The sequence below is a fragment of the Chlorocebus sabaeus genome, chromosome 25 (assembly GCF_047675955.1).
Source record: "Chlorocebus sabaeus isolate Y175 chromosome 25, mChlSab1.0.hap1, whole genome shotgun sequence".
NCBI classification, from domain to species: domain Eukaryota; kingdom Metazoa; phylum Chordata; class Mammalia; order Primates; family Cercopithecidae; genus Chlorocebus; species Chlorocebus sabaeus.
The window spans coordinates 74,117,559-74,359,626 of record NC_132928.1 but is presented as its reverse complement, the minus strand read 5'-3'; the positions used below and the strand labels follow the sequence as shown (position 1 = coordinate 74,359,626).

Sequence of the window (242,068 nt, the reverse complement as noted above, 5' to 3'; positions counted from 1 at the left end):
ACATACATAAAATTATCTGGAAAGTTATATTCCAAAATGTCAACAGAGGGACAGAAGCTTAAAAATAAGTAAAATATTACCTTTGTGCTGATTTGATTTCTGTTTGTCAGAGGCACAGTATTCCAGTGCATGTATTTAAGCATGAATAATTCTTTATTTTTTATTTTATTTTATTTTTTGAGACGGAGTCTTGCTCTGTCGCCCAGGCTGGAGTGCAGTGGTGCAATCTCGGCTCACTGCAAGCTCCACCTCCCGGGTTCATGCCATTCTCCTGCCTCAGCCTCCCAAGCAGCTAGGACCACAGGCGCCCGCCACCACGCCCGGCTAATTTTTTGTATTTTTAGTAGAGATGGGGTTTCACCGTGTTAGCCAGGATGGTCTCGATCTCCTGACCTTGTGATCTGCCCACCTTAGCCTCCCAAAGTGCTGGGATTACAGGCGTGAGCCACTGCGCCCGGCCAAGCATGAATAATTCTTAAAGTTTCCTCTCTTCACTTATGCAACACCCTTCCTCACACAGGAGATTAAATCTCTCTTGTCTACTTGCAATTTACTTTGAATTGTTTACTCACTAGAAGCATGAGCAATGTTTGGTTTCCCACAAAGAGAATGGCAAAGTGTGGGTGATTCTTAGTATGGTGTGTTGCTGAACACACTTTGAATGCCCTGGGTGGGGAGTGGCAGGTGCAGAGCAGAGAGGAGGGACAGGATGGGATAAAAAAGTGTGGCTGGGCAGAGGGCACTTTTATTCTACATATCCTCCTGCAGTCTCGGGATCCTCACTCACCACCTCGCAGGTGTTCCTGGTGCCTTGATCATGGGTACTCCTACACCCTGCATCATTTCCAGCTACTTTTTTAGTGAATGCCTTCATACATAGCAATTGATTTCTTGCTTCAGATTTTGAGGTAAAATCTGTTCCGAGAGATGAACTTCATATATTAAAACCTGAAACCCAAGTAACGAAATTCAGCTAGAGAAGTTTTTTGGGGGATGTTTGCTTTGGTTATTGCTGTTGCAAGAAAAGGACAAATGGAAAAACAATCTAGTGTTATCAGTGACCGTAGCTAGCGCTCAGTTTCCTGTGCTTTCTACCCCCAGAATGGAGAACACAGGCTCAGACTGGTAACTCAGGAATCTACAGAATCATCAATCACTTTAAAATTCATTTAACAAATTGTCATTTAAAACTTATTCTGAGCTAAGACAAGAAGGTGGACTTGGATCCAAGTGAGTCACCTGAGAAACTATTAGAAGTAATAAGTGAATATAGCTTGGTGGGGAGTTATCAAACACCAAGAGCTTTCTTATATGCCAACAATACCCAACTGGGTGTGGGGGGGAAGGTCCCATTTAAACCAACAAATAAAACTATAAAGTAACTAGAAATAAATTCAATATAACTTTGTGAGAGCATTATTGCAAATACTACAAAGCTTTAGTGAAAAACATAAAAAGAAATCTGACTAAATAGCAAGCTATACCATGTTAATGGATAAAATGTCTCAATATTGTAAAGATAATCATGATTCCTTAATTAATCTATAGATTCAATGCTAACTCAACCAAATTAACAAGATTTTCTTGGAACATAAAACTGATTGCAAAATTCATATGGGAGAGTAAATTCAAGATCACTTTGAGAAAGAATAACAAGGATTTGGCTTATAATATAGCAAGATATGATAAAACAACAGTAGTTAAAACACTGAATATTGGTACAAGAAAAGTGAAAAAAAGATTAATGGAACAGAACAAAAATTCAAGACATAGACTCATGTATGCATTTGGAATATGATAAATGATAAACACATTTAAACGGTAAAAAGACAGTTCAAAAAATGGTGTTGGGAGGATACACACACACACACACACACAATGCAATTTATATTTCTGTCTCACCCTATACACAAAAGTAAGCTTTGGATAGATTAAAGATCTAATTGTAAAACATTAATTTTCAAATTATTAAGAGAGAATGCAAGAAAATCTTTTAACAATTTGGTAAAAGAAAGAGCTTTCTTTTTTTTTTGAGATGGAGTTTCACTCTTGTCGCCCAAGCTGGAGTGCAATGGCACAATCTCTGCTCACTGAAGCCTCTGCCTCCCAGGCTCAAGCGATTCTCCTGCCTCAGTCTCTCAAGTAGCTGGGATTACGGGCACCTGTCACCACATCCATCTAATTTTTGTATTTTTAGTAGAGACAGGGTTTCACCATGTTGGCCAGGCTGGTTTCAAACTCCTGACCTCAGATGATCCACCCGCCTCAGCCTCCCAAAGTGCTGAGATTATAGGCGCGAGCCACCGGGCCCAGCCTGGAAGAGCTTTCTTAAGGCAAAAAAAAAAAAATCAAAAGGCACAGAAGAAAAATCTGATAAACCGAATCAGATACAAATTTAAATTCTCTGCAGCAAGACAAGAGAGGTTCTAAAGTAGGGGATAGACTTGGATAAATTAATTTATATTAATTATTAATCTTCAATATATAACAAAGGTGAGTATCCAAATTTTAAAGCATTTCTTCAAGTTAAAATATAATAAAAATAATTCAATATAAATGTAAACAAAGACTAAACAGAAAATTTCTAGAAGAAATAAAAATAGGCAATAAAATTATTGTCTGAAAATGGGCCAGGAGCTTTGGAAGGTCCAGGAATTCCTTGAGGCCAGGAGTTTGAGATTAGACCAGCTTTGGCAGCATAGTGAGACCCTGTCTCTACAAAAAAAATATTAGCCAGATGCAGTGGCACAGACCTGTAATCTAGCTATTCAGGAGGCTGAGGTGGGAGGATCACTTGAGCCCAGGAGTTTGAGACCAGCCTAGGCAATACACAAGATCCTGTCTCTACAAAAAATTTAAAAATTAGCCAAGTATGGTGGCATGCACCTGTAGCCATGCTAATTGGGAGGCTGAGGTGGGAGGATCCCTTGAGCTCAAGAGTTTGAGACTACAGTGACCTATGACTGCAATACTGTACTCCAGAGCAAGACCCATCTCTTAAAAATAAAAAAATCAGAAAAGGTACTTAACCCACTAAAAGTAAGACAAAGGCAAATTAAAATACTAATGAGTTAACCGATTGGCAAGAATTTTAAAGCTTGTTCATATCAAATATTGGTAGGATTGCAGAGACATAGACCCTTCTACATTGTAGGAATGTAAATTGACATGATCACATTGTAGAGGAATTTGACTGATGTATTTTCCCTAAGCAAACTCTTACATGTGGGCACAAGGAGACATGCATAAGAACACTGGTTGCAGCGTGGTTTGTAATAACAAAGATTGGAAATAACCTAAGTGTTCATCAATGGGGTATGGGTAAATATGATGCAACACATTCATGTAACAGAATATTTTACAGAAGTTACACGATATAAACTCAAAAACATTATTTTATATTGTTTTATTTTTTTGAGACAAGGTGTTACTCTGTCACCCAGGCTAGAGACAGTGGCATAATCACAGGTCACTGCAGCCTCGACCTACCAGTCTCAAGCGATCCTCCCACTTCAGCCTCCCGAGTAGCTGGGACCACAAACATGTGCCACTGCCTGGCTAATTCTTAAACTTTTTGTAGAGATATGGTATCACTACGTTCCCCAGGCTGGTCAGTTTTGACCCCAAATAACCCTCCCACCTCAGCCTCCCAAAGTGCTGGGATTACAGGCACGAGCCACCATGCTCAGCCAAAAACATTTTTAAATAACCAAATAAATTGCAGATTAATACCAGAGGTAGAAAAAAATCCAGTCTGTATATTTTCTGTAACTACATGTAATTCTTTTGTAAATGGATACATGTCAACTTTGTCTTGCAACCAAGATAGAGTAACAGGAACAAGATTTGCCCTTCTGCCTGACACAACACAACAAAAAACCCAGATAAAATGTATGAAACAACAGGTTTTAAGACATAGAACACCAGGTGAAGAAGGATGGTGCTCTCTGGGAGCTGGAATACAAACAAGGGGATTCCTATGATTGCACCCAGCTTATTGCCTTGAGAGATTTTTTTTTTTTTTTTTTTAGACGGAGTCTCACCCAGGCTGGAGTACATTGGTGTAATTTTGGCTCACCGCAACCTCCACCTCCTAGGTTCAAGCTCTTCTCCCACATCAGCCTCCCGAGTAGCTGGGACTACAGGCATGCACCACCATGCCTGGCTGATTTTTGTATTTTTAGTGGAAACAGGGTTTCTCTCTGTTGGCCAGGCCAGGCTTGAACTCCTGACCTCAGGTGACATGCCCACCTCGGCCTCCTAAAGTGCTGAAATTACAGGTGTGAGCCACATTGCAATGCAGGGAAAGGACACTCAGACAGAGGCTGGTGGACTCCTTGGCTTGAGAAGCTAGAACTGAGAGTCCGAGGAAATCAAAACATCTAGAAATCTCAGGACAGAATACTATAGGGCAAAGACTTCCCAGAAAGATCCTAAGAGACCTAAAGAATGTCCCCCTTGAGGACCCAGTAGAATACTTATTGATCTGTGCATGCATCCTGGAAATTATCTAAGGCTGGGGAAAGAACCATGTGGGAACATTAGAGGGAACCATGCCTGGTGCTTACTCAGGGCCAGTAATGGTGTCTGTTCCTACCAACCAGACTGGAAAACAACCTCATAATTCATGAGCATTTGGTAGAGTACACAAAAGGGTCTTGCCTGAATAGTGGAGAATAATTAGTCCTAGACTGAGCACACCCTGCCCCAGTTCCACCTAACAAACCTTAAAAGTGAGACCCGAAAGTTTCAAATTCTTTCCAACCAACTTAACTGCACCCAGGACAAAGCTCAAGAAGAGGTATAGGAATACAAAAATATCCAGTATCCAAACATCTGGAATACAATGATTGCCAGACTTGCAGGAAGTAAAAAAATGTAGCTTACAATGAGGAGAAAAATTGGTTGATTGAAACAGACCCAGAATGGACACAGATGATAAGTTAGTAAGAAGGACATTAAAACTTTCATTATAACTGTATTCCATGGGTTCAACAAGCTAAGTAGAGACACAAAAAATATAAAAAGGCCCAAACTACAACTTTTAGAAATTAAAACAATAATCCCTGAGATTAAAGATACACTGGGTGGAATTAATGGCAGATAAGATACTGCAAAAGAAAATATTAGTGACTTGGAGACACAGATATTGAAGGGAAAAAGTAATTTTAGACAATGAAAAGGACTATGAGTAACTTCAAATCTCGTAATATACATGTAATTGGAATCCCAGAAATGTAAAGAAGAAGGAGGACAAAAATGTTTGAAGAAATAATGGTCAAAAATTTTTTTTAATTTGAAGAAAACCCTAAACTCACAGACTCCAACAGCTCAATGAATACCAAGCACAAGACATATGAAAAAAAAATCACCAAAGCCCAGCATAATCACATTGCTCAAAGCCATGGATAAAGATAGAATTTGAACAGACTAAGCCAGGTATAGTGGCATGTGCCTGTAGTCCCAGTTACTCTGGAGGCTGTGACAGTAGGATGACTTGAGCCCAAGAGTTTGAGGCCAGCCTGAGCAACATAAAGATCCCATCCATCTCTGAAAAAACAAATTAAAGCAACCACAGGAAGAAAAAAAAAGAAAGACACATTACAGAAGCATAAAAACAAGGATGACAGCAGATTTTTCATCAGAAACCATGTAAGGCAGGAGGCAGTGGAGCTATTTCTTTAAAGAATTGACAGAAAAATATGTCAGCCTAGAATTGTACACCCAGTAGAAGTCTCTTTCAAAAATGAACATCAAATAAAGACTTTTTCAAATATATGAGAGTTGACAGAGCTAACGCCAGGAGACCTGAACCACAAAAAAATGTTAATGAAAGTCCTTCGGGCCAACAGAAAATGACACTAGATGGAAATTTAGATCTATGCAAGAGAATGAAGGGCACGGAAATGAACAATATGTGGGTAAATAGAAAAGGATTTTTCTATTTTTTTATTTAAAAAATAGGTCTTTGTTTTGTTTTGTTTTGTTGAGACAGGGCCTCCCTCCATCACCCAGGAGGGGGTGCAGTGACATGATTCCAGCCACTGCAGCCTCAAATTTCCAGACTCAAGCAATCCCCCCAGTTTAGCCTCCTAAGTAGCTAGGACTACAGGTGCATGTCACCACACCTAGCTAACTTTTTAAAATTTTTTGTAGAGACAGGATAGCACTTTGTTGCCCAGGCTGGTCTTGAACTCCTGGCCTCAAGCCATCCTCCCACCTAGGCCTCCCAAAAGTCTGGGATTACAGGGATGAGCCACCATGCCCAGCTTAAAAAATATATTTTAAATCAAAATGTAAGAATGTATTTGGGGCTTATGATATATGCAGAGATAAAACTGATGACCATAATTGTTCAAAAGCCTAGAGGGGAGATATGGAAGCTAAGGTTTTCATGCACAAATTGTTGTAATATCACTTAAAAATATACTCTGACATGTTAAAGAGTTATACAATAAATGCTAAAGTAAGCACTAAAATAGCACAAACAAGAGTTATAGCTAATAGCCAATAAAGGAAATAAAATCAAAATAACATTTTGGCAGTTTATTTAAAAATTTAAATGTACACCTATTATATGACCCACTCATTCCACTCCTATTCACCCAAGAGCAATTAAAGCACATGTGTGTTCAAAGACTTATACATGAATATAAAAGTTGAAATGACAAAACTTCTAGAATAAAACATAGTAGAAATTTTTATAACTGTGGGTTAGGCCAAGATTTCTTAGGCAAAACACCAAAAAGATGATCCTAAGGGAAAATATTTAAAAACTGGATCTCATCATTTTTTTTAAAACATTTGCTTTTCTAGAGAAACTCTTAAGACACTGGAAAGACCAGCCACTGCTAGGGGGAACTATTTGCAAAGCTTATATCTGACAAAGGACTTTTATCTAGAGTATTTAAATACAAAACCCTCAATACTTAATTATAAGAAACCAACTAACCAACTCATTAAAAATAACGGACAAAACATTCAGAGAGACACTTTACCAAAGAAGATGGCAAGTCAACACATGAATAGATGCTCACATTACTGGTCTTTTGGGAAATTCTAATTAAAACCATAATGAGGGCTGCGTCCAGTGGCTTGCGCCTATAATCCCAGCACTTTGGGAGGCCGAGGCGGGCCAATCATGAGGTCAGGAGTTCAAGATCAGCCTGGCCAACATGGTGAAACCCTGTCTGTATTAAAAATACAAAAATTAGCCAGATGTGGTGGCTTGTGATTCCAGCTACTCGGGAGGCTGAGACAGGAGAATTGCTGGAACCCAGAAGGCAGAGGTTGCAGTGACTGGAGATCTTGCCACTGCACTCCAGCCTGGGAGACAGAGTGAGACTCCATCTCAAAATAAATAAAATAAAATAAAATAAAATAAAATAAAATAAAATAAAATAAAACCATAATGAGTGAACTGGGCATGGTGGCTCATGCTGTAATCCCAGCTACTTGGGAGGCTGAGGCAGGAGAACTTCTTGAGGCCAGGAATTCAAGACCAGCCTGGGCAATATAGTGAGACCCCATCTCTAAAAAAAAAAAAAAAAAAAAAAAATTTAAACCATAATGAGATACTTATGAACACCTATTAGAATGGCTAAACTTGAAACTACTGATCACACCAAGCATTGGCAAGGATATGGAGGAACTGATATCCTCATACCCAGGAAGTTGGAATGTGAAAGGGTACAACTATTTGGAAAACCATTTGACAGTTTCATAAAAAATTACATATACACAAACCGTATGATTTTGCTATTCTACTTTTATGTATTAACCCAAGTTTTTAAAAAACTTATATACATACAGAGACCTGTACACAAATGTTCACTGCAGCTTTATTTGTAATCGTTCCAAACAGGAAAGAACACAAATGTTCATCATCAGATGAATGGATTAAAAAAATATTGGCTAGGCACGGTGGCTCAAGCCTGTAATTCAGCATTTTGGGAGGCCAAGATGGGTGGATCACTCGAGGTCAGGAGTTTGAGACTAGCCTGGCCGACATAGTGAAACCCCGTCTTCACTAAAAATACGAAAATTAGCCGGGCATGGTAGTGCATGCCTGTAATCCTAGCTACTCGGGAGACTGAGACAGGAGAATCACTTGAACCTAAGAGGTGGAGGTTGCAGTGAGCTGAGATCATGCCACTGCACTCCAGTCTGGGCAACAGAGCAAGACTCCATCTAAAAATAAATAAATAAATAAAAATAAAAAACAAACAAAAAATGGTATCTCTTTAGAATGGAATACTACTTAGCAATAAAAGGAACAAACTATTGACACACATAACGACGTAAATGAATATCAAAATAGTTATGCTGAGTGAAAGACGCCAGAAAAAAACAAAAGCATGCATATTGTATGACTCCACTGATAATAAATCTATTGCAACACAAGCCAATTTATAATAACAGAAAGCTGATTAATGGGTGCCCAGGATTGAGGGTGGGGAGGGAAGGATGGATTACAAAGGCAGATTGAGTAAACTTTGGGGGCTAATGGACATGTTCATTCTTCTGCTCATGATGATAGGTTCATGGGCCTATATGTATGTCAAACGGATCAAGCTGTGCATTTGACATACGTGCAGTTGACTGTATGACAATTAGACCCCAATAAAGCTACTTGAAAAAAATAGCCAGGCACTGATGTCACAAGCCTGTGGTCCCACATACTGGGGAGGCTGAGTCAAGAAGATTGCTTGAAGCCAGGAGTTCAAAGCTGCAGTGCACTATGATGGCACCGTGAATAGCCATTGCATTCTGCCTGGGCAACATAGCTAAACCCCATTTCTACCACAAACAGATACATGCCAAGCTCATAACAACAGCTAAAAAGCTATTTCTGGGCAATTGGGAAAGGACTAGGATTGGGCGAAAGTAATGCTTAAAGGGGACTTTAGCTTTGTCTATAATATTCTTTATTAAAAAATCAATAACTTATCTATGTATTTTTATGTAATTAAAAAATTTTAATAGCAAATTTAGAAATGACTTTTACCAAGGCACCTGCTTAGCAAGATAAGTCTTGACCTTCCCTGTCCCCCAACGAACCATGTTTCACACAGTAATCTGTTCCAAATATTTAGTCACCTAAAAAATTTCCCTTCAGTCTTCTCATTTTCCAGACTATGAGCTGTTCAAATAAAAACGAAAGTAATATTAACTTGCACTTGCTTCCTTTAAAAAAAAATGAAAGTAAAATGGATTTTTCCTCCATTTTACAGAGTTGTGGTTAGCACATGTGAAGTGACTTATGACTTTTTCTATCTGAACTTATACCTTTAGCATTTTATTCCTTAGTGTCACACTACTTTAATCCTTTTCAAGATGCAAATAGTCATATGCTATTATCGATAATTTTTATCCAACCAGGTTTTCTCTAGGAAGCATGGGAGCATTATGAAGGAAGGAAATAATGAAAGCAACAAGGAAATGGAAGTACACTGAGAGGGCAGGTAGGGGCACCAAAGGCAAACAGTAGTTCAGAGGACCTGCACATCAGCAACCTCCAACCAACACTGCTGTTGTGTTATTAACAGCTGTAACACAGCAATTTTAGTGGCAGAAACACCTACTTCTTAAAATAAGCAAGTTATACCTGGCACCTTTAGCACAGAGATAAATTTAGTTCAATTGTATTTGGAATATAATTTATCACAGGTTAACAAATTATTGATGTTTCTCTTGTGATCATTAAGAATTTGCATTTAATTTTTAATTATTAATTTTACTTATTATTTTTTTTTTTTGCAACAGAGTCTCACTCTGTTGCCCAGGCTGGAGTGCAGTGGCATCATCTCAGCTCACTGCAGCCTCCACCCCCCGGGCTCAAGCAATTCTCCTGCCTCAGCCTCCCAAGTAGCTGGGTTTACAGGCGCCCGCCACCATGCCTGGCTAATTTTTGTATTTTTAGTAGAGATGTGGTTTTGCCATGTGGGCCAGGCTAGTCTCGAACTCCTGACCTCAGGTGATCTGCCTGCCTTGGCCTCCCAAAGTGCTGGGATTACAGGCGTGAGCCACTGCACCGGGCCCCAACCCTGAATTTTAGAACTGCCTATCACCAGTATTTCAATAGACACTTTCTCAGTTTCAAGGGTATCTCTTTTGTTGAGAAGGCAGAGATTGTGACTTTAGTTGTTTGTTTATTTATTTATTTATTTATTTTTGAGATGGAGTCTCGATCTGGCACCAGGCTAGAGTGCAGTGGCATGATCTGGGCTCACTGCAACCTCTGCCTCCCAGGTTCAAGCGATCCTCCTGCCTCAGCCTCCCAAGTAGCTGGGATTACAGACATGCGACAGCACACCCAGTTGATTTTTGTATTTTTAGTAGAGACAGGGTTTCACCATGTTGGCCAGGCTGGTCTCGAACTGCTGACCTCAGGTGATCCTCCCGCCTTGGCCTCTCAAAGTGCTGGGATTACAGGCGTGAGCCACCACACCCGGCTGACTTTAGTTGTTTAAACAGGTAACCTCCAATAATGCTGAGTTTTCCTCAGAATTTTTTTACTTCAAAGTGCAAAGACTTGTAGCTCTAGAAAGAATAATTTTTATCCCTCTCTCCTCATCCCCTCTCTGCATCTAGTGATCTAATCAATTACAAACACTGTAGTCTTTTTTTAAAAAATAGAGTTTGGGATTGAGGATTATGGATCTAAATGTTGAATATAAAAAGAAAATAATGCAAAAGAAGAAGAATTTTAAGTACACAAGATGATCATTTTAGCTGAAGTATAAGTGCTTCAGAGATAAATAAGGAAAAGGTGTATCTAAAAGTTCAGTAAGTGGTTGAAGTAGTAGAGTGGTTGAATCATGCTACATTAATGAACATTGCAAAATATATCAATTCAACAATAAAATAGTTATTTTGCTCTCAAATACTTAAAACTTTATAAAGACCAGCACGCAGGGAGCTTGGAAGTCACCACTCTGTCCTAACAAGTACAGAGCTCCACACACTGAAACATCTAACAATCTTCTTACATTTATCAGAGAAGTAAGGTCATAGGGCAAATTCCTGCCCCCCAGAATTGGAGGCACAGACAGGTGGATATAGAGACCCACAACTTATGGGCATAGAAACCTCCCCAGGAACCAGCTCTGGGGTAGGAAAACCTGAACTGTAACTGAAGAATTGCTGAGTTGCCAGCAACTCTCTGAGCAATAAAAACTTCAGGCTCCCTTACCACACTTTTGTATTCACCTTAGAAGTTCCCCCAGGTTCACACGGTGACTACTGGAGAAAAATCCCCTTGTGCTTGCAGAAGAGGGAGGCGAAAGAACCATTTTGAAATATACCAGAGCATTCTATTCTTCTTAACAAGGCCTGATCTTAGGGGAAACTACTTCATGAGAGCCTAACTGACCAGGAGGAAGGAAAATACCCAACTCCAGCCCACTCTAACCATCAGATTCCACCTAAAGGAGGGTGAGTGGGACTGAGAAACACTTGTGAAGTTCACAATTCAGAGTCATAGGCTGACAAAAAGACTGAGATGTAATCACAGGACTAGGGAAAGCTTCCCTCCCCCGACATCTTAATACCACATTGCTGAAGACCTGTGAGTATCAGTTCCTCTTATCCAGTATATCACGCCCAGCAGGTTAAGAAAAAATCATAAGACATACTAAAAGGCAAAAAATTACAGGTTTTTTTTTTTTTTAATGGAGTCACGCTCTGTCATGAGGTTGGAGTGCAGTGGTACAATCTCGGCTCACTGCAACCTCCGCCTCCCGGGTTCAAGCCATTCTCCTGCCTCAGCCTCCTGAGTAGCTGGGACTACAGGTGCCCGCCACCACGCCCAGCTAATTTTTGTATTTTTAGTAGAGACAGGGTTTTACCATGTTTGCCAGGATGGTCTCGATTTCTTGACTTCGTGATCTGCCCACCTTGGCCTCCCAAAGTACTGGGATTACAGGCTCAGCCAAAAAAATACAGTTTGAAGAGACAAGGCAAGCATCAGAATCTGACTCATATATATATGGCAGGAATGTTGGAATTATCAGACTGGGAATTTACAATAACTATTATTAATTTGTTAAGAGCTGGGCTGGGCGTGGTGGCTCACGCCTGTAATCCCAGCACTTTGGGAGGCCAAGACGGGCAGATAACTTGAGGTCAGGAGTTTGAGACCAGCCTGGCCAACATGGCAAAAACCCATCTCTACTAAAAATAGAAAAATTAGCTGGGTGTGGTGGCGGCACCTATAATCCCAACTACTCAGGAGGCTAAGGCAGGAGAATGGTGTGAACCCAGGAGGTGGAGGTTGCAGTGAACCAAGATCATGCCACTGTACTCCAGCCTGGGTGACAGAGCAAGACTCTGTCTCAAAATAAATAAATAAATAAACAAAATATATAACATACATATATATATATATGCATGTATATTAAGGGCTGTAATGGATAGAGTAGGTAGCATGAAAGAACAAATGGGCAATGTAAACAGAGAGACAGAAATTCTAAGAAAAAAATCAAAAAAGAAATGCTAGAGATAAAAATACTGTAACAGAAATGAAGGAATGTCTTTCATGGACTCATTAGTAGACTGGACATTAGTAGACTGGACATGGCAGAGGAAAAAAAATCTCCTCTGAGCTTGAGGATATGTCAATAGAAACTTCCAAGATGGAAACGCAAAGAGAAAAGAGACTGGAAAAAAACTGGAATGAATATCTAAGAACTGTAAGACAACTACTAAAGGTTTAACGTACACGTAATGAGAATATCAGAAGGAAAAGAGAGGAAGGAACAGAAAAACTATTTGAACAATGACTGTGTATTTCCCCCCATATTAATAATGTCAGACACCAAACCACATATCCAGGAAGCTCAGAATATGCAAAGCAGGATAAATGCCAAAAGATTACATGTAGGTATATCATGTTCAAACTGTAGGAAATCAAATATAAAGAAAAAAAGTTTGAAAGAAGACAGAGAGAAAAAAACACCTTATAGAGGACCAAAAGTAAGAATTGCACCCAACTTCTCTTCAGAAATGTAAGCAAGATGAAAGTGAAGTGAAATTTTTTTAAGTGTTGTTGAGAGAGAGAAAAAAAGGCACCAATCTGAAATTCTATATCCTGCAAAATTATCCTGCAGAAATGATGGAGAGAGAAAAAGCTTCTTGGATAAACAGAAATTGAGAGAATGCCTTGCCTGCAGTCATGCTTGGAAGAAATGTTAAAAGAAGTTCTTTAAAGTAAAAGAAAATGACATAGGTCAGAAACTCAGATTACAAGAAAAAAGGAAGATCTTTAGAAAAAAGTGAAAGTAGGCTGGGCGTGGTGGCTCACGCCTGTAATCCCAGCACTTTGGAAGGCCATGGCAGGTGGATCACCTTTGGTGAGGAGTTCAAGACCAGCCTGACCAACATGGTGAAACCCCGTCTCTACTAAAAATACAAAAATCAGTTGGGCATGGTGGTGCATGCCTGTAATCCTAGCTCCTTGGGAGGCTGAGGCAGGAGAATCGCTCGAACCTCAAAAGCAGAGATTACAGTGAGCCAAGATTGCACCATTGCACTCCAGCCTGGGTAAGAGAGTGAGACTCTGTCTCAAAAAAAAAAAAAAAAAAAAAAAATGAAAGTAAAACAAAAACATTCTTTTTTTTTCTTAGAGACAGGGGCTCAATCTGTTACCCAGGCTGGAGTGCAGTGGCACAGTCATATCTCATGGTCCCTGACCTCCTGGACTCAAACAATCCTACTGCCTCAGCCTCCCAAGTAGCTGGGACTACAGGCATGCAACACCAATCTTGGCTAATTTTAAATTTCTTTTGTAGAAACAGGGTCTTGCAATGTTGCCCAGGCTGGTTATTTTTCTTTTTTCTTTTTTTTTTTTTTTTTTTTTTGAGACCGAGTCTTACTCTGTTGCCCAGGCTGGAATGCAGTGGCGTGATCTCAGCTCATTTCAACCTCCACTTCCTGGGTTCAAGTGATTCTCATGCCTCAGCTTCCCGAGTAGCTGGGATTACAGGCATGAGCCACCACACCTGGCTAATATTTGTATTTTTAGTAGAGATGGGGTTTCGCCATGTTGGCCAGGATGGTCTTGAACTCCTGACCTCAGGTGATTCGCCCACCCCGGCCTCCCAAAGTGCTGGGATTACAGGCGTGAGCCACCGCGCCTGGCCTGGTTATTTTTCTTATTGTTAATTTAACTAACAATAACAGTTTGTTCAAAATAATAACAACAATGTACTCAATTATGTATGCTTATATACATATATATTTATGTATGCTTATGTATCTGTGAAATGAATTACAATAATGATATAAGAAATAGGAGGGAAGAATTAGGATTATTTTGTTATTATAGGTACCTGCACTGCCTGTGTAATGGTATAATGCTACTTGAAAGTGGATTTGTATTAGCTGTAAATGTATATTGCAAACTGTAGGACAGCAACTAAAGAAAAAGAAAGTTTAAAAATAGTAGTATAACTGATACACTAAGAAAGGAGAGAAAATAGAATTATATGAAATACTTCATTAAAATCACAAAAAGCAGAAAAACTGTAGAAGACAAAAATAGGAACAAAGAATAAAGACAATGAATAGAAAACAGTAACAAATATGGTAGATACTCAATTATATCAATAATCACTCTAAACATGAATGATCTAAGTAAACCAATTAAAAGAGATTGTCAGAGTTCAGAGTAGATCAAAAAAAGACCCAACTATATGTTGTTCACAAGAGACCCACTTTAAATATAAAGGCACATGGACATTAAATGTAAAAATTAGAGAGATACATACCATGATAACATTAATCAAAAGAAAGTGAAAATAGCTATATTAATATTGAAAGAGCAGACTTCAGAGCAAGGAAGTTATCAGAGCTAAAGAGGGGGCATTATATAATAATAAAGGGGTCAATTATTCAAGAAGGCATAACAATCCTTAATCTGTATGCACCTAACAACAAAGCATCAAAATGTACAAGGCAAAAACAGAAGTGCAAGGAGAACTAAATGAATCTACTATTATGGTTGGAAATAGCTTGAGTCCAGGAGTTCGAAACAAGCCTGGGCAACAGGGTGAGACTTTGTCTCTACTAAAATAAAAAAATTAGCTGGGTGTGGTGATGCATACCTGTAGTTACTTGGGAGGCTGAGGTGGGGAAGATCTCTTGAGCCCAGGAGGTTCATGTCACTGCACTCCAGCCTGGGAAACAGAGCAAGACCCTGTCTCAAAGAAGGAAGGACGGAAGGAAGGAAGGAAGGAAGGAAGGAAGGAAGGAAGGAAGGAAGGAAGGAAGGAAGGAAGGGAGGGAGGGAGGGAGGGAGGGAGGGAACAAATCTAGCAGGCAGAAAATGAGTAGGAACGGAACATAGTGGAATTCAATAGCACCATCAGTCAACTTGATATTACTGATGTCTATTGACTATTTCGTCTAACAACAGTACAACACACAATCTTTCCAAGCTCACATGAACATTCATCAAGATAGACAACAGACTTGGTCATAAACACACCACAACAAATTTAAAAGAATAGAAATTACACAATATCTGCTCTTAGACCACAGTGGAAAACTAGAAATCAATAATAAAAATATATCTGGAAAATCTCAAAATATTATACTTGTAGATCAAACAACACACTTCTGAATAACACATGGGTCAAGGAAGAAATTGCAAGATAAATTTTAAAAATACTTTGAACTAAATGAAAATGAAACTACAACTTATCAAAATTTGTGGGATTCAGCAAAAGCAGTACTTAGAGGGAAATTTATAGTTCGAATGTGTATATTAGAAAATAAGTAAGATTTTAAATCAATAGTCTATGTTTCCACCTTAGGAAAACAGAAAAAAGAGATCAAATCAAATCCAAAGAAAGGAGAAGAAAAGAAATTATAAAAATTAGAGCCCAAGACAATAAAATTGGAAACAGAAAATCAATAAAGAAAAACCAACAAAACCAAAAGCTGGCTCTTTAAAAAGATCAGTAAAATCAACAAGCTTCTAGAAAAGCTAACCTAGAAAAAGAAAGAAGACACAAATCATTAATATCAGAAATGTAAGAAGGGGTTGGGCACGGTGGCTCATGCCTGTAATCCCAGCACTTTGGGAGGCCAAGGCAGCTGATTTATTTGAGGTCAGGAGTTCAAGACCAGCCTGGCCAGCATAGTGAAACCCTGTCTCTACTAAAAATACAAAAAAATTAGCTGGGTATGGTGGCAGGCGCCTGTAATCCCAGCTACTTGGGAGGCTGAGGCAGGAGAATCGCTTGAACCTGGGAGGCAGAGCTTGCAGTGAGCTGAGATCGTGCCACTGTACTCCAGTCTGGGCGACAAGAGCAAAACTTCATCTCAAAGAAAAACATCTAAAAAAACCTACAGCCAACATCCATGAATAGTGAGAAACTAGAAGTTTTCTGATATGATCAGTAACAAGTCAAGGATATCTTCTCTTGCCACTCCTTTTCAACATCATACTGGAATTCTGAGCTAAGGCAATAAGACAAAAAAAAAAAAAAAAAAAAAAAAGGAAATAAAATATATTGATTGAGAAGGAAGAATTAACACTGTCTTTGCAGATAACATGATTGTCTATGTAGAAAATCTGAAATATTCAATGACAACAACAAAAAGCTCCTGAAACTAATAAATAACTACAGCAAGGTTGCAGAATCCAACATTAATATACAAAAGCCAAATCACTTTTTCATATGCCAGCAATGAAAAAGTAGAATTTGAAATTAAAAACATAGTACCATTTATATTAGCACCTCTAAAAATGCAATACTTAGATATAAATCTAACAAAATATGTACAAGATCTATGTTTCATGGGGGGTACCTTTGCAAACCTACCCCTAAAGTCCAAGGAAGCTGAGAGGCTGAAGAAAGAGGCTGCCAAAGTTGGACTGAAACTGCCTTTGCAAAATTATGACTGAGATAGCAAAAGAGATTTAACTTAACCGACTCTATCTTGCTTCTAACCTCCAAGCTGTCCTTATTTATTCCTGGGTGTAGGCTGAACTAACTTTCAAAGAAACTTATAGTTGACAGTTTAAACAAAGACCTCCTTCTTGTCTAGGGACTAGACTGCCATTGTAGGACTAATATTAGCCACAAGATTACAAATTATGGTTTAGGAGTCACATAGCTGGAGGCTACAAGCTTCTGACTCTCCCTTAACTGCTCCTAAGATTAGTGCTTTGGATATTTTGCAGACCCTGCACTTGATGGATTACGGGGCACCACCCTGATCAATAAACTGGCTCATCTGGTCTTGTGGCCCCCACCCAGGAACTGACTCAGTGCAAGAAGACAGCTTTGACTCCCTATGATTTCATCTCCGACTGATCAGCACTCCTGGCTCACTGGCCTCCCCCAGTCCACCAAGTTATCCTTAAAAACTCTGTTCCCCAAATGCTGAGGGGGACTGATTTGAGTAATAACAAAATTCTGGTCTCCCACACAGCCAGCTCTGCGTGAATTACCCTTTCTCTATTGCAATTCCCCTGCCTTTTTTTTTGGAGACAGAGTTTCGCTTTGTCACCCAGGCTGGAGTGCAGTGGCATGATATTGGCTCACTGCAACCTCTGCCTCCCGGGTTTAAGCAATTCTCATGTCTCAGCCTCCTGAGTAGCTGGGACTACAGGCACACACCACCACACCTGGCTGATTTTTTTGTATTTTAGTAGAGACGGGGTTTCACCATATTGCCCAGGCTAGTCTTGAACTCCTGAGCTCAGGCAGTTTGCCCGCTTGCACCTCCCAAAGTGCTAGGATTACAGGTGTGAGCCACGGTGCCTGGCCAATTCCTCCATCTTGATGAACAGGCTCTGTCTAGGCAGCAGGCAAGGTGAACCCCTTGGGTGGTTACAAGTTTCTTAGAAAGAAATAGTTAATAGGGACTTCTGAACAGAAGCCATGACTGTGTCTTGGGTGGCAGCGAGACAAGATGGTGGATCCCTGCACCCTTATCCCTTAGACCCAGCACTTACATAGCAAAGAGAAGTTGTGGTTCAGAAGGGATGTGTAGGACAATTGAAGTATGATAACATCAAGGATAGTTGAAGTATGATAACAATTTTATGGTAAGTACTGGCTCTTATACAAAAAACAAAGGATAAACTGGAAATCTTAGATGGCTTCCTGGAACAGGGGGTAATCAGAAGCCAAAATGGCAAATTAGGATCCAAATGAAGTCGCTTTAGCCTCTGCAATCTGTATAAGGAAAATAATAAAAGAAAAGATGAAAGAACTCGAAGAAGAACTAAATAAATGAAAAGATATTTGATGCTCATGGGTAAGGGGACTCAATATCATCAAGGTGACAGTTCTTCCCACCTTGATCTATAGATTTAACACAATTTCAGTCAAAGTCCCAGCAAGTTACTTTGTGGATATCAACAAACTGATGTTAAAGTGTACATGAAGAGTCAAAAGACCTAGTAGAGCCAATTCAATATTGAAAAACAATAGCAAATTTGGAGGATTGACAACACTTTGCTTCAAGACTTACTAGAAACTAGCTATAGGCTGGGCACAGTGGCTCACAACTGTAATCCCAGCACTTTAGGGGGCTGAGGCAGGCAGATCACTTGACTCAGGAGTTCAAGACCAGCCTGGGCAACATAGCAAGACTCTGTCTCTAAAAACTTGTTTCAAAAAGGCATATTCCTTACCTCAAAAATTTACATATTCTTGGGAAGACATATACAGATAGTAAAAGAAAAATACATAGCTGGATCATGGACTGTCAAATGATTGATACAGAAAGTAAGTACTATAAAGCTTAAAAGAAATAGAAATATAAGAGAAAGATTTTTTAGAGTTGAAAGTTCACATGACTAACAAGAGGTAAGAGTGTTGTAAGAATGACAGGATGAAAGCTGGGCATGGTGGCTCACGCCTATAATCCCAACACTTTGGGAGGCCGAGGTGGATGGATCACTCGAGGTCAGGAGTTGGAGACCAGCCTGACCAACATGGAGCAAACCCTATCTCTACTAAAAATACAAAATTAGCCAGGTGTGGTGGCGCCTGCCTGTAATCCCACCTACCAGGGAGGCTGAGGCAGGAGAATCGCTTGAACCCGAGAGGCGGAGGTTGCAGTGAGCCGAGATCGCACCATTGCACTCCAGCCTGGGCAGCAAGAGCAAAACTCTGTCTAAAAAAAAAAAAACAGAAAGAAAGACTGGATGAGGGCTGGGGTAAGAGGAGGTGAGAACAAAGATTATGAAGAGAAGACAATAACATGAATGGTTATACAATGAGAAATCGAACAATAGCTAAATAACACTTGGCTGAAGTAAAGATTTCTATGGGACATAAGGTTGGAAAGAGGTGGAAAAGCCCGACTGAAGACTTTAAATGCCAGCCAGAGGCTTGCTTGTGATGTTGACGGTGGTAAATATTATGAGTTATATGATGAAAGTTTTATGACCTTTTGGAGATACAGAAATTAATTTTGACTGGATTCCCAATATTTTATATTACTTATTGGGATTGGATTTTTTCTTTTTATTTGAGACAGGGTCTCACTCTGTCACCCAGGGTGCAGTCCAGCATCTCACTATGTTGCCCAGGCTGGTCTCAAACTCCTGGGCTCAAGTGATCCTCCTGCCTCAGTCTCCCGAGTAGCTGGTACTACAGGTGTACACCACCACAAACGGATAATTTTTTAAGTTTTTGTAGAGACTAGGTCTCGCTATGCTGCTCAGGCTGGTCTTGAATTCCTGGGCTCAAGTGATCCTCCAGCATCTGCCTCCCTAAGTGCTAGGATTACAGGCATAAGCCACAGTGCCCAATCAATAGTATACTCTGACTATGTTTTTCCTCTTTATTTTTCATTAGAGTCAGTTATGAAATGAATATTGACAGTAGCCTATGTCTGAGTAGGTCCCTTTTTATAAATAAATAAGCCAAAACATCTTAGCCCAAATGTCTCATTTTAGAGTATGAAAAATATTGTGGCTGGGCGTGGTGACTCACGCCGATAATCCCAGCCCTTTGGGAGGCCAAGGCTGGAGGACTGCTTGAGCCCACGAGTTTGAGACCAGCCTGAGCAACATAGTGAGAACTCATCTCCACAAAAATGAAATAAAATGGGCTGGGTGCGGTGGCCCATGCCTGTAATCTCAGCACTTTGGGAGGCTGAGGTCAGGAGTTTGAGACCAGCCTGGCCACCTTGGTGAAACCCGTCTCTAGAAAAAATAGCTGGGCATGGTGGCGGGCACCTGTAATCCCAGCTACTGGAGAGGCGGAGGCAGGGGAATCGATTGAACCTGGGAGGCGGAGGTCTCAGTGAGCCAAGATCATGCCACTGCACTTCGGCCTGGGTGACAGAGTGAGACTCTGTCTAAAATAAAATAAAATAAATAAAACCCTTAGTTTCTGCTTTAAGCCAAGATGAGATAACAGGAACTGGAGATATTGTCTAGCCTGAAACAACCCAAAAAACAGGCAAGATATGTGAAAATGTAGTTTTCAAGACATTCTGCTTTTTTTTTTTTTTTTTTTTTTTGGAGATGGAGTCTCACTCTGTCGCCCAGGTTGGAGTGCAGTGGTGCAATCTTGGCTCACTGCAACCTCCATCTCCTGAGTTCAAGCAATTCTCCTGCCTCCTGCATGAATCACCTGAGTAGCTGGGACTACTGGTGCATGCCACCACCCCTGGCTAATTTTTGTATTTTTAGTAGTGATGGGGTTTCACCATGTTGCCAGGTTGGTCTCGGACTCCTGACCTCAGGTGATCCACCCACCTCGGGCTCCCAAAGTGCTGGATTTACAGGCATGAGGCACTGCACCTGGCCAGATACTCTACATTAAGCAAAGGTGAACAATGATCCCTGAAAGACCAAAAAAAAAAAAAAAAAAAAAAAGAGAGAGAGAGAGACAGATGAGCTCTCTGAGTCAGGTTACTGCCTGGAGAAAGCTTCCAGGCCAAGATGCAGGGAAGAAGAAACTGAGGCCAAATCTGGCCAACTTCCTGCACTGAAGAAATAGAGCTAAGAGTTTAGGGAGACTGAAGCAGTTGGTGTTAGTAGGTCAGAATACCAGGCAGGAAAGGGCTGCACAAAGATCTGGACAGGGTTTCCCTCAGTACTCAGTGGAGTGCCAATCAACACAAGTGTGGACAGAATCTACACAAGGCCAAGGATAGAACCATCAGAAAAGATTAGAGGTGCCCAGTGTACACAGAGGAGAGGACCAAAAGGACACAGTGCCTGTTCCCACCAGGTTGACTGGAAAAACCCATAATTCACAGGGCATTGAGTAACATGCTCAAAAAGGTCTCAGCTCAGTGGTGGGGAGTCATTAGCTTCTGTCAGAGCACTGCTCCACACCCACCTAACAAATCTTAAAAGCAAGACACGAGAAGCTCCAACTGTTTTCAAAAAACAAAGCTCAAGAAGATTTATAGGAATATAAAAATATCCAGCACCCAGCAAGATAAAGTCACAATGTCTGGCAGTCGACCAAAGATTTCCAGGCATGCAAAGAGGCAGAAAAACATGACCCACAATGAGAGAGTCATCAATCGTAACTGTCCCAGAACTGACACAGATGTCAGTGTTAGATCTGTTACATTTAGAATTACGTTTAGATGTTATTAAAATTGCATTTCATGTGTTCAAGAAGTTAAAGTAGAAATATGGGAGGTATTTTTAAGATACCTAAATCAAAGTTCTATTGAAGAAATGACAAATTATAAGAAGACAAATACACTGGATGGAATTAAAGGCAGATTAAACATCGCAGAAAAAAGGTTAGTGAATTTGAAGACATAGCAGTAGACGTTAAACCAAATGACATACTGTGAGAAAAATAAGAATAACAAAGGATGATGAGAGCCCTAGTTAACTGTGGGACAACTTAGAGCTGCTTAGCATGTAGATAAAAAGAGCCTCCAAAGGAGGGAGGCCAACTGAAAAATGTATTTGGAGGAAGAACAGACAAAAGTTTTCGAAACTTTATTAAAACTATGCACTTACAAATCTAAGAAATCAGACACGAGATTCATGAAGTAAAGTAAACCAAGCAGGCACAGTGCCTCATTCCTGTAATCTCAGCACTTTGGGAGGCCAAGGTGGGAGGGTTGCTTGGGGCCAGGAGTTCAAGACCAGCCTGGGCAACATAGTGAGAGCAACTCCGTCTCTACAAAATATAAAAAAATTTAAAAATTAGTTGGGTGCAGTGGTTCATGCCTGTAATGCTAGAACTTTGGGAGGCCAAGGCTGGAGGATCACTTAAGCCTAGGAGTCTGAGATCATCCTGGGAAACATAGTGAGACCTTGTCTCTACAAAAGATAAACAAAATTAGCTAGGTGTGGTGGCACACACCTGTGATCCCAGCTACTTGGGAGGCTGAGGTGGGAGGATCGCTTGAGCCTGGGAGGTTGAGGCTGCACTGAGCCCTGACTGTGCCACTGCATTCCAGCATGAGTGACAGAGAAAGACCCTGTCTCAAAAAGACAGAGAGAGAGAAAGAGAGAGAAAGAGAAAAGAAAAGCTATGTGATCACCTCAATAGATGCAGAAAAACTTTTGACTAAATCCAACACCTATTCCTGATAGTCTCAGTAAACTTGGAATAAAAGGGAATTTCCTCAAACTGCTATAGAAAATCAAGAAAACTACATCTAACATTATACTCAATGGTGAAAATCGAGTATTTTTCTCCTAAGATCAGGAACAATGCAAGGATGTCTGCTTTCACCAACTCTATTCCGCATTCCACTAGAGGTTCTTGCCAGTGGAATCAAGCCAAGAAAAAGAAATAAAAAGCATCAGATTGGAAAGAAATTAAAACTCTTATTTATAGATGACATGATGTCTATGTAGAAAATGTGATAGACTATACAAAAGAGCTATTAGAACTAATAAGTGAGTTTAGCAAGTTTGCAGAGCACAAAATCAACACACTCAAATGAATTATATTTCTGTTAACCAGCAACAAACAATCAGAAATGGAAATGAAGAACTACGATTTACAATAGAATTCTAAAAGATGATGAAATATTTAAGGATTAATCTGAGGATGTGAAAGACCTGTATGCTGGTAACTAAAAACATTGCTGAGCTAGATTAAGGAAGATATGAATAAATGGAGAAGTATACCTTGTTCATGGGTTGGAAGACTCAATACTGTTAAGATATCAGTTTCCTCCAAGTTGATCTATCTATTCAAAGTAATTATGATCAAAATCCCAGCTAGTTTTTTTGTGGAAATTGAGAAGCTATTTTAAAAGTGACGTGGCAATGCAGAGTTTACAGAGGGGGCAAACAACTCTGCTAAAGGACAAAGGTGGAGGGCTGACCCGCCCTGATTTCAAGACAAGACTATGATAGACCAAATAGCTTCATACTAGCAGTAAGATAGACATGTATCTGGGATAATGTATTAGTTCATTCTTGCATTGCTATAAAATGAAGACTGTTGTTAATTCTTTTAACTATAGGAATTAAGTTAAATATTATAAATACTATCAAGACTGGGGAATTCATTTTTTTATTTTTTATTTTTTTGAGATGGGCAGTAGTGCAATCTTGGCTCACTTCAACCTCCACCTCTTGGGTTCAAGTGATTCTCCTGCCTCAGCCTCCCAAGTAACTGGAATTACAGGTGCATATCACCACACCCAGCTAATTTTTTGTAGTGACAGAGTCTTGCTATGTTGTCCAGGCTGGTCTCGAACTCCTGACCTCAAGTGATCTGCCCACCTCGGCCTCCCAAAGTGCTGGGATTGCGGGTGTGAGCCACTGAGCCTGGCCAAGACTGGTAATTTATAAAGAAAAGAGGTTCACTTGGCTCACGGTTCCACAGGCTGTATAGGAAGCATGATGCTGGCATCTGCTGGGCTTCTAGGGAGGTCTCAGAAACAACTGTGGCAGAAGGCAAAAGGGGAGTTGGATGTACTTATTTTAAAGTGGATGTACTTCTTTTTAAAAATTATTTGTGGAGTGGTTGTGGTGGCTCATGCCTGTAATCCCAGCACCTTGGGAAGCTGAGGTGGGAGAATTGCTTGAGACCAGGAGTTCAAGATAACTATCTTATTTTTTTAAGTAAAAATACATACATACATACATACATATATACAAACAAATCATTTGTGTAGAGATGGAATCTTGCTATGTTGTCCAGGCTGGTCTCAAACTCCTGGCCTCAAGTGGTCCTCCTGCATTGGCCTTCCAAAGTGCTGGGATTATAGGCATGAACCATGGCTGAAGAAGGAACATGTGGGGGATGTGACACACTTTTCAACAACCAGATCTCACAAGAACTCACTGACTACCAGAATAGCACCAAGAGGGACACCTGCCCCTATGATCCAATCACTCCCACCAGGCCTCACCCCCAACGTTGACATGAGATTTGGGCGGGGACACAGATCCAAACCATATCAGATGATAAAACAAACAAACAAAAATTGACACATGGATCAATGAAAGAGAGTAGAGATGTCAGAAATAGATCTGGGCCAGGCATAGTGGTTTATGCCTATAATCCCAGCACTTTGGGAGGCCAAGGCAGGAGGATCACTTGAGGCCAGGAGTTTGAGACCAGCCTGGAGAACATAGCAAGATCTGTCTCTACACAAATTTCATATATATTTTTATATATATAATTGTGTGTATATATATGTTATATATATATAATTATATATATTTATATATTATATATTATTAAATATATAATTATTTAATATATCATCATATTATATATCATTAATATATATTATATATCATTAACATATAATATATATAATATATATTTAATATATTATTAAATATATATAAAATATAAAATATATAAAAATATGTATAAAATTATATATAAATATAAAAATTATATATTTAAATTTATACATTATATATTTATATAATATAAATATATAATATATTTATATAATATAAAATATATTATATTTTATATAATATAAATATATTATATATTTATATAATATATTTATATAAATATAAATTATATAATATATAATATATAATATATTTATATAATATATTTATATAAATATAAATTATATATAATATATAATATATTTATATAATATATAAATTATATATATAATATATAATATATTTATATAATATATTATATATTATATAAATTTTAATATTATATAAATATATTATATATTTACATATATTTTTATATGTTTATATACATTTTTTTTTTTACTTAAAAAAATAAGATGGGGTCTTGAACTCCTGGGCTCAAGTGATTCTCCCACCTCAGCTTTCCAAAATGCTGGGATTATAGGCACGAGCCACTGCAACCAGCCCATAAATAATATTTAAGAAGTAGATCCACACATAAATCGACAATAAGTGTTTGGTAAGGGCACAAGGCAAGGCAGTGGAGATAAGATGACCTTTACAACAAATATTGCTGGAACAACTGAATATTGATGAGGAAGAAAAAAAGAATTTGAATACTTCACAGTATACAAAAATTAACTCAAAATTGATTCTAGATCTAATAAAACTTCTAGAAGCAGCAAAGGAGAAAACCCTTGGTGACATTGGGTTAGGCATTTCTTAGGCACAACACCAAAAGTGGAATCCATAGAATAATAACATCAAATGAAAACTTGGACTTCATCAAAAATGAAAACTTCTGCTCTACAAAAGACACTGCTAAAAGAGCAGAAAGACAAGCCACCAGCTGGGGAAGTGTTTTGCAAAGCATCTACCTGATAAAGGATTTGTATCCATCATAAATAAGCATCTCGCAAAACTTGACAATAAGGAAACAAACAGCACAATTAAAACTAGGCTAAAGATCTAGATTCACCAGAAAGATATATGGGTGGCAAAGAGGCACACAAATAGATGCCCAACATCATCAGTTGTTCCATCCGTGCAAATTAAAGCCACAACAAGATGCCACTGCAGACTCTTTAGATGGCAGAGATTTAAAAAGATGACAAGTAATCCCAATACTTTGGGAGGCCAAAGTGCGAGGATCACTGAGCCCAGGAGCTTGAGGTTACAGTGAGCTCTGATCGTGCCACTGCACTCCAGCCTGGATGACAAAGCGAAACCCTGTCTCAAAAAAGAAACAGATGACAATACCAATTGTGGGTAAATATGGAAGCAACTGGGACTCTCCTATTCTGCTTGTGAGACCATAAAGTGACAAAGCCCCTTTAGAAACCATTAGACAATTTCCTAAAATGTTAAACATACGTCTACCACATAATCCAGGCATTCCACGCCTAAATATTTCCCTAAGATAAAAGAACGCATAAAATTAAACAAAACCTTGTACATGGATGTTCAGAAAAGTATTATTTGTAATAGCCCCAAACTGGAAACAACCCAAATGACCATATTCATTCATCAGTAGGTGATGAATAATATGAATAAACACATTGTAGTATAGCCACACAAAAGCCATAATATTATGGAACAATAAAAAGGGACCACTGATACTAACAACAAAGATGAATCTGAAAATAATTATTCTGAATGCAAGAAGCTGGACAAAGTCGAATACCTATGGTATGAATGAATATATTTATATAAAATTTGGCCATGCGTGGTGGCTCATGCCTGTAATCCTAGCACTTTGGGAGGCCGAGGTGGGCAGATCACTGAAGGTCAGGAGTTCAAGACCAGCCTGGCCAACATGGTGAAATCCCGCCTCTATTAAAAATACAAAAATTAGCTGGGCGTGGTGGTGGGCGGCTGTAATTCCAGCTACTCGGGAGGTTGAGGGAGGAGAATCGCTTGAACCCAGGAGGTGGAGGTTGCAGTGAGCTGAGATCATGCCACTGCACTCCAGCCTGGGTAACAAAGCAAGATTCCATCTCAATAAAATTAAATAAAATATAAAACAAAACCAAGGAATCAATAGTGGTATAAAGTAGATCATTGTTGCTTAAGGACTAGTGGCGTAGGGGGAAGGAATTACACAGGGTTATGAGGAAACTATTGGAGATGATAGGCTTGTTCACTGTATTGACTGCGGTAATGTTTTCACGGGTATATACATATGTCAACGATTTGTCAAATTTTGTACCTCAGATATGTGCACTTTGTTGTGTGTCAACTGTATGTCAGTATAGCAGGGTTCTTTGTTTTTGTTTTTGTTTTTTACAAAAACCTTAAAATGAGACTCTTTTGGGTGTTTCCAGGCCCTGGCAATGCTGCCTCTTTCCTTGTGTCCTTAATGTTGGCTGCCTTCCTACTCTGGCTGATCTCTGATTCACCTCACCGTCCAGTTTGGCTTCTCAGTTCTTCATCACTGGTGTAAAAAAGTAGCCCTGGCTGGGCGTGGTGGCTCGTACCTATAATCCCAGCACTTTGGGAGGCCAAGGTGGGCAAATCACTTGAGCTTAGGAGTCTGAGACCACCCTGGGCAACATGGAAAAACCCTGTCTCTACAAAAAAGTATAAAAATTAGCTGGGCACAGTGGCTCACACCTGTGGTCCCAGCTGCTTGAGACGCTGAGGTGGAAGGTCACTTGAGCATGGGAGGTGGAGGTTGCAGTGAACCAAGATGGCACCACTGCACTCCTGCCTGGGTGACAGAGCGAGATTCTGTCTCAAAAAAAAAAAAAAAAATCCCTGAATTAAAATCCCTCTGTCCTGAATATTTGAAGTTGCTTCTGTTTACCTAACAGATCCTGTCTGATATATTTGGTCACCACACAGTAATAATTTATCCAGGCCAGTAGACGAATCTCTGTGTGATCTTGGATGGATGTCATAAGGCTACCTCTTTTCTCCTTTTAGTCTCCTAAGTACCTGAAATCTCCACTTCTTTTTTCTTTTTTTTATAAGACAGGATCTAGCTCTGTTGTCCAGACTGGAGTGCAATGGCTCAATCACAGCTAACTTCAGCCTTGACCTCCTGAGTTCAATTCACCCTTGCCTTTGCCTCCCAAGTAGCTGGAACTACAGGTGTGCACCACCACATCTAATTAATTTTTTTTATTTTTCTTTTGTAGAGACAAGTCTCTGTCCAATTGGAGCTGTAGTGGTCTGGATTGTACATCGGACTTAGGAAGTATCTGACAATTTGTCTGATAATTCCTACCGTTAGGGAGTTTAACAAGAGTGTGGTTTTTCTTGTAGCCACAGGAATTTAGGAAATTGCCATGCCAGCTGAGCCCTGAACCCTTGACTCACCAGTAACTTTTGTTTCCTTAACCTTAAGGTTTGTCTTTGTTGATAAAGGGATGCCAACTTGGCTCTCCCAGATCACAGATATTATCTATCATCTTATGGCTGGGGAACCTGAAGCTCAGAGAGTTTAATTAATTTGTCCAAGGTCACGGAGTCAAGAAGGGAGAATGCTGGATTCCAACCCAAGTATATCTGACATTCTATATTCTAGCCTTTTCCCTCATTCTGATATTTTCTCTGAAAACCCCTGGGTTTATCCTGGCACTTTCACGTGTTAAAGTCATTTGTGCAGAAGCCAAGGTTTGTTTCCTGGGTAGGCGCTGCAATACCTCCTTGGTATTTGAGGTCAGTACATTATAGGAATAAATTGTGCTGTGTCTAGGCTTTTAAGTATCTAAATGATCAAGAGTTAGTCTTCAAAGGAGAAAACAGCGTTATAAAACAGGATTACAAAGGCAAGGCTTAGTGTCTTAGAATCTCTCAGCCTCATAACCCAAAGAGCAGAAGAGAAAAAATGTCTCCAGCTCCAAGAGAACTAATGAGCTTTAAACGAAAGAGCTAGAGTCACATTTTCCCCTGAACTCCCACACATACATGAATATAAATCCGTCTTTTCTCTTGCAAAAAAAAAAAAAAAAAAATTTTTTTTTTAAGGAAAGAGCTGTCATTTTGCTAAGCAACACCAAAAGCTGATTATCTGGTGCCTGCTCTCGGTAAAAGGCAGAAAAGCCAAATGATGAAAAGATGCCACCTCATTTAACAACTAAAATATTACTACGTAGTCGAGTAACTACCAAATACGGTCCATTTAAACACCAACCTTGGTCCAATATCTTTTTTTTTTTTTTTGAGATGGAGTTTCACTCTGTTGCCCAGGCTGGAGTGCAGTCATGCGATCTTGGCTCACTGCAACCTCTGCCTCCCGGGTTCAAGTAATTATTTGCCTCAGCCTCCTGAGTAGCTAGGATTACAGGTGTCCACCACCACGCCCGGCTAATTTTTGTATTTTTAGTAGAGACAAGGTTTCACCATGTTGACCAGGCTGGTCTTGAACTCCTGACCTCGTCATCCACCTGCCCTGGCCTCCCCAAGTGCTAGGATTACAGGTGTGAGCCACCACGCCTGACTGTCCAATATCTTAATGTAACATCTCCTTGTGTAAGCAGTCGCCTCATGCACAGTGGGTGTCCATTAATCCTGCAAACTCAGAGCTAGAACGATTTTTACCACCACTTACCATAGCTGTGCACAGATACAGATAAGGGAGGCCAGGAGGGGAAGAGTTTGCCCAAGGTCACACAGTTCTCTCCTGCAGAGCTGAAACAAATCCCAGTTACGTGGGGGCTGAGAGGTAACAATCCTGGTCTGTGAAGTGAGGCGGCCTCAGTTCAAGGCTGGAGTCTTGTGACAATCCCAAGAAAGGATAAGCCATGAGGCATGTGGTGTGCTTGCCCTAAATTCACTACTGTTAGTACCATTATTACTGTTAGATAATTGGTTTTTTTAGAGACAGAGTCTTGCTCTGTTGCCCAGGCTCAAGTGCCAAGGCATGGTCATAGCTCACTGCAGCCTTGAACTCCTGGACTGAAGTGATCCTTCTGCCTCAGCCTCCCGAGTAGCTGGGACTACATGCACACACCACTGGACCTGGCCTATTTATTTATTTATGAGATGGAGTTTTGCTCTGTCACCCAGGCTGGGGTACAGTGGCACAATCTTGGCTCACTGCAACCTCCACCTTCCGGGTTCAAGTGATTCTCCTGCCTCAGCCTCTTGAGTAGCTGGGATTATAGGCGCCCACCACCACACCCGGCTAATTTTTGTATTTTTAGTAGAAACAGGGTTTCACCATGTTGGCCAGGCTGGTCTTGAACTCCTGACCTCAAGTGATCCACCCGCCTCGGCCTCCCAGAGTGCTGGGATTACAGGCGTGAGCCATCGTGCCCGGCCCTGACTAACTTATTTTATTTATTGTAGAGATGGGCTAGAGTGCAGTGGTGCAATCATGGCTCACCACAGCCTTCAATTCCTGGGCTCCAGCAATCCTCCTGCCTCAGCCTCCCAAGTACTTGGGAATGCAGGGACTCACTACCTCGAGGTTTTTAAAGGAAAAGAAGAGGCAGTTCCTAAATTGTTTGCCAAGATTTCACAATTAAATAATATAAGCTATGTATTGGCTATACATTCTTTGTATCACAAATTCCAGGAACAGGAAGACACTGGGTGAGGCAGCTAGTCAGGAACAAAATTACCTTAAACAATTGACCCCCAGGTATGGGGCAGGGGGAGGGCTGGAGGCAGGCATGACTGAAGTCTCACACTCCTGTCTCTCTGGTCCGGAGTACTTTACAGAGCTCAGAATGCTTGGAGCTATTTTTCTTCTCTCAAACCTGTGGGAGGAAAATAACTTTGAAAGGACCAATCTGCTTTTTGTTCTCAGCTTCCCCTAACACTTTCCTCAGCCTTTTTCTGTCTACCAAGCCAACCGCCTCTGCTCAGCTCAGCAGAACCCTCATTCTGTCCCAGCCTGGTGGCTCACGCCTGTAATCCCAGCACTTTGGGAGGCCGAGGTGGGAGGATCACCTGAGGTCAGGAGTGTGAGACCAGCCTAGCAAACATGGTAAAACCCTGTCTCTACTAAAAATACAAAAAAAAAAAAAAAAAAAAAAAAAAAAAAAAATTAGCTGGGTGTGGTGGTACACACCTGAGAGGACTAAGCCCAGATTTTTTTTTTTTTTAATCTTGCCTAAATTTCTATCTAAGAGATCTGGGGAGTCATGCCCTACAAACCATAAATTCTCATCAGATGGGTTTTATTTAACCCTGTATATCATGACTTACTTTCCAATCTGACCCTGGCATGACAAGGAAGAATATCAAAATATTTTACCCCAAAACATGTTTCTCTGCCACATCTTGAAATGGCCCTGCAAAGCCATCCCTTGTGGGAAAAATCCACATTCTATAGAGAATCCTCTTTCCCCCTTTCTTTCGTTGTTCTTTTTTGTTTTTGTTTTTTTGAGACAGTGTCTCACTCTGTCGCCAGGCTGGAGTACAGTGGCAAGATCTTGGCTCACTGCAACCTCTGCCTCCTGGGTTCAAGCAATCCTCCTGCCTCAGCCTCCTGAGTATCTGGGACTACAGGTGTGCACCACCTCACCCGTCTAGTTTTTGTATTTTTAGTAGAGACAGGGTTTCCCCATGTTGACCAGGCTGGTCTTGAACTCCCGACCTCAGGCGATCTGCTGGGAATACAGGCGTGAGCCACCGCGCCTGCCACCACCCCAACCCCCCGCCCTTTTTTTTCCTTCCTTCCTTTCCAGATTCAGGAGATAATCAACTAAGAGCCAGACACCCTTTTAGGTCCGATAAGAAACATTTTACAACCTGCTCTCTCTGGTCTGCTATCGGAGCGCTTCCTCTGCACAATAAAACTTGGTCTCCACAATCCTTTATCTTAACCTGAACATTTCCTTTCTCTTGATCCCAGGATAAACTCAACCGCCAACCAGAAAATGTTTAAATTTACCTATAGCCTGGAAGCACCCCCCCCCCCCGCACCCCGCTTTGAGTTGTCCCGCCTTTCTGAACGGAACCAATGTATTTCGTAAATGTATTTGATTGATGTCTCATGCCTCCCTAAAATGTATAAAACCAAGCCCTACCGGGACCACCTTGGGCACGTGTTCTCAGGACCGCCAGAGGGCTGTGTCACGGGACATGGCCACTCACATTTGGCCGTCTCATACTTAAGAGAATAAATCTCTCAAAATATTTTACAGAGTTTGACTCTTTCGTCAACATGCCTGTAGTCCCAGCTACTGGGGAGGCTGAGGCAGGATAATCGCTTTGAACCCGGGAGGTGGAGTTGCAGTGAGCCAAGATCCCATCACTACAGTCCAGCCTGGGTGACAGAGCAAGACTCCCTCTCAAAAAAAAAAAAAAAAAAAAAAAGGCGAGTACACCGTGGTGCCTGCCTGTAGTCCCAGCTCCTTGGGAGGCTGAGGCAGGAGGATCACTTGAGCCCAGGAGTTTGAATCTAGTCTGGGCAATATAGCAAGACCCTGTCTCTAAAAAAAAAAAAAGGAAAGAAAAGAAAATCAACTATTTACTGGGCTAACACAGGAGACATTTCTGGTCCTTGTTTTTATCTTATTTAGGGGGTATATTCGTTTTAGACACCAGCCAAAATCAGTAGGAAGTTGTAGGCAACCAACACTTGAGATTGCAATATTTTACCACAATTCAAACTTGAAATGGCTTCATTCAGGGATTCTTCCATTTTGATAGGGCACTCATTGAGAGAAGGACTGGAGAAAAGGTGGGCGCCTTCCACCGAGGTTCACGTGTTGCTTCATTGGGCAGCACATCGATGGCAGCCTGGAAGTAGGTCTTCGTGTTTGCAACTGTGGACCGTGCAGGGTACCAGATTTCCGAAAGCAGCTTCTGTTTACTCCGGAATCCTACAAGTCACTGGTGTAATTTCTAACAGCCTGTAGGTATGAGGCTACAGAAAGACTCATGAAGGAGGAGAGCCCCCTGTTTGCAAAAGTCCAGGCCTATCTTTGGACAATCAAGGCTGTGCAGGGTGAGGGCGTAAATGCTGCCTGTGGAGGCTGTAACCGGGGATGTGGGAGGGCCCAGGGAGGAGCGCTGCGACTGCCGGCGGGGCGGAGAAGAGCGCGCCCAGCAGCCCCGCCCGCACCTCACGGTGTTTTGGATGCTCACGTGATTCCGCCTCATTGGCCATCAGGGAGCTCCAGCCCCGAGGAGGCGGAGCCGCCACCGCCGTTGTAGTTCCCGAGTTTCCTCATCCCGCTCCCCCGTCGGACTGTAGCGCCCTCCGGGCGTCTGGGATCAGAACTCCCAGAAGGCCTCACGCTCGTGGGCGTGACACTGCAGGGTGGGCGTTGCAGAGATGCAAATGAAGTCTCTGCGCCCAGCATCTGCGCGCCCTCACTGGGCTTCCAGGGGGCAGGGAAAAGCTTTCTCACCGCCGGAGGGATTCCTCCTCCTCTGATCTCTGGACTCTCTCACCGCCCCGAACGTCACCTCGGACACTGCTCGAAGGGCAGCACTTTCCAGAGCGGCTGAGGAGGCGCAGGGCTGGAGACTGGGTTGCGTTGAAGCTGCTGGTCCTCCGGCCTGCCTGGGCAGCATGTTTGGCGCCCGGGAAGTTACGGTGCTAAGAGGGGAACCATGGGGGAACAGCGGGGGTCCCCACCCAGGACCCCCAAGTCCAAACCAGCACCACGGGGTGGAAGCCGACTGTAACTGGGAAAAAGCAGAGCCGCTAAGGTGCTTTAATTTTGGCTAAGAAAATGAGCAGGAAAGACTACAGCCATATCAGTGGGATGAATGTCTGTGGATTATGCTGCGGCGTTTAAATCTGGCCTCCATAATTCTTTGTCTTTCATAAAGCTTTGATCGTTTTATCCCTTAAGTTACCTTCTGGGAGAATTACTTGGCTTCGTATTTATTCCAGCTCTCTTGTTTGCTTTTCAGCAGTGCCCGTCCTGCTGTTTTGCCCACCTCTTGAAGGTTTCTTTTTCTTTCAGTAGCTGTTTCCGTGTCCAAGATCTCTGGTTAATTCTTACTCTTATTTTTAGATGGAGTCTTGCTCTGTTGCCCAGGCTGGAATGCAGTGGCGAGATCTCGGCTCACTGCAACCTCCACCTCCTGGGTTCAAGCGATTCTCCTGCCTCAACCTCCGGAGTAGCTGGGATTACAGGCGTGCGTCACCACACCTGGCTAATTTTTGTGTTTTTAGTAGAGACGGGGTTTCACCATGTTAGCCAGGCTGGTCTCAAACTCCTGACCTCAGGTGAGGCCTGCTTCAGCCTCCCACAGTGCTGGGATTACAGGCGTGAGCCACCTTGCCTGGCCTGGCTTTCTTTTCATAACTGCCTGCTCTCATTTCATGCTGTGATATTCTTGTTTTTCCCTATACGTATTTTAGTTACACTGATTTTCACTCTTTTAAACTTTTTTCCAAGTGCAGGTTCTCCTTTAGAAAAAAAAACTGAGGCCAGGCACAGTGGCTCACACCTGTAATCCCAGCACTTTGGGAGGCCGCGACGGGCGGATCACCTGAGGCTGGGAGTTCGAGACCAGCCTGACCAACATGGAGAAACCCCGTCTCTACTAAAAATATAAAATTGGCGGGGCATGGTGGTGCATGCCTGTAATCCCAGCTACTCGGCAGGCTGAGGCAGGAGAATCGCTTGAACCTGGGAGGCGGAGGTTGCGGTGAGCCCAGATAGTGCCATTGCACTTCAGCCTGGGCAACAAGAGTGAAACTGTCAAAAAAAGAAAAGAAAAGAAAAGAAAAATATATACGGTTATTCTTTCCATGTGTGGTTTTCCTCAAATGTTTGTGACTGGTTATGTCCCATTTCTGTACCTGAGATTCCTTGTTGGCCTGTTTTCCACTCTTTGCACAGATTTGCCCCTCCCCCAAGTATGTGCAAAAAGAAGTGGGTGCTACAGGATTTAATTAATTTTTTTTTTTTTTTCCTTTTTGAGATGGAGTCTCACTGTTGTTGGCCTGGACTGGAGTTCAATGGTGCAATCTCAGCTCACTGCAACCTCTGCCACCTGGGTTCAAGAGAGTCTCCTGCCTCAGCCTCCTGAGTAGCTAAGATTACAGGCGCCTGCCACCATCCCTGGCTAATTTTTGTATTTTTAGTGGAGATGGGATTTCACCATGTTGGCCAGGATGGTCTCAAACTCCTGATCTCAGGTGATCCACCAGCCTTGGCCTCCCAAAGTGCTGGGATTACAGGTGTGGGCCACTAAGCCCGGCCAATTTGTTTGTTTTTTATTTTATTTGAAGAGACAGGGTCTCACTCTGTCACCCAGGTTGAAGTGCAGTGGCATAATCATAGCTCACTGCAGCCTCAAACTCCTGGGCTCAAGGGATCTTCCCACCTCAGCTTCCCAAGTAGTTGGGACTACAGGCATGTGCCATCACACCTGGCTAATGTTTTAATTTTTTTTGTGGAGATGGGGTCTGGCTTTGTTTACCAGGCTAGTCTTCAACTCCTGGCCTCAAGTGATGCTCCTACCTGAGCTTCTGAAAATGTTGGGATTCCAAGCACTGTAATCCCACAGTGAGCCACTGTGCCTGGCCCTATTTTTTTTTTTTTTTTTTTTTTTTTAATGAGAGAAGAGGTAGTATTTGTAGCCTAGTGGCCAGCTGGGGGCTCCCCGTTCCCCTTAGTGTGATAATCATTGGCATTTGTACCCATACTCCCAGATGGAAGCAGAGACCCCATTTTCTGTTTCCTGGAAGGTTGTATTTTGGTGAAACTTTTTGTTGTAGTGTCTCAGTTACCCTGTCACTCACTGGTCAGGTGTCTTATTGCTTCAGATATTTGCACAATAGACTGATGAAAATCCATCTCCGGCTACTTACAAACTATTACAGGCAGTGGAGCTTTGAAGGCTTTTGCTACAAGTCAAAGCCCTGGTTGTTAAAATTGTAGGAGAGGCTATTATGTAGCGTAGGCAGTGTGACAAATTGGCACCAATTGTTTGCAGGGGTGACAAACATCTGGAAGGTTCCCAGGAAGTGGTGGGTTTTGGGGGGAAAGAAAATGAGGGTGGGATTACCAGATTTAGGAGGTAATGAATAAAGCTTGAGACGTAGGACTGGAGTCATGAATTTTTGTTGTTGGCTTGGCAGGAGTTGAGGTATGAGGGTGTCCTGGTGCAATACTGAAGTGGATGGCATGCAGGGAGGTGGTCAAGTTGCTACTCCAAAATGAAGCCGGCATTCGAATTTGGGTATCAAGACACCACCAATACAATTCAGCTGAATTATCATATTTGTAGTTTTGTGTGTGTGTGCGCGCATGTGTGTGTCTCATGTGGGTGTGTTATGGTAGCATGTGTCCCAAGCCCCACAGTGAGTTTATTTTATCCATAACCAGACCCAGGTCCTTTGGCTCCAGGTCTGCTAGTTGGGCTGACCATCCTATATGTCAGGTGCAAGACAACCACTGGTGAGAGGTAGATACTTTTCATTTCCCCTTGCGGACAGTGGACCAGCTCTATCAACTTTGACCAATAAGAGAAACCCGGCAAGCCCCTGGGACCGCATGCCCAGGGCAGAGTGTGCTGGTAGGAGACTCACAGGAGGCGGGCAGGAGGTGCCTCCACTTGTTCTCCTTCCATCACAGAAGGCACTTTGAGGTGGAGCAGGGAGCAGCATGGAGATGGAGCAGCAACAGGCCTAGAGAAGACGGGAGCCATTGGAACAGGAGGGTTTGGTTGTTTTGGATTTTGCGTGTGTGTGCATGTGTATGTGTGTGCATGAGAGAAAATGCACTACATTTTTTTTTTTTTTTTTTTTTGAGAAGAGTCTCTGTCACCAAGGCTGGAGTGGGGTGGCACAATTATGGCTCACTGCAACCTCCACCTCCCAGGCTCAGGGGATCCTCCCACCTCAGCCTCCTGAGTAGCTGGGATTACAGACATGTGCCAATTTTTTCCATATATATGTGTATACAAATATTTTTTATATATATGTATATATATTGTATATATGTGTGTGTGTATATATTCTTTAGAGGCCAGCTTTCGCCATGTTGCTGTTGCCCAGGCTGGTCTCGAACTCAAGCTATCTGCCTGCCTCTGCCTCCCAAAGTGCTGGGATTACAGGCATGAGCCACCATGCCCAGCCTAAATTTTTAAATCAGGAAATAGCATTTGCTTTTTGTCTGATGAGGTTTTTTTTTCTGTGATACCAAGAAATTCTATATGATTGTAAATGGAGTGCCAGTGCTGGAACCAAAAATTTGGAGAGGCAGATCCAAAGAGCTGTCTTCTTCTTTTTGTTGTTGTTGTTTTTGTTTGTTTGTTTTTAGATGGAGTTTCACTCTTGCCACCCAGGCTGGAGTGCAGTGACACGATCTGGGCTCACTGCAACCTCCGCCTCCTGGGTTCAATTGATTCTCCTGCCTCAACTTCCTGAGTAACTGGGATTATAGGCATGTGCCACCATGCCCAGCTAACTTTTTTTTTATTTTTAGTAGAGACAGGATTTCACCATGTTGGCCAGGCTGGTCTCGAACTGTTGACCTCAAGTGATCCGTCCGCCTCGGCCTCCCAACGTGCTGGGATTACAGGTGTGAGCCACCGCTCCTGGAGTAGGAGCTATCTTCTTAAGTGATGTAAATGCCTAGCCATTGGCAAGACTGCAATTCTAACAATACACTATGCCTGATGTAGTATTGGACCTGCTAAACTTGCCTCACTGTTTTTAACCTAATGGAATGAATCTTCATGGCATTAAGTGAAAAGGGCCCTGCTGCAATGCAGTGTGAGGAAGTTGTGGGCAGCTATGCCCTTTGGGGCCTTTGTGGGTGGTGCTCTCCTGGCCTCCCGCTCAGGCCCACTGACTTGCCGCTTCAGCAGCATTTAGCATGTACTTGCTGTGCAACCTACAGCAGTAAAAATAGCAACAGAAGTCAGTTACGGGCACTTACTCTATTCTGTTCCAGGCACTGTGCTGTCACCTGGGTCTAGAATGGTGAGATAAAAATAAAAAAAAAAAGAGATTTGGTCTCTATTTCCATGAAACTGAAGCCCCTCTGTTCTCTTTCCCATTCTGTCTTCTTGAATCACTGTGCAAGTGCTTACAGGGTTCCAAGTGTCTGATTCTGTGAAGTGACGGCAGTGTCCTCAGTGTGCTCCTAAGTTTGGCTCCGCCTTGAAAAGGCAAGGCATTTCTCTTCTTTCCGTTCACCATCTATTTTGTACTCTGGGGGCGGTTCCTAGTTGCTGAAAGGTGTAATTAATCTGCAATGTCCAAGGTGTTATTTGTGAGAGAAGAGTGGGGAACCGTGGAAGAAGAGCAAGTCCCCAGTGGTCCCTCTTACTCTTGGGGGTCGAGCATATTCCAAGAATGTGGCTAGTTCGCAAAGGTTAGTAGGCGTGCTGTGCGGGAGTGGTCTGGCGTTTAAAAGCAATGCTAACAGCCCAGTTATGTTAACTGACTTCCTGATGTTTCAGTTCTGCAAAGCATCTTGTGCTGAATAAGATGGTTTGTGGAACAAAAGGGAGAATAGTGAAAGAAGTTTTCCAGTCATCGAGTTTATTAAGTTTTTTTATTCTGAACAGCACTCACTAATCTCTAGCCTAGTCGATATGTTAGTTATAAAAATGGGCTTTCTTTAAACTGACAATTCTCGTTTTGTGTCCTCTTTTGAGAATGCAAATCATTCTAACTTTATCCCAAATTTATCTAACCCTGTCTAGTAAAGCCAACTTGAGAGTTTTATAGTTCTATAAACATTGAAGAAAAACAGTGGACTCATTCTAGTTACTTTTTATCCTGTGTACTTGCCAAAGAAAGGAGAAAGTAAATATCAGAAATCTTACCACCAAGTACAAATTGCAATTTATGCCCAAGTCAAAATCATCAGGCTCTTCAGAAGCCTTATTTCTTATCATATCTCTATTATACCATACAGATTAAGGTAGTTACCAGAACCCAGTTGGTTCACTTATCAGAGTTCAGCTTACTCCTGGAAGTACAAATAGTTTGTTACGCTCTTTTTTTTTTTTTTTTTTTGAGATGGAGTCTCACTCTGTCACCCAGGCTGGAGCACAGTGGTGCAATATTGGGCTCACTGCGACCTCTGCCTCCTGGATTCAAGTGATTATCCTGCCTCAGCCTCCTGAGTAGCTGGGACTACAGGCACACACCACCATGCCCAGCTAATTTTTTTTGTATTTTTAGTAGAGATGGGGTTTCTCCATGTTGGCCAGGCTGGTCTCGAACTCCTGACCTCAAGTGATCCTCCAGCCTTGGCCTCCCAAAGTGCTGGGATTACAGGCATGAGCCATCATGCCCGGCGGTTTTGTTTTTGTTTTTGTTTTTGTTTTTTGAGATGGAGTCTCACCCTGTTGCGGGGGCTGAAGTGCAATAGTGCAATCTTGGCTCACTGCAGTTTCCGCCTCCCAGGTTCAGGCGATTCTCTGCTTCACCCTCCCTTAGCTGGGATTAGAGGCGCACACTACCACACTCAGCTAATTTTTGTATTTTTAGTAGAGATGGGGTTTCACCATTTTGGCCAGGCTGATCTCGAACTCCTGACCTCAAGTGATCCACCCACCTTGGCCTCCCAAAGTGCTGGGATTACAGGCGTGAGCCACTGCACCCGGCCGTTTGTTACACTTTCTTCTCATTACCTTGACACTAATATAGAATTAGCTGATTCATTAGCTGATTCCTAAATCAGGAACCCACAAAATTTTAATAGCAAACAATACCCTTGATTGTATCATGAAACTGTAAGTGCCCGGAGCAAGCTTCTTAATTTGTACAATTACTTAACCACTATAATAAATGAACCAAGGCCATTGTCAAGCATATGTCAAGGAGAGTCATTAACTAGAGGAATTTCCCATTGCTTTTGGGGATGATAGCCTCCCCTCCTCCTTGAGCTGAAGTTTCCATTAGTTGGCTACACATCTGGCTGCCTTGTGGACTTTTTGACAGCTGAATAGCAGACCTGTATTTAAGGCTTTGTAATCCTTTTTCTTGATGCAAGAATGCTAGTTTTATCACCTTTCAGGTTGCTGCCCTCTTCAGGAAAGGTACTGACTCAGAGAGTATGAACCAGCTCTCCAAGGGAATTTTCAAAAGAACCAGCTCCAAGGTATCCACCTGAGATATCCTCCAAGACCATAAGTCTATAATATTTATAAGACAAGGATTTCCCCCTGCATACCGTAGTGTCATACACACCCATATATGGAAGGATAACTCAAAAAAACAGAGCAGCCCAATAAATGGAAGGAAGAATAGGCCAGGCACAGTGACTCACGCTGGTAATCCCAGCATTTTGGGAGGCCAAGGCGGGCAGATTACTTGAGGTCAGGAGTTCGAGACCAGCCTGGCCAACATGGTGAAACCCCATCTCTACCAAAAATACAAAAAATTAGCTGGGCATGGTGGCACGCACCTATAGTCCCAGCTACTGGGGAGGCTGAGTGGGAGAATCGCTTGAACCTGGGAGGTGGAGGTTGCAGTGAGCCAAGATCATGCCATTGCACTCCAGCCTGGGTGACAACAGTGAGACCTCATCTCAAAAAAAACCCACAAACAAACAAATGGAAGGAAGAGTAAACATGAAAATTCCAAGGAGTAAGCCTGCTAATATATGGACTCCGTGAAAGCAAGATCTTGGCCCATTTCATTCACTGCTGTGTTACCAGCACCTAGAACAGCACCCGGCACTTTGTAACCACTCAAAATCAAATAGCTTTGAATGAATCACTTTGGTCTTTGACAGTGAAGTTGTTGGTTAGCTTATGAGACTCAGGTAAGGGGTGAGATTTGTGTTGGGATTTCAAGAATGGAAGGAGCCAAACAGCAAAATTGAGAGGCTAAGACTCTAAAGGACACACTTTGGAGTGGGTATACATTCATTAAAGCAATTTTATTGGTGTATAATAGAGGTATGTAGTTTCAGGATACATGTGATAATTTAATGCAGTCATATAATTTGTGAAGATCAAATTAACATACTTGGGGTATCTATCACCTTAAATATTTGTCTTTTGTTTATGCTCAAACCACTTGAATTCTTCTAGCTATTTTGAAATATACAATAGATTATTGTAGACTGTTTATTTCTTTGATCAAACTGTATATTTGTAGCCATTAATAAACTTTTCTTCACTCCCCATCGTTATTGGTCTCTGGTAACCACTAATCTATCGTTCCCGGTCTCTGGTAACCACTAATCTACTCTCTACCTCCATGAGATTCACTTTGTTAGCTCACACATATGAGTAAGAACATGTGATATTTGTCTTTCTGTGCTTGGCTTATTTCACTTAGCATAATGACCTCCAGTTCCATCCATGTTGCTGCAAATGACAGGATAGGGCTGAATAATATTCCATCGTGTAAATATACTATGTTATCTTTATCCAGTCATCCATTGATGGGCACTTAGGTTGAGTCCATGTTTTTGCTATTGTGAATAGTGCCTCCGTAAACATGGGAGTGCTAATGTCTTTTTGATATATTGATTTTCTTTCTTTTAGGTATATACTCAAGAGTGAAATTGCTGGATCAATCATATAGTGGTTCTATTTTCAGTATTTTTTTTTTTTTTTGACACAGAGTTTTGCTGTTGCCCAGGCTGGCATGCAGTGGTGGGTTCAGCCTCCCAGGTTACAGTGATTTTCCTGCCTCGGCCTCCTCAGTAACTGGGATTACAGGTGCACGCCACCACACCCAGCTAATTTGTATTTTTAGTAGAGACAGGATTTCACCATGTTGGCCAGGCTGGTCTCGAACTCCTGACCTCAGGTGATCCACCTACCTTGGCTTCCCAAAGTGCTGGGATTGCAGGAATGAGCCACCGTGCCCAGCCTATTTTCAGTGTTTTGAGGACTATCCATACTGTTCTGCATAGTGGCTGTACTAATTTACATTCCCACCAACAGTGTATGAGGATTTCCCTTTCTCTGCATCCTCATCAGCTTCTGTTATTCCATTTTTGACAAAAGCCCATTTAAACTGAGGTGAGATTATATCTCATTGTAGTTTTGATTTGCATTTTTCTGATGATATGAATGCAGTATTGCCTGACTTGGTCATACGAAGTGTTTGAAAGCCACTGTGTGTTTTAAATTGAAGTTTATAGCATATCTCAGTTTAGACTAGTTGTGGGCAGCTATGCCCTTTGGGGCCTTTGTGGGTGGTGCTCTCCTGGCCTCCCACTCAGGCCCACTGACTTGCCACTTCAGCAGCATTCAGCCACTTTTCAGGTGTTCACTAGCCACGTGTGGCTACTGGCCACAGTATGGGATGGTACAGGTCTAGATAGTCCACATATTCTTCTATTCAAAAGATGTTGTTCTGAGTTATTCTTCATCTTAATTTCAATTAAGTCAATTAATTAAGTGGTGGGAATAACTCAATCATGGAATCATGGGGGTTTTTTTGTTTGTTTGTTTTTTTGAGAGAAAATCTTGTGCTGTCACTCAGGCTGGAGAGCAGTGGCCTAATCACAGCTCATTGTAACCTCCAACTCCTGAGCTCAAGTGATCCTCCTGCCCCAGCTGCCAGAGTAGCTGAGACTACAGGTGCCTGCCACCATGCCTGGCTAATTAATTTTTTTTTTTTTTTTTGTAGAGACAGGGTCTTGCTATATTGATCAAGCTGGTCTTAAACTCCTGACCTCAAGCTGTCCTCCTGCCTTGGCCTCCTAGAGTGTTGGTATTATAGGCATAAACCACTGAGCCCAGGCCTGGAATCATGTATTCTAAACCTAACAAGGCAGGTTGTTGCTCTGCCCGTGTCGCTGCCAGAGTGCTTGCATGTTGTTGTTTTTACTGTTTTAATACTCCTCACTTACTGTGTGTTTGATAAAAGAATTAATGAAATGTGTGGCTGCAAAAAACAGGATGAGTCATGACAAAGACTCTCTCCTTTAACCAAACTAGAGTCATGCTCCTCTGAGTTCTGACCAATCACCAACTTTGGGCTCTGTCCTTCGTCCAGTGACTCTGCCCACTTAATCCAGTGTTAGCAAGAATCCTGCCATGTCAGTTTAGTGAAAATCCTTCACCCTTGCTATCTGATCATTCTTTTTTGTTTGTTTTTGTTTTTGAAACAAGACTCCGTTTTTAGTAGAGACGGGGTTTCTCCATGTTGTCCAGGCTGGTCTCCAACTTCTGACCTAAAGTGATCCGCCCCACTGGGCCTCCCAAAGTGCTGGGACCACAAGTGTGCACCACCTTGCCCAGCCTATCTGATCCTCCTTGATAGCTGATCAAATTCCTTATCCCCCACCCTCAATATCTTGTCACCCTTGCCTGCCTTACACAATAATCCTGCCAAGTGGTTTAGCCAGAATCCCAACTTATCCCTGGTGTTTTCTCTCAGTAATTTTCGATCCACTGACACTTACCATACTCCTTGGCTATAAATGTCCACTGGTTCTTGTATTCAGGGTTGAGCCCAGTTACTCTCCCTTACTACAAAACCCCACTGTCAAAGCCCACCTTGAATAAAATCTCCCTTATCACCTTTAACGAGAGTTGTGACTCATTCTTTCTTTACAAGTCAAAAGGTCAAAAGGTTGTTAATGGAAAAACGTGACTGAAACATGACCTCCTATAATGGATATTTGTTGAGTTTGCTAAACCAATATACTTTTCCTGTCCCTCTGGGGTACTGCCATCCCCAGTTGCAGGCGGTCTTAGTGGAACTAAGTGAATGTGGACAAGTGAATCAGAGTAGGCCAGAATAAAAAATCCTGAAATTGAACCTTGAGAATTCAAACTAAGAATGAAAAGGGACTGTTGGTGTTCCATTATTCTGATGACCCATTGATTCTTGCTTTCTTGGTCCCTAGATCTACCAAACTTCCTTTCTTTTTTATGTTTTTTTTTTTTTAGAGACAGAGTCTTGTTCTGTTGCCCACACTGGAGTACAGTGGCTCCATCATAGTTCACTGCTGCCTCACCTGCCCAGACTCAAGTGATTCTCCCCGCTCAGCCTCCTGAGTAGCTGGGAGTACCGGTACATGCCACCTCATCCAGCTAATTAAAAAAAAAAAATTATAGAGACGGGGTTTCACTATGTTGCCCAGGCTGGTCTCAAACTCTTGGGCTCAAGGGATCCTCCTACCTTGGCCTCCTAAAGTGTTGAGACTACAGGTGTGAGTCACCTGGCCCAGCCACTTCCTGCCTTTCTGAAGATAATGACCACTTGTTTGAGTCTATTGTTTGCAGAATGTCTCTATAATGACCTATGTGGGCCAAGGTGTGGAGCATATGGTAAACCTCTGTAAGTCTTAAAAAGATGCCTTTGTCCCTGCTGTACTTGACCATTCAAGATAGAAGGTCTGGGTGTGGGTGGGAGTTGATTGTAAAAAGGTGAAGTTCTAGCTACTGGGTAGGCTCACCCAGCGTGCGACGGTGGGGGAAGAGGAACACTCAGGTACCTGGGGAGGGAACACCCTTGACCCCAAGTGGTGTCAGGGAGGGATTAACATTAATGATCTTTTGCCTTTCAGAAATGTACCTGAAGCCATCCTCACATAGGAAAATGCCCTGGTGCGGGTCTCCTAAACCCTGACAAGCCCTTTACATTTAACTGACTGTTGTATCTACCATCCCCTGCCAGATAGCTCTAACCATGGTTTGATTGTCATGCCTCTTCATCTGACCAAAAAGGCCACTGCAGGGGATGGCCCAACTCCTGCACCTCCCACACAAAACACCTGTCAACACCTGTGGTCATCTTCCCCACCCCTATTTCTGTAGATGTTGCTTGGCCATCCCTTGGGTAGATGAACGCTGCCTGGTTGGTGACGTGGGCCTACTGGATAAACTGGACTTGAAGCAAAACAAGGACTCAATTACTCAAACTAAGCTGGGAACTCTAGGATTTTCCAGCCTGCCAGGAAGCCATATTGGAGGCAGTCAACCTGTGCCCTTCAACTGATATGGGTCTTACTTGGGGGATGCCAACAATTGTTACTTTTTGGTCCCTGACACTGCACTTCTGGTGTGGAAGCCATGCATTCATTTGCCTTCCTTCCAAAATACATGGATTTGCATTTTAGGGGTCGGCCTAAGAGACCTTAAGAATATTTAAGAAAATACCACGAGGAAATTAAGTAGCCCTAAGATAACTGCAGAGATCTCTCCAAAATGAGGCTATTCTTGGTGTCTTGAGGGAACTTCCAGGGGAATAACTGACCCATTTTATTTATTTATTTATTTATTTATTTATTTTTAATTTTTTTTTGAGACAGAGTCTCACTCTGCTACCCAGGCTGGAGTGCAGTGGCGCGATCTCAGCTCACTGCAACCTCTGCCTCCCAGGTTCAAGTGATTCTCCTGCCTCAACCTCCTGAGTTGCTGGGATTACAGGCGTGCGCCACCACACCCAGCTAATTTTTGTATTTTTAGTAGAGACAGGGTTTCACCACGTTGGCCAGGCTGGTCTTGAACTCCTTACCTCAGGTGGTCTGCCTGCCTCGACCTCCCAAAATGCTGGGATTACAGGCGTGAACCACCGTGCCTGGCCAACCGACCTCTTTTAATGCATACGTTACAGGCTGTTTTCTCTACCATGGGAGTCATCTAGTTAGAAAAAAAGGTACAAATTTGTCCCTGACTTTAATTATCACCACTTTGGACCTGTCAGGTCAACCTCGACCCATCAGCCGGGTGTCAGAATTGCTCCCAATTTCTTCCTTGTGGGCCAAGGCGGAGACTGTGCTTCACTAATCCATCCTGCTGCACCTGGGCTAATGCCTCAAACCTCGTGGAGAGGTCAGTGCAGAACTTTAGTGATAATGATGGTTTACGAGATTTGTTTAGCTGGGTCGGTCCAGGATCTTGGGGGAAATGGTTGAGGTCAACTGCAAGTTGGCCTCATCCTGCTGCTTGGGTCCTGTGGATACTGGTTTTAAATGCTGTGTCAGATAAAATGACCAGCTTTTATTGGTCAGAGCAATCAAGGTGGCTGACAAAGTGACTCACTTGTAACGAAATTCACCAGAAGCCAAGAGTATAGAAATAAGAAGTGGATACTGTTTGGAGACAATTCTCCATCAGTTGCTCCATTTCTGCACATTCTGTAAGCAGAGGCACTGAAAGCCTTTGTTCTAGACTATATTTGCAGTGATGTTAACATAGTAAACATTCCTGGACTGCAGAGGGAATGTCTCTTTCCAAAGCAGAGGGCAGATTTGTTTACTGCCTAGTGCAATAAAGATCAAGTCACCCTCTAAGGAAAGATCAGACAGGTTTACTGTCAAAAAAATTTTTTTTCTTTTTTTTTTTGAGATGGAGTCTCACTCTGTTGCCCAGGCTGTAGTGCAGTGGCATGATCTCGGCTCACTTCAACCTCCATCTCCCAGGTTCAAGTGATCCTCCTGTCTCAGCCTCCCAAGTAGCTGGGATTACATGTACATGCCGCCACGTCCTGCTGATTTTTTATTTTATTTTATTTTATTTTTGTATTTTTAGTAGAGACAGGATTTTACCATGTTGGCCAGACTGGTCTCGAATTCTTGACCTCAAATGATCCACCCACTTCAGCCTCTGAAAGTGCTGGGATTACAGGCATGAGCCGCCGCACTGGCCTGCTACCAGTTTTAAAAGGCTTGGGTTCCCAGGGCTCAGAGTTCCTCACTGTGATGCAGACCTACTGCGTGTGCAGCTTCCACCTGAGCTGCTCTCTGTTATTTGGGGAGCCAGGGGAACTGACATGAACAGGAAGCTCATGCTGCCTGCTGTGCTATGAGGAATAAAGTTCTTTATTTCTGACTTCAACACTTTGTGCTTTCTGTCAGCATCCAAGAAACTATGGCAGGCTAGCTTCTTTGCCAGCAGGTTGGGCAAAGTCTCAGACCCTTTACAGTTCCTGATATAAGGTCACGTAAGTAGTTGAATTTCCAAAATGGAGTTCACAGGAATGGCCTGGGAATCAAATGTCCTGGAACATCCCTAATTTGCAAAGAGCCTGAACCTTAGGCATAAGCAGCCTATCCAACATTATGGCAAGGTTATAGCCGAGCTGAAGCTAGAACTAGGTCTATATGTTTATTGGTTAAGACTGAATGTGAAGTCAGACATTCTGGATTCAAATCTTGGTTCTTCTTTTTGCTACTTCTTGTTCCATGTCCCTGTTTCACAATTGATGAAATCGAAATAATAATAGTACCTGCTTTAGGCTGGGCATGGTGGCTCACACCTGTAATCCCAGCACTTTGGGAGGCTGAGGCGGGTGGATCATTTGAGGTCAGGAGTTCGAGACCAGCTTGGCCAACACAGTGAAACCTGATCTCTATTAAAAATACAAAACTTAATTGGGCTTGGTGGCGGGCGCCTGTAATCCCAGCTACTCAGGAGGCTGAGGCAGGAGAATCGCTTGAACCTGGGAGGCAGAGGTTGCAGTGAGCTGAGATCACACCACTGCACTCTAGCCTGGGCAACAGAGCAAGACTCCATCTCAAAAAAAAAAAAATAGTACCTGTTTCAAAGGGTTATTCTGAGATTTTTGTCAGGCATTTATCACAATACTTGGTGTGTGCACACACACAGAAATGCCTGGCACCCAAAAACTGTTCCCTCATATTAGGATAACTTATCCTAGGCAACAGAGCAAGACTCCATCTCAAAAAAAAAAAAAAAAAAAGTACTTGTTTCAAAGGGTTATTCTGAGATTTTTGTCAAGCATTTATCACAATACTTGGTGTGTGCGCACACACAGAAATGCCTGGCACCCAAAAACTGTTCCCTCATATTAGGATAACTTATCACTGCACTTTGCACCCAATATCGATGGACTCTTTTATCAAGAGCTCATTAAAACAGAGTTGTCCTAAGAACTGGCACCTGGAGCCCTATGAGAAACTGGCACATGGGAGGGTTTATCTTGGCTGTGCCTCCTGATTAGAAGGTGGCAAAACAAGCCTCAGAGAAGTGGCTAACCCCTTCCTGGCCCAGTCTATCAGGAAATTTCTCAGAGGTATTAAAGCCGAGTCTTCCAAAGACCACCAGAGACAGGCCTGCAGCCTGATCAAATCGAACTTTTTAACTCAGTGCAGTGAGCGGGACATTCCATAGGAACCATGGCATCCTGCTCAAAATGAGGGAGAAGAAATGCATCTTTAGCAAGGTTTAGGATCCCACTGTAGGAGTCTGAGGCAGATCTAAGGGAAGCAGAGATCAGTTCTGGATTGGTTGTGGTATCTAAAGTGGGGTTCATAGAAGCAGGGATTAATCACGATGTGGGTGCTGTCGTAAACCCTTTCCAGTTGGGTATCCCCAGTAATAGACAAGATTCGCAAAGCAGGTCTGGGGGCATCATTGGTGAAAAACCAGTAGTCAGTCAAAGAGGGGATCTTTGTGATCCTTATGGCATTTCAAACTGCAGCATGACCTTAGAGCAGCAGTCCCCAACTTTTTTGGCACCAGGGGCCGGTTTCGTGGAAGACAATGTTTCCACGGACAGTGTGTGGGGTGGCGGGGCGTTGGTTTCCAGATGAAACTGTTCCACCTGAGATCATTGGGAATTCGATTCTCATAAGGAGCAGGCAACCTAGATCCCTAGCATGTACAGTTCACAATAGGGTCTGTACTCCTATGAGAATGGAATGTGGCTGCTGATCGGACGGGAGGCAGAGCTCGGGTGGAAATGCGTGCTCACCTCCGGCTGTGCAGCCCAGCTCCTAACAGGCCACAGACTGGTACCAGTCGGCAGCCCGGGAGTTTGGGGACCCCTGCCTTAGAGAAATGATGATTCTTGTGACCTTTGCAGCTGGTCTCTCTGCCTGTCCTCTGAGCCTGATTCACAGCAGAGCCACTTTTTCCTTTTTCAGTTCAAACTGATTTCCACTTTCAGTGCTGACAGATTGTGACCCTCTCAGAGTTAGCCTGTTGTCCACTGGAATTTAGCAAGTTTGTTTGCACAATTGTGGAAACTGCCAAAGGTCCAGAGTCACTGGTTTCTGAACCCAGCCTCTGTCGGTGTTCACGAGTTAGGGAACTCTAGTCTTGTTCACATCCTGGGCTGCCACCAATGGATTCATATACATTGGCTTGTTTTTATTTTTTAAATTTAATTGCTTATATGTGTGTTTTTATGTGTGTGCTGTGTGTGTGTGTATGTGTGTGTGTGTATTTTTGTTGTAGAAATGGGTCTTGTCAAGTAGCCCAGGCTGGTCTTGAATCCTGGCTTAAAGCGATCCTCCCACCTTGGCCTCTCAAAATGCTGAGATTGTAGGTGGGACCCACCATGCCTGCCCTTATGTGTGTGTTTAAATGGTAGTGATAGTGAGAGCCCTTAGTTGGGCTTTCAGTGAAAATGAGGCAGAAGCTGCACCTAGAAGTTACTAATGAAACTTTTAAGAACTTCCAGTTGATATGAGGCTAAAGAGTGAAAGAGAGAGAAGCACTTCTGTCTCTATTTTTTGAAAGTCTGGGCCAAGTGCCAGAGCTCTGTGTGGTCCCAGGACAGGCTAAATTTTAGTTAAAGAACTTTGGAGACTCCATGCAGGGAAGTCCTCCTCAGCCTCATTTACTTGGGCTGTTCCAGGAGCAAACCTTAGTTTAAGGCTGAGGCTTGGAAAGGAGGAGCAGCAGGCCAGGGTACAAAGAGCAGGACCACACCTCAGACCATGTGGCACAAGAGGGCAAGGCCGGGTGTGGTGGCTCAGGCCTGTAATCCCAGCACTTTGGGAGGCCAAGGCAGGCAGATCACTTGAGCCCAGGAGTTCAAGACCAGCCTGGCCAACATGGTGAAACCCCATCTCTACTAAATATACAAAAATTAGCTGATGTGGTGGTGCACAGCTCTAATCCCAGCTACTTGGGGGGCTGAGGCAGGAGAATCACTTGAACCTGGGAGGCAGAGGCTTCATTGAGCCAAGACTACACCACTGCACTCCAGCCCGGGCAACAGAGCAAGACTCCATCTCAAAAAAGGAAAAAAAAAAAAAAGAGGGCATACTCTGGCCAGGCTGGTACCTCCCCCAGTGGTCTCAGCTCTTCAGGTGTGGTGGTGCCTTTGGCCCCTATAATGGGCTGTGCAGTACGTCAAATCTACGGAAGAGAAAAGGCTGGTTCACATAACTTATTTTGGGCTAAGAAGAAAAGCAAGAAGCCAGCCTTTACTTATGACAGTCACATAAGCTAAGCAACTTGGGAATGATGGAACTCGAGGATCTGTCCCTCCTATCTTTTAACTTTTCTCTCATAACTTGCCTCTCATTGTGTGTTGTATTCTCGAAGAAGTCCTTCGCTTGATATTCTATCTAGTTCACTGATTTGCTCTTGGACTGTGTCTTATCTGCTGTTCAGCCCATCTGTTGAATTTTTTACCTTTAAAAGCTATTTTTCTCATGTAAAACCTTTTCTTAACATTCAGTCTCCATTCTGCAGGTGTTATTGACTCTTAGCCCTCCGAAAATATTAACTATAGTTATTTTAGAACCCCCCTCTGCTTTGTTAAAGTCTCCTCATGTATAGAGATTACTGTCTCTCAGGACGTTGGTTTTTCTCAGATGTTTGTGATTGTTGATTATTAACAAATCTAAGTTTGAGAGTTCCTAATAACTTGGTATCTTACTGGCCACATCATTGTGGGAAAAACTGTTGTCTAAAGGCAGACCCTCCATGTGCTGCTACCTAGCTCAAAGAGAGGCATGAAGCATTCTGGCTGCACTTTCCTCATCTCTATGATGTGATGAGAGGATGATTTAATATGTCAAAACATTGAATTTTTATAGTCTCTTCATAACTGAGACTTAAACAGGCATATATTCTGGGAATGTCAAAGAACATAAAAAATATTAAGCATTACATTTTTTACAGAAACCACTGTTTTGCATAGTGGTTTTTAGTGGCAAATCTTATCATAAAATAAGATTTTTTATGTTGTCAAAGATAGGAATAATTAAAAATATATATTTTTAAAAATTAGCTGCGTGTGGTGGCATATGTCTATAGTCCCAGCTACTCGGGAGGCTTAGGTAAGAGGATGACTTGAGCCCAGGAGGTGGAGGTTGCAATGAGCCAAGATTGCACCACTGTACTCCTGCCTGGGTGACAGAGCAAGACCCTGCCTTGAAAAAAAATCTATATATATTTAGGTAAATAGATATAGATAGATATAAATAATTAATTTTTTAAAACTTATGTTTTAGATATGAGAGTAGGTTGCAGATAATCATATCGCATATTCTTTCTCATTTCCAAACCCATACTTAAAATAGCAACAAAAGGACCACCTCTCATTCTAGCTTCTCCTCAAAGTTTTTGTAGTATTGACCCTTAAAACACATTATCTGAAAACTGGCAAAATGCAATTAATAGTTTAAATCCTATTAGTACCATCAATCCCTGGAGTAATGGGTCCACATAAAACTGAATTTTTTTTTTAAGTGGAGAAAGTTGAGGTCAAATGTCTTTAGTTTATTCAATTTTGACTTCTCAGCATTCTTCAGGTAAATAACCAAGGGCACATAGAGTTATCCAAAGCTCAAATGTGTTCTTATGGAAAAGTATGATATGAAGGTGTATAAGACTTGAACTAACAGAATTAGAATATTATATTCCTATTTTATATTACTGAACTTTAGATGAATTAATCTTTTCTTTTCTTTTCTTCTCTCTCTTTTTTTTTTTTAAGATAAAGTCTTGCTCTGTCACCCAGGCTAGTGTGCAGTGGTGCGATCTTGGCTCACTGCAACCTCCACCTCCAGGTTCAAGCGATTCTACTATCTCAGCCTCTTGAGTAGCTGGGATTACAGGCGCCTGCCACCACGCCTGGCTAATTTTTGTGTTTTTAGTGGAGACAGGGTTTCACCATCTTGGCCAGGCTGGTCTCAAACTCCTGACCTCGTTATCCACCTGCCTCAGCCTCCCAAAGTGCTTGGATTACAGGTGTGAGCCACCGCACCCTGCCTGTTTTCTTTTATAATATCCCCAGGATGATAGTAAGTTTATTTCAAAGACAGACTATGATAGTATCAGACCTTACCACACTTTAAAATATAATATTTCCCTTTATAAAAATTTCCATTTTCCTCTTTCCTTAAGACAAGAAGAAATTCTTTTTTTTTTCAGGTAGAGTCTCACTCTGTTGCCCAGGTTGGAGTGCCGTGGTGCCATCTCAGCTCACTGCAACCTCCCAGGTTCAGGCGATCCTCCCACCTCAGCCTCCCAAGTAGCTGGCATTACAGGCCCATGCCACCATGCTTGGCTAATTTTTTTTATTTTTAGTAGAGACAGGGTATCATTGTGTTGGCCAGGCTAGTCTTGAACTCCTGACCTCAAGTGGTCCACCTGCCTTGGACTCCCAAAGTGTTGGGATTACAGGCTTGAGCCACTGTGCCTGGCCAACAACAGGAAATTCTGTAAAACTAGACAAAATATATAGGGCAATGGTTTCAAGGCACTAGGCAAAAGCAACATAGACTGCAATCCCTGAGAGAAGGGAAACTCAGACAAAGACTTCTACAGTTGTCCAGCATTCTCTCTAGGAACAATTTCCTGACTGCATTGCAGGAACCTGGAACCCAATCATAGGCTGGTGGTCCCGTGGAGCTGAGGAGGGACTTTAGAGTTTGGGGCTATTGATATGGCTGAATTCTGCAGAGCAGGACACTAGAAAAGAAGGAACTGCACAGTGAACAAAGGCAGAATTGTGTGTGGGAGTTTTCTGAAAATCCTTGCCAGGCAGAAATCTGAATGGGTTTCCTGCAAATCTTTGGCAGAGGGATGGGATTTATATGCACATGGAAAGACAAATCAAGGATTATCTGATAGTGGTTGCTATGGGGTTCAGAGTGGAACAGAGATATTAGAGGTTAAGAGTTGCTGGAAGACCAAGTTCTGGCCCTGTTAGTTAATGACTTTTACAACACCTGATGCATCAATATAAAACAACAGAAATCCCATACCTTAGGAATAAAGGCCATGCTCTAGAACACGGATTGGCAACCTTTTGCTGTAAGAGGCAAGATAATAAATGCTTTAGGCTCATGGGACTAGAAAATATGATCACTAGATGGCCCAGATGTCAGATTTCATCAAAGATATTAAAAGAGCTAGTATAAATGTCCAATGACTTAAAGGAAAATATGGTTTTATAAATAAACAGATTAGATTTAAAAAACTGCAGAGAAATTAAAATTACAAAACATAAACAAACAAAAAAGTTAAAGCTAAAAAGTATAACTGAGCTGAGAACAGAGGTTCTGTTTTATAAAGTCATTTTTTTTTTAACTTCCCCCTCCATTCTTCTAATTCTCTCTCTCTTCTAGCCTCATCTAGTGCAGGTGGTATATATGCAAGCACATGGAGGGATGCATGGCTAGAATTTAGGTGCCCCTGGATTCTCTGCAGCAAAGGGCTACTTCCTCTTTGGTTGCTCTGTTCTCATTGTGCTGGAGCTCTTCACGCTATTAAAATAACTTAAAAAAAAAAAAATCCCAAGCTGGGCACAGTGGTGCATGTCTGTAGTCCCAGCTATGCAGGAGGACTGAGGCAGGAGCATCCTTTGGGCCCAGCAGCTCAAGGCCAGGCTGGGTGAAATAGCAAGACCCATCTCAAAAATTAGAAAACATCCTCTTGAGTGCAATAGATTTTGTAACGTTTAATTACAAATCTGATATAATAACCTCTTGTGAAAAGAATAAAGAAGGAAGCGTCTCCCTTTCTCAACTTCCAATACTCAGAAAATGCAATGTTAAACTGACTCAAAGTTTTAAATGACCCATACTATAGTTGCCTCACCTTCAAAAGCTTTATAACTTTGGCGAGGCCTCATGTGTTCTGCCTATTTCTCCTTACTTTAGTGAGCTTCAATTCAGGAAAGGCATCTTCCCCTAAGTGAAAACGTGTTGAAAATAGTTAATATCATTACTAAAAGCTTTATGTAAATTGCACTAAAATTATTTATTTATTTATTTATGTTTTGAGATGGAGTTTCACTCTTGTTGCCCAGGCTGGAGTGCAATGGCACGATCTCGGCTCACCACAACTTCCACCTACGAGATTCAAGCAATTCTCCTGCCTCAGCCTCCCAAGTAGCTGAGATTACAGGCACACACCACCACGCCTGGCTAATTTTTGTATTTTTAGTAGAGACGGGGTTTCTCCATGTTGGTTAGGCTGGTTTCAAACTCCCGACCTCAGGTGATCTGCCTGCCTTGGCCTCCCAAAGTGCTGGGATTACAGGCGTGAGCCACCGTGCCCAGTCTTGCACTAAAATTATTTCACTTAAATATGTTTATAAACTATAGATCTTCATGGAAATGACTTTTGAAAATTACAGACACACATAGCATTTGCATCAATGTTTTCAGTGTAAAAGAAAATATACATGAAAATAAAAGTAATAAGGTAATAATAAATCCTATAATGTTACATTTGAATTGGGACTAGCAATATGAATTCACGTGCACTGAAAGGATCTAAAAGTAGTGATATCCTTTAGCAATATCAAATAGCAAGCAGATTGGTATTTCTAAATACCATTTTTACCTATAAAGAAATGGCAAATTCAAGATCTAGATCAACAAATACTGTATTGCCGATAAGCCTGCAACTTTTGTGCCAGAAAGCAAGGAAGCTATAAAATACTGTGAACACAGCTGACTTAAAGGGACTCTCACTGGTGTAAGAGTCAAGTTGAGCATCAAAAAGAATAATGACTACAATTCCTGAATGATATTCCATTGTATGTATCTACGACATTTTTTTTATTCATTCAACTATTGATGGAGAATTGGGCTGCTTCCACTTTTTTTTTTTTTAATGAAATCTAGCTCTGCTGCCCAGGCTGGAGTGCAACGGAATGATCTCGGCTCACTGCAACCTCTGCCTCCCGGGTTCAAGCGATTCTCCTGCCTCAGCCTCCTGAGTAGCTGGGATTATAGGCACATGCCACCAGGCCCAGCTAATTTTTGTATTTTTAGTAGAGATGGGGTCTCACTATGTTGGCTAGGTTGATCTCAAACTCCTAACCTCAAGTGATCCACCTGCCTCGGCCTCCCAAAGTGCTGGTATTACAGGTGTGAGCCACTGCACGCAGCCTGCTTCCACTTTATGACTATTGTGTGTAATGTTCCCATGCGTGGACAAATATCTGCTTGAATCCCTGCATTCAGTTATTGGGAGGTGTGTTTCACAATGGGCAGGTCTATGCAAACCTACCCCAAAGTCCAAGGAAGCTGAGAGGCTCAAGAGGAGGACAAATCCAGTTTCTTAGAAAGAAACATTTAATAGAGATTTGTGAGAAGCAGCTATGTTTGTGTCTCCCGCAGCAGTGAGACAAGATGGTAGATCCCTTCCTGGTTACCCCTAGACCCCCAGACCAGAGGGGAGGGGCATCTGTGCTTCAGAGGGAATGGGTAGGAATTTGCCCTGATTAATGGTGAGTAGGTGGTCTTACACAAGGAGCAATAGACAAATTGGAAGTCTCAGAGGCCTTCCCAGATTTGGAGTTAATCAGAAGCTAATGTGGCATATGAGCATCTAAGATGGAGTTGCTTCAGCCTGCACAGGGTATATATTCAGAAGTGAAATTGCTGAATCATGTGGTGAAATTGCCGAATCATGTGGTAAGTCACTTTTTAATTGATTGATTTTCATATGCTGCACCATCCTTGTATTCCAGAAAAAAAAGAATCCCATTTTCTCAAGGGGTATGATCCTTTCGGTATGCTGGTGAATTTGGTTTGCTAGTATTTTGTTGAGTGTTTTTTACATTAATATTCCTAAGGATTATTGGTCAGTAGTTTTCTTGTATTGTCTTTGTCTGGCTTTGACATTAAGGGTAATGCTAGTCTCACAGAATGAGTTAGAAAGCGTTCCTTCATCTTCAATTTTTAGGTTATCCAGTTTGTTGGGATAACAGTAGTTCATAGTACTCTCCTGTAAATCATCAGTACTTACATTCGCACTTTCATTTCTGGTAGTAGTAATTTGAATCTTGTCTCTTTTCTGAGTGTATCTAAAGGCTTATAATTTTGTTCATACTTTCAAAGAAAGAACTCTTGGTTTTTTATTTTTTAAATTGTTTTTCTATTCTCTATTTTATTTATTGCTGTTCTAATATTTATTTTTTCCTTCCTTTTGCTAGCTTTGGATTTAGTTTGTTCTTCTTTTTCTAGCTGATTAAGGTGTAAACTTAGGTTTTTGTTGATTTGACAGTTTTTCTTTTTTAATGTAAGCATTTCCAGCTACATATTTTCCTCTTAGCACCGCTTTCACTGCATTTTATAAGTTTTGATATGCTGTATTTTGATTTTCGCTTTCATTAGTCTCAAGATGTTTTCTAATTCCTGTTGTGATTTCTTCTTTGACCTTTGGTTCCTTAAGATGGTGTTAATTGATTTCCACATATTTATAAATTTTCCAGTTTTACTTCTGCTATTGATTTCTAGTTTAATTCCATTGTGATCAGAAAAGATGCTTTGTATGATTTCATTCTTTTCAAATTTTTAGGACTTGTTTTGTGACCTAATCTATTAACCTATACTGGAGAATGTTCTATGTGCACTTGAGTAGAATATATATTCTGCTGTTGTTTGGTGGAATGTTCTATGGATGTTTTTTAGAACCAATTGGCCTGTAGTGTTGTTCAAGTCTTCTATTTTCTTATTGACCATCTGTCTGGTTGTTCTATCCATTATTGAAAGTGATGTACTGACGTATTTTACTATTATTGTAGAGCTGTCTATTTCTCCCTTTAATTCTATCAATGTTTGCTTCATATATAGGAAATTTGATATTTATTGCATACATATTTATAATTGTTATGTTTTCTTGGTGAATTGAAACCTTTATTATTATTCAATATTCTTCTTTGTCTCTTGTGACAGTTTTCTACTTAAAGTCTATTTGTCTATGTTTTTTTAGTATAACCACCCCTACCGTCTTTTGGTTACTATTTGCATGGAATCTTTTTATCCTTTCATTTTCTGTCTATGTGTGCCCTTAAATCTAAAGTGAATCTTCTGTAGAGACCAGATAGCTGGATCCTGTTTTGTTTATTTGTTTTAAATCCATTTTGCCAATCTCTGTCTATTCACGTGCAGCAGGATAATTAAGGAATCAGAGAGATCAAGGGGTTGATATTTAATTATTTAGGTGTACCAACTCAGTCAGATTAACATCCAAAGGACTGAGCCTCGAACAAAGAGTCTGGTTACCTCCTCTTAAGCATTTTGTGGGGCGGGAGGAGATCTGTGCAGGGGGAAGCATATTACAGAAGTGAGAAACAAAGACAGTTATTTAATTGAGACATGCATTACATCATTTCTTACTTTTCAAGGAACATGTTTTATGACCAGCGATTCTCCTGCCTCAGCCTCCCAAGTAGCTGGGATTACAGGTGCGCGCCACCCACCATATCCAGCTAATTTTTGTATTTTTAGTAGAGACAGGGTTTCACCATGTTGGCCAGGCTGGTCTTGAACTCCTAGCTTCAAGTGGTCCACCCACCTCAGCCTCCCGAAGTGTTGGGATTACGGGCATGAGCCACCGTGCCCAGCCCAGCTTTCTCCATTTCTTGATATTGCTAATGCGAGTGACTGTCACAGCAAACCGTATAGCTGGGACAATTGTATCCCCCATCAGCCATTTATGGAATCTCCTTTCGTTTTAGGTTCTCACCAAACATCAGCTAGCCTGCATAGTCAGTGGATGAACCCTTTTTTAAAATCAAATTTTTAATTTTGTTTTAGTAGAGACAGGGTCTTGCTATGTTGCCCAGGCTGGTCTTGAACTCCTGGGCTCAAGCAATCCTCCCACTTTGACACCTCCCAAAGTGCTGGCATTACAGGCATGAGCCACTGCACCTGGCCAGTCAGTGGATGATTTCTAGTTTTATTGTCTAACTTACGTAACATATTTAAAGTATGGAGTTTTAAAATGAATTTTTTAGTTATTTAATAAAATTGTGTGGAAAACAAAGTATCATCATAAAATACAAGTTATACTCATTAAATAGGAATTCTCTATGATGCTTGGTGACAGAAATAGCCTCCTGGAAAGTGAGCATAGGATGAGACAGTAGAGATAAGTTATTTTCAAGATATTTCTTTTGTTGTTGTTGTTGTTTTGAGACGGAGTTTCTCTCTTATTGCCCAGGCTGGAGTGCAGTGGTGCGATCTCAGCTCACTGCAACCTCCACCTCCAGGGTTCAAGCAATTCTCCTGCCTCAGCCTCCCAAGTAGCTGGGATTACAGGCGCCCGCCACCACACCCAGTTGGAGTGCAGTGGCACTATTGAGGCTTAGTGCAGTCTCGACTTCCCATGCTCAGACAATCCTCCCATCTCAGCCCTCCAAGTAGCCAAAACTACAGGTGCACACCACCAACCCCGGCTAATATTTTAAATTTCTGTATAGTCGAGGTCTTGTTATACTGCCCAAGTTAGTCTCAAACTCCCGGGCTCAAGTGATCCTCCCACCTCGACCTCCCAATGTGCTAGGATTACAGGCATGAGCCACCACAACCCAACCTCCAAATATTTTTGATCCATGGGTGGTTCAATCAACAGATGCCATATGGAAGGCCAATTGCATATGTTAAAACTTAGGTGGGTAAACTAAATTTTTATAATAAATGAGTTAAAAAGTTGTATTTCCCTATAATAAACATATAATAAATACAGCATCCTGCAACAAACTTGTAACCTTAGACTCCAAGTTAAGGGCTAAATTCCATAGGAGTGGGCAAAAAAATTTGCACTTAAAAATTGATTATTATAAGAGGATGTTTTGCCCTTCATTAAAAAAAATTAGCCAGAAACATAACTTCATGATACTAAAAATCAGAATAAGTTCAGAGCTTTACCCCACTTGGCTAATGCTCTTTTCTCCTTGTGTCGTTATGGTGACTGACAAGTAAGTATTTTTCAGCCTTCTCCCTCTTCCCTGTCCAAGGGTAACAAGTTCAGAGCTTCCTTCTCAAAAGCATTTGCCTCATGGGTCATCTTACCCTCTCAAAGAAATACTATCCTGGTTTTTCTCCCCCTATGGCTTCACTTTTAATAAGAGCTAAATCAAAGTCTGAGGTTTATAATTTTCTGTTTGCACAAAGGGCACCAATTCTAAAAGGGTCATCTGAGATATCCTTTGACATCAAATGGAACATTGAAACACTATCAATGATTCAAGCAAATAATGATTACTGGCAACTGTGGGGGGTGCTGTGAGAAATAGAGAGCTATTGCACGGATGAGGAATTCTCTCCTCAAGGATGTTACATTCTGGATAGGCTATGACACAAACATACATATAAGACAGCTCATAATACAGAGCAGCTAATGGTGAGCGGTAAATAGATGGTGATGGACTACAGTTGCCAATGAACTTCAAAGAAGAGAGATTGCTTTAGCCTGTGGCCGTGAGGTTGGCTGCACTGCAGGGTAAAGATAAGAAACCCCTTGGGATGGTGTAGAGCAGTGGTTCTTACAACTGGGCAGTGTCCACATACAGTTTAGACTGTCACAACTGGCAGGGAGCTACAGTCTTCTAGTGGGTAGGGTCAGAAGTGCTGTGAAACACTCTACGATGGCCCAAAATGACCACAGTGCCAAGGCTGAGAATCCCTGATGTCGGGGAAGGAATGCCAAGACTTGGAACAGTAGAAATACTGGCTCTGAGCCACAGGTATGTCAGACTCATCCATGTCCCATCACTACATCCCAACAAGGCCAAGAAGATTATTTACATCCCATTGCAAAGGAAGTTTTAAAATAAGGAAGCAAGACCACCTGAAGTCTAAATGTTAGTCTCCTTTTCCCCTTGCCAACCCAGTGTGTTCATAAATAAATATCTTTTTTTTTTTTGAGATGAAGTCTAGCTCTGTTGCCCAGGCTGGAGTGCGGTGGCATGACCTTGGCTCACTGCAATCTCTGCCTCTCAGGTGCAAGTGATTCTACTGCCTCAGTCTCCCGAGTAGCTGGGATTACAGGCGGCCACCACGCCCAGCTAATTTTTGTATGTTTAGTAGAGATGGGATTTCGCCATGTTGGCCCTGCTGGTCTCGAACTCCTGACCTAGGGTGCCCCTCCCACCTTGGCCTCTTAAAGTGCTGAGATTACACGTGTGAGCCACCATGCCCGGCCATGAATATATTATTCTTAGTGGCAAGGCTTCAAGTTATGTGAAAGCTCATTAATATGGACTTTCCATCATCAAAGCTTTCACTGCTGAGTGACTAATTTTTCTATTTTTTCTGGCTACCATAGTTCACACTGGACACCTACTCTGGCACCGTGTCTCAAGGTGACCAACCAGCTACGTGGTGGTCTGCCAGTGACTTTGGACTCCTTTCTTCTTGGAAAGGGCAGCAATTTTTCCTTCCCCAGGACATACCCACTTTGCATTTGGATTTGCCTCCTCTGTCTGCCTTGACTCTGTCAACATTGTTATCTGTGAATTCTCTCCTGCAATCGGCAATGATCAAGAATGAAGCAGTGGGCCAATAAGTTATGTGGGGCTGTAAAACATGGTGGAACACATTAGTAAGAATAATCAAAAGACTTTTAAAGATCTCAAACCTGATCAAACTTGTTCTGTGACAGCTAAAACTTGGTTACCTACGGAAAGAGAAATATTATGAAATTGTAAGAGATCTGTTACATTGCTTAACCAGTGTTTGATTAGCAGTTGAAATATCATGTAACAAAGAAATTTATTTCTTTTTAGTAATTTAGAAAAACAGAATTCTTCTTTGAGCAGTGTGCTTTTACAATAAATTAGGGCCAGGTGCAGTGGCTCATGCCTGTAATCCCAGCACTTTGGGAAGCCAAGGTGGGCAGATCACGAGGTAAGAAGATGGAGACCATCCTGGCCAACATGGTGAAACCTTGTCTCTACTAAAAATACAAAAATTAGTTGAGTGTGGTGTTGGGCACCTGTAGTCCCAGCTACTGAGGAGGCTGAGACAGGAGAATCACTTGAACCCGGGAGACGGAGGTTGCAGTGAGCCGAAATCATGCCATTGCACTCCAGCCTAGGCAACAGAGCGAGACTCTGTCTCAAAAAAATTTAAAAAAAGATTAAAACAAATTAGAAATGATTTGGTTAAATATAGGGATAAGGATCTAGTAACCCTGATTAAACATTTAAGCAATGTGGCAGAGAAGACTGCAGACTCCCTTCCCTCCAGGTCACAAGATGGCTGCTAGTAGCTTTTAGAACAAGACACTTCCTCACTGACTTCTATTCTAGCCATAAAATGAAAGCCCTTCCCATATGTCTCACTGGACCAACTTTGATCACTTATCCTGCGTCTGAACCAATAATATTGCCAGGGGTTGTAATGAGGACAACCTGGAGTTGAGATTTTTTTCTAAAAAAAGTAAAATTAGATGTGACCAAGATTGCAATCCAGGTAGATTTGCAGACATGGTATCGTGAATTCAAATGATGCCAAGATAAGAGAGGTTGCAGATTTTTTGGCAGCATTGTGTGTCACCAACAGCTGTGATTTCAGAGGTTGTCAAAGCCTATTGATGTTGAATGGCAGAGAACTTTGGGTGCCCTATAAAATATAGTAAGTACATGGCCACCTTTTTTCTTTCCAGGGGAATTGTGGTTAAAATATTTTATAAAAATTAAAAGTAAACAAAATATGAGTTGTCCTATAAATATTTAAAAAGACGTAAAGACTGGGCGTGGTGGCTTACGCCTGTAATCCCAACACTTTGGGAGGCCGAGGCAGGCAGATTACCTGAAGTCAGGAGTTCGAGACCAGTCTGGCCAACATGGTGAAACTCTGTCTCTACTAAAAATACAAAAAATAGCCAGGTGTGGTGGCACACGCCTGTAGTCCCAGCTGCTCTGGAGGCTGAGGCAGGAGAATTGCTTGAGCCTGGAAAACGGAGGTTGCAGTGAGCCAAGATGGTGCTGCTGCACTCCAGCCTGGCCAACAGAGCGAGACTCTGTCTCAAAAAAAAAAAAAAAATAAGTAAATGAAAATAAACATAAAAAGACATAAAGTAATTTTAATTGTGTCATAATTAAAGTTCAACAAGGACTAGGCTTGCAAATATAAGACTTCAAACTACTATGTACACTCCTTGTTCTTTCTGGATAGCACATCTATTGTCAGCAATGTTTTTGCATTCCTAGTTGAGAAATGATATAATATGATGCTTTTTATACTGTACAGTACCTGCTGTAAGAGATGCTAAATATAACATAAATCTATAATTACTGATTACTTATGGGAGAGGTGATATTCTCAATTATGGCTTTGATGATACTGCTATCTTGGTTCGTATCCACTTAAATCTGAATGGACTTTCATTATATATGGGACATAGCTCTAGATTTTCCAGAGATCTTGATTAAATATGGTTTAACTATTGTCAAAAATAATGAGTTGTGTAGTAGATCTATTACAAAAGGTTCCATAGGAAGATACTGTCTTAGAAAGTATCAAATTAGGAAAAACATATCTAAGACTGCAATTGGAGGCCGAAAAGGTTTTCCTGAAGAATTATCATCAGGAAAATTCTCTCTATAAAGGATTTTGTTTTATTCACTTATGTACATATTACTTTAGGAGTTTTTAAGAAATAATCCCTTAATAAGTTAGCAATAAGTGGATCATCACTATAGATTTCTTTAGACATGACATTTGGAGTACATTATCCATAAAATTCTGGATCTTGACTTATCCATTTCTCAAAATGAGTCACTTCTCAAAAGTGACTACTGGTAAAATAAAAACTTTATAAAGAAACTATAGCCTTAAAATGTCTCTAATATGTGCCCTGAAGATGATTTATTATCAAGCAAATCCTGCTGAAAGGCCATTTATAACATGGGTCTTCTGGACGCCTGAAATCCTATTAATCCTATTCCCTTAATGGCCTCTAGGGAGATGTTTGCATTTTAGCAAGGCTATGTTTCCAGATTTTTTAAAACCTGGAAAAAGTCTCTAATTGAGTTAATGAAGCAGACAGACTTCAAACAGAAAAGTGCTAGGCATTTGGTGAAAAGGGCTGATGTCAGGGAAAAGCCCCAAGAGTCAGGAGTCGTGATGGCCATTTCAGCTGCTATTAGGAGCCAGGAGGTAGGGACATTAGTGAAATGGGACATGAATGAAAGGGGCATTGGTGAGGGGCTATGGAGAAGTGCGGTACATGCCCATTCCAGTAGCAGCAGCGTCTGCTAAACTCCAGACGATGATTGACACGTCTGACTGTTGTCCAATATTCTGATTTTTCTTTCTTTTTAAAAATCTTTCCATTTTTACTTATTTATTTATAGAGACAGGGTCTCACTGTGTTGCTCAGGCTGGTCTCAAGCTCCTGGCCTCAAGTGATCCTCCCACCTTGGCCTCCCAACATGCTGGAAATACAGGCTAGAGTCACTGTGCCTGGCTCCTTCAGGTTTTTCAATGGAACAGCAGCTTGAATATAAATGTGAACTACCCTTCTTGTTAAATGTTAATGACTAATTCAATTTAAGCAAAATCTGTACGTTAACACTTTGCAAGCCAAAAGGGATAGTTTTGCATCATATGGCGCCACTAACTTCAGACCACTAGTTTGAAACCCCAAGGGTAGGACACTTCCCAAAGGAAGTTGAAGAATCTTGAAGATGAAAGTTGCTCTCTTCTGGCCTGGTGCAGTGGCTCAATCCTCTAATCCCAGCACTTTGGGAGGCCGAGGTGGGTGGATCACCTGAGGTCAGAAGTTTGAGATCAGACGGGCCAACATGTGAAAACCCGTCTCCACTAAAAATACAAAAATTAGCCGGGCGTGGTGGTGGGCGCCTGTAATCTCAGCTACTCAGGAGGCTGAGGCAGGAGAATCACTTGAACCCTGGAGGCCGAGGTTGTAGTGAGCCGAGATGGTGTCACTGCACTCCAGCCTGGGCAACAGAGTGAGACTTCGTCTCAAAACAAAGCAAAACAAAACAAAAAACAGTTGCCCTCTTCTCAGCTGAAACTAGAGCTAATGACACAAGGAATTCTCACCTTTATTCTTTGTGAACTATCCATGATCAAGCTTTGCCTAAGAAATGTTTCTATGAACTAGGCCTGAAGATGAAGTTCAAAGCCAATATTCAGCTCTGTCAACATTTTCAGCACAAGCAGAGGCCTTATCCTTGCCCAGAAGTCAAAAGTCAATCTTCTGAGTTAATAAAATCATGGGGAATCCTGCTGCTACTTCTTCCAGGGATTTAAGAGCATAAAAGTTGTGATATACTTAGCTTACTCAGCTCTCCTTCCATATATTGTATATATAGTACAGTACTTGGTTTCTTTAATGACACATTACTAGGAGCTTGGAACATGAACATCAGGACCAGGAGTTGGTATTATAAACACTGCTAAGTTAGTTAGGGCCCTGCTGTGTTTAGGAACATGACTCCTGGAGCCAACTGCCTGGCTCAGATTCTGTCTCCACCACTTAGTAACTGAACTTAGGCAAGTTGCATAACTGTCTATAAAATTGGGGATAATGAAATATCTACCTAGGTGGTTGGTCTAAGGATTGAACAAGTTAATACTTAGAACAGAGCATCATATAGTTGTTTGTTATTATGGGGAAAATATTACTTTGAAGATCTGAGGAAAGTAGTGCTCAGAGAAGCTAATTGGCTTATCTAAAGTCACACTAACTAAAAAAAAAAAAAAAAAGTAGGTGCTGACATTTGAACTCCAGTTTGTCTAATTTTAAACATAGTATTATAGTATTCTGGTCCTTTCACTGCACCCAAAATGTTCTTATATGATGTTAGGTTTATCTGATTGTTCTATGTTAGGTTTGTCTGATTGTTCAATATAACTTTTTTTTTTTTTTTTTTTTGAGATGGAATCACGCTCTGTCGCCCAGGCTGGAGTGCAATGGCACAATCTCTGCTCACTGCAACCTCCACCTCCTGGGCTCAAGCAATTCTCCTGCCTCAGCCTCCTGAGTAGCTGGCACTACAGGCACCTACGATGACGCCCAACTAATTTTTGTGTTTTTGGTAGAGACGGGTTTTCACCATGCTGGCCAGACTGGTTTCGAACTCCTGGCCTCAAATGATCCGCCTGCCTTGGCCTCCGAAAGTGCTGGGATTACAAGAGTGAGCCACTGCACCCAGCCTGTTCAATGTAACTTATAAGTTCAATATAAGTTTATATATAACTGTGTTTCACTGCAAATTCTGGTTGCATCTGAATCCAGTATATTATAGAAATCAATGGAGGTAATTCTAGGTCAATAGCCTTCTAAATGATCAAGACTGATTCTCTAAAGAGGAAAGCAGGTTCAAGTCAATAGATGAATGTTAATAAGGCAAAGCTGGTATAGGTCCCATAACCCAGATGGCAGAGGGAAGAGTCTCTCCAGAGACAGTGGATTCGAAATGTTAATAAAAAGTTTTGTTCTTTTAGTGGAGAAAATGAAAAGCTTTTCACTTGGTGCTTGTTTGGGGATGTGGTAGAATAAATTCAAGACTGGATAATAAACTAGTCAGTAAAGCCTAGAGACTGAAAGAGGCCTCCTGAGCTAAATGACCTTGCAAAATTAATGTACAGCAAAAAGTTCACCCCAAAACACTTACAGCAGTTCGACATCTCTCTATCAGCAAAGGCCTTCTAAACAGCAGGTACTCAATAATAGTCATAAAACCTCGGCTAAAAGCGGCTTAATGTGATAATTTATTTACAGATAAGGAAACCAAGGCCGTGACACATGAATGACTTGCACAATGTCACCCAGTGAGCTAGCAACAGAATGAAAACTAGACTCCAAGCCCATATACATCAGTGGATGGGCCCAGGTCCCTGGAATCAAATTCTGTGGAGCCAAATCCTACATTGCTTGTTGTTACCTCTGTTAGTTTAGGGTATTATGAACTATTTCTAAGCTTCAGTTTTCTCCTGTCTAAAATAAAAGGGAGAGCAGCCCTTGCTTCATCACACTGTTGTTCTGAGGATGTGATCCATGAAAAGCCTTCGCCATAAAGCCTGGCACAGAGGAAGCACTCAGACATTAGCTCTTACTGAGATGACTGCTCGCACAGTGCACCTTCAACTGCACAGTTGCATTTAATAAATAAAGCAGGAAAACGGAATAAAAGGATCGCTTTATTGGGTTGATACAGAAAGGTACTTCTCTCCCAAATCAGTTCAAAGCAGTAAAAGCTGTGGACAACCTGCGCTTGCTAGGTTTAACCAGGCCTGAGACTAGGCTTCTTTTTTTTTTTTTTTTGAGACGGAGTCTCGCTCTGTCACCCAGCCTGGAGTGCAGTGGCCGGATCTCAGCTCACTGCAAGCTCTGCCTCCTGGGTTTACGCCATTCTCCTGCCTCAGCCTCCTGAGTAGCTGGGACTACAGGAGCCCCCCACCTCGCCCGGCTAGTTTTTTGTATATTTTAGTAGAGACGGGGTTTCACCGGGTTAGCCAGGATGGTCTCGATCTCCTGACCTCGTGATCCGCCCATCTCGGCCTCCCAAAGTGCTGGGATTACAGGCTTGAGCCACCGTGCCCGGCCGGGACTAGGCTTCTTATGAAGCAGGTTCACTCAGGCCTCTGGAGTCCATTAACAACAGGTGGTAACTAGGGTTTCAGTGGGGCAGTCAGACTCTGTGGACAGGTAAATCTGGGCACGTTTAGGTGAGTACGCTGTGACTGCTTTCACAGGCTGAGGGGAGAGTCACATTCGGCCTGCCTCTTCCTCTTGCTTTGCTTTAAAGGCTGCTTGGTTCTCACCCTTTTTGAGCCCCAAGGTCATGGGCTCCCCTGGAGGCTAAGCTCATGCCCCTGCTTAGTACCCAGGGCTGCTTCCTCTGGTTGCTACATTGCATACTCCACTGGGGGACCTGGAGACCCAAGACAAGACTCCAAACACCACAATGCAAGACAAGCCACTGCAGGGCCCTGGCCCAGGGCAAAGGAGCAGGTTTAGGCATGAAGGAGGAAGTAAGGGCATTGAGCTTTGGGGCCTTTGCTGAGGGCTACTAGCATTTGGAGGGGGGTTTTTCATGTGCTTTGGAGTAATCGATTAATTCTGGTCTTTCATTTTCTGAGACCTGTACTCTAGATGGGGACAGTCTGAGCCATGCAGATGTCCACATCTAGGGAGGCACCTTGCTGGAGATGGAAGGGGGTGCTGAGGGGCTGCTGTTGGGTCTGGGCTTCTTAGAGTGCTCCTTGGAGGCACATGTCTTGGCCAAGCCACAAGCCCAGGCTCCAGACCAGGCACCCAGCAGGTCCAGTGCTGCTGGCTGGAACCTATTGCTGGGTGGAAGTTGGGATGGGGGTGGGACTGAATTAGGCCCCTTTAGGTAATTTCTCTGGGGGAGAAGTTGATGAGGCATGAGGACAATGAAGTCAATGAAATGCATGAACGCCAATATTAGAACTTTTAGTTGTATCCACTCTGCCTCTTAACTTTGGGGTGAAATTCTTCAGCTGCTATTCTCATTCTTCTGTGTAAAACAAAGTGGTTTTTCTCTTTTCTTCTCCTCCTCCTCCTCCTTTCTTCTTCTTCTTCTTCTTCCCTTTTTTTTTTTTTTTTTTTTAATAGAAATGGGGTCTTACTATTTGCCCAGGCTGGTCCTGAACTCCTGGCCTCAAGGGATCTTCCCGTCTCATCCTCCCAAGGTACTGGGATTACAGGTGTGAACCACTATGCTGGCCCCAAGGTGATTTTTTAAAAATTGTGGTAAAATATGCATAATATAAAATGTATCATTTTAACTGTTTTAAGTGTACAATTCAGTGGCATTAAGTACATTCATACTATTGTGCAACCATCACCACTATTCCTTCCCAGAACCTTTCATCATCTCAAACAGAAACTCCACACCCAAAACAGTAACTCCCCATTCCTTTCTCTTCCCAGCCACAGCTAATCTTTGTTACACTTTCTGTCTCTATGTATTTGCCTATTCTAGGTACCTCATATAAGTGGAATCATACAATATTTGTCCCTTTGTGTCCGCCTTATTTAACTTAGCATAACGTCCTCCAGGTTTATCCATGTTGTGGCATACTTCAGAATCTCTTTCCTTGGCCCGGTGCAGTGGCTTGCCTGTAATCCCAGCACTTTGGGAGGCCAAGGCAGGAGGATTACTTGAGCCCAGGAGTTGGAGACCAGCCTGGGAAATACAGCAATCCTGTCTCTACAAAAAATTTTTAAAAAATTACCTGGGAGTTGCAGCACCACTGCACTCTAGCCTGGGTGATAGAGTAAGACCGTGTCTCCAAAAAAAAAAAAAAAGAAGAAGAAAAAAAGAAAGTCCTTTTTAAGGCTGAAAAATATTCTATTGTATGTCTATATCACATTTAGTTGACCTATTCATCTGTTGTTGGCTGAAAATGATTTTTGAACAACGAGGCATTTCATTTCCAAGATCCCTAAATGTTTTAAAAATATATAATAGCCTTTCCTGTAAGTAATGTCTTCTCTTAAATTTGGAGACTATATACTTTTTAAATATATAAAACTCTGCCTTGTTTGCTCTATGAACTCTGCTTTCTCCTGAGTAAGAAATTCCCTTTATTTTCTGTTCTCTAGTGTCGGCTTGCCCCAGGTATTCAGTAAGTTTAGACCATGGGCTTATCTTTTGGGATCAGAGTCCGTATAGAGTGTCTGTTGCGCTTATTTGTATACCTTCTTGGGAGAGGGGCGGTGAGAGTCTACAGAGGCAACAGAGACTTATGTCCTGGCCGATTTCTGGTTGGAATGAGGGGGAAGCAGAATGTGCTGCCCACCCTTACAACTCCAGCCTAGAGGTAGATCCCCTCCCACTTCTCACTCCAGGCCCAGAAGAGAGGGAAGAACCCAGGTGCCAGGACTACCTTTGCTTCAGTTTCCCAACTAATTGGCTTGGCTGTTGTCCCAGGGCCGCCTCCTGCGATGTTTCCTCCCACCTCTGTTTCCACAGGTGTAAAAATGGGCATGAAAGCAGAAAGAATGTTTCCAACAGATTAACGTTAAATTCTTATCATGTTTTCTTCAGTATATATATGTTTTAATCAGGTGGGTAATGTGCTGACGTAGTAACAAAGTTTTGAATCAAGAAGTTTCCCTGACCCCTTAGTGAGCAGGAACTGGAGTGCAGCTGCTGGAACTAGCTGGCTGCTTCCATGCAGGCGGGAGTGAACTCCACTCACTTGAACCCACTGCACTCCACCTCTCCCAGGAGGGAGCATGCGGGTGAGCAGGTGCAGGAGCCAGGGTGACTGCTTTTGGGCGCTGGCAGGAATGAACTTTATACCACCCCCATGGCAGCCTCTAGGGGTGCGCCCACAACCCCTGAAGCCCCAGAAGGAGTGTTACAGTCAGTGCTCTTTTAGCCTTGCTCTCCACAGACAGCTTAAGTGTTAACAGCTCAGTGGAGGGTCAGTGTGACAGCCTTTCACACCCGTACCGAGTTCTTGTCCAGCATCCAGAAGGAATGAGGTCACACAAACAAGTTGGAGATGGTAAATGCAGGGGATTTTATTGTCGATGAAAACAGCTCTCAGCAGGAAGAGGAGCTGAAAAGGGGATGGAGCAGGAAGGTAATCTTCCCCCAGAGTCTGGCCGCCCTCAGCTAGACTCCTCTCCAGAGCGACACGGTCAAGCTGTCCCTCTGAAGTCAAGCCACTTCTCTCTGATGTCCAGCTGTAATCTCCGACATCCAGCTGCTTCTCCTCTTCTCTGCCCGCAGAGTCTGGGGTTCTTATAGGCACAGGATCGGGGGTGGAACGGGCCATGGGGGTTTTGGAAAAGGCAACATTTGAGTGGGAAAACAGGGATGTCAGTTCTCACTTTGGGCTGCGGTTCCAGGCTTGGGTCCCTGGCAAGGGCCCCACCCTCTTCTGCCCAGAATTTCCCTACCTCCTGTCCCTATCAGTTTGAGGGAGGCACATTTCATACATGTGTGTGAAACCTCAATCATCATGCTTATGAGTTACAAAAGGATCTAGTATTTCCATTAGAGAGAATCTTTTCTAGGAATATCAAAGAAACCACATGTATCCATGTACACATGGGAACTATAATGTATCCATGGTGCATATATGTGCCTGTATGATTTTCAGAAATGCTATATAAAAAGGAGTAGTGATTTTAAAATTATGGGTTTTTGTTTTTGTTTTTGTTCTGAGACAGAGTCTTGCTCTGTTGCCCAGGCTGGAGTGCAGTGGCGTGATCTCGGCTCACTGCAACCCCCACCTCCCGGGTTCATGTGACTCTCCTGCCTCAACCTCCTGAATAACTGGGACTACAGGCATGTGCCACCACATCCAGCTAATTTTTTGTATTTTTAGTAGAGACAGAGTTTCACCATGGTGACCAGGCTGGTCTTGACCTCCTGGCCTCAAATGATCCACCTACCTTGGCCTCCCAAAGTGCTGGGATTACAGGTATGAGCCACTGCAGCCAGCCTGAAATTGTGTTCTAAATGTGAAATTATTTGGATGTATTTATTTGGAAAATGAGGCACTAAAAAGTAATTTCTGTGTTGCCAGGAACTGAAGGGTCATACTGCAACTTAAACTAAGAATAAAATGATAATCCATTCTTATGTAAAACAAATTCTCTTAAAGCTGTATAAATAACACGAGCTACTTCAACAAATAAAGAACATCGGTCCAATATAATTATTAAATTAGTTCTTATCTAGGCAACAATTACAATTTTAAAATTGAACCAGTGTTTTTTAATGGAGAACTTCTTTGTGGGTGAAAATTTGTTAACCCTCCGCAAATATTGGTTAGGAAAAAAAGACAAATATGAAATTTCTAAACCTCATAGATGAACTTATGAAAAATAAGAGTAAATGATGAGGGAACAGAAGGCTTCAAACTAACAAAGTTTTTGTGGTACAGTATCCCTATGTTATTATTTATTTATTTATTGAGATGAAGACTCACTCTGTCACCCAGGCTGGAATGCAGTGGCACGACCTCCGTTCACTGAAACCTCCAGCTCCCAGGTTCAAGCAATTCTCCTGCCTCAGCCTCCCGAGTAGCTGGGATTACAGGCATGCACCACGATGCCCAGCTAATTTTTGTATTTTTTGTACAGATGAGGTTTCGCCATGTTGGCCAGGCTGGTCTTGAACTCCTGACCTCAAGTGATCCGCCCGCCTCGGCCTTCCAAAGTGCTGGGATTACAGGTGTGAGCCACTGCGCCCGTCCTCTATTTTAAATTACCGTAATTTTTGGTTGAATAAATTGTCGTAAGCCATTATAAAGTCTAGCTGTTTGTAAGCCTGCATTCAAGACAGCAGCGGGTAGTAGAGTTCCCAGGCTTTCTGGTGAGGCTCAGTTCAGAACTACCAATGCCAGGATCAGATTTTGTTCAGATTATGAAGTGTAATCACTCCTTTTCCTTATTCCCACTTTTCCCTTTTCTTCTCGGGTGGAGGGAATATTTGCTTCAAGGGTACTACATATTTGTGTCTGGCTTCTGAGAGAGGGAAAGAACTTTTTACAAAATGACCCAGAAATGAAAAATTTTAAATCATTATAAGGAGGTTCATTCAGCCCATCTTTTATGATGTAGCTATATAATCTATTAAAGAGGTAGAATAGTCTTGAGGACCTATAACCAGAACTGAATGAACCAAGAACTGTGATCTATCAAAGGAACCAAGGTGATCTATCAAGTCAACCAAGGTGACTTGGGTCTGAGTCTTCTAGGGAGCTGTTCTCACTACAAACACACCAACAAAGACCACAGTGCATCCAGCAAACACTTTAACTGGCATTACTGTTAGTGCTGTCTGTGAACTACCTACCTGCAACATTGGAAGAGACAATGATTTCCTTAACTCTATATAACAAATCAAATAACATATTGCTGTTTTGAATAATCTCTACCCACATTCATATCCACATTTATGGATATGTAGACTTCAAAGACAACATAGAATACTGCTTAACACGCAAGTAGAGAGCCATTAGTATATACTTTCCAAATCCCTCCCTGTCTGGCTGCCTTCTACATCCGGTAGAATATTGAGCACTGTGCAGGTGCAGTGGCTCATGCCTGTAATTCCAACATTTTGGGAGGCCGAGTCAGGCAGATCACAAGGTCAAGAGATCAAGACCATCCTGGCCAACATGGTGAAACCCCATCTCTACTAAAAATACAAAAATTAGCTGGGCATGGTGGTGCGTGCCTGTAATCCCACCTACTCGGGAGGCTGGAGCAGGAGAATCACTTGAACCTGGGAGGTAGAGGTTGCAGTGAGCTGAGATGGCGCCCAAAAAAAACCAAAAGGAAAAGAACAAACAACTTTCCGGCCATGTGGGGTGGCTCATGCCTGTCATCCCAGCACTTTGCGAGGCCGAAGCAGGCGGATCACGAGGTTAGGAGTTCAAGACCAGTCTGGCCAACATGGTGAAAATCCATCTGTACTAAAAATACAAAAAATTAGCCAGGTGTGGTGGTGTCACCTGTAATCCTAGCTACTCAGGAGGCTGGGGGAGGAGAATCACATGAACCCAGGAGGCGGAGGTTGCAGTGAGCTGAGTTCGTGCCATTGTACTCCAGCCCGAGGGACAGTGCAAGACTGTGTCTCAAAAAAACCAAAAAAGAATATTGAGCACTGCATTCAAACCCTAAGTATGGATTACTTTCTCAGAGCTAGTTTCTCCATAGAGATAACCATGAAGGCCAATCTGCATGTCCATTTGACAAATATCTGTAGACCGACTACTTATTTGTTAGTCTCCTGACCTGGGGCTGGGCATTCAGTTGTGACCAAACAGACCCTGTCCTTGCCTTCGTGGACGTTAAGGTTTCGTCATCTGGGTTTATTTTTGCAATTCACAATCCAAACTGTGGTTCCATTTATAGTCCTGTTCTTTTATTATGAAGTTGGATCCTCCAACAAAGCTTGGATGAGCCTTGAAATGAAAAGTACGTGGAAATAGCAAGGAGTCAGCACCACCAAATGCTGTTATTTCGCTTTACTTGTACATCAGCTTTATAAGGCTTGGGGAAGGCAAGAATTATCGCACTTACTTTACAGATGAGGATATCTAAAAAGAAAGGTTAGATGACCTGACTCAAGTCACTTGGTGGTAGAAAAAGGACCGGAAGTTTGGTTTCCTATAGACGGGTTACCAGTAAGTAGCATCACTGTTCTTTTCTCTTACTGAACAAAGTCTTCTTTCTACTTTCCCCAAAGGGCCCAACTTCCCACGAAAACAAAAATTCTAGTGCGTCCCAGTGGACACTAAGCATTATCAGGACTAGTGTTCCTTAAGTCCCTTTAGTAAGTCTTATCAAATTGCTACTTCAATAAATTTTTTTTAGAGACTTCCCAAGTTCTGAAAATCTGAACTTAGGGCTGTTTCCTAGAGAGCTGGTAGTAAACTTTTAAGAACAAGCAAAGGGCCTATAGATATAATACTTAAAAGATTAACTCAGTTTGAAAATATGCATATATACATGCACATCTGTTCCCATCCTATCTTTATCTCTCGCTGTAGATATTCAGTGTCATCGCTAACTTTATTTCACAGATAAGGTAGCTATATAAATGTATGTGGCTGACTGCCACTACTACTACTTGAGACCGTCACTACAGCAGTTACTACCACTACTTTTGAGACCATCATTATGACTGAACGAAGGGATGAACTAGAAAAAACAATTTAAAACAAAAGTAACTATTTTAAGGAAGGACTAGCATGGGGAAGAAGAGAGCCCCCTGCTTCTAGTGAGTAAAGGCAGTCCCCCAAACTTCTACAGCTCTTCCTATTTATTGGGTAACAAGAACAGGGAGGAGGAGGTAATGATTGATCAGCTGCTTAATTGTTCATATTGTTACTGACAGGCTTCAATTATGCCTAATCATAAGAAACATTTGTGCCTCCAACAAATGTACATTTCAATAAACATTTAAAACGTACCTACATTTTTGCAAGCATATCACACTGATTTCATTTGTCCATGTTTTCTAACCGGATCTTATCCACATGCATACAAACGCCATATGTAGTTTTTAATCATCGTTCAACTTTTAACAATTTTGTATTGATTTTCTGAGACAGGGTTTTACTCTGTCACGCAGGTTGGAGTGCAGTGGTGTGATCATGGCTCACTGCAGCCATGAACCCCTGGGCTCAAGCAGTCCTCTCACTTCAGCTTGGCTGAAGTGGCCTGGCTAAAGGGACACACCACCACACGTGACTAATTTTCAAAATTTTGTAGAGACGCAGTCTTGCTCTGTTGCCCAGGCTGGTCTCTAGCTCCTGGGCTCAAGCGATCTTCCCTGCCTCAGCCTCCCACAGCACTGAGCGTACAGGTATTAGCCACTATGCCCAGCCTCGACTTTTATTTTTTAAAAAAGTATGTAAATAATATTACCCTAATTGCCTTATGGTCATTTTATTCACTTTAAAATTTTTGATTGATCTAAAGGAAGGAAAATCAAAGACCATTGCTTCATACTTGAACCCTCAACTGAAGGATTACATCTTCATAAAACATTCTTTCCTGACTGGGCGCGGTGGCTCACATCTGTAATCCCAACATTTTGGGAGGCCAAGGCAGGCGGATCACCTGAGGTCGGGAGTTCGAGATCAGCCTGACTAAAATGGAGAAATCCCGTCTCTACTAAAAATACAAAAAATTAGCCGGGCATGGTGGTGCATGCCTGTAATTCCAGCTACTCGGGAGGCTGAGGCAGGAGAATCGCTTGAACTCAAGAGGCGGAGGCTGCGGTGAGCCGAGATAGCGCCATTGCACTCCAGCCTGGGCAACAAGAGTGAAACTCCATCTCAAAAACAACAAAAACAACAACAACTTCTTTCCTTCATAGGTCATAGGAAGTCGAAGAGAGACGCGCACCAGTTTTGCCTTTCAGCATGGGAAGTACTTACAGATGAGAATCATGTGGAAGAACAAGAAAAAAATTTGGGGGGGATGGGAAGGACTCATTTAAAACAAGTCTCAGCTTAAGTTTATTATTTTTTTAATTTAAAAAGGAAAAATTGATTCAAATTCTCATTCACAACACAGAAAATCCTATAAAAGTGGTAAATACAGTAGAGCATATTATTTTCTTTTTCCTTTTTTTTTTTTTGATACAGAGTTTCGCTCTTGTAGGCCAGGCTGGAGTGCAATGGCACGGTCTCGGCCCATTACAACCTCCAACTTCAGGGTTCAAGTGATTCTCCTGCCTCAGCCTCCCGAGTAGCTGGGATTACAGGCGTCTGCCACCACACCTGGCTAATTTTTGTAATTTTAGTAGAGATGGGTTTCACCATGTTGGCCAGGCTGGTCTCAAGGTCCTGAACTCAGGTGATCTGCCCTCCTTGGCCTCCCAAAGTGCTGGGATTACAGGCATGAGCCACTGCGCCCAGCCAACATAATTATATTTTAAATATAATGACAGTGATGGATGAGACACTCACTCTGGGATGAGAAGATTGTCTTCAAAATCTGCAAAGTCCAAATGTTGCTAATGCTGGTGCTATGAATGTTGGAAGAAATGGTATACTGATATCCCAAGACGGTCCAATGACTTTTCTCCCAAATAGTTATTTATGACACTAATATTCAGATGCTTTAAAATATTTCTTTAGTAAACAATTATATTAAAATAACCCCACAATAACTAGTTCCCTTCATCTCAACACCAGCTTTTGTTAGTTTCAAGTTTCAATCTTTGAGTCAGAAAGTTTTTCTCACTTTTTTTTTTTTTTTTTTTTTTTTTGAGACAGTATCACTCTGTCACCCAGACTGGAGTGCAGTGATGTGATCTCAGCTCACTGCAATCTCTGCCTGCCAGGTTCAGGCAACTCTCCTGCCTCAGCCTCCCAAGTAGCTGGGATTACAGGCACGCACCACCATGCCCAGCTAATTTTTTATATTTTTAGTAGAGAGGAGGTTTTGCTATGTTGGCCAGGCTGGTCTCACACTCCTGAATCGCTCGCCTCAGCCTCCCAAAGTGCTGGGATTACTGGCTTGAGCCATAACGCCCATTCACTTGCTATATATATATATATTTTTTAAAGTATACTACATTCATGTTTCTTGGGCATTATTATATGTAGTCTAGTCTAGTTTATTTCATGAGTATGAGGACTGTGACTTCTGATGGTTCCGTTCACTCAATCCAGTTCAAACTATTGAATGTGGGAGGACAGGACAATGGGCCACTCACTGAGTTGCTGACACTGATGTTCATACTAAAAATAGAACGGGACTGTTCTAAAATGTTTCAAATAGGTCAGAAAAAGTGTTTTTCGTTTGTTGGTTGGTTGAAAAAAAGCTCAGTACAGCTCTGTTTTTTAGGTGGAATCATGAAAGTCAAGGTTGAAAAACTCTTAAAACCCACATGGCCCAATCATTCATTTTGATGCCTAAACCCCCTATAACATCCCTGAGAAGTGGCTGTCTACCCTTTACTTATCTGTAGTGGCAGGGGAGGGTCTATTTCTCCACATCATAGAAATTAACAAACAAGAACACATTAGTAGGTTTCCATTAAAAAATGATTAAGAAAGGGCCAGGCGCGGTGGCTCATGCCTGTTATCCCAGCATTTTGGGAGGCTGAAGCAGGCAGATCATGAGGTCAGGAGTTCGAGACCAGCCTGACCAACATGGTGAAACCCCGTCTCTACTAAAAATACAAAAATTAGCCAGGCGTGATGGTGCGTGCCTGTAATCCCAGCTACTCAGGAGGCTGAGGCAGGAGAATTGCTTGAACCCGGGAGGTGGAGGTTGCAGTGAGCCAAGATTGCGCCACTGCACTCCAGCTGGGTGACAGAGCGAGACTCTGTCTAAAAAAAAAAAAAAAAAAAAAAAAGATTAAGAATTGAATGCAACTTTTCAGGACAGTACAGGGATTTTTTAGTTGTCACTCAAAACATATCAGAGCTGTTTTTTACATGCGGAAATGCAGGTGGCATAGACACCTTGTGCAGCAGGCTGAGGTGTAGAGAATTCTAAGCCAATTCTGGTCTGAAGCACTTCAGAGGTGACCGTACAGAATGATGTGGGAGGTCATGGCTGTAGGGTGCTATTCCAAAGACACCTAAGGAAAATCATTGTCTCTCTGTCTGGGCTGCTATAACAGAAATACCATAGACTACATAGCTTAAACAGCAAATATTTATTTCTCACAGTTCTGGAGGCTGGGAGTCCAAGATCAACGTGCCAGATTCAGTGTCTGGTGAAGGCCCACTTCCTAGTTCATAGACCACCATCTTCTCTCTGGGTCCTCATACAGAAAAGAGACGAAGGAGCTCTCTGCATTCTCTTTTATAAGGACACTAATCCCATTCATGAAAGCTCAACTCTCATGACTTAATTACCCTCCCAAAGGCCCCACTTCTAAATACCATCATTTTAGTGTGCATACATTTTGGGAGGCTACACAAGTAGTCTACAGCAGTCATTGTATCTTAATTTTCTTCCATAACCTTGACAGTGCTACAGAGATTTTTCTTATCTCTGATTTCACTTAAGCCATCTGGCTTGCTGCAAGATTTAAAATCCCACTTTCCTGGTTCATAGTTTTGGTCAGAATATTGAGTTGATGATCATTAATGTTTTGTAAGATAACTCGGCGCCACTACCCAGCAGTTCTTTTTCTCTTGAAAGCACATCATGCAGACAGAATGAAGAGAAACCATTTTAAGCTAATGAATTTGATGTTTTGTTTTAATCTACAAGGTTAGAATGAATTCCAGCTCATACAGACTTTTCCATTTGTGAGATAAACCTCTAGGTAGGAAGGTTTCTTTTAAAATTATTTCACTGGGGCAAAGAGGAATGAAAAGGTAGAGTGCAGGGGATTTTTAAGGCAGTGAAAACTATTCTGTGTGATTCTACAACAGTAGATACACATTATTAAACACTTGTCAAAACCCACAGGATGGGCCGGGCGCAGTGGCTCACGCCTGTAATCTCAGCACTTTGGGAGGCCGAGGTGAGTGGATCATTTGAGGTCAGGAGTTCAAGACCAGCCTGGCCAACATGGTGAAACCCTGTCTCTACTAAAAATGCAAAAATTAGGTGTGGTGGTGCCCTCCTGTAATCCCAGCTACTCGAGAGGCTGAGGCAGGAGAATCGCTGGAATCAGGGATGTGGAGGTTGCAGTGAGCCGAGATCCCGCCATTGCACTCCAGCCTAGCTTACAGAGCCAGACTCCATCTCAAAACAAAACAAAACAAAACAAAAAAACTCCACAGGATATATAATACAAAGAGTTAACCCGAACGTAAACTATGAACTTGATAATGATGTGTCAATGCTGCTTAATTGATTGTAACAAATGTACCAGGGTGGTGGTGAAGTTGACTGTAGGGAGGCAGCGTGTGCAGGGTAGGGTTATAGGGAAACTCTCTGTACTTTCCACTTAACTTTGCTATGAGACTAAAACTGCTCTAAAAGATAAAGTCTATTTTTAAAAAATGACTACACAAAGCTTTCAGATATAAACATATGGTTTCGAATAAGCACACCTTCTGAGTTTCAAAAATGTTTTATTAAAAGTCTTAGAGCCTGTTTTTTGATAAATCAGTAAATTTTTATGTATGGTGATTTCAGAAGTACAGTGAAGTCAGTTGGTAGGAAAACCTCTTTGGTAAGTTATTTCATATGGTGAAGAATCGCTCTAATGTGGTTGTATGATAAATCCAGGGATCCCTTTTAAAAGCACCACCAGGAACATCAGACTTTAAAACATCATTAAAACAGTGTCTGGGCCAGGCGCGGTGGCTCAGGCCTGTAATCCCAGCACTTTGGGAGGCTGCGGTGGGTAGATCACGAAGTCAGGAGTTCAAGATCGGCCTGGCCAAGATGGTGAAACCCCGTCTCTACTAAAAATACAAAAATTAGCCCGGTGTGTTGGCGGGCACCTGTAATCCCAGCTACTTGGGAGTCTGAAGCAGAGAATGGCTTGAACCTGGGAGGCAGAGGTTGCAGTGAGCCAAGATTGTGCCACTGCACTCCAGCCTGGGCAACAGAGTGAGACTGTCTCAAAAACAAAACAAAAAAACAAAACTAAAAAAAAAAAAACAGTATCTGAAAATTGGGGAGAAGATACTCCCAAATAATTACTGAATTAGTTGGACATTTTCTCTCTGTTTTCTGATTGTTTTATAACTTGGTGGCAATGCAGACTGTTGAAAATATTCCTAAGAAATAGCGAGATGATTTCATTGGATAACAGAATAGAAAGCAAATCCCTGGAATCACGGGAAAAAGGAGACACATAAAATGGACTTTTTCATTCTTGGGGACTAGAACGATTCTCTCATGTAAGTTTACTATGGTGGCTCATCCTGCTCCTGTGGGTGACTGTGGGTGATAACAAACAAGAATTCCACTAGGATTCCAACCTTGAGAAGTATTAGGTAAGAGGCACTTGTAATGCCTTGCAGATTATATCATAAGCTTGTCTTTTCCAGAAAAAGAGCACAGTATGTTTAAATACAGTTCTAAACGCAAGGCCATCCTGCTCAAGTAGAAGAAAAAGATCCTTGAAGAATGTGTATCTCTGAGAGACCATCAAAAGTCCCTAAATGGAACAATGGAAATTATATAAAATAAAACCGGCAAGCAGGTGATTCTGTTAAGGCCAAGTGGAATCCAAATCTGAGTCCAGAAAGAATAACACACAGGAGGTCAGGATCTTGCCTCACTGAGGCTGCACAATAAAAACCAGACTCTAGCCTGGGCGTGGTAGCTCATGCCTGTAATCCCAGCACTTTGGGAGGCCGAGGTGGGTGGATCATGACGTCAAGAGATCAAGAGCATCCTGGCCAACATGGTGAAACCTCATCCCTACTAAAAATCCAAAAATTAGCTGGGCATGGTGGTGCGCGCCTGTAATCCCAGCTACTTGGGAGGCTGAGGCAGGAGAATTGCTTGAACCTGGGAGGCGGAGTTTGCAGTGAGCCAAGATCACGCCACTGCACTCCAGCCTGGTGACAGAGTGAGACTCCATTTCAAACAACAACAACAACAACAACAACAGACTTTCTTTGCAGGTGGGTGGGAAAGGGGGACAGTAAGGCAGCGGAGGCAGAGAAGCAGGAGCAGCACAAGGCATGGACGACGCATCTGACTGTAATCCATATACACACTCAACTGAACTCACGAAAAAGGAGCTGAATGTAGAGAAACTAAACTTATTGAGGCTTCCAATGACATGGCGTACAGACCAACAGGAGGGAAGAACTTAGTACCAGCATAGAACCACCCACTGACCACCATGTCCAGCTGGGCTGTGCAGTCAGCCTTTTCCTATTTGCTGTCACCATCTCTATGACCTTGGTCCTTTCTACTTCCTATGATGTCTGTGGTATTAGCTGTCACTGTGATTTACCCTGGATCCTATGTGGAACGGAGTGGGTAAGGAGAGTGGGTAAAAGTCAAATGGTCCCAATGTACCTCACAATTCTGTGATTATGTGAAGGCATTTTTTTTTTCGTTATAGAAGTTATGTGGAGGGTGGAAATTGGTAGAATTATGTTTCTAGTTTTTCCAATTATTTAGATTCCTTATCACATCTTATATTAACTTCTAGCATAGTATCGTGTTTGTTATAGAAAAGGTTTTATCCAAACTATATCACCATGTCAACTCCTTTAGAAATAGAACAAATTCTAACTGATTCAAGTTTATCAGCTTTAATGCTCTTAAGTGAAAATACTTGAGAATGACACAGCTGAGTAAATATTAAAGAAAAACAAGGAATACTTAAGGTAGGGTAACTAATAACAAGCCGCAGGCCAGACAAGTTCTTTGATTTTAACAACTTTTAATCCCTATTAATTATCAAAAGACAAGGCGAAGAAATCCCCTCAGTAAAATTCAGAAATCCAATCACCAAGCCAAAATTCCCCTATAACTATGTCACAGATGGAAATCCAGTTTTAAGAAACTGGCATGGTCAGTTGTTAACACACCAGTACTATCTGCAAACACAGTTGTTTAAACACAACAGATTGCCATTACTCAGCACGTTCATTAATCACAATTCAGCTTGCTATTAGGAGAGAAAATTACTGGTGTTTTTAACTTCCATCCCATTACCTTGACTTTTATTTAGAGCCATTCATCAACAATTTCCTCCTTCATTAGAAGTCACAAGTTAACCAAGCCATACAAAGAAACACAATAAAAAAAAACACAATACATTTGATGATATCTTGAAAATGTAAATGCTTAGTGCAATTTTGTTAATTCACAAAGTTTCTTAAGCATTATGGCAATCTATTCAAGATAATTCTCAAGCCTTTGCTTCAGAATCCATTAGCTATAGACATTTCAAGTACTGCTTGAGGCAAACTCTAGCAGTGATGGTTTCCAGTAATGGGCCTCCACCAGTTTGAGAAGTCTGTTACTCCCTCAGTCTTTTTCATAGCCCCCAGATGCACCCCCGTTTAAAAAAACTGTAATCCTTTGCTTTAATGGAAGACTGCCAGTTTCATTTTACTGCATTCTCCAGGAATATGCCTTCCTAACAAAGCCACTTCCCAGCCCTCCACAAGAAACGTTCAGGGGCCCCCACATTCAGGATTGGTTCTGAGATATTATCTCCTAAGATAAATTGAGATAGTAAACAATACCCAGTCAATGAACAAGCGTTTACTGACTATTGTTCTTAGGCAGTAACCACTAAAGGGAATACGGTACAAAAAGATAGAGTCTACTAAAACTTTGCACTCTAGGTGGGCTACAATACACATACACAGTGCACAGAAAAGCTCACGCTAATGCAGAGTGGCAGATTGCTAGTGCTACGTGAATACTGTGTGTAGGAACTGCCATAGGGCTCCACTGATTCACTTTGGACTACAGAGATGAAATGATTCGCCATCCACAGAAGAGGGGAACATGGAGTGGGAAGCGGGGAAGGGAAGCATAGAAATAAAGAGATGAGGGGAATCATTTCTATTTGAGAGTAAAACAGAGTCCATCTGTAATCAATGTAAATCTGTTTTTGGTTTTTTTTTTCTGTTCTTCCGGCTTCTCAACATCAGTCTGTTTTTGTACATGGTGTCAGTGTGACTACACTTCCAACACAAATAAGGTTAATCTTGATCGAAACACTTTTTGAAGCGGCTTCGTTGTCTGGGGTAAATATCCAGGATTCATCATCTTGCGCCAGGAAGATTTAGGACAGGAACACACACGAGGAGTTTAGGAGCAGAGGCTTAATAGGCAAAAGAAACAGAAAGGAGACTAGCTCTCCAGTGAGAGAGAGGCTTCTGCAAGGAAAGACCCGTGGGTGGTGGAGTGCCCTGGGTTTTGTAGTTTGGTTTGAGGAGGCGGTGTCTGATTTACATAGGGCCCACAGATTGGACGGATCAGTACATTTACATAGCGGGCGGGGAAGACTGGCTACCCCACCCGAATCTTATTATGCAACTGAACTTTGGCCACTGCCAAAGAAAAGGGAAGTTGAGGCCGCTAATTTGAAGATGTCTAGTCCCAGGCAGCTTTCTTCCTGCCGGTATTCACCCCTGCAAGCTTCCAGTTTATCTTCTATTGCCTGCAGCTCGATTTTACGCGCTGCTCTTTGTTAGAAAATGATTTGGGGGCTGCTTTTCATTAAAAAGAAAAACCTTACTGAGGACTCCCATACCCTCACTATCTGCCTAAGTAGTTTCTTCTTAATTCCCCTGTCATTTTGACACTATCCATTTGAAAAGCACACTGAGGTCATCCATAGTTGAGGCTGTTTGGCTTCACTTAGAATCATAGGAAATACAGTCATGGCTGGCCCTAGTGGAATGACCATCTATGTCCCTCTCAAGCTTGTTCAACCCGCCTTCTTCTGTCGTTGTTTTTAGTTTAGTTTTAGGCTTTTAGCGGCCTGAAGTCATAGTTTTAGTTTCTCTCTCTAGTGATAAGCAGAAAAGAGGGATGAGGAAGGGGCTTGTTAAAAGAAAAACTTCAGCCGAATTCAATTTAAAAGAGTTTAACTGAGCAATGAACTATTTCTGAATTGGGCGGCCCCCAGAATCACAGCGGGTTCAGAGAGACTCCCGCGCAGCCGCGTGGTGGGAGACTTATGGACAGCAAAAGGAAAGCGACCTGCAGGAAACGGAAGTGAGGTACAGAAACAACTGGATTGGTTACAGCTTGGCATTTGCCTTATTAGAACACGGTTCAAACAGTTGACTCCATTTCTTTGGCGAAAACTTAGTGACTGGCACAAGTGTGGGCTATGGTTGGTTTATGCCTCCAGTTGTTATAGTTCATGATGTACAGAAATATCTTTCGGCTGAAACTAAATATGTAAGGAGGCAGCTTGCGGCTAAACTTAACAGGCTTTAGTGGCCCAGCCAGAAACAAAAACTAAGAACCCATGACTGTATTCTCTCTCTCGGACACCCCTGCGACCCACTGTCATGGCCAAATCAATTACATACTATCATTGCTTACAATGAGGGAGTGGCGCTGATTGACATAGCTAGCCCTGCTCCATGTCGGATTAGGAAATACAAGAGGTTCATAAATTCTTCCATTCAAAAAATGTGGTCAGTTTTCCTGTACCTCACTTCCAGGTAATTAGGTTCATCTAACCCAGCTGGTGACAGTAAATCATAAATTACATAAGCTGCAATAGGCATACTGTTGCCATTTCTGGTCAGCCAGTGTCCTGATGCATGCTTTTTGGTATACTACAATCAAGACATCCGTGGGAACTGTGGCCGGCTGGCTCAGTGAGGCACAGGCAGTGGGGGAAGATGGCAGCGGCCATTCCACTGCAGGCGTGAACCCTGGAGCAGCTGCACAGTAAGCACCTGCCCAAGAAGGACTTTATCAAGTTTCTGCAGGACCACAATTCAGATTCGTTTCTTGCAGAACATAAATTATTAGGAAACATTAAAAATGTGGGCAAGACAGCTAACAAGGACCATTTGGTTACAGCCTATGACCATCTTTTTGAAACCGAGTGTTTCAAGGGTACCAATATGGTAAGTGTTTGCAAGTGAAAAATGTGAAGCTTAATGAAGATAAACCCAAAGAAACCAAGTCTGAAGAGACTCTGGCTGAGGGTCCACCAAAATATGCAAAATCTGTTCTAAAAAAGGGAGATAAGGCGGGGCGCATTTGCTCATGCCTGAAATCCCAGCACCTTTGGGAGGCCGAGGCGGGCGGATCACCTGAGGTCGGGAGTTCGAGACCAGCCTGACCAACATAGAGAAATCCAGTCTCTACTAAAAATACAAAATTTGCTGGGTGTGGTGGCACATGTTTATAATCCCAGCTACTCGGGAAGGCTGAGGCAGGAGAATCACTTGAACTCAGGAGGTAGAGGTTGTGGTGAGCTGAGATCGTGCCACTGCACTCCAGCCTCCAGCCTGGGCAACAAGAGCGAAACTCTATCTCCAAAAAAAAAAAAAAAAAAAAAGGGAGATGAACAGCAGTGAATAACATCTCTCCTTTTTGGGAGATGGGGAGATGTTGTTCACTGCTGGTATACAGGAACACTACAAGATGGGACTGTTTTTGATACTAACATTCAAACAAGTTCGAAAAAGAAAATACTAAGCCTTTAAGTTTTAAGGTCAAAGCAGGCAAAGTTATCACAGGATGGGATGAAGCACTCTTGGCTGGGTAAAGGAGATAAGCCTCAATCGAAGAGTGAAGCAGAATGGGCTTATGGAAAGAAAGCGCAGCCTGATGCCAAAATTCCAACAAATGCAAAGTTCGTTTCTGAAGTGGAATTGGTGGATACTGATTGAAATAGCAGTGCTTCAGCTCTAAGGATATGAGCAACGATGATAAAACTTGGCCTTGAAGAAACTTATGTAACTAACTAGAGTTTGTTACTATTGGAAGGGAAGAGTCACCTGGAAAATTCAGTTAAAAGTAGTTTGAGGTGGGCAAATCATGAGGTCAGGAGTTTGACACCAGCCTCGCCAGCATGGTGAAACCCCATCTCTACTAAAAATACAAAAAATTATCCGGGCGTGGTGGCGCATGCCTATAATCCCGGCTACTCGGGAGACTGAGGCAGGAGAATTGCTTGAACCCTGGAGGCAGAGGTTGCAGTGAGCTGAGATCGTGCCATTGCACTCCAGCCTGGGTGACAGAGCAAGACTCTGTCTCAAGAAAAAAAAAAAAAACTTGTTTAACCTGATCCCAACTTTTCAGAAACGTAATCCCTTATAAATCCCTGAAGTCTAAAATGTTTTCCACTACAACTGTGTAAAATACTGGTCAAGGAGAACTTTTTCCTTTTACCTCATGTTGTAAACTAAATGGCTGAATAAAAACATATATACTTGGGGGGAGGGGCGTGGAAAGACAGCTGTGATAATGTAATGAATGTGTGAATACAAGCTGAGGCGAAGGAAGTGAATTCGAATGCAGTACTCAATAAGAACTCAATGTCCTGATGGAGACAACTGTTGCCTTTGTCTGACCTCTATTAAAAATAGAAAGTTGTTTGAGGCCAGCCTGGCCAACATGGTGAAACCCCATCTCTACTAAAAATACAAATATTAGCCAGGTGTGGTGATACACTTCTATAATCCCAGTTCCCCTGGAGGCTGAGGCATGAGAATCGCTTGAATCTGGGAGGTGGAGGTTGCAGTGAGATCGTACCACTGCACTCCAGCCTGGGTGACAGAGTGAGACTCTGTCTCAAAAAAAAAAAAAAGAAAAAGAAAAAGAAAGTAGTAGTATGTGCAGCTACCTCTGGCTCATTTCTTGTGGTCTGTAGGACTGTGAATCAAGGTGCTCACATTCTACCTGCAAGCTAAACTCCAGAAAGAATGCGAATTTTGATAGGAGGGACAGAAGACTAAAAGTGATGGGAATCGATAAGTATAATGGCAATGCCCTAGAAGAGACTGTTCAATCATGAGCTGTACTCTTTAAAGTCCCTGAATTCTGTCCTGATGGACTTACCTTTCTAGAGGAGTGTGGTGAAATCTTCCTCAGTACCGTAAGCAATTTGACATTTTTTTCATTTGCTATTTCAAAAAAATTAGAGCTAGAGCTGATTTTTGTGGCGTGCAGTCAAAGGGGTTTAGTTGTCTGCACTTTCTTCCTGTTTCAACTTCTAACCACAGCCTTGGGAATGGTAAGGTTCTAACTGAACATCATCTGCAGGAAGCATGGGTGATAGCACATTGCCACAGCCTCTCACAATGCCAGTTTCAGTGTAGCTGATTTTAGGGAAAGCAGAGGTAAATCAGCCAGAATGAGAGAACAAAGAGGAGGGCTGCCTGTTCACAAAGGAACAACCCCGCCATAGCATTCATAACAATGAACACTGAAACAGATCATGACAGACACCACTCTAAGTGAACCTTGGTACACTGATATCTCATGACAAATACCTGCTATTTCCAATTTCACTCGCCAAGAAAAATCTCATTTGTCCCTCGAAGTTATGTGTCAGGCTTCTGAGCTGAAAACAAGCAAACAGGGAGGTTTGTTGCTATGACTTTCTGGATTCTGTAACTAAGAGGACAGAAGCTATCTGACCCCTGTCTGCATTACAGTTCCCTGTCCACTTGGTCTCTCTCTCTTTCTTTTTTCACTCCACCCCCGAACCACTTTCTTCCTTTGTTCTTTAGTAACAAATATTTCAAGCCTCTGGAAGGCCATGAATTCTGCCTTTGATATCCAGGCACTAGAGAGTCCTTAAAGAACCTGAGATTTTATAATAGGAAAATTTATAACTCACAATTTAAAAAAAAGTTTTGCATAACAAAATCCCAGGAAGTATGTGTTATTGACAACATCAAATGCAGCACAGACAAGGAATTTTTTAAAAAGTCTACCAAACTTGATAAAAAGTTTCTCTTATCAAAAGCAGATTTATATGAAGGGAAGAAGGCAGCGAGCATATAGGAAGTATAGGTTTGAAAGAGAAAAGGAGACATGGAAAAGTAGCTGGAAAAACCAAGCAACAATTTTTTTTTTTTTTTTTTTGAGACAGAGTTTGGGTTTTGTTGCCCAGACTGGAGTGCAATGGTGTGATCTCAGCTCACTGCAACCTCCGCCTCCTGGGTTAAAGCGATCTCCTGCCTCAGCCTCCCAAGTAGCTGGGATTACAGGCATGTGCTACCTTGCCTGGCTAATTTTGTATTTTTAGTAGAGACAGGGTTTCTCCATGTTGGTCAGGCTGGTCTCGAACTCCCGACCTCAGGTGATCCGCTCGCCTCAGCCTCCCAAAGTTCTGGGATTACAGGTGTGAGCCACCACACCCAGCCCGTTTTTTTGCTTTTAAACTAGGGAAGATCTGGAGAGTTTGGAGGCAGAAGGGAAAGAGTTGCTGGAGAGGAAAAGGACAGGCAGGGCTGGCTTCATGGGCATGTGACCTGTACAGTCAGCAACCCCAGGACCCTGCATTTGGTTTAATGCTCTGCTGGTTCCGAAAGGTATAAACCACTATGTGGTAGGCTAATTAATGACCCTCTATTTATAGATCCTTATCCTAATCTCTGGAACTTGTGAATATATTATCCTACATGGCAAAAGGGACTTTGCAGATGTGATTAAGTTAAGGATTTTGAGATAGGATGGTCTGTAACCAATGTAATCACAAGGGTCCTTATACAAGAGAGACAGAAGAGCTAGGGTCACAAGAGAAGGCATGTGACGAGGGAAGCAGAAGGAGTGAAGAAGATGTGACCATAATGTGAGGTCATGAGGCAGGAAATGCAAGTGGCCTCTGGAAGCTGGAAAAGGTAAGGAAACACATTGTCCCCGAGAGCCTCCAAAAGCAACACAGCCCTACAGGTCCATTTTTGGACTCCTGATCTCCGGAACTATAAGATAATGAATTTCTTTTGTTGTATGCAACTAAATGTGTGATAGCTTCTTATAGCATCAATGAGAAACTAATACTTGCCACATAAACACAAGGGAGATGTATTATTCGTTTTGTAGAAATCAAAGACATTAATAATAGCAGTTACCATTTATTGAGTACTTCCTAGGTGCTAGGCACTACACTCAGGTTTTTCTGCATCTAATCTTATGTAGCCCTAGAACAAGATATGGGGTGGGAATTAAGGCCCAATAACTAACTAGAATGTTTTAGAGTTGGGATCTGCGCCCAATCTATGTCACTCTTAAGTTTTTCTGTTTTACCTCATCCCCATATTTCATTATAAACCTTTCGGTTTGTCTTCATTCTTTAGCATGTGTTATACTCGCACGTGTCAATCTAGGAGTCGGGCGGGGGCAGGGCAGGAGATGACATCCACATCTAGGGTGCACGAAATTAAAAAAAAAGCCGAAGCCACCTCTACGAGTCACAGGTGGCTTACATAGGCACCCACAGCAGATGTGAGGCTACAGGAAAATGAATGAGACAAAGAATACGCTTCAGACCGAAAGTCAAAGATCCCGCACCGTTAGTTCCTAACTCTCCCGCATACTGGGTGAATCCTGGAGCCTGGCGGGAGCCACAGCACGGACCGACGCAGGGAGCTCCCCAGCCTGGTTTCCCGGAGAAGAGATCGCCCCTCTTCCCCCGCCCGCACCTCCGGGTGTTTTGGAGGCCCGCGTGGTCCCGCCTCATTGGCCGCCGTGGAGTCCGAGGCCTCGGGGAGGCGGGGCGGCTTTCGCAGTTGTAGTTCCCGAGTCCTCTAGTTTGTGGGCTCCGCCTTCCTGCCGCAGCGCCTAAGCGGCCTCCCAGGACCACAACTCCCACAAGGTCCCGCGCTCGGGGGGCGTGGCCGATGAGCCGAGCGAGCTGGGGGCGGGGTCGCCTGGGGGATGATGTAGGGGAGCTCGCCTTTCCTGCCTCACTCGCAGCTGCCGGGTATTTAGGAGAGAGTCTCCCGCCTCCGGACCGGCGTGCAAACCTCTGATCCTGGAGCCGCTCGGCCGCTGGGAACCGTCCCCTTGGGTCGTCGCCCGGGCCGCCCGCCGTTCCCCGGCCCCGAGGGACCCGGCTGGCAGCGGCGTGGGGAGAGATCAGCATGAGCCAAGGGGTCCGCCGGGCAGGCGCTGGGCAGGGGGCAGCGGCCGCGGTGCAGCTACTGGTCACCCTGAGCTTCCTCCGGAGCGTCGTCGAGGCGCAGGTAAGCCCGAGTGATGGCGGGCCGGGAACCCCCGGCCGAACACCCGCAGCCGCTACCCACGGGCCGTGGCTGTGGCGCGGGGAGGGCCAGGCCGGGCCGGGCCGGGCCGGAACAGAGGTGATTTCTGGCGAGCAGAAAACCCGGGGAGCAGAGACCTGACCGTCCAGTGCGGGAAACATCTGCGAACCGCCCGCAGGGCGGGGGGGACGGCGACACTCCGGGTAATGGCAGTCAAAAGAGGAAGATGGTGACGGTCCCCTGAGCTGTTTTCGTTTTTTCCTCTCGATGTTTTAAGCGGCTGGGAGTGTGGCGGGAGATGGGACGGGCACGAACCCCCTCGGCTGTCTTGCGAAGGGGGCGAGCGCCTAGAGAAACGGTGACGTCCTTCCCTTCAGGAGTTAGCGAGGGAGGGAGACTGAGAGTAGGGGGCACTCCGCAGACCCCCGAGGCCCCGCCAGGCTCAGAGGAATTGGGAGGGGACAAGACTTCACTCACATGAACTTTCGGACTAGAGCTTTCTGGGCTTTTACCCTTCCTCGAGCACCTTCCCTTGCTCAAGATTGCTTTCTTTTTACCCAGCTGAGCTGTGTCTGCCAAGTGGCATCGCCACTTAAGTCCCAGTACGAGACTGGGGGGTCTGAGTCTGGCGTTGTGGCTTGTGGATGGAGGCTCTGGCTCAGGCAGTGGTGAGGTGCTGGCTGGTTGTTGATGTGAAGAGATGATTACAAGTGTTCTCAATGTGCTAGAAATCTAAGGCTTAGCTGACCAGATCCTTTTGCCTTCAGAGAGGTGTTTGCTTCTATTCAGTAGAATTTGAATTGATTGCCAGGTGCTGCTGCCTGTTGTCTGCACCTGCCGCAAGGGCCAAAAAAAAAAAAATAAATAAATAAAACGAAAGTCTCAGGGGGCCTGATAATGAGGGGGAGATGTCATTTGAAGCAATTAGTGCTCATCTAAGAAAAATTGAAGGTTGACTATGAGTGCAACTGTGAAAACATGTTTTTCTGAATTGAGTCACGTTATTTCATGGTTTTATGGTGCCCTGCACTAAATCCCAGAGTGCCTGAATGGTCCATTTGTGTCTGTGAACCATAAAAATAAAAGGGGCAAACTTTTTGGTGTTGGGGAACATGTTAAAATGCAGATTCTCCGGCCCTACCTCCAGATTATTGATTGAACGGATCTGGAATGTGGCCCAGATAACAGCATTTTAAACAAACATTGCAAGTACAGTAACTGCAGCAAAGTTATCTTTTTTGATTACCTCTTGGACCTCACTTGGAAAACACTGAAATAGAATAGATAGTGGTAGTCTGGGCAGACTTACGAAAGTACATTTTCCAAATTGTCTTTGGCAAAATTATTTTCTAGTCACTAGTTTCTGAGTGAAATTTACAATTAGATATTTTTCTAAAATGAGATTTCCCATTTTCTCTTTTTATATAGCATATATTTATGCTTATCTAGAAACTTCATTTTAGATTTTTTTCATTTACCACTAATTATGTGTAACTAATGTTTTATAATTTCACCTGTATTTTTAAAATTTTTGCATAGAGATGGGGACTTACTATGTTGTAGGGCTGATCTTCAACTCCTGGCCTCCAGCAAGTTTCTTACTTTGGCTTCCCAGGTGCTGGGATTACAGGTATGAGCCACTGTGCCTGGCTTGCCCCTGTACTTTTAATTTCATTGTATTCAGATGAATATAAATATAGTTCAACAATTAAAGATTTGTGAATATTTGAAGTAGCATTGTGCCAACAGTCTTCCAAGTGAATATATTTGGTTTTTGTTGCCAGCTATACTTTCTTTCTTTTTTTCTTTATTTTTTGAGACAATGTCTCGCTCTGTTGGCCAGGCTGGAGTGCAGTGGCATGTGTTGGCTCACTGCAACCTCTGCCTCACGGGTTCAAGCAATTCTCCCTGCCTCAGCTTCCCGAGTAGCTGGGATAACAGGTGCTTGCCACCGCACCTGGCTAATTTTTGTATTTTTGTTTGTTTGTTTGTTTAGTAGTGATGGGGTTTTGCCATGTTGGCCAGGCTGGTCTTGAACTCCTGACCTCAGGTGATCCGCCTGTCTCAGCCTCCTAAAGTGCCGGGATTACAGGCATGAGCCACCACGCCAAGGCCACCAACAGTACTTTCTACTGTACTGTTTTTCTTTTTTTTTTTTTTGAGACGGAATCTTGCTCTGTGTCACCCAGACTGGAGTGCGGTGGACCATCTTGGCTCACTGAAGCCTTCACCTCCCAGGTTCAAGTGATTCTCCTGTCTCAGCCTTCCAAGTAGCTGGGACTACAGGCGTGTGCCACCACACGCGGCTAATTTTTTATTTTTTAGTAGAGATGGGGTTTCACCACATTGGCCAGGCTGGTCTTGAACTCCTGACCTCAGGTAATCCACCCGCCTTGGCCTCCCAAAGTGCTGGAATTACAGGTGTGAGCCACCACGCCTGGCCTGATCATCTTTTGGATAGTACTTTAATCTGTAACATGGTTACAGATTATCTCATTTTATTTGATACATCTCTCCGAAATGGGACCATTGAGATAACTGAAGTTCAAGGAACTTAAATGTCTTAAATGAGCGAGTCACATTACAGTGGAGCCATAATGTGGAACCCCTTCTGGTCTATACAGTATGTTGGTATTTTCAATTCTCTCTAGTATAGAAAAGCAGAAGGAAAACAGGAAAATCAAAAAGTGGAATTCAGCCAGTTCTTTGACTTCATCCATATAACAAATTGGTAGAAAACTAACTGATAAAGGGAAGAATTAGAATTTTTGAAAACTACCTCTGTTTACAAGAATTCAGTCATTTTAGGAGATACATATTTTAAATGTTATCTCCTTCCAAAATAAAAGCAGAAAAATATTTTTGAGCACACAAAATGATACGCGTTTGTGTATCTCATGCCCCATTATCTTATAAATGAAATGTAAATATACTTTGTACTATGGTGAAGCACTGGAAGCTAAAGGCATAGTGCATACAAGTGATAGAACAATCTTCCTTTCAAAAGTAATTTCAATTAGATTCTGAATGCATTTCTGAGGTGGTGTAAAATTAAGGAATACACAGAACCCGTCAATAAATGAAAAGCCAGAAACTTAGAACTCAAATAGTGCTATACCAATCCATTACTCTGAGGGCTTCTCCTAAACCCTAAAGATCTTGAGCTACTTTAACAGTTGCATGGAGTGGAGTGGGCAAGAAATAACCCCGTGTCTGCCCAGTGAGAGGAAACTAATAGGAGGCTCCACCAAAATTCATTTCTCATTTACCCTTATATTGAGGAGGTAGCTGTTTGGAGCCTGCACTTCAAACAATTACATCCTCAATATAAGGGTAAATGAGAAATGAAACCCATTCTAAGTAAGGGGAATGCAAAGAAACTTGCTAGGAGAAGTGGGGAAGAAACTTTGAGAATTTGTTACCATGAGTCAGTCCTCACGCAGGTTTGCAAGCCAAATATTTATGCTTGGAAAATTCATAGCAGTCACAAATTTGTATGCCCCAGGTTACTAATAAAAGCAAATATCCATCACATCTGGAGGAATTTATTTTTAACTCAAACCTTGAAAAATTATTGAAGATAAAGTGCCAAGAAGAATAAACAGCTAGCAGTAAAATATCACAAAACACAAGGAAACAGGGCACCATGAATCAGATGTTAGACACAGACAACAGAAACAAACACATAATGACCTCAGGTTCTGAAATTATCAGATAGATAATGTAGTATCACTATGTTTAATGTGTTCAAATAAAAAGAAACTTGAAGTATAAAAGGGAAAAAAAAAGAATGGCCAAAAAGATTTTAATAGTAATGAATTAGAAGTTCTAGAACTGAATTTTAAAACTCAATGGATGGATTAAATAGCTGATCATATCCAGCTGAAGAAATGATTATTGAATTAGACAACCATTTCATGTCTTTTTTCTTTCTCCTTAATCCCCTATCACCTTTTCATCTATCCTTACTCTCAGTTCATACCTTACTAAAATTGGAACAATCAGAAGAGAAATTCCATAGAGTAACCGACATCTATCCATTTACTAGTCTCTGTACCCACATATTTTGACTTCCTGTTGGTTACCATTGATGAATTGTGTGCTTTTATCAAAGGCAGTCCCTTCACTTGCATGTGAGGTCTCATTCCTTCTTTCCCGCTCACGGACATGGCTCTAGTAATCTTCTCTTTCTTTCCTGGATCATCAGTTTGTCCTTCTCAAATGGAATTTTACTGTCATCATGTATTAGTCCATTCTTTTGTTGTTGTTGTTTCCTGGAGTAGAGTCTCGCTCTGTCACCCACACTGGAGAGCAGTGGCTCAGTCTCAGCTCACTGCAACCTCTGCCTCCCAGGTTCAAGCAGTTCTTATGCCTCAGCCTCCCGAGTAGCTGGGATTACAAGCTCCAGCCACAATGCCCGGCTAATTTTTGTATTTTTAGTAGAGATGGGGTTTTGCCATGTTGGTCAAGTAGGTCTCAAATTCCTAACCTCAAGTGATCTGCCTGCCTTGACCTCCCAGAGTGCTGGGATTAGAGGCGTGAGCCACTGTGCCTGGCTTAGTCCATTCTTGTATTGCTATGAAGAATTACCTGAGACTGGGTAATTTTTAAAGAAAAGAGATTTAATTGACTCACAGCTGTACGGGAAGCATGGCTGGGGAGGCCTCAGGAAACTTACAATCGGGGAAGTGCTGCACCCTTTTAAACAACCAGATCTCATGTGAACTCACTATCGGGAGAACAGAAAGAGGGAAGTCCACCCCCATGATTCAAACACCTCCCACCAGGCTCCTCTCCAACACTGGGGATTATAATTTGACATGAGATTTGGGTGAAGAGATAAAGCCGGACTATAGATCATAAAACATACTGCTAATTTTACTGTTTTAAAGTTATCTTTTGATCCACATATTCCCTCTGCCTTTGCCTATTTTTTCTGTTCCCTCTAGAAAAATTCAAGAGTTAGATTTAATTTATTCTTACTATGCTGGTTCTTCTATTTTTCAGCCCTTTCTAATCAGACTTTTGCTCCTACCACACCTCTGAAACTGCTCCTGGCAAGGTCACCAATATCTTCCTTGTTGCTAAGGCCAATGGTTGGCTCTTAAATCTCAGCTTTACCAATTGACGGCATTTTTTCACAACTCATCACTCAATCTCCTTAAAATTTTTATTCTGACATCCTGGATATTAAACTTTTCTGGTTGTCTTCCTGTCTAGTGGACCAGTCTGTCTTAGCATTTTTTCTTTGTTCCTCCCCTGCCCTTGACTACTAATCGTTTGAACCTCAGGGTTCAAATCTTGTACTCTTTCTTCTCATTATCTTAGTCATCTCTTCTGGTCTCTTAGCTTTAAATACCAGATGTACAGTAGACTCTTAGTGTTAGTCTCCAAGACTAGGATTCTCAGCTCTAGATCTATGTATCCAACTTCTTTTTCGATATCTCGCCTTGGATGATTGATATCTCAAACTTGATATAAACCACATTTCTGATCTTTTCCCCCAAATCTGCTTTTTCCACAGTCTTCCCCAACCCGTCCCCCGCCCCCCGCCTTATACATGAGCTCCAGCCAAATTGGCCTCCCTGTTGTTCTTAAACATGGCAGATACGTTCTTGCCTCAAAGCCTTTGTACTGTTTCTTCTACCTAGCACCCTCTTTTCTCGTGTATTCATGTGATTTGCTCTGTTAGATTTCTGCTAAAGTGTCACTTTATCTGACATGTCTCTTGTCTTAAATGTCCCTGAGCATACAAATCTAAAAGAGAAACCTTCTATCCTCACCAAATTCCTGTCACCCTTTGCTTAAAACTCCCCAATGGCTTCCTGTCTCACGTGGTGTAATCCAAAAATATATTTGGTCTTTATTTCTGATTCCTGACACAGAGCCCTTTAAAACCCTTGGAATTTCTTGAGTCATAGGAGTGCCTTTTGTTACTCATAATGAGCCCCTTTCAATCACACTTGTGTTTATAGTAATGAAATGACTTAAGACAGGGACCCTACATAGCTTCAGGATGGGGGGCTGGTCACCACAAGGACCCAAGTGATTAGAAAGTTGAAACTTTTAGCCCCACCAACCTCCAGGAAGGGGAGAGGTGGGTGCTGGGGATTAGCTCTGTAAGAACTCTTGAACAACTAGATTTGATGAGTTTCTGGGTGGGGAACACCTTGACTTATTGGGAGGGTGGCATGTTGAGAGAGGGCAAGGAGGCTCTGCACATCCTTCTGCCTTAGTAGCTTGCCCAATGCATCTCTTCCATTTGGTTGTTACTGAATTGTATCCTTTATAATAATTGGTAACTAAGTAAAGTGTCTTTCTGAGTTCTGTGAGCCATTCTGGCAAATGATCAAACCCGCGATGGAAGTGCTAGGAACCCCCAAATGATAGCCAGTCAGAAGAACAAGTGGCTCAGGACCTGAGATTTGTGTCAGGAGTGGGGCCATCTTGTGGGACTCAGCCCTTAATTTGTGGGTCTGCACTGATGGTGGATAGTGTCAGAATTGAATTATTGGACACCATCCAGTTGGTCTCAGAGTTGGAGAATCGGTTGGTGTGATAAAATAACTCAGATTCAGTAAAAGCTAAAATCTTACAGTGGTCTGATTCTCCTTCTTGCCTATTGCATAGTCCTCCTTATTCCTCACAAACACAGGACAAGCTTACTGCTTAGGATCTTTGCACTCACTCCCAGTGCCTGGAATGCTGTCTCCCCCGCCCCCCCATACCTGCATGTCTTACTCCTCGCCAAAATTTCACTGACACCTTCTGTAACTGTCCCGTTTTAAATGGTTAGCAGCCCCAGTTCTGCAGTCTGTTTCCAGTCCCTAGGTTTCTTCTATATCACTTTATTACCATCTGACATTCTGTACTTGTTCATTCATTTTGCACCCCCTTTTCCCTTTGAGAATGTAAACTCCTTGAGGGCAGAGATTTTTGTCTTTTTTTTTTTTTTTCTAATTTTATATCTCCAGCACTTAAACAGTGCAAATGTTATGTTGGGCCTCAGTAAATAGGCTGAATTAATGAATAAGTGAATGGAAGATAGATGCAAATAAATTATTCAGAATGAAATCTAGAGAGACAATGGGACAATAAATATTAAAGAGAACTTAAGATACCTGGAGAATAGAGTGAGAATGTCTAATACGTCTAATTGGAGTTCTAAAATAATAGAATAGGGAAGAAGCAGTATTGATTTCTGCAGATCAGTATGAAGAAGATAACTTAACAGAAAAGTGAATCAAAGATATAAATAGACATTTTACACAAGAAGAAATATAAATGTCTTGTAAAACATATGAACATTGTACCTCATTCGTGCAAATAAGAAAAAAGATAACTTTTCATGCTAAATAGATTGGCAAAAATTAAAGCATAGATTAATGTTAAATATTAGTGAGGATATGGGCTGGCACAGTGGCTCACACGTATAATCCCAGCAATTTGGGAGGCCGAGGCAGGCTAATCACTGGAGGCCAGGAGTTTGAGACCAGCCTGGCCAACATGGTGAAACCCATGTCTACTAAAAATACAAAAATTAGCTGAGCATGGTGGCATGTGCCTGTAGTCCCAGCTACTCGGAAGGCTGAGGCACGAGAATCACTTGAACCCAGGAAGTGGAGGTTGCAGTGAGCCAAGACTGAGACCCTGCACTCTTCCTTGGGTGACAAAGGGAGACTCTGTCTCAAAAAAAAAAATTCGTGAGGATATGGCTCAACAGTAACTCCCATTCATTGTTGGGGGACTGGTCAATTGGTACAACTGTTTTGGAAATCATTTTGCCATTTCCTGAAAAAGCTGAACATATACTTACAGCAGTTCCATTCCTAAGCATATAACCTGGAGAAACTTTTTTTTTTTTTTTCTTTTGAGACAGGGTCTGGCTCTTTTCCCCAGGCTGGAGTGCAGTGGTGTGATTTTGGCTCACTGCAACCTCGATCCCCTGGGTTCAGGTAATCCTCCCACCTCAGCCCCTTGAGTAGCTGTGACGACAGATGCTCACCACTAGACCTGGCTAATTTTTGCAATTTTATAGAGATAGGACTTCGCCATATTGCCCAGGCTGGTCTCAGTTCTCCTGTGTCCACCTCCCAAAGTGCTAAGATTACAGGTGTGAGTCATTGTGCCTGGCCCAACCTGGAGAAACTCTTGCATGTGTTTTTATACCAGGGTATGTGTCCAAAACCGTTTGTGTAGCAATGTTCTTTAGCCCAATCTGGAAACAATCTAAATATGGATTGCGGTAATTTTCTATTGCTGTTGTGACAAATTGCCACAAATATAATGACTTAAAACAACATAAATTTATTATGCTGTGGTTCTGGGGGCCAGAATTCTGAAAATGGGATTTACGGGGTTAAAATCAAGATGTCAGCAAGGTTGCATTTCCTTCTGGAGGCTCCTTTTCAAGCTTCTAGATATTGTTGTGATTTTTGGCTTATGGCCTCTTTATTCCTTCGTCTTCAGAGCCAGCAGTATGGCATTTTCCAGTCTCTCTCTGACTCTGACTCTCTCATGAAGAACTTTGGAACTATACTCATCTCACCTGAATAATCCACTACAGTCTTCCCATCTCAAGATCCTTAAATTCATCACATCTTTCAAGTCCCCTTTGCCGTGCAAAAATAATATATTTGCATATTTCAGGAATTAGGGACATCTTGGGGGTGGGGCATTCTGTCTACTGTATGCATCAAGAGTAGAATGGAGAAATTATGATATTCTAATAAAATGTAACACTTGCAACAGGGAAAACGAATGAGGTACTACAAACTTCATCATCAGATGCCATAATAAAGTGTTAGCCAAAGAGGCACATCCCAGAAAAATTCACACATTAGATTCCATTAACATTAAAGTTCAGAAACGGGGACCAAAAACCTCAAGCATATTGTTTAGGGATGCATTACCAGAAAAGGAAAAATTGATAACAAAAACAAGATTTATTTCTACCTTTACGGAGAGGGAGGTAGATGTAATTAAAGAGGAGCTTAAAGGATACTGGCACTATTTATTTCTATTTTTTATATTTTTCCTAAGATTCAGGGGGTACTTGTGCAGGTTTGTTACATGGGTAAGGGAATTTTTCAGCTCTTGTCCCCCCCTGTCCTCCCCTTTTGGGGTCCCCAGTGTTGTTTCCTTCCTTATGTTCATGTATACTCATTGTCGCTCCCACTCATAAGCGAGAACATGCAGTATTTGATTTTCTGCTTTTGCATTAATTCACTTAGGGTAATGGCCTCCAGCTGCATCCATGTTGCTGCAAAGGACATGATTTCTTTTTTTTAATGGCTACTTGGTATTCCGTGGTGTACATGGACCACATTTTCTTTATTCCATCCACCGTTGATGGGCACTTGCCTACATGATGATTGCATGACTTCACTACTATGAATAGTGCAGTGATAAACGTTCAAGTGCAGGTGTCTTTTTGATATAATGATTTCCTTTGGGTAGATACCCGGTAGTGGGTTTGCCGAGTCAAATGATGGTTCTACTTTTAGTTCTTTGATAAATCTCCATATTGTTTTCCATAGGTGTTGAACTAATTTACAGTCCGACTAACAGTGTATAAGCATTCCCTTTTTTCCACATCCTTGCCAACATCTGTTTTTCTGTTTTACTTTTTAATATGATACTGGCAGTGTTTAGAAGCTTTTAGTGACACACAGGTGTCTGTCTCAGTCGTCTTTTAAAGGTTATAAATATGGACATGTCAACTTGGTGAACCCATCCCCTACCACAATTAAAATGTTTTAAAGAAGTAAAATATGGTGCTTTATAAACTAAAAGTCAACAATTGAAGAAAAATTTGTAAGAAATAACAAAAAAACTCAAGCATATTGTTTAGGGATGCATTACCAGAAAAAGAAAAATGGATAACATAAACAAGATTTATTTCTACCTTTAGAGAAAGGGAGATAGATGTAATTAAAGAGGAGCTTAAAGGATACTGGCAGCATTTACTTTGTTATTTAATTATATATATATATAAAATTATATGTATATATTTTATATATATCAGTAGATAAAATATTTTTAAAACCTAGAGAGCTTTTTGGTTTGTATTTTTTTCCTGTTTAGGGGCTAGCATTTGAAGTCTTTACAAACATATTTCAGACTGCGGGGGAGCTGAAAGAAAAAAGTAGAACTCGCTGTCTTGTAAGTAGTAAGTGAGAGCAATGGAATGAAATTTGGGAGTTAGTGATAGGATCCTAGTGAGTCGGACAGCAAAGTAAATATAATTCTAGAGCCAAAATTCTGATAATGATCACTTAACTCAAGATAATATAGCCCTAACTCTGTTGAAGGGAGTCTGGGGCACATTTATACTCCTAGGGAGGGAGAGTGAGAATGAAACAGCTTGCAAGGACTGGTTTCCATTTTCTGACCATTACTCGCATATATTCCTCCTATGGACCATATAAATAACCTTAAACAGGCCGAGACCCATTTTTTGTTTTTTGAAGATTTTAGTTGTAAGTTCATATGCAATTGCAAGAAATAACACAGAAATTCCATTTACTCTTTATCTGTTTATCCCAGTGGTAACATCCTGTAAACATGTAGTTCAGTGTTACAACTGGGACATTGACAGTGATAGAATCTACTGATCTTACTCAGATTCTCCCAGTTTTACTTGTTTTGTTTGTGTGTGTATGTGTTAGTGCCATACAATCTTATCACATACATAGGTTCATGTATTCACCATCACAGTCAAAATACTGAACAGTTTCATCACCACAGATATTCCTCCTGTTGCCCTTTTACAACCACACTATTTCCTTCCTACCCTACCTATCCCACCTTCCATCCCCTTCCCTAGTCCCTAATCCCTGGCAACAGATAATATGCTTTCCCTTTCTAAATTTTTTTCATTTAAAAAGTGTTCTGTAAATGGAATCATATAGCGTGTAACCTTTTGGCTTATTTTTTCATTCAGGATAATTCCTGGAAGATAAATCCAGATTGTGCATATCAGTCAATGAGTTCCATTTTTAATTTAGCTGAAGATTGTTTTATGGAATGTTGGGACTCTAAATTCACTTCGGAAATACCAATTTCTCTTCTTGGATTAGCAAATAATCTTTGAATAGTGGATAAGATCATAGATTTTAAAGTCTGATAGATTGGGAGTAAGTTCCATTTCTACTCTGGAAAAATTACTATAAGGCTACTAAACCTTAATTTCCTTATATGTAATATGAAGATTATAATACCTCATTCATGGAATACTTTTAAAGAGGAAATGAGATAATATAAAGCTCTTAATACTGTGCCTATCATGTAAGTGTTCCATAAATGGCCGCATAAAGGAAAGATAAAAGACATGGGTTACTACAGCAATATTATTACAGTCTGTAACTTCTAGGTTAGGTTGGGAAGATACTGCCTTCATATTCCAGTGGCCACTTGGATTTCATATATGTTTAAGTAGAGGAAGGAGAATTCAATAATCTTCAAGTGCTAAAGAAAAATGTTCTTACAAATGGATATAGCTGATCTTTCTATTGTTTTTTTATTTCATTGACCACAGTAAAAAGTAAATTGACTGCTTTAATATTATGTCTTAATCAGCAAGTACTGGCTAATTTGAACGAATAAATTACATTTTTATATAATAGTGTAGATTTGTTAAGGTTGAAACATCAGTAGTTTACATATTTTAAATTCTATAAATTCTAGGTCACTGGAGTTCTGGATGATTGCTTGTGTGATATTGACAGCATCGATAACTTCAATACCTACAAAATCTTCCCCAAAATAAAAAAATTGCAAGAGAGGGACTATTTTCGTTATTACAAGGTAAGGTTTTAATTTTGTATTCTGTTGATATCAAAGGTTTATATGTGACCTTTATGATCCTTTTGGAAACCCATTTCAGTTCCTCTCAGCACCCTGTGTATATCTTTCAACGTTGAATTTATTATGTATCGTAGTGAAAACTTATCGATCTTTTTAAACAGTACAAATCTTAGCCCCCTTCCTTTGTACGGGGAGTTCCTCATTTTTCAGTTTTGGTTTTGAGGCAGAGACTCCTCTCTCTACAGAAGCTGAAAATGCCACAGACTTATTTTGTCAGCCTCTCTTATAATATAGTTCCACCATCTGGACACACCTACTGAGCCTTTGGGTTGTTCTGATGGCAGTGTGCTAGCATTGTTAGCAGCGCACAGTACCGCAGCAGCAGCTTTGTTGGACCTCCTTCTGAAAGGGCTGGCAAAACAGGCTGAGACTTCAGGTAGACCACTACCAATAGTAATGCTCCAGAATTGGTTCTTAAATCTGGTAATAGTCTACTCTAGACCTTTACAAAAAAAACCAGTGATAGTTTAAAGGCAGCAGCAATCTTTAAATATAGCAGTAAGGCAATATTCAAAAGAACAGTGTTTTAAATTTTGGAACAACATTTTATTTTGTTTTATTTACTTTATTTTATTTTTTATTCTTATTATTATTTTTGAGACGAAGTCTCACTCTGTCGCCCAGGCTGGAGTGCACAATCTCAGCTCACTGCAACCTCCACCTCCTGGCTTCAAGCAATTCTTCTGCCTCAGCATTCTGAGTAAATGGGATTACAGATGTGCGCCACCACATGCAGCTAGTTTTTGTATTTTTAGTAGAGACAGGATTTCGCCATATTGGCCAGGCTGATCTCAAACTCCTGACCTCAGTTAATCCACCTGCCTCGGCCTCCCAAAGTGCTGGGATTACAGATGGGAGTCACTGTGCCCGACCTAAATATATATATTTTATTATTTAATAATATATGTATGTTTTTGTTTTTGATTTTTTTAGAGACAGGGTCTTGCCATGTTTGCCCAGACTGAGCTCGAATTCCTGGCCTCAAGTGATCAGTCGATCGATCTATCTATCTATATTTTTGTTTCCTAGGCTTAGGTCAGCTAAATTAATTTTTTTGTTGTTTTTTTTAGACAGAGTCTCGCTCTGTCACCCAGTGCAGTGGTGCAATCTCAGTTCACTGCAACCTCCGCCTCCTGGCTTCAAGCGAGTTCTTCTGCTTCAGCTTTCTGAGTAGCTGGGATTACAGGCGTGCGCCACCATACCTGGCTAGTTTTTGTATTTTTAGTAGGGACAGGGTTTTGCCATGTTGGCCAGTCTGGTCTCAAACTCCTGACCTCAGGTGATCCACCTGCCTCGGCCTTCCAAAGTGTGGGATTACAGGTGTGAGTCACTGCGCCTGGACTAAATATATATATTTTATTATTTAATAATATATGTATGTTTTTGTTTTTGCTTTTTTTAGAGATAGGGTCTTGCCATGTTTGCCCAGACTGATCTCAAATTCCTGGCCTCAAGTGATATCTCTCTCTCTCTCTCTCTCTCTCTCTCTATATATATATATATATAAAAATCTAGTTTTATATATATAATATATGTTTATATATAAATATATATAATATATGTGTTTATATATATATGTGTGTGTGTATATATATATATATATTTTTTTTTTTCCCCTAGGCTTAAGTCAACTAAATTAAATTTTTTTGTTTTTTTTTCAGAAGAGTCTCGCTCTGTCACCCAGGCAGGAGTGCAGTAGTGTGATCTCAGCTCACTGCAACCTCCGCCTCCTGGGTTCAAGCAATTCTGCTGTCTCAGCCTCCCGAGTAGCTGGGATTACAGGCACCCACCACCACGCCTGGCTAATTTTTGTGTTTTTAGTAGAGATGAGGTTTCACCATGTTGGCTAGGCTGGTCAAATTAAATATTTTTGAGGATTAAAAAAAATCTAGTATCTTGTGCAGAAAGATAACAAGAGAATTAAAGATTTCGAGACACAACTCTCTTTCTTGTCAGCACCAGGAATATCCAAAAACGGTGATGAATGTTTCTCCTCTATACAAAATCCTTTAGGAAAGCATATTTCATGAATTTATTTCAAAGAGTAATCTATACCTAAATAAACTATTGAGTGTCTGTTACTCTAGGTATTTTATATACAAATAAGACATGTGCTTCTTCTTTTTTTTTTTTTTCTGGAGGAGTGCACCGTTCCTGGAAGTACTGCAATACCAGGTCGATGCGTGGAGTGGATGCAGCAAGCTCCTATTCCATCTCCCTACTCCAAAAATCCATAAATATATTCTTCTCGGATAGAGGATGAATCAGATATTAAACTGATAAGAACAGATACTACACTTGAGCTTAGCCAAAAGGCCGAGAAGCAATGGGAGAGACAGGTGCTTCTTTAAATTCCCACCACTAAATCTATAAATCTAAATGCATTTGTAGCTGCTTTCTCTTGTTTCTTTTCTACCATTACATTGAACTATATGAAATTTTTACTTTTATCTTTCAAAAATGGTTGAACATGCCAGTTTCATATGGGTCAATGTAATACAATGGAGGAAGTGTTTCTTGTATCAAAGACCATCTCTTCACAAGAGGTCCAGTTCACATCTCTACATAATGTTATGTCCCTCACTCTTTCACTCCTTCACTTTGGGTTTGTATCTTCTGTTTCTCTATCCCTAACAGGCTTGGTCAATGGAAGTACTCCAATATTTGAATGTTTGAATGAATATCTCATTTAATCTTCGCACCAAAATTTTCTCAATATTAGCCACATTTTTCAAACAAAGAAGTAATAGTTTTAGGTATTCCAGGTAGGGTATTTTTGTTGGCTAACAAACAGAACAGAAGATTTATTAAGAAAAGATGTGGAGTAGCTAACAAAATTAAAAGATAAGCTGAGGAAGCGTACTTCAGAAAAGATAAAACTGAAGCTGGAACTAATGACCATTTTCTTTAAGGAATCACTGGAATTTTGTATCAAATTAACTATTTTCCCATATTTTCCAAATTTTATGGAAGAGTTGTATTTCTGTCCAGGAAGGGTCATATGACCCATTGGACCAAAAGAAGGAAGGACACCTTGGCTGACAGTCTCACTTGCATGAGTAAAAGTGGAGTAATTGTTTCCCAAAGGGAAATTAGGGACTGTTACCAAAGAAGGAATAATGGAAGTTAGTTAGGCAGAAATGACAATGTGGCTTTTGGCTACTCAACAAACTCTCTCATTCTTCCTCTTACACATGCAGTTTGAAAACGTACTGATCAACACAGTGAACTTATTCCATATGCAACCAAAACATACTCATACCCTCTCACAGGGGAGGGTTAATGCTGTGATCTAGTTAATGCATTCAGCTGTAACTCTAGGATATTTGGGTGATATCTACTCCTCTTTTTGTTCTGTCAACCTATAAAAGAAAGAAAAAGGAATATACTCTACCTACAACAGTGGCAAAAAAAGGAAAGCTTTAAAAAGAAAAAGCTAAGAGAAGGGGTTAATTTAATTTATTATTATTATCATTATTATTATTATTATTATTATTATTTTTGAGACAGAGTCTTGCTCTGTCGCCCAGGCTGGAGTGCAGTGGTGCGATCTTGGTTCACTGCAACCTCAGCCTCCCAGGTTCAAGTGATTCTTCTGCCTCAGCCTCCTGGGTAGCTGGGACTACAGGCCCGTACCACTACACCTGACTAATTTTTATATTTTCAGTAGAGACGGCATTTCACCATGTTGACCAGGCTGGTCCACAACTCCTGACCTCAGGTGATCCACTCGCCTTGGCCTCCCAAAGTGCTGGGATTATAGGCATGAGCCACCGTGCCCAGCCAAAAAGAGGTTAATTTTAAACACATACCACGTACATACTTATGATTCAGCAAGTAAGGTGGAGGTAACAGTCCACCTTTACGCAGTTGGGCAGTTGGCTGCTATAGCTGGTGTTTCTGACTTCTCTTTTTTGCTTCTTATTCCATTCCTTTATGCACTAAATATTTATTGAATGATTAGTTTGTGTCAGGTACTATGGATACAGCAGTGGATAAGACAAAACTTTTCTGATAAGAGAGACAAACAGTAAACAAATAAACAATAAAATATAATTTCAGATGCTTATAAGGTAAGTTCTATGGAGAAAAGTAAAGTAGGAGAGAATGAATATTGGAGAATTGGAGGGTGGGAGAGGTAGGTAGCCCTACATTAAAGAAAGGTATTTGGGAAAATACGGTATCTATGCTAATGTGACATTTGAGCAAAGTCCTACCTAATGCAAAACAGCCATCAGAGGGTTTGGGGAAAGAACATTCCAGGGAAAAGATGTAGAATACCAAGTAAATGATCTTGAGATAGGAATAAGCTTGGTGTGTTGAATGGGCAGAAAGCTGGTATAGCTGGAGGAAAGTGAATGAGAGGGAGAGGTGGAAATATAGGTAGGGACCAGGTTTAAAAAACAGTAGGACCTTATTGACCATGTAAGGATACTGGATCTTATTTTAAGCAGGATAAGAAACTACTAAAGGGATTTTTGTGCAAAAAAGACTGTAAGAGTAGAAGACAAGAAATAGAGGAACCATTTGGAGGAACCAATAGAGGAGACTATTGTGTTAGTTCATATAAAAACAATACAGATTTGGGATAGAATGCTAGAGCTGAAAAATGTAGAAAATGATCAAATTAGGGTTGTACACAAAAGGTAACACTAGCAAGCTTTTCTGATGGATTGAGTGTGAAGTATGATGATAGAAATGAATCAAGGATGATGCCTAAGTTTTGAGTGCACATGTACAAGTGCAAATATACATATATGTAAAATCATGACCAAATAGATTTTATTCCAAGAATGCAAGGATGATTCTTGCATTGATGTTGATCAACAAAATGCAATATGTGCTTCTGATTTTTAAAATAATAAGAATGATGTCTATTTCTTAATATGATGATTTCAGTCCTAACATCAGCATACCTAACATGTCTTGCATATGGGGAAACACTAGAGGAATTCTCACTTAGGTCAGGAACCAAGACAAGGATACCCACTATCTCCATTAACTGTTGGATATACCGTCCGACACAGTCAAATAAAAAAAAAACAACTATCCAATGTGATGGCTCTGATTTAAAAAAAAAAAAAAAGAAGAAGAAAGAAAAAAATAACTAGAGTCATAAGATTTTATTTTACTTTTTTTTGTATAAATGTAAGGGGTACAAATGCAGTTTTGTTACATGGATATATTGCCTAGTGGTGAAGCCTGGGCTTTTAATGGAACCATCACCCGAATAGTGTGCATTGTACCCCTTATGTAATGTCTCATCCCTTACTCCCCTCCCACCCTTCTTTTTTTTGGAGACAAGAGTCTCACCTTTGTTGCCCAAGCTGGAGTGTTGTGGTGTGATCTCAGCTGACTGCAGTCTCTGCCTCCTGGGTTCAAATGATTCTCCTGCCTCAGGTCTCCCAAGTAGCTGGGACTACAGGTATACGCCACCATGCCTGACTAATTTTTATATTTATAGTAAAGACGGAGTTTCACCGTGTTGGCCAGGTTGGTCTTGAACTCATGATCTCAAGTGATCTGCCCACCTTGGCCTCTCAAAGTGCTAGGATGATAGGCATGAGCCACCATGCCTGGCCCACCCCACCCTTCTGAGTCTCCAGTGACTATTACTCCACATTCTATGCCCATGTATACACATTGTTTAGCTCCTCCTTATAAGTGACAATGGAGAGGCATACAGATTTTAAAGGAATAAGTATAACTATTTTCATTGATAAATGAAAAAAATTGTCTGGGCATGGTGGCTTCTGCCTGTAATCCCAGCACTTTGGGAGGCTGAGGTAGGTGGATCACTTGAGGCCAGGAATTCGAGACTAGCCTATCTAACATAGCAAAAACCCTGTCTCCACTAAAAATATAAAAAATTAGCTGGGCCTGGTGGCGCATGCCTGTAATCCCAGTTACTGATCGGGGGGTGGGCAGAGGCATAAGAATTGCTTGAAACCGGGAGGTAGAGGTTGCAGTGAGCCAAGATCATGCCACTGCACTCCAGCCTGGGTGACAGACTCTGTCTCAAAAATAAAAAAATATAGATACATGAAAAAAATTATACGTAAAAAATGCAAAAGAATCAATAATAAAATGAAAAACAATAAAACATATATCAATATAGCAAGCCATAAATTTGATATACAAAAAATCAATATCTTCATAAATGTAAATAATAACCATTTAGAAGTTGTAACAGTAAGGAAACCACCATTTACATTAGCAAGGAAACCAGGCGTGGTGGTGCATGCCTGTAGTCCCAGTTACTTGGGAGACTGAGCTGGAAGTATCACTTGAGCCCAGGAGGTCGAGGCAAGCCTAGGCAACATAGCAATGCTACTGACTCAAAAAAAAAAAAAAAAAGCAAACAAAATAAAACAAAAAATGTATTAGCAATAAAACATAAGGTATATAGGAATAAGTACATCAAGAAGTATGCAAAACCTAAAGGAGGAAAGCTTTAAAACATTCTTGAAAGACACAAAAGTAGATTTGAACAAATGGAAAGATATCCTTTGTAGCTTAACAATTTTAATTCTCCCCTAGTTAATATGTAAATTTAATGTGATCCTAATAAAAATGCTGAATTTTGGCCTGGCACAATGGATCACACCTGCAATCCCAGCACTTTGGGAGCCGAGATGGGTGGATCACTTGAGGTCAGGAGTTCGAGACCCACCTGGCCAACCTGGTGACACCCCATCTCTACTAAAAATACAAAAAATTAGCCAAGCGTGGTGGAGTGTGCCTGCAATCCCAGCTACTCGGGAGGCTGAGGTGGGAGAATCGCTTGAACCTGGGAGGTGGAGGTTGCCGTGAGCCAAGATCGTGCCACTACACTCCAGCCTGGGTGACAGAGCGAGACTTCATCTCAAACAACAACAGCAGCAAAACCTAAGTTTTTGTTTCTTTTCCTGGAGCTAGACAAGTTGTCACAGGTTAGGTTCTCTGAGAAGCATATTCTGAGACAGTGATAAGTGTACAAGAGCTTAGTTAGGGACTACTCTTGTAGTCCAACAATTTGGGGAAGGCAGTTTGGGGAAGGCAGGGAATGAGGATTGGGCAAAGGGAGAAGTCAAGCTGTGATGCAGCCTCAGTGGAAACCTCAGGTAAGCCTGTGGGGAATTCTTAAGATGGAATAACACTTCTGCGTTAGTTATCCCCATGTGGGGCAAGAGGTCTAGGCCTTTATATCTCTCCATCACTTGGTCATTGGATGAAGGCCACCATAGGAAATAAGGATCCAATCTTGGGTAAGGGGGCTCTTTTCACCCAAGGTTGTCTACCTGCAACATTTCCACAGCTGGGGTAATTATAACCCCTTTATTCTTGAAGGGTGATCTGAGTTAGTATGGTACAGTGTCTACCACAGTCCATTCCTTGCACTATGTATTTCTCTTGCTGAATTAAAAAATTAGCTTAACATTTAGCAGCTTAAAACAGCAGGGCTGGGCATGGTGGCTCACGTTTGTAATCCCAGCACTTTGTAATCCCAGCACTGGTGGATCATTTGAGGTCAGGAGTTCAAGACCAGCCTGGCCAACATGGTGAAACCCCATCTCTACTAAAAATGCAAAAAAATTAGCTGGCCAGTCGTGGCGTGCAGCTGTAATCCCAGCTACTTGGGAGGCTGAGGCAGGAGAATCACTTGAGTCTTGGAGGCAGAGGTTGCGGTGAACTGAGATCGCACCACTGCACTCCAGCCTGGGCAACAGAGCGAGACCCTGTCTCAAAAAAATTAACAAATAAACAAACAAAAAAAGACTGAAAAGATGCCATTTCAGGAAGACCTAAAGAGTGTGAGAAAGCAAGCAATGTGGATATCTGGGGAAAGAGCATTTTTGTATGAGGTAAAAGATCCAGCTTCATTCCTGTGAATGTGAATATCCAGTTTTCCAACACTTTATTAAACAGACTGTCCATTCCCAGTTGTGTGTTCTTGGCACTTTTGTCAAAAATCAATTGACCGTACACATTTGGGATTCTTAGGTTTATTTCTGGGCTTCCTAACTTGTTCCGTTGGTTGATGTGTCTATTTTTATGCCAGTACCATGCTGTTTTGATTACAGTAACTTTGTAATATATTTTGAAATCACAGTGTGCAATGAGTCCACCTTTGGTTTTTTTGCTCATGATTGCTTTGGCTATTCAGAGTCTTTTCTGGTTCTATACAAATTTTAGGATTGTTCTTTTTTTGTTTGTTTTTTTGAGACAGGGTCTTGCTCTGTTGCGTGGGCTGGATTGCAGTGGCACAATCATAGCTCACTGTAGCCTTGAAAATCTTGAACTGTCCTCAACTGATCCTCCCACTTCTGCTTCCTAAAGTGCTGGGATTACAGATGTGATCTGCTGTGCCTGGCTGGATTGTTTTTTATATGTCTGTAAAGAAATGATATAGGAATTTTGATAGGAATTGCATTGCATCTGTCGATCACTTTAGGTAACATGAACATTTTAACAATTTAATTCTTCCAATCAGTGAATATGGGATATCTTTCCACTTATTTGTGTCTTCAGTTTCTTTCATTAGTGTTTTAGTTTTTAGTGCATAGATCTTTCACCTTCTTGGTTAAATTTACAACTATTTCATTTCTTGATGTTATTGTAAATATGATTGTTTTCTCAATTTTGGGGGGGATTGTTCATTGTTAGTGTATAGAAATGCTATGGACTTTTGTATGCTGACACTGTAACCTGCAACTTTGCAGAATTTATCACCAGTTTTTTACTGGATTTTTTGGTCGTCTTTAAAGTTTTCTATGAGATCTTGTCATCAGCAAACAGATATTTTCATTTCTTTTTCTATATAGATGTATTTTATTTCTTTTTCTCACCTTATTGCTCTGACTAGAACTTCCAGTACTATGTTGAATAGAAGTGGCGAGAGTGGGCATTCTTGTCTTGTTTCTAATCTTAGAAGAAAAGCTTTTCAGTTTTCACCATTGAGTATGATGTTAGCTGTGGGTACATGACCTTTATTATGCTGGGGTACATTTTTTCCATACCTTATTTTTTGGGTGTAGTTTTTATGAAAGGATGTTGAATTTTGTCATATGCTTTTTCTGCATCTATCAAAATAATCATGTGGCTTTTGTCTTTAATTTTATTAATGTGTATTATTTTTATTGATTTATGTATGTCAAACTACCCCTTGCGTTTCTGGGATAAATCTCACTTGATGGTGAATGATCTTTTTAATATGCTGTTGGATTTGGTTCACTAGTATTTTATTGAGGATTTTTGCATTTTTGTTCATCAGGGCTGTTGTCCTGTAGTTTCTTTTTTTGTTTGTTTTTTGTTTTTCTTTTTGGTAGTGTCCTTCAGAATCAGGGTAAATACTGGCTTTCTAAAATGAGTTTGAAAGTATTACCTTCTCTTCAATTTTTTTTGAAAAGTTTAAGGATTGATTGCTATTCTTCGTATGTTTGGTAGAATTCAGCAGTGAAGCCATGAGATGAGGTCCTGGTCTTTCTTTTTTCTTTTTTTGAGAGTAAGTCTTGCTCTGTTGCCCAGGCTGGAGTGCAGTGGCACGATTTTGGCTCATTACAACCTCCATCTCCTGGGATCAAGTGATTCTCCTGCCTCAGCCTCTCGAGTAGCTGGGATTATAGGCCCACGCCACCCCATCCAGCTAATTTTTGTATTTTTAATAGAGACAGCATTTCACCATGTTGTTCAGGCTGGTCTTGAACTCCTGACCTGACCTCAGGTGATCCACCTGCCTTAGCCTCCCAAAGTGCTGAGATTACAGACATGAGCCACTGCGCCCAGTGCCTGATCTTTCTTTGATAAAATACTTTTTATCGAATCAATCTCCTTAATTATTATTGGCCTATTCAGATTTTCATTACTTCCTTACTCTGGCTTTGGTAGGCTGCATGTTTCTAGTAATTTCTTCATTTCTTCTAGGTTATCCAATTTATTGGAATATAGTTGTGATTAGTAGTCTCTTTTTCTTTAACATCAGTTGTAATGTCTCCTCTTCAATTCTGATTTTGTTTGCATCTTCTCTTTTTCTTTGTTAGTCTCTTTGTCTGTTTTGTTTATCTTTAAAAAAAAACTTTGGTTTCATTGATTACTGATTTCTAGTTTCATGTTACTGTGGTCAGGAAAGATACTTCGTATGATTTCAGTGTTCTTAAATTTGTTAAGACTTGTTTTGTGGCCTAACGTGATCTACCCTGGAGAATGTTCCATATGCACTGAGAAGAATGTATATTCTGTTACTGTTGTATGGAATATTCTATAAATATCTGGTAGGGCAATTTGGTCTAAAGTGTAGTTCAAGTTCAGTGTTTCCTCATTGATTTTTTTTTTTTCTGTCTAGAGATCTAATGTTGAAAGTGGAGTATTGAAGTCTTACTGTATTGCAGTTTATCTCTCTCTTCAAAGCTATTAGTATTTGCTTTATATATTTACATTTTCTGAAGTTGGGTGCATGTATATGTAGTTTTTGTAACTTCTTGATAAATTGACCCCTTTATCATTTGTAATGACCTTCTTTGTCTCTTTTTACATGTTTGCCTTAAAGTCTATTTTTTCTGACATACGGATAGCTGCCCCTGTTCTTTTGGTTTCTAGTTGCATAGAATATCTTTTTCTATCTTTTCAGTCTGTGTGTATGCTTAAGAGGTGAAGCAAGTCTTTTATAAGCAGCATATAATTAGGTCTTATTTTTTAACCCATTCAGCCAGTTGATGGCTTTTGATTGGATAATTTAATCCATTTGCATTCAAAGTAATCGTTGACAGGTAACTATTGCCATTCTGTTAATTGTTTTGTTGTTGTTGTTGTTGTTAATCTGTAATTCCTTTATTCTCTCCTCCTCTCTTGCTGTTTTCCTTTGTGGTTTGATGACTTTTTTGTAGTGGTATGCCTTGAATCTTTTATCTTTTCTGCAACTACTAAGGGTTTTTGCTTTGTAGTTACCATGAGACCTACATACATCTTACGTTAGTAGCAGGCTGTTTTCAGCTGATACTGACTTGACTTTGATCACTTGCATAAATGCTATACTTTTACTCCCCTCCCCACCCACCCAATTTGGTTTTACGGACGTCTTATATCTTGTATAGTTTGCATAGTGTATTATAGCTATAGTTATTTATTTTTAATATTTTGTCCTTTAACTTTCCTATTAGAGATATAATTGATATTTACACCACCACTACGGTATAATAGTGTTCTGAGTTTGACTGTATGCTTACTTTTACTAGTGAGTTTTATGTTTTCATATTTATTTATTTTTGTTTGAGATGCAGTCTCACTCTATCACCCAGGCTGGAGTGCAGTGGCATGATCTTGGCTCACTGCAACCTCTGCCTCCCAAGTTCAAGTGATTCTCCTGATTCGGCCTCCTGAGTAGCTGGGATTACAGGCACGCACCACCAAAAGTACAGTTTTTGTACTTTTTTTTTTAGTAGAAATGAGGTTTCACCATGTTTGCCAGGCTGGTTTTGAACTCCTGGCCTCAAGTGATCCACCCTCTAGGCCTCCCAAGTTGCTGGGATTACAGGTGTGAGCCCCTGTGCCTGGCCATTTTCATATATTTTTAATATTTCTAGTTGGCAACATTTTTCATCAGCTTAAAGGATCCTTTTAGCATTTTTCATAAGGCAGGTCTAGTGGCGATAAATTCCCTTGCCTTTTGTCTGAGAAGATTTTTATTTCTCCTTCATTTTTGAAGAACAGGATCACTGAATATAGTATTTTTGGTTGACAATTTTTTTTTTCTTCCTTTTCTATCAGCTTTTTGAATCTAACATTCCACTCCTTTCTGGCCTACAAGGTTTCTGTTGAAAATTTTGCCTGTAATTTATTGGAAGTTCCCTTGTTTGTAACAACTCACTTTTCCCTTGTAGCTTTCAATATTTTCTCTGTCTTTAACTTTTGACAATTTGATAATAATGTCTCTTGGTGTGTGAGTCTCTTCAGATTCCTCCTATCAAGTTTTCATTGAACTTCCTGGATCTGGCTGGGTTTTGTTGTTTTTTATTTTTTGCTTCATTTTGTTTCTTTTTTTTTTCTTTCTTTCTCTGTCCTTCTTTCTTTCTTTCATCATAAGCAAGCTAACATAGGGGGATCTGACTTTCTGTTTCCTTCCCCAGACTTGGGAAGTGTTCTGCCACTTTTTCTTTGAATTTTTTTTTGTCCCTTTTTTTCTTTCCTCTCCTTCTGGTACTCTGATAATGTGTGTAATTCTGCTTGGTGGTATCCTATGAGTCCCTTAGGCTGTCTTCACTCTTTTTCATTCTTTTTTCTTTTTGTTCCTCAGCTTGGATGATTTCCAGTGAACTGTCTTCAAGTTTGCTAATCCTTTCTTCTGCTTGATCTAGTCTGCTGTTGGACCCCTCTATTGAATTTTTTTAGTTTGGCTATTGTGTTCTTCAGCTCAATGATTTCTGTTTGGTATTTTAAAAATATTTTTGCCTCTTCGTTGACATTCTTAGTTTGTTCATGCATCACACTCCTTACCTCAGTGAGCATCTTTATGACTCCTTTTAAATGTCCTGTTAGGTAAATCACATATCTTCATTTCAGTAGGGTTGGCTTCTAATTGAGATTGTCTTGTTTTTTGTTTTGTTTTGTTGAGCATAATATTTCCCTATTTCTTCATTTTTCTTAAGGCACATAGAGTGCTGTCCCTTCTGTTTAGGCTCAAGGAAGTTTATTCCTTATTTGCTACATAGGCTCCTAGATACTGGCTTATTAGAAGCCAAAGCTGTGGGGAGTTGCTGGAAAGGCTGCCAAGATTTTGGCTTGAGGAACTAGAATAATGGAGTTACTGTTTACTCAAATGGTGAATATTACTAGAAGTAATTCTTCATTTTTCTTAACTCTGTATTGGTTTCTATGTATTATATAAAAGAACCACCTTCTCTAGTCTTGTTAGACTGGTCTTATGTAGCAGGTGTTTCTTCCCAGTCAGCCTGGGCAGTATTCTGGTTCCTCAGAACTTTGTGCTTGTCCAGCCTGTCTTTGTTCTTAGTGGCCTCCAAGAAATTAGAGTCAAGTTGTACTATTGCCTTGAGAGGGGTGGTATAGAAGCCATTCCCTTGGGATATGACTAGAGGTATTGGGATGTTAGATGTATGCTTTGGTTTCTTCTTTCCTTGCAGAGAAGCTGAAAGCCAGAGTTTATCTCCCACTGATTCTGCTCTGCACCAAGGAGAGTGTCTGAGGCAGATGTCTATATTCTTGATCTAACTGCTGACTTTTAACCTGGAGGAGATAGCTGCTAAATATTTATTTGCAAGTTTAAAAGTCACCTGTTTGTTCTCAGTGGTCTAGGAGACTCAGGAGTGTAGAGCTTCATCAACTCCCAGAGCTAGGTGATGTAGCAGCCTGTCCCTCCAATGAAAGCTATAGAAGTTGGGGTTCTCGATGTGTTCAAAAACTTTTCGTGGCGAGTTTGAAGACCTGAAATTATTGCTAGAGCCTGCAGGGAAAAAGGTGCAGGAATCCCACTCTACTTTTTGGGCCAGCAGGTCTCATGCCTCCCTAGCAGGGGGAGACTTCTGATCTGAAGCTATTACTGAAGCAAGCCAGGAGGAAGGCACAGGGAGAGCTGACTTTCCTTTTCAGGAATGGGGAGGTCCCCCACCTCCTTCCACCGGGAGATTGTAGGAATTTATCTCTAGAGCACATGGAGGCAGAAAGCATGAGAAGTGCTGTCCCTTCCATTCGTGCTGGCAGAGATTTCAGGGCTGGGATTATGTCTGGAGCAAGCCAGGGAAGGAGGTGCAGAGAGTGCTCACTCTCCTGTTCAAGCAAGAAGTCTCACATGCACCTTGCAGGGGTGACCTTTTGGTCTGGAGTTCCCTGAGGCAAATCAGGGAAGAAGACACAGGGAATGTCCCCTTCTCTTTCTAGTCATGGAGAGGTCCCCTTGCCTTTTTCTAATGAGAGGTTACAGAAACTTATCTCAGGAGCAAGCCAGGGAAGAAAGCACAGAAAGTGCTGTTCCTCCTGTTCTTGCTGGCAGAGGCCTCCAGTCTCTTTCCAAGGAGAGAGGGTATGGCTAGGATTAGCACCTGAAGTAAGCCAGGGGAGAAGAAGGCACATAGAGTGCTGTCCCTTCCCTTTAGGCTTAAGGAGGTTTATTCTTTATTTGCTACCTAGGTTCCTGGATAATGGCTTGTTAGAGGCCAGAGCCTCAGGGAGTTACTGGAAAAGCTGCGAAGATTTTGGCTTGAGGAACTAGAATAATGGAGTTGCTGTTTACTCAGATGGTGAGAATTACTAGAAGGAGGATGTACAGTTTTGGATATGTTAATTTTGAGGTACCTGTGAATGCCCTATCCAGGAAGAGATAATCTAGGAAGCACGTGGGTATACAGGCCAGAAGCTCAAGGGAGGTGTCCAGGCTGAGAACTTGCAGTCCCCAAATGTGCCATGCTGTTTTAAGGTTCTTTGTTTATGCACATCCTGCCCCGCTGCCTATAAATCTCCCTCAAAGACTTCTAGTCATACCTATGTTATATATTACCAAAAGTCAGAGTTGATCACCCTCTCCTCTATGTTGCCAATCTCTACCTATTTTTGCCTTCTTCTCTGTAATATAGATACTGTTTACTTAACCATATTAATTAGGTGTCTACTGTGTGTTATGCCACTGTTCTAAGCACTAAGGATAAGATAATGCAAAATTCTGATCCTTATGATGGTAGGAGGTGCAGACAATAAATAAGCAGATAACATTCAGGTAGTGATAAGTGCCATAAAAGAATGTAAAACAGTACGTTGGGATAGAGGTTGCATACTGAGCACTACTTCAGCAAGCCTGGCCAGGAATGGTCTCTCTGCTGAGGTGTGACATGTGAGAGAGACTTGAATGAGGTGAAAGAGTGAGCCGTCGTAAGATCTGGAGGAACAATAATACAGGCAGAGAGGACAGCAAATATAAAGACCTTGAGGCCAGGCATTGTGGCTCACACCTATAATCTCAACACTTTGGGAGTCTGAAGTGGGTGGATGGCTTGAGCCCAGGAATTCTAGCCCAACCTGGGAAACATAGTGATACCTCGGCTCTACTTTAAAAAAAAAAAAAAAAAAATTAGCCAGGCATGGTGATACATCTGTGGTCCCAGCTGCTTGGAAGGTTGAGGTACGAAGATCGCTTGAGCCCAGGAGTTTGAGGCTGCAGTGAGCCAGGTTTGTGCCACTGCACTCCAGCCTAAGTGACAGAGCAAGACACTGTCTCAAAAAAGAAAAAAAAAAAGATAAAAGACCGGCCAGGCACAGTGGCTCACACCTGTAATCCCAGCACTTTGGGAGGCCAAGGCGGGCAGATCACCTGAGGTCGGGAGTTCGAAACCAGCCTGGCCAATGTGGTGAAACCCTGTCTCTACTAAAAATACAAAAATTAGCCAGGCGCAGTGGTGGGCGCCTGTAATTCCAGCTACTTGGGAGGCTGAGGCAGGAGAATTTCTTGAACCCAAGAGGCAGAGGTTGCAGTGAGCCGAGATCACACCATTGCACTCCAGCCTGGGTGACAGAGCAAGACTCTGTCTCAAAAAATAAAAATAATAAAGACCTTGAGATATAGGGAGCCTGGTGTGTTCCCAGCAAGGCCAGCGTGGCCAGAGGAGCATAATAGAGGTCCGAGAGGTAGGCCAGAGGCCAGGTTATGGAGGGCCTTGTGGAGCTTGCTGCAGAGTTTATAAACTCTAAGGGTAATGGAAGCCACAGGAAGGTTTTGAGGAGGGATTGATGTGATCTGATTTGTTTTAAATAGATAACTGTAGTTGCTATATGGAAATAGAAGTAGAAGCACGGAGACTATTGCAATAGTGTAGGCAAGAGGTAGGTGGTGAAAAATGGCAAATGAATTGTTTGATGGGGTACAAGAAAAGGGAGGAAAGAGAATAAAACCTAGATTTTGGCATGGGCAATCCGCAAGTCCTATTGAATTACTGTCTTCCTGTAATGTGTAGAATAGGAAAATCCAGAGTTTTTACCATGGTTAAAATGTCCTGCATGATGTGTCCCTTGTTTACCTCCATCCTCATTCTCTACCACCCTCCCCCTTCTATGGTAAACATCAGCTCAACTGGTGATTTTTAGTTCACATAACTGTCCAGGCTTTTTATTGCCTTATCCAAATGCATGCTTCTTCCATCGTAAAATATTACCACCTCAGAGGCCTCCATCTGCCAGCCCCACTATTACAATTCTCTGGATTTTCTTTGTAGCACTGACTACAACTTGTATGAAACGTACAAATATTTAACTTGTTTCCTTCAATAGATTTTTAAGTTCCAGAGGGAGAGGGGAGTTATTTTTCTGTCCATTTTTTTCACCCAGAGCCTAACCAGTGCCTGACACATAGTGGATGCTCAGTTCTCATTCGTTGAATAAATGGGTGCATGAGAGAACTGTCATTAATAAGATCAGGAGGCTGGAAGACATTAAAGTAGTTCTAAATGCTTTCTCTGTCACCCAGGCTGGAGTGCAATGGCATGGTCTAGCTCATTGCAGTCATTTTAAATTCTGAACCATATAGGTCCCACTAGGATAGGAAGTATTCCTTCTTATTCACCACCATGTCACCGGTGTCCAACACAGTGACACTTTGAGAACATCCCATAACTATAATATCAGTTTACTAACTTTAATTTATTCTTTCTTTCAAGGTTAATCTGAAGCGACCTTGTCCTTTCTGGGCAGAAGATGGCCACTGTTCAATAAAAGACTGTCATGTGGAGCCCTGTCCAGAGGTATAATAAATAAAACAACAGGGCAAAGCCAATTTTCTCTTGGACTTTTAGAAAAGCATAGCCTCTGTTTTATTTCAGGCTAATGTCAATGGATTTGGACATGTCAGCAAATTCACATGCTCTCAGCTTTCTCCTTTAGAACCAGATTATTGAAGATTCTATACTTGACACCGAAATGGGTTTGAAGACACTTGTATCCAGTGACGCTGGTGATCGAATGTGGAAATATAGTCTTATTCTAAAATGGAAGGAAAATCAGAGGCCTGTTCTAGGATTGGATCTGCAGTTGTCTTTTGTTTCATGCTTTATTGAATCAGCATCTTGTTTCATAGAAAAAAACAAAAATAAACTACTAGACCCTATATTTCAAATTTATAGTGATTTAATTGGGGAAATTTCAGGCTTGGAATTAGATTTTCACTTGGCCTTGTTACATTTACATTTTTTTAAAAACCTATACTTAATACCAAGAGAATGCTACATTTTAGACTTTGATTTTTGTTATCTAACATAATTAATTATATTCGTCTCCTTCAACAGTAATTAGCTGAAGCCTTGTTTTCCTTTCACTTTCTGCTTTTCTTACCTAATCAGTCTAGTTTGTTGTCCTTAAAAATCTGCACCAATGTCCTTCCTAAAGGGAATATTCTTTAAAAATTTATAATATTCAATTTCCTTTAAGAACAAAATATGTATTAAGTATTTTGTTTAAAGTTCTGTTTGATAAACCAGTTGTATTAATTCAGATACATTTATTAAAGCCTAATGCTAATTATTGGCCTTGTGAAAAAGAATGTTCCAGCTACACACATTTCTCCCATTGGTAAACCCTAGATTAGATTGGTAAACTCTAGGTTAATCATGTGGGCCAAAAAAAGCCTTCTAGTAATCCAAAATGGCCTACACTTTATTAGAGCAGAAGTTAAAATTGCATATAATACATTGCAAATAATTTTGAACTTTTAAAACTTTCTTTTCTATGGTAACAAAGTTTGTGGAAGAAGTGGTTATCAGTGTTTTTAACCTAAATTAAATAAACTGTAAAAAATACTGCAGTTAGAGTTATTAGAGCTGCTTTTAGCTTTCTGACTTTGTGTATGTCATTCAGTTTTCTATACTTTGATTTATAAGTCTGTATATTGGGATAACACTTTTACCTTATGAGAGAGTGTGAAAACAGAATTTGAGCAAGTGTATATTTGCCCCTCATAGAATAAAATACTTGAATTAGAGCAATGCATTGACAATTTGTGAAGAAATTCCAAAAACAATAAAGATCACTTTTTAATTTTTGTTTTTCTTGTTTTTTTAAGAGTAAAATTCCGGTTGGAATAAAAGCTGGGCATTCTAATAAGGTAAGTCCCTCCTCTTCCTTGAGTGTTTCTGCTTTACATTGTGAAACTTACCATTTGCTGACTGACAGTGGCTGTAATAAAGAACCATATTATGGTTAGTGGGGAATGGAGACATTTTGCCTCAGAATTCCAAATCCCTAACTTTTGCATCAAGCAGATAGGTTGTACATTCCTAGATTCTTTTGAAATTACTTCAGTACTGTTTTTGGAATCTCTGGAACAACTATTAAATGTAACTATAGTGTCAGATCCCCTAGTCAGCGGGTGTTTTATCACATAGCTATTTTTAGTCTTCTGTTTCAACTAGTCATCCTGGCAGGTTCAAAATTATATTGAGTAAATAATTATCAAGATATTTTGAGCAGAGTACTTTCAGATGGTATTAAGATATTCATTTTTAATGATTGTTCTTGTCCTCTTAGGAGAGTATTATAGTTTATTTTGCCATTTATATGTTTTTAGGTAACGGTTTATTTCCTGTTTTTCACTACTGCACATACATAGTAAAGATCATCATATCCTCTCTGTCTCCTCCTTGTGCCTCCTTTGCATTTTCTTCTTGCTCTTTCTCCCGTGTAATCTTTTGTTTTTACTTTATTGTATTTGTTTTTGCTTCGGATCTGAAATAAATAAAACCATATAAAAGCAGTTGTCCCCCTCAGCTCTTTCCCAGTTCATTCTACTTCCTCCCTCCCCAGAACTAACCATTTTTCTGAAGTATCCTTCTGTGATTTCATATTCCTATTGCAGGTGTATCTACAAGTAATATATTTTACACTTTTATTGCATGTGTATTCACAAGTGATATGTAATTTATTGTGTGTAAATTTGTTTATTTAAGTATTTTTGTATTTCTTTAGGTTACAAACACTTTTTTTCAGTTTGTGTTTTTACTCATGCTTTTGAAATTTTCTCTGTTGGTATATGTGGATTTTGTTCATCATCTTAATAGCTGTAGTCAGTTGTATGACTATAACACATATTAGCCATTCCTCTAGTGATGGACATTTCAGTTGTTCCCAGTTTTTGGCTATTTCAAACAGTAATGCATTAGCATTTTTGTCCTTTGTCTCGTGCACACATGTAAGAGTTTCTCTAGGTGTACATGTAAAGGCAGGATTGCTGAACCACAAGGTGTGCCTATCTCAACGTTACAAATAATACCAAATAATTTTCCAAGGCAGTTGTACCTTTTTAAAAGAATGGTTGCCTTGGGATATGGTCTCACTAGTGGGGAGTGCAAGTTCAAAGGTTTAAGCATTTTGCAAACATGTATGTGTGTGTATATATATGTAGATATATATGTGTGTTTATATATATAACTTTTATATAAAAACCCTCTTGGGAACTAAATTTGACCATATATATGTATATATGTATACATATATGTATGTATACATGCACACACACACACACACACACATATATGATCAAATTTACTTCCCAAGAGGGTTGTTTTTTCAGTTGACATCATCACCAACACATCAGTGCTGATTGTTAACTTTTATTTTTAAATTTTTTTTTGTTTTTTTGAGACAGAGTCTTGCTCTGTCATGCAGGCTGGAGTGCAGTGGTGTGACCTCAGCTCACTTCAACTTCCACCTCCCAGGTTCTAGCAATTCTCCTGCCTCAGCCTGTCCTGAGTAGCTGGGATTACAGGCGTGTGACACCACACCTGGATAATTTTTGTATTTTTAGTAGAGACGGGGTTTTACCATGTTGACCAGGCTGGTCTTCAACTCCTGACCTCGAGTGATCCGCCCGCCTCGGCCTCCCAAAGTGCTGATTACAGATGTGAACCACCACGCCCAGCCTAATTGTTAAATTTTAATATATTGTTGATGGAAATAATATTTAGGTGGTGGAAATTTCTGCCTCATTTTCATTTGTATTTCTTACATATGATACAGATTTTTATAATGGAATGTATCTATATTTAGTGTATATCATTGTTGACAGATTGATTATTCTGCCAATAGAAACTAAAATAAAGAATAAGGTAATAATTATTACTAAACTTATGAACTTCTTTGCAGTACTTGAAAATGGCAAACAATACCAAAGAATTAGAAGATTGTGAGCAAGCTAATAAACTGGGAGCAATTAACAGCACATTAAGGCAAGTTTTATTTTGGTAGTATTAAGAAAATATTCTCTTATTGATATCAAGAATCAATTGTTTTTTATGATTTTGGTAAAAAATTTTTGTACCCGTTAAAGTTTTAACTAATATATTTTTAAAAGGAAGAAAAAGTTTTTCTTTATCCTAAATTTCATAATAGCTTTGCCTCTTCTTGGCTGATTTATCCCTAAATTTCTAGAATGTACCATCCATAGTAAATCTTTTAAAAAGTAGAAATTTACAAGATTGTTCAGCTAACAGGGTTTATGGATCCATTTTTCCCGATTACTATGGAAGAAGAGGCTTGAGCTCCTAAGTCTTTTATAAATAGTAATTCAGTCTGCATGTTACCTTTTGAATGATAAAAGTTATTAGCCTAACTATTAAATTTCATAGATTTTTTCTGTTAACTTTTCTTTATTTGTTCTAAATAGAAACCAGCATAAATAATATATAAGTGGCCTCAAATTGTGCAGTGTAAAATGACTAGACATAATCAGTAGTTGGGAATGGGATATTGCAGAAATTCCTTTACATTCCCATTTGATTAGATCTGTATTTATGAGATGGGTACGGTGGCTCACGCCTGTAATCCCAGCACTTTGGGAGGCTGAAGTGGGCAGGTCACCTGAGGTCAGGAGTTTAAGACCAGCCTGGCCAACATGGTGAAACCCTGTCTGTACTAAAAATACAAAAATTAGCCGGGCATGGTGGCAGGTGCCTGTAATCTCAGCTACCTGGGAGGCTGAGGCAGGAGAATTGCTTGAATCTGGGGAGGCGGAGATTGCAGTGAGCTGAGATTGCACCACTGCACTCTAGCCTGGGTAACAAGAGCAAGACTCCGTCTCAAAAAAAAAAAAGATTTGTATTTATGTACTCTAATTGCTAATGACTCAGTATAAATTAGCAATTTTATTTATTGAAAACAAAATTTAATGTAGGAAAATAAAAGATAATAAACACCTACATATATATCCTCCATTTCAAATAAATAATCCTCCATTCCAAGTAAATAAATATTAACATTTTTTGCCATATGTTTTAAGGAACAAGAAATCCCTTATGCTGTATTCCCTAATCCAGTAGAGGTAACTACTATCATGAATTTGGTGGTGTATATCCGGTCCATTTTTGTTTTTATCATATATTTATATGTATACATAAGATAGTTTTATTTTGTGTATATGGTTTTATTTTTCCTTTATATAAATGATATCCTATATTTAACATTCTGCAATTTTTTTCATTATACATTTTGCTTTCTAGATTTGTCCATGTTGAAACACATTTATTCTTTTAACTGATGATTTTCATCATATAAATATGCCACATTTTACTTAGCTATTCTCCTATTGACGATTGTTTAGCTATTTCCAATTATTTACTTTTACAAACATGCCACCTTGAGCATTCCTGAATTTTTTTTCACATTAGAAGTAAAATTGTTGAATCTTAGGATTGTCTTTTTTGTACCCATTCTTAATATTGCCTGATGACATTCCGTAGTACTTGGTGTGAATGTTTACTGACTCCAGTGCTGACAGCTTGTATCATTCTCTACATCCTTACCAAAAGTAATGTTTGATGAGCGTGAAATAGCACCTCATTTTTGTTTAATTTATACTTCGTAATTATAGTAGATTTGAGCATTTTTTATTTATTGGACATTTGAGTTTCTTCTTCATTCAACAAATGAATGTCTACAATGTGCCAAGCGCTGTTCTAGGGTACCAGGAATACAGTAATGCAACTGATAAAATTTCCGCCCTCGTGTAGCTTGATCCTTGTCAGAGGAAATAACATGATAAACAAGTAAAATATATGAGAAATAAGTAAGTAAAATGATTATGAATATTAGGGAAGACAGGCAGGGAAGAACAAAGAGGGCTGGGAGTGAGTGGCACTGTTTTAAATTGGGTGGTCAGAGAAGACCTAAGTGATAATACGACACTTGAACAAATTGCTGAAGAAGGTGAAAGCATGAGTCATACAGTGGTTGGCTGGGGTATGAGCATTCCAGGTATATATAAATGTTAGTTGAAAACCCCCATGGCAGGATCATGCCTAGACCTAAACACAGTAAAACAATGTCACTGGAGCACAGTGATCAAGGGCAAAGTAGAAGAAGACAAGGTCAAAAGATGCTGGGGATGGGGCAGGAGGTGGGGTGGGTAGAGATCTTGTAGAGCCTCAAAAGCAATTATAATGAGTATTGCTTTTAGAGTGGGTAGAATAAAAGTCACTGGGAGGTTTTGAACAGAGGAGTTAAGAGCACATGTTGAGGGAGCCTGATACGTTGCAGAAACCTTATTACGTGATTATTGTAGTAATCCAAATGAGATATAATGGTGATTTAGACCAGGGTGATAGCAGTGGAAATGATGAGAAGCGGTCAGGTTCTGGATGTATTTTGAAGATAAAGCTGACAGAATTTGCTGCAGTATTAGATATGTGATATTGAGAAGATACGAGCTTTTGGATGACTACAAGATTTGGAATTATAAAAATGGAGTTGCCATTTAGTGACCTGTGGAGACAGGCAGGAGGAAGAAGTCTGATATAAAGTTATAGTCAAGTTTGGATTTGTTAAGTTTGAGCTGCCTGTGAGACATCCCCTTGGAGATTTCAGGTAGGCAGTTGGGTATACAAGTCTGAATTAGGGGAGAGGTCTGGAAGTCAGTCAACGAATAGATGGTATTTAGCAGCCATAACCTGAGTGAGGTCACCAAGGAGAGAGTGTAAATAGAGGAATGATCTAGGGATTAGGCTTAAGTCATTACAAAATTTTGGGGTAAATTGCCAGTTTATATTCTTTGTCATTTTTTTCTCTATTGGGTTGGATTTTTAAATTATTACTGATTTGTAAGCATTCTTTATATAATGTGATAATTCTTTGTTGGCTCTATTGGTTGTTAGGACTTGTCTTTTAATTTTGCTTGTAGTTTTTTGTTGTTGAACTGAAATTTTTGAAACTTAAATTTTTTAAGTATAATACACATGCAGTAGAGTAGAAAATTATTAAGTGTAAAGGTCAATTTAACTTTACAAAGTGAACGCAACTCTATAGCCACCATCCAGAGCAGTACACTTGCTGCCCGGATTACCATGTGGGCTTTTCCTAGTCATTATCACCTTCCAAAGTTAACCATGATTTTGAGATACCGACAGAGATTGGTTTTAACTGTTTATAAATAGAATGATATAGAATATATTCTTTTGTACCTGGCTTCTTTTTGTTAACATGTGTCTGAGATTCGTTCATGTTTTTGGACATAGCAATGTTTAATTCTTTTTTATCGGCACATAATATTCTATAGTAAGAATGTGCCATGTCTCCATTCTGCTCTCGATAGCTTATACTTTGGGGCCATTTCAAAAATATTTTGGTGGATACAGTTGGACATGGTGACTCATGCCTGTAATCTCAGTACTTTGGGAGGCCAAGGCAGGAGGATTATGTGAAGCCAGGAGTTCAAGATCAGCCTGGGCAACAAGTGAGATCCTGTCTCTACAAAAAATAAAAAAAAAAAAAAAATAGCCAGGTGCAGTGGCGTGGGCCTATAGTCCCATATATGAGAGGCTGAGGCAGGAAGATCACTTGAGGTCATGAGTTTGAGACTGCAATGAGCTATGATTGTGCCACTGTACTCCCCAGCCTGAGTGACAGAGTGAGATACTATATGTAAAAAAATAAAAAATAAATTTGGTGCACACATATGTACATTTTTATGGAGAATACACCTAGGAATGAGATTAGGTACTGCCAAATTGTTTTCTAAAATTGCTACCAGATTGTATTGCTACTAGCAGTGTATCAGTTATTTTTTCTATAACTTCTCCAGCGACTGGTACTATGATTTTTTAAACAGCTTTACTTTGAGGTATAATGAAATATGACACACAGCATATAAAGCATACAGTTTGATGTTTTGACATGTGTCCACCCATATAACATCATCACAATTAAGATACCATAGGCCAGGTTTGGTGGCTCATGCCTGTAATTCCAGCACTTTGGGAGGCCGAGGCAGGGGATCACGTGAGGCCAGGAGTTTGAGACCAACCTGGCCAACATGGTGAAAATACTACTTAAATACTACTAAAAATAAAAAAATTAGCCAGGCATAGTGGCGGACACCTGTAATCCCAGCTACCTAGGACAGTGAGGCAGGAGAATCACTTGATCCCAGGAGGTGGAGATTGCAGTGAGCCAAGATCATGCCACTACACTCCAGCCTGGGTCACAGAGCAAAACTGTGTCTCAAATAAATAAGTAAATAAATAAATAAATAAAAGATAAATTGACTGGGCACGGTGACTCACGCCTGTAATCCCAGAACTTTGGGAGGCCAAGACAAGCAGATCACTTGAGCCCAGGAATTTGAGACCAGCCTGGGCAACATAGCGAGACCCTGTCTGTACAAATAAATAAATAAATAAATTAGCTGGATGTGTTGGCATATGTCTGTAGTTTGAGCTACTTGGGAGGCTGAAGGTAGGAGGATCACTTGATCCCAGAAGGTCAAGACTACATTGAGTTATGATGTCACTGCACTAAGACCCTGTCTCAAAAAAAAAAAAAAAAAAAAAAAAAATCACTCCCAGAAAGTTTCTCATTCCCTATTCCATCTTTTGTGCTCCTCATTTCCCAGTTTGAAGACTACTACTTTAACCTCAGGACACTATCTTGAAAGGATAAGCCTGAGAATTCTCATGTGAATAGTGTTGCATCCATCTTCAAACTGACTTTTGGAAAAGTTCAACTAGATAACCTCTAAGGTCCCTTCTAATTCATTTATAAATCAAACTGAGTCAGCTTTATTAGCATTGGATGCACAGTCAATGTTTTTTCTGGCTTAGGCATGGCTTTATTGTGGTTTTAGGCAGGGGTTAGGTGAAAGAATCAGCAAAGCCTCCTCAAATGAGGATGCTCAAAGAAGAAAGTTCCTGAAAGTCAGTCATATCGTTAACAAGAAAATAGGAATTTATATCACTATTGCTTTGTTCTTCACTATTTTCAACATAAGATCTATCTTATTAAACACAAGTTTAGTTACATCATTTTAGCTATAATTAGGCATTATTTTTTATGGCATCATGTATTTCAATTGAGTCAACTATGATACAATATTTTTGTTAATTTTTATTATATACTCCCATAGGGAAAAAAATTCCACAGTAAGTTGAACTGGAAAACTATATTGATAAAGTTGATGTGGTACAGCCAAGCTTATACACTTCTTTGTAGCGGCTTCTCAAAACAAATTCTTGATTATGACAGTACCACATTTAGGAATTACCTGATTTTTACCTTTATATACCTGATTTATATAGTTTTTTGTACCTTGTTTTTTCCTTTTGTGTTATGAATAAAGAGGGTAGCAAAATGATGCCTCTCTGATAGATCCTACCATCGTGAGTATTCAATACAGAGAAGGCCTGAATATAGGTTTGTTAATGTAGATCAAAGTTGTTTTCAGTGAAGTTGTTCCTTATCAGTTCTTCCAGTTAGAAATCTTGATCATAGATTTTGTTAAATGTTAAGTAGGCTGTGAAATGAATGATACACCATGATGAAAGTGGCATTGTTGTAACCAGTGAATACCACATTGGATGGGAGATTATAGAAATACAGTTACTGCTATTTTAGATCTTGTAAGTATAGAAGCAATTTCAATTAAAAGAATTCTGAAAGTAAATTTAATTACTTTAGGAAAAAATACAACTAACATTATAATTTCTAAGTTAATTGAAAAGTTTAGCTTGAGTTTTGTATTTACATGTTATATGTATTTATAAATTAATTTCTAGTTAAAATAATTATTATTGACTAGTCCTAATAATTCAGTGTAGTTAAGAAATATAAATTACTCAAGGAAATTAATATATATATTTTCATATAACTTGTTTTTTATCATTCCTTCATGTAATCACTAATAACAGAATTGTGGCATCATCTAATCTTCAACTGACCTCAGATTATCTATTTTAATGATACTAGAATACAGTGTTAAAAGTTGCAGCTCCAAATTTAATAATTTTTCTTTTTTATTCCTTCTTCCCATAGTAATCAAAGCAAAGAAGCTTTCATTGACTGGGCAAGATATGATGATTCACGGGATCACTTTTGTGAACTTGATGGTAATACAATAAACTATTATCATTACATTATTTTAACTTTAACCTTTTTATGAGACATTTTTAATCAATGAAAATATAAACTGAATTATAGCTTCAATACTGGATTTTGCTAGGTAGACCTTCTTATTCATACTGGCATTTAATGAGAGCCTGTGTTCCAGGCCTTGTGTTAAATGCCTTAAATACATTATTTCTGGTCTCTGCAGCTACCTTCATTAGTGTGTATTAATTTCATATCTGAGAAACCTGAGTCTGAAAAAGACTAAATAGCTTGCCCAAGATCACACAATAGCAAGAGGCTGAGGCAGGATTTGATCCCATATCCGAATCCAAAACCTGTATTCTTTCCATTATGATACCCCATCTGCCACGGACCTTCAATTGAAGCCACTTAGTTATAGGTCTGTGAACATTTTGTAAAAATATTTACACTGGAATTTGCTAGAGGTCTTAACAAACTCATATAAAGATGCTTTCTGATGCTGGAGAGGACTTTAATTCGACTTCTCCACAGCCCTTTTTCCAAGAGTCCCCTGGAATGGTAGAAAGACTGGACACTCTCCACCAGAGTAACTACCACTTCTCTTAACAGAAGGTAATTGCAGTGACTCAAAATGTTTATCTATAGGATAATATTCCCAAAGAATTGTGCTAAGTAGGCATAAATCATTCATTTGGTTTCTCTTCACCTTTTTCCTTGGTATTGTAATATTTTTCATAGTGGAAAATAATTTGGGGATTAAGTATGCATAGTTGGAAATAGTTCTTTGGAACTCTTCAGGCATCTAGAGTGATCTGCTTCCTAAAGTTTTAAAAAAGATTCACAGGTACAATTGTGCTATCAATCCAGCCTGTAGCGGAGTAAGTTAGAGTGAGCTTCTATTGTAGTATGGTAAACTGAGAATAATGGTGGGAGATGGAATGTTATCTTGGTTTATGTGGTTTCAGTAAGGAAATTTTAAAGGAATCTGAGTAAGGTTATACCAAGGGGTAATTAATGAAGTATCCTCTCCATGATGTATAGAATTGGTAAAGGTTTTTTCAAAGCAAGCCATTGAACTTCTCCTTACTCTTGCATTTGCTCTGTTTGTCATTACAGTTATATTTGAGTGCTTAACACTCATCGTCATTTATTTCTAAATTGTCTGTTTACCTATTCTTTGATGAAAGTATAAATAGTGCTTATTTAATAGGTTTTCAGATTAATAATTTGTGTGAATACATATTACTCATGGTAAATTGGTAATTAATAAAAATACTTAATTGCAGGAAGTACCTGCTATAAATAATTGATATGTAGATTACCTGCCATCAGTATAAACAGTGTTAACTTTTTTTTTTTTTTTGAGACAGAGTCTCGCTCTGTCGCCTAGGCTGGAGTGCAGTGGCACAATGTCGGCTCACTGCAAGCTCCGCCTCCCAGGTTCATGCCATTCTCCTGCCTCAGCCTCCCGAGTATCTGGGACTACAGGCACCCACGACCACGCCTGGCTAAATTTTTGTATTTTTAGTAGAGATGGGGTTTCACCGTGTTAGCCAGGATGGTCTCGATCTCCTGACCTCGTGATCCACCCACCTTGGCCTCCCAAAGTGCTGGGATTACAGGCGTGAGCCACCGCACCCAGCCGTGTTAACTGTTTTTTAAAATATTAGTTTCTTAAATTGTAAAAAGTAAGAGATGTTTCTTAAGAATTTATATGAAATCATCCCCTTAAGATTTTCAAGATTATATTTTAAATCAATATTTTTATATTATTATAAAACCATGGTACCTACTAATTGGTTTACCATGATTCTTCTGAGTTGTAATATTCATATATATTCCAATGGTTTATATGCAGTTTTGTTTTGTTTTGTTTTGTTTTGAGACGGAGTCTCACTCTGTTGCCCAGGCTGGAGTGCAATGGCACAATCTTGGCTCACTGCAACCTCTGCCTCCTAGGTTCAAGCAGTTCTCCTGCCTCAGCCTCCCTAGTGGCTGGGATTACAGGCATGCACCACCATGCCCAGGTAATTTTTTTTATTTTTAGTAGAGACAGGGTTTCGCCATGTTGGCCAGGCTGGTCTCGAACTCCTACCCTCAGGTGATCCACCTGCCTTGGCCTCCCACAGTGCTGGGATTACAGGCGTCAGCCACCATGCCTGGCCTGTAGTAGTTTTTAAAATTACTGTCAGGGTAGCTTTATAATCATTGTTTAGTTATTGCTGTTTCCCAAATTCAGTGGATTAAAACAAAAACAAAAATACAAAGAATATTTACCCAGTTTACTGGGGAATATATTCATATACCCCATTTCCTGCTGTTTTGTTGTTGATAATGACTTCGTTTGAATAGAAGATGATCCCTATAGATCAAATCATAGTTTTTAAAATAATTTAGTAATTTAGTATCCTTTAAGGTAAACTGCTTTTCCTACCACTCTTTTTGTTGTTGTTGTTACTATGTTTATCATGGCTTGCTTCTTCTTTGTGGTTCATGTTTCTCCTCAAATGTCACTTTATCAGAACAACCTGCTCTCATCTCACTCTGTAAGATAGTAGCCACTATCACTCCCTGTCCCTTTGCACTGCTGGCCCCCACCCTGCCCAAGCACTAACAACTGCCTGACAGTATATGGTGTATTATTGAGTGTATCGATTTCTTGTCAGTCTTCCCCAGCTAGATTGTGAGCTACTTGAGGGCAAGGGCTTTGTTTTTGGTTCACTGATGTATCCCTAGTACCTAGAACAGTGCCTGGACGTGGTAGATGCTTAGTAAATACTTGCTGAATGAACTAGTTGTTTCATAAAAAGCCTAAATAGCATGATAGATTTCTAGTTTGTTTTTTTTTTTGAGACGGAGTCTCGCTCTGTTGCCCAGGCTGGAGTGCAGTGGCCGGATCTCAGCTCACTGCAAGCTCCGCCTCCCGGGTTCATGCCATTCTCCTGCCTCAGCCTCCCGAGTAGCTGGGACCACAGGCGCCCGCCACCTCGCCCGGCTAGTTTTTTTTTTTTTTGTAGTTTTTAGTAGAGACGGGGTTTCACTGTGTTCGCCAGGATGGTCTCGATCTCCTGACCTCGTGATCCGCCCGTCTCGGCCTCCCAAAGTGCTGGGATTACAGGCTTGAGCCACCGCGCCCGGCTAGATTCCTAGTTTTATTTTTTCCCTTAAAATATGTTCATTAATAAATTTAATGTTTAAAACAGTAGTTTCTAAATCTGGTTGTGTATCAAAATTTCTTGAGCACTTTATAAACTGTATCTTCTCCTTGACTGTAAATGATGTTTTAACAGTGAGTTAGTAGCAGTTTGGGGTAGGGTTGGTGATGGAGGGGCTTTAAGCTGAATCCTGAGTCTATAATACAGTATTGTTTTATCTGTGACCATAGCAAAGAGCTTGCACACTAAGTTGTCCTATATGCTATCATTAATGTTTAAGAGATATATGAGTTAGGAAGTAGGGAAGAAAGTTTAACATCCTAGAAAATGTGGTATGACCTCATAACTCTATTAAATTAGGACAGTGACAAGGAAATTCAGTTGGAAAAAATCGTATACTTGAGGCCGGGCACAGTGGCCTATGCCTGTAATCCCAGCACTTTGGGAGGCTAAGGCGGGTGAATCACCTGAAGTTAGGAGTTTGAGACCAGCTTGGCCAACATGGCGAAACCCTGCCTCTACTAAAAATACAAAAACTAGCCAGGCGTGGTGGTACATGTCTGTAGTCCCAGCCACATGAGAGGCTGAGGCCGGAGAATTGCTTGAATCCAAGAGGCAGAGGTTGCAGTGAGCCGAGACCATGCCATTGCACTCCAGCCTGCGCAACAGAGTGAGACTCATTGCAAAAAAAAAAAGAAAAAAACAAGTATACTTGAAGAGGAGGAAATAATACTAGTTCAACTGCATGAATTCCCAGAGTTAGGAATTATGAAGCTGCTTTGTAGAGGCAGAAAGAAGATAAAACTTTTGTAGGGGAGGTCATAGTAGAGGGCCAGATAATTTAGAGAGAATTGTCTGAATGAATGATGCAGCTGTACAAACTGAGACAAGTTGCAGTTGAGGAACAAATGAAAATCAGTGTCACAGATGGCCCAGGGATAAGGATGGGCACTGCCAGCTAGTGTGTTTGTAGAGAACTTGGCCTGTAGTTGCTTTCTGCCACACCATTTGCTCACTCTGGATGTCTTATGAAATTCTTGTCAGTATAGAGCAGAGGCTGGTAAGGTTTTTAAGTAATGGACTAATAATAACTATTTTAGGCTTTATAGACTGACTATAGGGTCTCTGTTGCAGTTACTCATCTCTGCCATAATAGTGTGAAAGCAGTATGTAAGCAAATGAACATGGCTGTGTTCCATGAAAACTTTATTTACAAAAATAAGCAGCAGGCCAGATTTGGAACACAAGCTGTAGTTTGCAAACTCCTTGTGTAGGTTAACAAAACCCACTCTTCATGATTTGAGAAAGTATTACAAGATTTTTTTTTTCAAGTATTGATTAAAGTAAGGGAATAAACATTAAGAATCTTAAAAATTTAAGTTTTACTTAAGTAGTTATATAAACTGATATAATTGAGCTGTGTGTTGTGGTGAGCACCTGGAGTCCCAGCTACTTGGGAGGCTGAGTCAGGAGGCTTGCTTGAGCTCAGGAGTTCGAGTCCAGCCTGCGTAACAAAGAAAGACCACATTTCTTAAAAAAGAACAATGAAAAACCTGATATAATTGATTTTCCTCTTGTGATTTTTTTTTAGCTCCCTTAAAGTATATTTTAAATCATCATGGTTTAATATTTGAATCATGGTTTTTCTTCTTTATTATTTGGTTGGTTTTGTTGGGAGAAGCGGTTGGTACTCGTCCAATTTGCACATTTGTAGAGGATTCTATACACATGTAGTCCTACATGTACACACACACACAAATTATTTAGAAATATGTACGTATATATGCATCAGAGAACATAAATTAATGTTATATTTAATTGTGAAACTTATACGTAATTCAATTTTGCAGACAAATTTATTTAAGAGCAGCTTTGGAGAATAAGACTATACAACTAAATACTGAGTTTTAAGATTTTTTTTTCTTTACTAAAAGCCATACTTTTTTTTTTTTTTTTTTTTTTTTTTTTTTAAAGAAAAAAAAAAGGGCCTGTTGCTCAGGGTGGAGTACGTGGTGCCATCATAGTTCGCTGCAGCCTCCAACTTCTGGGCTCAAGTGATCCTTCCACTTCAGCCTCCCAAGCAGCTGGGACTAGAGGCATGCACCACTGTGCCCATATCAAAAGCCACACTTATACTTCATAATTTGAATTTTTATTTTAAATTAAGATTTTTGAAAGTTACTGTTTTTGAGTCCTGAGTCAATCTGTGTTCTTGGACAGTTTTTTCTATCCATCTGTAAATTGTTTTATTTGCCTTGTTTTTTATAGTGGAGTATCTTTACAAATTTAGAGCTAGAAATAGAGCCAGTATTCCTATAGTCTGCAAAATCATGTTTCCATTGTCTAAGTTATATACAACCCATTTAATATAGTAAATTGTTAGTTATCCTTGTATTCTTCCTACATCATGAAAGTGCCAGGCGGGTGGATCACCTGAGGTCAGGAGTTTGAGACCAGCCTGGCTAAGATGGGATAACTCCATCTCTACTAAAAATACAAAAAATCAACTGGGCATGGTGGTGAGTGCCTGTAATCTCAGCTACTTAGGAGGCTGAGACAGGATAATTGCTTGAACCCGGGAGGCGGAGGTTGCAGTGAGCTGAGATCTCACATTGCACTCCAGCCTGGGCGACAAAGCAAGACTCTGTTTCAGAAACAACAAGTGCCAGGTAATTCTTGGAAGGCATGGATCAGGATGTTATTTTGCCCTGTGATCATGGATAATCCCAGTCTGTGGTCATTGACTGTCCAGGGAATACTGTTTACTTACAGGAAAATATACTATCAGGTAATGAAAGAGGGACATTTAATGACCATATTTGACTCCTGTTTTAAACCAGATGCCTATGTATTATTCTTTAAACTAATGACAACAAAAGGTAGTAAGCCTATAAATAAAGGAATATATCTGTGCCATCATATATAACACTTGAGCTTATATGTATTATGAGCATATATGTGTGAGGCCTAGTCATTGTAATTTTTCTTTAGCTATGAAAATCACGTTTCCCATTTCTATTCAGAATGTGAGGTTCAATAATTAAGATTTTAAAAATTTTTTGTATTCCTTAGAGATCTTAATTAAAATGTCCAAATAGGGCCGGACATAGTGGTGGCTCACACCTGTAATCCCAGCACTTTGGGAGGCCAAGGCAGGTGGATCACGAGGTCAGGAGTTCGAGACCAGCCTGGCCAACATAGTGAAACCCCGTCTCTAGTAAAAATACAAAAATTAGCCAGATGTGGTGGCGGGCGCCTGTAGTCCCAGCTACTAGGGAGGCTGAGGCAGGAGAATCACTTGAATCCGGGAGGCAGAGGTTGTGGTGAGCTGAGATTACACCACTGCACTCCAGCCTAGGTGACACAGTGAGACTCCGTCTCAAAAAAAAACAAAAAACAAAAGTCCAAATAGTGGAGATCAGGTAAATACTCATTTGGGTTTCAATATGGAAAGTGGCTATTTCGTTTTAAATATTTCAACAAGTTTGTGAAAGTTATGCCTACTACGTCCTTTTAGTTTGAAAGCAAAAAAACCACTTCAGTATGTTAACATCAGTAAAAACAGTAATATATAACTTTTAAAAACTGGAGCATGGTATAGCTTTATGAAGAATCAGATTTGGATCACAAAGTTATGGAGCCATTTACTTTATAACTCCAAGCAGAGAGTTGCAGGGAAATCTCTATTTTTAATACAATATATGTTACAAAATGTTTCCAAGTGCGTGGTTAGGTAGGTATATTCTTAGAGAATAAATCATATGAAATATTAAAGCAGGTTATGATTCTGTTTGGTCTTTTCAGTCCTGGGTGGTTAAAACTTAAGAAATGATTCATGCCTCTGATAAGGTGAAGGGAATGTTGTATTGCTTAAGAGAGCACTGCATATCCAAAGGAAATGGAAGAGTTGTTTTTCTTCTCTTCAGGAATTTGTCCAAGTTATTCCAAGTCCTGCATCAAGTAGTCACAAGTATACTAGCCACTGTACCATTTAAGTTGGAGATTACTTGAAAAGCATGGCATTTCTCTTACCTTTGAGTAGTCCGATTTGCTTTGTACTGTTAACTCTTAGATAAATGGTGAAATATGGATGGTTTTTATGAATTGTTTCTTGTTCAGATGAGAGATCTCCAGCTGCTCAGTATGTAGACCTATTGCTGAACCCAGAGCGTTACACTGGCTATAAAGGGACCTCTGCATGGAGAGTGTGGAACAGCATCTATGAAGAGAACTGTTTCAAGTAACTGGAGGGGGTGGGGGAAGAAGGAACGACTGATAAAGAGAGGGTGGGGAGAGGCCGGGTGCTGTGGCTCACACCTGTAATCCCAGCACTTAGGGAGGCCGAGGCGGGTGGATCACCTGAGGTCAGGAGTTCAAGACCAGCCTCGCCAACATGGTGAAACCCCATCTCTACTAAAAATACAAAAAAATTAGCTGGGCATGATGCCAGGTGCCTGTAATCCCAGCTACTTGGGAGGCTGAGGCAGGAGAATCGCTTGAACCCGGGAGGCGGAGGTTACAGTGAGCAGAGATCACGCCATCGCACTCTAGCCTGGGTGACTAAGTGAAACTCTTGTCTCAAAAAAAAAAAAAGAGAGAGGGTGGGGAGAGGAGTATTTGTTTCTACTGGAATAAAATTATACACTGTAAAAGTTAAACCATTTTATGTTCGGGTATTATGCTTTCTTTTTCAGGCCTCGATCTGTTTATCGTCCTTTAAATCCTCTGGCACCTAGCCGAGGTAGGTTTTTCCTATGTACATTTTCACGCTTTTCATTGTTAATAAAATGTCTTTATAACTAAACTTTGTATTGAAAAAGCTTTCATTTTTATATATTGTTTAATTTGAATGATGAACAAAAAGTATAAGATTAGTTCATAGTCAAGTCTTGAGATTTCTAGGCATGTTGTTTTACATAATTACTGTCATTTATTGTGTGCCTGCTCTGTGCCAGACCCTGAACTAGGAAGTTTATGTAAAATAATTAAAATATGTGAGTAAGAAATATATATCAAAGATTTCCTGGGGACTTCTTGAAAAATCTGGATGCTCAGGCCCTACACTATACTAATTAAGTCAGAATCCTTGGAATGAGAACAGCAGGCATGGGTATTTTTTAAACTCTCCAGATGGTTCCAGTATGCAACCAAGTTTGACAGCCAATGTCTCGTAACTGCTTCTAAGACTTCAGCGTGCGTACAAATCACCTAGGAGCCTTGGTAACACGCAGGTTCTGATTCTGTAGATCTTGCGTGAGGCCCAACAGTCTAACATGCTCCCAGGTACTGCCTCAGGTGCCGACTCATGTGCCACACTTTGAGTAGGAAAAATGAGAAAGTAGGCTGCCTTTAGCAGTGCTCTATATCTGTACTGTCCAATAAAGTAACCAGTTTCCACATGGGACTGTTGAACACACGAAATTTGGCTACTGTGAAACTGAATTTTAAATTTTATTTAATCTTAGCTTATTTAGATGTAAAAACTGTATTGCTGTTAGACAGAACCTTATTGTTTTGGTAAGTGGTAAGACTACTACAACCTATGTGTCATGTAACATATTTTTGTTGTAGTGTGTGTGTACTTTTGAATTTTAAAAATGTGGCTATTAGAAACATTTTAAGTTAACACCTGTGTCTGGCATTCTATTTCAATAGAACAGCTTTACTGTCCTCAGTGGGGTACATCCTCATTCTGTTCTCAATGAGGAGCCAAACCCTGGGAGCAACTCTGTAACTGTCCTCCATTCCAGTGTTTCCTTTAGACAGGGAGTGTTTTAAAAAATTTGATTTCCTTTTCTAAATTTGTATCTTTAGACCTTTCTGAGAACCAAATAGACTTGGAAGGGTTGACTGCATAGACTGCTTTTTCATGCTCACTCTGTCACAATGTGGCAAATACTCGTTTTCCCCAAATTCACATTGAAACTGCCTGGAGAAGGAAGTTTGTCCTGAAAAAGATGTGCCTGGCTTCTTATCCTTTGTCTCTTTTACTACTTTTGCTTCACAACTTTTCTGTTTTCAACTTAAAGGTTTTAAGTCCACAACATTTTGTAAAAATGGAAGCAATATAATAGTTATATAAAGTGAAAAGGGAAAGCTCTTCTATTCCATAGTACAGAGTTTGAAAGGTGTTCTTCCAGACCTTTTCTACAGCCACTTAATACTTTTAAAGCAGAAAATACAATTTTTCACTTAAGAAAACCATCAAGTCCTAAGAAACACTTCACTTCCATGTTAGTGATATATCAGACACATAAGATTTTATGCTGGAAAGATGAGAAAAAGGAAACTACTAGATAGAAAAAGAGGAAGGGAAGAGGAGACAAGAAGAAAAATGAAATATGAAAGAAGACAAGACTGGGTAAAGAGAATGGTTCCTAGCTGTTACAGGAGTACTCTATGAAGTAATTAATAGCTCTTGCTGATGCTATATACATGCTATCTCCATTGAAATTGGTTGATTAATAGTTCTTTAATCTTCTTAACTCTTTCTTCCACATTTCTGAGTCATAACCCCTAGGCTTATACAACTGTTTTCTAACAGGTTTTGAGCAATAGGAACTTTTGTCCAAAAATGAAATCTCACTTCAGAACCCACATTATAAAACTGATAGGCAGAGCTGTCGTGTAGCCCTAGAGCCCAGCCTCTGGCCTCTTCCCCACCTCTAGGCCTCCCGGAAGCAGCACCTTGCCCAAGGGTTTCACTGATTACAGTTTGGGATGTACTGTCATTAAGGCCTATCTCTGCTGAGGAGCAGTAATTTAAAAGAGAAAAATATTCCAGGATGGAAACAGGAATGTTCAGAGAGGATTGTGTACATAATGATTAAAGGAGCAACTTTATATAGTAATTAATTATTGAAAATAGTGGTCTTAATGACTATTTTTAGTTGCTTTCTGATATTTTATTATTTATTGTATTTTAAAATGTGCAAATCTTTTTTTTTTCTTGAGACAGAGTCACGCTCTGTTACCCACGCTGGAGTGCAGTAGTGTGATCTTGGCTCATTACAACCTCTGCCTCCTGGGTTCAAGCAGTTCTCTGCCTCAGCCTCCCGAGTAGCTGGGTCCACGCCTTGGCTAATTTTTTGTATTTTTAGTAGAGATGGGGTTTCACCATCTTGGCCAATCTGATCTTGAACTCCTGACCTTGTGGTCCTCCCAAAGTGCTGGGATTACAAGCCTGAGCCACCATGCCCAGGCTTCTTTATTTATTTATTTATTTTAGACAGAGTTTTGCTCTTGTTGCCCAGGCTGGAGCACAACGGCATGATCTTGGCTCACTGAAACCTCCACCTCCTGGGTTCAAGCGATTTTCCGGCCTCAGCCTCCCAAGTAGCTGGGATTACAGGTGCATGCCACCATGCCCGGCTAATTTTTGTATTTTTAGTAGAGACCGGGTTCACATGTTGGCCAGGCTGGTCTCGAACTTCTGACCTCAGGTGATCCACCCGCCTCGGCCTCCCAAAGTGCTGGGATTACAGGCGTGAGCCACCGCGCCTGGCCAAAATGTGCAAATATTATATTCTTTGGCCTATATTCTGATTAAGAGGACTCATTTGCAGGATGTCTACTCAGTGACCAAGGTTCGTAATATAATTAATAGTTTAACAGTTTTAATCTCAAAAAATAGTATTGGCATCTGAGCTATGTAAGACATTTTCTAAAATTTTTTCTATTATTTTCTCTTTTAGGCGAAGATGATGGTGAGCAAAACTCATGTTTGTGTTTGCTTCAAGTGTGGAGGAAATTATTTTAAGAATCAGAATTTGATTTTTCCTTTATGTAATTCAAAAGAAAGTATTCCTATTTTCTAAGAAAATAGCTACTAATGAATAGTGACCAAAAAAAAGAGATTATTTTATATATATAAAGTTATCCTATGTTAAAAAATAAAAGATCATTTTTCCTAAATGCTTAGTTTGTAAATCAATTCACATTACAAGTTCCCCATTTTCTGGTTATTATATAATTTACTTGAATATGTTCTGAGGAAGTGGGGAGAAGGAATTAAGGTAGTTTTACCAGATAATTTGTCTTGTGACCTCTTTATTTTCTTATTGACTTTGAAATTTCTAACCTCAGGTATCAATATAATACTTAATTTGATGAAGAGCAATTTATAAACAATTGATTACTGAGTGAATGCTGGTTAAAAGATACCCCCAAAATAGCCAAAATAATTATTTAAACTGAATGTTTACCTGTCTGTGTTCAGGGGCACTGATGGGCATTGTCCAGGGTAGGAAAATATTTAAAACATGGTGCTTTCCCTCTAGGAGCTGAGGATATATAGGATAGTAGGAAAGATAAGCACTGTACATAAACAATGGTAATGAGGTAAAGAAATACTCCATACCTGGTACAAACGGTAGATGATATATAGCTCCTTAGAGGAGAAAGAGATCGTATCTCACGGGAGCAATGTGGGAAGGCTTACTGGAGGAGGTAGCATTGGAGGTGAATTTTGAATAATGGGACAGATTTAGATCCATAGAATTGGATAGTACATGTTGGAGGAAACAGCATGAAGCTGGGAGTTGAGAAAGTCAAGCATGTTTGGGGAGACAGTAAAGAGACCTTTTTTAGCGGTAGGTAAGACCATATAGTGGTAGTTTAAGTTAGATTGATAGAGGCCATATGTTATATTTTTTAGTACATTGGGTACTAGACTTTTCCTGTTGGCACTGAGGTTTTCTGAATCACAAGTGATATAATGATAAGTGATCCTTACTATATGTTGAATGAATTAATTTGCTAGATGTTTTCATTGTTGTGCAAAATATGAAGACTCTCAGTAAGCAAAGTAATTCCCCACCATCTAATTTATCCCTAGACTCCTTACTCAGCTCATCTGAGTGTTTGGTTTTTCTGTAATTTCTATCATTCTCAATTTAAAAAAAAAAAAAAAAACAGGTAACTCAGGAAATGCTTTAACAATTTTTATCCTTATTGACTGCTCTCTTTTCTTTCTTTTTCCCCCACTCTGAAGAAGGTTATAGGGCCAGGAATAGTTCTTTTTTTTTTAAGTTGACAAATAAAAATTATATATTTTTATCATGTTTAACATGTTTTGAAATATGTATACATTGTGGAATGGGTATATTGAGCTAATTAGCTCACATACCATTTTTTTGGCGAAAGCACTTTAAATCGCAACAATTTTCAAGAATACAGTACATTGTAATTAACTACAGCTACCATGTTTTACAATAAATCTCTTGAACTTACCCCTTTTCTTTAACTGAAATTTTGTACCCCTTGACCAGCATCTCCCCGACCCCAGGAATGTTCTTCAGCATTTAGTACACAGATTAGTCAAGCCCTTCTGTGTTATATTAGTATTAACTTTCCTGAAGAATTATATCAAAAATTAAGAGATTTTCTTAGCTGCCCCTTAAAACCTTATTAGTCTTAGAAAATTGAGGAAATATTCAGCCGGGTGCGGTGGCTCATGCCTGTAATCCCAGCACTTTGGGAGGCCGAGGCGGGCGGATCACGAGGTCAGCAGATCGAGACCATCCTGGCTAACACCGTGAAACCCAATCTCTACTAAAAATACAAAAAAATTAGCCGGGCGTGGTGGCGGGTGCCTGTAATCCCAGCTACTCAGGAGGCTGAGACAGGAGAATGGCATGAACCCGGGAGGTGGAGGTTGCAGTGAGCCAAGATTGCACCACTGCACTCTAGCCTGGGTGACAGAGCGAGACTCCATCTCGAAAAAAAAAAAAAAAGAAAAGGAAATATTCTTAGTTTTATTGGATTAGGAAAAGTGGAATAATCAATAGTTTGATGTTTGTGTTAATTATAATTCACTGTTTTTTTGGAATATTTAAAAAGCATTATGGTTGTTATGAAAAGCAAATTTGAGATTGTTAAAATGTTTGTTCCATGTTTTCAGATATTTACACCTTCAATGAATAAGATTTACATACTTTTTTTTTTTTTTTAAAGAGGCAGGATCTCGCTATGTTGCCCAGGTTGGATCCAAACTCCTGGGCTCAAGCAATCCTTCCCCCTCAACCTTCTGAGTTAACTGGAACTACAGGTCCAAGCTAAGCCACTGTGCCCAGCTCATAATATTTTGACTGAAATGTTTTCTTAAAAAATGTAATAGTCAAAATATTTATTAAAACACTCACTTAAAGTTACTTAAATTATTTGTAGGCTTTATTTCCTAGAACCATATGACTGTTTTTCTATTTTACCTGAAGCAGTAGACATTTTAGAGAGATTACTTAATCTGTCATTTTTTTTTTTTTTTTTTTTTTTTTGAGACAGGGTCTCACTCTGTCATCCAAGCTGGAGGGCAGTGGTATGATCTCGGCTCACTGCACCTTAGCCTCCTGGGTCCAAGCAATTCTCCTGCCTCAGCCTCCCTAGTAGCTGGGATTACAGGCCTGCACCACCATACTCGGCTAATTTTTTGTATTTTTAGTAGAGATGGGGTTTCGCCATGTTGGCCAGGCTGGTCTTGAACTTCTGTCCTCAAGTAATCCGCCCGCCTCGGCCTCCCAAAGTGCTAGTATTACAGGCATGAGCCACCATGCTCTGCAGCCTGCAGAAATATTTTATAAACCTAATTTATTCTACTTTATAAATGACCATATAATATTTTAATCCACTTTTCTCTCTTTCTCTTTCAGGAGAATCATTCTACACATGGCTAGAAGGTAAACAGTCTGTTCTAAATTTATTGGATTTTTTGTAAAAAATACTGATTTAGCATATTTTTGTAAGGTCTAGGATTTTATTACCTAGTCAACTAATTTTCACAGTGTTTGAAAAAAATGTGTTTTAGGTTAACATATCGGGATAAAATTATGTGAAAATTTTGAAGATAGTGGTCAGCTAAAAACCAGGTTTATATAAATACACAGGCCAAATACTGTCATCAGGTTTTCATAACTGTTTCCCTAATCTTATTTCTGTTCTGTATGTAATGTTCATTCAAGCTACTTCTCTAGTAACGAGTAATGCAAAATACTTTAAAAGTGGAGACATTCCTTTTGCAAGGAAGTACTTTTTATATATAAAATTAATGGAAGATAAATATGAATTCAAAAGGTTCAAAACATGTTTGCTGTGTTAATATAGTCTAACTTTGTCTAATTAAAAGATAAAGCAATATAGATCCTGATGTATTATATGCTTTTGCATTCTTGTACTTCCAGTGTTGTAAATATCAAATGCTATTAATGCAAAGGTGAAATGTTGTAGGATTTTAATAACTTAGGTTAATAATTGGATATATAATGCTTTTAAAAATTTACCTTACCAAATTGCCATTTGTTTATGAAATTAAAAATTAAAATATATTAGTAACATAAGCAAGTTGAATGACATAGGAAAATTGATATTTCATAGCCATAACCTTTTAGGAGTACTACGGAGTAAAACGAATTCTATTTTATACATGTCATTTGGTCATGTTATCTTATGAATATTACTTGTTTTTTTTTTTGAGTCAGAGTCTCACTGTCACCCAGGCTGGAGTGCAGTGGCACCATCTCGGCTCACTGCAACCTCTGCCTCCCAGGTTCAAGTGATTCTCATGCCTCAGCTTCCCAAATAGCTGGGATTACAGGCACCTGGCACCACACTTGGCTAATTTTTGTATTTTCGGTAGAGTCGCCATGTTGGCCAGGCTGGTTTGAACTCCAGGCCTCAAGTGATCTGCCCACCTCAGCCTCCCAAAGTGCTGGGATAACAGGTGTGAGCCACCACACCTGGCCTATTTCTTTGTTTGCAATGAACTGTGCGCATACGTTGGCCATTATTAAGGTGAACATTATTGATGTGCAAATTCTGTTAGGAATTATATGAGAAAATCGCTTATGTAGAAGATGTTTAGCTTTGTTTAATAAGCTCTACTCTAAAGATACAAATTGTGGAAAGTAGCATTTAGGCTAGAAGAGGTAGTCAGAGACTCTGAGTGTTAGTAATGAGAATGAAATTTAGAAACAATATTGGATTCTATGTATACTATATCAACCATTCTTCCAGTCTTACTGTTGGGAGTACCTGAATATTGATACTTGGTTCCAAAGAGCATTCCCTGATAGGTAACTGACTCAACCTTTCCTGAGATTCAGTTTCCTCATCTGGAGTGTGGAGAGGAGCAATAGCAATCCTACTACTAATTTACACTGTGAGTGTAGATAATGTCTGTAAAGGTTCCTTTGGAAACCACAAATCCATGTCCAAATGCCAAATGTTACTGTTACGGTAAATGCAGCACCTTTCTGAGAGTTCAGGTGCTGAAAATGAATTTTAATGAAATTAAATCAAGAGGAAGAAGAGAACCATTTTCTAAGTTGTGTAATTGAATTGCTCTATGTTGTTAGAAGTTGGTGGATTCTGCCTTGGTAAGTCAGCTTTTGCAGATGTTACTTCAGAGTGAGATTGCGAAAGCTTTTGCCTAGACCTCCGTAATTAAAGATACACTGCAGCCTGGCACAGACTGTATGTAGGCCAGGAGAAGCTCTCCAGCAATTTCCTGCTAAGTGTGTTGTGTGTCTGGGTGCACTTAGTTGGTGCATTCTTTATTAATATGGTTGAAGTTACCTGTTTTTCACAGTTTGTGGAAATACATTTCTATTTCTCTCCCCTTACTTATCCTCTGCCTCATTTCAGTGTAGGGGCTTTGTGGGCTTTGCAAATTATAACTGCCTCCCAGTTTTCCTGGTCCTGGTTTGTAGGCATATGGATTTTCATGAGTTTTGCTTTGCTTACTGTCCCTTCTGTAATCTTTATCCATTTTATTGGACATAAGCACCGCTTAGAGAGAGAGGTCGGGAAGAAAACAAAGTGAACTTCATATCTGGTATTTTGTTACTTGATAATAGATTTGATGAAAAGTTTTAGTAGAAGAGAAGTTACTACTTAATGTATTAAATATATTGTTTGTATCCATTGTTATCGTAAACATTCAAAATTGCCATCTACTTTTAGGGAGGAAGTTACAAAATAAAATTTAATTTCTTTTGGTCCCCATCCATGACAATTTGTATATTCTAGCAAGAATTCCCAATTAGGGAATGAGATCTCAAAAGAATTATTTTTTTCCAATTAGAGGCCATGTGCTTCAGAATCATCTGTGATAGGACAGAAAGAGAGTGAATTGCTAAAAAATTTTAATAGACACAAAACCACATAAATACTCTTACATTAAAAAAAAATTCCCCCAGCATATAAATGATACTATTTTACTTTCCACTGTTAAAGCCCATTTCCCTGTATGGGGAAAGTGTTAAAAACCTGTTGGATGAAGGAGGGAGAAGCAAATGGCCCTGTATCCAGTGACTTCTTAAAATTTTCTGCATTTTTATTTTAAAAACTTCCTGTAAAGAATATTACTTTTCTAAAGAACTTTTTTTATTGTGGTGAGGTATATATAACATAGAATTTACCATCTTAATCATTTTTAAGTTTATTGTTTAGTGGCATTAAATACATTCACAATGTGCATTACTCCTATTAGAGAAGATCTTTTAAAATGGGAGCAGGGGTTAGGATAGGATGACCGGCTCTCTTGACCTCTTAAGTTCTCAGCAAAAAAAGCCCCTGTGGCTTAAGGCTCCATCAAATAACGTTCTGTTCTATTCCTGTACTCCACTGATACGATTCCACCCAAGTGGTAAATAGTCAACATGTATTTTTTTTTTTAATTAGTTGAAATTTCTGGATTTCTGTTTTCCAAGTTTCAGCTCCTTACAAGTAGAACGTATGGTTAAAAAAATCAGACAATTCCAGGGCAGAAGGTTAATAAAACCCTCATTTCTCTGCTAGCAAATAACACATATAAGGAAGGGGGGGAAAATCCAGCAGTGACTTTATAATTACATTTACTTTAGTAAGTTCTTAGCCTAAAAAACGGGAAAACCTGTGCTGTTGCCGTCCGAGTAACATGGGAAGTTGCCAACTTTATCCATAGTGTTTTGACTCCCGGTTGCTCAAACTTTTCTGCTTTTTTCAGCATGAAGTTCTCATCATATTCAGTTAACTTCATTCTGAAGCCAAAATCTTATTTTGCCTTCTATTGAAAAAATCTTGATCTAATCAGTTTTATATTATTCCTTGATTTATTATAATGTTCTTCAATCAAAAATAAGCTTACATACTAAACCTCCTTGAGTCAATATTTCTGATATCTAAATAGGTGTGATTTCTTTTTCAATATTTTTCTGAATAGGTTTGTGTCTGGAGAAAAGAGTCTTCTATAAGCTCATATCAGGACTTCATGCTAGCATCAATTTACATCTATGCGCAAATTATCTTTTGGAAGGTAATCATATTTTTAAGTGGAGATTTTGCCTTCTATTAGTATAAAAATTATTGAAGGGAATACATATTCTTTAGAGCAGAAAAAAAATCCTATTTACTAAAATAATGTAATGTATTTCTCTTTCTCTTTAGAAACCTGGGGTAAGCCCAGTTGGGGACCTAATATTAAAGAGTTCAAACGCCGCTTTGACCCCGTGGAAACCAAGGGAGAAGGTCCGAGAAGGCTCAAGAATCTTTACTTTTTATACTTGATTGAGCTTCGAGCTTTGTCAAAGGTGGCTCCATATTTTGAGCGCTCAATTGTCGATCTTTACACTGGAAATGCAGAAGAAGATGCTGACACAAAAACTCTTCTACTGAATATCTTTCAAGATACAAAGTAAGAATTGACTATCCGTGATTTGAAATTCTCCTCTCTGTATTCAAATGAGGTAGCACTTAAAGCACAAAAACTGACTCCTAACAGTTAAGCAAGGGGAGATGTAGAACAGAAAAGGAAAGTGATCAATAGAACAACAGAATTTAAAAATATTTCTGAAAATGTTGATGAGAAAGCATCAATAAGGCTGTTTTTTTTTTTTTCTAGAAATTTTCACACTTGAGAATAGTGCTTTAAAATATCACTAAATTTTATGTAGTATCAAAATTTAGTGCTACTTTAATGTTCTTTCTACCAATTTTGTATTCTTCTAGTCACTTTATTTACTTACTTATTTTTGAGACAGAGGCTTGCTCTGTTGCCCTGGCTGGAGTGCAGTGGCACGATCTTGGCTCGCTGCAGCCTCTGCCTCCCAGGTTCAAGCAATTCTTGTGCCTCAGCCTCCTGAGTAACTGAGATTACAGGTGTGTGCCATCACACCCAGCTAATTTTTGTATTTAGTAGAGATGGGGTTTCACCATGTTGAACAGGCTGGTCTCAAGCTCCTGGCCTCAAGTGATCCACCCTCCTCTGCCTCCCAAAGTACTGAGATTAGAAGCGTGAGCCATCGTGCCTGGCCTCTAGTTACTATATTTAAATTTAGGTGATACTATACGTGTGTTTGCATTGGGGTGGATATGTAAGGAAACGTTGGCCTTACCTTCTAGAATATAACCTTTTAAACAAAACACTTGGTCAAGAAAACTCAAGTTTACTGGTTTTTAAAATAAGCATGGAGGAGAAAGATTAAGAAGTGTTTAAAGTAAATTATGTATTAAATTTTTAAAGAATATTAAGAGAATATTGCCTATTTTTTACATAGATTGTTTTCAGTTAATTTTTTAGATTATGTCATTTATTTAAAACATTACAGTATTACCAAATTTAACAGCCATCTGTGTCTTGCTTTAGTCTTTTATGAAATAGTTTATGTGTGAACTGTTTGTCATTTTTTCTACATTACCAAACCTTAAATCAGAGTAAATAATGAATTTTAAATATTTGTAAGGATAGAAAATTTTATCAGATTTCTGATACAGAGTACATGGATTTTTCATGTGTAACTTATTACAACACTATCATTTTCTCAGGTCCTTTCCCATGCACTTTGATGAGAAATCCATGTTTGCAGGTGACAAAAAAGGGGCCAAGTCACTAAAGGTAAAAAGTTCCTGACTGGGACATATGGGGTTAGGAGCAGCTTGCTGGTTATGTTTTAACGCTGTTCATCTAAACTATTTTCTTTCCCGGTTTTCCAGCTTGTCAAAGTTGTTCTGATTGGATTTTACCGCAAATGGTACAAAAAGCCTTTTCCATATTTCTTTCTCAGTTCCTATTGACCAACTGCTTAGTGAATCGTTGGTCGTTAGTATGTCCTATAACACCTTTATAAATGTCTTTTTAAAAGATACTAGTTGAGGGAAAGTTTTCTTTATTTAAAATCAGTGTATATTGTTGTTTTGATGCAGCTTTCAAAATACCATGAGCTTTTAGCCACTTTGAGGGCAATAAATAACATATTTTTCTAAAGTGTATTTTATGGAATGTTACAGTTTTTGAAACTATTATGTTGTTGTCCCTTTGGACTAACTTAAAAGGTAAAAACTACCTGTTAACCTGTGATATCAAAAGGAGAATGTTTTCAGAACATTACCAAACTTTATGTTAGGTGTTCTTTATTTTCATTTGCTTAAAATACATTAAGAAACACATTGTACCCTTAAAATGTTCATAAAAGTATTTGAAATTGGCAAATATTCTTTTTTTTTTTTTTTAGTTTTAAATTTATTTTTTGAGATGAGGTCTCGCTATGTTGCCCAGGCTGGTCTCAAACTCCTGGCCTCAAGCTGTCTTCCCACCTCAGCCTCCCAAGTACCTGGGATTACAGGCACGAGCCACCATACCTGGCCACAAATGATCCTGGAGTACAGCTTCACAGTCTTTTATATGCACTTCTGAAATCCGGGTAGTTTCAAAAACTGAAACATTTTCTCATGTTTAGTACAAGGTAATTTTTTAGCAAAACCTGACCTAAACTGATATAAGAATATAGCAGATACTCATAGTTTTGTGGGGCTTTTTGTTTTTCAAATTCTGCTTGGTATGAATTTTTTATATTTTGCTACAGAAACATTAATGGATTTGACTGCAGGGTGTTTCCTCACACTCTGGTGAGATGTTTCATAATATATAGTACATGTATTGTATTTCTAAAATTTAAAAACTTCTGAATTCTAAAACACATTTGACCCCAAGATGTTTTAGATGTGGATGTACTATAGGAACCAATAAATCAATACTGAGTGATTCTCCATTGGTGAGACTTTCTTGGTATTTCTGAAATAAGTAATTTAGTCACAACTATATTTTAGTGTTGGAAGATTGTTTTATTTTACAGTTGTTTTAGAGGTATATTGCCATTTTGGTATTTAATATGTTAATTCATTTTTATAATGAATTTTTAATTTATAATGAATTTTATAATTCGTTTTATAATGAATTTTTATAATGCTTCCTGTTTTCTAAGTATCGATACATATGTTCTACTTTTAATCTTCAGAATGATCTTGTGTAATAGGGCAACTATAATTATGGATGTTTTTGTAGATGAGGAAAGTGAGATAAGCAAAGCCTAAGAGTCTCACAACAAGCTTTTAACTACACAATGCTGGGATTGTGTTTGCTGTTTGTCAAGGATGTATGAAGGAGAACCTATGTCCATTTTCCATCTGACGCAAAGAACTTATATTACATGAGAATATGACCAGCACAGGAGTTTTTGTGTTCTATTTATATTGTCTTTCTTTGCCAAGGTATTGAGTCCTTTCAACCCTTTGGCAGCTGGTCAGGGCTTGTGGTAGCCAGAGTTTCCAGGCTACTTGCCTCCAGCTTCATGCAATAAAATAGTTCCCTCAATGCAATAAAATGATTTTTATTTTCTACAGTTGCCATGTGAAACAAATGAGGAAATTTTCTCTTAACCAATCTTATCTGCAGATAAGGTGAGACTAACCTTAAAGGCATATTGCACACAAATGCTTACAGGCAGGAGAATTTCCCCAGTGTAGGAAACTTTTTTGAGACAGAATTTCACTCTTGTTGCCCAGGCTAGAGTGCAGTGGTGCGATCTCGGCTCACTGCAACCTCCGCCTCCCAGGTTCAAGCTATCCTCCTGCCTCAGCCTCCCAAGGAGCTGGGATTACAGGCATGTGCCACCACGCCTGGCTAATTTTGTATTTTTAGTAGACATGAGGTTTCACTGTGTTGTTTAGGCTGGTCTCGAACTTATGACCTCAAGTGATCCACCCACCTTGGCCTCCCACAGTGCTGGGACTACAGGTGTAAGCCACTGTGCCTGGCTAGTGTAGGAAACTATTACAGCAAAATAGAGGGATCCAGCAAGCATCTCCATAAAAACTGCATTGGCAAACATAGAGGACTGTGGGACCACATGTCTCATACAGGCCTGTTATCATTCATGTTGATTCAGCAACCATGACAAACATACATAGTATGGTACTAAGGAGTGATACAAAAATTGATTTTTGTTCTAGGACTAGCTTTCTGATATAGGCTTACACAAAGCAAAGAATCAAAAATAAGTGAAACATACACTAGACATATTTATTGTTGGTTGTATGTAGATAACAAATGGAAGCAGCAATTAAGTTCCTTAAAAGTAAGACCATGTATTATTTACTTTTGTGTCTCCCATAGTGCATATTTTGGTGCTTTGCATAAAGTAGCTCCTAAGTGAAAAGTTTATTGAATTAATATGCAGAATGAATTTTATACTTTCCATTGATGTCAGTATTTTATGTGCCGTGTTATATAAGTTCACATATTTTTCTTTACTGTTGCAAAACACAACTCAGGTTGGATATGGTGGCTCACACCATAATCTAAGCACTTTGGGAGGTCGAGGTGGGTGGATCATTTGAGGTCAGGAGTTCAAGACCAATCTGGCCAACATGGCGAAACCCCATCTCTACTAGAAATACAGAAATTAGCTGGACAAGGTGGCATGTGCCTGTAATCTGAACTACTTGGGAGGCTGAGGCAGGAGAATCCCTTGAACCTGGAAGGTGGAGGTTGCAGTGAGCCAAGATTGCGCCACTGCACCCTAGCCTGGGCGACAAAGCAAAACTCCTTCTCAAACGAAAAACGCAACTGATTTATTAATAAGCATCAAAACTTACCATTTAGCCAAATGAAGTTTAATTTTAAAAGTCTACTTAGACTGAAAAAATTTTCTGCTTGCTAGGAGGAATTCCGATTACATTTCAAGAATATCTCCCGTATAATGGACTGTGTTGGTTGTGACAAATGCAGATTATGGGGAAAATTACAGGTACATGTACTGTCTTCTCTTTTGAAGCCATTGCTAACCTTTATTTTTTCCACTGAGTGCAAGCTTTTTATTAAAATGTCCTTATTGTTCATTGAATTAGAATTTAGAAATAGGCAGATCCAAAGTGTTTTTTCTGTTGATGAAATATATTAAGGTATATGTGTTACATGTATGTGAAAGGATGTTTCTCATATTATTCTTTAGTGATTTTAGTTTCATTGTGTCTGTGTTTCTATTGGTATGATACCAGATTCATTTGTGAAGTTGGTGGTCATTACGAACTGAGTATATTTGTATTTTACATATGTATATAGAAAGGTAAAATGTAATTATATAAAAAGATTGAAATATCAAGTCTTGGTCATTGAATTTGTTTAAATGAGCAAAAGAAGGTCACTTAGTGACAATGGGAAAGCTCCATATGAGAGGTCTGTTACTCTGTGTAAGCCAGTGTCAAAGGATGGGTGAATATTTTCTCTCTTTCTTACAAAGCTGATAATTCATAGGAAATTAAGAGACAGAATTATTACAATGGAGGGAGGCTACACTGAAATCAAATATGTCTTTTTCTATAGTGCTAATAATTGAGAAATTATTAAGTGTAGGTATCATTAATCTCTGAGTTTTGAATTGCTAAAAGCTGTAAAAAAATCCTTTATGGTTACAGATTGACCATTGTAATCCTAATATGATATTTTCAAGGTTAAAAAAGGCATTTTAATAATTTGGAATAGTATGATATGTATTCAATTAAGTGTTAGACTATTCAGGTTTCCTTAACAGCTCAGATATGTTTATCATATGCATAACCTGTGAGAAAGTAGAAACTATAGTAACATTTTTGTGAAAAGCTCAGTTCATATGAATTTTCTAACTGTCATAACAGTGGCTATATATTCCTTTAAGCCTTTATACTAGTTGTTATTATATAAAGTTAATTATGAGTTTATTGGTATTTTCTTTAGACTCAGGGTTTAGGAACTGCCCTGAAGATATTATTCTCTGAAAAAGAAATCCAAAAGCTTCCAGAGAATAGTCCATCTAAAGGCTTCCAGCTCACCCGACAGGAAATAGTTGCTCTTTTAAATGCTTTTGGAAGGTAAGAACTATTATGTGTTGAAGATTTTTGATTTCCCATTGGGTTTCAACAAACTGCAAAGATAATCTTCTCTGCTAAAAGTAGGGTTTGTTTTGTTGACAAAAAAAAATTTGTATTGTACCTGTACTAATTTTGAGAGGCCTTAATGCTGACAAGCCAGTTTCTCTGCAGGTCACAGGAAAAACTGAGTTTCCAACTGCCAGTGTTTTTCCGTTTGCCGCCTTAATTTTGTGAGGAAGATATTCTTCTAATATTCTTTTTACTTGGCTATAACTTGTGCAACTACAGTAGCAGGAGTAAGGAATGTGTGATTGAGAAGATGATGAAAGAAAATTAAAAGCTTCATCTGCTCCTTATTTTTCTTAAATTTTCATTACTATTTTGTTCTTTTCTCACCTCTTTCCTGCAGTATGCTCTTTATTTCTGAAGCTCAAAGGTCATTTTTCTTTCACTCATTTCTACATGATTTACTTCTGTATTCAGACATATAATTTGCTTGCTTGTTTATACCACCAGAGGTTTAAAAAATAATTTGAATTTGCCGGCAGAGATACATGTAATGCCAACTGAGGAATACAGAACAGAAGGAAAAGAATCACAGAAAATAATACTGTGCTTCCTTGGGGAAAAAGAGAAAAAAGTCAACTTGAGGAAGAATTTTTTAAAAAAAATAGGGGACTAAGTAATACACAGATTATTTCTTGTTTTTCTTAATGTGTTTTAAGTTAAAAAGAAGCAGTTAAATTAAAAACAGATTTATTATATGTCCCCCCGCTTTTTTTTTTTTTTTTTTTTTAAAGAAATGAGGGTCTTGCCCTGTCATCCAGGCTGGAATGCAGTGGTGCGATCGTGGCTCACTGCAGCATCCAAATCCTGGGGTCAGGCGTTCCTTCCACCTGTGCTTCCCGAGTGGCTGGGACTACAGACACATGCTATTTTGCCTGACTAATTAAAAAAAAATTTGTAGAGATGGGGTCTCACTTTGTTGTTCAGTCTGGTCTCAAACACCTGGCTTCAAGTGATTCTCCTGTCTTGGCCTCCCAAAATGCTGGGATCACAGGCATGAGCCACTGTACCTGGCCATTTCCCATCTCAATAGCAAGGATTTCACCTGTTGCTTCCCTGTATTTAAAGATGACTATGTAGGTTGAGATTTCAGACACAGGATAGATACAGACTATCCATGAACTGGCATTTCATAAAAAATTCAGTCCACTTATGAGGCCTGTAGAAAGATAACACAGGAGATACTGAATGAAATTTAAATAAATTGAAAATTATTGTAAATAATTTAAGCATCTCTTAAGTCCAAGTTGAGAAAGATGAAAACAATTGAGAATTTCAAAACAATTGAAAATTTCCTTCGGCCTCATAAAAAACACTCACAAATGCAGCCTTTCTGGTTTTAGTTCTATATCTAGGGCTTATTACCTTTTATTGTTCCCTAGAGTAATGGACTCAGAATCAGGGGTCCTAAAGTTCTGGAATCCTGGCCTGCTCTTTAGTAGTGTATGAACTCAGGCAAATCACTGCTTTCTTTGTTTGTTTCCTGATAGTGAGATCATATATGTGATGGGCTTAGAGCATTGCCTGTCCTCCTCAGTGATTAAGGAATAACTTTTCTTCTATCAAATAGTTAAAGACTTTTCTTCTATCACCCCTGAATTGTACATAGAATTACTTTTTTAGATTTCCTATCCGTGAGTTTTCCTTTTTGGCCTGGTCTAAGCAGCACTTCATGTAATCAGTCAGTAATCATTTACTGAATACTAGAAGCATCCGTGGGTATGGGGCACAGGAGAGACACTCAACAGGAGACAGAGTAAGAGTCTCTACCCGTAGGGAGCTAATAACATAAGACAAATTAGTGTGTTTGGGCAACACTGAGTAAAGAGCAGTCATTCGAAGAGAAATGTGCAAAATAAATTTATTAGACCAATCATAAATGATTTGAGATTCTTTATTAAGAATTATTCATATCACCGTTCCCATTATTAATCTAGTGTCTGCAGATAGTATGAAGTAACAGGCTTCCTTTGCCCCTTCTAAACCAATGTTAATGAGAATACTCATTTAAACATGGAAGCTTCAGTGTTCGGTGGTTTTTATTTTAGATTTTGCTTTCAAATGATAGCTTATGTAACAATATCAATAATTTGAAATATGTATGCATCATGTTAACTTTACTAATATGCTTTTTCTTTCTTCTACAGGCTTTCTACAAGTATAAGAGACTTACAGAATTTTAAAGTCTTATTACAACACAGTAGGTAATAAAGGCTTTTATGTGTCTAACTAGAGACATAAAGTGACTGTGGAAAGCCTTTTAATTGTGGACATTCAGCAGAAAGAGACTAGTCTGACTTCAAGAATTCTGAACTCTTAAATAGAAAATTTAAATGCTCACTTGAATATTTATGATTCTTAATAGTATCAACTAGAGATATTTATAAATGAAGTATATACTTTTAAAACATGTAAGTTATACTAATTCTGTGTTTAATTTCATGTGTTTTCATGTGCTGAAAATTCTATTTTTTTTAGAATTGGTTTTGTTTTTATTCTATTATCCTTTATTTCCAGTTGTCAAACTTTAGATGACTATGTCTGCATTCTAAGAACACTGTTCACAGTCTGATATGGAAAAGGAGAACTAGGGAACAAATGTTGCTTAGGGCTGGTGTCAGTGATAAAAAATTATCAATGCTTCTTAATGTGTTTTTACTCTTGCCTCACTCTGTGTGTGTCACTTTCTATAATATAAAGAAATATTATAATATTTCTAGAATCTGGAACTGTCACCATGATGAATGGCCCTTTCAGTACATAGTTACAGAAACTCCTTAAGATTCCCCAGGACTTCAATTTCACTGGATTTTAGTTGCAGCTTTTAGTTGCTGTTATTGTTGCTGTTTCCAGTCTAAAGGACCTGCTTTGATAAAGGTGAACAAGACCTCTCCCCTATGCTACCCAGCCAGATTTCATGTGTGTAATGGGCTGGCCCAAGAGTGTTCTTTTACTTAGAACTCCTTTTGATTTTGCTTTTCTTTGCCCCTAGAAATTTTAGGGACAAAGACATTTTGGAAATTGTCAGTTACTTTTAGAAAGAAAACATTGCAGAAATATTTAACAGATTACTTCTTGGTAAAATTTAAATGGGATTATATGAATTTATAATGCCAACTGAAAATATTGTATACACAAAAGTTGCTATTTTCACTTAAAAGTAAGCATTTTTAAAGGATTTATTTTAGAATACAGTCTATGCAATCCTCAAACTCAGTGTGCTTTTCCCTGACAGAATATATAAAAAGGTAGATTAAGTCAACCCTCCTTTAAGCTTCCTCTCCCCTCACCTTTTCTTTTCACTGTACATAAACGGTACTTTCTGTGTTTCGTAGCAACAGAGGACTCTCAAGTTCTAAACTGTCATTTTCTAAATCTGGGATTTAAAATCTTTAAACAATATTTAAAATCTTGATTTTTTTTAAATGTCAGCAGATACAATTTGGAAAGTTGCATCTGTGTAGAAGTAATGTAGGTACAAGATCTAGAGTTTTTCCTTAGACTCTTTAGTCTTTTCTGAATTAAAGAATAAGTGCTCTTAAATCCATATTTTATCCTGCCAAAGTCTGAAATGTGTTCATTGATGATTTGGTGACATCTAAAACATTGTATTTAGCTGGCTTGGCTCACCCCTCTTAAAAATACTTAGCCATCTCTCAGTGGGATGTGCCGGGGGTATTAAGGTCTCAGAGTTATTTATTTTCTCACCTAATTTCAAACCGTTATAAACTTGGGGTTTTGTTACTGATGGTGGTGATATTTTTTGTTAAGTTGTCTAAAAGGCTGACTTGATTGGAGCCTCCTCTACTTTTTCTTGAGGGATGCAAGTATTGTATGGTGGGCGGGGGGGCGGCCTTAAGGCAAACTGTCTAAAAAGTGACTATCCAATTAGTTTAGTAAATTAGTAAGAATTATTCTTAGTATTCATTCAGTTTTAAGATGTGAAAAATTTGCACTTTGTTTATTACTATAAATGTAAAGAACTTTTTGATAGTGTTATTTCACCCTTCCCTCAGTTAAAGGCTATTATTTAAACTGTTTATTAGAGAAAATCCTTGCTCATGTCCATTTATTTATTTCTGTACTGTGATTTGTTTCAAGCTTAGGAAAACTAGTATATTAGAATATGTTCTAGGAAATTAAAAGATCTAGTTAGAGTAGAAAGTTCTTTTTAAGGTTCTTAACTAATTTTTTTCACAACTAAGAAAATAAATGAACTCTTCTTAGGCTGAAATTCATTTTGATTAACTTTATTTTATCATAAATTAGATTGTAGGGGGCAGCCTACATTTTTGTGTATGTGTTTTATTTCTTAAACGATTGTGTGAGCCTGGTGACATTTTATGGTTCTTGTGATATAAACTGTTTTTCCAATTCACATCTTTTGTTGTGAAGTGATATTATACTAGAGTACTGTCTGCATTGTAAAAATGCTTTGCTGGTGCTCTTGGCATTTTGTCTTTATCTCATCACCTAATTTAAAGCACTTGATAATATAACTGACAGAAATGATTGTAACTGCTGATGAAGTAATGAAAATGAAGAAAAGGAAACTATTCCTTCCTTCAATGGCATAAGTTTATTTTTTACTTAAGTGGCATCTATGTAAGTTAGACAAACTATATATTAAAATTGGTAAACTTTGAATGTTTCTCCTGTTTTGATTCTTAGATGATGAGGAGGATCAGACAGAATAGTAATAGACTCCACAGTTTTAAAATTTGATAAGTCAAAACGTTTTGACATTTTTGACATTGTGAATTATTCGATATTTTTCTTCTCTGTATGTGTATGAAACTCTGTGCCTACTTCTGAACTTTGCCTGTGTGCCGCAATTAAGAAAGGACACCTATTTTGATCTTCATCAGCATTGCCTTCAGCTGAAAATTTGGGAACAGTTCACAGTAAACCTCTCAGTAGTTTGCAAACTGAGGTACCTGCAGAAACCACAGCTACTCACCAAAATATGCAGATTAGGTACATGGTATCATGGAAATTATTTGGTAAAAAAACAAAAAAACACAAATCTTGTGTACTGTATTTTAAGTAATATCTACAGGTGAAGCTTTGATTTTTGAACAGAATTCCAAATAATTTACTGTTGTACCCACCATAATCTAGAAAATGTGAATTAAAGTACAGGTTTCTGCAATCTTTTCTGTCTTGTTTTTCCCCCTATTTTAAGTGTTTCCTTTTATGGCATGAGGAATTGATTGTAACCTGCGGAGAAGGGAGAAGATGTATTTATCAGTAGTCTGAGGTTGTTTCTTATAATGGCAAGCATTGGCTGGCACTCTATGAAGGGCTTTTACATGCATAGTTTGGGTTTAAATAAATACACCGTTGATCTTCACAACAGCACTAGTAGGTAGGTACAATTACTTCTCTGTTTTATAAGTGAGAAGACTGAGGATAAAAAAGGCTAAGTAACCTGTCTATAATCACAAATTCTAGGTTGTGTAGCAAGAATTTGAGACGAGAAAGACTGATTCTAGAAACTTTGTGATGTTTTGTAAGTTGGCCTTTTACCATTCAGCTACAAAGTGGGAACTATTAAAAGCATTATTTGATTTGTATTGAATCATAAAGCTTATAAAATATGCTTATTTTATTTAATTTTTTTGAATAGGTAATACATTCACATGGTTAAAAGAAACAAACAGTAGAAAAAGTTACTCAGTGAATGTCTTCCTTCTATCCTTGGCCCAGCTTCCTAGACTGCACACACATCTCCCACCATTAATAACCTGCGTTCTTGGTTTCTTAGGTTTCCATTCACACTGTTTTAGACATGTACAAACATAAACAAATGGAAAGTCTTATGTTTTTCTCTCATTTTTACTCAAAAATTGACATCATATACATAATATTTCATTTTTTTCACCTAGTATTTCTTGGCAGTCTTCACATATGACTAGTTTTCTCATTTTTTAAGTAGATGCTTGGTAGTCTATTATGTGAATGTGCCAGTGTTGAATTAACCAGTCCTCTATTAATGGGCAGTTCAGTTGTTTCCAGACCTTGTACATACATCATTTCACATTTATATAAATATTGTACCTGCAGAATACATTCCCAAAGATAAGAATTTTGGGGCCAAAGACTGTGTGCATTTATAATTTTGAAAGATACTGACATATTGTCTTTCATAGGGGTAGTCATCAATTTACATACCATCTAAAAAAATGTATATCATTTTACATACCATCTAAAATGTTAGCAAGTGCATCTAAAATGCACTTGCTAACCTGCAGCTTTACCAATGGATGTGTTATTAAAATGTTGGATTCTGGCCATTCTGATAGATGAAAATATATATCAATGTGTAAATTATTTTATTTTCCTTTTTTTTCCCTTAAAAGAGACAGGGTCCCACCTTATCACCCAGGCTGGAGTGCAGTGGTATGATCATAGTTCACCGTAGCCTCAAACTCGTGGGCTCAAGTGATCCTCCAGCCTTAACCTCCTGAATAGCCTGGATTATAGGTGCACAGCACACACCTGACTGCTCAGTATGTACATTTTTATGATGCCTAAGGTTGATCACCTTTTAATGTGTTTAGGAGCCATTTGTATTTCCTTTTGTGTTCCCATATTATTTTGTTCCTATCCATTTTTCTACTATATCGTTGATATGTTATTTGTTTATTAGGGACATGAACCCGTTGACAGTAATGAGTTGCAAATATTTTCTTTCCAATTTGTCATCTGTCTTTTGCTTATAATGGTTTTGTCATGAGTTTTAAAAAAATTTTATGTAGTCTGAATTACCAATTTTTTAGTGGTTCCTGGATTTTGAGTCATAATTAGAATGTTTTTCTCAATCCAGAGCAATAGAATAATTCACCTAAATTCTACATCTAAATTTTGAACCTTTGAAGTACATTCTGGCATAAGATGTAAGTTATGGATCTAACCTAATTTTTTCCACAGGTGATTAACCCAGTTGTTCCAATATTACTTATTGAACTGTTTGTTTTTTCCTGATGAATTTGAGAGGCTACATGGATCTTATCTTAGAATCCTCATACGTATTTAGCTGTGTATCTGCATCTGTTTCTATTTCACTGGTCTATTTAGTCATGCACTAGTACCACACTGCTTTCATTACCCAGGCTGTAGTTTTACTCTAGTGCACTGGTTCTCCCTCATTCTTCCCCACCACTTTTTTTTTTAATACAGTTTTTCTAACTGTTCTTGTTTATTTTTCCATATGAGCTTTAAAAAATTCTTAACATATAGAGCATACTAAAACTGTCCAACTCAAGTTCTCTCCCAAGGGTTGCACTTTTAACCACTTATTTTATCACTGTTCTTGTGATACTTTTACCTGATAAAGATATACTTTTTATTACTTTTAAATTATTACAGTGTTCTATTTGGCAGTGCCCAAACAGATGACGGCAGATAGAGGCAGGAGGCAATGCCTGTGTGGACAGAATGTCATCTCATTGCTTCTATTTTAAGATAGTCTCTAGGAATGATTTAAGGACTGTTCTCATGTAAAATCCCTTTCATTTTTTATTCCATTACAAATTATTTGCCCAAAAGTTGGGTATCTGTCAAAGATTCATAAGACAAGAGGGAGGAACCCTTAAAAGAGCACTAAACTTGTAAAATCAATATGTGGATAAAAGTGCAAGTGCAAGAAGTTACTGTGGGGGGGAAAAAAAAAAAAGACATCTACCAAAAACCAGGATTTGACTATTCATTCACTGTTATAGGAGCTGGGACTACGGCAGTGAACAAAACAGACAAACATTCCTACCATCATATAACTTAGACATTATAACCTAACTAGATTATAGTGAGACTGCACCAAAGAAAAAAATACATCAACCAAAAGGGAATGGCCAACTAGACACCTATCTAGTGCAGAAGGTGTCCTCAATGTGAATGAATCTTAGTGTTGTCTTGACAGTGCCATTAGATTGTCATAGATTGATGCTCTTAATCAATTAAAGTCATTCCCCTAACACTGGTCAGAGAGCAGAGTTAACATTCCAAGCAACACTCTGGTATCATTTAACTTCCGCTATGGCTTCCCTTCATAGAATATACCTCCAAATGTGTGAGTGTTCTGTTCCCTTTGATGAGCTTTAAACCTGCAAACCTAGAGCGCAGACTCTTGGCTAGTGAATTCACCAAGGAGATAGCACTCAAAGGATACTAAGTTACACATATTTAATGGCCCTGGTAAAGCACTATTTGTTTAGGATAAATGCATGTTTTATATACTTCAGTTAATCCCTTCAAGGAGCACTGTAACTGGCGCCTGCCAAGAGACTGTAGGGACTGTTGTAGGTTAGTGAGAGATGGGGAAAAAGGTCATAGTAACAGGAATCAATAGAAAAAGGGGGCAATTTTGGGAATCTTATAGGCATCTGATCTCCACTTAAGTTCGGGGGCAGAAAATCTGTTCTGGACATAGAAAGTATAATATTTTGAATGGTAGGGCATCCAAGGTCCAAAAGGGCAGACCAGGTTTGGAGCTAGAGAATTAGTATTAGCAAGATGTTTATCAGTTTGAGAAAACAGAAGACGGGGCCCAGCCACAGCTCAAGGACTAGAGGTAGAGAATCCAGACTTGGAGGAACCTGTCATTAGGAGTTGCTGAGTCACTGGATTTAGATCTTACGACCCTGACCCTGAACCCATAATTAATGACCTGGGCAGCCAATCTCAGAACTCCACACGGAATGAATGTAGTATCAGTGCCCTGGCCCATAGGAACCGGACAACAGGTACAGGGACTCTGACACAGATCTAGGTTATGGGCACAGGAACATCCTCAGAAGACTTCAACTTATTTTGACCCTTGGTGCAAGAGTTCTTCATGTATCCTTGCTAAGGGCCTAGAGTAACGTTAATATGTGGGTGTTCTGAGTATAGACTAGGATCCACAGAAACGTGACAAGTGCCTAGCGCAGTGTCTCACATATAATAGGTACTCAATAGAGATTGAATCCCACTCTCTTACCCTCACTGTTCCTTGTTCAGTGTTTCCTCACTTTAATCAGTTTGTTAATTGAATCTTTTTGATGAGAAGAATTCCACAATTTTAGCCTGATCCTTTTCAGCAGCTCCTCCATCTGGACCCATGTCTGAAGTAGCATGATAATACAGTTAGAAATGTCCTTTAATACAATTCTCACATAAGATGAAAACTGGGAATGCATATTAGATGTGTCTTTGATCAGATCTATGCTAGTCTATTCTTCATCATGCAACAATCTAAAGTGAAAGAGTGGTATTTTTTAGATAAAGTTTGTCTAGTTGGAAATCTCGATAAAAGTTTCAAATATTTAGACCCATTTAGTTCTAATGTAAGTTTATCTTTACTGTTAAAAGTAAGTAATATCCACTATATAATGAGATATATAAAAATGAGAACCTTTTTCTAACAGCACTTCTCAAGTTCTAGGGTTTACTATTATGTATTCCTTTCTTCTTAATAAGGTTTAAGTGTTCAACTAGGTGTTGGCCCAGCACTGAGGTCAACAAAGAGCAAGTGACTTGGATTTTGGTGAAAGAGGAAATTTGAGGAGACATTAGTGAGTGTGCCTGATCTAAGCAGCTAAATTTAACCAGCAAAGCTTTTAATTTGCCTGATACATTCAAGAGAGAATTGGCATAAATACGATTGATGTGTATATTGTAATAGTCAAACCTTCTTACAGTCACAGCTCTGTGTAACATACTCTAGATGTTTTAATCAGCAGCTCAACTGAGTTCATTGTAAAAAGGATAAAGAGCCAATGAAAAATATCTATACACTATTCTTAAACAATTAACTGCAGAGGTAGACACCTTTTCCAATAGTCAGAAAAACTATTTCCAATAGTTACCCAGAAACATTCCCATGAAACTTTTCAGTGTTGCATCAGACTTAGCTAAATGATGGTACATTTTTAGTGATTCCCTCTTCCCCATACACTTTAACTTTCAAATTATCAGGGCTTTAATTTCATCGTGTTGCTTTAAAACAAATGAACATTTGGGTTATTCTGCAACCAGTAATCACCATTCTTTTCCTCTTAGCATTCAATATTCCACATAAGTAGTTTTTTTTTGTTTTTTGAGACAGAGTCTTGCTCTGTCACCCAGGCTGGAGTGCAGTGACACGATCTCCACTCACTGCAAGCTCCGCCTCCCGGGTTCATGCCATTCTCCTGCCACAGCCTCCTGAGTAGCTGGGACTACAGGCGCCCGCCACCACGCCCGGCTATATTTTGTATTTTTAGTATAGATGGGGTTTCAGTATGTTAGCCAGGATGGTCTCGATCTCCTGACCTCATGATCCTCCTTGGCCTTCCAAAGTGTTGGGATTACAGGCGTGAGCCACTGCGCCCAGCCACAAGTAGTAGTTTTGTTAGTGTACCTAGCAGAACAAGTAAATTAGAAAGCCAAAGGGAATTTTAATTTTCCTTACTTACTAAGAGGGAAGTAGAGTTTGATGTAACCAATCATAGTTTTTTTTGTATTCTGTGTTTATAACACTTCTAGAAATTTTAGCATTACATTTTTAAAAGGGGAATGAGGCCAGGTGCGGTGGCTCAAGCCTGTAATCCCGGCACTTTGGGAGGCCGAGACGGGCGGATCACGAGGTCAGGAGATCGAGACCATCCTGGCTAACACGGTGAAACCCCGTCTGTACTAAAAAGTACAAAAAACTAGCCGGGTGAGGTGGCGGGCGACTGTAGTCCCAGCTACTCAGGAGGCTGAGGCAGGAGAACGGCAGAAACCCAGGAGGCGGAGCTTGCAGTGAGCTGAGATCCGGCCACTGCACTCCAGCCTGGGTGACAGAGCGAGACTCCGTCTCAAAAAAAAAAATGGGAGGGAATGAGAAAAATGGGCACTTAGAACATTTTTATACTATCCAATAAAAATAACAGTTCAAATAAATCCCAGTAGCTTCATCATAAAAGTAGATTGACTTGTATCAGTTAATGCTGAGTATTCCAATTTTTCTGCCAGCAACAACAGAATTATGTTTACTTATTATAGGATGAGTATGGTATTAGTGATACTTCTTATCACTATTTTAAAAACTGTATCTTCCCTTAGCTGACCTAATACTGAAGGACTGCAGGACTTTCTGAAGATGTGACTTAAAGGAGTTTAAAACATGCTGAGTCTGCCTTTAAATTCTCCCAAGTATTAGTAATACAGTGTGACCACAATAACCTGGTAAAGCTATTTGGAATAATAGCTTATAATGTGTTAAGGCAACTTGAATAACAGTGTAGGGTTCACTTCAGTGTAGAATTTTTCCTGACAACTATTTTAAATGCTGTAACCCCAGTTTTTTCATGTACTGAAAGACAAGAATGTTATGTAGGATTACACAGAGTAAAGGTGTTCTATACAAATGAAAAGCCCAATGATGATCGACTTGAAACTTGAGATCCCAATTTTAAATACTAACAAAACAATAGTAGACTTCATCTCTGTGAAGTCAGTGCCCAGGGATCAGTTATTCTGAAGATCACAATGAGAAGAGTCATTTGAAATGGGTTGCATCACGTAGGATTTGTTAATGTAAGTTCCTTTTCATTGGACCTTCCCTCTGTCCCCAGATGAACATTCCTAGGCATAGCAGAAAGGTACCTTGTTTCTGGTAACAGTACTTCCTCTAGAACCTTATCTCTGTTTTATAGAAAAGCAGAGCACATAGCCTCCCAATAGGTAGGTTTATGGCTCCAGGATATATACAGTGGAGCTTTTAGAATGGCACTTCTGGTGTGGGAGGCAATATTTCGTAACATGTTTTTTACTTAAATGAAAGATGACTTAAGGACTTGTCTGGAACATACCCTTTACGTGGCTGACAGGCATCATGCTACAGCATATTGCAGTGCTATTGCCATTTTTACATGTGCAGCTTCCAACAGGCTCTTTATAGAGCTATTTAGAAGTAAGGGCATTATTTTAAATATAGTCGGAGATTACAGAAAAAACTATTAGGATTCCACATAGTCTTAGCTTAAGGGCTTGGGATATTTGTTATTAATGCCCTTTATGGAACCTCTTATTTTCTCCTTGAATGTAATCAACATTCAGTGAGTTGGGAAAAGGGTATACTCTTGATGTAGCCCTGAGGTAATGCATACTAGATTTCATTAGGCTGAAAGAAAAACTATGCAGAATCTGTGAATATAGCAGAGGAGGTTTAATAGGATAAGTCAGCTACATTTTTAATGTTATCAACTTGTTATCATTAATGTGTATACATTAGCGCCCTACTCAAAGGAAGCACCAATCTTTGGGCAAACCTTAAGAGATTCTCTGAGGGACCTATTGCCTGAACCTTAAAAAAAAAATCTCTAAAGACCTTACAGTCTGCTGCTATTCTATTTCATTTTAACTATCAACACTGGAGTTGCAATTGGCTAAGTTGTCAATTGTATTTTAGGAGGCTACCCATGCGGCACTCAGAATCGGAGTGACCATCAGTGACCTGAAGAGGTAAGATTTGAGGAATACTTTAGTCCAAAAGCTTTAAAAAACTATTAGACCATATATTCTATATTTTTAAAGTGAATTATGCATAAAAGTCTGTGCAAACTACAACATAATTGCAGTAACATTCTCAAGAAAAAAAAAAACCCTAGTATGCTTTAGCATTATTATTTAAGTTATATAAAATACATCTTTATAAAAGTACAGATTTTCTTTAAAAAGTTTAAATTATACCCACTGAAATAGCAAGGCTCCCTCTTTAGTACTAAAATAAGGGTTTATCAATCTACATTATTGCTTAGTCCTCTGGAGCCATCTGGAAACCTATAACAAATAAAAATCAAGTTCTATTTCTTAAGGAAAAGTGCCCTAAAAATTCAGCGGTCACTACACTTTTCTGAAGCTCTTCATCTGAGCAATCGTCCATAAAACTGTTAACTGATGCTACCCAACGCTTGGTTTGTCAGGATCCAAAGTTGAGTCTTGCAACGTTCCTGCTTGTGCCAGGAAGCTGTTGGTTTGTTGTCCCCAATCATAGTAATCTGGAGCAAAACTTAAAAAGAAAAAAATATTTCAGTGACTTGAAACATTACAGTATGTACATGTCTAGTTTAGGTAGAGCTGAGATTTTACACAAACTGTAGGTAACTCTAAAGTTCTTTAAAATGGCTCTTAAAGTCCATTTTCCTACAAAACAATGCTACACACAGGACCAAATGCCCACCCACAGCTCTACTGAACTCTTGAGAGCACAGAAGTATACGGCATTACTAGAGAACCCAGCCAGTTACTATGTATAGGAAATGTTTTTAGCAACAAACTGTATCTGAATCCTAACAAGGAGTACAGATCACAACCTGTGGTGTCTTTGGACAAGTAACTTCTGTGCCTCAATTTCCTCCACTTAGAATGGGAGTACTATTAGTAACTACATCTGGGAGTACTATTAGTAACTACATCTGGGAGTACTATTAGTAACTACATCGTGGGCCTATTGTGGGGACTGAGTTAACACCTGTAAAGTGTTTAGAACAGTACCTAATATATAGTTAATTCTCAATACATGTAAGTCGTTTTCATTATAATTATGTTCCTCTATGTAGTAGAAAGGGGGTCTTTTCTTCACCGATATAGGTAGTGACGACTCCCTCAGCTCTAAGTCATTTCTGGCAGGTGAGAGGGCAGGACAGCTCCAGGAGAATATGGGTTTAAAGGGGCAAAACAACTAATAGGAAGTGCAGTGGGGTAACTGGAAAAGAACAGTTTTAGGGAAGAGGTGGAGCTCAAAATCTGAGTGATCCAAAGGACAGCTTTTGACTTCAAGAAGTCCTTGTTTGCTGGCTTGCTTGCAGCTTACATTCTTTACATCTGCTGGCTCAGCGGATTGGGCAGCTTTCTTCTTTTTTCTCAGCCACCATCTTTTATCCTGTCTGACCAAGAATACTCTGCTGCCTGATAACTGAGAAAGCATGTATTCTCCCAGCTTTTCTTCAGTACTTCTGTCCCTAAAACAAGGGCTCTTTTCAGAGCTCTCTTAAAGTTTTCTAAAGACTTTCACTGTTACTAACAAGGAGTAAAAAGGCAAGCATATCTTTTTTTATCATTTCATCCCAGAGGGAAAAAGTTGTAAAGTTGTTAATGCTAAGTCTTTAATCTCACAAAAGATTACATAAGATAAGCTTTCACTTCTGAGAAGCTCCCCTTTCTCAGGAACAGGATGGGGGTCCTGGGAGGACAAGCAGAGAGAAGACAGGCTCGGCAAGTACTATTGCAGCCCTTTTGGCTCCTCTCACCCCTGCTGGCCTTGCTGGCCTCACTGTCTCACAGCCACAGGCTGAAAGGGAAACACGATAGTCGAGTAGGGTAGTAGAGAATGGCTGAGCACAGCAGGCTGAGGAAAAGGGAAGGGAATCCCAATAGCTACTACCCTTCCTGTTTGCAGACCATGCCCATGCTGAGGTAGGCAAAACTTGGACTCGTGGGGTGGGTCTCTGCTATGGTTGCAATTTCAGGTGCTTCCCTCTTTTTATTTGTCTTCCTAATTCACTGAAAATTAGGCAATGGCAGCAGACTGGTATGGTTCACGTATTGTCTTACACCCTCTGTGTATGCTGCTTTGAACTCTTAGTATTTAACTGCCCTCTCCAAATTTCCTGGGCCAGATCTGCATGTGGATTCAAGCAAGGAGACGCTTCCTATTAAAACTCATGAAAGTATAACATAAGCATAGGTGAGACTAAGCGACAGGGTACTTATATACAAACTGTTTACATAGTATAGTGATTCAGAAAACAGGTTTGAACAAGACTGCCTGAGTTAGAATTCTAGCCTAACCACTTGCTAGCTGTGTGACCTTGGACAAGTCACCTACCCTCTGGATACCTCAGTTTCATCTGTATTATGAGGCCAATAATAGTACTGACCTCTCAGGACTGTTAAGACTAAATGAGTTGATATTTGTGAATCTCTTAGAACAGTGTCTGATACAGAGTAGATGCTATAGAAGTACTTATTAAATAAGTATTCATGAAAATTAAGACTAAAGTAAATACCCTTCATGTAACTGAAATTTTAAATTAAGAACTGACATCATTCAAATTTGAAAACTTGGTCCTTTATAATATATAACTTATTCTAATAAATAAATACTACTGCATTTACTCTCTAGCTTTAGAATATGTGATTAAAGATACCATGTTCCACTGAGTGATTCCATAGACAAGTGCTATATTTCCCCCTTGGAGATTCAGAGTACACATTAGCATATTACGGGCTCTCTTGGCATTTTCTAAAGAGTTTATTTTCTGGCCAGGTGCAGTGGCTCACGCCTGTAATCCCAGCACTCTGGGAGGCCAAGGTGGGCAGATCACTTGAGGTCAAGAGTGCGATCCAGCTTGGCCAACATGGTGAAACCCCATCTCTACTAAAAATACAAAAATTAGCTGGGCGTGGTGGTGCACACCTGTAATCCCAACTACTCAAGAGTCTGAGGCACGAGAACTACTTGAACCTGGGATGGGGAGGTTGCAGTGAGCTGAGATCGTGCCACTCTGCACTCCAGCCTGGGCAACAGAGCGAGACCTGGTCTCCAAAAAATAAAAAAGGCAATTTTCTTTTTAAATCATCATTTCCTTTTGCACAGCATAGCTATTAAGACAATAGTGCTTCATGGAATATTGTTTAGGAAACACTACTGTATACAATAATGCTGTGGGGCTTTAAAAAAAATCTGATGTCCTTTCTCATTCCTGAATGCTTCCCATAAGTAAAATGATCTACTGATAATCCAGTCTTATACCACCTAAGGCTGCACAGTTTTAATGTAGGAATTTTCTTTTAGCTTGAACCTGTTTCACTGGTGTAACCCTTCTCTCCTAATGAGGCTTGTCTAACATGAAGTAGGGTCTTACCCTCCCTGAAGTCCCTGAGGGGCAATGTTCCAGGCAAGATCATCATCACTGTCATATCTTCGAGGGTTGTCAAAGAAATAAGATCTGGGACTGAATCCATGGCTGGGGACCATTCCAGGATTGGTCTAGAAAGACAGGTAATCATTCAGCATACTTACAGACATCGTGCCTTGCACTAGACAAAAATAAGATCTCTTTCTTGTAGGAGACTAAAGATGTTCTATTCATTTGAATGTAGGCTGTATCTGTTCAGCTGGAATATTCATTTCAGTTACTCTTATGTTTGAGAGGGATTAGCCTTGCCTTTTATCAGTATGGGCAAAATCTTCTTTCAGTCTTGCTTGCAACACTGAGTCATCATTGTTTTAATCCCTTATTGAAAAGCTCTTAGATGATGAGTAACTATATGCCAATAAACTGTAAAATCTAGAAGAAATGGGCAAATTCCAAGACACATACAGCCTACCAAGACTAAACCAGAAAGAACTCTAAAACCTGAACAGACCAATAACAAGTCTTTTATTCTACCTGACTAGAATTTCTCTGCTCCCTGATCCACTGAGAAAGCAATGTTTTCTCCCAGCTTTTCTTCAGTTCTTCTGTCCCTAAAACAGAGCTCTCTTAAGGTTTCTAAAGACTTTAACTGTTAGTAACAAGGAGTAAAAAGGCAAGAGATCAAAGCCATAAGAAGTCTCCCAGTAAAGAAAAACCTGGGACCTGATGGCTTCACTGCAGAATTCTACCAAACATTTAAAGAAGAACTAGTATCAGTCCTACTCAAACTATTCCAAAAAAATAGAGGAAGAGGGAATACTTCTGCACTCACGGAGGAGGCCAGTATTACCATCATACTAAAACCAAAGACACATTAAAAAAAGAAAAGAAAACTATAGGCTCATATCTCTGATAAATATTGATGCAAAAATCCTCAACAAAATACTAGTAAACCAAATTCAACAATACATTAGGAAGATTATTCATCATGACCAAGTGGGATTTATCCATGTGATGCAAGGATGGCTCAACATACACGAATCAATGTGATACATCATGTTAAGAGAATGAAAGATAAAAACCATATGATCATTTCAATTGATGCGAAAATAGCACTCGATAAAATTCAATGTTCCTTCATGATAAAAACCCTCAAACCGGGGATAGAAGAAACATACCTCAACATAATAAAAGCCATATATGACAGACCCATAGCTAGTATCATACTGAATAGGGGAAAACTGAAAGCCTTTCCTCTAAGATCTAGAACACAGAGTCACCACTGTTACCCAACACAGTACTGGAAGTCCTAGCTAGAGCAATCAGACAAAAGAAAGGGCATTCAAATTGGAATATAAAAAGTCAAATTATCCTTGTTTGCAGATGATATATTTGGAAAACCTAATGACTCCACCAAAAAGTGTGAGAACTAATAAATGCAGTAAAGTTGCATGAAAAAATTAGTAGCATTTCTCTATGCCAACAGTGAAACTATATGCCAACAGTGAACAATCTGAAAAATTAACAAGTAATCCCACTTACAGCCACAAATATAAATACCTAGGAATTAACCAAAGAAGTGAAAGATCTCTATAATGAAAACTATAAAACATTGAAAGAAACTGAAGAGGACACCAAAAACATGGAAAAATATTTTCTGTTCATGGATTGGAAGAATCAGTATTGTTAAAATGGACATACTACCCAAAGCAATCTACAGATTCAATGCAATCCCTATCAAAATACCAATTATATTCTTCACAGAAATAGAAAAAACAATCCTAAAATTTATACAGAACCACAAAAGACCCAGAACAGCCAAAGCTATTTTAAGCAGAAAGAACAAAACTGGAAGAATCAACATGACCTGACTTCAAACTACACTGCAGAGTTATAGTAACTGAAACAGTATGGTACTGGTATAGAAACAGACAAATAGGGCCAGGCATGGTGGCTCACACCTATAATCCCAACCTTTTGGGAAGCTGAGGCGGGCAGGTCACGAGGTCAGGAGATTGAGACCATCCTGGCTAACATGGTGAAACCCCATCTCTACTAAAAATACAAAAAATTATCCAGGCAAGGTGGTGGGTGCCTGTAGTCCCAGCTACTCAGGAGGCTGAGGCAGGAGAATGGTGTGAACCCAGGAGGCAGAGCTTGCAGTGAGCCGAGATTGTGCCATCGCACTCCAGCCTGGGTGACAGAGCAAGACTCTGTCTCAAAACAAAAAAGAAAGAAAGAAAAACAGACACATAGACCAATGGAACAGAATAGAGAACCCAGAAACAAATCCACACACCTACAGTGAACTCATTTTCAACAAACTGCCAAGAACATATGCTGGGGAAAAGACAGTGTCTTCAATAAATGGTGCTGGGAAAACTAGATATCCATATGCAAAAGAATGAAACTAGACCCCTATCTCTCACCAGATTAAAAAAATCAAATCAAATGGATTAAAGACTTTAAGACCTCAAACTATGAAACTACTACAAGAAAACATTGGGGAAAATCGCCAAGACATGGGTCTGGGCAAAAATTTCTTGAGAGTATCCCTATGGGCACTGCCCTCATGGCAGAGGTTCGGGGCTAAAGAGCAGAGAATTTGTTTCCTGAAGAAGTGGAAGTGCAACAGGCAGGGAATGGATCCCAGATCTGCATCTGGATCTAGATTCTGTTCATCTATTCTATTTGCATATAAATACTTTGAGTGGAAGATGGTGGATAGGAGACAGGGCTTACATGCAGCTCCCACTTGGACAGACAGAACAGCGTGTGGAGAATCACACCATGGACTTTTGCTCCAGGAACCACCACAGGAGCATACCAGGAAAAGTGAAAGAATTCACAGACACTTGGAAAGAGGCGGCAGGTCACTGCAAATTCTGAGAGACAGGTGAAAAACTCTGGTGCTCTCTTGAAAGCGCCACCTCCTGGCTGGAGGCCAACCAACTCAGGACATTACAACTCATGACAGATCCCCTGCTCCAAGGAAGGAAAAAAAAAACAGCTAATTCTACTGCCTCCACCATCTTGGCTAAACAGTGGTCCTGAGTCTGTCCATGGTGGCAACTTCATTGCTAGCATAAAGCATTTAAGAAAGCCAGCACACTAAACATACTTACAACCAGGACTCTCACAGAGTCTACTTCAATCCCCTGCCACCTCCAGCAGAGCAGGTGCTGGTATCTACAGCTGGGAGACCTGAAGATGAATTGCATCACAGGACTCTTTGCAGACATTCCCCAGCATGTCCAAAGCCTGGTAGCCCTGCTGGGTGACTAGACCAAGAAGAGCAATAACAGTCTGGCTCATAGGAAGCCCCATCACTAGGAGAAGGGGAAGCACCCCACATCAAGGGACCACCCTGTGGGACAAAAGAATCTGACCAGCAGCTTTGAGTTCTAGATTTTTCCAGTGAAACAGTCTACCCAAATGAGAAGGAATCAGAAAAGCAGTTCTGGTAATATGACAAAACAAGGTTCTATAACACCCCCCAAGGCCCACTCTAGCTCTCCAGCAATGGATCCAAACCAAGAAGAAATACCTGAATTGCCAGATAAATAATTCAGAGGGTTGATTATTAACCTACTCAAGGAGATACAAGAGAAAGGTAAAAACCAACTTAAATCAATTTTTTAATACAGATATGGATGAAAATGTCTCCAGAGAAATAGATATAATAAAAAATTCACTGGAAAGTTTCAACAACAGAATCAAGTAGAAAAGAAAGGACTTCAGAACTTGAAGACAAGGCTTTTGAATTTACCCAATCGACAAAGACAAAGAATTTACAAAATGAACAGAGCCTCCCAAGAAGTTTGTGATGATGTTAAATGGCCAAACGTAAGAATAATTGGTGTTCCTGAGGATGAAGAGAAATCTAAAAGTTCGGCAAACATATTTGAGGGAATAATCAAGGAAAACTTCCCTGGCCTTACTAGAGATCTAGACATCCAAATATAAGAAGCTCAAAGAACACCTGGGAAAATAATTTCAAAAAGATAATCAGGCACAGTCATCAGGTTATCTAAAGGCAAAGGAAAGAATCTTAAGAGCTGTTTAACAGCAGATTTCTCAGCAGAAACCCCACAAGCCAGAAGGGATTGGGGTCCTATCTTTAACCTCTTCAAACAAAATAGTTGTCAGCCAAGAATTTTGTATCCAGCAAAACTAAGCTTCGTAAATGAAGGAAAAGATACAAAGTCTTTAGACAACAAAATGCTGAGAATTTGCCACTAGCAAGCCAGCACTACAAGAAATGCTAAAAGTAGTTCTAATTCTTGAAACAAAACCTCAAAATATACCAAAATAGAACCTCCTTCAGCATAAATCTCACCAGGCCTATAAAACAATGAAAAAGAAAAAAGTATCAGGCAACAAGTGGCATGATGAACAGTCTCACATCTCAATACTAATGTTGAGTGTAAATGGCCTAAATGCTCCACTTAAAAGATACAAAATGGGAGAATAGATAAAAATCCACCGATCAAGTATCTGCTATCTTCAAGAGACTCAACTAATGCATAAGGACTCACATAATCTCAAGGTAAAGGGGTGGAAAAAGATATTCCACGCAAATGAAAACAAAAAGCAGGAGTAGCTATTCTTTTATCAGACAAAATAGACTTTAAAGCATCAACAGTTAAGACAAAGAGAGACATTATATATTAATAAAAGGATCAGTCCAACAGGAAAATATCAATCCTTTATAAATATATATGCACCTAATATGGGAGCCCCCAAATTTATAAAACAATTATTATTAGACATTAAGAAATGAGAGATTGCAACACAATAGTGGGGTACTTCAGTTCACTAGACAAGCCATCAAGACAGAAGTTAACAAAGAAACAAGACTTAAATTATACCCTAGAACAAATAGACTTAACAGATACTTACAGAACATTCTACCCAACAACTGCAGAATGTACATTCTTTTCATTGGCACATAGAACATTGTCCAAGATAGACCATATGATAGGCCATGAAAGGAATCTAAATAAATTTAAGAAAACTGAGATTATATCAAATACTCTCTCAGACCACAGTGGAATAAAATTGGAGATTAACTCCAAAAGGAACCCTCAAAACTATATAAATGCATGGAAATTAAAATAATCTGCTCCTGAATGATTTTGGGGTCAACAATGAAATCAAGATGGAAATTAAATTCTTAGAACTGAATGATAATAATGACACAACTTACCAAAACCTCTGAGGCACAGCAAAAGTGGGGCTGAGAGGAAAGTTCACAGCATTAAATGCCTACATCAAAAAAGTCTGGAAGAGCACAAACAGAAAATCTAAGGTCACACCTCAAGGAATTAGAGAAACAAGAACAAACAAACCCAAACCCAGCAGAAGAAAAGAAATAACAAAGATCAGAGTAGAACTAAACAAAATTGAAACAAAAAGGCAATACAAAAGATAAATGAAACAAAAAGCTGATTCTTTGAAAAGATAAAATCGATAGACCATCAGTGAGATTAACCAAGAGAGAAGATCCAAATAAGCGCAATTAGAAACAAAATGGGAGATATTATAACCAATACCACAGACATACAAAAGATCATTCAAGGTTACTATGAACACCTTTACACAAACTAGAAAATCAAAATATACAACCCTCCTAGATAAATCAGGAAGAAACAGAAACTGAACAGACCAGCAACAACTAGCAAGATCAAAACAGCAAAAAAAAAAACATTTCCAACAACAAAAAAAGTCCAAGACCACGTGGATTCACAGCTAATTTCTATCAGATATTCAAAGAAGAATTGGTACCAATCTTACTGAAATTGTTCCAAAAGATAGTAAAAAAGGGAATCCTCCCTAAATCATTCTACGAAACCAGTATCATCCTAATAACAAAACCAGAAAGGACATAACAAAACTACAAACCAATATCCCTGATGAACATAGATGTAAAAATCCTCAACAAAATGCTAATAGCTAACTGAATCCAACAGCATATGAAAAAGATAATCCACTATGATCAAGTGGGTTTCATACCAGGGATGCAGTGATGGTTTAACCTACGTGAGTCAATAAATGGGCTATATCACATAAACAGAATTAAAAACAAAAATGAAATGATTACCTCAATGGGTGCAGAAAAAGCATTTGAAAAAATCCAGCATCTCTTTAGGACTAAAGCCCTCAGCAAAACTGGCATAGAAGGGACATACATCAAGGTAATAAAAGCCATCTGTGACAAACCCACAGCCAACATTATTCTGAATCAGGAAAAGTTGAAAGCATTCCACCTGAGAAATGGAACAAGACAAGGATGCCCTCTTTCACCACTTCTATTCAACATAGTACTGGAAGTCCTTAGCCAGAGCAATCAGACAACAGAAAGAGAGGGCATCCAAACCAGTAAAAAGTAAGTCAAACTGTCACTGTTCACCAATGATATGATTGTATACCTAGAAAACCCTAAAGACTTATCCTAAAAGCTCCTAAAACGGATCACCAACAATGACCAAGGTGAGAATCAAATAAGGAAATCAACCCCTTTCACAACAGCTGCACCAACAAAATACTTAGGAATATACCTAACCAAGGACGTGAAAGCTCTCTACAAGGAAAACTATAAAACACTGCTAAAATAAATCATAGATGACACAAACAAATGGAAACACATCCTCCATGCTCATAGACGGGTAGAATCAATATTGTGAAAGGGACCATACTGCCAAAAGCAATCTACAAATTCAATGCAATTTCCATCAAGGTACCATCATCAGGCTGGATGCAGTGGCTCACACCTGTAATCCCAACACTTTGGGAGGCCAGGCAGGTAGATCACTTGAGGTCAGTAGTAGTTCAAGACCAGCCTGGACAACATGGCAAAACCCTGTCTCTACTAAAAAATACAACAGTTAGCCAGGTGTGGTAGTGCATACCTGTAATCACAGCTACTTTGGAGGCTGAGGCATAAGAATTACTTGAACCTGGGAGGCAGAGATTGCAGTGAGCCAGTACCACACCACTGCTCTCCAGCCTGGGTGACAGAGCAAGACTCTGTCTCAAAAAAACAAAAAGGTCATCATTCTTCACAGAAATAGAAAAAAATTCCAAAAGTCATATGGAACCAAAAAAGACCCTGCATAGCCAAAGCAAGACTAAGCAAAAAGAACAAATCCAGAGGTATCACATTACCCAGTTTCCAGCTATACTACAAGGCAATAGTTACCAAAACAGCATGGTACTGGTATAAGAATAGGAAGGCAGGGCCAGGCTCAGTGGCTCATGCCTGTAATCCCAGCACTTTGGGAGGCTGAAGTGGGTGGATCACTTGAGGTCAGGAGTTTAAGATCAGCCTGGTCAACATAGTGAAACCTCATCTCTACTAAAAATACAAAAATTAGCTGGGCATGGTGGTGTGTGCCTGTAATCCCAGCTACTCAGGAGGCTGAGGCAGGAGAATCACTTGATCCTGGGAGGTGGAGGTTGCAATGAGCTGGGATTACGCCATGGCACTCCAGCCTAGGTGACAGAGTGAGGCAGGCAGACCGATGGAAACGAATAGAGAACCCAGAAATAAAGCCAAATATTTACAGACAACTGATCTTCAACAACACAAATAAAAACAAAGTGGGGAAAGGATACCCTGTTCAACAAATGGTGCTGGGATAATTGGCAAGCCACATGTAGAACAATGAAGCTGGATCCTCATCTCTCACTGTATACAAAAATCAACTCAAGATGGATCAAAGACTTAAATCTAAGGCCTGAAACCATAAAAATTCCAGAAGATAGCATCAGAAAAACTCTTCTAGACATTGTCTTAGGCAAAGAGACCATGACCAAGAATCCAAAAGCAAATACAACAAAAACAAAGATAAATACATGGGACCTAATTAAACAAAAAGTCTTCTGTACAGCAAAGGAAATAATCAGCACAGTAAACAGACAAGTCATAGAGTAGGAGAAAATATTCTCAGACTATGCATCCAACAAAGGACTAATATCCAAAATCTTCAAGGAACTCAAACATATCAGCAAGAAAAAAAAAAAAACAAAAACAAAACTAATCCCATCCAAAAGTGGGCTAAGGACATGAATAGACAATTCTCAAAAGAAGATATCCAAATGGCCAAGAAACATGAAAAAATCCTCAACATCACTAATTATCAGGGGGATGCAAACCAAAACCACAATGAGATGCCACCTTACTCCTGCAAGAATGACCATAATTCAAAAATCAAAAAAACAGATGTTGGCATGGATGTAGTAAAAAAGAACACTTTTATACTGCCGGTGGGAATGTAAACTGGAAGACAGTATGGAGATTCCTTAAAGAACTAGAAGTGGAACTACCATTTGATCCAGCAATCCCACTTACTGGGTATCTGCCCAGAGGTAAAGGAGTCATATGAAAAAGACACTTGCGCAGGCATGTTTATAGCCGCACAATCCACAATTCCAAAAATACAAAAATATGGAACCAGCCTAAATGCCCATCAACCAACTAGTGGATAAAGAAAAATGGTGTGTGTATGTATACACACACACACACACACACACACACACACACACACACACACACACACCATGGAATACTACTCAGCCATAAAAAGGAATGAAATAGCATCCACAGCAACCTGGATGGAGTTGGAGACCATTATTCTAAGTGAAATAATTCTCAGGAATGGAAAACCAAACATCATATGTTCTCACTTATAAGCAGGAGCTAAGCTATGAGGACACAAAGGGATAAGAGCAATATAATGGACTTGGGGACCTGGGGGAAGGGTGGAAGGGGGTGAGGGATAAAAGACTACGCATTGGGTACAGTGTACAATGCTAAGGTGCTGGGTGCACCAAAATCTCAGTAGTCACCACTAAACAACTTTTCCATGTGACCAAACACCACCTATTCCCCAAAAACTTTTTAAATTAAGATTAAAATTAAAAAAAATAATTCTTGGCCAGGCACAGTGGCTCATGCCTGTAATCCCAGCACTTTGGGAGGCTGAGGCAGGTGGATGACTTGAGGTCAGGAGTTCGAGACCAGCCTGGCCAACACGCTGAAACCCCATCTCTACTAAAAATACAAAAATTATCTGGGTGTGGTAGCTCATGCCTTAGTCCCAGCTACTCGGGAGGCTAACACAGGAGAATAACTTGAACCCAGAAAGCGGAGATTGCAATGAGCCAAGATCACGCTACTGTACTCCAGCCTGGGCAACAAAGCAAAACTCCATCTCAAAAATAAAAATAAATGAATTCATGAGCAATACCCTACAAGCACAGGCAACCAAAGCAAAATGGAAAAATAGGATCATATCAAGTTAAAAGCTTTTGCACAGTAAAAGAAACAACAAAGTTGAGACAACCTACAGAATGGGAGAAAATATTTGCAAACTACCCATCTGACAAGGGATTAATAACCAGAATATACAGGAAAAGGTGTAGTAATCAAAATAAAAAATGGGCAAAAGATTTGAGCAGACATTTCTCAAAAGATGACATACAAACAGCAAAAAACAGGCATATGAAAAACTAGTATCACTGATCATCAGAGAAATGCAAATCAAAACTACAGTGAGATATTACCACACCGCAGTTAAAATGGCTTATATCTAAAAGGAAGTAACAAATGCTGGCAAGGATGTGGAGAAAAGGGAACCCTTGAACACTGCTGGCAGGAATGTATATTAGTACAACCACTATGGAGAACAGTTTGGCAGTTCCTCAAAAAACTAAACATTGAGCTACCACATGATCCAGCAATCCCACTGCTGGTGTCTACCCAAAAGAAGGGAAATCAGTACATTGAAGAGATATCTGCGCTCCCATGTTTGTTGCAGCACTGTTCACAATAGCTAAGCTTTGGAAGCAACCTAAGTATTCATCAACAGATGAATGGATAAAGAAAATGTGGAACATATACAGAATGGAGTACTATTCAGCCATAAAAAATGAAATCCAGTAATTTGGAACAACATGGATGAACTGGAGATGATTATGTTAAGTGAAATAAGCCAGACACAGAAAGACAACATCACATGTTCTCACTTATTTGTGGGATCTAAACTCAAACAATTGAACTCATGGACACAGAGGAGAAGGATGGTTGCCAGAGGCTGGGAAGGGTAGTGGCATGGGGTAGAGAGGATGGTTAATGGGTTAAAAAAAAAATTTGAATGAATAAGACTTACTGTTTGATAGCACTAACAACAGGGTGACTATAGTCGATAATAACTGTACATTTTTAAACAGTATGATTGGATTATTTGTAACACAAAGGATAAATGCTTGGGATGGAGACACCAGTCTCCATGATGTGATTATTTCACATTGCATGCCTGTATCAAAACATCTCATGTACTCCATAAATATACACACACACCTATTATCAACCCACAAAAATTTTTTTAAAAGCTAGGTGATGCCCAAATTAGCCAATAAAGTAGATAGTTCAATTTGGATATAAATCATGAAGGCATTCATGGCAATGGTGAAATCATTTGGGGGGGATTTCTCATCCCATTTCCATTTCCTGCCTCTATAATCATTTCATCCTGTTTCTGCCCCCAAACTGAGTTTACTTCTCAAAAAATTTCCAATGACTGGTTTCAGGTACACCCTAGAGGTCACTGCCAGTTTTCAAGGTCACAGCTGCCCTAGGATGACTGTTGGGGTTTGAAAAGCCTTTTCTGCCGGCAGCTTCTAAAAAGTAAAGTTGTCTTTGTCAGGAAAGATTTTAAATAAACAAGATCAGAGCTAGATTATATGGCACACCAAATCAGGCATATGTTTTGACATCCTTGTACTTATCATCAGTGATCTATTTAAAAGTTAATAGAACATGAACAGAGGTAGCCACAGGATGGCTATCTAAATGTGAATTCCTGCTTTGCTAAGATTAATGTAGCCAAACATAAGGAGCAAAGTGGAACTAACACAAGGTGGATTGCCTTAAAATTTACTATTTTTAATAGTTTAAGAATACCTATGAGCCACGTGCAAAAGAATGAAGTTGGATCCTTATCTCACACCATATACAAAAAATAACTCAAAATGGATTAAAGACCAAATGTAAGAACAAAAACTACAAAACTCTTAGAAGAAAATATAGGGACAAGTTTTCAGGGGCAAATACAGATGCTTCTCAAATTGTGATGAGGTTACATTCTGATAAACTCATCGTAAGTTGAAAATAAATAAAAAATACACAACATAGAGTATTGGTTTTTGACCCCTATGATCGCATGGCTGACTGAGAGCTGTGCCTCGCTGCCCTATACATCTTGAGAGATTATCATAACCCATATTGTTAGCCCAGGAAAATACTTAAATATTCAAAATTTCAATTATAGTTTCTACTGAATATGTCCTGCTTTCACACCATCTGTAAAGTTGAAAAATTGTAAGTTGAACTGTTGTAAATCAGGGACCATCAGTATAGGATGTGGCAAAGGGTTCTTGGGTATGACACCAGAACACGAGCAACAAAAGATAAATACAGTGGACAAAATTAAAAGCTTTTGTTCTTCAAAGAATACCAATCAAGAAAGTGAAAAGACAGCTACAGAATGAGAGAAAATATGTGCAAATCATATACCTGACAAGGGACTTAGAGTATATTTAAAACATATAAAGAACTCTTACAACTCAATAATAAAAAGACAACCCAGTTTAAAAATGGACAAAGGATGTGAATAGACATTTCTCCAAAGAAGATAAACAAATGACCACTAAGCACACAAAAAGATCCTCGACTAACTTAGTCAACAGAGAAATACACATCAGAAGCCAAAAGGAAATATCATTTAATACCCATTAGGATATCTAGAATCAAAAAGTCAGGTAACAAGTGTTAGGAGCGTGGAGGAATCAGAACCTTCATACACTGCTGGTGAGAATGTAAAATGGTGCTGCCTTTGTGGAAAATAGTCTGGCAGTTTTTCAGAAAGTGACACTCAGGAATACCAAATGACCCAACAATTCCACTCCTAAGAATATACCCAAGAGAAATGAAAACATATGTTCACATAGAAACTTGTACACAAATGTTTACAACAGCCTTATTCATCATAGCCAGATGGTGGAAATGACCCAAATGTCCACTCATATCCACAAGTGGTTTCCTTAAGTGTGTCCTTTTTGTCATTTCAAGCTTCTTGATGTGGGTCGTCAAGAAGCTTAAAATTATAGTTTGGGCACAGTGGCTCACACCTGTAATCCCAGCACTTTGAGGCCAAGGCAGGTGGATCGCCTGAGTTCAGGAGTTCAAGACCAGCCTGGCCAACATAATGAAACCCCATCTCTACTAAAAAATACAAAAATTAGCCAGGCGTGGTGGCGGACGCCTGTAATCCCAGCTATTTGGGAGTCTGAGGCAGAAGAATCACTTGAACCTCTGCCTGGGAGGCAGAGGTTGCAGTGAGCCGAGATCACCCCACTCTTCTCCAGCCTGGGTGACAGAGCCAGACTCTGTATCCAAAAAAAGAAAAACTTGAAATGATAAAAAGAAGGAGAACTTAAAATTCCTTAAAACCAGTGATGTCATACAGGAACAAAAACATATCACCTATTAGATGGCCAAATAGAAACAGCTCCAGTCTGCAGCTCCCAGCAAGATCGACGCAGAAGGCGGGTGATTTCTGCATCTCCAACTGAGGTACCTGGTTCTTCTCACTGGGACTGGTTGGACGGTGGGTGCAGCTCACAAACGGCAAGCCAAAGCAGGGTAGGGTGTTGCCTCAACCGGGAAGCGCAAGAGGTCGGGGTATTTTCCCCCCTACCGAAGGGAAGCCGTGAGGGACTGCGCCTGAGGAACCGTGCACACCCCAGCCCAGATACTGCGCTTTTCCTATGGTCTTCACAACCAGCAGACCAGGAGATGCCCTCCGGTGCCTACCCCACCAGGGCCCTGGGTTTCAAGCACAAAACTGGGCAGCCGTTTAGGCAGACACTGAACTAGTTGCAGGAGGTTTTTTTTGTTTTGTTTTTTCCCCCATACCCCAGTGGCATCTGGAACACCAGCGAGACAGAACCGTTCTCTCCCCTGGAAAGGGGGCTGAAGCCAGGGAGCCAGGTAGTCTCGCTCAGCAGGTCCCACGTCCATGGAGCCCAGCAAACTAAGATCCACTGGTTTGAAATTCTCGCTGCCAGCACAGCAGCAGTCTGAGGTTGACCTGGGACGCTCGAGCTTGGTATGGGGAGGGGTGTCAGCCATTACTGAGGCTTGAGTAGGCGGTTTTACCCTCACAGTATAAACAAAGCCTCTGGAAAGTTCGAACTGGGCAGAGCCCACAGCAGCTCAGCAAGGCCACTCTGGCCAGACTGCTAGACTTCTCCTCTCTGGGCAGGGCATCTCTGAAAAAAAGGCAGCAGCCCCAGTCAGGGACTTATAGATAAAACCCCCATCTCCCTGGGACAGAACACCTGGGGGAAGGGGCAGGTGTGGGTGCAGCGTCAGCAGACTTAAATGTCCCTGCGTGATGGCTCTGAAGAGAGAAGGAGATCTCCCAGCACTGCGTTCAAGCTCTGCTAAGGGTAAGACTGCCTCCTTAAGTGGGTTGATGACCACTGTGTATCCTGACTGGGAGATACCTCCCAGTAGGGGCTGACAGACACCTCACACAGGAGAGCTCTGGCTGGCATCTGGCAGGTGCCCCCTGGGACAAAGCTTCTCAGAGGAAAGAACAGGCAGCAATCTTTGCTGTTCTGCAGCCTCTGCTGGTGCTACCCAGGCAAACAGGGTCTGGAGTGGACCTCCAGCAGACTTGCAGCAGAGGGACCTGACCGTTAGAAAGAAAACTAACATCAGAAAGGAAGATCATGTCCACTCAGAGACCCCATCCGAAGGTCACCAACATCAAAGACCATAGGTAGATAAATTCACAAAGATGGGGAGAAATCAGCGCAAAAAAAGGCTGAAAATTCCAAAAACCAGAATGCTGCTTCTCCTCCAAAGGATCACAACTCACCAACAAGGGAGCAAAACTGGACGGAGAATGAATTTGATGAATTGACAGAAGTAGGCTTCAGAAGGTGGGTGATAACAAACTCCTCCGAGCTAAAGAAGCATGTTCTAACCCAATGCAAGGACACTAAGAACCTTGAAAAAAGGTTAGATGAACTGCTAACTACAATAACGAGTTTAGAGAAGAATATAAATAACCTGATGGAGCTGAAAAACACAGCACAAGAACTTCATGAACCATACACAAGTATCAAGAGCTGAATTGATCAAGTGGAAGAAAGGATATGAGACTGAAGATCAACTTAATGAAATAAAGTGAGAAGACAAGATTAGAGAAAAAAGAATAAAAAGGAATGAACAAAGTCTCTAAGAAATATGGAACTATGTGAAAAGACCAAATCTACATTTGATTGATGTACCTGAACATGATGTGGAGAATGGAACCAAGTTGGAAAACACTCTTCAGGATATTATCCAGGAGAACTTCTCCAACCTAGCAAGACAGGCCAACATTTAAATTCAGGATATACAGAGAACACCTCAAAGATACTCCTCGAGAAGAGCAACCCCAAGATACATAATCATCAGACTCACCAAGGTTTAAACAAAGGAAAAAATGTTAAGGGCAGCCAGAGAGAAAGGTTGGGTTACCCACAAAGGGAAGCCTATCAGACTAACAGCAGATCTCTCTGCAGAAACCCTACAAGCCAGAAGAGAGTGGGGGCCAATATTCAACATTCTTAAAGAAAAGAATTTTCAACTCAGAATTTCATATCCAGCCAAACTAAGCTTCATAAGTAAAAGAGAAATAAAATCCATTACAGACAAGCAAATGCTGAGAGATTCTGTCACCACCAGGCCTGCCTTACAAGAGCTCCTGAAGGAAGCACTAAATATGGAAAGGAACAACCAGTACCAGCCACTGCAAAAACATACCAAATTGTAAAGACCATTGACACTATGAAGAAACTGCATCAACTAACGGGCAAAATAACCAGCTAGCATCATAATGTCAGGATCAAATTCACACATAACAATATTAACCTTAAACGTAAATGGACTAAACGCCCCAATTAAAAGACACAAACTGGCACACTAGATAAAGAGTCAAGACCCATCAGTATGCTGTATTCAGGAGACCCATCTCACGTGAAAAGACACACATAGGCTCAAACTAACGGGATGGAGGAATACTTACCAAGCAAATGGAAAGAAAAAAAAAGCAAGCAGGAATTTCAATCCTAATCTCTGATAAAATAGACTTTAAACCAACAAAGATCAAAAGAGACAAAGGCGGCTGTTACATAATGGTAAAGGGATCAATGCAACAAGAAGAGCTAACTATCCTAAATATATATGCACCCAATACAGGAGCACCCAGATTCATAAAGCAAGTTCTCAGAGACCTACAAAGACACTTAGACTCCCACACAACAATAGTAGGAGACTTTAACACCCCACTGTCAATATTAGACAGATCAACGAGACAGAAAATTAAGGATATTCAGGACTTGAACTCAACTCTAGACCAAGTGGACCTAATAGACATCTACAGAACTCTCTACCCCAAATTAACAGAATATACATTCTTCTCAGCACCTCATCTCATTTATTCTAAAATTGACCACACAATTGGAAGTAAACACTCCTCAGCAAATGCAAAAGAACGGAAATCATAACAGTCTTTCAGACCACAGTGCAATCAAATTAGAACTCAGGATTAAGAAACTCACTCAAAACCACATAACTACATGGAAACTGAACAACCTGCTCCTGAATGACTACTGGGTAAATAAGAAAATTAAGGCAGAAATAAAGATCTTCTTTGAAACCAGTGAGAAAAAGACACAATGTACCAGAATCTCTGGGACACACTTAAAGCAGTGTATAGAGGGAAATTTATAGCACAAAATGCCCACAAAAGAAAGCAGGAAAGATCTAAAATTGACACCCTAACATCACAATTAAAAGAACTAGAGAAGCAACAGCAAACACATTCAAAAGCTAGCAGAAGAAATAACTAAGATCAGAGCAAAGCTGAAGGAGATTGAGACATGAAAAACCCTTCCAGGAGCTGGGTTTTTTGAAAAGATCAACAAAATAGATAGACCACTAGCCAGACTAATAAAGAAGAAAAGAGAGAAGAATCAAATAGACACAATAAAAAATGATATAGGGGATATCACTACTGATATATCACTACTGATCCCACAGAAATACAAACTACCATCAAAGAATACTATAAACACATCTACGCATATAAACTAGAAAATCGAGAAGAAATGGATAAATTCCTGGACACATATACCCTCCCAAGTCTAAACCAGGAAGAAGTCGAATCCCTGAATAGACCAATAACAAGTTCTGAAATTGAGGCAGTAATGAATAACCTACCAACCAAAAAAAGTCCACGACGAGAAAGATTCACAGCCGAATTCTACCAGAGATACAAAAAGGAGTTGGTACCATTCCTTCTGAAATCATTCTAAATAACAGAAAAAGAAGGAATCCTCCCTAACTCATTTTAATGAGGCCAGCATCACCCTGATACCAAAACCTGGCAAAGACACACACACACAAAAAGAAAATTTCAGACCAATATCCCTGATGAACATCGATGCGAAAATCCTCAATAAAATACTGGCAAACATAATCTAGCAGCACATCAAAAAGCTTATCCACCACGATCAAGTCAGCTTCATATCTGGGATGCAAGGTTGGTTCAACATACACAAATCAACAAACATAATCCATCACATAAAGAGAACCAATGACAAAAGCCACATGATTAACTCAATAAATGCAGACCTTCAGCAAAATTCAACACCCCTTCATGCTAAAAACTCCATAAACTAGGTATCGATGGAACGTATCTTAAAATAATATCTATTTACGACAAACCCACAGCCAATATCATACTGAATGGGCAAAAACTGGAAGCATTCCCTTTGAAAACTGGCACAAGGATGCCCTCCTCTTACCACTCCTATTCAACATAGTATTAGAAGTTCTGGCCAGGGCAATCAGGCAAGAGAAAGAAATAAAGGGTATTCAAATAGGAAAAGAGGAAGTCAAATTGTCTCTGTTTGCAGATGACATGATCATATATTTAGAAAACCCCATTGTCTCAGCCCAAAATCTCCTTAAGCTGATAAGCAACTTCAGCAAAGTCTCAGGATACAAAATCAATGTGCAAAAATCACAAGCATTCCTACATACCAGTAACAGACAAACAGCCAAATCATGAGTGAACTCCCATTCACAATTGCTACTAAAATAATAAAATACCTAGAAATACAACTTACAAGGGATGTGAAGGACCTCTTCAAGGAGAACTACAAACCACTGCTCAAGGAAATTGGAGGACACAAACAAATGGAAAAACCTTCCATGCTCCTGGATAGGAAGAATCAATGTCGTGAAAATGGCTATACTGCCCAAAGTAATTTATAGATTCAATGCTATTCCCATCAAGCTACCATTGACTTTAACAGAATTGGAAAAAACTACTTTGAACTTCATATGGAAGCAAAAAAGAGCCCGCATAGCCAAGACAATACTAAGCAAAAAGAACAAGCTGGAGGCATCACGCTACCTGACTTCAAACTATACTGCAAGGCTACAGTAACCAAAATAGCATGGTACTGGTACCAAAACAGATATATAGACCAATGGAACAGAACAGAAGCCTCAGAAATAACACCACACATCCACAACCATGTGATCTTTGACAAACCTGACACAAACAAGCAATGGGGAAAGGATTCCCTATTTAATAAATTGTGTTGGGAAAACTGGGTAGCCATATGCAAAAAACTGAAACTGAACCCCTTCCTTACACCTTATACAAAAATTAACTCAGGATGGTTTAAAGAGTTAAACATAAGACCTAAAACCATAAAAATCCTAGAAGAAAACCTAGGCAATACTATTCAGGACACAGGCATGGGTAAAGATTTCATTCTAAAACACCAAAAGCAATGGCAACAAAAGCCAAAATTGACAAACGGGATCTAATGAAATTAAAGAGTGTCTGCACAGCAAAAGAAACTATTATTAGAGTGAACAGGCAGCCTACAGAATGGGAGAAAATTTTTGCAATCTATCCACCTGACAAAGGGCTAATATCCAGAATCTACAAAGAACTTAAATTTACAAGAAAAAAACCACCCCATCAAAAAGCGGGCAAAGGATATGAACAGACACTTCTCAAAAGAAGACATTTATGCAGCCAACAAACATATGAAAAAATGCTCATCACTGGTCATTAGAGAAATGCAAATCAAAACCACAATGAGATACCATCACACCAGTTAGAATGGCGATCCAACAGATACTGGAGAGGACATGGAGAAACAGGAACGCTTTTACACTGTTGGTGGGAGTGTAAATTAGTTCAACCATTGTGGAAGACAGTGTGGCGATTCCTCAAGGATCTAGAACTAGAAATACCATTTGACCCAGCCATCCCATTACTGGGTATATACGCAAAGGAATCTAAACCATTCTACTATAAAGACACATGCACGTGCATGTTAATTGCAGCACTGTTCACAACAGCAAAGACTTGGAGCCAGCCCAGATGTCCATCAATAACAGACTGGATAAAGAACATGTGGCACATGTACACCACGGAGTACTATGCAAGCAGAAAAAGGGATAAGTTCATGTCCTTTGCAGGGCCATGGATGAAGCTGGAAACCATCATTCTCAGCAAGTTAACACAAGAACAGAAAGCCAAACACCACATGTTCTCACTAATAAGTGGGAATTGAACAATGAGAACACATGGACACAGAGGGGGAACATCACACACCAGGACCTGTCGTGGGGTGGGGAGCTAGGGGAGGGAGAGCATTAAGAGAAATACCTAACGTAGGTGACGGGTTGATGGGTGCAGCAAACCACCACAGCACATGTATACCTATGTAACAAAACTACACATTCTGCACATGTACCCCAGAACTTAAAGTATAAAAAAAAAAACCCAGTGATGTCCATCAATGGATGAATGAGTAAGCACAATGTGGTCTATCCATACAATGAAATATTTATTTGGCAATAAAAAGGAATTAAGTACAAATATATGTTACAACGTAGATGAATCGTGAAAAGCATTCTGCTAAGTGAAAGAAGCCAGTCACAAAAACCCACATGCTATATGATTCCATTCATATGAAAGTCGAGACTAGGGAAATCTGTAGACACAAGAGATTATAGTGGCTTATGCCCAGGGGTAGGTCAGGGACAGAAAGGAAATGGGGAATGACAGATGATAGCATGGGGTTTCCTTCCGAGATGATGAAAGTGTTCTAAAATTGGCTGTGGTGATGGCTGCACATATGTGAATATCCCGCAAACCACTGAATTACACACATGAAATGGGCGAATTATATAAGTGAGTTACATCTCAATAAAGCTGTCTTTAAAAGAAAAAAAAAAAACAGCCAGGAGTTTGAGACCAGCCTGGGCAACACGGCTCATGAAAGTAATCCCAGCTACATGCGAGACTGAAGCGAGAGAATCGCTCAAGCCCAGGAGGTCAAGGCTGAGGTGAGCTGTGACTGTGCCACTGTACTCCAGCCTGGGTGACAGAGCAAGACCCCTGTCTCAAAAAAGAAAAGGACAAGGACAGAGATTCTCAAACTTTACAGTTCATTCAGACCACTTGGAGTGCTTATGAAAAATGTACATTCCCAGAACCTACTGCAGAGATTCTGGTCTGGGTCTCCAACACGACCTAAGAATGTTTACACCAAGCGCCCTGAGGGATTCTGAGACGGATGGTAAAGAGCTGCACTTTAACTATCTCCTTACCTAGACTCTGAAGTTTGGCTCTAATGATGCCAAGTTTAGAGACCTGTTTGCACCAAATGAATTATGGATACAAATGTTAGATGACATTTTTAAAAAATGCCCCACCTGCAGTGTATTCCTTTAAAGTTGATGGGTATGAGTTAAGTTATAGATTTCCTCACAAAAGAATATTAGACTTTTTTCCTATGTAATTACAGAAGTTATAGATAGGACTATTAGGTCATGTATATTAAGAATATAATTTATTCTCAAAACCTTATGATGCCAGAGAAGGCTACAGCGTAGCACAGGGATTAAAACCATGGACTCACACAGGCGCGGTGGCCTATGCCTGTAATCCCAGCACTTTGGGAGGCCGAGGCAGGTGGATCACCTGAGGTCACGAGTTCGAGACCAGCGTGGCCAACACAGTAAAACCCTGTCTCTACTAAAAATACAAAAATTAGCTGGGTATGGTGGCGGGCATCTGTAGTCCCAGCTACTTGGGAAGCTGAGGCAGGAGAATCGTTTGAACCTGGGAGGCGGAGGTTGCAATGAGCCGAGATCATGCCACTACACTCCAGCTTGGGCAACAGAGCGAGACTTCATCTCAAAAAAAAAACACAAAAAAACAAAACAAAACAAAACAACCCAACCAAAAACACCACCATTGACTCTGGAACCAGACTGCTCAGTGTGAAGCCTGGCTATGTCTCTGGCTTCCAAAAACAAGATAAAACACAGGTCAGTCATCTGGGTATGAAATAAGAATTGTGAATTACTGGAGGACGTTACTCATCTATGCCTTCCTCACCACCTGCCCTTTGCTCACATTGCCCCAAATCCACTCCCTGTATTTTTTCTATGGGTTTCATAGATCAGTAAGTCAAAAAGCTACCCCTAGTTTGTGTGGTTGGAATAATTTACAGAACAAGGCTCCCAGATGGTTTCTCATGCTACTTGGTTTTGTATTTTCTGTCCTGTCCCCATAAAGACATTTATATAAAGTTGGTTGAACAGAAATGTGACCAAACTCGGGGAGCAGCTTTAGCATTCCTTGCAATAATGTTTCTTATTGCCCTATCCTCCCATTCCCTAGCCACCATCTGGCATACTATTTCCTATGAGTATTTTCTATTTCCTGTTTCTATTTCTCTATTCTCTATTTTCCTTTGCTATTAGAAAAGCTTCTATATTTGGTATGTGGCAAGTCCAAGTCTCAAATACTAGTGAGGCAATGTTGCATTAAAAAAATAGTTAATCACTTTCCCCAGGCCTTAAGATGCAACTTACAATACTTTCATTTCTTTTGTAAAATAAAACTAAGCTGAAAAACATTTTCCCTCAAAAAATAAGGGAAATGAATGTCTCAATAAAATAGTCAAGGAAACTTTTCATACCACCACAGAATGGAAGAGGCCCTCTTCTCTAGTGAAAAGTGAAGAAAAGGTTCTAATTGCAGGTTTCATGATCATAATCAGGTCCCAATAGAAAATGGTTTACTTACAAGGTCCTTTGTAGGATTTCTAACTCGGAAGAAATAAACTACTAAGGTGGTAGGTAAGAGTTCCCAAACAAATAGCACCACTCCAAATAATACGTATCCAGCATCTCCCAGCTGATTCTTCAAATCTGCCTGTTAGAAAGAGAGAGGGAGAGTCATTAGACCAAGGCAAGAGGAAATCAATTTGATTCCTTCTAACATGAACAGAGAATAATTCTAATACTATAGTACAATTAATTCCCCTATATTTTAGAATGTACTATAGAATATACTATGTTGATATTTCTATTTAAAGTATTAAAATATAGTATAGTACATTCTCCTAAAATATGCACATTGAAACCAGATAATAGTAATGGTCTAGACCTCAGACAGGGATTATTTCAACCATATGGGATAAATGATTATCTTCTTCAAAATATTCAGACAGAAACTTCTAACCTAGGATGTTTTAATACTTCATGCCCCCAAAACTCTTAAGTCCAAATTCACACTCTCACTTAAATCTAAGCTGATTTTCTTCAACAATTGAATAGTGAGAAGGTTATGCTGCCTCCTCCTAAATTCTTGAGAGCAGCATATAACTATTATCCCTTAGTCTCATCCCTAGGATAAAGAGGTCAACTCTCAAACTTTTCTTCACATAAACCATATCCTGTTGTTTACCCTTTAAAACCTACTGCAGGCTAGCTTGTCTAGAAAAACAATCCTCAGAGCCTAAGGTGTTTGGTGTGCGGCTCAGTGAGATGGCCAGAGAGCTTGGTGGAGCAGTGTTCTCTCTTCAGAACAGACAGAAGGTTCGTGAAGAAAGTGCATGGTTGGGTCTGGGCAACCATATCAGAAAGGCCATTGTTTCAAAGAAAGAACGTACCTTAAAAGACCCAAAACACCTACACTTAACCGTTTTGCCTTCTCTGTAACATCATCCTTAAAGCATGGTGACCAAAACTACTCAGGCTACTTTCAGAAAAATCACCCTCCTACTTCCTCTACATCACATCTCAATCACGTGTTCTTTTTTGATTCTGCACAAATAAGGTATACAACTGTGGTCATTTGTTTGCTTGCTCCTAGATTATTTTGGTGGCAACACACATCTAGATAACCATAAATATCCCATAAAAATAGAAGAATTTTAAAGATTGTCATATTTTGAATCTATTGCAATTATAAATTTATATATATATATATTTTGTTTGTTTGTTTGTTTGTTTGGAGACAGGGTCTTGCTCCATCACCCAGGCTAGAGTGCAGTGGTGTGATCACAGCTCACCTCAGCCTTCAGCTCCTGGGCTCAAGTGATCCTCCCAAGCAGCTAGGACTACAGGTGTGTACCAACATGCCTGGCTAATTTTTTAATTTTAATTTTTTATTTTTTGTAGAGATGAGGTCTCAAACTTCTGGCCTCAAGTGATCCTCCCAAATGCCAGGATTACAGACCACTGCACCCACCCATAAATTTTTTTGTCGCTTGCTTGTGAAAGCAAGATTAGGAAAGTACAGAAATAAAGAATGGCTACTCCTCCATACACAGAATTTATAGGCAGAGCACCCATGCATTCTTAATTGAAAGAAAAACTGAAGTAATTTTGTTAAAACCAAATATTTGTTGTTTAATGGATACAGAGTTTGTTTAGGAAGATGAGAAAATTCTAGAGATGGATGGTGATGATGGCTGCACAACACTGAATGTACTTAATGCCAGTGAACTGTACTCTTAAAAATAGTTAAAATCGGGCCAGGCAATGGTGGCTCATGCCTGTAATCCCAGCACTTTGGGAGGCCGAGGTGGGCGGATCACGAGGTCAGGAGTTCAAGACCAGCCTGGCCAATACGGTGAAAGACCATCTCCACTAAAAATACAAAAAAATTAGCCGGGTGTGGTGGCACTCGCCTGTATTCCCAGCTACTCAGGAGGCTGAGGCAGAAGAATCATTTGAACCCGGGAAGTGGAGGTTGCAGTGAGCTGAGATTGTGCCGCTGCACTCCAGCCTAGTGACAGAGACTGACTCTGTCTCAAAAAAAAAAAAAAAAAAAAGGTTAAAATAGCAAATATTAAAATGTTATGTATATTTTACTACAATACAAAATCAAATCCTTTGTGTATTATGCTTGTCTCTAATTAATCATTGTTTAAAGTTTAGATTTTCATATACTTGATTTCCTCAAAATAGTGCACACCCTTAGCAGTGCCTTGCCCCGCTTTCTGCCATGTTTGTCGTATCGGTTTGGGTTCAGAGATGTGGTTTTAATCCTTTCTAATTATAATACAATTTTACCTTGTCCTCACAGGTTTAGCTTATGATCATTTTATTCTTTCTTCCACTATCTAAATGCAGCTGAGGGTTTGAGCACTGTTGAGATGTTAGAAGCACATTTATAGATGGTTAGGTATTCAATACTTTTCCAGGAAAAGCTAAGGAACCTTTGCACATCAATCTAATACATTTATAATAGGGAAGTTACATTTCTTTACTGTTAATGGCTAATCTGTGTGTCTCTTTTCCTTAGTGGACCACAAAGCTCCCAAAGGGCAGGGAATGAGTCTGTTTGGTTTTGTATCCCTGGCATTTTTCTCAGTGCCCAAGATAAGGAAAAAAAAAAAATGCTGTTTGTCAAATGAGTGAATGGTGGTTCATTCTCATTGTTGTTTTGAGTTTTTGTGAGCGTGGATGGCAGATGACATTTCACTACCTTTGTTCATTTGCTTTATGACTCGTAACTTATACATGTATAGAACGAATTTTTAGAAGGAGTATCATACTGCAACAACTAGTGCCATGAGCTTTTTAAAACTTTAATATCCTCAGTCACTTTTGTCTAGATTTTCTCAAATGCCGTGTACATACTCTATTAAAAATCATTCTCTCCCTGAGGAGGATGATGACAAAAAAAACATTCTCATAACTTCATAGTCCTATGTATTTTCTGAAATCTGAATACAATTTGCTTAATCTTTGCAAATGTCACCCTTTAATAATACCATCTTACATTTATATGGAAGCATGTTAAAAAAAAAAAAAAAAGTAAGTACTGGCTGGCGCAGTGGCTTACACCTGTAATCCCAGCACTTTGGGAGACCGAGGCGGGTGGATCACCTGAGGTCAGGAGTTCGAGACCAGCCTGGCCAACACGGTGAAACCCCATCTCCACTAAAAATACAACAAATTAGCCAGGTATGGTAGCAGGTGCCTGTAATCCCAGCTACTCTGGAGGCTGAGGCAGGAGAATCACTTGAACCTGAGAGGCAGAAGTTGCAGTGAGCTGAGGTCGCACCATTGCACTCCAGCCTGGACAACAAGAGCAAAACTCCATCTCAAAAAAAAACAAAAAAAAAAAAAAAAAAAAAAAATTAAGTACTGCTTAACATGAGCCCTAAGAGGGAGAATGGAGTGAAAAGTATGTGTGTGCACATGTGTGGATACATACACACATATACGTAATCTCCTGCTTTTCTCAAAAGACATGTGAAAGGGAATGAGGCAGGTGCTGTGATCCCATCTGACAGATGAGTTCAGATGCCACACAGGGAAGTGACCTCTCAAGGTCACTCAGTCATTCACCAGGAGAAACAAGGAGCCTGTACTTCTCTGCCATGTGAATCACTGAAATGCAAATACAGTCGGCCCTCCATATCGGCGGGTTCCACATCTGCGGACTCAACCAAGCGCGGATCAAAAATATTTGAAAATAACAAATACTAGTAACAATTAAAAATAGGCATTTTCAAACAATGTAGTATAACAACTGTTTGCATGGCATCTGTGTTGTGTCTGGTATTGTAAGTCATCTAGAGATTAACTGAAAGCATACAGAAGGATGTGTGTAGGCTCCATGCAGATACTACACCATTTTATATCAGGGACTTGAGCATCGAGATTTTGGTATTGTCTGGGGTCCTGGAACCAGTGCCTCGAGGACACCAAGGGTCAACTGTGGTCCCTGGTCAGGTGACACCTCCTCAGCGCCCCCACTGACCTGGTCTGATACATTGTACCAGTCGTAATCGAAGGAATGGACGCTCTTGTTCTGAGAAAATGACAGGATGAACAGGTTGTAGCAGGCCCGAGAGGTGTAAAGCAGTATTACGGTGACACCGATGGCAGTCACTTGACACACGGAGGAGCCCTGGAAAAGAGGGAGCAGGAGGTATGGGCCACTCCAGGTCCAAGACACCAGCCCCCTCCCCAGCCCCTGCCTGGTATCAGTCTGGTAAAGCCCTTTGGGATCTCGGGGCACTGTGGTCTCGTTGGGTCTTCCATCAGAGTCCTTTTCACACTCCTTCCTACAATTTCAAGTATCTTCATAAGGACCCTGGGGCTTGGTTTGGAGATGCCTTTAACGGGGTTAAAATACGCACCATTTTCCCGAGGCCTGGAGTGTACGAGCAAGAAAGTCAGAGGCTTATTGGCTAAACCTCTAATGACTACTGCTCAGCTCCAAGAGGATCTTCTTGGCTTCTACACACAGCAGGTGAGCCCGGGCCAGGGCCTCTGGCTCAAGGAGGCAAGTAAACAATCTCAGAGGGACAATGGCTGGGGCAGAGCTCAGGACAGCTCTGTCCAGAGTCTTTGAGGCTGGGAATACAGGAGCCCTCATGTGACTTTGGGCTTGGAATTATGTGGACATCAGTGATTTGTGTCCCACGTTATGAAGCTATCAATTTCCAAAGACAGTTAAAAGACCCCTGGCTCAAAACGGATAGTTAACATGACCAAAAAACTAAAACCGACTTTTGAGTACTGTTATTAGACAGCCAGTCATTAACTAAATCTGAGATGCTATTTTCTTTTGCCAGTAGTGCTTTGTTAGCTTATGTGCCACAGGGGTGAGCTCACGAGGTCAGGAGATCCAGACCATCCGGGCTAACACGGTGAAACCCTGTCTCTACTAAAAATACAAAAAATTAGCCAGGCGTGGTGGCAGGTGCCTGTAGTCCCAGCTACTCGGGAGGCTGAGGCAGGAGAATGGCGTGAACCCGGGAGGCGGAGCTTGCAGTGAGCCAAGACCGCGCCACGGCACTCCAGCCTGGGTGACAGAGCAAGACCCCATCTCAAAAAAAAAAAAACCCTTAAATAGCCCCTGTGTGGGACACAATAAAACAGAGAAACTCAAGGCAAAATCAAGTCTAAAATTCATCAAAATGCACTTTTGCAAACCAGGAAACTATTTTTAGAACACGTTTCATGGGAGGGATCTTGACCACATTTCCACCTACCTTGGACTCCAAGTAAATGTTGGCTAATGACATCTTAGAGATTTTGTAGAGACAGATGGAGAGAGAGACGGCACACAGCACGAACAGTGTGTCATTAATGGCCACTCTTACGGAGACGATAACCTTCCTCTCCCAATTTCCCGTCTTTACCAGCACAGCACACGTTAAATTCACCAACAGGAAAACAAGGCTGATGAAGAGGGAGGCCAGGTAGAGGGGCAACCTGGAAAGCATGAGAGAAACTTGTCAACTGCCCATCCCAGGTCGATCTAGAAGGAAACTGTGATGTGTTTTGGTGAACTGCTAGAAGCAGACACACCAAAGATTACATTTAAGAGCTTGGACAGCTGGGCGCGGTGGCTCCTGCCTGTAATCCCAGCACTTTGGGAGGCCGAGGCAGGCGGATCACGACGTCAGGAGATCAAGACCATCCTGGCTAACACAGTGAAACTCCGTCTCTACTAAAAATACAAAAAATTAGCCAGGCGTGGTGGCAGGTGCCTGTAGTCCCAGCTACTCGGGAGGCTGAGGCAGGAGAATGGCGTGAACCCGGGAGGCAGAGCTTGCAGTGAGCCAAGATCGCACCACTGCACTCCAGCCTGGGTGACACAGCAAGACTCCGTCTCAAAAAAAAAAAAAAAAAAAAAAAGAGCTTGGACTTTGGCAGTAGACGTTCCCAGATTCAAATTACAAACTGACCCCAAATTGTGGCTCTGGATGGTCCTTTACCTCTCTGAACTCCACTTTCCCTATCTGTGGGATGTTGTGAGGACTGAGAGCTCACGCACATTGGCTGGTGTGGACGCTTACTGAGCGCTCCCTACTCACATCGAAGAGTGAAGAGCATGGCTGGGGATGGAGTTTTACAGGCATTCTGACAACTCCACATTGTCAGAATTAACTTAGGCCAAATGCAACCTCTCTGAGCCTTGGTTCCATCACTTGAAAATAAGACTACATAATACCTACCTTATTTATAGGTCTTTTGTGGGGATTAGATGAGATAATGAATTTGTATAACGCATTTTACCCCCAAAAGTCATTATTGACATGGAGTCCAGAGAGCACTCACTAATGTGATTAAAAATCTGCCACAGGCCGGGGTGCAGTGGCTCACGCCTGTAATCCCAGTACTTTGGGAGGCCGAGGTGGGTGGATTGCTTGAGGTCAAGAGTTCAAGACCAGCCTGGCCAACATGGTGAAACCTCATCTCTACTAAAAATACTAAAAGTAGCTGGGCATGGTGGCACACACTTGTAATCCCAGCTGCTCAGGAGGTTAAGGCACGTACTTGTAATCCCAGCTACTCGGGAGGCTGAGGCAGGAGAATCACTTGAACCGGGAGGTGGAGCTTGCAGTGAGCCGAGATCACGCCATTGCACTCTAGCCTGAGTGACACAGTGAGACTCAGTCTCAAAAAAAAAAAAAAAAAAAAAAAAAAACGTGCCACAGAAACTGCCCAAGTATCAATAGATGCAAAACTCTACTTCATTGGCTATTTTTAACCTGTAGTTTCTCAGAGCTACACACTTCCTAAGTGACCTGTATAAAATCTATGGGAAAACCCAGACATGAAAACTGGGATTCTAGTCCCAGATCTAGACATGCCACTGATGATGAGGGAGTGGGGAGGGAGAGGCAGGGGGTAGAAGAGAAAGAGGCAGACAGAGAAAAGGAGACAGAGAGGAGCAGGGGGTATGGGCCAAAGAGACCTTGGTTCAGGCCACCCAGGTCCGTGCCCAGCTGCAGTTTTACTTCCTGCCTTCAGATTCCAGTGTGACACAGCAACCCCCACTTACTCAGGCTCATCTGAATGGCATTTTATGTCTTGTCATTAATAATGTACGACCCACTGGCAAAATCTCTCACATAACTTTCAGAACCCAGTTCTACCAAAGAACTCTGTCTACCCGGCTCCCGCTCATCCTCTAGATCTTAGCTCAAACAGCACTGCAGCAGCCACACCGCGACTCTCCCTGCACCTCCACACATGCACACACACCACGGGTACACAGGCAGTCCGGTTTCTCTGACATCTGCTCTCCTGGTCCCCTGTATTTTAACTTCACAGACTCATCACAGTTTATAACAACACAGACGGGCGACCATCTGATCAATGCCTGCGTCTCCCCAGACAGAAAGTCCCGTGGAAAATGAGACTCTCCATTTCCACTCTCTCCATCCACGCTGTAGGTGGCAGGGTCTCCATGAAGAAGGTTTAAGAGGGAGGGAAGAAGGAAGGAGTCAGTCCACAAAGCATGACATCAGCTCTCAAAAGCTGCCCTTTTATTTCCTATGAATGCTCCAGCACAGCAGCTGCTAGGTCTTCCCCTGGCTAGTGGGGAAACGACCCGTCACAGGGGAATTAAACAACTTTCTGGGGAGGCGAAAAGGACTGCAGGCTTTTCGCTGCACAGCCCTGTGCTGGGGGCTGGCTGCTCATCAGGCCAGTGCTGAGAGAGTGGGATGAAGACCCGCTTGGAGGCGGCCCGGGCCTCCAAGCAGCTCACGGGGGCAGGAAGGTGCCACAGTAAGGAACGTGTGTGCCCTGGAGGAGCGATACAATACTTGCATCAGACAGATGAGCAAGTCGGACATGCAGGAGGGGAGCCGCCACCCCAGCATGGCTGCAGTGGGATGGGAACAGCGTCCCCCACCCCCCAAGAGCTGTGTGATGATGGGGAGCGCTGTGAAGTCTTGGGGATTCGACCTCACGTGTCATGATGATGTGCTCAGAGCTTTTCAAACAAACATTAATGATTTGCCACGGACAGATTCTTTTCTAGGCCCTGATCGCTGAGCAAGTCTCCTCATTCATGTCACAGGCCCTGCTGTTCCCTCCGCACCTCCAACCTCTTCCCCACCAGACTGTGGGCATGAGAGGGGCAGCCCCACCCTCCCACATCCCCAGCCTCAAAATGCCATGCCGGAATCCCACTAAGTGCCCTATCTTTCAATTCTATGACACACTCTTTGCTTCATGTTCTCATGTTTCCACGGTCAGGATCACCTTGCACTGTGGAACACTGCATTCAACGTGGCAGTGCTTCTTCTCCTCCTGGAACCTGTTGTAAAGCCCTGGGTGTAGGAGGTCAGAATCGGGAAACTGAAATTTGCATGAGACCTTGAGCCAGTCACCTAACCAAGCAAGCCCCGCGGCTTCCTCCTCTCTAGAGCTGGAGGTGTACGGTGTCAGTCTCTTGGGGCCATGGAGCGGGCCAGGGAAATCATGCCTGTGGAGCTTTGAGGGCAGCATCTGGCTTACAGGTTTTCATGTGCTCTGCCCCATGTTCTTGCAGTGATGGGGGAATCAGGGGAGGGGGGTATGGGCCAAAGGAGCTGTGGAAAGAGACAAAGGCAGGGCCACTTGGGAGTTACCAAAATCTGTATTCTAGATTCTCAAAAGCTCTGCTTTTATTGTTTTATCTGCTGTGCTTTTGTGAAAAGCGCTAGATAGAAACATGTAGAACCGGCTGGCCATGGCCCTATTGTTTCTGGACCCTTGCTGGTGTGTACACACATTCCACGTAAGCAGCCACTTACGTTTTCCAGATGATTCCTTGTGGGTGCTGTCTGAAATACAGCTGACCCTTGAGCAATACAGGTTTGAACTGTGCAGGGCCACTTATGTATGGATTTTCCTCCACTGCCACCCTTGACACAGCAACATCTTCCTCTCCCTCCTCCTCCTCCACTTACTCAGCATAAACACAATGAGGATGAAGGCCTTGATGATCATCCGCTTCCACTTAATGAGTAGAAAATTTGTTTTCTCTTAGGATTTTCTGTATTTTTTAAGAGACAGCATCTGTGTCAACGAGGCTGGAATGCAGTGGCACAAGCATGGCTCACTGCAGCCTCGAACTCCTGGCCTCAAGTGATCCTCCCGTCTCGGCCTCCCAAAGTGCTGGGATTACAGCTGTGAGCCACTGCACCTGGCCTACACTCTTCCTCAGAAAATATGCTTTTTTCTGTAGCTTTTGTATGACTGACTTCAGACATCTTTTGTCTCAAGCCACGCCTCTGATCTGAGTTCCAGACTCATGTCCCTAACAGCCTGCCATTCGGAGGCCCTGCCCCCTCAAGCCAGCATGTCCCAAACTCAATTCCGAATGTCCTTTTTTTTTGAGTTGGGGTCTTGCTCTATCACCCAGGCTGGAGTGCAGTGATGCAATCCTAGCTCACTGCAGCCCTGAACTCCCAGGCTCAAGCGATTCTCCCACTTAAGCTTCCTGAGTAGCCAGGACTACAAGCGCATGCCACCACACCCAGCCTGTGTCCCTCTTCTAACACGCCTCTAAGTATTCCTATTTCTGTTAAAGGTGCCATAGCTTTTCATAGACTCTTTAACTGTAATGTGCTTCTTTGATTCCATCCACCCCCTATGTAATCCATTGTCAAGGTCAGTAGATTCTTCTTTCCCACTCTATCCATGCCTCCTGTGCCAGCCCCACACACCGTCTCATGCCTCTGACCAGAACTAATGTAGTTTCCTAATTCACCTTTGCCCTAAAGCCCCACCCCACATCTTCCAGACCCAAGCACTCAAGAGGCAGCTCAATCTATGGACAGGCTACATGCTAATCAAGCTGGTCAACTCCATGTTTTTTTGTTTTTTTGGTTTTTTTTGAGACAGAATCTCACTCTGTCACCCAGGCTGGAGTGCAGTGGCGCGATCTCGGCTCACTGTAAGCTCCGCCTCGCGGGTTCACGCCATTCTCCTGCCTTAGCCTCCCAAGTAGCTGGGACTACAGGCGCCCATCACCATGCCCGGCTACTTTTTTGTATTTTTAGTAGAGATGGGGTTTCGCCGTGTTAGTCAGGATGGTCTCGATCTTCTGACCTCATGATCCGCCCGCCTCGACCTCCCAAAGTGCTGGGATTATAGGCGTGAGCCACCGCGCCCAGTGAACTCCATGTTTTAAACATGTCCGGGTGTCTCCACATCCCGTCTTTCTGCAAGCTGATTTTTCTGCTTGGAACCTTCCTCCCCCTTGATTTTTATGTATCAAATCCTAGTCTCTGAGCCTTTAGGAGGCTTTGTTTAGTCTACTAAACAAAAGCCTGTTATTATCTTAAGAAAGGAGGCTGTGTTGGGAGATTTGAAACAATATGGAAAAAATATGTGTGATCTAACATCAAGTTAAAAAGTCAGGATGCAAAATTGGAAATGCAATACAGACATCAATTTTGTCTTGGGAAATCTGTATAAAAACCTACAGTGGAATACATCATTGTATTTCCTTAGGGCTGGAGGGGGGTTTATGTTGGGAGGAAGGAAGGTTCAGTGGACTTGCTTTCTTTCTTTCCACATGTCTATATTCACAAAATGTCTATCTTTTTCTATTTTATAATTTTTTTCCTAATACGCTTGTTATCACTTTTATAATGCAAAACCATCTCGCAAAACAAGTTTTTTTCCCTCTATGCCTGCAGCTGTGGTAGAAAGGGAGCGACCTGGAGGTGTAGTGAGAGAGTTTTAAAAAGGGGCCAGAATAACTGTATCAAAAAAGTATGTTTTCACAGAAACAGAGTTTTGTACATTGCCCCCAAAACTACTACTTTTTAACCTAAACCATAGGGCCAGGATAAATAGCTCATCTTGGCATGATGACAGAAATGACCCAAAGAAGTAAAACGATCAGTGTGACTCCGCATCTGGGAAGACCACTTTGCTTGTAGGACCAGAAGGATCAGTGCTGCTGGTCAGCAGATGCAGGCGTGAGGCGAGTCTTCAAGGCAGCCAACACAGCAGCGCCTGACCACCTCCCACTGGGAGGCGACAGAATCAAGGGGCTGTAAAGCATGCTTTAAATGTATCTCCCAATACCATCGCTTCCTTCCTTCCTTCCTTCCCTCCCTCCCTCCTTCCTTCCACTTTCTGTTCCCCTCCTTCCCTTTCTTTCTTTCTCTTTCCCTCCCTTGCTTTCTTCCTTTCTCTTTCATTCCCTCCCTTTCTTCCCCTTTTTTTTTTGGGGGGGGGGGTCAGGTCTTGCTCTGTCACCGGGCTAGACAGCAGTAGTGCAATCACAGCTCACTGCAGCTTCAATCTCCTAGGCTCAAGCAAGTCTCTCACCTCGGCATTCTGAGTAGCCGGGAATACAGGCGTGCACCACCACGCCCAGCTGAATTTTTTTTTTTTTTTTTTTTTTGTAGCGATGGGATCTTGCTCTGTTGTCACGGCTGGTCTTGAATTCCAGGGTTCAAGTGATGCTCCCACCTCAGCCTCCCAAAGTGCTAGGATTACAAACATAAGCCACTGCTTTTTCACTTAAAGAAAGGGAAAAGCAGGCCAGGCGTGGTGGCGTGTACCTGTAATCCCAGCACTCTGGGAAGCCGAGGAGGGAGAGTCGCTTGAGTCCAGGAGTTCAAGACCAGCCTGGGCAACATAGCAAGACTCTGTCTATACAAATTTTTTTTTTTTTTTTTTTGTAGCTGGATGTGGCGATGTGCACATGTATTCCCAGCTACTCAGGAAGCTGAGGCAGGAGGATCACTTGAGCCCAGGAGATTAAGGCCGTAGTGAGCTATGATTGCACCACCGCCACTGCACTCCGGCCTGGTTGAGACCTTGTCTCTTTTTAAAAAAAAAAAAAAGAAAGAAAGAAAAGGAAAACCTGGCTCACTATATTTTTTACTTACTTAAAAAATCACAAAGCAGGGCCGGGCGCGGTGGCTCAAGCCTGTAATCCCAGCACTTTGGGAGGCCGAGACGGGCGGATCACGAGGTCAGGAGATCGAGACCATCCTGGTTAACACGGTGAAACCCCGTCTCTACTAAAAAAATACAAAAAACTAGCCGGGCGAGGTGGCGGCAAAAAAAAAAAAAAAAAAAAAAAAAAACCACAAAGCTAGAGGGCAGACAGTTGAAAATGTTTAAAATCAACATGTTCTTGAGCACTCCCATGCCAAATGCTCACATTTCTTAAACCAAATACATTAAAATCCACAGACTGAGAAAGAGAAAGCCTGAATCAAACTGCCTTCCACGCCACCAAAACTCTGAGCTAGCAGATGTGGGAGGGCAGAGGAGATTCTAAGTGAAAAATAAAGTGGTTCTTGGCTGAGCTGAATATAAATTATCTTCAAAACCAGTGAATTACTACAGGAAAAGATCGGAGTGGAAAGTTTCAACTAGTTCTAGACTAATGGCTCATGTTTTATTTCAGGGGAGTCATGATTAAATTAGAGAAGCCAATCTATTTAGAAGCCAACATACCAAAGCATCTCAAGGGACAGACTGTGGCCTGAAATGTCTCTAGTGGCGTCTGGTTTAAGAGAACTGAGGAATTCTATAGATGAGACTAAAGATGTGCCGACACAGGAATAACTCCTGGTATTTCTTTACATTTGGCAACAAAATCACTAGGACTGGGTTAACAGGCATCTCCCATTGAAACCTCACCCTCCTGTTTCAAGAACTCTCCAACTTCGCTGGCCCAAACATCTCACTTTTTTTTTCTTTTTGTTTTTTTTTTGAGATGGTGTTTTTGTTCTTGTCGCCCAGGCTGGTATGCAGTGGCGCAATCTCAGCTCACTGCAACCTCGACCTGCTGGGTTCAAGTGATTCTCCTGCCTCAGTCTCCCAAGTAGCTGGGATTACAGGTGTACACCACCACGCCTGGCTAATTTTTGTATTTTTAGTAGGGACGGGATTTCACCATGTTGGCCAAGATGGTCTTGAACTCCTGACCTCAGGTGATCTGCCCACCTCGGCCTCCCAAAGTGCTGGGATTACAGGCGTGAGCCACCGTGCCAGGTCCCAAACATCTCATTTTTAACATCTGGATCCAACTATATTTCTCCCCATCTTCTCCCTTCATTTCTGCAAATCCCTTCCCAATAAAATGCAGCCGTAACTGTCAGCACAGCCTGTCTCTGAGGTACACTTTGGCTCAAGGATCAAGCGAGGACTGCCCCACGCACATATCTTCTCACCTGAAGACCCCAGTCCTTGTGCTCAGAGGTTGAAAGCTTTTTAAACAATTTCCCTTCTGACCAGTGCTTTCGTATTCCACCTTTAGAAGACATTTAATTACCCTAGCCTCAACTGCTCCCAAGATAAAATCAGTTCCATGATCTAATCAGACAGAATGTTCTCCACACCCAGCTTCACTCACGCTTTGACGTACATTTCTGGTTGGGGGCATGCAGGGCAAAGACTACAGATGCAGAGGCGAGGCTACTATTCTGTTACTGGCGAAGAGAGAGAACTGTCTACTTGTACTTTATATGGGTTGAACATCCCTAACCTGAAAATTCAAAATCTGAAATGCTCCAAAATCTGAAACTTTTTGAGCATCTACCAACATGATGCTACAATCGGAGAATTCCACACCGGACTTTATGTGATGGATTGTGGTCAAAACACAGTTAAAACTGTTTTATGCTGAATTATTAAAAATACTGTATAAAATTGCCTTCAGGAGATGTGTATAAGGTATCTGAAACATAAATACATTTCATGTTAGATTTGTGTCCCATCCAATCCCCTCATCTCTCATTACGTATATACAAATATTTCTTTTTCCTTTTTTTTTTTTTTTTTTGAGACAGAGTCCGCTCTGTTGCCCAGGCTGGAGTGCAGTGGCGTGATCTCCACATGCTGCAACCTCCACCCCTTAGGCTTATGCAATTCTCCCATCTCAGCCTCCTGGGTAGCTGGGATTCCAGGCGCCTGCCACCACACCCAGGTAATTTTTGAATTTTTAGTAGAAACGGGGTTTCACCATGTTGGTCAGACTGGTCTCAAACTTCTGACCTCAAATGATCCACCCTCTTCAGCCTCCCAAAGTGCTAGGATTACAGGAGTGAGCCACTGTGCCCAGCCTGTATGTGCAGATATTTCAAAATCCAATCTGAAATCTGAAATACTTTTGGTCCCAAGCATTTCAGATTAGGGACACTCAACCTGCACTTTAAATTGCTCTCCTTGGGACCAACATCATTTCATAGTGGACGCTGAGGTTCCACCTGAGTCTGGCAGAGACGTGAACCGAGCCACGTGCAAAGCAGTGAAGGGAGACAGCAAGATCAGGTGAAAAACAAAACAAAGCCCGGGACGGTGAGTCTTGGGACTTAATATCTTGGCCCAGGCACCTTCACAGAACTTTCTGAACTTCAGAGAAACTTTCTGAACTCATTTCCTTGGATATAAACTCAGGATTAAACTATTATACCTTCAGAATTTTAAGTAAAAAGTCTTTACGTATTTTTAGATGATATATATTTAAATAAAATATGTATACAATTTAACATATTTTTTTAAATGACAAAATAATTTTTCTTTTTTTTTTTTTTTTTTTTTTTTTGAGACGGAGTCTCGCTCTGTCGCCCAGACTAGAGTGTAGTGGCCGGATCTCAGCTCACTGCAAGCTCCGCCTCCCGGGTTTATGCCATTCTCCTGCCTCAGCCTCCCAAGTAGCTGGTACTACAGGCGCCCGCCACCACGCCTGGTGAGTTTTTTGTATTTTTTAGTAGAGACGGGGTTTCACCATGTTAGCCAGGATGGTCTCGATCTCCTGACCTCGTGATCCGCCCATCTCGGCCTCCCAAAGTGCTGGGATTACAGGCTTGAGCCACCGCGCCCGGTCAAAATAATTTTTCATTTTGACCCAAGGAGGTGATGGCCAGAGTCACCTTTTCAGAAATGTTTTCGGGAGGCAGTGGAGTTCTCCTGAGCAGAGACGCCAGAACCCCTGGACTCACGCTGGACCCCCTCGCCTCTTCCAGAGGCCTGTTCTCCTCCCCCAACCCCAGTCAAACCTGACCATTCTTTTTTTTTTTGAGACGGATTCTCACTCTCTTGCCCAGGCTGGAGCACAGTGGTGCAATCTTGGCTCACTGAAAGCTCTGCCTCCTGAGCTCAAGTGATTCTCCCACCACAGCCTCCTAAGTAGCTGAGACAACAGATGTGTGCTACCTCGCCCAGATAGTTTTCATATTTTTAGTAGAGACAGGGTTTCACTGTGTTGGCCAGGCTGATCTCGAACTCCTGACCTCAAGTGATCAGCCCACCTCGGCCTCCCAAAGTGCTGGGATTACAGGCGTGAGCCTCTGTGCCCGGCCAAACCTGACTATTCTTTAAGCCACTGGTTCTTGGCCTTAGGAAAGTCATAGGCCTCTTTGAAAATCTGGGGAGAGCTATGAACCCCTACGTAGGAAAATGCAGATCCCCCTCCTCACATAACTTAAGAGGTTCCCTTCCAGATTACACTCTGGCACAAGCCTCTCTTCTTCCACAAAATGTCCGTGCCTCCCGGTGTCCATGCTTTTGGCATGTTACATATCCTGCTTTGCCCGATCGTGCAAGCCTTTGTGTTAAGCCATCTTTACAAATATAGTGTCCACTTCTCAACTATAATACATTCTTCCTCGTGGTGCCTAACTGAGCACTGAATGGTCAGAACAGTATTTCTGGATGTGGATGGATACCTTGCAAGTAGTTGTGTAGCAACTTAGGGTTCAATGGGCTCTGAAGTTCTAGAAAACAAGGAGCCGGAGCCTACCAGCAGCTGAGACAAGGCGCGTAAGACCACCAGGTGGTAGGGTGCAGGGGCAAGGCCCTTCCACAGCTGCAGCTGCACCTGCACCTACACCTGCAACTGCACCTGCACTGGGAGCATGGGAGGGGCAGGATGAGGAACGGGGAGCACCTGGCAAAGCACCGCATCTTCAAGGAACCCTGTTTCCTTCTGCTGAGGCTCTTACTTCTCAGAAAGGTTTAGAGGCAACATACACCTATTTTATTCCCATCTGTTTCCTCCTGTTAGGAAAGGCGCCAGGCTCTTGTTTCTGAACTGGGTAAGTATGATGCAAGCCCCCATGATTCATGAAGTTATGAGTCGATGACCTCACTGTCACTGGCAATGCACACGATGCTTGTGGGCAGCCAGCCAGCAGGCAGGACTGCTTCCGGCGGTTCACAGAGCAGCGATGTGTGCAAACCCTGAAGGAGAGATGAGACTCACATGTCGGCACTTTCCCCTTCTACCACAGAAAGAGATGCCCCGCGGTACTTACCGGTATTTGAGTAATTCTGGAGAATATTTTGACTTGGCTTTGAAAATCACCTGCAACGACAGAAAAACATGGCAGGTTGACAGAACCAGACTGATACCATCACTGGGGATTCCTCTGCCCCTGCAGCCCCCGGCGCTGGGGCACGTATTTTGTAATTGAAACATCCACATTTGTTAAGCCAAACATTTCTTATGTTGCACATACAGTTTTAACAGTAAAGGAATTTGAACATGGTTTAAAAAAAGAAAACAAAAGTAAATGTATTACTAGTCTACCATGGCCAAGTATTTCTCTTAAGATTTTTTTTTTTTTTTTGAGATGGAATTTCACTCTCGTTGCCCAAGCTGGAGTGCAATGGCGCCATTTCGGTTCACTGCAACCTCTGCCTCCTGGGTTCAAGTGATTCTCCTGCCTCAGCCTCCCAAGTAGCTGGGATTACAAGTGTCACCACACCCAGTTAATTTTTGTATTTTTAGTAGAGATGGGATTTCACCATGTTGGCCAGGCTGGTATCGACCTCCTGACCTCAGGTGATCCACCAGCCTCAGCCTCCCAAAGTGCTGGGATTATAGGCATGAGCCACTACACCCGGCCTTAAGATTCTTATTTAAGATAAGCAGTCCACTCTCTTTATTAGCATTTTTGCTGGCACCAAATTAGTAAGTGTCTGCCTACACAGGCCTCAAACATTGCAGTACATTTAAAATAACAAAACGTCTCTGGACTATGGAAGTATCACACTGGACTGTTTTCTAAAAGAGAAATATTGCAGACTGGCATTTCTCAAGCTCTTTTCTAAGTCTTCACAATTGCTGAATTGCCCACACACACTGGATGGCAGAGAGCCTGGCAGAGCCTTCGAGAAAGTGAAGAGGAGGCAGAAAGTAGGCGTCCACGCACGCTTCCACTCCCCAGACAGGGAGGCTGCTACTGCTACAGCATGTGCTGGAGATTCAAGCAGGGGCCCAGGCTCATGGGGATCTCAGTGGGCTGGGGGGTCTCTGGGGACTGGGGTAGCCCGTGGAGCAGTTATATGAGCACACGGATCCCTGGTGTTTAATAGGGTTGCAGTACAGTACTGGGAGAAGACAGAAAGGGTGTGGAAGACTGGAAGAGACAGGATAGCTTTTCAGAAACAATCTGTCGAGTAGCTGAAGACCCCCATTCCAGCAAGTCTGGACTCTTTGACCAACATCTCTCCATTCTCCCACCACAGCTCCTCATCCCCCAGCCCCTGGCAACCACCACTGTACTCTCTGTTTCTACGAGTTCTAACTTGTTTAGATTCCACATATAAGCGGGATCTATTTGTCTTTCTGTGCCTGGCTTCTTTCACTTAGCGTAGTGTCCTCCAGCCATGTTGAGTAAGTCCTGGCGAGTTCTGCAGCGTGGTGACTACAGTCTGTAACAATGTATTGTATACTTGAAATTTGCTAAGAGAGATCTTAAGTGTTCTCACCACAAAACAAGGGTGGGCAACTATGTAAGGTGATGGATATGTTATTAACTAGCTTGACTGTGGGAATCATTCCTCATGTATAGGTATTATCAAAACATCACAGTGCACACTTTGAATATATTCCATCTTTGTCAATTATACCTCAATGAAGCTGGGGTGGGGAAAGAAGACTCAGATTCCCCACTTGCAAGCAAACTGCTCTCCATGGAGTTCCTAAATCCACCCTCGGCCTCAGGGCCTTTCCTCCCACAGCCCCCTGAAGCTCCTGAACCCCAGTGCTCAACGTGCATACGCGCCTGGTCCTCCTCTCCCTCATGAATCCCCCGGTCACATCCACTCACCGCTGCTTCTCAGGGAGATGGCTGAAGTGGGAGGATCGCTTGTGCCCAGGAGTTCGGGACCACCCTCGCCAACATAGTGTGAGGCCTCAGCTCTTAAAAAAAACCCGTAAGATAATGATCTTATGATGGCCAGGCACGGTGGCTCACCCCTGACCTCAAGTGCTCCACCCACCTCGGCCTCCCAAAGTGCTGGGATTACAGGCGTGAGTCACTGTGCCCGGCCATTCCTGAAGACTTTTAAGTAAGCACCTCTTCCCTTTTATAACCTCCTCCAAGCTTCACAGGTAAGCCTTCCAACCTTCTAGAAGAATTATTTGGTTCTGCTGTGAGTTTTCTCTTTGTCATAAATCCTTTTTGGAAATAGGTAAGAGGTGGGGGTTTACACCATGTATACATTAAAATATTTTTCTCTGGTAATGGCGCAACAGATGGCTCAGTGCAGCGACCCTCCTTTAAAGAAGTCCTGGTTCCGCTTTATCTGACAACCCCCCACGGGATTTTAGTCAAGACACATCACCTTTGGTATTTCTTTGATACCCATAAAAGGACACGTTACCAAACAACCTCTCTTAGAAACAAGAAATAGATGAATACATGACTCCAAAGTTCCATTACAAAATATGCTACCGATTTCATGTAACGGAGAACAATGCCCTTCTGTTAAACAGTCCTGAGGGATCTTGCTTTTAATAACTGAAGCTTCTTCACAAATGCCAAAGTGAGAAGAAAAAACTACAGAATTTTTTAAAAAGTGTTTGACCCGTTCAATATAAAAATCTGTTTTGATATTTTGCCTACTTAGTGGGGTTTACTGAGTGGTAGGGAACTCAGTTCAACGCTCCTGGATTACTCTTATCCAACACATAAAGCGGCTATATTGCAGCGCTCCGGGCCACCATACATAAATGTTCATATGCTTTGCCCCAACAATTCTACTTGTAAGAATTTATTCTGAGGCAGGCCTCCTCAAGCTGTCCCAGCAGAACTGGAAATTAGTAAGAAACATGACTGAAAATAAATGTCATGTGATCAAACAAGTTCAGAAACTGCTAGGAAAACTTTCTCCCCCTGCAGGAATTCTCAGAGCCTTTCAAAGGCAGATACATTGTCCATCTTCAAGAGAAACATACGGTAGACAGTGGTTTTCCAAATTTATTTGACCAATTACAGTCTTCCTAATGCGTGTTCCCAGGAATAGAGTTTGCGAAGCACTGTGCTATGGAACCAAGTATGAACAGAAGGTTCACGGCAGCCTTAATAAGAGTGATGATAACAATAACAACAACAAAGGAGAAGCAGCGGCAACTTTAAGATGCTCCCCAGCCTTTACCCCTCGAACATGAACACAGATCAAGCAATACACTGAGTACAAGAGGGCCCTGGAGTTCACCATTCTAGCCCTGAAAGGGAAGGATGACTTACGCCAGCCAAGACGCGGATAATTCACAAACCCTCACTCATTTCATCACTAGATCCATCTCCCTGCCTGAAGGGAAAAAGGCATCAAGGCATATCAAGGCACAATCTGACGTTAAATCAGTCATTTTGATCCTCCCAAGCTCAAAGCCACAGTGCTAACATCATCAAAATAAAAGCCTTGACCATGATTTTGAAAAACTCTATCTACTTCTTATAATCTGTGGCAATATATCTTGAATTCGGGCTGGGTGCAGTGGCTCACACCTGTAATCCCAGCACTTTGGAAGACTGAGGCAGGTGGATCACCAGAGGTCAGGAGTTCAAGAGCAACCTGGCCAACATGGTGAAACCCCATCTCCACTAAAACTATAAAAATTAGCCAGGTGTGGTGGCAGATGCCTGGAATCCCAGCTACTTGGGAAGCTGAAGCAGGAGAATTGCCTGAACCCGGGAGGCGGAGGTTGCAGTGAGCTGAGATCATACCATTGCACTCCAGCCTGGGCAACAAGAGCGAAACTCCATCCATCTATCCATCTATATATCTATCTCTTTTCTCTCTCTCTCTCTCTCTCTCGAATTCATCTGGGCACTATTCAAGCTGTACTTAGAAACCTCCTTAATCCTTCAAGTTAATCCCTAAACTTAAGTTCCTTAAAGTTGTGTTTGAACTCCTGGCATGTGAAACTGAAAAAATATATATATGCACTTACATTATCTATATAACTTATTATATAGATAATAGCACACACACACATATAATTTCAGTACAACTTTTGCCCTCGTTAATTAAAGGGCATAAACCAAGTTTTCAAAAACAAAAATCTAAACTCTCCCACCCACTCCCCCTGTGTGTTCTGAGAGACTGTGCTAAAGACTGATGGGTGTCCGGAACTTGAGCTAAACCTCCTGGCTCACCCTGGCTCTCTGACTGGCCGGGCTCTCATATCCGGCTGCCCATCTCTGCCAGTCTGCACTGGCTCCCACTGACCTTGGCAGGAACTCGGCTGGGAGGGGCGACGGCTCCTGTGGGGAAGCAGACATTAATTCTGTTGTCATACTCTCTGGTGCTTTGACAGAGTGGGCACTCCCTGCTCAGTGTCCCCAGATGTACGAGAATGAAAAAGAGGGAGATGTGACCCCTACGAGAGGCTAAGGAACAAATGAGGCCAGATGAAAATTCACATCATCCTGGCTTTCCGACTGCTGGTGTTCAAGTCAGGTCAACTGATACTCAGCATTGAGTCTGCACCAGACACTGTTGGACCCAAGAATTGTAAAAAGAAGAAGCTGGGCCTGTCCCAGAGAAATACACAGGCAGACAGACATGTCAGTAGTAAGTACCAGTGGTGTGAGGAGGTGCGGGAAGTGTGAGAGGCGTGGGGAGGCATGGGGAGGTGTGGAGAGGCATGGGAGGTGTGAGGAGGTATGAGCGGTGTAGGAATGCATGGGGAGGTGCGGGAGGTGGGAGGAGATGGGAAGAGGTGTGAAAAGTGTGTGGAGATATGGGAGGTGTAGGAAGTGTGAGGCAGTATGGGAGGTGTGTGGAGGTGTGAGGAGGTGTGAAAAGTGTGGAGGCATGGGAGGTATGAGGAGGTGTATTAGTCTGTTTTCATGCTGCTGATGAAGGCATATGCGAGACTTGGAAGAAAAAGAGGTTTAATTGGACTCACAATTCCACATGGCTAGGGAAGCCTCAAAATCATGGGTGGTGGCAAAAGGCACTTCTTATATGGCAGTGGCAAGAGAAAAAAATGAGAAGAAAGCAAAAGCGGAAACCCCTGATAATCCCATCAGATCTCCTGAGACTTATTCACTATCACGAGAATAGCACAGGAAAGACTGGCCCCCACGATTCAATTACCTCCCCCCAGGACCCTCCCACAACACATGGGAATTCTGGGAGATACAATTCAAGTTGAGATGCGGATGGGGACACAGTCGAATCATATCATTCCATCCCTGGCCCCTCCACATCTCATGTCCTCACATTTCAAAACCAATTGTGCCTTCCCAACAGTCCCCCAAAGTCTTAACTCATTTCAGCATTAACCTAGAAGTCCACAGTCCAAAGTTTCATCTGAGATAAGGCAAGTCCCTTCTGCCTATGAGCCTGTAAAATCAAAAGCAAGCTAGTTACTTCCTAGATACAATGGAGGTACAGGCATTGGGTAAATACAGCCATTCCAAGTGGGAGAAATTGGCCAAAACAAAGTGGTTACAGGGACCATGCAAGTCTGAAATCCAGCAAGTCAGTCAAATTTTAAAGCTCCAAAATGATCTCCTTTGACTCCAAGTCTCATATCCAGGTCATGGTGATGCAAGAGGTAGGTTCCCATGGTCTTGGGCAGCTCCACCCCTGTGACTTTGCAGGGTAAAGCCTCCCTCCCAGCTGCTTTCACGGGCTGGCGTTGAGTGTCTGTGGCTTTTCCAGGTGCACGGTGCAAGCTGTCGGTGGATCTACCATTCTGAGGTCTGGAGGACAGTGACCCTCTTCTCACAGCTCCACTAGGCGGTGCCCCAATAGGGACTCTGTGTGGGGGCTCTGACCCCACATTTCCCTTCTGCACTGCCCTAGCAGAGGTTCTCCATGAGGGCACCACCCCCACAGCAAACTTTTGCCTGGGCATCCAGGCATTTCCATATATCTTCTGAAATCTAGGCGGAGGTTCCCAAACCTCAGTTCTTGACTTCTGTGCACCTGCAGGATCAATACCACATGGAAGCTGCCGAGGCTTGAGGCCTCCACCCTCTGAAGCCACAGCCCAAGCGCTACATTGGCCCCTTTCAGCCATGGCTGGAGCAGCTGGGACACAGGGCACGAAGTCCCTAGGCTGCTCACAGCATGGGGACCCTGGGCCCGGCCCACAAAACCCCTTTTTTCTCCTGGGACTCAGGGCCTGTGATGGGAGGGGCTGCCGTGAAGGTTTCTGACATAGCCTAGGGATATTTTCCCCCATGGTCTTGAGGATTAATATTAGGCTCTTTGCTATTTATACACATTTCTGTAGCCTGCTTGAATTTCTTCTCAGAAAATGGGTTTTTCCTTTCTATTGTATAGTCAGGCTGCAAATTTTCTGAATTTCTATACTCTGTTTCCCTTTTAAAACTGAATGCCTTTAAGAGTACTGAAGTCACCTCTTAAATGTTTTGTTGCTTAGAAATTTCTTCTGCCAGATACCCTAAATCACCTCTCTGAAGTTCAAAGTTCCACAAATCTCTAGGGCAAGGGTAAAATGCCACCAATCTCTTTGCTAAAATATAACAAGAGTCACCTTTGCTCCAGTTCCCAACAAGTTCCTCATCTCTATCTGAGACTACCTCAGCCTGGATTTTATTGACCATATCACTATCAGCATTTTGGGCAAAGCCATTCAACAATTCTCTAGGAAGTTCCAAACTTTCCCACACTTTCCTGTCATCTTCTGAGTCCTCTAACTGTTGCAATCTCTGTCTGTTACTCAGTTCCAAAGTTACTTCACATTTTTGGGTATCTTTTCAGCAACACCCCACTCCTGGTACCAATTTACCATATTAGTCCGTTTTCACACTGCTGGTAAAGACATACCCAAGACTGGGAAGAAAAAGAGGTTTAATTGGACTTACAATTCCACATGGCTGGGGAGGCCTCAGAATCATGGCAGGAGGCAAAAGGCACTTCTCACATGGTGGCAACAAGAGAGAAAAAATGAGGAGGAAGCAAAAGTAGAAACCCCTGATAAACCCATCAGATCTTGTGAGACTTATTCACCATCACAAGAATAGCATGGGAAAGACCGGCCCCCATGATTCAATTACCTTCCTATGGGTCCCTCCCACAATACATGGGAATTCTGGGAGATAAAATTCAAGCTGAGATTTGGATGGGGACACAGCCAAGCCATAACAGGAGGTGTGAAAAGCATGTGGAGGTGTGGGAGGTATGAAGAGGTGTGAGTGGGAGGTGTGAGTGGGAGGCGTGAGGAGGTGTGAAGTGTGTGTGGAGCTGTGGGAGGCGTGAGGAGGTGTGAAGCGTGTGTGGAGCTGTGGGAGGCGTGAGGAGGTGTGAAGCATGTGTGGAGCTGTGGGAGGCGTGAGGAGGTGTGAAGTGTGTGTGGAGCTGTGGGAGGCGTGAGGAGGTATGAAGTGTGTGTGGAGCTGTGGGAGGTGTGAGGAGGTGTGAACCTGCATGTGGACTTAGGAGCGGTGAGGGAGGGGATGAGGAGAGAAGGTGCTGCAGGAGCCTGGAGCTGGGGAGGGCAGCAGAAGGCCGGGCTGGGGCATGGACCAGTCAGGAAGAGGCTGCCGTCCAGGGTAGGGGTGTGGAGGGCTTCGGGGGAGCACTGGCACAGTTGGAATGCAGACCTGTGCTGTGAGAGGGGTCCCTGGTGTACAGGGCAAAACAAAGGTTACAGACCACGGGTTGACAGAGAAGGTGAAAATGAAGACAAATCAGAGGCCCAAGGCAGATTCATGATGCCTGGGCCTGGAGGGCATGGCAGGGAAATGGAGGGTGACCACTAAGAGGCACAGGGTTCCTTCTGGGGTGGAAAAGGTCTACCGTGGACTGTGGGGTCACTGCGCAACTCTGAATATGGTACACTTTTGAGATAGGGACAGCACAGAAAATGTGAATTGTATCTCAATAAAGTTGTTATTAAAAAAAAAAAAATTAAGAGTAGGGAGTAGGTCAAGGAGCAGTCCCCTCAGTGGTAAAGGCCTCAAAGACTACCAGGGAGAGAGGCCCAGGGCAGGGGACAGTCAGGGTGTCCAGTGCGGCTGAGAGACTGGACCACTTCACCTTGAGCTGCCACAGGGCCTGGCCAAGGGCGGGCTCAGCTGACAGGGAGGCTGGAGGGGGAACGGGAAGGCCCTGGATGGCAGCAGGAGGAAGTGGGAGCAGTAAGTCAGTTCAAGAACATAAACTGCTTTCCACAAGCGCATGTTTGTGAAATCCAAGAGAGAGGTTTTCAGGGGGTTCAGACCTGGTTTTTAAGATGGGGAGACCTGAGCATGCTTGTGGGCAGACAGAAGGAGCCTGGGTCCAGAGAAGGGTAGACAGGGAGAGGCAGGAGGCAGGGAAGGGTGGAGGCCGAGAAACTGAGGCAGCAGGGAGGGGTCTGAGGGAGCATGGCAGGGACAGCCGTGGGGGTGCCATCTGCCTAACGACAGAGACCCCAGGGGAAGTGAGCTCGGATTGGAGAGTCCCAGCGGCTTCTTGGGGAACCCAATCAGGAACTGAATGGTCAGTAAATGACAGCCCCACTTCCTTTCCCTCCCCTTCCTTGGGCTCCACACAGCCTCTGAAAACACCAGGGTTTTTCAGGGCTTCCCCCATTGTGGCAAAAAAGGATGGGAGGACAGGGGAGGGGAGCAGAATCAGGCCTGAAGGAGAAAGAAAAAATTGCAGTGACTTTCATCAGAAACCCTGAAGTCTGTCATCTGGTGAAAAGAAAGCATTTCTCCCTAGTGGCAAATTCCTTTCGGTTTTAGCATCGTTTCTTCTGCTTTTGAAAGTCCCACCTAAAACCTCAGCAGAACCTAGAATGGATCTGGGGATGGTACTGTGGGTGATGCTGGCTTTTGACTGTTGAAGGCTGAGCTGCAACTGGAAGATGTCCCCAGCTGGCCGCCGTCAGGTGCTGGGGAATGTTCAAGAGCCCTCATGGGCTTTCCGCACCGCCCGCTCCCACAATGGGCCAAGGCCTCCTCATCCCCGACCTGTGGGTGCCTCGTGCCCCCTCGGTAACCCAGGCCTTCACCCCATCCTTCGGACGACACAGGAGGGCCTAGAACTCTGCATGTGACGTACTTGTTTCGACAGAAGCAGAAAGGCCTTTGAGCAGCTGCTGGACTCTGCCCCCTGCCCTCATAAATCAGTCTGTTCACGCGTCACTGATTTGTTCCCACCCTTTGAACTCCTGCTTGCCTATTTTTTTTTTATTTTTATTTTTTGGAGATGGACTTTTGCTCTTGTTGCCCAGGCTAGAGTACAGTGGGTACAACCTTGGATCACTGAAACCTCCGCCTCCCATGTTCAGGTGATTCTCCTGCCTCAGCCTCCCGAGTAGCTGGGATTACAGGTGCCCACCATCATGCCTGGTTCATTTTTGTATTTTTACAAATACAAAGAGAGATGGGGTTTCACCATGTTGGTCAGGCTGGTCTTGAACTCCTGCCCTTGTGATCTGCCTGCCTCGGCCTCCCAAAGTGCTGGGATTATAGGCATGAGCCACCCCGCCCAGCCTATTTTTTTCAACTACTAACTCAAGTTGACATTTGCTGTCTTACAATCTTTTTGTTTGTTTGTTTGTTTGTTTGTTTTTAAGAAACAGGGTCTTGCTCTGTCACCCAGGCTGGAGTGTGGTGGTACAATCATAGCTCACTGCAGCCTCCATCCTCCTGGGCTCCAGGGATCCTCCTGCCTTAACCTCCTGAGTAGCTCAGACTATACACAGGTGCAGCCCAAATGCCTGGCTAATTTATTTTATTTTTCAGAGATGATGTCTCCCTACATTGCCCAGGCTGGTCTTGAACTCCTAGACTCAAGTGATCCTCCCATTTCAGCCTCCTGAGTTGCTGGGTTACAATCAGTTTTACTATGTCACAGTGACGTTTCTGGCAGAAATGTCCTCTGCTGTTCTCTGTGGGTATGACAGTGTCTCCTGTGCAGTCAGCAAAACTCAACAGAAGTCACCTCCAATGTCCCTGGCGGCAGTGCCTGTGATGAGCCAACGAAGCACGTCGCTTCTAAACTGTGCTTGATTCAGACTCTCTGCAGCCATTTTACTTTATAAATCATCTCCCCTAAGCCAGGAGCCACATTTGGACACCCTAGTGTCTCCACTTCTGTGCCACCACTCTCTGGACACTTCATAATCCCCCTATCCTCAAAAGGGGTGCATCCTGATCCTACCTGCCTGTGGGCTGAGACCCCTGAGGAGACCCTCGCAGTAACTGAGGGGGTCTGAAACTCTCAATGCACCAAGCAGACTCCAGACTAAAGAAACCAGTCTCTATCACACACGCTGGTTCAAAATGTATGTATGCAAATTCATCTGAAAATGTTACAAATGCATGGCAAGTTGAAATTTTATATTATAAAATCGTTTATGTATATACAAAGAAATAACAGCAAATACTCATGCACCCAGCACTCTATCCTTAACACTTTGCCACGTTTGCTCCAGCTATGTTTTGTTTTGTTTGTTTCTGAGACAGAGTTTCACTTTTGTCACCCAGGCTGGAGCACAGTGGCAGCATCTCGGTTCACTGCAACCTCTGCCTCCTGGGTTCAAGCGATTCTCATGCCTCCCAACCACCACACTCAGCTAATTTTTGTATTTTTAGTAGAGACAGGGTTTCACCATGTTGGCCAGGCTGGTCTCAAACTCCTGACCTCACGTGATCCGCACACCTCAGCCTCCCAAAGTGTTGGGATTACAGGCGTGAGCCACCATGTCTGGCCCCAGCTGTGGTTTAATAAATAAAAATGACACAGCTGGAGCTCCCAGCCTGCCCCTCCTGGTGCTGCTGGCTCCCAGGAAAGTCATCACTATCCTGAATTTGGTGTTTTTAAGCCCAGGCAGGCTTTCACTAGGTACACCTGTATTCATGAACTGTCCGGCACGGTTCTGCACTTTGTATGAATGCATTAATACCTTCCATAGCCTTCTGCAGCTTGTTTATTCCCCATGATTAGATGTGTGGAATATATCTATGTTGATACACACAGGTCTAGTTCATGCATCTTCACTAAAGCACAGCACGGTTGACCCCCGGGCAGCATGGGTTTAAACCGCACGGGTGTACCTATACATGGATTTTTTTCAACTGAATGGGAATCAAAACTATGATGTTCTCAGGATGTAAAACCTGAGTATAAGGAGGACCAACTCTTTGTATATGCCGGTTCTGCAGTGATGTGAGTATGTGGGGGTCTAGGCATACTTGGGGGTCCTAGAACCAGTCCCCCACGTATACCGACAGACGACGCTACTCCTACATAACAGGCCATAGCTGTGTAGCCCTCTCTGGCAGAGGGACACAGAAGGATGGTTAAGAGTGTGGAATCTGGAGCTGGCTTACCAGGGCTTGAATCCTGGCTCCACCAATTGTTGGCTGTGTGGCCTTGAAAAGTCACCTGGCCCCTCTGTGCCTCAAGTCCCTCATCCCTCATCTGTAAAATGAGACTAATAACACCATCCACCCGGTTTTCATACGCGTTTGGTGAATTAACAGACATGCAGAGCACTCAGACAAACGCCTGCCACCTGAGAAGTACCACGTGGGTGGCTGCAACCCCTGCTGTTGGTATTATTAGTCCTTATATATGTTCCCAAACCATGATTCTAAATGCACAACGACTACCAACTGTGACCACAGATGCTTTCTTAACCATAAAAGGAACTTTCATACTCAAAAAGGTGAAGAACCACTGACGCATTCGATATTCGTTCTCCTGGTCCCTCTGCGCTACCCACTTCCTGATATATTGGGGAAATTATGCAAACCCCAAGGCCCTGGTCTCCCCAGGCAACAGTCATTAGTCAGCTGCTTCAGTCTGTTCCCATATGCTGAGCATCCTCACTCACCACAGCAGGGCGACAAGACAGTCAGAGTCCCCGAAATCCAGACACCGGAGTCCTCCTTTCTGCAGGGTTCCCAGAAGATACACAAGGCGGCTCTGCAGCAGGGAGGGGATCTGCATATGAGGCTGAGTCTCCAAGACAGTGCGAGCAAGGGCAGCGCCTCTATGCCTGCGTTAGGATGTTCTTTTCTTCCAAATGTCAGCTGTGGGCTGTAGGTCCAGGGACTCAGGACCTGGATAACCACCACCACAGCCCTACTCATAGTCCTGTGTCCGTGGCAGTGAAGGTAACTGGCCAGAAAAGGCAAGCAAGCACGCTGTCCATGCCATAAAGTTCTGAGAGGCGGTGGCCTGAAGCCAAGGTGTGCCTGGTCTGTGTCCCAGGCTGGCCAGGCGTGAGAGGGGTCACTGGAATACAGGGACAGGTGTTCGCAGCATCACCTCACACCTTTGACCATGGCAAGCAGTGGCCCAAGAAGCTGGTCCTGCCTGCTCCCAGCCTCGTGCTGGCCCTTGGAATGGGGGCCCCCAGACTTCAGTAAGCTTCTTCCCATGTGATCAGAGGCCAACCATGATTGCCTCTCTGGATTTCTGTAGACCTCAGAGCCCCCTGGATGTGTTTGCGCCCTTCTCTGGCCCTCCTGAGAGGTCTGCTGCATGGTCCTGTTCAGCTCACCTGGCACCTACGATCCTTCCTCAGGTGTGTACGTGTGTGTCTGCGTGGATGTGTGTGCATGTGTGTATGTGTGCGCGTGTTTGTGTATGTGCACCCCATGACACAGGAGCTCAGCTCCCACCCAAAATGTTCCTACTGTCAGTCCTCACAAGGCATTCCTCATTTCATAAATGATAATGGACAATGGTCTTCACCTTTACAGATAAAGGGCACCTCCCCTGGCTGCCCTCCTTCCCAACGGCTCCTCTTCTTCCTGTTCCCAGCAGCCCAGCTCCCCAGGCAGCAAGCACCTCTCGCCTCCTCCAACCCTCCACCGGCTCACGAGAGCCTCCCCGTCCTCACACACAGCTTCACTCCATCCAACGGCGCCAATGCAGGCTGGCTCCCCAGAAGGCAGAACTCGGGGTGGCCCTGAGCCCCCACATTGATAAGTCAGCCCAGCAGGCAGCTCGCGAGGAGGCTGGACTCTGTAGAGAGCACACCTCCCACCCACACCCTTTGTGGCTCTCAAAGTCAACCTAAAGCCACACCAAAGACCATCCTTCAGTCTCCCTGCTTTTCTGACTTGTCTCTTGTCCCCTGAGCACCTGGATTCAGGGGCAAGGCTGGTCAATCCCCAGGAACCCACGTTGCCGGTTCCTGGTTAGCTCCATTGACCTTTCTAGGCCTCAGTGTCTATCCACGAGATGAACGCATTAGGACAAATATTCATTAAGCTGCTTCTACTCTGACAGCTCCACGACTTGAAGTTCCTTCCCAGGGCAGCCCGTGTCCCCTGCCCTGGAAGCCCTGCAGGAACGGCTGCGGCCCGGCCGCTTCAGCCACAGAAGCGAACCAGCCTGCCCGCCTGCCCACTGCCTGGGTGGAGTCCGTCTCGGCATCAGTTCCACACAGAGATGGAGGCAAACAATTCTGACCTGCCTCCCTGGCAGGATTCTCTCTCTTTGGCCTTGGGAATGACAAGGGCTGTGGCCACACAAGGCCCTACCGTCATTGTTATGTCTCTTAACTGCTCAGTCACAAATTGCAGTTCACAGTTTACCAGCCAGGGCCCTGCCCCTAATTGTTCTAAATGTACTTAAGGAAGGTGACACCTTAGAAGCACAGAGGACGGGTTTCTCCCGGTGGCTACGCGCTGGCCCGGCGGGCCCCATGGCCCTGTGAAGGAGGGTCCCGGGCTGCGTACGGCAGTGTGTGGTGTCGTACCATTGTGCCCTGATTCTTGCTGGCTAATTAAGCAAAAGCTACAAAATAAATTCACAGGGAAAATACTCCAGTTTGTTTTTTTCCCCTCCTCACAAAATAACTTTCTGCTTCAGAAGTGAGGAGAGTTCTGAGGTTTTAGGCCGCCCTGGGAACTCCTGCCCTTGCTGGACATGTCTGGTACTAGATGATGCTCCCTGTGTCCTGCCACCGAGAGAATGACCATCCGGCCTCCTTGAAAAGAAGCCATGTGGGTAATGGGGGAAGCTCCTCACTAGGGGTAGGGCCTTGGTCTGCTCCTGACACTGTCCCAGCTCACTGGGGCCTTCGGGAACAGCAACCAGGATGGCAGGAGACACACCCACATTCCTCCAGGATTGAAAAAAACTGGGACTAGCTGACCCCAAGCAGAGAGAACTTGGCAGAGACACTATATATGCTGTCAAAGCCGTGACAGGCCGTGTGTCCTGGGAGGAGGGGTGACATGTGCTGTGCACGGCCCCACGGCGCAGGAGTGGGGGTTACCCAGCACCACCCTTCCATCTTCATGTTGGTCTGGACCCCATGATTCACTGAGAACAAACCAGGCAGACCAGAAATTCCAGCTTAACCTGGAGCAGGGCCCAGGAGGACATGGAGGTTGGGGGCTTCCACACACAAAACCCAAGACTAGCCAGGAGCCCACTTGGTTGCCCCAGAATCTGATTCTGGTGAGAATACACCTGCTATGTCAACCTAAACCTAGGCCTTCGCCTCCTGGTGGCACCCAAGGAAGGGGCCCTAGGAGCAGGACCAGGACAACGGTGGGTGGAAACCCCACAGCCCAAATCACAGGTGGCGGCTTCCACCAAGAAGTTCCCTCCACAGCCATGCTGGCACTGCTTCATAGTGAGTATCTGTGTTTGGGAAATATTTTGATTTCATTACAGTGAGATTTTTTAATTGGATTTGACTTTCATTTAAATAGCAGCAAAAACCACTGGTTCTTCTTAAAACACGTATCCTAGAGGGGGGGACTCACAGAGATGAAGGAATGAATTAAGTCTTCTTTTGTCCCCTGAAAACATCTCACACTTCGTATCTCTACTGTAAGGACAGCCACTAAGTACATCAGCCAGTCAATTGCACAATGGAGAAATCATTGACATGAGGTCTGTTTTCCCTGCTCAAGGCTGAGTTCCACGGAGGGAGAATCTAAGTTTGACCTCAAACAGTCTGCAGTGTCTGGTGTACAACAAGCACCCAAACACGACTGATGAAACAACCTAAATGTCCACCAGCGGATGAATGGATAAATAAAATGTCTCTATTCATGCAGGGCAATATTATTTAAGCTCATAAAGGAACCAAGTTCTGATAAACGCTACAATGTGACAAACCTCAAAACACTATGCTAGGTGAAAGGGGAAGACGTACAAGAAGACACATTGTATGATTCCTTTGATATGAAATATGCAGGATAGATAAATCCACAGAGATAGAAAGCAGATGGGTGGCTGCCAGGGGCTGGGGCGACGGGAACTGGGGAGCGATTGCTTAATGGGCATAAAGTTTCCTTTGGGGGTGATAAAAATGTTCTGAACTAGATAGGAGTGAACAGCTGCGCAACACTGTGAATGCACTGAACATCACTCAGCTGCAAGCATTCAATGGTTAATTTCATATTGTGTCAATTTTGCTTCAATACATCTTTCTTTTATTTGTTTTGTTTTGTTTTGCTTTTGAGATGGAGTCCTGCTCTGTCACCCAGGCTGGAGTACAGTGGTGTGATCTCGGCTCACTGCATCCTCCGACTCCCAGATTCCAGCAATTCTACCTCAAACTCCCAAGCAGCTGGGATTACAGGTGCCTGCCACAGCACCCAGCTAATTTTTGTATTTTTAGTAGAGATGGGGTTTCACCATGTTGGCCAGGCTGGTCTTGAACGCCTGACCTCATGATCCACCCACCTCAGCCTCCCAAAGTGCTGGGATTATAGATGTGAGCCACCACACCTAGCCCAATACATTTTTTTTTCTTTTTGAGACAGAGTTTCACTCTTGTCACCCAGGTTACAGTGCAATGGCGCAATCTTGGCTCACTGCAAGCTCTGCCTCCGGGGTTCAAGCAATTCTCCTGTCTCAGCCTCCTGAACAGCTGGGATTACAGGTGCCCACCACGCCTAGCTAATTTTTGTTTCTTGTTCTTTTTTTGAGACGGAGTCTCGCTCTGTTGCCCAGGCTGCAGTGCAGTGGTCGGATCTCAGCTCTCACTGCAAGCTCCGCCTCCCCGGTTTACGCCATTATCCTGCCTCAGCCTCCTGAGCAGCTGGGACTACAGGCGCCGCCACCTTGCCGGGCTAGTTTTTTGTATTTTTGGTAGAGATGGGGTTTCACCGTGTTGGCCAGGGCAGCCTGGAACTACTGACCTCAGGTGATCCATCCACCTCTGCCTCCCAAAGTACTGGGATTACAGGCATGAGTCACTGTGCCTGGCCCCAATACATTTTTTTGAGACAGGTCTCGCTCTATCACCCAGGCTGGAATGCAGTGGTGCGATCTCGGCTCACTGCAGCCTTGACCTCCCAAGTTCAAGCAATCCTCCTACCTCAGCCTCTGGAGTAGCTGGGATTACAGGTGCGTGTAGTATGCTTGGTACAGGTACAGGTACTATGCTTGGCTAATTTTTAAATTTTTTGTAGAGATGAGAGCTCACTATATTGCCCAGAATAGTCTTGAACTCCTGGGCTCAAGCGATCCTCCTGCCTCGGCCTCCCAAAGTGTTGGGATTACAGGCATAAATCACCACACCCAGCCAATACAATTTTTTTAATTAAAAAAAGAAAAACACCTGTTGAATAAATGAAATGAATCTCCATGTTCCAGCTGCACTTTATGCTGCTTTGTGAAAGGTGGGAGGACGCAGCCCTCTCGCACAGACAGATGTGTGCTGTCTTCCCAGAAAATGAGTGTGGTCCTGATGGGGCCTGGCTCACGGCACGGCTCACTCACTCCTGCCCATTTCCCTCCTTATCTGCCACGACTCATGCACTACAAACGGACTGTCACACAGCCTGATGGGACAATATGACCTCTGACGGCTAGGAGGAAGCTGTGGCAGTAGAGTCCAAGGCGCCAGGGAGAGTAGCCTATGGGGTGGGAACAGTCCACGGAGCGGACTCCACTGTGTGTGGGGTTTTTTCTCACCCTGTGTTTTGCAGACTGTGTAGCTCAGCCTCACATGTGTGTATGCCATTTAAAAATTGAGGATGGAGGCCAGGTACAATGGCTCACACCTGTAATCCCAGCACTTTGGGAGGCCGAGGCAGGCAGATCACAAGGTCAAGAGATCGAGATCATCCTGGCCTACATGGTGAAACCCCGTCTCTATTAAAAATACAAAAATTAGCTGGACATGGTGGCAGGCGCCTGTAGTCCCAGCTACCCAGGAGGCTGCGGCAGGAGAATCACTTGAACCTGGGAGGCAGAGGTTGCAGTGAGCTGAGATTGCGCCACTGTACTCTGGACTGGGCAACAGAAGCAAACTCCGTTTCAAAAAAAAAAAAGAAAAAAATCGAGGGAGTGAGCTGATAATATTACATGATGTCAAGACTGCCTCCCCAGCCCAGAGAGCCATGGTGAGGGTCCCTCCTATGTGCCAGAGGTACAGGTGGCTCCCAGCCCTCTCCTTTCTACCTGTGTCTGTCCTTCCCAATTGACCGTGGCCCTTCAGGGAAGAAATCCCAGCTTCCTACCTCTGATCCCTGACACCTGTGTGTAGGGATCACTACAGCTTGTTCACTGAATGCATGAAACTCCCTAAACCATGAGAGAAACTGAAGCCTGTTTCTGACTTGCCTTAGCAAAAATGGTAAAGGTGATGATGGTGGAGGGGGATCTTGGTGACAAATAATGAGTGTGTCCTAATCCAGGGGTCAGCAAACTAAAGCCTGCAGGCTAAGTCCATCCTACAAGCTGCTTCAGTAAAGCCTGTGAGCTAAGAACGGTTTTTACCATTTTAATGCATTGCATTTGCTGTTGTTGTTGTTTAAAAAAAAAAAAAAAGAATATGTGGCTGGGCACGGTGGCTCATGCCTGTAATCCCAGCACTTTGGGAGGCCGAGGTGGGTGGATCACAAGGTCAAGAGATCGAGACCATCCTGGCAAACATGGTGAAATCCTATCTTTACTAAAAATACAAAAATTAGCCGGGCATGGTGATGCATGCCTGTGGTCCCAGCTACTTGGGAGGCTGAGGCAGGAGAATCACTTGAACCCAGGAGGCGGAGGTTGCAGTGAGCTGAGATCACGCCACTGAACTCCACCTTGGCAACAGAGCAAGAATCCGTCTCAGAAAAGGAATATGCAACAGAGACCATATGTGGCTCACAGGCCTAAAATCCTGACCCACATAAGTTTGAGGTAATCAACCCACTTGCAGAGTAAAACCATTTGGGCTTCATCTGTCCTCATAGGTTAATGGACTCTAAACTTCAGCCGCAGGAAACATAAAAAGTGAAATATTTACGAGCCTCTGCAGCCTTCGGGGAATCTTGTTGTCCCAGGTACTGTCTAAACAGTCTGCTGGGGCTATTTCTGTACTGAGAGCACTGGCCAGCCAAAATGTCAGGACCCAGACAGACCTTCCAACCAGGAACCGGCTTTCCTCTTCTCACTGGAAAAGCAAGGCCAACAGGAACAGCCTGACAAAAGCGGCCCTTGGGATCACATGACGTTGTTGCTTGCAAAACCCTAAGATGCTTGCAGTGAGATTTTGTTGAGGGGCCTTGGATCTTGCAAATATTCCTCTCTGGGCAGCTGTCCCCTCACTGTCATGACCCCCGCCCTCCACTCCCCATCACTCCATGCCAAGCAGCTAGCCTGGGGCTAAGACGGTGGGCACAGCAGCAGCGGGACAGCCATGGCTGGGCCCTGGAACTCCCCTGAGAACCTGCACTAGCCTCAGGACAGCGCTCCGGCCCTGCCTCCCTGCTGGTCACTACCAGTTCCCGCCTGTCTGACTACAGAAAGGCAGGTAAGCAAGAAGTTCTAGCAAAGCCTGCAAGTACCACAGTGTTCGGAGCCGACAGTGGGGCGCTCCTGATGGAGACTGCGGCGGCAGCCTCAGCCCAGCCTAGCCTCTGCCGTGGGGAAGTCCAGGCTTCCCGGTGGTCACTGGGGTTGGATGCTGAATGTGCTGAGGGGCCTAATGGTTTCCCCAGGGCTGAGGGCATTAACAGGATTTGGTTCCCCCTCGGTTGGCAGGGCATCACCGAGGCACTGATGAGGCCACAGCCTCAGCTGCAGAGAGAAGAGCACGCTGCCACGGCTCGAGGAGAGGACTCGGGAAACTGCGCTGTACATTTAGAAAGTGGCCTACAGGGAGGTGCTCGGGGTGAACGGCAGACCAAATGAGAATAAGGAAACCTTTCCACACTCACAGGTACATACATACACACAAACACAGGCAAACACACGCACAGGCACAGACACACACAAACACAGGTACATACATACACACAAACACAGGCAAATACACACACAGGCACAGACACACACAAACACAGGTACATACATACATACAAACACAGGCAAACACACGCACAGGCACAGACACACACAAACACAGGTACATACATACACACAAACACAGGCAAACACACACACAGGTACATACATACACACAGGCACACACACGCACAGGCACAGACACACAAACACAGGCACAGGCAAAGACATACACAGGCGCACACAGGTACATACACAGACACACACAAACACAGGCACATACATACACACAAACACAGGCAAACACACGCACAGGCACAGACACACACAAACACAGGCAAACACACGCACAGGCACATACATACACACAAACACAGGCAAACACACGCACAGGCACAGACACACACACAAACACAGGCAAACACACACACAGGCACATACATACACACAAACACAGGCAAACACGCACAGGCACAGACACACACAAACACAGGCACAGGCAAAGACATACACAGGCACACACAGGTACACATACGCACAGGTACATACATACACACACACACAGGCAAACACATGCACAGGCACACACACATACAAACACAGGCACAGGCAAAGACATACACAGGCACACACAGGTACATACACAGACACACACAAACACAAACCGGCACACACATGCACAGACACAAACACAGGCACACACAGGCACAGACATACACAGGCACACAAAGGCACAGACACACACAGGCACAGACACACGCATGGGCACACACATGCACAGACACTAGACTCACACAGACACAGGCACACAGAGGCAGGCATGCACACACAGGTATACACACAGGCACACATACACAGACCCCCCCACACACACAGGTGCACACAGGCACATACGCATATGCACATACGCACAGGTGCATGCAGCCACACATGCACAGGCACACATGCGCATACACACACAGGTGCACACAGGCACACATGCACATACACAGGTGTGCACAGGCACGCATGCGCATACACACACAGGTGCACACAGGCACACATGTACGTACAGACACATACAAAGATACACATCTAGGCGCACACACGGCTCTGGCTGGCCATCAGCCCACTGAGCTGGCTCCGCAGGGAGCTCGTGCCAGGGGCTGAGGCCATTGGTGCGGGGCCCAGAGGTCAGGCTGAGCACACTCCTTCCCCTTGGTCTGCCTTGTCTGTTTCCTAAGCCTCTTCTTCACAATCACCAACAGGCCTAGAAGCTTCCCTCTTCACAACTCCTAGACTAGGGCCTGGCACACGACAGGTATTCCACAAACACGTCTTCACTAAACTGACTGCCAAGAGTCATCGCCGAAGCCCCTTTCTCCTGCAATCACCCACGTCCCTTTCTGAGCGTGGAGGACTAGGTCCTAGATTCGATTTTCAGGGGCCTCTTAGTTCCCTACCAGCAAGAATGAGGACTATGACCCACTTCAAGTCACTGTGGCGTGTGCAGCAAGCACAGGATCGGTCAGCCTGAAACACGGGACTTGTCCTGCCTCTGCACGCCTGGCTGGGCTGCCTGGGACCATTTCCTCCACTGGTCGGCTCATCTGCAAAGGAGGGGCTGGGCTGCTGGACCCCCAGTGCCTTCCACTCTCACGTCAGGCACTGCAATTAGGCTCACCACATGCTCCCTACGGGTGAGCCAAGAGTCACCACCGTTTTACAAACAGAAAAGTTGCTGTTTGGTGGAAAAGTAATTTTGATAGCACAGTGGGCTGGAAAAGGGCAGGGTCAGCCCGTGGACCTGACCTTCAGGACAGTGGCTGGGTGTCAAAGCAAGAGCCCGGGTTCAGAGCTGTAGGCAACATACAGTGAGAATCTCAGCCAAGGGAGGAGAGGAGCAAAGGGATTCAGGACACGCAGCATCTCCTTTAACCCACGCCAACCCGTGGGATGAGTATTACGGTTTCTGCCTCCCTGGTGAAGCAGCAGTCTCGGAGAGGTGGTAACTGGCCATGGGACCCACACTGGAGGCCAAGCCCGGATTGGAACCCAGATCTGCACCCAGGGACCCTGCTCCTTCACTCCCAGGGCTGCCTCCTGATTCATAAGGTTTTGCTGGCCTAGTGCCCATCATGAGCTCCCAGCACCAACCGTTTGCCCCTACCATGAGCCGCGGGCCCTCACCACGAGCCGCTGGCACCATCCCACAGGACCGCATGACTCACGAACCATCCCTGCTGCAGCTGAGTGGAGGGTGTGGAAGTCCCTAGCAGAGTTTCAGAACAGAACGGACTCCGATAAATGTCAGCTTCCCATCTGCCCTCCAAGGCGTGGTGAGGTCTCAGGTCTCAGTTCCCACATCAGTGTCCATTCATCACAGCACCTCTCCCCACAGAGAGAATTCGCTTCTCCATTTCCTTCCGCAAACCATGTGACTGCAATGGCAGGAGTTTGTCATGGGGCCCAAGACAGAGCTGAACCAGCTTGTTCCATTCTGCCAAACTCAGGAACCTGGAGAGTCTGAGTTCCAGGCTGGGAATTCCGAGGAAGAAGGGCTGGGATACACGGCTGCGGAGGTGTCACCGAGCCCACCATCACACCAACTTCTGCCCCTGCAGGGCACAGACCTGTCTGCCCAGGAGCTGCCTGGGCACAGAAGCTACCGCCTTTGCTTCTGAGCCTCTACCCTAAAACCTGGAGGTGGACAGCACCACAATTCCTCATGAGCAGAGGCCCCTGCCTGCCTCAGGTTTCAGAGTCCTGCCCCTCTCTAAAGTCCCCATAAGGGCCAGGCGCGGTGGCTCACGCCTGTAATCCCAGCACTTTGGGAGGCCGAGACAGGCGGATCACGAGGTCAGGAGATCAAGACCATCCTGGCTAACATGGTGAAACCCCGTCTCTACTAAAAATACAAAAAAATTAGCCAGGTGTGGTGGCAGGCGCCTGTAGTCCCAGTTACTCAGGAGGCTGAGGCAGTAGAATGGCGTGAACCTGGGAGGCGGAGCTTGCAGTGAGCCAAGATCGCGGCACTGCACTCCAGCCTGGGCGACAGAGCAAGACTCTGTCTCAAAAAACAAAAAAATAAATAAATAAAGTCCCCATTAAAATGGCGATTTGACACAGCACTTAGAACAGGCTCTGAGTCAAAGGCCTTGGTGCAAAGCCTTGGTCCCACCGCTTCCTCATGCAGCCGGGAGCAGAAGTTCAGCTGTTCCCCAAAGCTGGCACAAGGAGCCACAGCTGGAAACAACAGGCAGTCAGCACTGCATGTTCCAAACATTCGGGGCCAGACAGACACTGCACACAGACGAGAGAGTTAGAAGAACCAGTCCTACCACAGCTGCCCCCCCACGTTCCCAGGCTGAACTGGAAGGTGGAGATGGAGAAAAAGGGTTAACAGCCTGCTACCAGCAGGGCACCTCACCCCAGGTCAGAAAGGAGAAAGACACACGGGCACTGCTCTCAGGGACTGGGCAGGAAGGGGGCCCGGGCAGACACTTGCTGAGCTGGGACTGTTTGCAGATGGAGTCCCGGTGGAGCCTGACCTGTGCCCTGGTGATATGGAGGCGCCAGGCACTTGGAGGGTGATGCTTGCTTCCACCTGGGATTTTTTTTTTTTTTTTGAGACAGAGTCTTGCTCTGTCGCCCAGGCTGGAGTGCAGTGGCGCGAGCTCGGCTCACTGCAAGCTCCGCCTCCCGGGTTCAGGCCATTCTCCTGCCTCAGCCTCCTGAGTAGCTGGGACTACAGGCGCCCGCCACCTCGCCCGGCTAATTTTTTGTATTTTTTTAGTAGAGACGGGGTTTCACCGTGTTAACCAGGATGGTCTCGATCTCCTGACCTCACGATCCGCCCGCCTCGGCCTCCCAAAGTGCTGGGATTACAGGCTTGAGCCACCGCACCCGGCCCCACCTGGGATTTTTACAGGTAGGAGGACCCCCAGGCAGGCAAGGAGTGCAAAGCAGCCAGGTGCAGGGTCCTGAAGACACTAGTTAGGCATCCAGCCTGTCATCCATGTGGCCAAGGGGGAGTGGAGGGGCCTCAGTGGTCCCACGGCTTTCTAAGAAAAAGCCCTAAAACGGCTTTTCGAAAAGGGGCCTAAAGCCACGGGGCTGCCCCCTGAAGCAGGAATTAGGATGGAAAGGAGACCAAAGATGGGGCTAGGAAGAAGCTGAAGTCCATCATGTCAACATGGCCACGTGGCAGAGTTACCCACAGAGGTGGCACCAGAGCAAGACCAGAGGCTGATAGGCTAGCAGTCATGAGACAGTGTGCCCCTCCCCTGGGCAGCCTGGGAAGATGGAAGGGGAGAGGCTGAGAGCATGGGGCACACCCTCTGCGCCAAGCCCTGCGGCCCGAAGCCTGGCTGGCCTTGGACAGGGTGGCAGAAGCTTTAAATTAGATGTACAGATTTAATAAAGGAGTATGGGCCGGGCACGGTGGCTCACGCCTGCAATTCCAGCACTTTGGGAAGCTGAGGCGGGCGCATCATCTGAGGTCAGGAGCTCAAAACAAGCCCGGCCAACATGGTGAAACCCTGTCTCTACTAAAAATACAGAAATTAGCCAGGTGTGGTGGCACACACCTATAATCTCAGCTACTCAGGAGGCTGAGGCAGGAGAATTGCTTGAATCCGGGAGGCGGAGGTTGCAGTGAGCCAAAATCACACTACTGCAGCCTGGGTGACAGAGCCAGACTCCAAAAGAATAATACTAATAATAATCACCGAGTATGACTAGAAAGCCATAGGATCTGCCCAAGAGGTCACTGGGGTGGAAAGAGACTTAACCTGGCAGAATTTAAAAGCAGTGATTTAGGGGGAAGTATATCAAATTGAGTCTTCTCATGATCGCATGACCCTCAGATGTGTACCCAAGGGCAGCTGGGGCTGCGTTCTGCAGCATTGTGTGCATTGCATGGAGGCTCAGGCCGGGTAGTGTGGGCAAGCGTTCTCACCGCTCTGAGCCTCAGCTGGGGGGTAACAGTGCCCTCTGGGTCACCAGGGAGGGTGAGATGAGTAAGGCCCAGGTACAGGGAGCCCGCAAAAGGACAAAGCACTGACAACAACAGGAAAAAGCTTCCTCCCCATCTCGGACGTCCCCTTCTAATTCATTCCCAATTCCCAAACTGTCCCACAGCTTCCTTCCCACCGTCCTCTCCTCCTCCCCACCCAGCTTCAGCCTCGAGACACCTGCTTCTTCTCAGAGGACTCCTGTCTCATTCAAGTCTCCTGATGCTTCAATATCCATTCCCTTCAGTGCCCCGAATTGTGCCTTAACTGTGCTGTATGTATACTTTGATTCTCTGCAACCCAATTTTGTGCTCCTGGAGAAGACGAGGTTGCGTTTAGAGGTGGTATGTTTTCCCATTGTTAAAAGGTTTCATGGCCGGGCATGGTGGCTCACGCCTATAATCACGACACTTTGGGAGGCCGAGGTGGGCAGATCACTCGAGGTCAGGAGTTTGACACCAGCCTGGCCAACCTGGCAAAACTCCATCTCTACTAAAAATACAAAAATTAGCCAGGTGCAGTGGCAGGTGCCTGTAATCCCAGATACTTGGGAGGCTGAGGCAGGAGAATCGCTTGAATCCAAGAGGCGGAGGTTGCAGTGAATCCAGATCACAACAAAGCAAGGCTCTCTCTCAAAAAAAATAAAAAGAGGTTTCACATACTGTACATAAAAGACAAGCCTCACACTCAGACAGCACAGATGTGCATTGAATCCCAGCTCCACCATGCACTGACAGTGTGACCTTCAGCAAGTCATCTATAACCTCTCAGCCCCAGTTTCCTCCTCTGGAAAATGGAGACAACTCTGAACTTTCTTCAGAGAGTTCTGGTAAAAAGAAATATGACCAATTGCTTACAAGTGTGCTTTCTTTGCCAGGTGCGGTGGCTCATACCTGTAATCCCGGCACTTTGGGATTCTGAGGTGGACAGATCATGAGGTCACGAGGTCAAGAGATCGAGACCATCCTGGCCAACACGGTGAAACCCTGTCTCTACTAAAAATACAAAAATTAGCTGGGTGTGGTGGTGCACACCTGTAGTCCCAGCTACTTGGGAGGCTGAGGTAGGAGAATCACTTGAACCTGGGAGACGGAGGTTGCAGTAAGCCGAGATCAAAAGTATGCTTTCTTAAACTTACTTCAGAATTGTTAGCTGTCAGCCCCTTCTCCAAAATCGCATTTACTTGGTCTGAGATGGAGGCCCAAGCAACAGTCATTCTTAAAGCTCCCCACTTTAGGTAATTCCAATGGTTTGTGTAAGAGAAAGAGGGGGTGAGGGGATGAGGGGGAGAGGAGGAGATGGGAGGCAGAGCTGGGTTGGCGACAAAAGGCCGACCACTTTATAACTCCCCAGAAGTATCACAGTTTTGTCAGTAAGCCAGAAATAGCTTTGTTCTGCCAGGCTGTGAAATGCCAGCGCTCAGAGATGGAGGCGCCACCTTCTCCAGCCAGCCACCCTGTGCCCTCAGGCGAAATGCTCTTTGCTGTGGTGCCCGCAGACCTGGCAGATACAAAGAAGACAGGGCCGTGACTTTGGGCCCCAGGGCCGGAGTGGCTCTGTCTGCCTGGTCACTTTTCCCCCTTGCTCAGCATTTACTCACCAACCAGCAGACAGTGCAGAAAATGTGCAGCCCGGCCCCTAATCCGGCTCTAAGTTCAGAATTTGCATGTGATTACCAGAGAGCTGTGGCAGTTCCCTGCATTTTCCTCTTCCCCCACTGTCCCCCAAAAGGGGACAAATATAAAGAACTCAATGTGCAATACCACCATTGCCACAGTTCTTGAGGTAACATCACCTCACCTGTCTTTTGCATCTTGCTGGAACCACCCCATTTCAATTACAAAGCCCAAGTGTCTGTGCAATGCGGCTGACTGCCTGAACTGGTTTGCTGGTTTGAAGGTAGTACTTGGACAGACAATACACATTACTCTCCGACTGGAAAATATGCTGAGACGCTGGACTTATAAGAAGTCTCTCAGCGTAGACCCATTTTTAAAAGATTATAATATCTACTAAATATCACATACGCTATTTTTTAACCAAAAGTATTTCTTCGAAATTTTCAGTCAGTGGCTTCCAGGGTACCAGAGCAATTCTTTTGCTACCTTTTTTTTTTTTTTTTTTTTTTTTTTTTGAGACAGGGTCTGGCTCTGTCAGCCAGGCTGGAGTGCAGTCTCCGCTCACTGCAACCTCCGCCTCCCGGGCTCGGCCTCCCACCTCAGCCTCCTGAGTAGCTGGAACTACAGGCAGGCACTACCACACCCAGCTAATTTTCGTACATTTTGTAGAGAGGAAGTTTCGCCATGTTGCCCAGGCTGGTCTTAAACTCAGGGGCACAAGCGATCCTCCCGCCTCCGCCTCCACAATGCTGGGATTACAGGCGTGAGCCACCGCATATGGCCTCTTTTTAAAAATAAGAGACTTTTTCTCAAAAAAAAAAAAAAGACACTTAAAAGGAACGAGATGCCCGCTTGCACAGGGTCTCTGCCCATCCGACAGTTCTTAAATTACCCTCGCCAGGTGACACCGTGGGCGCCTTCCCCTTCGGCAGAGTCCTACTGAAAATGGACACCTTAGTACTTGGAAAACTAATGGGAATGATGACGGCGCACCGCGTTATTAAGCCTTTGTGCAATGCTTTACAAAGTATTTGCAAAGTGCTCAACAATTATTGCACTCTCAATTAAGTCAATCATCACCAGCAAAGCAGCAGCCACGTTAATTCACGTACTCTCCGATTAGCTTATTGAATAATATGCCCCATAAAATAATTTTTGTGTGGCTGTAAAAGATCCCCAGTCAACTTTTATGGCCTTTTCTTGGGGCCTCTCAGATGAGCTCAGACAGCAAGTCTGATGAGCGACAGCAGCTCGGAAGCTGGGTGTTACCCCAGCCTGCCGTTTAGCAATCTGGTGGAATGAGTTAGTAAGCCGCAGTTCAGTAGAGCTCCTAAGCCGGAGGTTCAAAACATCTCATCAAAACCAGCACGGTCCCACCCTGCCAGCGCTCAGAACAGCAGTGTCGGGCCCAAATCTGGAAGCTAACGCGCAGAGGACCTTTCCAGGACGGTAGTTAGGTGCCTTGGGAGGGAGGGCAAATTCTAGAGTTCAGGCCTCCCTTGGGGTCACACCTTCCATCCGTACTAACTGGCGTGTGCAGGCGCTGCTGCTTAGCGCTTTGCACGGAGAAGCGCCCCGAACCCACCAAACGGATGCGGAGCCAGGGGCAGCGAGTGACCGGCGGCCCCCAGCCCTCCCTTCCTTCTCCTCGCCCCTTTTGGGAATGGCAGGGAGTTTCCTATGAGAAATGCCGGCAAGCAGGACAGGGTTCGGACGACCCCAGAGCCGGCGCCTTCTCCCTACATTCCCAGCCTTAGGGCCGGACCCGCCCCCGCGGCTGCCATCGCCCCTGCCTCCGGCGCCCCGCGGGGACCACTCCGCCGGGTGAGCCGAGCCTCTCTGAGACTCACCTGCGTGAAGTACAAGTTCATCAGCGTGAGGGTGAAGAACTGCAGGCACACGGGGAAGCAGTAGAGCAGCCAGAAGACGAAGGGGCTGAGCGAATTGGCCGCCACGAAGTCTTTGAAGTAGAAGGAGAAGAGGACGGTCCGCAGGGAGGCCCAGAAGAGGCAGAGGAAGAGGAAGACGCTCTGGTAGCTGAGCCGCTTGTGACGGTAGCGCAGCACCAGCCAGAGCTGCACGTAGATGAACACGAAGAGCAGCGCGTAGAACACGGTGTAGACCACGGTGAGGCCGAGCTTCACGTAGGGGGGCACGGCCGGGGTCAGCGTGGGCGGCAGCGAGTCGTTGCGGGCCGGGTCCCACGGCGGGGTCTCCATCGGGCCGGGGGCGCTGCCGCGCGGCCGGGGGCGCTCCGGCCTCATCGGGGCTCGGGGCTGCCGCCGCCCCCGCGGGGGTCTCCGCGCATCGCGCTCCGCCTGCAGCCCCGAGACTGGAGGAAAGAAAACAAGCCGCACTTCCTCCCCCGGCACCACATGATTCACTGGGGCGGCCTTTGTCTGCGATTGGCAGCGCCGCGCCCGCCGCCCCCGCGCGCCGACCGGCCCCGCGCGCCCCCGCCCCGGCCCGCGCGCCCTGGCCCGCCCTCTCCCGGGCACCGCGCGCCTTCGCCCCGCGAACCTCGGCCCGCCCTATCCTCGCCACTGCGCGCTTCTGCAGTGCGCGCCCCCAGAGCCGCGCGCCTCCTCGTGGCCCCTTCCCCATCCCCGGGGCCGCGCGCTCCCACACTGCGCGCCCCCAGAGCCGCGCGCCTCCTCCCCGCCTCCGGCCCCCTCCCCATCCCCGGGGCCGCGCGCTCCCGCACTGCGCGCCCCCAGAACCGCGCGCCTCTTCCCCGGCCCCGGCACCGCCCCGCGCGCCCCCAAAACTTCCCAGGCACGACCCGCGCCTCGGGGGATCTCGCTCCTGGCCTCGCGCATTCTGCTGCTGATTGCTTGTTTTACAGAAGTTAATTCCTTTATTTAAAAACAAAATTTTTTTTTTAAAAAAAACTTTACAAGTCCTTTCCGTCCCCCTCTTTAAAAATAAAACTTTACGACTCTGTGGCTATGAACTGGCCGGCGTCTGGAATGATGTTTATTTCTAAATGCAGAAATGCCAAAGACAGGGTTTGTGTTTTTGAGGTCAAATTTGTATACTCAGAGTAAGGAAACAGACGGTGCCTGCGGCTGCTGCCTCCTCTCGGATGCAAGCCGGGCTGTTTTCTCCCGGAGAGCCTCACGCGCTCCCAGCGCCTCACCTCCCAGCGACGCAGTTGGTGCCGGGAGGCGCGCGGGCCGCGGGGCAGTGGATGGAGCCCACTGGGCTTCAGAGAGAAGTGGGGCAGCTGACGGCACACAACCTCCCTTGTCCGATCCAACCCATTCCGAAGGAAGGTCTGTCCCCGCCGCCCGAGAGCCCTTCTCTTTTGCTTTTGCTGAGCAGCTCGCTCCTCGAGGGTGTACGCGGACTTAGTTTTTGCCCCGGGGCACCACGCCACCCTTGTCTTGGGAGAGCTGGGGAGTGCTCTGGGAAAAGAGGGAAAGCCGGGCTGCCCTCTGGAAACATTGCTGGGCAAGCGCTTCTGGTAAACAGAAGAAAGAAACCCGATTTTCCGAGCCGCCAGTAGTTGTGATTTCTTTTCTTACTCCACTTCGTGCCTAATGGTGTGTTCTTTTTCCAAAAGAGGGCCTGGCATATTCAGAATCCACCCTGGCTTTTGCTCAGAATTGCTTAGTGGCTGCAGCGCACCCAGCATATTCCAGGTGGTTCATTGGGGCCAAGTGTGCCTTTGGCGTGGAGCTCCTTTTCTAGTTTTTCTATCTTTTCCCTCTCTCCCTATCGCTATTTCAAGAGGAAATATGGAATTGGTCTCCACGCCTCTGGCCTCGTTCCCCTCAATCTCCGCTCTGAACACCGCAAGTGGAAAGATGGAATGATCATTCTAAAGAACACCTGGCCACTTTACTCCCGGGCTTAACTGCCCTTCCCTTGCTCCTCAGAGTTCTGGGGATAGAGTCTAAACTCCTACCCTAGCTTACCTCCCTGCCTTATCTCTTCCAAGGTGTTAAGCAGTGTTAACACCTCCTGACTCCCATAGACTAAGAAAACTCTACCCTTTCTTCCAACAGCTGGTCCTTCCTATCTATCATGAGGGTGTTACTTCCTGCAGAGAGCCTTTCCAGAACTCTCCACCCACCATACTCTCAGGATCAGGCTAGGGTTTCACCTGTGTGCTTCCCCAATCTCCTTGCCTAATTGTTAGTCCCCCCCCCCCCCCCCCCCGCCCAACACATTTAGTGTCCTTATGATAGAAACTATGTCTTATTTTACCAGTATCTCCCCTGGCACATTGGAAAAACATCCGCATACATTTTATTACACTGTTTTATTATACTAAAGAAATATTGTTTGTCAACAGAGGTCCAAACTCTAATATTTCTCCCTCCAGTGTGCATGGATTCTACCTCATGATCCAAGAGGGCTACTGGCTCTCCAGACATTGAGTCCACATCCCAGGTCAGCGTTAGGAGGAACAGGGGAGACTAAAGAGCCCTTGTTTCTCCTGTTTCTGGAGCCTTCCCAGAAAGACCACACAATGCATCCACTTTTAGTTCATTGGTAGGACTTAATTACCCTAGTAAGCTGGCTACAAGAGATTGGGAAATGTAGTTTTAGTCCCCACGGCATTGTACACAGCTGAAAGTCATGGTTCTGTAATTATGGATGAAAGGGTGAATGGATTTAAGAAAAACTAGCCATCTTTATCATGCCTTCAAAGCAGACAAAAAGAACGCCAGATGGCTACAACAGTTCCCCTTTTTGACTACCAAGTATCCAATGTGTTTCTTATCATCTTTACAATTCTGAAAATAAGGATGATATACAATAAAGATGCTCCCACTTTATATCCCTTGTACAACTGGAAAACATTCCAAGGCAGGTGCTCACGCCTGTAATCCCAGCACTTTGGGAGGCCAAGGCAGGTGGATCACCTGAAGTCAAGAGTTCGAGACCAGCCCGGCCAACCAGGTGAAACCCTGTTTCTACTAAAAATACAAAAATTAGCTAGGTGTGGTGGCACATGCCTGTAATCCCAGCTACTCAGGAGGCTGAGGCACAAGAATCACTTGAACCCGGAAGGTGGAGGTTGCAGGGAACTGAGATTGCACCACTGCACTCCAGCATGGGCCACAGAGTGAGACTCCATCTCAAAAAAAGAAGCAAGGAAGGAAGGAAGGAAGGAAGGAAGGAAGGAAGGAAGGAAGGAAGGAGAGAGAGAGAGAGAGAGAGAGAAAGAAAGAAAGAAAGAAAAGAGAGAGAGAGAAAGAGGGAGGGAGGGAGGGAAGGAAGGAAGGAAGGAAGGAAGGAAGGAAGGAAGGAAGGAAGGAAGGAAGGAAGGAAACAGAAAAACACATTCCCTCTTTCCCCACAAAAGGATCATCATTTTCTGTGTCCAGCTCCAAACCCAGGAGCTCTGGGGGACAGCCATTCCTCTAATTCTATCACTATCTCCTCTCGACATTCTGTATCTTACGGACTAAATTATTAAGTTATCCATCACTAGTTTGTCCTATATAAAAGTGTAGAGGAAAAAAATGTAAAGGAAAGGAGGATTCATTATTAGGTTGGTGCCAAAGTAATTGTGGCTTTTTGCCATTCAAAGTAATAACAAAAACCACAATTACTTTTGCATCAATTTATGAAATACATATATATGATACAGCAAGAAAAAAATATAAGTTAGAGTTCTTGTTTTTCTGACTGGTCATAAAGCTGTAATTGGTATTTATGACTGCTCTCCTTAATAGACATTACAAATCTCCCCTTCCCTTCATCAGGAATCTCAGCTAGTCAGGGGTAGCCCTGATTTCTGAGGAATCTAATCTTGTTAATGTTTGCCACTGGACATGCCAGTAGCAAGAGGCACTACCATGACTGAATTCTGTCTATTCACCTTTTTATGCTCATCATGTAACAGCAACTCTGCTTCCCCTTAATAGTTACTATCATGACAGCCAACACCATCATACTATTTTTTGCAATACATCCACTAGCATGAGGAGTGTGAAGTAGCCAGGGTCTCAACTTTTATTTCAATTAAACCACACTTGAATCTCCTCGGGTAGAAGAGTTCCTCCTTGGTTACTAAGACCTTCAAACTAGCCAAGCGTAGAAGCGAAGGAACAGAAAACACAAAAATTTGCAAGTAAGTCATTGCGTGTTAGCGAAAGGCACCATTCTCTTGGTTCCTGTAGCCATGTATACTGACTGCTAGGACAAATAGCACTGTATGTCAGCTTTGGGTTCCAAAGAAATTCTATGTATTATAGGATACCAATACTACCTTTCTGTGCACTGTTGTCCTGCAGGCACAATAACTAAGTCTACAGTCGGTTATTCCACCACTGGATAAGGCCAGCTGCTACTTGAGGGACAGAAATTAGCCCACCAATTTCTTCTTTTAGTGTAAAGTGAGGTCCTTGTTCAGAGCAATATTGTATAGGATACCACGATGATGAGCGATGCATTCAGAAAGTCCCGAGACAATGATGCAGGCACAGGGGGCAAAGAAAGTCAGTCCAAATTCAGAAGCATTGTCTATTACATCGAGCACAAATTGCTGATGTCCTACGTGATTAAAGGTCTATGTAATCTGCTTTCAGGTGGCTGTCTAGGACTTCTCCTGAGTTTGGTACCTCTTGGAAGACTCGGAGTTGGCTGGCGACGCTCATGAAAAGCCAAGTCAGCCTTGGTGGGGAAGTCCAGATTGTTACAAAATGGATCAATCAGTCCCTGCCTGCGTGGTCACTGTGTCCATTAGCCCATTGAATAAGCAGTGGGCTAACTGGGGACAGAAGACGTCTTCCATACCTAGGACAGGTCAACGTGTCCACCTGAATGCTGAGAGTCTCCAGTAGAGCTGGGTGTTTTGGGGAACCAGACTTGGTGGCTTGATGGATCAAAATAACATGCTGCTCGAGATGGGCAGCTCAGACTGCATGGTAATCTGACTTCTTGATGAGACATTCGGTCTCTTCCACAGCCCAGGAGCAAGCCAACTGTTTTTCTCAAAAGAAAAATAGTTATTTGACGAATAAGGCATGTATGTGTTCCAAAACCCTTATAATTGACACTGTGATTCTCCTAACAGGGCTTGTCGCAGGTAACGTACACCTCTCCAATCTGCCATTGACACTTTGAGCACCGTTAGATCCACTGAGTCATGGATGACAAAACAGATGGCATTGCAGCCTGAACCAAATGGAGCCTCTCGTCTGCCCTGGGCCCCTTCTCAAAATTAGCTCCCTTTTGAGACACCCCATAAGTGGGTCAGAGAAGCACAGTAATGTGACAGATGTTACTTCCATAAATAGGACCTCAAAGCATTATGCTTCTGTTTCCTATTTCCGGTGTAAGGTGTAATATCTCAGCCTTCATTTTGGCGGAGCTATCTCAACCTAGACTCCCTGAAATGCTTCCGTGAGGTCACAGGCCCCTGTAGACTCATGAAATTTACATGTCTCTTACATGCCTAGAATAACCGCCATCCCTGCCTTGTAGGTCCTTATAGGTCCTTATAATGATGTCATTAATGTAGTATCACTGTGATGTCCTGAAGAACATTAAAATGATTAAGATTTCTGAAGACCAAATTGTGGTGTGGACCAGAGTTGACCCAACCCTGAAGGAGATGGGAAAGCATCCTTACTAGATGAGACAAAGTGGCTTTTGGAGTTCTTCACTAATTGGGAATGAGAAAAAAAACATGTTCCTCCAGGGGCTGTGTGGGCTTGCTGTAATGAAGTCACCACCATATGAAGCTTATGATTACCTGTTTTATTTTCCAGGACCCCCCCATCTGTGTACCAACTGAGCAGTTAGATGAAAAAGTGATGGGAATTTACCACTCCTTTTTTTTTTTTTTTTTTTTTTTTTTTGAGATGGAGTCTCACTCTGTTGCCCAGGCTGGAGTGCAGTGGTGTGATTTCGGCTCACTGCAACCCCTGCCTCCTGGGTTCAAGCAATTCTCCTACCTCAGCCTCCTGAGTAGCTGGAATTACAGGCGCCCACCACCACGCCTGGCTAATTTTTTTGTATTTTTAGTAGAGATGGGGTTTTACCATGCTGGCCAGGCTGGTCTTAAACTCCTGACCTCAGGTGATCCGCCCACCTCAGCCTCCCAAAGTGCTGGGATTACAGGCATGAGCCACTGCGCCTGGCCTTTTTTTTTTTTTTAAAGATGGAGTCTTGTTCTGTTGTCCAGGCTGGAGTGCAGTGGCATGATCTCGGCTCACTGCAACTTCTGCCTCCCAGGTTCAAGCAATTCTCCTGCCTCAGCCTCCCAAGTAGCCAGGATTAGGAATTTAGCGCTTCTTTGGCATCCAAGTTTGGGTCTGAGAATTGGATGTGGGTACAACACTCTCTGTTAGGATGGTGTAAATCAGATCTAGGGAGTTTTTATTTTGTTTTTGTCAACTATATTAAGCAGGCCCATAGAGGACCGCCCATCTCATTTGTCCTAAAAGCTTATATCCAATTAGTTTCTGCCAAAGATCTTTGATGTGCAGGCAATTCTGACTGTCAGACTGGCCGTTCTCAGACTGGTCATGATCATCATGCCTTCTATTGGGATAACCTCTCCCTTAGTGGTGGTTGTGCTGCCATTGACCTCTGGCATCCAGGATCCTGGCAAACATGAGGGAGTCCACTCCTCTCCAGCAGCTCTCAATAGCATCCCTGATGTACAGAGTATAGCCATGACAGTATTTTTGAGATATACTTTTCTCACCAGGGTCTCTCTTGGTGCCTTGACAAAGGGAGTGTCTTCTGGTCCCTCTCCAGGGACCAGTTAGGGGATTGGTGAGTGAGATTTGCACAATAAATCCACAGCAACAGTCCTATTTCCTTGGATTCCTGCTTCTACATTATGCTGGATAATTTCAGGCCTCTCGGCTTCTCTTGAATGATGTGGGCTGCCATTCTAGGTTTCATTCAACCAATGAACCAGACAAACAGACCCCTCTCTCTGCTCCAGGAAGCATATTAAACTAGAATCTCTTGGTAAACAAATGTTCTTTGCCTCCTAGTCTGGTTTAGCACCCTCAAAATCCATTCCCACATGTATTCCAAAGACTTTTTTCCGGTATAAAGAGCAAAGTCTTGTAGTTACTTTGGTGTGTAATTCTCCATCCAGGGTTGGTTTTATCAAATGAGGGATATATTGGTATGTAGTTCTGTCTTTGAAAACAATGAGAAGTGGGAGATACAAGGCAACTTGACTTCCTCAGGCAAGAACCTGATAGTTCTTCCAGCAAGGCAGGAACAGCCTCCTCACACAGGGAGAAAGGGCTGCTTTCTGTGATAAGGGGAGCTTTGTGCACTCAGTCCTCAGTCCCATCTGTCCCCATTCTCCATCCCCCGATTCCAACTCTTTCCAATCAGTCCCCAAACTATCACATAAGAGACCAGAGGAGGCTGTGCATTTAACAGATGTTGAAAATCAGAAACTGGCTCAGTGCGGTGGCTCATGTCTGTAATTCCAACACTTTGAGAGGGTGAGGCGGGAGGATCACTGAGGTCAGGAGTTCAAGACCAACCTGGCCAACATGGTGAAACCCTGTCTCTACTGAAAATACAAAAACTATCTGGGTGTGGCTGTGTGTGCCTGTAATCCCAGCTACTTGGGAGGCTGAGGCAGGAGAATCACTTGAGCTGGGAGGCGAAGTTTGCAGTGAGCTGAGATCATGCCACTGCACTCCAGCCTGGGCAACAGAGTGAGACTCTGTCTCAAAAAAAAAAAAAAAGGAAGGAAGAAAGAAAGAAAGAAAACCAGAAACACACAGGCTCTCCCTTTTGGCCATGGGTTGCAAAAGATAAAATATTTTTTTGGCATCATCATTGAAAGTCATCAAAAGTCCTTGGTTTTCAGACTGTGTGCCTTGAACTAGAATTTCAGCCCTGGCTATTCGCTTCTCAAGCTATCCAGCCATTAGAATCAACCACTTTTGCCCACAGCTCTTAAATTCTTTGTGTCTCTCATACTGTTGTCTGTCAGCATCACTCTGTTTCTGAAAACTTTAATGTCAATGGGATCTCGTTGTACTGGGTTACCTTTACCGCTGGTGACAACAAATGACAATTTATGCCATGAACCGTCTTCACACTATCTGAATTTTCATTTTCCTCCAGCTCAACCAGACATAATAACCAAGCTCAAATTCTCACCATTCTCTGAGAGTATGTGGCTGCCAATACTCCTGGTGTCTATTTTTGTATTTCCCAGAGTTATTGGTTGCAAGCAACAGAAGTAAGATTTGGTTAATTTAAGCAGTAAAAGAATTCATTGAAAGGCACACTATATAGTTCACAAAATCTTCAAGATTGCTGGAGGAGCTTGGAGATTAAGAAGAAGGAATGATACCCAAAGCAAGGCTGCAGGACTGGTTCTAGAATAACATCACTACCCCTACCACTGGCTCTGATACTAGTAGTTTGCCCCACAGAAAATACAAATGCTGGACACTGGAAATTGCTTGTATCCGGCAAGAAGAAAGTTGCAAGTATCAGAAAATCTGGCTAATAATAGATTAATAGTAAATGTTTGTCTTTCTTACATATCTAGATGTCAGTTGTTGCAAGCATTGATTCAACCATTTAAAAAATCTGTCAGGGATCCTGGCTGTATCTATCTTTCTTCTCTATCATCCCTTAGCATATTGGCTTTAATCTTCAGAGTTGTGCTCTCATGGTTGCAAGATGGCTGCTCTAGCTTCAGCCATTACATTTGCATTCAAGGCAGAAATTGGAAGAAGACAGGAGTGACTCCTATATCAAGAGGACAAGGTTTTACCAAAAAAACCCAAGTCAGGCCTCCACCTATATCTTTCTGGCCAGAAGTGTGCCATAAGCCATCTAGAGCTCTAAGGGAAGCACTCAGTTGGCACGTCCAGCCTCTATAGTAGGGACAGGCAAAGGGAAGAAATTACAAAGGGTTTTGGATAAGTGAATCCCTCTGTAGCATAGACTATGCAGTCCATGCTTCCTTAAGTCACAAGCTTCCAATTCAAAGTCTGGAGCAGGGGCATTTGATTAGCAGAGCCTAGACCACGTGCTCTCATCTTAGCAGCAAGAGTGGCTGGGAGCATGACTCCCTGGCATCTGCCGCTTCTATGGAAGCTTCCACTTCATTCCCTTCAAGTAGGGAATTTTCCAGGTGGAGAAAGGAAGTGCCCAGGCTGGAAGTCCAGATGGGGACAAATACCTTTCTCTACTGTTACAGATCTTCCTAGATTATGTTATGCGTGTTGTTAAAAGTTGAAAATTGTTCCGGCGTGGTGGCTCACACCTGTAATCCCAGCACTTTGGGAGGCCAAGGCGGGTGAATCACCAGAGGTCCGGAGTTTGAGACCAGTCTGGCCAAAATGGTGAAACCTTGTCTTTACAAAAATACAAAAATTAGCTGGGCATGATGGCGGGTGCCTGTCATCCTAGCTACTCGGGAGGCTGAGGCAGGAGAATTGCTAGAACCCTGGTGGTGGAGGTTGCAATGAGCCGAGATCGCACCACTGCACTTCAGCCTGGGTGACTGAGCGAGATTCCATCTCAAAAATAAATAAATAAATAAAAATAAATGGAAAATTCACGTTTTGGAAAATGTATATCACATTTGCATGAGATTATCTTTTTTATTATCTGTCCTCAGGAATTCTTTTCTACTTCCTTTTAAATATTTAGGGAGTGAAAAGAAGGCAAGCTAAAGATGGAATTCCTGTTTTGCAACTTGGCTGGTCTCTGAGATCAGGCTACCAACAGGCATCTCTTGCAGTTCCAAACCTACCCTGCCTCTATACTGCTCAGGACTCCAGGAACCCCCAGAGTGAAGCTCCTCCCGTTCCACTGACAGCAGCATGCGGGATACCCGTCCCAGAGTTTATTAGAGAAAATCCCACTGGGGCTACCTGCTTGAATTAAGATCTGATTTGTAATTTATGACTGGAGGGATGAAAACAGTTTAACACAGATTTATGGTGATAGTTGCAGGACTTGGTGAATTTACTAAAAATCAATGACTTGTGTACTTGAAATGAGCGAACAGACCCCTCCCATACTTCCTGCCCAATAAAACCTGTCTGTCTGTGTTCCGCTTCAGAGGACTCGAATTTCCAAGGTGGCAAGTAGCTCGTTTCAACAACCAAATCCATGCTAGTATTTCCCTGGGAAGGAACACTTTGTACTGTTTGGTTCTGCTGATTCCAGCCATAGAAATAAATTATCATTAGGAACCATATAACCAGCCATAGCCTGCTCAATCTAGAATATTAATAGAGGCCCCCAGAAAAAACACACTAGCCAGAAGGAATGTCAGTCAACTAAGGCAGGCAGGTCCCTTAAAAAATGGAAACCTTGACCTAATAGCGGAGAATCCCATCATCAGGCTGGACTTACTTATATTCATAGTTGTACATTGTTAGAGGAAACCACCTCAGCAGTTACAGTAGAATTCTAAAAATTCAAGCTTTGAAAACTTAGTGTCATGTGGCTCTCAGTCTCTGAATTCTGCCCATAAAAGACTTTTTGTTTGCTCTAGGCAATGACAAGTCCTGCTCCACCAAACCTAAAGTGTTAGAAACACACAGTTACCTCTTCATTTTCAAGATCAGCACATATTAGGTGTTGGATTCATTGTTGAATGAACAACTGATTCACTGGCTGGAATGTTTGTTCTTAGCCACTCAGGACAAAGTCTACATTTTTTGTGAGCTTTTTGGTTTAAGTCACAATCTTAAAATGTGAATGCTAAGAGTTTCAAAGGTTTTAGGAGTGCTGAGATTCAAGGAGTAGGTAAGATAGCATAAGTGATAAGTAGGGTTTTACAAGCTAAGAT

The 242,068-nt window shown here is 42.0% G+C and overlaps 2 protein-coding genes, 1 long non-coding RNA gene, 1 other non-coding gene and 2 pseudogenes across 4 annotated transcripts; 2 read left to right on the top strand and 4 right to left on the bottom strand.

Annotated features, from left to right (window-relative positions):
* Positions 1 to 29,369: 29,369 nt before the first annotated feature.
* Positions 29,370 to 32,996, bottom strand: LOC140710215 (uncharacterized). Its single transcript, XR_012091150.1, has 3 exons — positions 32,363 to 32,996; positions 30,376 to 30,513; positions 29,370 to 29,440 (listed from the first exon to the last, which is right to left on the bottom strand). It is a non-coding gene; the product is annotated as an uncharacterized lncRNA (long non-coding RNA).
* A 36,489-nt stretch (positions 32,997 to 69,485) lies between these two features.
* On the bottom strand, positions 69,486 to 69,557 carry LOC119619888 (small nucleolar RNA U13; annotated as a pseudogene).
* A 13,750-nt stretch (positions 69,558 to 83,307) lies between these two features.
* Positions 83,308 to 84,424, top strand: LOC103230808 (peptidyl-prolyl cis-trans isomerase FKBP3-like; annotated as a pseudogene).
* A 3,856-nt stretch (positions 84,425 to 88,280) lies between these two features.
* ERO1B (endoplasmic reticulum oxidoreductase 1 beta) lies at positions 88,281 to 155,340 on the top strand. The gene is made up of 16 exons (XM_007989877.3): positions 88,281 to 88,614; positions 100,321 to 100,440; positions 117,129 to 117,212; positions 118,526 to 118,567; positions 120,604 to 120,686; positions 126,757 to 126,830; positions 134,088 to 134,208; positions 134,663 to 134,709; positions 137,663 to 137,674; positions 140,615 to 140,641; positions 144,163 to 144,255; positions 144,387 to 144,633; positions 145,764 to 145,833; positions 148,937 to 149,023; positions 149,989 to 150,122; positions 152,336 to 155,340. The coding sequence occupies exons 1-16, from the start codon at positions 88,513 to 88,515 to the stop codon at positions 152,394 to 152,396; spliced, it is 1,404 nt and encodes a 467-aa protein (XP_007988068.1). The 5' UTR covers positions 88,281 to 88,512; the 3' UTR covers positions 152,397 to 155,340.
* On the bottom strand, positions 102,639 to 102,828 carry LOC119619895 (U2 spliceosomal RNA). The gene has a single exon (XR_005236332.1). It is a non-coding gene; the product is annotated as a U2 spliceosomal RNA (small nuclear RNA).
* A 7,005-nt stretch (positions 155,341 to 162,345) lies between the features above and the next one.
* Positions 162,346 to 231,663, bottom strand: GPR137B (G protein-coupled receptor 137B). The gene is made up of 7 exons (XM_007989876.3): positions 231,153 to 231,663; positions 203,540 to 203,589; positions 192,518 to 192,740; positions 191,278 to 191,427; positions 187,303 to 187,431; positions 166,061 to 166,185; positions 162,346 to 163,203 (listed from the first exon to the last, which is right to left on the bottom strand). Exons 1-7 carry the CDS (start codon positions 231,564 to 231,566, stop codon positions 163,095 to 163,097), a joined length of 1,200 nt encoding a protein of 399 aa, XP_007988067.1. The 5' UTR covers positions 231,567 to 231,663; the 3' UTR covers positions 162,346 to 163,094.
* Positions 231,664 to 242,068: the final 10,405 nt, after the last annotated feature.

Bases quoted from the DNA above. Each gene is read 5' to 3' on its own strand.
- ERO1B (XM_007989877.3), top strand. From the start codon at position 88,513: ATGAGCCAAGGGGTCCGCCGGGCAGGCGCTGGGCAGGGGGCAGCGGCC. The intron at 144,634-145,763 runs GTAAGAATTGAC...TCATTTTCTCAG, and splicing joins AATATCTTTCAAGATACAAA to GTCCTTTCCCATGCACTTTG. The intron at 145,834-148,936 runs GTAAAAAGTTCC...TCTGCTTGCTAG, and splicing joins AAGGGGCCAAGTCACTAAAG to GAGGAATTCCGATTACATTT.
- GPR137B (XM_007989876.3), bottom strand. From the start codon at position 231,566: ATGAGGCCGGAGCGCCCCCGGCCGCGCGGCAGCGCCCCCGGCCCGATG. The intron at 192,741-203,539 runs GTAAGTACCGCG...CATGCTTTCCAG, and splicing joins CCAGAATTACTCAAATACCG to GTTGCCCCTCTACCTGGCCT. The intron at 166,186-187,302 runs GTAAGTAAACCA...CTGTCTTTCTAG, and splicing joins GAAATCCTACAAAGGACCTT to ACCAATCCTGGAATGGTCCC.